We start from the raw sequence: 281091 nt of genomic DNA on the forward strand, positions 1-281091 counted from the left end.
ACTTCCCCCTTTCTGCGCCGTGCGTGACTCGAGGCTCGCCCTCGGCGCCTGCTTCCCGGGCCGCGCGGGGCTGCGGGCGCATCCCGGGGCTGTGAAGTGTCCTCGGCGGCGCAGCCAGGCCCCGCCTCCGGCCCCGCAGTTCAAGTGCAGGCTCGGAGCGGCGAGCCGAGCGGGGCGCACCTCGGCGCAACCTGCGGGCTCCGGGGCAGAGCCTCTCCCCGGCGGCGCGCCGGCTGGCGGGAGCGGACGGAGGCCGGCGCTGCCCGTTAGCAGCCGCGGCGGCAGGAGCCTCCTAATTACTCACCGCGCTAATTGCCCAGCACTGAACTTCAGGAGCCGGTCTGAAGCGGAGCTCCGGGGCGCAAGAGGAGGCAGGAGGTGTCTGGGGCCGGGCCCCGCCAGGGTTAAGTGCCCGCCCGTCCCCGGCTGGGCGGCCAGCTCGCCTTCCGCGGGAGGCCGGAGTCATCGCCCCGGGGACCGGGAGGTGCGCCCGGACCACACCGGGCCCCCTCCCCCATCGCCGCCTCTAGGAGGCGCAGAAAGTGGGGGGGCGCCAGCCTGGCGCGGGGGGCGGGCGCGGAGAGCCAGAGGGGCTGCGAGGACACCGAGATGGCCGATGAGATCGACTGGCTGGACCTGCCAGGCCGATGGACCTACGGAGTGGACCGCGGCGGGAGAATCTTCTTCATCAAGTATGTAGTGCTCTTTCTCGCCACCCCCCACCCCTTTCCACTTTTTCTTTAAAAGTTGTCGGACTTGAACGGTGGCAGGGTTGGGGGTCAGGCTGGGGTGGTGGTGGTGGTGGAGGGAGTGGGGGTGACTAATAAGTTTATCAAGATACCTGTTTGAATGTGACTCCCGCCTTTTCCTCAATGGGTCAAAGTCCAGCTAAGGCTCACAGGCTTCCTTCCCTGAGCCGGAGAGAGGCAGGGCAGGCGAGGCGGCCTTGAGCCTCTTCCCCTGGCCGCCGCACCCCGCTGCAGGAGTCTTCCCAGCTCCCTACACTAAAAGGAAGCTAGGCGACTTCTTCCCTCCAGACTTGGGCAAAATGACAGCGTATGAGGCGCCCCTGCCTCTGCCACCTGCTCTCTGCGAGACTCCAGCCCTCAGCCCGGCAGCTCCTCCCCCTGCCTGCTGCTTCCCTGGGTCTGTGGTCAGGAAGGAGGCAGGAGCCCGAGGCTTGGAGCATTCTTTGCTGCTCTCAGTGATAAATTAGCACCGTTCTATTAATTTCATAAACCAAATGGCTGTGGCATAATCTCATTATAGCAAAGTGGCCCTGTTTGGCCCCTTTTCTGGCTGGCTTCTCTAACAGTCATCCTTTGCCAGGCAAGAAATCTCCCCGTGATATATAGCAAGTGTGGACAGCACCGCAGTTTGGACTGTTCCCACACTTGACAAGCTTCCTCTTCCTCAAGACAGCCACTCAGAGAACATCAGGGCTGAAGGGAACACAGGGGCAGCCCCCCGCCCCAGCATGGTTAGCACAGGACCTCTGACGGTCTGGAGAGATGCACAGTATCCGGACAGGACCCCTCGGCGCAGGGACAGCCCCAGCCCACTTTCTCTTTTCCAGGGGCTGCCGCATCCACGGATGCTGTTTGGGGTTTCTGTTTCCACACTTGCTTAGCACTTTTCTTTTGTCATTATCACCACTGTTTATCGTAATTGATGCGGAATTATACTATCTTAGCAGTCATTTCACGAAAGTTCTTGGCCCTGGGTTAGGGATCCTCCATAACAGAACTCCAGGATTGAAAAGAGGGCCGCTTTCCTCAGTGGCTTGAACCTGCAAAACCTCTAAGAACCGTCTAGGTGAAGTGTGGTAGAGTGTGCCTGTGGTCCCAGCTACTAAGGAGGCTGAGGCAGGGGGATCACTTGACCTAAGAGTTTGAGAGCAAGCAGGGCCTGTACCTCAAAACAAACAAACAAACAAACAAACTAAGAAATCATCTGGGGAGCTTACTGAAAAGACTCATTCAGGGCTGGGTGTGGTGGCGCACACCTTGGATCAGGGGATCTCTGAGTTCCAGGCCAGCCAAGGTTACATAGTAAGACTGTCTCAAAAAAAAAAAAAAAAAAAAAAAAAAGCAAAGACTGATCCCTGAGTCGTCCGTTCCCCATCCCACCCCTCTTTCTATTCTGAGCAGAGACAGCCCAATGGGCTGAATCCTTAAGAGCTCCTGATGTGGTGACCCCGAGTTGGCCTCCCAATTTCCTCCCAGTCTTCCCTTTAATTGCACAGTCTCACATGGAGCTTTTTACCCTTTCCACCAATACAAAAATAAAAACAATAAGCTACATGCTTTGCGTGTAAGGTGGTGGAGAGATCTCGGAATAACATGGTATACTGGGGAGGCATTTACGTGTGTGATGCTGCTGCCTATGGGACCCAGGAGGGAAACTAAGATGGAGACTGAGGAGGCTATCCTCGGAATAAGTGCCGGACTGAAGCTGAACAGGAAGGGAAGAGTACAGTGGCCTTGGGCAGTGGGAGGTCTCGTAAGAAAGGCAGGGTGGGCTGGAGGCAAAGGTACCTGGAACCCTCTTGGGTTACAGTGGAGATGGAGGGGCAGCTTCTGGGGGGGGGTGCAGAGAAAACAGGACAGAAAAGCAGGAATGCACGAGCAAGGCCCAATATGTTAGCCAAGGGGTTGCAACTCTATCCTGCAAGAGACAGAAAGCTACAGGCGACTTTACCCCAGGGCTGGACACTGCAGGATCTGCATCCAGGAGGATCCCTCGGGCAGCTGTGAGGGCTGGGAGATGTAGGTGGGGTGCTGCAGAATAGAATGTGGCTAGGACACTGCTGTGCAGGCTGGAAGTCTGAGACAGCTGTTGGGGCCTGAGCGGAAGCGGGGGAGAATGGAGCTGAAAAGTGAGAGAGCAGAGGAGCATCTCTAAGAGTGTCCCTGTGTGTGTGTGTGTGTGTGTGTGTGTGTGTGTGTGTGTGTGCGTGCACGTGCGTGTGCGTGCGCGTGCGTGTGCGTGTGCGTGTGTGTGTGTGTGTGTGTGTGTGTGTGTGTGTGTGTGTGTAGGCTGGAGAGATGGCTCAGCAGTTAAGAGCACTGACTGTTCTTCCAAAGGACCTGGGTTCAATTCCCAGCACCCACATGGCAGTTCACAACTGTCTGTAACTCCAAGATCTGACACCCTCGCACAGACATGCATGCAGGCAAAACGCCAATACACCTAAAATAAAAACAAATAAATTATTAAAAAAATAAACTCATTTAAAAAGCTGGGCGGTGGTGGCATACGCCTTTCATCCCAGCACTTGGGAGGCAGAGGCAGGCGGATATCTGTGAGTTTGAGGCCAGCCTGGTCTTCAGAGCAAGTTCTAGGACAGGCTCTAAAGCTACACAGAGAAACACTGTCTTGAAAACAAGAACAACAATAACAACAAAAAGAATGCCCCTATGGCTGAATGTGGGGAAGGGAAGAGGTACCTCATAATGTCTCACTTGATTGGTGGAGATCAAGACTAGATGAGGAGCCCAGCTCGTGTGTATGTTGAGGGGGCATAAGTTCAATGGTGAAATGTTGAACTTGAGGTCCCTGTGTGCCCATAGGGTTGTGTAGCAGCATTATCTGGCATTTGAGATAAGTCTGGGCTAAGAGGGTCCTCTAGGAGCTGCCCTGCAGAGGTGGGACCTCCCAGAGTGTGAGCAAGGGGACAGAAAGATAGCCAGGCAGCGTCAGTCTTTAAGGAGAGAAGAACTTGGGAAGGAATTAGGAACCAAGAGGGTCAGAGGTGAGCAACGCTGGGATTGGAGAAGAGAGAAGACGCAGAGCTTGAGAAGGAATTAGGAAGCAATGATCAATAGTGGTCAAATCAACACAGCAGAAAAGCCCAAAGGGCCAGAGGTTAGGAAGTGGCTGCTGTGTGGGAGGGCTGTCCTTAGTGGAGAGTGGGTTCAGGGAGGCTGGGAACAGAGACCAGAATAATGGGCATCGGTGAGCAGGATGCCGGCAAGCAGGGGGAGCGGGAAGGCTCTCCCGGGAGGGATGCTGGATTGAGGAGGGTGCAGAGAGGAAGTGGGAGGGGGAGGAAGGTGTCAGTGAGAGGGCGATGGGGAACTGTGCCCGCCTGAGACCGAGGAGAGGCTGCTGCGTGCCACAGGGAGATGCACTTCATGATTCAGGCTGGCGCTCTCCATAGATGAGGGGCTATAAAACATGGGCAAGAGTACGGAGATAGCCTGAGGAGAGTATTAGCCTCAGAGGAGAGAAGACTCACTTCTCCAGTGTAGAAACAGGAATGAAAGGGTAGGCGAGGAACTGAGTATGTTTGCAGGCGGGGCAGATATTCGGGGGAACCTGATGGTTTTGACTTGTTCTTCAGTAACGGGCTGTAGAGAGTGCAGTGTGGTAGGGTATGTAGGCGAGGCAGGCTGGGGCTCAAGGCTGGTGGGGGAGGCCCTAGAACTAGAGTGGCTACCCACTGACAGCCCTGAGGAAGGACATAGTTCTACCCGGAGCCTGGCTTTGTAGTGGCGCCAGCCCAGGTCTAGCTGTCCCATCAGTCCTAAGGCCAGGCAAACCCCAGCCGCCTTGTTCTGGGCCAGGCTGACAAGGGGAGGTGACAGAGGGAGCTGAAGGCTGTGGTGGAAAAGCCATCCTGTGATGGGGCGATCTGCGGCGTCCAGGTGATGTGGGGATGGAGGGGAAGTCCGGGGAGAGCAACTGTGGGAGAGGAGAGGAGCGTCCCCGCAGCATAAGAGGCTGAGGACACTGGCTCCCTCACGTCTTCTTAACATTCCTGGCCTTCTTCTCTGGCTTCTAACCAGCACAAACCCAGACCCAAGGCCCCACTGTTAGAGGCCATCTCCTGCCAGTGACTCCGGAGTGTAAGAGGTCACTAGAATTGTGACTTAGTTTCTTCTCTGCTTAATAGAGGGCTGGGTGAGTTGGAGAGTCTCTCTGTACAGCAGGTGTCCAGCTGCAGAGAAAAATTAATGAAGTTGCTGGATGTGGTGGCACGTGTCTATAATCCCAGCGCTCGGGAAGCAGAGGCAGGCCGATCTCTGTGAGTTCGAGGACAGCCTGGTCTACAGAGTGAGTTCCAGGGCTGTTACATAGAGAAACCCTGTCTTGAAAAACAAAACAAACAAAAGTTAATGAAGTCAAAAGAAGAAATAAAAGGGCACATGTCCCCTCAGAGCCCACAGATGTTCACAGCAGCTTTGCTTGTGTTGGCGCCCAAGCTGGGAACGACTTGTATGCCCGTCTCACGGGAGTGGGTGGGCACACGGGCGCACCCTTCATGAACTGGCAAAGGGCCATTCGTGAATTACTGACACAACAGTGTGGAAGAAAGGAAAAGGGAAGGAAGTTGAGAGAGAGAGAGGTCTGGCTTGTGTGATTCCTTCTGTGTGTGTCCAAAGCACATGGGTGTGGCTGGGGGTGGGGAGAGGGGGAGAGGAAAGGGAGAGATAGGAAGACCCAGGAGGGTAGACAGGGCTGGGAGTCAGGACGCACAAGGGGGCACACAGAGTTGGGGGTTCACTATCTTGATTTGGTGGCAGTTTTCAAGGTGTTCTTCACATCTATCAGAACATTAATTTATACACGCACGCACGCACGCACGCACGCACGCACGCAGTTTCTTGTCAGTCTTACTACAGTAAAAGTTGAGTAGACTGTTTGTGGGTTTTATGCATGTCAGTACCCCCACCCCCACCTTGTCCATCCTGAAATGGCCACAACTGGCAGGCAGGAGCTTCATGTTGGGACACATCTGGAAGAATTAGTGTTCCTTGGGTGGTGGGGTTGGAGAAAACCCGTGAGTGAGTTCCTGTGCCCTCAGATCGACAGTGTTGGGGAGCCCACCTCACTGGATGTAAGATATTGGAAGCAAATGGGGTATGGGCAGTGGGCAGGTCTGAATTCTGGCTCCGTCACTTTCTAGTGTGACCTGGGCAAGTTACATAACTTATCTGAACCTCAGATTCAAAATCTGTCCATTTTTTTTTCCTTTTTGGTATTGGGGGTGGAATCCAGGGCCTTGTGCATGCAAGACAAGCTCTCTGCTATAGCTCCGTCCTCGATCTTTATTTATTTATTTTTAATTAAAATTTATTTATTTATTTATTTATTTATTTATTTATTTATTTATTTATTTGAGACAGGGTTTCTCTGTGTAGTTTTGGTGCCTGTCCTGGATCTCGCTCTGTAACCCAGACTGGCCTGGAACTCACAGAGATCCTCCTGGCTCTGCCTCCCGAGTGCTGGGATTAAAGGCATGCGCCACCACCGCCTGGCCCTTTTTTATTTTTTGAGACAGCATTTCAAAATGCTGTGTAGCTCTGGCTGGCCTGGCACTCGATGTGTAGATCAGGCTGGCCCCCAACTCCGAGAGGTTGTCTGCTTCTGCCTTCCAAGTGTTGGAGTTAAAGGCATGTGCCGCCACACCCAACTTTCTGTGAGATATTTTTACGTGAAGGGAATGCAGGGAATCTTCACAGTGACCACCTTCACAGAGGCCACCTGAGGAGCTGCTTGTTAGAGGTCCTCGTGGTCACTCTCAGGTGGCCTCTTCAGTGAGTTGGGCAAGGGCAGGGGCATTCCTTCCATTGTGGTAGCGCTGCACCTGCAGCCTCCACCCGGGGTCTGGTCTGTGTTCCTGCTGCTTCGCGGTGTGTCTACGCGTTGTCTGTGTTCCTGCTGGACCAGTGGATTCTTCAAAGCCACAATTAGATGCTGCTCACCTCTGCAGCATCAGGGTTGGCTTTGCAGATATGAATACACACAAATGCGTGGCAGGGTGGGCATGGCCATCTCAGGAGGGGAGAGCGCTGCTCCAGGAAGCCTTTTGTGAACCTGACCCTTCTTTTTGGTCCTCCCATAGTGATGAGGAGAAGTCAACCAGCTGGGTGCACCCTGGTACGGACTCACCCATCCAGAGTGGATACAATTCCAGCCCAGGTAAGGAGTCACCACCTGCAGTTGTAACCTGTGCAGTTAATGAGGAGACGACAGCTTGAGCTGATCACAGGAACTCTTGGCCCCAGACCAGCTTTAACTTCTCCTTTGCCCTGGGTATACTCATCCTAGCCTCCGGACGGCCCCTGGGGAGTAGAACAGGACACCTGTAAGGGGTGCATTTCCACAGATCTTAAAGGGCAGATCGACCTGAAAGTTGCTGCTCTCCTGAGGCTCCGGACTGGGCAGACCCCAGCCACCGTGCTCCATGCTAAGTTGGACTGATTTCCATCTGTGCTACTTCATACAGCTGTCCTTAGCCATGTGGGCTAGTGAGCAATGGGAATGTGGTTTGTCTACAGTGGACTGGAAGTCGTTTCAATCAATTTAAATGCAAATAGCCCTTGGTGGCTGGTGGAACTCCTTCATCTGAGAAGAAAGAGGCCAAGGCTAACACTGGTCTCCTCCTTGCCCTCTTGGGTCTCCCAGGCTAGTAGGAAAGGTGGGGTGTGTACAGGCCAACGCCACGTAAGACACAGCTGGAGAATTAGTTCAGCCAGGGTTACAGGAGGAGAGAGCCTGGAGGCCTGGGGGGCTGCGAGCGAATGAGAGACCTTCCTCTAGGGTGAGAGGCCGGAAGGGAGGGGGGCAGGAACAGTACTGGGGGACAGTCTCCTGGCCCTTCACAGCCTGTACCTGGCCAGACACCAGCCTCCGTCACTCACAGGGCGCAGCTAGCTCTGCTGGACTCATTGGCAAGGTTTGACCTGGCCTGAGCCTACTTACTTATTTAGATCTTGCCTGGGGAATCAGAGTTGAAGGAGGCTTCAGGGACCGTGGAGTGCAACTTTTGCATTTTAGGGGAGGAAGTGGAGGACAGAGAGGAACTACTTGGCTCCAGGCCACCTGGCTAATAAGTGAAGTGGGGTCATGGTGAAAGGCACATTGAGAGGTGCAGAGACCTAGTTCCGGCGGCGGCGGCTCTCTTTGCCCTTAGTCGTGGGCAGGGGCTTGGCTCCTCTGGGACTCGGTTTCTAATCTGTGTAAATGGGAGAGGATTATAAACCTTACAAAGTGGTAGCAAGCAAGCGCCATGCAAAAAAAAGCTGGCACCCCAAGAGGTGTGTGTGTGGGGGGAGTTGCAGTTGCCACTGTCCGGTCTCGAACTCAAGTGAAGTGAGACCACCTGCCGCTGTGCCACAGCTGGTTTCTTCTGCTGGTTGGTTGTGCTGGGTCAAGGCCTCAACAGCTCTAGTTGAGGGCAGCATCGCCCTAGGTTGGACTTAGAAGGTTCTCAAGAGCCCGGGGGACAGTTCTTTCCGTGTTGGTGGCAGCCTGACTGGCTGTCCGAGGCTGGGAAGGAGTTAAGATGCCCCCGAAGCTTGCTGGGAGGGCAGCTGCCTGAGTGGGCACTCCGCCTGGACAGGAACATAAGCGCTCTTGGTGTTGCCCGGGCAGAGAGGGCAGTGTGGAGGGAAGTTGCTGGAAAAGGCAGAGGACAGAAACCACCCTGGCCCCTTTCCCAGCACATCACAGTGGCAGGATTATTTATGATTCTGACCCAATGGGGATCCCTCTACTTAGGGAGGCTGCCAACCCACACACACACCCTTCTGAATGGGAGCGTCCTCCCACGGGGACCGAGGGGAACAAGTAGCATTTATGGAGCCACACAGAGGCAATGTAGGCTTTGGAGGTGGCAGACCAGCACTCACACCCCGGCCCAGACACTTCCTGTGTGACCTCAAGCAAGTTGACTAACCTCTCTGGGCCTCAGTTTCCCTCTTGGTCTGACCCCCGGTACATTGCATACTGTACATTAGATAGACTCGTAGAGGGGCCGCACGTGTCTGAGAAGGGACACCCCACCGAGTGGCAGCTGCTGAGATGGTATGGCATTCCTCTGGGCCCGTTCCTGAGGGGCCAGGAGCCGAGTCCACCGTCTCATTCTGCTGAAACGGCAGCAATAATGGAAACACAGGATCTTCATAAACACAAGGGACTAAAATGATGGGTCCAAGCCGGGCCAGCCACTCCCCCGGACTCAGGCCCTGCTCTTTGCTCTGTGTGTCACCTGCAGCAGGTGGCAAGACAATGCAAGAGTCAGACTAGCACAGGGTGGCTGTGTCTTGAAACCCCCTGCCCCAGGCAGGCGTTTGGACTGACCAAGAGAGAAGCAGTGAGTGCCGAGAGAATCTGCTCCCATTTTCCAATAGGTCAGCCAGGGGCCTCCTGCTCCCTGTAAGAGGAGTGATCACCACTGGCCCTGGCTGGTGTAGATTCTCTCAAGGTTCTCTCCTGTGGGGTGGGGGAAATCTCTGTGCTGGGAAGGTGGGACCTGGATAGTATGTCTCTTTTGGTGGCGTGAGCAGTGTGCTGGCCAGTCTGATGTCAACTTGACTCACGCTGGAGTCATGTGAGAGGAGGAAGGCTCAGTTACGAAAATGTCTGCAAATAAGATAGGGCTGCAGGCAAGCCTGTAGGGCATTTTCTTAATTAGTGATTGATGTCAGACCGTTCAGCCCATGGTGGGCGGTGCCATCCCCGGGCTTGTGGTCTTGGGTTCTGTAAGAAAGCCAAGATGAGCAAGCCAGTAAGCAGCAGCCCTCCATGGCCTCTGCATCAGCGCCTGCCTCCAGGTTCCTGCCCTGTTTAAGTTCCTGCCTCCACTTCCTTTGAGGATGAACAGTGACATGGAAATGTAAGCCAAATAAACCCTTTCCTCCCCGAGTAGCTTTGGTCATGGTGTTTCATCGCAGCAGTAGTAACCCTGAGACAGCAGGTGAATCGGGACCTAACCAGGCTCTCTGGAGATGGTGTCCATAGTGCCACCTGGCCAAGGTCACCTTCCTCAGTGATTCTGCCATTGACCTCTTGAGCTTCTCTGTGGTTACTTTTTTTTTTTTTTTTTTTTTTTTTTGCAGAGATGCCATTGAAATTCAAAAGCCAGTCTCTGTTTCCTGAGACCTGTTTCCCAGGGCCTCAGTGCCTGTGGCAAAGTAGTTTGGAGGTCCTAACACTGGCCTGGCATTCAGAGACTTGTGTCCCAGTTAGATCTTGGGTGCTAAGGACCTTTGAATCCTGGGGCCACCCACTCTTGGCACCAGCCTTGACCTCTGTGATGAGAGGATCAGAGGACCCTGAGGACCTTCCAGGACAAGCATCTGTGGGTTCCCTGCTGTGTGTCTCAGGGTCTGGCTCTAGAGGTGGCCCAGTACAGATGCTCAGAGCAGGTCTGGGGGGTAAATGAGAAATTCCGTCAAGCAGTGGTTCGTTTTGTTGCCTTGCTCTCTCGTGAGCTCGTTGCCAGAGGACCCCTCTATCTCCAGTCTTCTCTCTCCTCATCGATGAAGGCTTGGATGTTAGAAATAATAGACAAAGGAAGTTGTGAAAGGTACACTGGCTGCTTGGACACTGGGCCTTCCTCTGGAGTTTTTCTGCCATTCCAGGCCCCTGGCTCCGGGGTAGAGAAGAGTAGCTGTTTCCCGGACTTCTCAAGTTATGGTTTTGCTTCCTTGTAGGTTTGCCTAAGGGCTGGGAGATGGATTCAACCCCGGAAGGAGCTGTATACTTCATCAAGTGAGTAGATCGCTTCTTTTTTTTTTTTTTTTTTTTTTTTTTAACCTCACCTTTTGGTCTGGCTTTCCTCTTAGTCATGGATGCCTCCTAGGAAGGGAGGTGGCTGAAGGATCTGGTATATCACCTTAGGTACAGCCACCGGGTCTGTGGGTGGCCAGAGACACCGAGAGGCATGTGTCATTTGGCCTGTGACTAGCGTCGGTTACAGAAAGGTTTCTGTGGTAGGGGTCGCGGCGTTCTGGGCTGGGCTGACCCAGCAGAATGACTGACTCGTCTCACGTGTAGGAGAGACCGTCATAGACGAACTAGGCAGGAGTTGAGGGGACAGAGATGGGCACTGAGGTGTGAGGTGGGGTGTGGAATGCGGGGGGAGGGGGGCAGTTCTTGGGAGGAAACAGGCTCGCAATGGCAAGGCTGGGCCCAGCTGCTCTTCTTCTTCCGGATGGGCCTCTGTGGCCCCTTGAGACACGAGGTGATCTTGTTCTTCTAAGGGATTGGCCCGGTCATGTGAGCATTGAGTCTTGACTCTGGAGTGGCTGAGGGTAAGCCTTGGGAACTGCCTGGCTAGAGGCAGGCAGGCAGAGGATGCGACTTCCAGTTTTGGAGGTCCACAGCCACACACTTGGACTCATTTCCTGGAACTCAGTGTCTGTCTGTCTGTCTGTCTCTACATCTCAGGTCTAGCTTCCTGCCAGAAGTGAAACTCTCTGTGCCCAAGCCTGTGGGCGTCTGGCCCGAACCACCCCTGTATTCTGCAGCCACCAAAGAGTCCCAGTGCCCACTACCCTGGAGAAGGGGTGCTGTCGCTGCCAGAGAGAGCCATGGCTTCTAAAGAGGAAGGAAAGCTCTCCTTTGTTTGAAATCCTCATCCCTATCATGGCCTGGTGGTGCTGGCCTGTAATCCTGGCTACTCAGGAGACAGGCAGGCGGATCCCCAATTAAAGGCCCACCTAGGCTGCATACTAAGTTCTAGGCCAGCCTGGGTAACTTAGGGAGATACAGCTCCGTGGTGGACACTTGTTTAGCATTTGTGAGGTTCAGTACTCTTCCTCCTACTTATAATAATTATAATAGTAATAATGATGATAACAACAATTAAAAAAATGTTCACCCCTAAGGACAACTAGGTGTCATTTTTTTTTCAGTCCCTGCCTCAGAACCAGCCAGCACAGACATCAGCTTGATTATTGACCAGATATATGTTATTTATTTACTTTATGTGTATGGGCGTTTTGCTTGCATGTGTGTCTCTACCACATGTGTGCAGAGGCAATAATCTCCCAGGAGCGTTACAGATGGCTGTGAGCCACCACGTGGGTGCTGGGACTCGAACCTGGGTCGTTTGGAAAATCAGTCAGTGCTCCTAACCACTGAGTCATCTTTCCTCCACCTCCCCTCTTCTGAGACAGAGTCTCATTAGTTAGCCCTGAGTGGTCTGGAACTTGCTATGTAGACCAGGCTAGCCTTGACCTCACAGAGTTCCACCTGCCTCTGCCTTCCAAATATGGGGGTTAAAGGTGTGCCCCCCCCTGCCCGGCAGTGGTAACTATATTTTTAAAGGAAAAAAAAAAAAAGCCTTTCTGCACATGACCTCTTTGGAAATTGCTCGTTGTCACGTGATTCCACAGCTAAGCCTCTGTCTGTGGGGTACACCCAGTGCTGGCTTCACCGAAACACCCTCTGCCTCTCCCGTTCTTAGGAACAGCATCTTGATATTTGTTTGGTGAGCATCCAGTTGTGGGTTTGTTTACTCATGTTGCTTCGTCTCATTCATCCTTCAAGTTTGCCGCCGAGAGGCTGGAGAGATGGTTCAGCAGTTAAGAGCCTATGCTACTCCCCCAGAGGACCCAAGAGTGACCCCCAGCACCCCCATCAGGCGGCTCACAGCGGCCTGTAACTCCAGCCCCAGGGGACTCATGTGCCCATACCCACACACAGACAAATAATTTAAAATAATAAAAAGGAACCTAAAAAAAAATCACCACCTATAGCCGGGCGGCGGTGGCGCACGCCTTTAATCCCAGCACTCGGGAGGCAGAGCCAGGTGGATCTCTGTGAGTTCGAGGCCAGCCTGGTCTACAGAGCGAGATCCAGGACAGGCACCAAAACTACACAGAAACCCTGTCTCGAAAAACAAAACAATTACCCCCTAAGATGGGGTGCCCTGCCACCTCTGTGGCCTTCTCTCCCACAGCTGTGTTATGCTGACATTCACCTTTCTTCCCTTTCCTCACACCACACCCAGACCCACCGCAGGACCTTTGCACATGCCGTTCCCTCTGTCTGGAGCGCTTTCTCTTCCTCCTGTGCCCGGGTATCTGGCTCCTACTTGTCAGTTGGTTCTTTTGTGGTACTGGGGATGGAACCCGTGCCAGGCACAGCGCTGCCAAGCCCAGTGTCAGCTTGTCTACCTTTTGGTAGTATTCTGGTGCTGAGCAATCTCTGAGAAAAGCCTCATCTCGTTTTCCATTAGCCTTGTATCTTTCCGCCACACTGTAGGAACCCAGGATTTACTGAAATGGGTGGATAGGTGGGGAAAAAACAGGATATAAATAAAAGCTCAATTAATTACTGCTGCAGACACCCTCTGCAACTTTCTCCAGAGCCCCTCCCTTCAGTGAGTGCCGACATGAATGGTTTCCTCTGCATCCCTCTTCTGGGCAGACCACCACAGCGGAGAGCCTCACCTTCCCTTCCCTGCCCCCCCCATAGCTCCATCACCCCTCCTCTCTCATAAGCTGCCGAGTTCCCAGCATCCCTGAGGCCACAGCCTGAGTTCATCCCTACCTAGACCTTTCTAATAGCTTCTCCATTGATTTCCTCCGCCCCTGGTCAGAATGCTGCAAGAATGCTCCCCCCAACCCCCAATATAAGGTGTTCGTGTCTTTCTCCGCTAAAACCCTCCCATATTTCCATTGCTTACAGGGTAAGGCCTAAATTCCATTTTCCAGCCTGTCCAGGGCGTCCTGACGGGGTTCCGCACTGTCCTCTCAGCCCTGCCTCCTAGTCACTAGACTCTGGGGTCCCCTCCTCCTACACCTGCTCTCCACCTGGGGAAGCTCTGTGCACGTTGCTCCCTCTCTGTGAGGACCGATCTCCTTGCCCCTCCCTGCTCTCCTCTGTGGGGAAGCCCCTGGGCATCACAATTGTTTATCTCCACACATACCAGCTTTCCTCCGTCAGCGATTCTCCATCGCTGGTACGCACCCGCGTCACTGGAGGGTTTCTGGAATCTAGATTGCTGGCCTTCCCTGGAGTTCCTCGCTCAACTTGACTTCTCAGGTTGAACAGGCTTCCAGCTGATCGGGACCTGCTGTTCCGGGGCCACCTTGAGAACCTTGAGACTCCTCATGGGGCAGGGATGACACAGGGATGCCTGTGACGTCTGGAGAGAGACACTATTGTCTGTGTGTATTATGATGAAATGTCCACAGCCTGCGACAGCAGTAGGCCCTCTCAGAGCTCAGGGCTTTCCTACATCACCTCATTTTGATCCTTTGGTAAGGGAGGCTCCGTCATCTCTGTTTTAGCAACTAGTAGGGAAACTGAGCGGTCTAGAAGTGTACAGAAATCCAACCCGGGAGGAGTTGCCGCGGGTGATTTCACTGCTGTGTTCTTACCATGATGCCGCAGCTGCCTTCAGCATCCTTGGTGCCTGGGGGCTTCACGCCCCTCACCAAATGAGCACACCAACGAATTAATGACTCCTGAACACCTTATTTTCTATGAACAGTCAAGTCTCACTAAGGCTTCTGGCATTTGATTGGGAGGTAAAGTAGAAACTATGAAGACCCCACACCTGGATCTCAAGAAGTAATTTTAAAAAAAAGTTGGATGTTCAGACAATTTGGGGAGATCTTTCTTCTAGCATGGAGAGTGGCGTTTCAAGGAGCAAATAGTGACATTCTCTGGGCTGGGTGTTTAGCAAGTCTGATAACTGTATTTCGTGAAGCCGGTCCCTTCATGGTATTTGGGAGGCAAGGTCTCATGGCACCTGCTACTGATGTATTGCTTCAGTGTGATGAGGTTTTAAATGTGTCATTTGCCAAGTGTGGAGGGGATGTGAGACGAGAAAAGGCTAGAGACACTGGTGGCTAGAGCTCATGGTGGGCCTGTGTGCACTTACCACACTATCCACAGGAGGGCAGCAGAGCACACTTGGTCCACAGACCAGGCCCTTCAAAAGGGTTTGGTGGGTGGTGATCCACTGCTGTAGCACTTGCCAGGAACTGGGGGGTAGGGGGTGGGAGGTGGAGGGGGCGTCTTGACTATCCCTTCCTGCGGTTCTGTTACTGTGGGTCTGGTGGACTTCTGAGCCAGCTGCGTGAAAGCTGGCCAATACGAAGTCTGGCCCCGCTCTCCTGCTTCCTTCACTAGCAGCCTGCTGTGGAAACAGGTCTCTTCTGTCTTCAGGAGTGCCTCTCCCTCCAGAGCTGTCAGGGCAGGAGCGCTGGCAGAGAGGTGGCCCACACCCTGATAACGCTCGCTGCTCCTCCACCCAGGGAGCCCCGCCCAGCCCCGAGCACTCCTTCCTGTTCTGGTCTGAATACTTCCTGCCGGAAGGAGCCAAGTGGGCAGCTGGACACCTTCTTGGACCTCTGGTGTACCGAGGAGCTGCTCCGGTCCACCAGGGATTGCTGGGAGGCAGACATGCAGAAGCCAGGGCTCTGGCCACAGGTGTTCAAGCCTGTGTAGTTCACTAGAGGCTGTGCAGGTCACCAAGAGTCCAGCAGATCCTCAGCCTGAGGGTCCCCAGAGGAGACACTCTAGGCCCTAAGGTGGAGCCACCAAGAACTGTTCTGCTGTCCTTTGGACAGGATGGACGAGAGAAGCCACGGGGCAGCAATTCTGGCAGAGTGGACCTGTCAGCTCTGTCCCGAGAAAGGCAAATGTCACTCGAGACAGGAAAGAATGGGACAGATAAGCAGAGAAGGCAAGGGATGATCTGGGGTGCAGACAAACCTCATTTACAGATGAGGAAAACTGAGGCCCAGCAGTCAAGTGCCCAGGGCAAAGGTGCTGCTTTAGTCAGGGGTGGAGCTGAGTCTGGAACCCGAGTTATCCATCCGACATCCCCCTGATTCCCAGATGGTGTGGTCTGAGTGAACGAGGCCAGGGTGGCCAAGATCTCTCTCTGGGTGAGAGCTAGGCACTGAGAGGCATTTAAGTCCATCAGTTTAGTGACCACCAGGACCATGTGGGGAGTGAGAAATAGGGATGATCTTTGAAGGGCTGTGAAGAGTGAGTGAGGTGAGCTTGGACCTGGAGCAGGAAGGCAGGAGGACCACAGAGGCGCTTTTGTGGGGGGATCCTCCTTCCTCAGGCCTCCTCCTCAGCCTTTCCCAGGAGCAGTTTGCTTCTCAGCTGGGCTAACAGAGGAAAGATTTAGACTTGGCAAAGAATACTTGCTTTCTCAGCTCTACCTCCCCCGTCCTGCCAGCCCCATAAGCCCTTGTACATATCTCCCATTTTGCTCCCTAGCAGGAAGGCACCATGCCCAGCCCAGTCATCCATTTGGCTTCGCCTACCCCCTGGGGCCTCTGTGTCCCCTAGCAGCAGCCACCCTCCTGGCTCAGGCTTCTAGGTGAGGCAGAGCTTTGTCTGGAGCTCTGGCCCTCTGTCTGCCAAAGAGGAAACCCGCCCAGCAGGCCTGTCTGCTGGCTGCCCTCTCCAGTGTGCCTGAGATGGTATGGCGGCAGGCGGGCTGAGATCCTTGTCCTCTTCTTTTCTCCTCTTGCCTCCTGGAATCCCTTTCCCGACCCTACTTTGCTCCATCAACCTCTCAAGGCTGGAGTCTCCCCAAGAGCCCCTCATTTCTGGCTGCCTAGAAGCCGACTCGGAGCCGACACGGGCCCCACCTGTACCAGGCATCCTTGCCAAGTCCTGGAGAGCTGGGCAGGTGAACGGGCCTGGCGCTGGGCCCTTCCTCACAACTTCCCTGCCCCTTTAGCAGAGAGGCTTTCCCTGAGTCATTGAGGACCAGCCTGGCAGCTCATCTAGCGAGGGGAGGAGAGGGAAACCCTCCCAAGAGAGCGCCTGGGCTGCTGTGTGCTGACCTGCTCTGGGTAGGGATGAGGATTATCCCTCAGGTACCTCCCCAGGCCCCTGACTCTACCCCACCAAATCTCCCCTATATCCCCACTCCCCTCATCTATCTCTTCTTGGGTGCTGGGAGGGGGAGTGTTCTCTTGTGCCTTCTAAAGTAGACTTGTTTTTTAAGAAAATGCTCCAGGTGGTAAAAATGACGCTTACACAGGGATGCTCTGTACACAATGTGGTGAGACTCACTCAGGTTTGAGTGGGGAGGGGTTGCTTTTCTGCTTCCTTTGTTTTTGTTTTTTCTTTCTTTTAAGACACGGTCTCCTGTAGCCCAGGCTGGCCTTGAACTCATTAAACAGCTTTAAGCTTCTGGTTCTCTTGCCTATACCACATTTTATGGGGTGCTCATTTTGAACTCACTCAGGGCTTCATTTCATGTGTCCTGGATGAGCACTCAACCAACTGAGCCCACATCCTCAGCCCAGGCTGCTTTTTAATATTTTTTTTCATTCAAGACAGTCCATTAACAAATAATGATAGAATTATCATGTGGGTGGGGCCTTGCAGGGACTTGACATTAATTCCTGCTTCTTGGGATATTTCTAAGTTCAGAAGTGACCTCCATAGTATAGTCTCCAGCATTGTGTCCAGGATGCAGCTGAGATGCTAACCCTGGAAGTTAAGGGCAAATCACTCCCAGTCCCTTCTGATCCTGGTTATGAAACCAAGGTATCCATCACACTTATCCATTGTCACAGAGAATCTGCTTTCCCAGAGTGATGTCAACGGAAGGAAGCTGAGGCACAGTGGAGGAGAGAGAAGGGGGAGGCTACTGACTGTTTACCACAGAAATGGGGCTGTAGCCTTGTTGTTTAAAGCTTGTCAATAGTGCATGCAGAACACAGGTGTTGGGGGCGTGGCTAGCATCCTCATCCAAGGTCACCAGAGACCAGTCTGGGTTGAAGACTAGGGGATCCTGGTGTTTTATAAATGGGTCCCAGCTCTCCCCTAATGTTTTTCCTTTAAATTCATTGTGTTGGGGATATGGAAGCATCAGGATTCCAGCAAAGCCCTCCTGCTACCCGGAGATGGTCCCTCTGTATGGGGACCGTCACAGAGCTGAAAGGCAGGCTGGGTGCATGAGGCCCCACCATAGTGCCAAGCCCATGGGCAAAAAATTCTAGCTTTCTGCAGTCTCCCATGGGAAGACTCTGAAAATGCTGCTTACCCATGTGCAGGCCCAGATGCCCTCTGGGGGGCAGCCTTGTCCTGCCTGTGGGAGGGCGGGAAGGCTGCGCCCACCAAAACCCCTTCTTCTCTGAGGGGAGGGCTGCAAGGGTGCTTAGCAGCTTGTCACTGGTGTGGATGGAGTTAAACCTTTCCGGGGACTATTTACTCCTGATCCTAAGTGACAGCTTGGGGAGGGAGAGTCACGTGGTCCTGAAATCCCCACGGGAGCCGATGGAGCATGCCCAGCTGCTTCTGCCTGGGAAAGGTGCTGGATCCTGCAGTAACCACAACAGCATCCTCTCCCCGGAGCCAGGGACCTGCCAGCGGGAAGGATGACTGATTAGATCAGATTAGATCCAGTGCCCCGCTCTTCGGAAGGGGTCCCCAGGGGCGGGGGAGGAGGACCCCAGCTGGCCCGAGCTGGGGGAGGGGTGCCTCTGGAATCGCACTTGGCGCTCTCAGCGCGGGATCACACCTCCGAGGCCCAGCCGGTGAGTCCGTTTAGGTGCATCATATCTAAGAGGTGGGAGGAAGAAGGCTGGGCTGGGGCAGGACTGGCAGCCGATGATGGCCGCACAGGCCAAGGTTGCATGCACTGCAGTGAACTGCCTTCTTCATCCTCAGCCTTGGCAGCCTTACTTGGGGATCATGGATGCTGAGAATGCTAATTATAGCCTTTCTGTGACCTCACCCCCTTCAGAATTCCCCAGAAGGGCCGACACCATCTGAATTGATTTCGTTCGAATTGCGTCCCTGGGAGAGGGCAGCCTTGGGGCTGCCAACCTCCAAGGTCCAGCCCCACCCTACCTCTAATCTTATAGGAAGGAGAGATGGAAGAGTTCAGGGGTCAGGTTCAGGTCGGTGGAGGCTCTCTTTCAGCGGGAGGGGTCAGAGGCTCTTGGTTTCTCAGGGGGGGCATCCTCGGTTCTTTAGGTAGCTGCTGAAGGGTATGTGGGCAGGGGGTGATGAAGAGTGAAGGAACACGCAGTGTTGGTAATGGGAAAGCAGGCTGCTGCTGTTTAGAGCCTTGGGACTGGGCTATTGTGTGAGGAGTCTGGGGATGAAGTGGCCAGCAATGGGCAAGGGAGGGGGAGGGGCGAGGAGAGGGGAAAGAGGAGGAGGGAGAAACGGCTACTGGGAGATGCTCTTTGAGCCTGCAGGCCAGTCTGGCGGGGAGAGTGAGAGGTGGGAGACCCTGGATGCAGAGAGAGGCGGGCTAAGAGGGCATGGTGGGAGGAGGGGAGCGGAGGAGAGAGAAGGACAGGGTCCCCAGTAAATGTCCCAAGAAGTGGTGGCCTTCAGGACTGGGCAGCTCTTCCCAAGTCCCTCTAGACCTCTCGCTCTCCATCTGGCATCTTCCAGTGGCGCACTCCGGCACGGGTCTTCAGCATGTGTGGGCGGAGCCCTGGCTGGCACGCCTCTGCCAGAGCCCCTGTCCAGATGGCTGCGGGGCACTGCAGGTGCCGGCTTGGTCCCCACCCCGGGACCTCGGAGCCCTGTGGAAGTGGGGAGGGTTCTGCGGCTGCAACTGTCCAGCTGCACCCTCCACCTCTGGGCAGCTGCGTTTTAACCTGGGCAAGAGCCGAGTCCATCCTGCCGGCGGAGAGGGGTGGGCCCCTGTCACCGAGCCTCGGCCGGCGGCCGGAGGGAGAGGGGAGCAGGGCGCAATGCTCCCAGAGCGGTGGCAAGAGCAGCCCCCGGCACCTGCACAAACGCAGAGCTTTCCATTGCAGAAAAGAGCAGGGTTCTGTGTCTCCGCACAACCGCGCAGTGCTGGGCCACAGATATGAATTATTAAAAGCCCTTGGTTTCCCCATCGGGTGGCGAGGTGATAAACGTGTTAGCGCCGTGTGTAATTAATCCTGGTGGCGTGCTGCGTGGGCTGGAGACAAAGGGGCCTCCCTCCCCCCCAATTGGGCTGCCTTTTTCTTTTTTCCACAGGAAGGCTATGGTGCAGGACGCATTACATAGATAATTACATTTAGTGTGTCTGCCTGGATGATTGAGTTAGATTCTTCCTGCTCGGTGCAAATGAAGTAATTACTGAGGAAATCGAGGAGCCCGGCGCCTGCCCTGGGAGGGCTGCCTTCACAACCCTCCCTCATCTAGGCCCAGTGGCGCCCAGGGGTGGGCTCTTGCAAAGGCACTCTCGGTTCCTAGGACCGACCTGGACTGCACCCCAGGCAGGGGTGGGTTGTCACTGGGAGCTGAGTAGGCTGTGGCTGATGCTCTTGTTTTCTCACCCCTTGCCCAGCAGCCCATTTGATGGTCCCTGGACATCCATTTGTCCCCAGGGGCAGGGGAGGAGGAAGGTGGCTGCACCAGTGAGAGCTTGGCCTGAGGGACAAGGCCCAAGCAGGAGGTTGGCATAGCCAGCCAAACTGGCATGAACGTTTCTCTAGTTAAAATGCTCTCAGAACCAAACTTCTTCTTCTGGGAGGAGGTGGGGAGTAGGAAGTTGGGAAGTCTACTTCAGGTAGACTCTTGCTGTGTGTGTGTGTGTGTGTGTGTGTGTGTGTGTGTGTGTGTGTGTGTGTGTCCCTGCCACTGACGCTCCTTAACCTGTCTGTACTTGCTCCCCCCAAGCCCCCCTGAGCCCTCAGACAGCCTGGGGGACTCCCGGGGACCCAGCCTCCTTACTTCACAACAACTTCCTGCATGGTGGGAACATTCCCCTGTCTGAGTCAGACCCTTTGGTTCTGGGGCTTTGAAGCTTTACAAAACAGGCAGGCTTCTCTTTCACACGGGATTAAAAAAAAAAATGTGTTGCTTTTGAATACGCTGTTTATAGTCTACATGTGGGTGCAGTGTATTCCACATAGCCATTTTTGAACATTTTAGGCTGTCAGCTTTATTTTCCTTTTACAAATAAACACAATATGTACAGTTTTTGTTTATAAGGGTCTTCCCATGCTCCCCTGGCATTTAGGATTTTTTTCCCTTAGTATAAACCTCAAGGCACAGAATTGATATGATGGTCTATACTTCAAAAATTCTATTCTGTACTAAAATAGTTATTAAACATAGAAACATGAAAAGAGATTTGGTATCTGCTTCAAACATTTTGGTTGATGTATCTTTTTAGAATTCATTCACAAACATATGAGTAGATTTGTTGTGACAGCATACATATATGCCATAAAGTTTTGTTTTTTTGTTTTGAGACAGAGTCTAACTATAGGCCTGGCTGGCCTGGAACTTGCTATACAAACCAGGCTGTCCTCAAACTCACAACCATCTATCAGCCTCCTAAGCTGGGATTAAAAGTATGTTCTAATATGCCTGAACCATTAAAATATTTAGCCAGCTGTATATTGCTGTCATATAAGCATTTTCCATGTCATTATTGTTTTTTTTACAAAATTTTAAAGTGGCTTCCAGGGTTGGGGATTTAGCTCAATGGTAGAGTGCTTGCCTAGCAAGCACAAGGCCCTGGGTTCGGTCCTCAGCTCCAGAAAAGAAAAAAAAAAAACCACCAAAGTGGTTTCCTAATATTTCATTACATGTTTGTTCCAAATTTTCACCTTTATGTTAAAGTGCCTATTTCAAAATTTTCACCTTTTATAAACAATTATAAAATGAAATATACATATTTCAATCATTACACATATCGATGATATTTCCCCCTTGGGTTACATTTCTAAAAATAAAATTGCTGCATACTTTAAAATATTTGGATAAAGTTTACCAAATTCTGTATGCAAAAGCAATTACTTACATTCCTAGTAGTTGTGTATAAGAATGCATTTTGTAGCTGGGCTGTGGTGGCACACATCTTTAATCCTAGCACTTGGGAGGCAGAGGCAGGTGAATCTCCAAGTTCAAGGCCAGCCTGGTCTACAGAGTGAATTTTGGGACAGCCAGGGCTATACAGAGAAACCTTGCCTCAAAAAAAAAAAAAAATGCACTTTGTAGGGCTGGAGAGATGGCTCAGTGGTTATGAGCATGCACTGCTGTTCCAGAGGTCTGGAGTTCAGTGTCCAGCATGGACGTCAGGTGCTCACAGCCACCTGTGACTCCAGGTGTAGGAGCATCTGACGCCTCTGACTTCCAAAAGGACCTGATCTCACATGCACAAACTCAGGACCCCCCCCCCCCCCCCCCGCCCCGCCCCAGCATTTTAAATTTCAAATAATTTTTTTTAAAGAATGCATTTCGCAGGCCAGTGGAGATGGCTCACTCATAAGTGTTTACTGTGCAAAGCATGAGGGCTCATCAGTATGGCTGTTACCAGCACCGGAGAGAAAGAGGAACCTTGGGGATTGCCAGCAGCAAGTCTAACCAAATCCGTCAGCTCCAGATTCAGGGAGAGACCGATCTCAAAAAGTGGGTGGAGAGCAGTAAAGGAAGATACCCAAGATTGACCTTTGGCCTCCACACTCATGCATACACAAACATGAACGTACACACACACACACACACACACACACACACACACACACACAGAAATTTGTGGCATGACTACCAGCCCATTTATGATAACATCTTTTATGGCGATAATTTGATTTCTTTGCCATTTCAACTGCTTTGATGAGTAGTGAGATCTAATATTTTTGCGGTTTTTGTGCAGTCACTCAAAAGCCAGACGGGTGTGCTGTTGGGAATGCCGTGGGGCAGTTGGTCTGGAGGTGCCTGTTTATCTCTGTAGACTTGGGGATGTTAGTCATTATTGTGTGGATTCAGGCGGTGTGGAGACAGACATCTGTGCCCTGTAGGATAAGCGTTTGGTCCTAGGCTTTAGTTTACATTTGTACCTTCTTGGGATTGGCAGGAACTCTGCTCTTCAGGCTTAGAGTGCTTGGTTAAGGTGAGGCCTCGCCTGAGCATTGAAGTCACTGTCTGCCCGGTCTGACTCATTACCTGAGAGGATCATGCATCCCTAATTGCAAATGCCAATTTGCTTCTAATTAGTCAAATGCTTGCAATTACCCTGTTAAGCTCAACCCGGCTCTGGAGGTTGAGGTCATTTTCTTGATTTTGCTTGTTTCCTGGGTCATCACGAACATCAGTGGCTTTCTGGAGACTGCAGTCAGCCTGTTGGCCTCACCTGAACCTGGGGCTACCTCGCTGCAGGTATGAAAGGACACAAAAGCTGTTTGGGTGGGTTATGGACGGGAGCGTGGTACAGTGCTCAGAGACTTGCTGGAACCACAAGGGAGGCATAGGATGCAGATTCCCGTCCCTCTGACATCCTCCTCTCTAAGAGGAGATAATCTACTGTGTACTAGAGGGTCCTAGATTGCAAAGAAATTTTTTTCCCCCTGAGACAAAGTCCTACAATGTTGTAAAAAAAAAAAAAAAAAAAAAGAATCTTATAATTCACAGTCTAATAAGGGAGCAGGCAGGTGGGCAAATGATTGTTCTGAATAAAGTAGATATATTCTATAGCACAGCCCAGATAGACTTTCCTGTTAGGTCAGTGGTTCTCAACATGTGAGTTGTGACCCCCACAGGGGTCATAGATCAGACATCCTGCATATCAGATATTTACATTATGATTCATAACAGTAGCAAAGTTACAGTTAGGAAGTAGCAACAAAGTAATTTTATGGTGTGTGTGTGGGGTCACCACAACATGAGGAACTGTATTAAAGAGTTGCAGCGTTAGGAAGGTTAGGTAATCCTGACAGGAAAAGACTTTCACAGACAGAGATGTGGCGTCATCTTAGCTTTGTGACCTTGGACAAGTCCCTTGACTTAAGTTTTGGTGGCTCTGTCAGCAACGTGAGACAACATGCTTGTAAGGATCAACCAAGAAACTTCACATGCCGGGTGGCGGCGGCGGCGGCGGCGGCGGCGGCTGCTGCTGCGGCGGCTGCTGCTGCTGCGCACACCTTTAATCCCAGCACTCGGGAGGCAGAGGCAGGTGGATCTCTGAGTTGGAGGCCAGCCTGCTCTACAGATCGAGATCCAGGACAGCCAGGGCTACACAGAGAAACCCTGTCTCGAAAAACCAAAAAAGAAAAAGAAAAGAAACAAGACTTTGCACAAGGCACCCAGAGCATGACCCAGCATGGTAAAACCAGAGGGGTTAGTGTGTTTTTTATCACTGCCGTATTTTCATGGAGAGACAGCATGTGCATGGAGAGACACACACATTGCATGCATGTTGACTCCCGGACGTGCTCAGAGTGGGAGGAGGGTGGGAGACCCCGAGTTAGGCTGCATGACAGCCAGCCTGTGGCTGCTCGGTCTGAGGGACTGTTTCTCATGAGAGTGACCTAGCTCTAAAAAGGCTGTGGGTGGCTGGTGAGAAGGCTCAGCAAGTGAAGGAGTTTGCTCCCGGCTTCAGCATCTCAGTTCCATACCGGGGACCCACGTGATGGGAAGAGAGAACTGATTGCTGCAAGTTGCCGGCTAGCCCTGTGAGATATGCGCATGCATACGTACACACAGGCAGACAGACACACAACACGTGTAATTTGAAAGGTTGGCGCCAGTGGTCTACATAGTGAGTTCCAGGGCAACCAGGACTATATAGACAGAACAACAATAACAACAAAAAAGGCTTGGCTGGCAGGATCAGGCTTGGGTGACTGAACCAGGGAGGTTTTAGCATGTGGTTCATGCTCCTCACTGGAGGAGACTGCTTCATGGGAAACAGAGGTCCCAGACAGCGGGAACTTAATTCCCTCAGGCATGCAGGCCTCCTAGCCTGGGCCAATCCCGCCAGCAACATCCCAGCTGCTCAGTAGCCTGGTTGGTCCCCTGACCTTCCTATGCAAGGCAGCCTGGTGGCCATGCTGGGTTGCCACGGTAACTGGCAGCCTCCCAGCTGAGTTGCCTGGGTAACCAGTTAGCTGGTATTTGGGGGAGGGGGGTGCTGAGCTGGAGGGTGGGGATCAACCTCAAAAGAGATGGAGAAGGATAGGGTGGGACAAAGAGGAAGACGGGTGTGTGCACCCGGGCCGGCCCTCTCCTCTTTCCTTCAGGGGACTGATTGGGAAACTCAGAGAAAAGCAGGACACGATGCCGGGTTGTCTCTGCCTCCATGTATGCTTTTCCTTGTGTATGTTTCCTGGCATGGGCCATGCAAACACAGGTCTCAGTCTAACACACACACACACACACACACACACACACACACACACACACACACACACACACACACACCCCTCTCCCCCTGTAAACATAGTTTCCTCATCTGCAAAACAGAGGGACTGATTTGGATCTGCCTGACCAGCGCAGTCCACAGTGGGTCCGCTCTTCCACCTTGATTTTCTCTTTGGTAGATGCTTCCCAAGCTTGTCACCTGCTTTCAGGGTCTGAGCCCAGTTTGGTGGCAGGGACTGGGGTGGAGGCTGGGACCTAGAGTTGCGACTCAACCCCTCAGGAGCTTACCATCCCAGTCGGCTGAGGGCAGAGAGCAAGTTACACAAGGAGGATGCCTTCAAGGAAGTTTGAAAGGTGACCCAGGAGGGGATTGTTTGGGAGGCTCATGCGCTTTATCCTGCTCCAGTAACAAGTGTGTTACCTCTGCTTGCCACAGCTTCCAGCTGTATTCCAGGAAGCCTCCCCGCCACCTTCTTCTAAATATAGCCTTGACCCTTCACTTGATTCACACCCACTCGTGAGTCATGGAACGGGGTTTGAGAAGCACTGTGAGGATGTGAGGAACCCCAGTCTTTCTCTTAACTTCTGCACCGAATATTGCCTGTTGGAACCTTGCAGCTTCCATGTGTGAGGTAACCAAGGCTCAGAGGTCACACTACTTGTGAGGGTCACAGAGGCAAGTCACAGAGTCAGGGCCTCAACATGGGTATATTGCTCAGATTCACAGACTGTTCCTGGTCTACTGGCTTAGTTAGGGTTTCTGTTGCTGTGAAGAGGCACCATGACCACGGCAACTCCTATAAAGGAAAACATTTCATTGGGGCTGGCTTAAGGTTTCAGAGGTTTAGTTCATTATCGTCATGGCAGGAAGCATGGCAGCATGCAGGCAGATGTGGTGCTGGAGAAGGAGCTGAGAGCTCTACATCTGGATTTGCAGGCAGCAGGAAGAGAGAGACACGGGGCCTGGCTTGAGCATTTGAAACCTCAAAGCCTACTCCCAGCGACACACTTCCTCCAATAAGGCCATACACACGCCAACAGGGCCACACCTCCTAACAGTGCCACCCCCTATAAGCCTCTGGGGGCCAATGACACTCAAACCATCACATCTACTGAGTCTGTTGTCCTGGGCTATTATTCTTGTTCTTTTTTTTTTTTTTTTTTTTTTTGAAACAGGGTCTCACTGTGCACCCCAGGCTGGCCTTGAACTCCCAGAGATTTGTTTGCCTCTACCTCCCAAGTGCTGGGATTAAAGGTGTGCACCACCATGCCCAATGATAGATTCTTTTTATACAGAGAGAAAGATAATTGTCATCTCACCGTGAAGGACCTGGACCGTACCCAGAACTGGGTTGCTTTTTGTCTGTTGTTGGGGGGTGAAGGGATGGGTTGGAGAATGATGCAGAAAAGGAGGCTTCTCTGAGGTGACCTGGTTCTCCCAGTGTGAGGGGAGTCAGTCCGGGAAGGAGAGGAGGAGGAGAGGCCTTGTGTGGTGAATCCTCCTGATGCCTTCTGCTTGCTAAGTTCAGGGGAGGTGATGGAGGGTAGATTCTCTGTTGGGTTTTTGGAGCCGTGCCTATGAATGTCCAGCTTTTAGGAGTGTTTCTGACAGAAAAGGCTTAAACCGGGGCTGGAGAGATGGCTCAGAGTTTGAGAGCACTGGCTGCTCTTCCAGAGGTCCTGAGTTCAATTCCCAGCAACCACATGGTGGCTCACAACCATCTGTAATGAGATCTGGTGCCCTCTTCTGGCCTGCAGTCATACATGCTGTATACATAATAAATAAATAAATCTTAAAAAGAAAGAAAGAAAGAAAGGAAGGAAGGAAGGAAGGAAGGAAGGAAGGAAGGAAGGAAGGAAGGAAGGAAGGAAGGAAGGAAGGAAGGAAGGAAAGGCAAGGCTTAAACCAGTTCCCAGAGAAAATGGCCTCTCATTTCCTAGCTCCTTTACAGGACACCATGGTGGTACTGACCAGCAGGAGGCTACAGTGTTTGGGATCCACCACAAGCCGGCTTCTATGGGAAATCTCAGAGCCTAGAGGCTGAAGTTAGCCGGGGCTAGAGGGATGGGGTCCAAGTGGTTCTGGAATACTCAGGCAGAATGCTGGCCAAACTCACCCAGAGGGGTTAGGAGCACGTGGAGAAATTCATACTGCTGGCCTCCACTTTGAACTGTGTGAGCTTTGTGAACGCGTTCTGTTTCTCAGTCTCTCTGACCAGCTTTCCTTTTAGGTGGAGGGAAGTACTTAAAGAATGGTTGGTAATCATCCCTCCCCACAGGGACTTTGCCCTTTGTAAACAGAGTGGGCCAGGTGTTTGCAGCCCAGACATCTCCTTACCGTTTGGGTGTATTCCCTTTATAGCCCCAACTGGCTACAGCCTTGAAGCCTGGACCAGGTGGGGTGGGGCTCAGACCTCAGCAGTGTCTCGATCAATCTTGGCTTCGTGTTACCATGCTCAGTACCCACAGACCACAGATCTGAATGACCTGCCAGACTTTGTAGCCCGAGGATAGAATACTTGACACGAACAACTTCTGAGAGGATGGTTTTATTTTGTCTCAGGGTTTCAAAAGTTTCGCTCGGTCATTGTAAGGAGGGTATGACCAAACCAAGCATGATGGGAAGGGGGAGGGGCAGAGGAAGAGAGAGAGAGACAGAGACAGAGAGAGAGACAGAGAGAGTCTCACATAGCTCAGGTAGGTCGGATAACAGGTGTGAGCCACCATGCCAGGTCCCTTTTTTCTACTCTTAATTCCATCCAGTCTATGAGATGCCATACTTATATTCGTGTGGTTCTTTCCCTCCTTCCTTCTTCCTTCCTTCTTGTCTGCTTCCTTTAAAACAAAACAAAATAAACAAAACAAAAACAAGGCCTCAGACATAGCTGAGGAGGACCTTGAATTCCTGAGGTTCCTCCCTGGACTTTCTGAGTTACTGGTTTGCACCACACCTGGGAATCGACCCCGGGACTTTGTGTATGCCGGATGAGCACTCTTCCAACTGAGCTACATCTCCAGCCTCCCCTTCGTTATCCTTTCTAGAAACACCCTCACAGATACACCCAGAGATGTACTTTGCTAATGGGTTCTTCTCAATCCAATCCAGATGACAATCAAGATTAATTACCATAACTGGCAGCCCTCCCAACTGTAAAAAAAAACAACAGCATTGGAGATACCTGCTTGACTCAGGTGTCAGATTTGAGATTTCCCCCCTTTGATCCCTTTGTAACCCATCAGGTCAGTGTGGTGGGGAGTTCAGGTTGGTGTATAATTCTGCTTCTGGCTGGGTGACTAGGGACCGGACATGGTGGGTTTCTGATGATAAGACCTGGTAGTTACAGGACTGTGCTGGAGTGCAAAGAGGTTGGTTGTCCGGTGCTTAACAATGGACCAACTCACATTATGAAGGTGTGTAAGTATCTTTCACATAGGGGCCTGTAATCTCTGCATTCAAATATTCTGCCATTGTACCCAGCCAGTATCCTGTACTCTCAGCTTGCATAGAGACATCTTTGATTATCCCTTTGAACCTATGAAGAAACTATTCCTAAGATGATCATATTGGGAGGTAGGGAAGGAATTTATGGATATTTTCATGGTTTCTCCCTAGCCTTCTTATTACCCCTCTTTCAACACAAACTGTGAGTTAGAGTGAGATAACAATGCCCCTACCCATTACTTGTGGCTGCTCACGATGCTCCGCTGACCACCTCTTCCCGGGTGTCCAGGCTGCACGCTGGAGGAGGCAGGTGGCAGGTGCTGGAGGGCCCAGGTGGCTATGTGACGCTCACATTGACATATTCACACGGGGCCAGGCTGGCAGCTTCTCTTAACTTAATCTAGAGGAACTCTGACCCCACTTGAAGGAAGTTCTGAGGCTTTACAGGCAATACTGTGGCAGTGAGGGAGTCAGAGCCTAGTATTATCCTTCTTGGCTCCCTCCTGCTCCTATGCCCTCAGGGGAGTGGTGGCATGGGATGGTAGCTCCTCTAGCTGCCATAACGTCTCACTGCAGCAAGGCCTGAGGATCTTCATTTATACCCAGCATAGTCACTGGACCGCAGCCAGCATGGCGGACTTAACCCGGCTTCTGCTTTTCAGTCCTCGCCTCTTACACCTTCCTGCTCTGCCTTGTTAGCTGCCAGCCTGGTGAGACATTCAGTGAGTAAGGCCCCTGGCACCCTGGTAGCCTGCCATCACCGCCACTATCGCTCTGTATGTTCAGACGTGAGTAAGGATGGTTGGTGCCGAGGGTGGCTGATTCCCCGGTGCCTCCCGCCAGCATTGAGGTCAGGTGAGTCTTCAGAGAAAGGAGGGTGTCTTTGTAGTGGCTTTAAGGGGCTGGAGACTAGCCCTCAGGAGAGGAAGCAAGACACGGAGTGGGGGGGGGAGTTATGCTGCTCTGTTCTGGTGCTGAGAGAGTCACCCCACCAGCTGTCTGGTACCCATACTTGGGAGGATGGACTGTGCACACAGCTTCCGAGGGAACAAGATGGAGGGCTTTCAAGACCCTGTCTCATTTTGAAGAAAGCAGGACAAAGACACTAAGCTGGAACACACAAATGTCTCTGAGTGAGGAGGAACCTCTAGGGAAGAGGGCTACCTGACTAATACAGGAGGCCTGGCAGGCAGGGATAGAGCTCAGACACCTTTGGACGGGCTGTGCCTGGTCCAGCTCTTCTGGCTTTTATGCTCGGAAGTTCCCCACGGCAAGCTGCTGCTGAGCCCTGGTAGCGAGTGTGAGACTTAGAGAGTCTAGATCGCAGACAGGACCTTTCTCAACCTAGATGGAAACCATCTGGATCAGGCCCTGCGTCTTCTAAATCTCAGGTCAGAACCACGGCCAAAGTCATCAACCCACGTTTACGAAGCTATTTCTTCAGCGGTGGCCTTTCCTCGGCCGAAACCGCTGGTTTGGAAGTGGATGTTCTGAACTAGTCCACTGACATAAGTGTTCTCTCTCCTCAGCATGCCTCTCCCACAGCAACCTGTACAGTGCCTCTCCGGAGGAGGTGCTAGCTAGGTACCTTTTCCAGCTTCCCTAGGCTCGGGGGTGGGGTTACATACAGTGATACAAATGGTGAAGGGATCCTAAAGAGGACCCTGCCCTCAACACACACCTTTTCCTGGGCTGACAGTTCAGATAGTTAACAACCTGCCTTCTGTCCCAGAGCCAGGATGTCCTGTCCTCATCGTTGGCTAAAGGTTTGCCTGATGGAGCCGGAGCCCACCTTGCCTGTCCCTCTCTACCTTCTCCCTGGAGACACGGTGGCACCACGCACTCCTAGGCTGTTTGGATAAAACACAGGACTATTTCGGACTTCTCATTTATTTATTTGTTTGCTTATTTATTTTGAGACAGGGTCTCACATAACCCTGGCTGGCCTCCAACTTGCTGTCTAGCGAGTTGAATTTCTGATTCTCCTGCCTCCCAAGCATGAACCACCACACCTGGTTTGTGCACAGTGTTAGGGATGGAAGGTTCTTCGTGCATGCTAGGCAAACACTCTGCCTGCTGAGCCACATCCCCAGCCCTTCCAGACTCTTGGTAACTGGCTGTACCCGCCGTTAATATTTCCTTGAGAAGGCACACGCTCTTTTGAGGCAGCTGTGAGTTTATCTCTCTGACAGGACCCCTCCTGAGATAGTGGGTCGGGGAGCAGGGAGCTTCCAAGAGCCGCCCTCCCTCTGGCTCAGTTTACAGGCGTCCTGGTCAAATTTACATCTGGCCATTGCTGTCTCTCTCACCGTTACGCACCCACCAGCCTCAGTGGGCAAGCCTGGACTTGATGCAACTCACTGTAATCACTGTGCTTCAGGATTCAAGGCACAGTGTTTCTCTGGGCAGAAAGGTCAAGACCAGAGTGGGGTTTAGTATCAACCTTGGATGCTATCAGCCAGCCCCTACTTGAGTATCCCCATGGGGCTTTGCAGAGCCACTGTGCCATTGTTGGGCAGCTTCTGATCCTTGGGTCCTTCCTGAATGGCGAATTTGACTTTTCTTTTGTTGAATTTCACACTTTGGTTCTGGTGCAATGTCCTAACTCTCCTTTCCTGGGCTTCCTGTCTGTCATCGTCCCAAGAGGCAGAGGACGAGTCCACAGAGCCCATGCTACAGTGGAAAAGATGAAGTCTCCGGCATCTGTCGGCCTGGGCTTTCACCTGGCTCCATGCTTAATAGCCATGCGGGCTAGTTTTTATGTCAGCCTGACATGTGTTAGAGTCATTTGGGAAGAAGGAGCCTCAGTTGAGAAATGGCCCCCACATAATTGGCCTGAGGGCCAGCCTGTGGTGCATTTTCTTAATTAGGAATTGATGGGGGAGGGCCCTGCTCACTGTCATGGGTGCTATAAGAAAGCAGACTGAGCTGGCCACGGGGAGCAAGCCGGTAAGCAGCGTCCCTCCCTAGACTATGAGTACATCAGTTTGTGCTCCAACTTCCCGCCTTGAGTTCCTACCTTGACTTCCCTTTGGTGATGGACTGTGATGTGGAGGTGTGGAAGCCCTTTCCTCCCCAATTTGCCTTTGGCTATGGCATTTAATCACAGCAGTAGAAACCCCAAGACACTAGCTATGAGCTTCATTTTAATTCTTAACTTCCTTGTGCCTCAGTTTACCCTTCTGCAAAATGAGGTGTTGGTAGAACCTACCTCTTTTGTTGAGGTCAATTTGCTGATACTTGTAAAAAAAACAAAACAAAACAGTACTTGAAAAATACAGGCAACTTAGTACATGGTGTCTTTTAATCCTCTCTTGAAATAAGTACTGTAGCATTGAACACAGTATTTCAAATATGCTCTGTTCAATGAGGCTCTGATACCTTCCAGCTTAACAATATATTTCCGTAATGCTAGACTGAGTTTGCAGATTACCGGTGTTTAAACTGAACTCATTCCTGAATCTGCTCCCCTAGATTATCTTTCCACAGAGAACTGCTAGGCTTAAGTCTCCCCTATCCCACATAAAACAAATGATCTGAATTAGAGGAACATGCAGTGTCAAGGGGGGACCAAAGCAGCCCTTTGTATTGGTTGCAAACGCACAAGAGCCCCTGCTGGCGCCATCCTGCTGTCTGCCATTCTGTGGGGAAATCTCTGGACCTGCATGGAGCTGAGCTAAAATCCTCCTCTCTCAGCTCTTCTCTCTTTCAGAGGGTCTCTTTCATTTTTCTTTGCTGGCTCAGTGTATCCACTTCTCGCCTGAGCGGAGAGCATGTGCTGTGGGGACCTTCCTTACTTCCTGTTCACTGTCTTCTACTTTAAAGTTTCCAGGCTCATGGGGGAAGGGACAAAGGTGTTGCAGGCATCGTCACTGTGCCCTCTAGACTTCTGTGGCTCAGTAGCATCTAAATTGCCAGGGAGCTTCTCCGGAATGCAGGATCCCAGGCCTCACTTCAACAAGATCCCCAGATGATTATGAGGTGCATCAAAATCTGAGAAGCATTAAGTTAATAAGTCAACTTATAGAAGGGGGCGGGGTTCTAGCTTCTAAAGTCATTCTCTCTGTGTGTATCTCTATCTCTGTTTCTCCGTCTTTCTCTCTGTGTGTCTCTCTGTCTGTCTGTCTCTGTCCCTCTGCCTTGCCCCCCTCCACCTCTGTCTCTTGGCTGGACACGGAGTACAGGGCAGGCAAATTCTCTACTGCTCAGCAGCATCCCTGATCTCTGCCCTTCTTCAGAGTTCTGCTGGTCAGGTTCCAGACACAAAACTGTTTTCAAAACGTTTGGTCACTAAATCTGTTTAGTTCTTGGTTATGAACACCTATAATACCTATCTATAATCCTAGCACTCGGGAGAACGAGGCAGGAGGATCATGACTTTGAGGCCAGCTGGGGCTTTAGAGTGAGACCCTGACTCAGAACTAAACCAAACCAAAGAAGCAAAAGCAACCCCGAATCAGACTGGCCAGACCAATGCTCTGTGTAGATGGAGTCCCGTGACTCCGGTTCCATCGATAGCATGCCTTCCAGCCCAGCGCAGGCCTCAAACCCCCAAGGACAGTTGGGGCCTTGTGCACTTTCTGGGCTGGTTTTGCACCATGGTTGAATACATTTCACTGATGTGCAACTGTTAGGTCAGAACACGGAATCTTGGCCTGCCACAGTTGGTTGCTGTCCCTCTCCGCTTGGTCAGGAGACACCCTGATACCCATGCCTTCAAAGCAGATGCCAGGTGTGGTGGCATGGGCGCTTGAGGGAGAGGGCAGCTTGGCTGGCCCATAGTAGACAACTAGGCGTCAACGTTTTATAAAAGTTCTCCGGGTAATTCTTACGTTAAGCCAAGGAGGGAGACTCTAGATCCAGTGTGGTCCGACAAGCATCATCCTTGTCCTGTGGCCTGCATCTTGGAGACTGGTCTGTGGCAAGAACAGGGCCCTGCTGGCCCTGCACAGGGCATACCGGGCAGGACTGGAGGGGAGGAGTTGGTGTGTGTGTGTGTGTATGTGTGTGTGTGTGTGTGTGTGTGTGTGTGTGTGCATACTGTACATGAGTAGAGGCCCATGGAAGGTGTGGGATGTCTTGCTTCATTGCACTCTACCTACTCCCCTTAGCGGCAGTCTCTCACTGAACTGGAGCCAGGCTGGCAGCTTCTCTGTTGGTCTCTCACCCCCGCCCTGCCACCCGGATATGATTTTTTTTTAAAGATTTATTTATTATGTATACAGCATATGTGACTGCAGGCCAGAAGAGGGCGCCAGATCTCATTACAGATGGTTGTGAGCCACCATGTGGTTGCTGGGAATTGAACTCAGGACCTTTGGAAGAACAAGCAGTGCTCTTAACCTCTGAGCCATCTCTCCAGCCCCGATTTTTTTTTTTAATGTGGATGCTGGAGATTTGAACTCAGGTCCTCATGCTTAAGCAGCGAGTGCTTTCACCCACTAAAGCCATCTTCCCAGCCCCCAAATATTGTCAGGGGAGTGGCTTTCTTTTTCTTTCCTTCTTCCTGCTGGTCCTGAGGATTGAATCTAGGGCCTCAGGCCTGCCAAGCGAGCACTTTACCGCTGAGCTCCAGCCTCAGCAAGGGGGGGTGTCTCCTCTCAGCTGCTTGCTGGCCCGTCCCAGCTCCCCCCCCCCCCCCCGCCCCCGCACTGGACAAAAGAACCAGCTTTGACTTCTCTGACCTGAATGGCTTCTCTGTGTTTCTGAGCTTGCCGCTTAAGGAAAACTAGTCACAAACCAGCAGAAGCTCTGCTTGTGGACTCCAGCTGGCTGGCCACCTGTCTGGCTCCCCCTTTGTCTTTCTCCAGAGGTGGTAGCTCCGGGAGGCCTTCTCCTGCCTTGCTTCCCGGCCACAGCCTCCCCACAGGCCAGGGACTGCTCCTAGGGACGCAGGCATATGCAGTCATCTAGAACTTGGCTCCTTTGAATCACCCCAGCATCCTTTCCAACGGTGCCCAGGACGCACGTTATCTTCTTATCCACTTCCTCCTGCAGGGGCTGCTGGGTCCCCGAGTGTCTCTGCAGTGGGCTTGTTAATTGGCGCTTCAGCTGGCTGATTGACTGTAATGGGGGTGAACATTTATTTACCCCGGCAGCCGCCTCTCAGACAGCTGTTAATTGCAGGCATGAGAGAGACAATAATTATGGGATAATGCGTGGCTTTTGTGTGAGTCCTTCGCTGTGCGTGTCAGCAAACACTGGTGGGCTTGTTTCCTAACATTGGGCTCCCCCGCCGAGGAGATGCTGCAGCCCCTCCCCCACACGCAGCCCCGTCATCCTGCAGCCCCTCACGAGCTGGCATCCCTTCCCTTCCCCTTCCCTGGGGCCTGGGATTTTAACCAAATCCACCCCCGTGATGGAAAGTGTTTTCACTGGGCTCCTTTAATCCCAGCAATCTGGAGGCAGAGGCAGGTGGGTCGCTGAGTTCGAGGCCATCTTGGGAACAGATCGAGTTCCAGGACAGCCAGAGCTACACGGCGAAAACCCTGACTCAAAACAACACAGACAGAACAAAACTGGGGGAGGGACGGCCTTTTTGGGTGGGGAGAGAAACCTTGCCTCTTTCTGATTCCTGTTACGCAGTTATGACCCCATTTTTAGACTTTGTATTATTGACTGACTCATTGACTGAGATGGAATGTCACAGTGTGGCCACTTGAACCCCTGGGCTCAAGAGATCCGTCTGCCTCAGCCTCTCTGTGGCTGGGACTTGTTGGCGAATGCTTCCTTTTGGGGGCTGGGGTTGCTGAGGGTGGAGCCAGAGTCTTACATATCCTAGACGCTATCACCCAGCTACATTCTGATACTTCTAAAAAGGTGGCAGCCAAGCGATCTTCTAAGCAGCATCATGCATTACCAACTTTACCCATTGGGGGAAAATCGTGTTGTAAGTCATACTGACCTGGGCCACAGCTGGAAGAGTGGAGGAGAGGAGAGCTCTCGAGTCAGAGTTTTCCCCCCTCCTCCTCCTCTTCCTCCTCCTCCTCTTCTTCACTACAGAGTTTTCTGATGCCCTCCTCCCCGCTCCCAGCACATGCTACTTCCCTTTTCCCCTTGGGTCCCACTCATTCACAGTAGTATGGACACAGTTCTGATTAATTATTGCTGCCTAGCAGATAACCCAAAACATGGTAGCTCAGAACAACACATCACTGCCTTTAGCTCAGTGGGCCGGGTGGGGCTCTTGCTCGAGTTTTCTAATGTCCGTGTTATCATCTGAAGGTCCCCCCTGGATACACAGACAGAGTCCCCATGTGACTAGCGGGGGATGCTAGTTGTCATCTAGGATCTGGATCTGTCATCTGGCTCCTTGAGACAGAGCAAGTCTCTTGATTCTGAGAGGCAGTGTCTCAAGAGAGCGTTCTGGGCTGTAGTGGAGCTCAGTGGTAGAGCACTTGCCTAGCATGTGAGGCCCTGGTTCCATCCCTACCACTATAAAATGTACATGAACACACAGAGAGAGAGAGAGAGAGAGAGAGAGAGAGAGAGAGAGAGAGAGAGAGAGAGAGAGAGAGAGCAAAACATATCCCAAGATGCCCAAGTGGAAACTTCAAGGCCTGCTATGGCCTTTTAACTCAGCCACACCGCATCTTATCTCTTGTATTCTGTCAAACTGACCGAGGGAGGCATGGGCTCCACCTCCAAGGTGAGGAGCACCAGACCAACTTGCAGCCATCTTTGACCCTCCCCCATACTGGCCGCCTGAGGCACGATGGACTAGGTGCTTATGAATTCTCCCTGGTTCCACCTATGAGAGGCCCCGCCCCTTCACTTCCCATCCGCTCCTCCTGACCTCCCCTGCCGCAGAATCCTGCCCTTGCTCAGAAGTCAGATGAGAGTCACGTGGGCGCTCTGGGCTCTTTCCTGGCTGCCCACAGGAGCTGGCCTCTGCTCTGTATCCCTCCTCTTCATTTCTAGAGTCCAGGGCTGTGTCTTTGTCCCCTCGTCCCCCATGGCTCCTGCCACATGCTGCCAGCATTCAGTTACTCCTGGGCTGTGCCCGCTGAGTTATAAACTGAAGGCAAGGACGCTCCGTGTTCTCTGTACCCCACCCTAGAGCCTAGTAAAGTGCTCGGTATATAAATACAGGCGTCCATAAATCCCATTTCCTTGCCCCCTTTTCAAACATTTGGTGTCCCACTGTGGGTTGAAAGAAGGAGCACATTGTCTTGGTGAGGAGGGTGTTAGGGAGACAGTAGACTCCGACTGAACTTGCCCTGTGCCCCTTCTGGCACTCACTGGAGCGTTACATTATTATCCTTCTTTGTTTGGTTGGTTGATTGGTTTTTCGAGACACGGTGTCTCTGTGTAGTTTTGGTGCCTGTCCTGGATCTCGATCTGTAGCCCAGGCTGGCCTCGAATTCACAGAGACCCACCTGGCTCTGCCTCCCGAGTGCTGGGATTAAAGGCGTGCGCTGCCACCACTGCCCGGCTTACATTATTATCTTAACTGTTACCACAATTTGGGACATAGATGACAGTATCATTGCTGTACAGATGATGAAGCTAAGAAAGAAATTACATCTGTGCAAGGTGACATGGTTGGGTCACATGATGAGAAAGTCACGGGATCATGATTCAAAACTAGTGTCTGGGACCACAGAGCATGAGCACTCTCCTGTACTTTTAGACTCCAGGAACCTCAGGTTCCCCATCTGTAGATCAGAGAAGACCATCCCTATAGAATAGGGTGCTTTGGATGGAAGGGAGTCTGGCATCTAGCTGGTGCTTCCTGCACATTTCCCACCTGCCACCGTGTCTTGTTCTTAAGCACCTGACGATGTTCTGCGCATCTGGCAGTCTTCGTAGCTAGTCAGTCACAAGGCTGGGGGACTTGCCCTCAGCATCCTTGGTGTGAGAGTTGTTCACCAACCCATATGTCTACATACTCCTCCCATGGAGCCCGGATGTGGGGTTGCAGGGTCCTGTCCTTGTGTTCCTCCAGAGATGCCTTTCTTCCCCGTACCCACAGAGCAGACAGACAGCTCTCTGGTCCCCCAGCCCTGTCCCCTGGAGCGGCCGAGCTGGGGAACTCCACCCTCTCGCGTTAATTGCTTTTGTTTGTTCTTTTAAAATTAATTCCAGCAAGAGCTCATTAATTCTCCTCCTTTCCTCATCTTTATGCATGCCCACCCTGCCTCTCAGTTCTATTCCTGTCCTTCTGTCTCTCTGTGTGTGCTAAAACGCGCAGGGGCTCCATTCCAAGCAGTTGTGCCGTGTGAGGTCTCCCCGGCTGAACCCGGACACAGGCCGTCACGGCGACAGCAGCTGTTTCCTTGGTGTGGCTGGCGAGACATAAAAGTTGCGTCTTCTGTTTCCTGGTGCCCTTCCATCTTATTCTGGCTCTGGCAACACGTTCTCAGGCTAGAGACAGGTTTAGGGGGCCGGTAGTCTAGTCTGGTGTTCCATCCTTTCCCAAGCTCAGTTCACCTCCAGCTGTCTGGTCTGGCCGCTGATGCATGGCGTTGAGGAACCAGAAGGCAGAGGGAGTTGGAGATTTTTCTTAATTCTTCTTATTCATCTCTTTAGAGGTACAAACTAAACAGTCTGGGCATCTAGAAAGAGGCACAAGAGCCTTAACATCCCCCACTCCTTGCCTTCAGGCCCTCGTTTTGCACAGTGTCCATCCTCAGACCCAGCTCCCCATCACCCTGCTCCAGCCCTAGCAGGAGTCGTATTTTTGCGATTCTGTTCTGGCTCCTGGCCTGAGTGTCTAGAGTTTGACAAATCTTCATGCGTGTAAAGCATTCCTGTTCCCACGGGAGCCCATGGGAGGCTGAGGTGGGGGGACAAACCAGCTTAGTTAGTCTGTGTGGTTCTGGATGTTTCCTTGCAAAGGCATCCTGTAACCTGCGGGAGCTGGGGCACTGGAGAGGGCCGGGCCCAGGCAGATGCTTAAAGAAGCGACATGGGTAAGGGAGCTCTGTGATGACAGATCCTTCAGAGCTATTTCCAACACCGGACAGGTGGGGCTGGCAATCCAAGTCTTAGGGTAAAGTGGGACGGTGGAGACAGGGTGAAAGGGCATAGGATATCCTAAGATATCAGACAGGCATTGGGGGCAGGGCCCCTTGGAAGGACGCTCTTGACTTCGGAGAAGATCGTAACATGGAGACTTCTGCTGTGGAACACCTGAGAGATGATCCAGGCCAGTACTGGAAGAAGATTGCCAGAGCAGGGTCTGAAGGCCTGAAAAGAAGGTCTTGGTGTGCCCTGTCCCGTCTTCTGTGCCCTGCCACCCGCGCTCGATGCCTGGCTCTGCTCAGCGAGCCCGTTGGTCCCCTGGGGCTCAGAGCGCACTGTCTTAGACTAGAACAAGCTGTGTGCTGTGTGTGTGCGTTATCTGTTTCCTACCGCCCCACCCACCGGCCACGAGTGTGGAACGCTATGGTCACAGACAGGGCTGCTTTCCTGCAGATGAAGAGGGGTCCCCAGGGGAAGGGACTCCCTGGCCCTGGTTTGTCAGCAGCAGCAGCAGAGCTGAGGAGAGTCAGCAGGGGGATGGGTCTTGTGTGCCTGTGGTGTTTGTGTGTGAGAGTGTGGGCGTGTGTGTGTGCCACAGAACGTGTGGAGGTCAGAGGGCAGCTTTGGGGGTTTTCTCCTTCCACTGTGAGATCTAGGGATTGAACCTGTTCTCTCTCCGTTCCTCTCTGTCTCTTTTTTCCTGAAGTCATTTTATCTCTGCTTATCAAAATTGATGCCATCTCCTTGACACGGCCAGCCGTGGAGATGAGGGCTTGTGATGTTGTCCAAAATGTTGTTTGCCTTTACCTAGCTGCTCTGGAGGGCCGGATATCCACTGCGCCTTAACAATGCTCCGAGAGATGGGATCCCTGAGGACTCTCCTGCTGAGTACCGCCTCCCTCCCTTTCTCCCTTCCAGAGGGGCTGCTCCGAAGCCTGTGTCTGCCAGGGAGGGAAGGGAGGGCTTGACCAAGGCCCAGCGTGGGTGTCTGGGGGGAGCGGCTGCCTGCAGTGCTGGAGAGAAGTCAAGCTGACTCCCTCTGTTCCCCTCCGCCTTCCCAGTGTCCATCCGTCCTGGTTCTCTGGCCTGCTCTGGCAAAGACGGGAACAATTGAGTGGAAAAGTGCCTCTGAGCGTTTCCTCTACAGCTGATCTGCCAAGCCTATGGGAAGTGTGGCTGGGAAGAGCGGTGTGTGTGTGTGTGTGTGTGTGTGTGTGTGTGTGTGTGTGTGTGTGAGTTTCAGCTACACACAGGAGGAGGCTCTCTGGTGATGTTGCTTGCACAGTGTGGTGACGCTAACAATGTACGCTACCTTTCACGGTTGCTGGAAGAGTGGACTTAATTGTTTTCATAACAAAGAAATAAGACTCTGAGGTGATTCGGATGCTAATTAGCTTATTCTAAAATAGCCTATTGTTCTCCATAAACATATACAATTAGTATTTTATATAGTCAGTTTAAAAAAAAAGGGACAGATAAGAAGGCTTAGTGGGGACAGGGGCTTGCTGCTAAGACTGACGATCTGAATTTGATCCCCCGGACCCATGGCGGGGGGCGGGGGGGGGGGACTGACTCCTGAAAGTTGTCCTCTGACCTCCACACTCACACCACCCCATAATATAAAAATTCAAAGTAGTGGGCCCAGACCCCGCCACTGTGATGAATTAGGAAGCTCTAGTTAATTTTACGGGCTATTTGAAGGGTGGCTTGGAGAATCAGAGGCTTTAGTTTGTGTAGAGGATTGAGACTGGACTGTACTGACCACACGGGGGAGCGGGCATGGACTTCCGCCTCAGTCTCCTGACTCTCCTCAGCATGGAGGGTCTTCTCTGTGTTGTGTGTCGAACTCTCTCTCTCTCTCTTAAAGACGTATTGCTATTAGTTTTATTTGTGTATGTGTGTAGGGGTGGTATGTGCATGTGAGGGCTGCTTCCCCGTGGAAGCCAGAAGAGGGCATTGGACTCCCTGGAGTTTATGGGTGGTTGGGAGCTGCCCGCCCTGGGTGCTGTGACCCAAGCTCTGGCTGGTCCTCTGGAAGGTCAGTGAGGGCTGGTCACCCCCGAGTCATCTCCACAGCCCCTGTCTAGAAACACAGTACCCAGAAACACAGTCGGTTCAGGAAAACTCCCCTAGTCATCTGTCTGAAGTGTGACCAGTCCATACTGCATGTCCGCTCCACCCCAGCCCATCTGGAACACAGGCAGGTTCTAGAAGGTTCTACGCCTTGCTACGCTCAAAACTAAAGTACGTTTTGTGGTCAAGGCGAGGGGAGAAATGGCCCACCGCTGGCTCTCTTTGGAACTGACCACGTCAGAGGGGCCTTATATTCTTGTTGCTGTTCATTTTGAACCTTGTCTTATTATATAGCCCAGGCTGGCCCGGAACTCAGACCGCCCTGCCTCCGCCCCCTGAGCACTGGGATTACAGGTGTGCACTGTCACCTGGCTAGGAATGACTGGTGACCAGGAGCAAAATGGTTGGACAGTTGTTTGTAAGGGGGTCTATTGCCAGCGCGACCCTGGGTCGAGGCCCTCAAATGTGCTTGGTGCAGACGTGGAGCCTTATGTCTACAGCGCCTGAGGGAGTAGCCTGAGGGCAGACACAGGGGCTGCCCCTAGGAAGCAGGCCTAGGCCTCCCAACACACCACAGCCATCCCTCGCAGGCTGAAGCCTGGCTTCTGAGAAATGTGGCAGCCAGGCTGGAGCAGGAGAGATTTCAGTTCTCACCAGGCTTCTCCTCTCCCTTAGGCATGTATAACAGGATGATTTCCCAGCGCCTTTAGGTCCCAGTTGTTCATAGCAACCAAGAAATGAGCATCATCTAGGGCCTCCTCCTTTGGCTTATATGAAGCTACAATGGAAAACAGTCAGTGTGTCTAAAAAGCTATGCAGATGTTCAGAGAATATTATTATTGTTGCTATTTTGGGCTTCGTGTATCCCAGGCTGGCCTTGAACTTAAGAGGATGAGGGTGACCTTGAACTTCTGATCCTCTGCCTCCACCTCCCAAGCGCTGAGAGTACACGCACGAGCCACTACACCTAGTTTGTGGGGTGCTGAGGTTGAGTTCAGGGTTTCACGATGCCGGGCCAGCGCTTTACCAACTGAGCTACATCCCCAGCCTCAGAGGTTGTTATTGATACGGTTGTTGTTCTAGGGAGGGGTAAAGAATGGTTGGAGACCTAGATTGGAGCTCTAGTTCCGAGGAGACATGCTTTCTTCCGGGAGGATGAAGAAAGGGCCATTGGGTGTGATCTGCCCGCTTCTCCATGATGCCCGCTTTGGACCAAGTCCTGGATGGTCAGATAAACGTCTGCCGACCCCTGAGTACAAATCATGTTATTTGGACCACCCTCCCATGCTCTCTATTCCTTCCTTCCTGTTTTCCCTCACACGGCTCATTTCCCTCCCTGTAGAGTTGGGGGGCTTTGCCCAGAGTGTGGAGCTTAGAGCCTGGATGCCCTCTGGCTTGGTCTGCGTTTGCCTGATCCTCATCCAGTGGAACACTGCCAAGCCTGACAGAAACCTGCGCCCTCCTTGCTGTGTGGGCAGGGCCGCTTGTTTATGATAACGATACCCTGCGTTTATGGAGCGTCTTTGCTGTTGAGAGCTTTCTCTCTGAGCATGCTCCCATCCTTCTGAGGGTGCAGACTGAAGGAAAAGTCACAGTGACCTTGGGTCACTCTCAGGCGTTCAGCGGTTTGCTTGAAGTCATGCAGCCAGGAAGTGTCGGAGGCAGGGCTATCGGTACTGCAGCTGGGATGAGTTGCAGGGTCCCTTGACTTGCTGGCCGCTTCCTCAGTGTCTAAGAGTTAGGTCTGTGCCTGCTTGCCCTGGCTTTGAGGGAGCTTGATTCACAGGGGACCTTGGGACCTGTGGTCCCTCAAGATCAGTGAGAGCAAGGAGGTGCGAGGTGGACTTGGCCTAGAGGCGATTCTGTGGTGGCCATCTCGTGACTGCCCAGCATGGCCATGAATATGGAACAAGCACCTTGGTTGAATACTGTGGTCTGTCCCCTACAGCAGTGTGTCCCAAGAGGCGGGCTCTGGGCCAGCTTCTTTGATTGGCTGTTGGGGTCTGGGGTGGAGCATCTCCTGGCATGCTGCACCTTAGGAGCAGGTGGAGGAGGGCACTTGTGGCTCTCCCCAGAGCGGGCTGCTCCCTGAGAAGTGGACTATTGGCAGCACGAGGTGGTTCTCACACACCCTTCCTGGCCGGCCGGTAAGGGCTGTAAATTCAGGCCTGGGACTGTGGGGGACTGGGGTGGGAGACTGGCTGACCCGGCTGCTGGCTTGATTTACATATTCCGGCAGCATCCCTCTACTCTCACTCACTCCCCATGGTTGATTCATCCCTCCGTCCCTTTCTCTTGTTCTTTCCTCTCTGTTTTAGTCAATTATTTGCTCAGCAAACTTGAACTCAGGGAATGTGCCAAACATGGCACACTTTCCCCTGTTTCCTCTCTTCCTAAGGACCCCGGCCGCCCCCATGCCCTGCTTTCCTTCCGATTTCTGTCTGCTTCCCTCCCTCAGTCCCTAGCTTCAGAACGCTGTCCTCTCCTTTCCTTCGAGATCGGTGTGGCACCAGGAAGTGCTGAGGTGGGAGCAGCCGACAGTGTGTGGGGTGTTTGTCCAAGGTGGGGTTGGCGCGGCCTGGCTGTCTGGCAGAGCAGGGCAGGGCTGGAGCACAGGTTCATGTGTGGCCTGGTCCTTCCCACACCTACCCTTGTCCCACGTCTGTCGTGTCCCCCTCCCCCCCCCCCCCAGGCAGCAAAGCCAACCCAGCTGCTGCAGGAGCTGCTTTGCGGAGACAGCGCTTCTCTCAGGCCTCAGGTACAGACAGCGGAGCTCCACCTGGGGCTGGCGATGCTGCTCTGGGGCAGGGGCGGCAGGACCTGCCTTCTGAAGACGGCATGATTCCACCAGGGGCTGCCGCGTTCTCTTAGGCAGTCCTGGCAGGACCTTTGTTAAAGGTGCAATGGAGCTGTAGAAAATGAGGGTACAGCAGCGGTGGTTCTGCCGGGAGGGGAAGAACACTCTGGTTTCTTGCCTCCCGTGTGCACATGGCGACAGAGCAGGTGCCCCGGGCCAGAGCCAGGGACCTGGTCAGCTTCGAGGAGTTTATTACCTCATGGCCACAAGCTCACAGTGATCTGACCTGTCATTTATTTTACTCATTTGGCTTTTGAGATAGGTTCTCTTGTAGCCCAGAGTGGCCTGCAACTCACTATGTAGCAAAGAATGACCTTGAACTCATGATTTTTTCCTACCTTCACTTCCTAAGTGCTAGTATTACAGGCATGTATCACTATGCCTAATACTTTTTTTTGGTATGTTTTTATTCAAGACAAGGTATCACTAAGTTGCCCAGGCTGGTCTTGAACTTTTTATTTATTAATTGTGTGTTCACGTGTGCACACAGAGGACAGTTTGGGAGTCAGTTCTCTCCTTGCAGCATGTGGATTCTGGGGGCTGAACTCCCGTGCCTTTATCTGCTGAGTCTCTTACCACCCCATCCCTTGAACTCTGTAGCCCAGGCGTCTGTGAACTTACCATCCTCCTGTCTCAGCCTCCTGAGTTACTGGGGTTACAGGCCTGTGCCACCAGATCTAGCTTCTGACTTATGTATTTAGACACATTTATTTATTTGAGACAGAGTCTGTCAAGGAACCAGGCGCTCATCAATGTGGCTGGACAGCCAATGAGCTTCAGGGATCTGTCTCTGGCCCCTCCCCTGGCTCCTCCCACTGACAGTTTTTTGAAGAGGTTCCAGGGACCCAAACTCAGGTCCTCAGGCTTCCATGACAGGCACTTTGCTGAATGAGTCAACTCTTCAGCCTGGTGATTTATATTAATTTAAAATTTTTTTAATTAAAACTTTAAGCACGTGTAAGACCAGAGTGAATAATGTAATAATCCTCATAGGCCCAAGTTTCAAACATTTGGAAGTGGTCCTCGTGGCCAGTCTTGCTTTAGGCTCATTCCCAGTCCTTTCTGCCCTCAGATTATTTTGAAGAGAAACCTAGACAGCCCATCATTTCATCTCTAGCGGTACCGACTCTTAGAAAAACACCAAAATATCATCACCACACCCAACAATACTAACAAGTCTTCTAGCACTTGCACTCTCTCTCATATTTAAAAATGATTTTCCTTTTAATTTGGTCTGTACAAATAAGGTCTGTACACCATGACGGGCTGTTACGGCTAAGGTCTGTACACTGTGACGGGCTGTGACGGCTAAGGTCTGTACACTGTGACGGGCTGTTACGGCTAAGGTCTGTACACTGTGACGGGCTGTGACGGCTAAGGTCTGTACACTGTGACGGGCTGTTACGGCTAAGGTCTGTACACTGTGACGGGCTGTGACGGCTCTCACGTTGCTCCTATCTGCAGCTGTCTTTTCTTTCTCCCCTGGGATGTGTGGCTGAAGAAACAGGGTTACCTGTTGCACAGCACGTTTCCCGTCCTGGGTTTGGGGATCGAATCCTCAGCACATGTGTGACACATTCTGCTGTGTTACCTGCAAAGGCAGCTAGAGGTAGAGCTTGATCAAGACTGAAGAGTCCGTCAGTTGCTTTCCTTGGGGTGTGGGGCAAGACCCTGCCCCGTGTACACGCTATCAGGACACGCTGTGTGTGCTTGTTTCTTTGGGATGTCAGAAGCCTTGATGATCTCTGCCTGTACCCATTAATTCATTACAGACTAATTGCCCATTAATTATTCCCTCTAATTAGACATTGCTTCTTTGATTTCACAGTAAGTGATCGCTTGCTTTGGAAAGAGGCCTCTTTCTCCAGGAGGTGTTGTGGAGCTCGAGACCAGAAGGGACCAGGGTGGCTCATTCCCACTCATTCTGGCCTCTGTGGGTTGGGAAGGCAGGGCCCCTGCAAGAGCTAGGTTGGAAGTCTAGACCCGGTTCTCTGCATTGCTCTACGGACAAATCTCAAGCCGTGGTACTGGCGGAGGGAGTCAAAACCCAAGGCATTCTCAACAGCTCTTTTAGTTAGTTCTAAATACAGTTCAGCTATATTCAATTAAATTAGTGATTAGTCTCGAAGTTCCCCTGACCGTCCCTAGCGATTTCTGCTGCCTGTGACCTAATCTATAGTTTATAAAGCATGTGTGCATAACACACACACACACACACACACACACACACACACACACACACACACACACAGAGAGAGAGAGAGAGAGAGAGAGAGAGAGAGAGAGAGAGAGAGAGAGAGAGAGAGAGAGAGAAATAGCTCAGTCTAGAGACTAGGAGCTAAGCTCCAAGGTCAGCTTGCTTAGGGATGGCTGTGGCTTTACCGTTCTCTAATTACTTGGCTTTGAGCACAAAGGCTCTAAATTCTGTCTGCTTTAGTTTTCCTATAGGCTTTGTAAGGTTTATTATGAATATGTTTTTTGAGATGGAATCTCACTGTGTATCCTGGCTGGCCTGACATTCTCTATGTAGACAAGGCTGGCCGTGAATTCACAGAAATCCCCTGATCTCTGCCTCCGGAGTCCTGGGATTAAAAGCACGCACCACCACACCCAGCTAGTTTATGAATATTAAGTGAAGAACCCAGCACAGTGTGCAGGACACAGGGAGGCACTCAGTATGTGTTCCCTATTGTTATGTAAATTATCTCTTGGCAATCCAGTATCTAACTTGGGACAGAACGGTGGCAGACAGCTAACGGTTGTGTGTTATGGAGAGAAGAGTCGATCTTCTTTGTTTTGGTGTCCATCACCAAGGAGGTCCATGCCGCCTTCAGGAGCCATTTCTTTCTTTCTTTTTTTTTTTCTACCCTGGCCATGCTCATGAGAGTTTTGAGGACCATGAAGTTATATCTAGAGAAGTCAGGGCCCTTCCTCTGGGAATCATAGTGAGCGGAGGATGTGTCTGCCCTGGGGCAGGGGACCTGGCTGTCCCACAGTTGCTCTGTCCTTCTCTGAGGGCTGGGGATAAGCAGGGAAGGAGTGGGGAGGACTCAGGGCGTGGCTTCGATCTGCCCCTGGTACTTTTCCCTCTTGGAGGCCGGGCGGGGGGGGGGGGGGGGGGCTGTCTCTTACCCACTGGGAGGTCCCCCGAGGTTTGGGCCTGGAGAGTTGGGTGAGTGAGGCTCCTCCCCGGGAGATTGAGGTCCCTGAGGCCTGTCTCAGCTGCTCACCCATCTGCCCCTGCAGATTGGATGGAAATCTGTGTTAAGAAGATGAAACACAACAACCTGCTGGGCAGAAAAGGGAGTGGACCAACCAGAGGCTCTCAGTACTCTCCTGGATTTACATGGGCCAGAGGCTCCAGCCAGAAAGGCATCGGAGCTCAGGTTGGACTCTTACCCCAGCTCCGCCTCTTTGGCTAGCCCTGTGCCTTTTCACATGCTGGCCACTGGAGTTGTACACTGGAGGGCCTCTCGAGGGAGACAGAGAAACAGGGAGAAGGGTAGCCATGTGAGAAAGAGAGGAGTCTGAGCAGTTGGAGCCCGGGAGGAGAGGGAACGAGGGAGCCTGGACACTGCTGCCTTGGGCGGCCCAGGAGGAAGAATATACACTCTGAGAAAATGCGGTGCTGTATTTCTGTCTCCCTGGGCTCCGGCCCAGAACATCCTGGAGCTACCTCTGCTGAGAGCTTGGCCACGTGACTCACAGACGGGAATGGAGAGCGGTGAGCTTTCTGTCCCGGGCACGGGAGGGCAGAGGGAAACCAGAGGGAAATAGGAACAGAAGGAGCTGTTTCACCTCATCTTCGTGCTGCAGGCTGCTCCCCGAGCTGGCTTCCACCTGGAGGGGGTCTCTGCCTGAGCACAGGGCTCCATCCAGGGTGTGAGCCAGGGGCAGGTCTGGACTCATCTGTACTGTAAGGGAAGAAGGGAGCCAGATGGGAGTGACGAGGGTGAGTGGGTTCAATGAGGTCAGACTGGACTTGTGCCCAGGTCCCAGTGCCCAGCTGAGTGCAGAGAAAGCTCTCTTGGAGTGAAAACGGTAGCGAAGGCATGAATGGACCCTCAGGCACCTGGCAGCGAAAGCGCTCAGCTAGAAATGTTTAAATAGAGCAGCAGTTCTCAACCTGTGGGTCACAGCCCCTTTGGAGCTGCCTATCAGATATCATTTCCATTATGGTTTACAATGACAGTTATGAAGTGGCAACGAAATAATTTTATGGCTGGGGGTCAGCACACCCTGAGGAACTGTAATAAAGGGTCGCAGCGTTAGGAAGCATCGGACGAGAGGCCGAGGCAGAGCCTGTGGGCACTGCTGTGGGCATTGGTATTGCTTTGGGTTGTTCCTGTCTCTGTCACCACATTGCTGAGGTGCTTACTGGGTGGTGTAGGAGGGACAGTGGGATAGCCATGCTAGAATCAGGAGAGTAAGCAGGGAGGTAATCAGGGAGTCTCGTGGGTTTGTCCCTGCCTCTTCCCGTGGGTTCCTAGTGCTTCTCATGTTGTGGGCGCTGACAAGGTTTGGCCCATGAAGATGTGCCTCAGTAGGCAAAGGGGAGTTTTATCCACTCGAACTTTTTAGGCCATGTTCCTCCTCCCTGGCCCTAGAACAGGATGGACCTGCTTTAGGGACGGGGAGCTGGGTATCCACTGATGCCCTTTGGTCTGCACAAGTTCAAGGACACAGCCAGGGCTGGGCTCCATTTCAGCTGGCAGAAGGAGGCACGGAACTGGAACCACAGAGAAAGCTGGCCGCTGAGGGACTGGCCACGAGTGCTTGGCCTGCCTCAAAAGCAGCGCAGAGGAAAGTGGGGTGGACCCAAGCCAGGGGCAGCCCAGCTGCTTGACTGGACTCCCGGGAGCTGGACAGAGTGAGGAGCTGTGCCCATTGTGGGCACAGGGTCTTCATGTTCATGGCAGCCTAGCCGTACTTGGCATTGACAGCCTGGCATGGCTGTTGCCGTGTTTTCTTGTGCCCCCCCCCTTCCTGTACCTGATTACTGAGATCCTTGCGGGACCGAGTGGCTACCCGGATGCCCAGCTGAGAGTGTACTACAGAGTTGGCACACAGACTACTCTTAACAATTACCAAAAAGAAACGTTCTAGACATTCTAAAAGAACCCGCAGCAGTTTCTAAAGGTCCTCTAGGTAAGAACAAACTCCTCTCCAGTCAGGTGGGACTTTGCTAAAGTGTTTTATGTGCCCAGGACTCCAAAGACAGGCAGCTGGACATGCCCCCCCCCCCCAGCTCTGGGGACGGAGTTCTAGATGCCTCTGAGCAAGAAGAGTTCATGGAGTGCCCACCATGATAATGTCTTTATCAAACCAGAGATATTATCACATGTGAGTCATTTAATGGGGTGACCAAGTCATCCTGGTTTGTTCAGGACTTTCCTGAAAGAAGTCCTGCGTGGCGGGAACTCCCTTTAATCCCAGGAAAACGGAGACAGTTAGTCACCTGTTCAGGGATTCTCCCTCAGCCAGCTCTCAGCTCAATTTCCATTTCTGTTGTGCTGACTGAAGGGAAATGTGTCTTTTCGCCACTTATTTTCCGTCTTCCATGTGCCGATCCCAGGAATCTGGAGTCACAGATGGACAGGGATGTCACCTACCCGTGACACAGGCCTTTCATGTCTCACAGGAGCACCAAGACATCTGTGTCTGAAAGCCTTTGGGTTAGCCGAGGCCTAGCATGGAGCAGGCTCCTGCCTGTCAGTGGCTGAGCATGCCCATCAAACCTATGTCAGAGTCTCTTCTCTTCTGAATGATGCCAAGTGCCACCTTCTTTTCCCAGATGGCACGGTCCCTAATTGTCACCCTCAGGTCATGTTAAAACACTCAGAATCGACTTCCCGGTTCAGCACCTCTAGACACAAAGTCCTCTGCTTTGTGTTTTTTCTTCACTCCAAATCTTTATTTTTTTAACCCCTCTGATTCTTTTTTTTTTTTTTTTTTTTTTTTAAGATTTACTTATGTATTATGTATACAGTGTTTTGCCTGCATGTATGCCCACAGGCCAGAAGAGGGCACCTGAACATATTATAGATGGTTATGAATCACTACCATGCGGTTGCTAGGAATTGAACTCATGACCTCTGGAAGAGCAGCCAGTGCTCTTAACCACTGAGCCATCTCTCCAGCCCCTCTCTCTGAGATTCTTTTGTTGTTATTGTTGTTGTTTGTAGTGCTGGGGATGGAACCTGGGGGCCTTGACCACTGAGCCATAATCCAGTTTGTTTGGTTCCTTTCTTCGTCTGACTAGTGATTCTGTTTTCTTGTCTTGGTGTCTGTTCCTTCTCTGATGGAGCCAAAGAGTGGCCAGGGCTCAAGTTTCCTGTTGTCCAGCCCTGCCCTTCCCCTCTCATCCCATAAAGGGGTTATTCACACAGGCTTCTTGATTTACCCTATTTATAAATCTTTGCAGCATGTCTCTGTCCCAAGTGGCAAACACTAGCCTACCCTCCTTAATCCTATCTACCACTCCAGCCTTTGCAATACTAAAAATATCCTTTCATCTACGCCTTTCAAGTCCTGACTCTTCTTAGGCCAACTTCACCGTCACACCAGTGAGACGTGCCCTGTGAGGGACAGGGCCTCAGGTAGACAGTGGCTCAGGCCTCTAGAGGGTGGCCTTGGAGGAGACTCCTGGGGTCCAAGCACAGCTGGATTATATTGCACTATTACAGGTTAGGAGGAGGGGATGGGGGGCCCCACAGAACCTTGGGGTCAGGGCTGGAGTGTGTGTCAGGCTTCGCTTTGTTCTCAGTCACTACGCTCGTGATTTGAGCCTAGATGTGTCTTGGGGGGCATGCCTTACACTTGGCTGCTGTGGCCAGAGCCAGCCTTGAAGCCTCTCTGCCCATTGCCGCCCACACCTTACTGTGGCTGGAAGAAGGATTTTAACTTCATTTTGTCTATTTCCTCCCTCCTCATAGAAGGCAGGTAGCCATATGACCGCCTACTAGACCATCAAGACAGAATAAGTTGCCCTTGGGACGACACCCCAAACAAATAGGTACTCAGGTAGCATCTACCCTTCGCCATTTGTCTTCCCACAAGTTTTTCATGCATGTGGCAAATCCATTCTTCACCTCCTCTGTGCAGGGAATGGGGGGCATGATCATGGCGAAGACCTGTTACAGCACAGTCTTTACCTCAGCGTGGTCTCTGCCTCTGTTCACCTGGCTGGGGCAGCAGGTGAGAGGTGGGTCTACATGGTCCCATCCATCTCTCTAAGGTCCTCATCTTCATGGCATGGGGCACAGGAGATTGGCTGTGGGAGCCATGTGGCCTGAGCTCTATGGATGACCTGGCTGGGAAGCAGAGGGCACTTGGGTGGGCCATTTGTCTTTGCGGGCCTTGGCGTTCCCGTCTTTCCAGGGGCCTGACACCTTCTGCCTGCCCTTCATTGTAGGGGTGCCATGCAGTCAAAACGAGACTGGCAATGCAAAAGCTCTACATAAGTCAGGTGCTTGAGGAGCACAGAGCTGAGCCTCTCCCGGGAAAGCGTCTGAAGATCATTGCTTTGAGCACAGGTTTCCCAAGGGCCAAGTGTCTGGTGCTTAGCATTGCTGGCACATAGCAGTTGCCCAGTAAATACTTGGGACATGGACATTGGCTTCTGGTCAGCATTTTTCAAATGGATGTGTCATATGATGGTGAGGAGATTAAGTTCCAAGGAAATAAAGCATGGCAAGGTCAGATTTGGATACCGCCTATCAGGGAGGGCTTCTTGAAAGAGGCGGCTTATATTTAGGGTGGAAGAATATGCATCCTTCAGGACACTCTACAGGATGGATGGGCACATGTTAAAATCCTAAGGCTGGAGGGTCGTTCCTGTGCGTTAGGGCAGGAGTGGCCGAAAGGAAGGAAGGAAGGTGTAAAGACAAGTGTTAGGCGGGCAACAGCTACAGTTAGGTTCTGAGGGATGAAAATGCCTGCCGGGGCAGGGGGATACAGAGGAGGATGTTTGAGGAGAGCAGCTGTGGCTGGTGGAGGAGCCCCCAAGATGCCACAGTCTGCTTCTCCCATCCCTGATGGCTCTTAGTAGTGTTCTCGGTGACATCACTTGCTGAGCGCCAGCCTGTGCCACACACTGACGGCATGTGACTTAATGAAGGCTGGGGCAGCAGTCTGGTGTGCCATCCCGTTGGCCTCCCGAGGTAGGGTGGATCCGGCCTGGCACTGGACAGGAAGGGGAAGAGAATTCCCAGAAGGCGAAAGGCCCTAGAGCCTGAGGATAATAGATTTTCATTTCCTCGTTTTAAACAGGAAGCCTGGGCACACACAGGCGCTTGCAGTCGAGTTAAATAAGGCTAAGGGTAGCGGATAACCAGATGGACATGAAGTCCTATGCAAGCTCTGCTGCCTGCTGTGTGACTTTGAGCAACTTTCCTAACCTCTCTGGCATCACATTTTTTTTAAAAAAAATAATTATTTCACTTTATTTTATGAGCATTGGTGTGAGGGTGTCAGATCTTCTGGAACTGGAGTTACCGATCGTTGTGAGCTGCCATGTGGGTGCTGGGAATTGAACCCTGGTCCTCTGGAAGAGCAGCCAGTGCTCTTAACCGCTGAGTCAGCTCTCCAGCCCCATGACATCACATTTTTAAATCTATAAAGTCAAAGCAATGTAAGATTTTTGCCGAAGATCTAAGTAATGAGAACAAGGCCCACATACACTTGATAAGGAGCCAGGGCCCGGGTGCCTGTGTTTTTAGTTTATTCTCAGTCTTCAGCCTCAGGGCAGCTCCAGCCTCCTGACTGACATGTCCACACTGTCCCCAGCACAAGGGACAGACTCCAAGCCTTCCTTATTCTCCTTGTACCAAGACATGACAAGTGAAAGATGTCGCTGAGGTCCTTGTCATCTGATGTTTTCAGCCTAGCAGAGGATTAGGGAAATAGGTGAGCTCTAAGGAGCCTCCTGCAGATGAAGGGGAGACCTCAGCTTCCACCCACCCCTTCCGTGTGGAGGGCGTGTGGGAGTGTGACAGGGTTCAGGCTGGCTCTGAGGACAGCTGTGTAGCTCAGGTGGAAACAATGGCAGGCACTATGACAAGAGGTGCCCGGCGGCCTGGGAGTCTTGGATCTGCAGGGGCCTGGCAAGGAGGTGGAATGCTGGCAGCTGAGGGTGGGGGGCTTGAATGCCCACCCAGGGGACTGGATGTCATCCTTTAAAGACTGTTAAGTAGGCAGGAGGCACAACCAGCTTGCTCCCTCCCCTCTCCCAGCTCCAGCCTGTGGTGGCCATGTGCAGTCAGTCGAAGATCAGAGTGGCTTTGTAGCCGGCCTGAGCACACACAGGATCTGCTGTGGGGTCGGAATGGGAGCTCAGGACCTTTGGCGTCTGCTCAGCCGTGTTTCATCTCAAGACCTGTCCTGTCGGCATCGCTTATCTGACTGCTCCTGCTGTCCTTGTGGGCAGCTGCGGCCTCTGGCTATCAAGAACAGCTTTGTTCATCTAAAGGGCCAGGAATGATGGAGTCTGGCTCTCCTCCCCCACTTTCCCCCAGTTCTCTGGCACACAGAAGGAGTCACAGGATCCTCTGGAATAGGTTCCATCTTCAGGTGCTTGATGCCTGGCACAGGCCAGGCATGGTGGAGGACTTGTTTTTCAAAAGACCAGGTAGGATGCAGGAGGTAGAGGCCGCATTCTGAAGCTTTGGAAGACACTGATAGGCCCTTCTGCTCCTCCCTCCGACACCGCACACCCAGGGCGGCCCCGTGGGCCTTACCACGGCAGACCTCACTGGTGTGTGTGGAGCAGAGTCAGTTTGCACTGAGGGTCATGTGGGGAGAAGTGAGATTCCAGAAGGGACAGGGAGGGGTGGCGCAGAGCCTCCCGGGGGTTCAATAGTGCGGCTGTCGGTGTCCCCGTGGCCAAGCTATCAAGTAAGGATTTCTAGTTGCTTCTTGTAAACAGAGCAGTCTTAGAGTCTGTCCTCCAGACAGGAGCCTCCTCTGGCTCTGTGGCAGCCCAGCCGGTGGGTGCTTCTGGTGGGTTGTATGGCAGAGCGAGGCGCTTCCCATGAGAAGCAGCCCCCAAAGTTCACCCGAACCGTGGGAGTAGGAGGTGAGGTACAGACAGTTTCTGTACTGAGTGCCACTCAGGAAAGTCCTGAGCAAGCATGACAAAACATCAGAAGAGGGGCTGGAGAGATGGCTCAGTGGTTAAGGGCACTGACTGCTCTTCCTGAGGACCCGGGTTCAATTCCCAGCACCCACATGGCAGCTCATAACAGTCTGTGACTCCAAGATCCGGCACCCTCACATAGACAGACACACATGCAGGCAAAGCGCCAATGCAAATAAAATAAATGAATTAAAAAAAAAATCAGAAGAGAAAGGAACCACGCCCTTCCTCTCTGGGTGGGGAATGGTGAATTTGTAAGGGGACAAAACAGGAACCCTTCCACTTAAATCTCATCGTTGGTGTCAGTAAGGAAGTCCCTTCACTTGACTTCGGTTTCTCCATGTTTAGGAATAAAAATGTGTGAGGCCAGCCACAGAGTAAGATGCAAATGATTTCTGGGTTTGCCCCACGGAGCAGGTGTTAGCTGCGGTCCTCTGGGAGGAGGCGAATGAATGGTCCATAAAGTGAGCAGGATGGATGCCTGCTTCTCCTTCTGTTCCCAGAGCTGCCCTCTGGGATAGGGGACATGTCGCTGCTTCTGCTCTCTCTCCCCTCCTTCCCGGACCATCTACATGCTGCTTGGTCTGTTGGGGGTGGGGATGAACTCGGCCTCATGCTGGGGGGACTTGGCATAGATCTTGTCAAGGTGGGGAGCCAGTGAGGGTGGCCTGAGAGAGTCTGGTCTCCCAGGAGCGGCTGGGAGGTGACTCAGTTTTCCATCTGCTGGGAGCCTCCCCTCTTCTTTGAGTAGCGCTCACTGTCAGAGTGGCCCTGCAAGTCCTGGGCCTCGTGGGTGTACATGGGAGAAGACGGTGGTGGCACCCATCTTTAATCCCCGCACTTGGGAGGAGGAAGCAGGAAGATCAGGAGTTCAAGGCCACCCTGGGCTACAGAGATTAAACCAGTCTAAAAGAGAAACAGACCCTGGTGGGGGTGCACGCCTTTAGTCCCAGCACTAGAGACAGGAATATAAGGCGGGTGGAGACAGGATCTCAGGCCCATTCAGCCTGAGATTTCATAAAGGCAAGAACTCTCTGGTGGCTCGCTGCTCTGCTTCTGTGATCTTTCGGCTTTCACCCTAATATCTGACTCCAGATTTTTATTGATTAAGATTAATTAGATTCAGACTGCATCTGACACCCAACGTGGGGTGCGAACCCATGACCCCGAGATTAAGAGCCTCATGCCCTACCGGCTGAGATAGCCTGGGGAATGGGAGGTGTCTGAAGAGCAGACTCACCTGGCAGAGGAGGCCCAGGTGTCCGCCAGGTCAGGCTTTCACTCCTGGGTGGGCGGTTTCTGCGCAGACTCGCAGGAGAGGCCTGGCTGTTGCTGTGGACACCACCTTCCTCCTTGTCCCGAGGAGAGCTGAGATCTGGGTTGGCCACTGCTTGGGAAACTTCTGGAGTGACTCTGTCTTGTCCTTGGCGCCACAGGCTTTGTGCTTAGATTTATTTATTTATTTATTTATTTATTTATTTATTTATTTATTTATTTATTTATTATTTATTGGAAACAGAGGGAGATTTAAGGGAGAGAGGTGTAGAGATGTCCGTGACTTTGGACAAGGCTGGAAAGAGTCTCTGACTCAGGTCTGTGGTTGGTGCTTTGGCTTCTGTTGGCAGCTGGTTTCCGCTGTTGATGGATGGGACTGTTTAGGAGAGAGATGGGGTCACAGGATCATGTTCTCTCTCTCTGTCTCTCTCTCTCTCTCTCTCTCTCTCTCTCTCTCTCTCTCTCTCTCTCTCTCTCTCTCCTCACCATTCGGCACCTCTGTGCTTTAGCCCCAGATCAATAGAGCAATTAATTCCCCCCCTGGAGGACAGCTGTGTGTCAGGCCAAAGGGAAAAAACAGCATGCCTTCCTCTGTCCCTCTGCCTTGTAGCGACGACGTTTTAGCCTATGCTGACTTTTCCAAGGATAAGTGTTTGTCTGTTGTGTGGTGATGAAGACTTAACCTAGCCACTTGTACATGCTGGGCAAAAACATTCCACCACTGAGCCGTGTCCCCAGACCTTGGTCTTCTGAGGCAGGGTCTTACTGTGTAGCTCAGGCTAGCTTAGAACTCTCCATTCTCCCGCATCAGCCTAAGTGGTGGGATCACAGGTGTATTCCATCACAGCTTGATGGGGAATGAGTTAAAGTTAGTAAGGCTGATGTCTGTCTTAGCTTCCCCGGTGTCTGGGAATGGGTTCAAATTCTGGAAAGTCAGATCGGTGTTGGCACACTAAAGAAGATAGAAAGCAGAGGGCACTGTGGCTTTCCAGACGACTTCCCCATCTTTCTGGAACAAGCTAGCTAAGCTGCCATCCCTAGACTAGGGAGGAGGGGACAGCTCAGCCCCGGGGCTCAGCCTGCTCTGAGAAAAGCCCGCTCCAGACATCCTGTGCTGACACTAGGAACAGGTTGAGCATCTCCTGTGTCCGTATTCTGAGTGTCCCACAGCTCATGTTTCCACAGCTCTCTCCCTAGTCCAGTGTGGGTTTCTCGTGGGTTCAGGAATGCTCCAATACCCACCCTTTCCATCCTGTGTCAAGAAGGCCAACCCGGGCCTCTCCCCACCATTCTCCTCTGTCCATGGTTTTCGAAATTTGGGGACTATCTCAGAACTCTAGCCGGTCCTGAGGGAGCAGATTCTTCCTGTGGGGAGGGAGTGCCCAGACAGCATAGGTCTACTGATGCATGGGATGACGTCACTGAGCAGAAGCTGCTTTGTGTGAGTCGTATACACCGTGGGACCCACAGTGGCCTCCCAGATTCCCTCGCAGCTCTGCTGTGTGCGGAATGGAGGCAGTTCCGACTGTGGAGCGAGCGTCTTCAGCAGTGTGCGCAGTCTTCATGTCTATGGCCATCAGTATCACCTCCATACTGCAACGTTCCTAGGACTTTTCACTGTCCTCCCGAGTGCACCTGTCCCCAGGCTGTGCTCTCTCTCCCCCGAGCACCTGGATCCACAAATCTAGCTGTCACTGCTGCTTTTGATGAAAGGATGGCTTCCTTCACTTATTTCGTCTGCATCCGTCTAGGATGGAGGCGCCTCACTGCGGCGGCTCAGGATGAGTCGGAGTCCGTGGAATGAATGGCTGAGGTGTGGCTATCATTCCAGCATGGTGGGGACTTCTGATCGGCTAGAGAAAACGCCTGGAGGAAGTGGCATCTGAGCTCAGCCAGAATCATTGTCCACTGTCATTGTACCCTGGGAGAGATGAAGCCAGTCTGTATCTGGGATGGAGTCAGGGGCTAGTTTCTGGGGAAGTTTTTCTGGTTACAAGATAATCAGTGTGGCTGGAATCTGCCGCCTTAAAGAACAGCTTTCTCTAAGTGACTGAGGAATGGGCCACCCAACAGAATCTTTGCAGACGGTGGCGTGGAAACATCAAGGCCCTTTGAGGAAACATTAAGATTTCAAGTCAGCTGCTTAACCCTCCCCTCCCCCAGAGCCTTTGAAAGAAGAGGGAGCTGGGGGTGGTGATGCACGCCCATTATCCCTGCACTCAGGAGGCAGAGGCAGGTAGATATTGGTGGTATACACCTGTTAACCCAGCACTGGGGAGTTTAGTCTTGCTAACCTAAGACCGGCCTTACCCTCAAAGTGACACTGCCTTAAAAAACAGCCAATTGGGCCAGACTTGGTGGCATGTGCCCTTCACTGGGGAGGCAGAGGAAGGCGGATCTCTGAGTTCCTAGGTCTACATAGGGAGTTCCAAGACAGCCAGTGCTATAGAGTGAGACCCTGTCTCTAAATAAATAAATAGTAAAAATAAAAACCAACTAACTACCCTACCAAATAAACAAATGATGAGTGGGGACCAAGTGGGCCTGAGATTTCAAACCAAGGAGATTAGTATTGACATGGCAGGTGGGGGGAAAGGGGGAATGTTTGAGAATTTCTGAGCCAGACAGTTGCATATGATATTAGGAATTAACCTCCAACCTCCTGGAGGAAATTTCTTCAGCTGTAAAGCACAATGGTGGGGTAATCAGCTCTCTCCTATGGCCCATTTCAAATACTTCATGTTATCTACCTGCTGCCTGTAAAATCCAGTTTGTCCTATAATCGGAAGTGGTTGGACAGGGCTCAGTGATTAGAAATAGAAGTCACTCTCCCCTCCCTCCCTCCCTCCCTCCCTCCCTCCCTCCCTCCCTCCCTCCCTCCCTCCCTCCCTTCCCTTCCCTTCCCTTCCCTTCTCTTCCTTCTTCTTCTGGTCTTTCAAGACGGGGTGTCTCTGTGTAGCCCTGGCTGTCCTGGAACTTCCTCTGTAGCCCAGGCTGGCCCTGGGGTTAAAGGTGTGAGACACCACAGCCCAGCTACTCTCTCCTTTCTGCAAGAGAGAAACACATATGAAGGGACTAGAGTGCATGCTGGTTCTGAGCTGAGCTCGCAAAGCTTGGGGGTGCGGGTGAGGAGGGTGGGGGCTAGGGGTAGCTGGAGCCCCGAAGAATTAGAAGCCCTGGATTTGTCCCCTAAGGCACTGCTTGTCCCTTGTCCCCAGCTCTGGCCTATGTACTGTCCCTTTGGTGCCCCCATCCCCACCCCAGACATCAGCATGGGCATTGCTGCCTCCTTGGCCCCACTGGAAGGCAGGACTTAGGTGGGTAAAAGCCTCTGCATGAAGAGATAAGACTCAAGGAAGAAGGTGAGATGTGGCTCGGGGAGATCACAGGGCACGAGGTTAATGAGGTTGGACGTGTCTCGCTCCATGCCTGGGGTCCATGTTGCTGCAGGGCAGTGGCAGGTATCTGTTCCTTCCAGTTGGCTGCTTAGGCTTGGGGCAGTGGTATCCGGTAGAGTCTAGTCTTTCCAGTGACCTCCTGATTGTTGCTTATGACCTATTTCCCTTCCTTATGATGTGGACAAGAGTTAGATGGAATTTGGGAGACTCAGTCTCTAAAAAAAGAAGCTTCTCTTTAGGGGGACCCTCCTCTTCCCAGGCTCCCAGAGCAAGTGGAACATTCCATTTAAAGAGAGAGATAGGGTCAGGCGGTGGTGGTGCATGCCTTTAATCCCAGCACTTGGGAGGCAGAGCCAGTCGGATCTCTGTGAGTTCGAGGCCAGCCTGGTCTACAGAGCAAGATCCAAGACAGGCTCCAAAGCTACACAGAGAAACCCTGTCTTAAAAAAACAAGGGGTGGGGGTGGACAAGATGAGCCAAGTGCTGCTCCTCCAATAGGTCTCAGTAAGAGGGGATAGCTACCATCTTGTGTCCTTGAGGATATCCCACTTCCTGCATCCTCACCCCAACATGCCTGAATGGCCCGACAGGGCTCTAGAACCTCTATCTAGAGAGACCAGGCAAGGGAACATCTTCTCAGAAGGCTGTCCCTCTGGGCCCCTTCACTTACCCACCCAGTAGGGCTACCCGAGCCACATTTCCAGGAGCCTGATTAATATGTGATCTGCAGGAATTGCTCCCTGTGGGAGTGTGAAGCCAGTGCCAGCTGATAGGAAGGGGCAGCTCAGGAGACTTCTCTGCAGGCAGACAAACAACAGGGCCTTTCCAGGAAGCTGTGGGGAGAGAGCTCTCTGTGAGAGGCTCCAGGGTGGCTGTCAGCAGGCAGCTTGAATGGGTTTCTGCATTTGCTGTTGATTCCTTAATTAGACACCCACATGGTTTTCCCCACCCCACCCCTGCCCCGTAATGACCACGGCTTCCAGAAGATCACAGACAACAGTAAAAGGAATAATATTCAGCTTTATTCAGTTAAACGTGTGTGTGTGTGTGTGTGTGTGTGTGTGTGTGTGTGTGTGTGTGTTGAATGTCTATGTGCAGGTGTGTATACAGGTGTGATCACTTGTGTGAATGCATGTGGGGGCAGAGGTCATTGTCCTTCATATTGATTCTTTCAATCACTTCTCTACATTACCATCATCATTGAGACAGGGCTTTTCGGTGAAGTTGGGACTTGTTATTTGGGGTATGTTGGCTGGCCAGCAAAGCCCCGAGACCTCACTGTTCCCACCACACCAGCACTGAGGTTCCAATGCCCAGGTTTTTTTTATATGGGTGCAGGTCATCTGAACTCAGATCCCCACGATCATGCAGCAAGTGCTTTACCCGCTGAGCCATTTCCCCAACCCGAGGACAAACATTTAAAACATTTTATCTATATTTTTTTTTTTTTTTTTTTTTTTTTTTTTTTTTTTGGTTTTTTCAAGACAGGGTTTCTCTGTGTAGCTTTGCGCCTTTCCTGGAGCTCACTTGGTAGCCCAGGCTGGCCTCGAACTCACAGAGATCCGCCTGCCTCTGCCTCCCGAGTGCTGGGATTAAAGGCGTGTGCCACCACGCCCGGCATTTATCTATATTTTTTAAATGTTGTGTGTGTGTGTGTGTGTGTGTGTGTGTGTGTGTGTGTCACACACACTCACATGTGTGGAAGGCAGAAAATAACTTTTAGGAGTCAGTTCTTTCCTTGCACCATGGGGTCTGGGGAGAGTACTCAGCCCAGCAGACTTGGCTGCAAATGCTTTTCCCCACCAGCCATCAAAATGGTCCTCAACACACACTTCTGAGCAAAGATGTTCTCAGTTTCCGAGACACAATGATTCTGTCTTAAGAATCCTTTGAATGTTTTAGAAAGAACACTTGAAAACTCTTATTCTACTTGGCTGTTTTCGTTAATCTTTTGGTTACGTATTCAGGAGATCTCGCTGCTTAGTTCCTGAAGTAGAAGCAATGTGTAGAAGAAAAAAAAGCCCCGTGGCCACGCCTTCCCAAAGCAGGGAGCTTGCTGCCCTGTACCCCACACCTGGGGCGGGTGAACTGTCCTCCCTCTGCTTTTTCTGCCTTGTGATTCTGGGGCCACTCAAATCCCCCCATTTCTGAGGAGTGGGAGTTCTCACTTGCAAAGCACCAGAGGGTAGAATTAGAGGAAATTTCTTGTGGCTTCCCCATCTAAAGCATAGCCCTAATTTATTGGATCCAATTTCAACTCTGAATCTTTCTTCTCCATAAATGTTTGTTTGATTTTGTTGTTGTTGTTGTGTGATAATCTTTTTCAAAGGTTGTTGGCTTTTGTGTAGTCCTGTCTGGCCATGTGTCTCAGAACAAGTTTTTATCCTACATGGATCTTTTCATTAAACGTATGTATTTATTTTGTGTGTGTGTGTGCATGCATGCACATGCCCCATGGTGCGTGTGTGGGGGTCAGAGGATAACGTTTGGGGGCTAGTTCTCTTCATCCACCATGTAGATTCCAGGGATCAAACTCAGATCACTGAGCTTTGGGGGCCGACTTTTCCCACTGAGCCATCTCACTGGCCCCTTCTAAGTGGGTCTTTGCCCTGTATCCCTGTCTCCAGCAGGATGGGAGATGGAGACTGAGCAACTTTGTATTCCTACTACGTGCAAGTCTAGGAGCCCAGAGGGAGCATGAGGAATTGCCAAAGAGTTCCATTTCTTCAGATGCTTCAGGTCCCTCCCCCGAATCTCAGGCAGCCTAGGCTGGCTTCGAACTCACTACATAGCTGAGATGACCTCTCATTTCTGATCTACTTGCTACTATCGTGTGTGTGCTGGCCTTACCAGTGTGTGCCATCATACCCAGTTTGTGCAGTACCAGGGACTGAACCCAGGGCTTTGTGCGTGCTAAGCAAGCACTCTGCTTACTGAGCTACATCCCCCTCTCTTGTCAATGATCTTCACACAGGAGAAAGGCTTGCGGAGGGAAGCTGCTCGTGGTCATACACACGTGTAATCCCAGCTATGGGAAGTGCAGATAGGGGGAGCCCTATGGGGCTCCCTGTCTGACCAACCAGCCTAGCTTAATAGGTGAGTTCCAGGCCAATGAGAAAAAAACAAACAAACAAAAACACCACAAACAAACAAACAAACACAAAAACAACCAAGTCCATGTAGGCTGTATGAGGATGGCTGAATGAGTGTAGAATGGTATAACCTTTCCGAGAGTTCAGGGCCAGTGGTTCTTGTGCTTGATCACAGTTGGGGTGAAAGACTAGACAGGGACTAAGTCAAGGTTGAGCTGGCAGTTGGGAGGGCGTTTGGCTACAAAGATGTTGTTGACACGGAGGGGAAGGAGGGGAAACAGAGGAGACCCCACTGATGACTGGTTCCAGAGCTCAGGGGGCTCAGAAAAGTATTTCATGGCACACGCCTTTAATCCTCGCGCTTTGGGAGGTAGAGGCAGGTGGATTTCTGTGAATCTGAGATGAGCTTGGTCTGCATAACAAGTTCCAGGCTACCTAATACTATGTAGACCTTGTCTCAAAAAAAAAAAAACAAAAAAACAAAAAAACAAAAAAAAAATTAGCCCATACATACCTTCCCCCTGCCTAGCTCAGATCTGCCCCAGCCCCCTTCTTAGAGGTGGTCGCCATCACCTGTGCCTACTGGGCCCTTCCTAAGATGCACTAAGTTGGGGAGCAGGTGAGCCAAGTATGATTGTGGGCCAAATGCAGCCTACTACCTGATCTTGTATCCTCTGCAGGCTAAGAATGCTGTTTATCTTTTAAATACCTGGGAAAAACACCAAAATAAGAATATTATTTTGTCAGCAGCTCTGTGGGTGCTGGGAACTGAACCCGGGTCCTCCACAAGAGCAGTCAGTGGTCTTCAGCACTGAACCATGTCTCCAGCCCTTGAGTTGTTTTGTATACATAAAAGCTATATGAAATTCAAACCTTAGTGAGCACAAGGAGAGTCTGGTTGACACATCCACGATGACCCTCTGGCTGTCCCTCTGTCCCTCTGGCTGCTCTTGCACACTGGGAGAGCTGATTACGGGTAACGGAGACCATGCCCCAGAGCGAAACGTCTGCACTCTACCCCTTACCTAACGTGTTGTTGACTTCCGCTCTAGGCAAGTGCAATCACATTGGTAGTCATAAACCATTTTTAATCCAATACTAGGGATGAAGCTCATTGGTAGGTTATTTATTTAGTGGAATCTCCAGTCACCGCCACCCCCCCACCCCCACCCCCACCCCCGCCACCGCCGCTGTTTATTTCAAATAGTAGAATGCTAAATTCTTCCACATTCACTGACCATTTCTTGAAGACCGTGCCATATCAATCCTATAATATTGTCAGAGGGTGGTCAAGCTTCATTTGACTTTAAAAGTCAATGCTGAGTTTAAGCTGCCCCAGTGCTCAATAGGAAGTTGGACTCGGTGGAGACCAAGTGTGGAGCCTGAAGATGGAGATATGAGAGACAGCTGCAGGGAGATCTGCAATGTGAGCCTGTGACCTTGGCCTGCAGATCAAAGATTTCCCCCGGCAGACATGAAGCATTGCATGGCCACCACTGTGCCAGGGGGACTCAGGAGGTCACCAGGCCGACCGTCAGAAAGCCGATGGAGAAACATGAAACCAGCCCTGAAGAAGCAGTAAACAGAGGCAACTCAAGAGACTCTTCTTGAGTCAGAAGAAAACCAGTAACGCCAAGTGCGGAGTTGTGATGGGGAGGGACCCTGGGTAGCTACTGAGTGTCTAGTGCGCACCTCCTGCCCGAAGCACGCTCTTACCGAACTGTTACTGTGAGGTGGCATCATTAACATCGCTTTATAGATGAAGAGATTCGGAATCAGAGAAGTCAAGGGGCCACTCCCCCAGATCATCAAGGAGAGTATCTGGCTTTAAAGGCTTCTCTTTCCCTTCTGCCAGCCAGGAATGCCGAGTTGGGCCGGCAGGTCGTCCCCAGCTGTGCCGGGCCACTTCATTTCTGGCTTCCACATCTGTCACCCTGACCCCTGACGGCTACAGTCTTTTGCTTGCTTGTGTTTTGTGTGCAAACCTAAGGAAAGGGATGGCCCTAGGAGGGTGCTGTCAGACCCACGTCTAGAACCAGATCCGTAAAAGGACATTCTTCCTTGATACAAACTAAGAAAGTCTCCAGAACGCTGCTTTGAAGCTGGGCGTTTGGCGAGCACCGTTACAGCTGTGGCCACTTCGGTACCTGGACCTGAGCTGCTGGTGGGAGAGCGGCAGACCGTGCCTGGCAGGGCTCTCTCTCTCTCTCTCTCTCTCTCTCTCTCTCTCTCTCTCTCTCTCTCTCTCTCTCTCTCTCTCTCCTTGCTCAGCTTGCTTTCGGGAGCTGCTGCTGCTGCAGCTAGGGGTTTGTCTGGTTCTCTGGAGCAAGCCCGAAGCACCGGAAGGCGGCGGTAGGCGGCAGGCCAAGGAGCAGAGGCGTGTATGTAGGGCCAGGCCAACCTGCAGCTTCAGATTCCACACACCACTTTCTCAAGAGACTTTCTCTCAGGTTTTCAGCCAGTGTTTCTTCAGTTAGCCCTGGAGGAGCGAGCTGATGCCGGAGTCTTGCATGGAGGCTGGGGAGATTCTTCCTTTCAGGGCGCTTTCTCTTTCTCGTGGGAGCTGAAGCCAAGGCAGCTGTGACAGCGGCCAGCATGGCCAGGGCACTTTTCTCCTCCTCAGTCAGCGCTCCGCGTCTCTCAGCCGGGTTCTGAGTCTCAGCATGGAAGGTAAAATTAGGGGTCTTGGGGGTCTTAGCTAGGAAGGACTGGGGGGACTACCCAAACCTTTTAGGGAACACCAGAGACAGGATTATGTCACAGTCAGGGGGTGTCCATCCACAGCAAGGACACAAGTTCCCTTTCACCCCTTCCCCTTTCAGATGTCCCCTCTTTCCCTCCTAACAAATACACTCCTATACCCCTCATCCTTGGAGTCTCCCATGGAGATGTCTAATTTCTGGAATGAAATAGGAATATTTCTGTGCTTGGGGTAGGGATCACAGAGGGACTTCACAGAGGTGGGTCGGTACCGGAGTGTCCAGTGAACTCATGTCCCCGGGTGAGCTTCGGGGCGGCAGGCACTTGGTTCCCCTCTGGTGCAGCTAACCCACCCGGGTGGCTTCTGGCACGCTCTCCACGTACAGTTAGTTTGAAGCAGCTGGAGGCGTCAGAGCCGTGACGGACAAGTGCCGGCAGCGCTTTCTTCTCGGTGCAGGGCAGGAGGGAGGCCAGTGCCTTAGGTGGGTGGCTGGCGTCGGGCCTGGAGGCAGATATTTGGATGGGAAGGTGATCGGTGGCAGAGGGTGAGGCGGGCTGAATGCCGCTCTGGGTTTGTGTGTTCTCAGCTGCAAGGGGGCAGAGCGCGGAGAACCACCTAGTATAGTCGCTGACGGGCAGGCAGCTTTGGTCCGCTGCCAAGGCCCATTTGAGCAGCGACTGACCTTGTGGGCAGCACAGGCTGTGAGGAAGGACTTAGCAGGGCTCCGGCGGCTGGCGTGGTGGGTGGGACAGAATGAATGCGGCTCAGCAAGAGCAGGGAGGTGGGTTCTGCAAAGCAGATTTGGGGGTGATGGGACAGGCCTTGCGAAAGCCAGAGACAGACCTGGAATGGTTGGGAAGGACTAGGACAGGGTGCAGAGGAACCCCCAACTCTGATGTTCTAAAGTTGCAACCACCCAGGGGATCTCTGCTCCCTGTGGAGATGTAATCTGGAACTGCAAACCAGGGTTGCCTGCTGCCTTTGAGGAAATAGATGTGTGATAGGCGGTGTGGGTCTGGCATTTTGAACACATGAACTCAGTGCCATTGAACTGGGTGGGAATAGGCTGGGGCAAACACACTGCTCTTCATTAACAGTGTAGTTAGCAGTCTGTATGCTGTGGTTGATTTCGAAGCTATGGGAATGTAAAGGAAATGTCCCTTATTTGTGTCACCAGCTTCTTCTATTAGAATCTCCAGTGTTGACTGCTGTGTAGACGCTGCTGTGGATGGTCCTGGCCCATGGGTAGCAGTAACAATCGTTGGTTGTTATCAGTCTTCCAGTTCAGACCCACAGCACTGTGTCCACACTGCTGTCCTAGCCGGTGCGGGGCATCAGCACTGGGTGTCCACACTGCTGTCCTAGCCAGTGTGGGCATACATTCTCAGCCCTCCCTCTCCTGGCACTGCATTCGGTACAGGGTGGGTAGAGATGGAAAGGATCTCTGTCTAATGCAGGGAGCACCCGTTCCCCAGTGCAGATCCGGAAGACGCTGGAAGATGCTGCTGCCGCCCTATAAGCCAGTGGGAAGGAGCAGACTCGAGATCCGGCTCCTAACCATTGTGCTAGTGCTGGTGCACGTCCCCTGGTCACTCTCAGCTCTCAGCTTTGTGGTTTTTATCTTCAGCACAGTGGCTGCACCTCAGTCTACTGCTATTTCAGCCAGCGATTGCGGCTCTGCAGTTACTGGCCTGCTTCTCTGGCAGTGGCTTGGCCAACCCAGCCGCAGCCCAGCAGCAACTCTGTTCCCAAAGACACCAGCTCTGCCGCTGCCACTGAAGGTAGCTTTACCTGAATCTCTATCGTTCTGTTTATACATGTTCTAAATATTCTATTATAAATAAAACTTGAAATTCAAAGGCTGGGTTGAGTAGCAACTCGCTAGCCTTCTCTCCTTGCTGGTATCTCCCAAAGAGAGTGCCCTTCCGCTCTGCCTTGCCTCTCCAAATCTTCTGGTGTGTCCCTCTATCTCTTCCAGATGCCCTCTGATGCTCTGATTACTTTTGTTAACTAGTTGCTAACACAGCCTCCTGAACCAAGGTTAATTTTATTTATTAATAAATAAATAAATAAATTAATTAATTAATTAATGCAAATGCAGACTTGGGGTTCACAGTGTGATGGAATATCCCCCAACACAGCTTGATACTGTATGCACACCTCCCCACCCTAAGGAGAAGCTGCTTTAATAGGGTGGAGAAGCCTCTCCCCCTGAGGCCTCTGCCTGGGTCGTTTTGCTGAGGTGATGCTCGCTGCCACGCCCACAACCTACTGTACTGTCTTTAATTCTTCACCTGGGCCAAATTGTCTTTCTGTCTTCGACTTATTTTAACAGTCAAGAGGACGAAAAATGCAGGGGTTCACAGAAACATGGGGATCCCGGATGGAGATGGAGGCTCAGAGCATGCTTGTGGTAGACCACCCCCCCATATCCAGCACAGAGGGAGGTCTAAATCTCCAAAGTTTGGGGTCTTTTTCTTAATTTTTAGGCTCAAGCTAAAAACACATGGAGAGGTCATCTGTCCTTTGAGTCCCAAGATTTCAAGTTTTGGTCTTTGACAGTTAATACGGAAAGTGGGGAGACTGTACTTTTTTTCTTTTTAAGAAAGCAAAATGTGTTCTGTGTGAAGGACTTCTCCTAGTGATGGGAGATGTGTTAAAATATTCCGCCGAGGTTACAGCTTTCTGTCTTTTCATGGGTGGATGGTGAGAATAGATGGTAGCTGGGCTTTACAATTTCCTTATTTGGCAAAAACAGAAAGTTGGCAACCTTGTGTTGGTTCCTCAAATTTCAATTTTTCAAGTTTTACTGGCCCATGAAATCCAAAAATTTTGCCTCCAGGATTTTCTCTGAGCAGACCCTCTGATAAGGCCCCTGTGGGGCAGCCTCCTGCAGGCTGAGCCTCTGATCCTAGTCCAGCCCTTTTTTTCCCTGTGGCCCTCAAGCCTGATGAGCTCAAACGGAGTTTTGGCTTCCCCATTCCCAAGCTGAAGGAGGTCTCCTCTCCAGAACAAGGCCACTGGCCAGTTGTCAGCTCTTCCACGTCCTGAATGACACAAATGGAGACTTTCCTTTCCAAGCTCTGGACTGGGCCTTGCAGCTCTGGTTCACACAGCCGACTTTTGGAAACGATGACATCATCTATCCTTGGGAATCACCGAGGGGATTTGTGGATTGTATTTTGGGAGCAGCATAAGTCTGCACCTGGGGTCTTGGTGCCTAGTGTCAATCATGTAGAAACATCTCTTTAGTAGTCCGGGGAAGGGACATTTACAAAGATCAGTTCCCAGCCCTGAACCCTCAGCTTTTCTTGAGCTCTTGACTATAGACTCAAACTCTCCCAAACTCGAGGCTCCCGCAGGCACTAGAGTATCTGAATTACTCACCTTCTAAGGATTTAGGCCTGGAATTCCAACAAATCTGTGGGATTCCCCAGGCAGATCCCCAGCTACCAGAACCTCAGGCTTGTGGTTGCTCCGAACATGTGTGTGGACTTGTAGGAGCAGAAATGTTGGGGGAGATTAAGTTGGAACCACCCTGGAAATTGAACCAGGTGCTCTTTTTTGGGGTGCATCCTTGGGCCCTTCTTCAGAAACACAAGGTCAGGCTCTTCTAGTCCTAAAAAGCGGTTGAAGTTCCTAAATTAGGCAGGTTATGAAGTTGGGGGCGGGGTACGTGGTAGACAAGTTCTTCTGGGGTATAGACAAGTATGGCGAGCTGCCTGAGGTATCTAGGGCTCGGGTCCCAAGGCCAGAGAGTCCCTGCTCCACAGGTGCTCTGGAATGGTGATATGGGAAAGCCTAAACATGGAGCGTCTGGCAGATACTGTGGCTCCACTCCAGGTAGCTGACGTGGGGGGGCACGACATGGGAAGGGATCCAAGAATCGCACATGGAAGATCTCAGCCACTTGAGTACACAGCACAGCCTGCCAGGGCCTGTCTCAGGAGGAGGGCCAGTGATGGCAACGGGCACTTTGCTTAACTCATCTCTGGCCACTTCTATTGGTGGCTTTCTTCAAAAAGTCTTTCATGCCAGCCGAGTGTGGTGGCGCACGCCTTTAGTCTCTGCACTTGGAAGACAGAGGCAAGTGGCGCTCTGGGAGCTGGAGGCCAGCCTGGTTTACACAGTGAGTTCAAGCCAGGCAGAGATGCATAGTGAGAGCCTGCCTCAAAATAACAAAACAAATTAAAAAATCACTTTTAATTTGGATCCCCAGCCCCTTGCTGGGGTTGAGCCCAGGGCCTTCCTCCTGCTAGGAAAGTGCTCCACCATGGTGATCCATCTACTCTCAGATACTTAAAAGAAAAGAAAACATGTGAAGTCTATGTATGTGAGTGTTTCTGTGTGTGGGTGAGTGCAGGTACTTATAGAGCCCAGAAGAGGGTGTTACAGATAGTTATGAGCCACATGGCATGGATGCTGGGAACTGAACTCAGTTTTCCTGCAAGAGCAGTATGTGCTCTTAGCCATCTCTCCAGACGCCCAGACGAGTGTTGAGTTTGAGATAGGCTCTTACGATGCTACTCAGACTGACCTTGAACTTGATATGTAGCTTAGGGAGGCCTTGAACTTGTGATCCTCTTACTTTCCACTGTAATGGCTGGGGTACAGGCATACAATACCAAGCTTGGCTGATAAAGATTTCCCCTGACTTTGAATAGGTCTAGGAGACAGAGTCAGAGTCTAGCCATATTCTTGGAGATGAGAGTTTCTTCAAAGATGCTCAAGCTAGGATGGCAGATGTGTGAGCCATTCAGCATGGCTTCTTCTGAATGCCAAGGTCAGCAAGGGCCTGCCTTAGCTCTCTAAGCTTTGCCTTGGTATCTGAGGCTCCGCAGCTAGCGTAGTCTCTAACTCATGCATGATGTCAATCAAGCAACTCAGCCCTTCTGGCTTTGGATGCTTCTTCTGCATAGTAAGGGAACTGAATTTGATTGCCACCACCCCACTGTTAACGTAGTTCTCCATGTGCTAGACAGTGGGTCCTCCTCAGGGACTGCAGGAAGACTTCACTGTTCTACAAGGAGTGTATGCTGCCAGAGTTAAAATTCAGGTCATCTGTCCAATGATTATGTCTCTTAGGAGGATGGCTTGGGGTAGCAGGATGGAGCTAGGTATTGGACAGATCCAGGATCAGATCTGGGAAGACCATTGGGGTGACTAGGTCTCTAAGAAAGCTGATCACATACTAGTCATGAGGAAGTCCCTAAAATGTGTGACTAGAGCCAAGAGATTTGAGTAGAGGAATTGCCCAACACTCTGTGCTGCTATTGACTAGGGCAGGCTTCCCATATAAAAATCTCCTGGGGCCATGAGATGGCATCAGGAGAAACGTGCCAAACCTGTTCCACTGGATGTTGGCGTGTTTGGTCCCCACTCACCTGGGGAACACCCCATCTTCAGCACCTCCTAATGCTCAGAATCCCTTCCTCCTATTGGTCCAAGTTCCCACAAGCTCAGATCCCCCTTTTCTCAGTGTTTGCCATATTTGGGCCATTCATCCCCCGGGGATGCCCATAGGGTACAAACAGTTCAGATGAGGCCGTGGGAAGGTGGAGAGAGCACTGGATGCCCAATGAGGTGGGGAGCTGGGAGGCATGTCTGGAATCTTCAGGCATGTCTCTACCTGAGGTTCGACCAAATAACAGCATCACATTGCCTCTGCCAGCTCTGCTCAGGGTAGACAAGCAGCAGGCTTTTGTAAAGGGCTGGGCTTTGATTCTTCTCCCCAGCCCCATGCCAACTTGAATTCCAGAGAGCCAGCCCCAGGTCCCAGGAACCCAGAGACCCTCTCCAGGTTGGTGATAAGGCAGATGGCTGTCAGCATCTTTAGCTTAAATAACTCCGATGATTGCCCTGAAATCTCTGTCTGGGGGGAAGGACTTAGAGAAGAGGTTTACATAGCTCCCTGTTTCATTATATGACCTCTGCAGGGCCTGTGGATTTTAGGGTGATAGGTACAGTACATATTCTATACTATATAAAACCTCAGCAATCTGGATTAGCTTCCCAGTTGTTTTGCTTGCTTGCTTGTTTGTTTTTTGAGACAGGGTTTCTCTGTGTAGTCCTAGCTATCCTGGAACTCACTGTAGACCAGGTTAGCTTCGAACTCAGAGATCTACCTGCCTCTGCCTCCCAAGTGCTAGGGTTAAAGGCATGTGACCCCATGCCTGTCCTCCACCGTCGTTTAATGTATCTGTGGCAATACTGATCTCAAGAGTCACAGAAGTGGGATAGAGGCTGTAAGGAGACTCGGGCCAGGTCAGGTCATGGTTTGTTGCCAAATAGGTTCAAGTCTGGTTGGCATTCACTGCCAGCTGTATTAGGAAAAAGCCTTGTCTCAGGTGTTTGTGGATTTTGGAATGCCGTGAAGGCATTGTGACTGTATACTGCCTTGGGTAATCTTCTGGGTCGGAACTAATCTCCCCATTTCACAGATGAGGAAGCAGGGGCTTAGAGGGAATTAGGACTCTGCATAACGATGTTTGGTTGGTAAGGATCTGAGCTGTGATTCCAATCCAGGTCTATCTGTCAGGGAGCTGGGCATCTTCCTCTGTGGTGTGAATAGTATCTCTCTGGATATGAGTGGTGTGAATAGTATCTCTCTGGGTATGAGTGGGAGATTGCTGAGGGTGAGATGGGCATCCCTGGCTTGGCATCTTCCCCCATTGGGAAGGCAGTTTCTGATAGGCATCGTTTGTCGGTTTGTACATTGACTTCTGGGATCCCGGTAGTTAAAAAGCTCAGAAGAGGAGCCAAAGTTGAGCTCAGTTTGTGGCTTAGGAGAAGAACCCAGCAGGCTCTGTGGGGGCTGTGAGAGCCAGGAACAAGCGTGATCACGGGTAACGAGAGAAGAGCCATCGGCAGCGGAAACAGCTCTGTGCAGAACTACTAATGTGTCCTGTCTGGAGAAGTCTTGCATGGAGTAGGGCCATCTGTAGAGGCGTTTGCAAGCATCGCTATTCCCAGAGAAGCATGAGAGGGATCGAAATGGAGGGAATTCAATTAGAGGGTCTCACTGGTCTTCATTAGTGATGTGAAGAAAAACAGTCAGAGGAAGTGCTAATTCAATCTGGTGATGGCACAGCGTGCTTTTAACACTTCACTGGAAAGATGGACACTGCTCTGTTGTTTGGGCAGTGGTACAGGGGCAATAACACGGGTAACCTTCCTCACCTACCTTCTCAGGGCTGTCAGATGGCCAGTCCTATCTCCGGATTATTCTAGATCAGGCAAGCGTTGAACTCTGAATACTTAGGTCCCTGTGTTCATGGTATTTCTCTGTGCAAAGGAGCCTGCTTTAAGGGAACTTCAAGCAGTGTAAGGCCTAGCTGATCTGGAGAGGGTATGGGCTGGACTGTGTCTCTCACTAGGAAGATACTCAGTAGGAAAGATGGTAAGTTAGTTGCTATAGGAACAAAGAATGTCTGTTCCAGCCAATTGCAGAACAGAAAAGAGCGGTAGAGATCTCCTCGTAGGGGCTTTTGGATCATGGAGCTGGTAGCAGATAAACAGACCTCCCTAAAGAAGACTAGATGGGCAGATTGGACCCTGTGACCTGGGAGAATTGTGAGACTCAGAGACATCAGAGGACTCAGGATGCTAGACTCGTTCTCTCCGCAATAATGCTGCCCTCTGGGACTGCATCGCCAAGTTGTGTCCACTTACTGGCAGCCAGCCCAGAGTCTTTTGAGTATCAGTGACCTATCTGTCACTTTCTGTAGGGACTTCAGTTTACCTTTATAGCCATACCGATGTCTCCTGGGGCCAGCTCTCTCTGGAGCTTCCCTGACGCTTTTCTGTACTTCACAAGTCAGCCCACTTATTTTCTGACTCTTGCCATCTTCCTCCTTCTTTGCCGTTCCCATCCCAATTGCTTCTATTCTGTCCTCAGATCAGCCTTTGGTGCCAAGTCTAGGGGAGACGCTGGGCACTTTCCACTCTGTACCCCTCTACTAGCTGTGACTTCTGGGCCCAAGTTAGTAAAACTACTCAAAAGCAGCTTACATCTTGAAGGTTTAGTTATAGAAGCCTGGAGTGTTTCTCAGATCTCACTGTCAGAAATGATTGGACCCTGGGACAAATGAATCAAGAGGCTGGTTGTCTTAGGCTGCCTTGGGCTGTCTTGGGCTGTCATCTTGGGCTGTCTCAGGCTGTGTTGGGGCTGTCTCGAGCTGTGTTGGGGCTGTCTTGGGCTGTCTTGGGCTGTGTTGGGGCTGTCTTGGGCTGTGTTGGGGCTGTCTTGGGCTGTGTTGGGGCTGTCTTGGGCTGTGTTGGGGCTGTCTTGGGCTGTGTTGGGGCTGTCTTGGGCTGTGTTGGGGCTGTCTTGGGCTGTGTTGGGGCTGTGTTGGGGCTGTGTTGGGGCTGTCTCAGGCTGTGTTGGGGCTGTGTTGGGCTGTGTTGGGGCTGTCTCGGGCTGTGTTGGGGCTGTCTCAGGCTGTGTTGGGGCTGTGTTGGGCTGTGTTGGGCTGTGTTGGGGCTGTCTCGGGCTGTGTTGGGGCTGTCTTGGGCTGTCATCTTGGGATGTCTTAGGGGTGTCTTGGGCTGTGTTGGGGCTGTCTCGGGCTGTCATCTTGGGCTGTGTTGGGGCTGTCTTGGGCTGTTGTCATCTTAGGTTGTCTTGGGCTGTCATCTTGGGCTAGCTGTTGTTCCTCTGTGGGTGCTGGTTCTCTCCTGTCTCTTAGTGCAGGGAAGAATTTTATCCCCGTGGGCAGTCTACAGGAGGAGAAGATGGGAGAGTTTCCCTTTTGTGGACATGTTACCAGTAGAATCATTTGGAAGTAGAGTGGTCTCTTTCTCTCTCTACTGTGGTCTTCGCTCCCAGGGAGGAACTTAGGCCAGGTGAGATCAAGTGCCTACCCTGTGTCATCAAGTTAATGGTGCCAGGTTTCAGGAGCATGGCTATTACCATGGTGACTGTGGATGCTGTGACGGGGCAAGTCCTACAAGGTGGATTGGTCTCTACTCCTACATGGGTTTGGCTTGGAGAGTTTTCATGTCCCTAAGTAATCTTGCATGAGAATTTTTTGGACATCTACATACATGTACATAATGTATTCAAATCATCCTACCTCTGAAGGTGAGGACTTGGGCCTGGGGATTTGGAACCATTTCTCACTGGCTGTAGCCCTTCATCTGAAGGAACAGCAAAGAAGACAAAGCGCCTTTATTTGACTGTACCAGAAGCAGCAGAGAACACACTGCTAGATTTCCCTTTCCCACCCACAGCCGACTGTGGGCCATAAGAAAGGCGTGGAGGTTTGGACAAGTCAGGAGGGGGCTATGAGGTGGAGGAGGCCATCAGAAGGGCCCAGGCCAAGATATTCTCTTTTCTCTCTTCTCTGAACTCATAGACCTTGGAAGGCTGATAGTTCGAACCTGCAAAGGATCACAGGTCATTTTGAATTTCAACAATACCCAAACCACAGTGAGCCATGTGGAGAGGCTGAATTTCTGTTTCTTCCTTTTGGGTGGACCTATAGCCCCTGGGAGCCTGAGCTGGTGATGGCCATCATCTGTGTGGCTGGTGTTGTCGGAAGTATGGTGTAGTAGGTCAGTGAGCTTAGGACCTTTATACTGCCGGAGATATGGAGGCCAGAGAGGGATGAACTTGTCCTTAGTACCATGGGGCAACTGGCTCCCAGCATCGCTCTGGCTCACGAGGGAAGCAGATTTTTCTCTCTCAGCTGAGGGAGAAAGAAGCTCTGCCCTCGTGAGCCCTTCCTGGGCTGACCTCTGAGCTTGGCCGGAGTGGAAGTTTGGGGTGGAAGGAGAGAAAGAAACTAACTGCAGGGGCTCAGTCTTCGTTCTAAGAATGTCTGGTGCGGGAAAACCAGTTCATCTTTAGACAAGTCATGCTTTTTCCAGAAGGATGTGCTCACGGGTCCCGCGGTGTATCCCAGACCAGTCCAGTCGCAGCATGAGGCTTAGGATGGGTATGGTAAGCAGGAGACAATCCCATGACGCTGTCCACGTGAATTGTCTCCATCTCTAACCAGTCTCTGAATACTTTTACTTTCTCATTTGGCTGGGAGGAAGGAATCTGGAGACTGCTTTGTGGGTGGCAATAGCCTTGTGCTCACTGATCCCACTCTCCTGGAATAACACTGGAGAAGCTTCTGGGGTGCAGGGCTTCCTTCCTTTGCCCAGTGCTCCTCTTCCAGGCCCGGAGCCCCTCATCTGGTCCATCACGTGTGCAGACTAAGCAGACAGGAGGAGGTGGGTCCACTAGGGTTTGTGCCTTAAGGGCTGTGTAGAAGGACGCTGCAGAAAGGAACTCTTCCTTCTCCTCTGCCTGATTCTTCTGGAGAGAGAGAGAGATGAGGAGAGAGAGAGAGAGAGAGAGAGAGAGAGAGAGAGAGAGAGAGAGAGAGAGAGAGGAGAGAGAATGGACTAGAAGATGGTCTGGAGGGGTTCACGGAGTGAGCTGGACTATTTCTGAAAAATAGAACATATCTGCAGTCAGCCACAGAGGAGGTCAAACTCTGGGCGCAGGGCTGGAATGCAGGGGGCCAGGCAGTGGGTGGAACTGTGGTTTCACCCTTCCTGGCAGCTCGGAAGGTTTGCAGTGCCCTTTGGGGAAGGTGGGGCTGCTCAAAGCCAAGCGTGTGGAGTGGGGGGGGGACCTCTACCCTGCAAGTTCCTGATGCCCTGAGCTGTGCCGCACCCCGGAGAGGGAAGGGAGCGTGCAAACCCCAAACTCTCGGCTAAGCAGAAGGGCAGGATTTAATCTAAGGTGTGGAGAGTCTCTGTGCTCTTTGCCATTAGAAATAAATCGGGTTGAGCAAAGCTTGATGAGAGAGGAAAGTGAACTGTGGCTGAGCCAGGGGCAGGGGAACTCAGAGGGGCACCAGCATGAGTGTGTGCAGAAAAAGCACGGGAGAATGAACGTCTGGAGCTAAGCACTGAGCCCTCCCTCCGAAGCCTCGTCTAACTTATAAATCCGTATATGCAGCCTCCCAAATTGTACGAGCTTTGGGTCTCAGGAAACCCAATTTGCTCCTGCAACCAGTGTGTCTGGAAACACCCAACACACGTGTCCAGCCCTTCCCCTCCTCGGGCGCCCCCCCCCCCCCCCAGCTCACCCGGGAGCAGCTGGGTTTCCTCCTTCATCTTCACGTGTGCATGTGTGTGGTTTGGGGATTTCTGAGTGGCTGTTTATGGCTAGAAAATTGCCTGTTCCGGCTCTGTCCCAGAAGGACCATCTGGGCCAAATGGACTGCTTCCCGACCTTTGTCCACCCTGCCTCTGGCCTGCCCTTTTCAGCTCTGAAGGCACGTCTCCACCTGTCCACTTTTCTTCTCTGGCCATGCACCCTCCGCAGCTGAATCTGCATCTCTAAGACGGGGAGAGGGTTCCGGGTGAGGAGTTAGCTCTCAGAGGAGTCCCTGAAACACGTAAGGTGATGGCCTCCTCTGTCCTCTGATTCACTCTAGAGGCACTGGGATTCCTTCTCTCATGTCCACGGCGTTCCACGGGAGCAGGGACTTGGCCACACTACAGCAGTTGCAATCAAAAGCACCGGAATGTGGAACTTGGTAGTTGCCTCTCTCTGCCCAGGGACGCTGTTGCTAGGGTTGGCTTGCTTTTCAACACCCAAGTAAGATAGGTCACACAGGAAGTGTCCACCTCCCAGTGCACACGCTGCTGGGACAGATGTCCCACTTGAGACCCTCGGGCATTGCTTATTCTGACTCCTGGGGGACAAGAGAAGATTCCACCTTTGATGAGCCTTTGGTCTGAGATGGGGGCTGAATTGCAAAGTGGATTTAGTGATCTCTGGCTACTCTTCCACCTCCCTCCCTTGTTCCCCCTTTCTTTCTCGAGACAGGTTCTTACTGTAGCTCTGGTTGGTCTGGAACTTTCTATGTAGTCCAGGCTGGCCGTGAAGACATGGTCATCTTCCTGTCTCACCCTAGTGAGTGGAAGGATTGCAGGCGTGTACCCTCTGGGTGTTCTCTTGATGGATAGCTTCTTTTGGACCAATTCTCCCTCCCTCCCTCCCTTCCTCTCTCCCTGCACGATCTCACTAAGTAGTCTTGGCTAGGGTGGCCTAGGACTTATAGAGATCAGCCCGCCTCTGCCTCCCCAGCCGCTGGTGTTAAAGGCATGTGCCACCACGCCCAGCTTTGGACCACTTCTTAAGCATCCCTCTTTCTGTGACAGAGTGCTAAAGGGTTATAGTCCAAGAGCTTTTGTAGTGAGTATGGCCATCACCTCCGAGGGACCAACAGTTAAGGCAGAACAGGCAGACAGTAACAGTCATGGGCATCCATTGAATGTTTATTAAGTGCTGGCCATTGTCTTCAGCTCGCCATTGGTGTGATCTCATTTAATCCTGTGGCAAACCCATCAGTGAAGGTCCTGGTATTCTCTATCCCCTTTTTACAGCTGAGGGAATGAAACACAGAGAGAAGTGGAGTCACTCGCCCAAAATTCTGTAGGCAGCAACTGGAGGAGCTCGGATCAGGACTGAGGCCTATTCCAGAGCCCCACACCTCAAGACGAATGCAAATTCAGTGCAATGAGAGGGTTAGCATGCAGACAGAGCAAAGGAAGGGGATTTCATGCTACATGATTGACACCAAGCTGGAAGAGAGCAGCTTGAGCTCCATCTAGGGCCCTCCTCCAGGTCTCCAGCTTCCTTAGCAGAGTGGAGGCGGGTCACCTGACCTGGCTCCTTGGTGGGGAGCAGAGCAGTGGTGCCTGGGTGTGTGGGGTGAAGGCAGATGCTGCGGCTCAGGATAGCGTCTCCATTTCCTTTTTCTTTTCTGCCGATTGTTAGGTTTTCGTGAGGCGAAGGAGAAAGATTTGGGGGTTCCAGGTTAAGTTAATTCCTGTTTCAGGAAGAAATGTCTAGCCACAATCCTTTGTCCGGTCCTTGCTGTTTCCTCCCCTTGCCTCCTCTTAAGGCCAGCTGGAGAAGGAGGCGGGTTTGGCTGATACAGCTGTCAGACAGCTTTGACTTTTTTTTTTTTTTTTTTTTTGGACTTTTAAAAACAAGGATATTTTCTTGCATAACCGCAGACCAATTAGCAAATGCTGGAAACATAACGTTGATACAATTTTATTTGATACACAGTCCATATTTCACTTCACACTTAACCTAAAAACAGCATTCAAGGCTATTCCGCGATCTCCACGCCTCCATCTCTCCTTGTCCGGCCTCAGCTCTTTGTTGCTCATACACTGGCTGTACTGGGTCTCCGTGATCATGTCCAGTCTTTCCACCTCCCACCCCTCTACCCCATCCCTGAGCTGGGTTGCCTAGGAGAGTGGTATCAAGGCATCCTTCTTAGGCATAAAATTTAAATGTGGGTGGGGGCGAGGCATGCCAAAAATTCACCAAACAAGGTGACTATTTTTTTTCAACGCTAAAAAGATTTATTTATTCCCTGTGTATGAATGTTTTGTTGGCATGCATGTCTGTGAACCACATACATGCCAGGTGCCCATGAAAGTCAGAAGAGAATGTCAGCCATCCCTGGGAACTGGAGTTATTGAAGGCTGTGAGCCGCCGTGTGAGAACAAGCGCTCTAAATCGCCGTGCCGTATCTCCAGTCCCCCAGGAGAGAGATGTTATAGCACAACGTTAAAACAAAAACAAAGACACGCTGTGAAAAACCTTTGCCATTTTAAATTAAGTCAGGATCAACAGCAGTGCCACCCCAGGCCGCATTGGTGCCCGAGGCAGCGGGAAGATGCACCAAATACATGGCTGTCTTGACATGACATGTCAGTCAGTGTTCCTTAAGCCTTTCGAGTACATTAGTTTTTATTTTAGAAAAATATTGTCATAGCAGCGGTGGTAGGGTGGCACCCTTGCTTGACTCCTGGGGCCCTGAGTTCCATCACCCATGAGGCAAAACAACCACCGCAGATTTGCAGAGCGGTATAAATCTTAGTTGCTGAGATTGGGGTACCCCTTATCCGTTGTACCCCTGTGCCCTGCAGGACTGGTCTCTCCTCCTTCCAGGCATCCTCTCCTCAGAACGAGGGAGAGGAAGGTGGGGCTCCCAGCCAGAGGCTGTTCTCTTGCCTGGCCAGAAGAGAGGGAGGGTGGGGATGGGGGGGTAGGAAGGGTACAGAGGCCTTTGGCTGGGAGCCTCGGGTCTAACAGCTTCCAGCTGCTTCCACACCCTCTAGACTTCCGGCTAGGGAGTGGTGTTTGGATGGCCTTTTCCCCTCTTCACATCAAATGTGCGATCTAATTAGGACCCTGGATCCCCGAGTCCTCCCTGTCTTGATATCACAGCTCCCACCCTGCTGGGTCCTCTGCTGTTTGTACCAGAGCTCATGGGGTGTTGTCCGACTTCCCCTGGAACATCCATCCAAGGCTGAGTGAGCATAAGATGTGGGTCTGCATTCCCCAAGGCCTCTGCGAGCCAAGCCAGGGGAGAGGCAGCCTTGGCCGAGGACAGGTCCTTTGGCTAGGAGGAAGACTGCAACTGAAAAGATCCCAAGGTAGGTTGTTTCACTCAAGACCCTTGACTTCTCAGGGCTGTGGAGTCAGGCTGGTTCATTTGTCCCTTATTACTGTGTGCGTGGATGATGCGTGGGTGCAGATGCATGCACGTGTGCCAAAGGTGGTATGTGGAGGTCAGGGGACATCTTTACAGAGTTGGTTCTCCCTCCACCTTTACCTGGGTTCCAGGGACCAAACTTAGGTCATCAGGCTTGCACAGCCAGTGCCTTTACCCACTGAACCACCTCACCGGCCCCTTATTTCTGTGTTCATTTAGATTAGAGTCGAGCTAATTAAATACTTTCCTGCCAGCCTCATGGATCATAAAGGAATCAAAGGAAATAGGGGTGGATGTCTGCTGAATCATAAGGTTGTGTTTGACATTCCTCTTCTGTCGTAAACAAGCACTCCTTTATTTTTATGTGCCCTGCATCTGGGCTTGCCTGGGTTAATTGCTGCAAAGCCATGAGAAAAACACGGGCTGATAAGGACCCCTGCCCATCCCTGCTATTCAGGGCCACTTCCGAATGAGGGAAGAGGCCACTAGCAAAGGAAGGCTGGATCCTGCCTACCTATCCCATTTCCAAGCTCCATCCACACCTAAAATGTAAGGTATACGTTAAGAGGAAGTTTTGTCTCAAGCTTTTTCAAGTGAAGGCTTTTCTTCTTTTAAATTTTACTGAGTTATAGTTGACATAAATGGCATAGATTTAGAGGCTAAAATAATGCATTTTGTGAGGGTTTTTTTTTTTTTGCCTTATTTAAGGGATATGGTTTCACTATGTAGCCCAGGCTGGACCCAAATTTGTGATCTTCCTGCAACAATTAAGACAATAAAGGGCTGGAGATCTGGCTCAGTCAAAGGCCTTAGTTAGGTTCAGTCTCTGGTTTAGCCAGAAGACAGAAAAAAAGTCCCCATCCCTCCCTCACATTGCTTCCTGTCTCATTTGTAATTCTTGCTCCACCCTGTCCTCAGGCCACACTGATCTTCTTTCTGCCACTGCAGATTAGCTTGCAGTTTTTAAGGTATTTTGTCATAGACTCTTACAGTGTGTATTCTCCTTTGGAAGGCCTGGGCTCCTTCACTCAGCGTAATTATTTTGAGATCCATCTAATTCGCTTCATTGTATATGAGTAATTTGTTCTCTTGTTGAGTGGCATCCTTCCCGGTGGATCATGTGTGCTCACAGGTTTGTGGATGACTCTTTGCAGCTTGGAGCTGTTCCTTTAAGGGTGCTGTGAGCATTGGCATGTATGTCTTTGTGTAGACACAGGCTGTAAATTCTCTCCATGCATATGCAGGAGGAGGATGGATGTGCTCTTTGGTGACTACATCTTGAGTGTTTCCCCCACTTAGATGCCCCCTTCCTGTCCCCAGCAGTACCTCTCCATGCTGGACCACACTGGGCACTGGCCAGCCTTTCAAGTTTAGCTGTTTTAAAACTACTCGCCCTCCTACACGCCGGGTGTGTGTGTGCAAGACATCTCAGGGTTGTTCAGTTCAAACTTCCAATGTCTCCTTTGCTGATGTTTACTGTCTCCATGTAAGTCGTGTGCTCTTTATGTGTTCTTGTGGAAGTCTCGAGTCAGCTCTGTGTGGGGGGTACTCTTCACTGGCCTTTTGTTTTTGGAACAATGTCTTTTTAAGAACGTCTTTTGTTTGTTAAGTTACCTTAGACAACTCCAAAGTCACTGATGTTTTCAAAGTCTCTCATGTTTTCTTCTAGAAATGTACTTTTAGCCCCTATGCTTAGGTCTATGGTCTGTTCTAAGTTGTCTTTTAATGGTTGAGTAGAGGGATTCTCTTTTCCAAAGGTTTATTTATTTCTAGTGTGAGTGTGTGTGCCTGTACCCTTGGAGGTCAGAAAGGGCGTCAGATTCCAAGGAACAAGAGTTTCAGATGATGGGGAGCAACCATGTGGTTGCTGGAAAATCGAACCCTGATCCTCTGCAAGAGCAGCCAGTCTCCTTAGCCGCTGAGCCGTCTCTCCAGCCTCAGGAGGGTTCTTTTGTTGGTAGTAGTTATTTGTTTGGAATATGGACCAATGGCTTGTCCAGTACCATGTATTGAAATCGTCTTTATATCTTGGTCAAAACCAATTGATCACAAATGGATAGGTTTATTTATAGGGCAAGGGGTAAGGGCGGGAAGTGCAAGGAAGGAAGGGAGAATCCCCAGACTGCCTATCTGGTGGGGCTCCTCTCTCTGACTCCCTCCAGGTCCTTTCTCTTTGGACCAAAGGCTGCAGGAGGCCCTTCCCTTCTCTTTCCCCATCAACATTAGCTGGAGGCTGGCTGCTCCCAGCAGGAAAGGGGAGGCTGGAGCGAGGACCAATCAGTCTCCTCTGTCTCTAGATAAGTCTTCTCTTTCTTGCTCCATCTTGTGTCTCCCCATCTCCTTCCATTATTAGACTCTTTTCCAAGTGTGTCCCTCTGGCCCTATGCCGAAAGGGCTCTTGGTGATGATAATTTCTGTTTTATTTTCCCATTTATTTATGTATGTATCTTTATAACACCATCACCATGTCTTGATTACTGAGGCTTTACTCTTAGTCTAAGTACCCCCATTAATAACTTCCTCCTCCTCTTCTGTGACAGGACTTGAACCCAGGGCCTTTCTCATGGTAGACTGGCGCTCTACCATGGAGCTACATCTGCAGTGCTGACACCTGTTTCCCCATCTACTTTTGCTCCTCAGATCTGTTATGTAGCCAAAGATGACTTTGAACTTCACATCTTCCCGCCTCCCGCCTCCCGCCTCCTGCCTCCCCTACCAGTGCTGGTATTATAGGCTTGCACCACCTAGTGCTGGGGATCAAACCCAGGGCCTGAGGTATGGGGTGGCAAGTGTTCTACCAACTGAGCTACACTTGAAGCCTCAAATTTTGGTTTTCCGAGACAAGGTCTCATTTGGTTCAGGCTGCCCAAGACTTGCGATCTTCCCGCCTTTGCCTCCCGAGTGTAAGGATCTATCTTCTTTTACGGTTTTTTGGTTAGAACATTCTAAGTCTTTTTCTATGTGAATTTTAGATTTTGTCTTGGTTTTTATAAGGAACTAGAGATTTTGATTGGGATTATGTCGAATCTATAGTAAATATTGGGAGAATAGATGTCTTAATAATATTGTCCTCTGACCCAAAAAAAGAATCTCTCCTTTTTTTTTTTTTTTGAGACAAAGTTTCTCCGTGTAACAGTCCTGGCCGTCCTAGAACTTGATCTGTAGACCAGGCTGGCCTCAAACTCTCAGAGATCCGCCTGCCTCTGCCTCCCGAGTGCTGGGATTAAAGGTGTGCACCACCACTGCCCAGAACCTCTCCTTCTTTAGATCTTATTAATTCCTCCCAATAGTGTTTCATGCTCTTCAGCACGTAGGTTTTACATCTCTTGTCAAGCTTAGCCTTAAGCATTTAATATTCTCCCCCCTACTATAAGTGTTTTCATTGCTTGTTGCTAGCATATGGAAATAGAACTAACATTATATCCTCTCCCTTCCCTGCTTCAGCCTCAGTTCCCCCTCAGGCGCTGGATGTCTGCCCGATGCCATAAACATAAAAAACACTGGCATCTTTCTGTGTTCTAAATCTCTTCAGGAGCGGCCCTGAGGCAGCCATGAAGGTAAAGGGTGAGGAGGGATGGTGTCCTAGAAAGTTCTAACCCTGCACAGAACACTCAGATCTCGGCGCGTGGTTTTGAGGGCAAATGGAGCAGATGTGAATGTGGTGTCGTCCCTTTAAGAAGCCAGGGTGAGCCAGCCTCCCGGGCGACTGGGAAGGCATTAGCAAAGATAAGATAAGGCCCCCTGGCAGTTCTGAATGAGGGTCCTGAGCCACTGTGGCTGGCCTACTGATAGGCAAACAGGAACCAAGGTGATAAGAAAAGGGCCAGTTGCTAAAGCTGGCTGGCTGAGGTTCCCAGCTAGTCATGCCAGCCGTGTGTGCATGGCAGAGAGCACTTGTATTCTACTATCCTATGGTATTTTATTTATGCTCATGGCAAAGCCCTCAAGTAGCCTTTACATAGAGCCACTCTGCCGTAAATGTTCAGTAAGTGTATGCCCATCGCATCTGTTGTTCTCTCGTGAGATGCTCTGTCTCCTGCCTCAGCCTCAAGGCTGAGCTAGAGACTACCCGATTTCTTCCTCAAACTAGGAAAACCCTGGCAAGGACTCGCCCTGACACGCTGACACGCGGCAGGCACGAAGCTGCTCATTTGCGCCTATCTGCATCGATTTGCATGTGTCCTACATGGAGACACTTCTATGCTTCAGAGTTCCTTAAATCAGTTACCTATGTTTAAAGAGAAAAAGCGGGGTTTTTGTCTCTACCCAAACCTGCCCGCCTCTCACCTGTATGCTCCAAAGATGCACAAATGGTTTCTGCAGCCTTAGAATACAGAGAATATCTGTGCTCACACGGGTCTTTGCCTGTTGGAGCTTCTCATTCTTAGTGTATACTAATTCTCCTCTCCAAACTCCTGAGCAGGGCAGAGAAATGAGGAGGAGAGGAAGAGGAGGAGGAAGAAGAACACTTTAGCTCAGCAGCAAGGGCTCAACTGCTTAGGGGTCCCCCAGGATTCTGGTCTTCGAGCAGCTAGAGACGTCCTGGGGTCTGAGGTGGCCTTCTCTCTGCCTCTGTCCCAGGGCTACGGATGCTATGACTACTTTCGTCTGCACACCCTCCTCCAGGAATAAATAAAAATATCATCCCTCCCCCGGATCCTGGCTCCTCTATTGGCCTGCCTGGCAAATATTTCATAATGTGGGCTCATCCAATTGGGCATCGTGCCAGAGTTAAGCGCCTCAGGTTGTAGGCGTGCTCCAATTAGGTGAGGAGGCCTGGGTGGGACTACAGGCTGGCTCTCCACATGGGGAGGCAGCAGCCTTATGAAGGTAGAGGGGTAGCAAGCTAAGAGTTGCCGTTTGCTTTAGGGCTAGGCGCAGGACAGTCCACCAGCTGGATTTTGGCAGCCCAGCACTGAAGGGGTTAAGGTCCATCAGCATGTGTGGCTGTTAATGATTGCTTTCCACAGGGACCTGCTGGGTATTAAAGGGAGACCTTTCCCTGTGCCTGAGTGTGAAAGGAGGCCGAGTTAGAGGCCGCAGAGAGACTAGGGAACAGAGCCGAGCTGGTGAGTAAGTGGCTATTGCTTTTGGTGTATGTTTGTCCGTGTGGTTCTGGAACAGAGGAGGAAGCTCTGGCTGCTTCTCAGCCAGAGGGGGCTTTTGTCACGCCAGAAACAAATTTTCAGCGGGGCCGGACTGGAGGCTCACCCCCTTTTATGAGAAGGACGTCTTCAGAAGGGTTCTCAGCTAAGGGGGGGCTCCTCAGCCCTACAGTGGAAGCAGCTGCTGGGCCTGACCTGTGGAGGAAACAATGGTTCCATGGAGCCACCCTGTGCACAAAGCTGCGCTCTTCCTCGCCTTGTCCCTCTCTGAGCCATTGTCTCCAGAGGGGGCCAGGAGCTCGGAGCAGAGCAGGCTCACGGGGACACAGCCGTGGCAGATGGGGACAGTATTCTTGTAAAGATCACAGTGAGTAAGCCGTGGAAGAGAGGCAGGATTGGGGATGGACTGGCTGGTCACTCAGTAAAAAGACAAAGTTGTCATTTGGCAGCAAACCTGAAGTCTCAGAGAAAAAAAGAAGTGAGCCAATCTTTGGCGTTGAGGTTTGTCCTTCTCACCCGTGAGCTTCCTTTTGGAGGGGGGGGGTGTCCCCTCACCCTCCATTACAATTATGTTCTTTGACACCTTCTGGTAACGTGACCAGGGGTATGGACAAAAGTTCTTGGCTTTGTGGGAGGCAATGGGTGCGCTGCCTGCTCAGCAGATTGTGTGTGTGTGTGTGTGTGTGTGTGTGTGTGTGTGTGTGTGTGTGTGTGTGTGTGTGACTCTTATGTGGTCATATGATTTTAAAAGAATTGTCACCAAAGAAGAAATGTTGACACACACACACACACACACACACACACACACACACACACACACACACACCCCGTTTGCTAAGCGCTCTTTTGTCTCCCTTGTCTCTCTGGGGAGGAAAATGATTAGATGACATAATGGCTCTGCTGGTTCCACCTGCACAGGGACCGTCGTCGGGACAGGGCACTTGCCATGCTGGTTTTGAATGCAGACTTGAGAGACAGGGCAAAGTCGGCCCTGGGTGGCTTTGCTGTAATGCTTCCTTCTGGTGGGGTTTCCAGGAGGCAAACAGAAACCAGGACAATAGGAGGGAGGTGCTGGCCACTAGACCCAGGAGGCCAAGAGCACAAGGAGCCAAGTTTCTGGGCAGTTGAGGCCAAGAAAGAGGGGGAAGTAGAATTTAGGGAAGGAATGGCCAGGCAGGCCCTGTGTGCCTTGTATTCAGATCACCAGCCACACATGCAGCCAGACAGCCTCTAACTAGCACTCTCAGGGGACTTCAGAAGAGCTGCTGTACCCAGTGGGATGGATGTCACCTGTGGGCTCCCCACAGATGCTCAGAAGACCTCTTGCTTGGTTTCTGAGCTTGAGCTGTGAGCCAGAGCCCTGTGTTTTTACTGGGTCTGTCAGCAGCTGCGGAATTGCTCCAACAGGTAGGGGTGGGTGGACTCACCTGACCAAGGCTGACATCTGTCCTGACTGGGAAGCACCGGGAAGTGACCTGGGCACTATTTCTAGGAGACCATTTTCTCCTCTGAGACTGTTTCCCTACCCTCCTGTGTTTATCCCCGGCGGCACCTGCTTCCTACACTTTTTGTTTTTGAATAGATTGCAGGTTGTGTCACTGGTGACTCTGGAGGGCTCCAGGTCTGGATGGGAGCAGGGGTCGGGGAGGGAGGTGCAAGGGAGAATCCCCAGACTGCCTATCTGGTGGGGCTCCTCTCTCTGACTCCCTCCAGGTCCTTTCTCTTTGGACCAAAGGCTGCAGGAGGCCCTTTCCCCATCAACATTAGCTGGAGGCTGGCTGCTCCCAGCAGGAAAAGGGAGGCTGGAGCGAGGACCAATCAGTCTCCTCTGTCTCTAGATAAGTCCTCTGTTTCTTGCTCCATCTTGCGTCTCCCCATCTCCTTCCATTATTAGACTCTTTTCCAAGTGTGTCCCTCTGGCCCTATGCCAAAAGGGCTCTTGGTGATGATAATTTCGGACTGGGGAGTCTTAATGCATTGATTTAAAAGCCAATGGATCATTACAATTCATTGTAATTGGATTTTTTTTTTCAAGGCAGGGACTCACTATGTAGACCAGGCTGGCCTTGAACTCACAGAGAACCTCCTGCCCCGCCTCTGCTGAGATTAAAGCTATGTCAGCTTTAATTGGATTTTAGAATGTGTCGTTTGATTTTTTTAAAATGGGATTTCTGTTCAAGGCTGACTATGAACTCTTAATCCTGATCCTTCTGCCTCCATCTCCCAAGTGCTGGGATTGCAGGTGTGTTGTCTGTAAAGTGTGGGTATGCCACTGTGCCCAGCCTTGATTTTTAATTTTTAACTTTCTGTTGTAATTGGGGGCAAATTTCCCATTCTTGTTGGTGTAGTTCAGGATTGCCACAGGCCTTGTATTTCTGAGGATTCTGAACACATACTCATTGCTGGAAGGATGAAGTGGTTTGGAGTTGTCTCACAAAATCCAAAAATGTTGGTGGCTCAGAGGACTAGGTCAGTGCTCTCTGACAGAAAGTTCTGTGATGAAATGGCCCATGGCTGTTCTGTCTAGGACTGCAGCCTCCATGGATACGAAGTCTCAGTGAAATGTGGCTAGCCCGAGGTACTGAAATGTTAGTGTTTTTAAAAGTTACCAAAAATCTAAGTATGACTAGTGACCATCAGACAGGATGATACAGATGTGGGGTGCTGTAGTAACTGTCTTGTCTGATGGTACAGGTGTGGGGTGCTGTAGTAATTATCTTGTCTGATGGTACAGATGTGGGGTGCTGTAGTAACTATCATGTCTGATGGTACAGATGTGGGGTACTGTAGTAACTATCTTGCCTGATGGTACAGATGTGGGGTACTGTAGTAACTATCTTGCCTGATGGTACAGATGTGGGGTGCTGTAGTAACTATCTTGCCTGATGGTACAGATGTGGGGTGCTGTAGTAACTGTCTTGTCTGATGGTACAGATGTGGGGTGCTGTAGTAACTATCTTGTCTGATGGTACAGGTGTGGGGTGCTATAGTAACTGTCTTGCCTGATGGTACAGATGAGGGGTACTGTAGTAACTATCTTGCCTGATGGTACAGATGTGGGGTACTGTAGTAACTATCTTGCCTGATGGTACAGATGTGGGGTACTGTAGTAACTATCTTGCCTGATGGTACAGATGTGGGGTACTGTAGTAACTATCTTGTCTGATGGTACAGATGTGGGGTACTGTAGTAACTATCTTGCCTGATGGTACAGATGTGGGGTACTGTAGTAACTATCTTGTCTGATGGTACAGATGTGGGGTGCTGTAGTAACTGTCTTGCCTGATGGTACAGATGAGGGGTACTGTAGTAACTATCTTGCCTGATGGTACAGATGTGGGGTACTGTAGTAACTATCTTGTCTGATGGTACAGGTGTGGGGTGCTATAGTAACTGTCTTGCCTGATGGTACAGATGAGGGGTACTGTAGTAACTATCTTGCCTGATGGTACAGATGTGGGGTACTGTAGTAACTATCTTGCCTGATGGTACAGATGTGGGGTACTGTAGTAACTATCTTGTCTGATGGTACAGATGTGGGGTGCTGTAGTAACTGTCTTGCCTGATGGTACAGATGTGGGGTACTGTAGTAACTATCTTGTCTGATGGTACAGATGTGGGGTACTGTAGTAACTATCTTGCCTGATGGTACAGATGTGGGGTGCTGTAGTAACTATCTTGCCTGATGGTACAGATGTGGGGTGCTGTAGTAACTATCTTGCCTGATGGTACAGGTGTAGGGTGCTGTAGTAACTATCTTGTCTGATGGTACAGATGTGGGGTGCTGTAGTAACTATCTTGTCTGATGGTACAGATGTGGGGTGCTGTAGTAACTGTCTTGTCTGATGGTACAGATGAGGGGTGCTGTAGTAACTGTCTTGTCTGATGGTACAGATGTGGGGTACTGTAGTAACTGTCTTGTCTGATGGTACAGATGTGGGGTGCTGTAGTAACTGTCTTGCCTGATGGTACAGATGTGGGGTGCTGTAGTAACTGTCTTGCCTGATGGTACAGATGTGGGGTGCTGTAGTAACTGTCTTGCCTGAGGGTACAGATGTGGGGTGCTGTAGTAACTATCTTGTCTGATGGTACAGATGTGGGGTGCTGTAGTAACTATCTTGTCTGATGGTACAGATGTGGGGTGCTGTAGTAACTATCTTGTCTGATGGTACAGATGTGGGGTGCTGTAGTAACCTTCTTGTCTGATGGTACAGATGTGGGGTGCTGTAGTAACCTTCTTGTCTGATGGTACAGATGTGGGGTGCTGTAGTAACTTTCTTGCCTGATGGTACAGATGTGGGGTGCCACTATGTAGCAAGCTTCCTTGTTGGACTATCATTGGATCACCAGCCTCCTAATATTGACATGACAACTTCTTTTTTTTTTTTTTCCCAAGACAGGGTTTCTCTGCATAGCCCTGTCTGTCCTGGATCTCATTCTGTAGACCAGGCTGGCCTCGAACTCACAGAGATCCAACTGGGTCTGCCTCCCGAGTGCTAGGATTAAAGGCGTGTGCTGCCACCATCCGGCTGTGACTTCTTATTAATTATGAAAGTTCAGCCTATAGCTTAGGCTTGTTCCTAACTAATTCTTATCACTTAAATTAACCCATTTCTGTTCATCTACACCCTGCCATGTGGTTGGTGGCCATTCCCTCTCCTCCTGCACGTCTTGCTTCCTCTGTGTCTGGCTGGCGACCCCTAGGCCTTTTTCCCTCCCAGCATTCCTCTCTGCCTGGAAGTCTCCCCTAGGCCTCCTGCCTACCTATTGGACGTTTAGCTTTTTATTACCCCAATCACAGCAATACACCTTCACACAGTGTACAAATATCTCAGAACAGGACGCTGTAGTGACTGACTATCAGACCAGATGGTGCAGATGTGGGGTGCTGTTTCCTTTATTCATGATGGACGCACCAGCCACTAACTGAGCAGCTGATATGCACAAGCTCCCTCCAGAGTGCTTTAACTATATGATCTTATTTAATCCTCCCAGCATCCCTGGTTACAGCTCTGTGTTACAGAACGAAAAGCTGAATCCTAGAGTTGCAAAGTGGGTTAAGTCACTTTGAAGTCACGTGAGTGTTGTTCTCAGCCCACAGGGGCCATCCTGGATACAGGCATTCTGGCTGGTTCCGAGAGTGACTCTTGTTCCAGCTCTTACAGTAGCTCCCTTACATCAGTGAGACAGAAAGATACTTCTGCCCTTGGCAAGCTGCCAGGGGGCATAGAAAGTTCCAAACCCCTCTCTCCTTGCAGGAGGAGGTAGTCGGAACTCCCCACCACCCATCTGCATGCTCCCTTGCCCTACCACTCCCAGCCTCAGGCTGAAGTTCCTCAGTGAAGTCTCACAGACTGGCAGTGACAGCTACAACCTCACCTTCATCCCCTGCCTTGGTATCTGGTCCCCGCGTACCATCATGTGGGAGGCTCCTCCCATCCAGTCCTCACATACCATCATGTAGGAGGCTCCTCCTATCTGGTCCTCACATACCATCATGTAGGAGGCTCCTCCCATCCGGTCCTCACATACCATCATGTAGGAGGCTCCTCCCATCCGGTCCTCACATACCATCATGTAGGAGGCTCCTCCAATCCGGTCCTCATGTACCATCATGTAGGAGGCTCCTCCCATCCGGTCCTCATGTACCATCATGTAGGAGGCTCCTCCCATCTGGTCCTCACATACCATCATGTAAGAGGCTCCTCCCATCTGGTCCTCACATACCATCATGTAGGAGGCTCCTCCCATCCGGTCCTCATGTACCATCATGTAGGAGGCTCCTCCCATCCGGTCCTCATGTACCATCATGTAAGAGGCTCCTCCCTCTAGGAGCAGCTGTCTAGGCTCCTGCCTGCTAGTTCTAGAAGACTTATGACTATGTAACCATCTCAGCTTTGTGACCAGTCAGAGCCTGCTGGCCAGAGGAAGGAGCAAGAAGCAGGTGGGATGCTGAGCATCCTGCCCCCCTTTAGCAATCTGCAGAGCAACACGGGTCCCTGTCCCATTACCCCACCAAACATGTGTTCAGCTCTGTGCAGGAGGTGAGGATTTGGGGCACAGTCCTAAAGACTTGGGCCGTGGGCGGGGAGTAGGTGACTGTTCTAACTTCCCCCTGCACCCAGGCATCATCACCCCACCCCACATCAGGCGTCGTCTCCAGGCCTGTAGCTGACAGGTGTTAGCACTGAAGGGTTTGTGACTCTTGTTGAGCATTCTCAGAGCCTCATGAACCAGTCTACCACCCAACTGTGCGCCTCCTTGGCTGGGGAATGAGGTATGCCGAGAGGCTGACGGTAGAGCCCACGGAGACTGCTGCTCTGCCGGTCACTGTGGCCAGGACAGTAAACCTCCCGACTCTGCCCCCGGCCTTACCTGCCTCAGTCCAGGGCACCGACCACACAGCAGGAGTTCCATTTTCTTTGTTCTGTCTCCCATTCGTGGCGGTACAGCCTGTCTTTCCTCTGCTGTCCTGTCTGGTGGGAAGTTTGAGCCACCTGTGGAACAAGGCATCACTCACAACTGTCGTTTTATTGTAAAAACGAGGCATGGAGCAGCTTGACAGCCTCACGCTGCTGGATGGGAAACAAGAAGACACGGGGTGCTTCTGAGGATGTGGAAGCAAGACTATCAGTCTGGCTGGTTACTGTCCAAACCCTCCCTGTGAAATTCCTTCCCATGAGGCAGGCTGCGTGGGGATGCCGATCCCTGTGGGACACCAGAACCAGATCTGCTGAGTTAGGAATGGAGAGATATGGTGTGGGTGACCTTCAGTAGACCCGGAAGCAGAAGCATACTGCCCTCAGTCTCTGAAGGGCAAGAGTTTGAGATTCAACCCAGAGGGAAGGGAAGAAGCCTAATTAATTACTGCTCTGCCCTGTCACCCCTGCGAATCCTGCTGACTGTTGGGAAAAGCCACCCTGGAGGCCAAGGAAAAGGATGGGGAGACAGGAGAAGAGAAAGGAGGAAGCTGGGGTGAGGGTGGGTGGGGAACGAACCTGCCTTCCCCTGCCGTTATCTGGCTTGGCTCCTCAGGAAGGCCATGGGGAGGAAAGTGGGGATTTGGGGTTGCAGGTAGCTTTCTTTCCTCTCCATTCTTCTCCTTGTCTCAACAGGAACCACGACATGGTGTGGGGACCGTGAGAGCGGGCACACTCCACTTCTCTAGCCTGGGCTGGGATAGGGGGACATGCCCTATTCTGTGCCGAGTGGCTCCTGGGTCCCAGGACAGACTGTGGTTCTCACCAACTTGACCGGTCATCAGTGTTTGAACACTTACAGTCAGGCGCCTCCGCCCCTGGAATTGTGCACAGTCATCACTGGCCGGAGAGGATGCTGGCCAGGTGCTGTGGCGGGACCTGTGGCCAGGTTTAACCTCCTGGGCTCTGTGTTATGGAGAGGTAGCCAGGTCCCAGGCACTGGCCAGAGAGGCTAGCTTGACCCTAGAGGGGTGTGACAACCAGCTCTTCATCTGCTAACAGAGAGGAGTGACACTGATCACCTGCCCAGGTTACCTTCAAAAGACAGCTAGAATCCACCAAGTAAAAGAACTGATTTAAAGACAAGGTAATTTGAGGCGTATGGGGTAGGAGAGTTGCATGAGTTCGTCTGTATAATTTCTTTCTGCCCTAATTGAAGAGGAGAATGTTCTGTTCTGTGCCCTGGACTGGCCCCTCTCCTATGGTAGGAATAAGCTGACCATGCCACAAGACAGGAGGACAGCTGCGGGGCTGGAAGGGAGGACACCCAGGGCCCTGACTGGTGCTCCCCATGTGTGCCCACCTCGTAACTGAGCCCACACCCTTTCCTATGGCAGGGACCGAGCTCAGCGAATTTCTCTGGCATCCCCTCCCTTCTCTGGCCACCACAGGCGGGGAACGTGCTCCTGCCCACTCAGGTTGGAGTGGGGCTGTAAGACTAGAGAGAAACGGGCAGGAGCAGGTACTGGGTCCTGTCCTCCGGACGCTCAATCCAGGGTCCTGGCATGTTAGGGTGTTCCAAACTTGATTGGGGGGTGGGCACACTATTCATACCATACTGGAAATAACATCAAAAGCAGGATTGGAGCAAGGGCAGAAAAGAAAGGAGAAACAAGGGCAAGCCAGTGAGAGGAGACAGCTGGAGCTGTTCCTGGCACCTTGGAACTAGTATTTTGCCCTGCAGATGGAGAGGGGAGGGATGGTGTTGTGGAATGGGGGCTCTTTCCACCTGGAAACCCCCAGAGGTGCTGCCTGGGCCCTGACCCCCCTGTTTCTTCTTGTTACAGAAGCTGTAGGTAGAGCAGGGGCTCCTGGGTGGAGTGGTTGACTAGGAAAGTGTTTTCTCCAGGACAGCCAGGGAGTGCCAGGAATCCAGCAGTCTAGAGAGTTGGAAACTGGTCTGGTTTTTAATTGGGACAGAATGCTGGGGCAGATAAGGCTCTTTGACAGTAATGATGAGACCCAGACAGGGAAACAGAGCAAGAGCCAAGCTTCCCTTTGTGAGCTGCAGATTCCCCCCCCCCTTACCCCCTACCCCCTCCCTACCGCCATCAGGCCCCACTGGAATTTGCTGGCTGGGAGACAGCAGGAATCGGGAGGGCTAGTCCCCTGCCCCTCCCCAGCTCTCCTCGCCACCTATGAACTTCAGTGCTGGTGATGGGCATTCTGAGCGTAGGGGAAGCATGGCCGAAGCTGATTCTGTCAGCAGATTCTCAGGGTCTGTGGAAATGAAGCTGCTTGGTAGTGGGGTAGAAGGAGTGGTATATATTCCTTAGGTTTCCAGTATTTATCACAGTGGGAGTCTTGGACAGCTACCCTGGGAGTAGTGTGTGTGTGTGTGTGTGTGTGTGTGTGTGTGTGTGTGTGTGTGTGTGTGTGTGTGTGTGTGCACATGCTTGTGTGCATGCATGCTTGCTCAGGGCCATGAAGATTCTGGTTTTAACTGTATGGTGCCAGGTGCACACCACGTAGAAGCCGAGGATGTCTTGAACCACAGAAGTGCCCTGATGAGGTGGAGGGAATGTGTCTTGGTCCTTGTGGAACGCCCCCCCCCCCCCAATCTTGATGCTGTTCTCTAATTGGGTTCCCCACTCTCACGCTGGCACCCAGCATATTTCTTGGTTGTTTTCGAGCAGAATGTTTACAGCCATCCTCTGTCGTGCATGAAATATTCCACATTGAAAGTTTGCAGGGATTAATTCATAGAATTAGAAGAGGCCTTGTTTGCCCACGAGCAAACTAAGGGCTAAACAGGTGAGGCCATACTGCAGACTCGACGTGTCCCATGCGAAGACTGACTTGCCCAGTTCCCTGTCCGCTCATGGGCATGCCCTAGTGAGCTTTTGGTCCAGTAGAGAAGTGACCGCCTCCTGGGCAACTCTGGAAATCAAAGATGCTCTTTCTTCTGCCATTCAAGTCTTTCCTTCCTGAGTTTCTCACTTTTGAGGGAGCGGAATTTGAAAGGTCACCTTGGCTCTGGTCTTAGGCATCTGCCCTTGAGAAGGGGAAGCTTTCTGACATCCCCAAAGGAAGTAAAGAGGAGGAAGAAAATGGTTTCCTTTTTTTTTTTTTTTTTAAAAAAAAAAAGCATTCTATACCTGGTAATTTTTTCCTGCTGTCTTACTTAAAATGAAAACCTGTCATTCTGTGCAGGGTGATGGTGAGGAACACCAGCCAGGCTTACTGTTCTGTGTTCTGACTTAACCCCGAGGACTTAGGGGCTCTCGGTGCCCAGGAGCCTGTGCCCCCCATCTCCACTCCCTTGTGATAGCCTCACGCGGTGTCAGAGAAGTAATTTAGCTTGAGCAAAGCTGTGGGAGGCCCCTGAGCTCAGCTCGAAGAGAAGGGGGATATTTTTGCCTCCTAGAGGAAGAAGACTCATTTTCCCAGTGCACCCCCCCCCCTTTCCTCCTGTTCAGATGAGTTTAATTTTCTTCTCCTCTTAATGAAGATGGATGAAAGCCAAGCTATATATTCAGGGGGAGCCAGTCAGGGAAGCCGAGTGAGGGGGCGAAGGGACAGAAACAGAGCTTCCCTCCCGGAGAGGAAGTAATTAATTGTAAGAGAGAGCTAAGATAGGGAAGCCTTTGGTAATAGAATATCAGCCTTCAAACGCAGGCGGCTAAAAATGACACCGGAGCATGGGAGTCTTTTTTATCTGTTCATTTGTACATTCAACAAAACTTTATTGGGTACCTATGGTGAGCAGACAGGGAACTCAAGAAGGCGTCTGGAGAAGGTTCTGGCTCAATTAACTAGAAATAGGTTCAAGCCCGGATCTTAGGCCTCCTGTCACCAAGATAAATCATTGACCAAAGCCTCACTAAATGGCTGAATATATTGACCTTTTGGATTTAGGATGAGCCGTTTAAATATCAACAGCCGTGACCCCGGTTACACCTGGCCAGCTCATCCCTTCACGGGTTAAATAATAATGTTGTCCATTTATTTTTCTGTTTACTGATCCCATTGTTCCTCTGACCTCAGTCCAAACAATTAGATCAGCCCAGCCCTTTGAGTGTCTGCTGTGATATCACACAGTTGCCATAACAACAGACTATGATGTCAACAGAATGCCCGGTGCTGCGAAAAGAAGCACCTTGGTCAGAACGGAATCTGCCACGTGAAGTAGAAGCAGTAGAAGGCAGAGGAAGCTGAAACAGCGTCAGAAAGAGCAGCTTGGCTGTTTAGAAGGACCTCGAGCCTGGGTCCTCCTTTGCTGGAATCCTCTGCAAACCTCCAAGGCACTTACAAGGACTGATAAGAGAATAAGCTTGTCTGGAGGCAGGGGGATGAGGAGGTGACCTTCAGAAGGCCTTGCAGCCCAAGCATCCTAAAGCACGGAGGACAGTGAGAAAGAGGAGATTTGACTAGCTTTGACCTATTCGGGGCAATTAACATCCATGCAGACCTCCTGGCGGCCGAGCAGATTTGACAATTACCAGCTGGAATTTGTCATCTTGCATCTGGGAAGATATGCAGCAATAGATATACAATGACCCCCCCTCGAGCCCCGTTCCCTGCCCTCTTCCTCACCAGCCTTGGGAGGAAGGTTTCCTTCCACTTTTGAGTAAGGAAGCTGATCCTTGCCAGCAGCTGGGGCTCCACAAACATCCCGCCCATCCCACTGGGGGCCGCATATATCCCAGCTTCTTACCAGCTGGGCCAGTGCAACTCGGAGGGCAAGCAACTGGAGAGGGGAGTGTTGTCAGGCCGGGTGCGGAGCCGCTTCACGCATCATCGTGCTCCTGTCTGCACAGATGAAAGCTGGGCAGGCTGAGGGAGAGGAACGGAGACTTCAGTTCTCCTCAGCTTCTCAGCAACAGCAACAGTAACAGCCAATGAACCTGAAGCTTGCTTTAACCCTCAGAAGGGCTTGGAAGGTCTCTGAGAAGCAAGTTGGTTTGCAGCCCCAGAGCCCGTGTCTGGGCTCGGAGCTGGAGAGGCTGGAACACCGTCTCCCTGCAGGTCGGGCTGGCATGAGTTTCCGTGCAGATGGGAATGCAGCCCATGCTCCTCCGCCCGCCCAGCTGCTCAGTGTCCTTAGCTCAGTGAGGTCGGACTACCTGGAAGCTGTACACCTGCTCCGTGCATGCCTCTCTCCATTTCTGCTTTTCCTTCTTGGGAACGTGAACCGGGAGGAGGTCCTCTCTTCATTTATTCTGTCTCTCCGGCCTTCTAACTGTAGCATCACAGGCGAATGCTAGGAAGCCACAGGCCCCCTAGGGCACCTGGGCTACCCCTCCCGTGGCCCAGAGGGAGCCCCGTCCCTGTTCTCCAGTGCTAGAACCGGGAGAAAGGGCAACCCATGAAGCCTGCCCCAGCTCGCCCCGCGTCTCTGCCACAGCCTTAAGAGTTGGAACCAAGGACTTCCTTCTCTCTCGGAGGGATGGTAGCCGCAGGGTGGCTGGTGGCTCCTCTGAGGCTGCCGACCTGGGGACGGAGCTTCCAAAAAGATGTTGAAGTTTCGGGCCGATCGACGGGTCAGGTAGGGATTTCCTCTGTGAACCGTGAGCCTGGTGAAATCGGAGCAGTCCGAGTTGGCTGCTCATCCTGTTTGAATTCAGGGCTCGGTGGTGAGGGGTCTGCTGGAGATGACCACGGCCTGAGAGGACGGTAGTTAGGTCAGTGGCTACTGCATTGCAGTGCCCGTGGAGGGGAAAGCTATTTTGAAATTGTTAACAGCGGGTGGAAAGAGGGCATTGTTTGTAGGGTTGCCGGGTAGGAGGCTCAGGCCAGGGAGAGGTGTGCCATGCCCTGGAAAACTGAGCTGGGCAAACAGTGGACTGCTTCTGTGTGTGACCGCCTGAACAGCTGCCTGCAGGGTGCTCCCAGGAACACAGAACAGAAGGGGCCTGGAGGGGAAGGGTGGGTGGGAAGCAGGTAGGCATTCCATGCATAGGGCAAAACAGAGAATTTGGCATTTTAAGGACCTTGCTGCCCGAAGCTTCATTGGGTGACAGGCAGGTGCTCTTCCTTGCAAAGATTTCCCCGTGATCCAATCGAGGGAGCATCCTTAAAAAGATTCAGGAAGGAGGAGGGACTATAGTTTAGGAACTAGAGGGTGGTTACTGATGTGCTGAGTTCAAACTCAGGCCTGGTGGATGCTGGTCAGGTTTTAGGTCCAACTCGAGCTACAAACTCCGGGTATCCAAAGAGGCTGAAGACATTGCCTGCTGTACCTCTTTCCCCTGAATTCCTGGCTTTTATCTGAACAGCACTGGTTGGGCATTAAAAAAACAAAAACAAAAACCCACCCTTTGAAATTATCTTTAGCTCCGCCTGGCATCCCGGGGGTGGGGCGTATCCTGGACTAGTGGGAGACGGTGGAAGGGACCAAGTTAAGCACACTTTGCTCAGGCGCTGGCTGGCTGAGCAGAGTGCCAGCTCTTTGCTGTGGGTGTGCGTAAGTGCCTTTAGCAGCCTCGGTCCCCACGCCTGTTCCTATGGTTAACTGGAGTCTATGCTGGGCTCTAAGTGTTTCTGAGGAGGTGGCAAGGAGGAGGGCCTTTAAACTCATCTGCCCAGGTGGGCTAGACACTCCCACATTCTCGCCAAGTGGTCCCCACTTACCAAAGGCATTGCTCCTCTGAAAGACCTCTCTGCTGCATGTCCCCTGAGAGCTCACCCAGGAGCTGGCTTGACATCCTGTCAGCCAGAGGCACCTTCTCCCAATGCTCCCATCTGCCTCATTCCCAGCCCCTGGGACCTGCTCCCCCAGCTTCCTGGCAGGCTCTCTGCACAACACCCCACCCCATTCCTGGCTATAGCAGCCCTCAGTTAGGTACATCTGTCAGGCCAGCACTGACCTTGCTGCTCGGTGGAGCCTGGGGCTTCTGCCATGCCTAGCAGCCTCTTAACAGGAGACCATGGTCTCCGAATGTGCCTGAGTCCCAGCCCAAAGCTCAACCCTGGAGTTTCCGAATTTCCAGATACATTTAAAGAACGAGATGGAGCTGAGAGCAGGAGAGGAGTCCAAGGTCACAAGAGAGTTCCTTCAGCAAATTATGAGCAAGCATTTTCTGTGCGGAGCACTGGCAGGCGCCGTCCCTCAGAGGGAGGCTGCTGCATGAAATCTGGACTGTGTCAAACTCAGGCTTGGAAAACCCCATCCGTCCGTCCGCCCCCCCCACCGTCCCCAAGGTGGCCACTGAATGCACTGAGCATAGCTTGCTGACAGCCTGAGATCTCTGGCAGGTGGCTAACACTGAACCAGCCAGAGGTGACCAGGCATCATTCTCTCTCCCGGACCCCACCCACCTGCCCCTTCCTGACCCCACTGCGGGGAACGGAGCCACGGCTCCTTCCATGGCCTGCCATCCCTTTGGGTTATGCCTCTGCCCTCCCCAGCTGATGGCAGCTCTCTCCCCTCTTCTTCCTCCGCAGCCACAATGAAAGACGGAACACGTTTCGACACCCAGTGACTGGCCAGGTCCCGGAGGAGAACAAAAAGTTTGACTTGAAAACGTAAGCTCCCTTGCGCTTGCCCTCTGACCTCTGCCTCTACTGTCCTGCTGCTACGGTGTGTAGGTTGGGCAGGGAATGAAGGAGGAAGTATTTGGGGCCCTTACCTCAGCTTCGAGGACCAGAAACCTCTGGGGTACATCTCTTGACCCCTCACACACGGTTCCCAAGTTCCGTCAGAGAGCATGGCGGTGTTTCCCATAGGCGGAGCTGAAGGAATGAAAGCCTGCTCTCCGCTTGGGATAGCCCCTGGGAGCCCCTGAAGGTAGCGCAGAGGAATGGGATGTAATCCAGAGGTCTAAATGCTCATCTTTCACTTGACATCCTGCCTCACTGAAAGGGGAGGGGGAGGATAATTCATAGTCCACTGAGCTATTGTGCCTTTGAGCAACGAATCCCACCCCCTCATCCCCCCCACCCCGCCCTTCTGGGATCAAATACATAGCTTTATGTATGCTATTGAACCTTTAAAATAGAAGGCCGCAGGCCTGGTGGTACATGCCTGTAATCCTAGTTTCTTAGGAGCCTGAGGCTAGAGGATCTTGATTTCAAGGCCAACCTGGGCCTGTCTCAAAATAAGAGTAACCGTAGTCTATTATCTCAGAGTCCAGATTCTTAAACATACATGAACAGGAGAAAGCCAGGTGGGTGGCACATGCCTATTTGGTCCGCAGAGGCAGGAGGATCAAGAGTTCAAGACCAGCCTCACTACATAGTGAGTTTGAGGCCAGTCTGGTCTATGTGAGGCCCTGTCTTTAAAAAAACAAGCCAGCCGGGTGGTGATGGTGCACGCCTTTGAGCCCAGCTCTTGGGAGGCGAAGCAGGTGGATCTCTGAGTTCCAGGACAGCCAGAACTACACAGAGAAACCCTGTCTCAAAAATCCAAAAGACAAATCCATAAATGAACAGAGAAGGAAAGGGAGATTATCCCAGAAGAACCAAAGGAGCCCCTGGGATGACTTCGGAGCTGCACCCCAGGCTGGGGGGACTTTGTGCTGATGCTGGGGTAGTGGGGGCAGGGTGGGGGCAGGCCGGGTGCTTTCCCCTTGCTTCTCGGCTCTGACTAGCTGCCTTCTGTTGTTGACTTACATTCAGATCGGCCTTGGACATGTCCAACAAAACAGGTGGGAAACGTTCTGCTACCATCAACAGCGACATATCCAACCACAACATGGTGTCAGAGGTTCCTCCAGAGCGGCCCAACATCCGGGTAAGTCCAGCCCTCTAGGAAATGCTGTCAGGTGGGAGGATCTCAGGATCTCCAGGGAAAGCTTTGCCTGCCCAACACATCTCTAGGTTCCAGTGGGCAGACAAGGAGGTACAAGAACCCAGTGCAGAGGAGAAGGGAGGAAAGCCCAGACAAGTACCTCACAGAAGACTAGGCTCCACACACAGGGTTCTCCGCCTCAGCCCTACTAGTTTTTGAGACTGGGTAACACTTTGTGGGTGGTGTAGGCTGTCAAGCAGCGTTCTGACCTCTGCCAACGAGATGCCCACAGGACCTCCTTTCCTGTTGTCATGGCCCAAAATGTCTGCAGATGTTGTCCGTGTCCTTTGGGGACAAAATCTCCCACTCTCCTAAGGACCACTGATCTTAGGAGACAGCGAAAGAACCTCCCATGAAAGATGAGGTGATGGGGGCGTCAGCATGGGAGGTGGAGGAAAGGGGACCCTGGAAGAAGAAGAAGTCATCCGTTGAAAAGGGGGTGGAAGGTGTCCTTTGAGGCCAGTGACTGTGGGACTTCGAGACTTGGACAAGCAGTTTGAGAGGCGTGATGAGCACGGAAGGCAGAGAGGGGAAGGAGAGGGATTGTAGAGACGGGAAACTACTGAGAGAGCAGTCCCGGACTGCAGCGTGTTCACGCCAAGCACTCTCCCCAAACCAAGTGTGTGTGTCTCTGTGTGTACTAGCAAGCGTGCTTTGGAAACACAATTGTGCAAGTTGCACAATCGGAAAAATATATGACTTATGTAAAATGTACGAAGGTGAAGAGCAGAGCTTCATATTTATAGACATTTCTGCAGCACGAGCTGATAACCATGGACCGCAGACCGATTTTGGGTCAGTGGCTGCCTTTAGAGAAGAGAAAGGTAACAAGATTGAAGCCCTCAAAGGGGGGCCTAGCTCCGCTTGACTTTTCTTATTAGGGGGGAAGAAACAACATAAAGGGATGATTGTGGTGATATTCCCTGCTTTTCTGAAGTGCTTGAAATGGTTCAGAAAGGTGTTTTCAATTTTCGTGTGTGAGAGGGAACGCGTGTATGGGGTACATGAGACAGTGGGTGTGTGAGAGGAAATGCGTGTATGGAGGAGGCACATGGAACAGTGGGTGTGTGAGAGGGAACGCGTGTATGGGGTACATGAGACAGTGGGTGTGTGAGAGGGAACTGTGTGTGGGGGTACATGGGGCAGTGGGCGTGTGAGAGGGAACTGTGTATGGGGGTACATGGGGCAGTGGGTGTGTGAGAGGGAACTGTGTATGGGGGTACCTGCACCAGTGACTTACTCCCACCAGCCACAGCCCACTTCATCAGGACGTTCCACAGTCTTCCAGATCAGTACCACCAACTGGGGACCAAGTGTTCAAAATATGAGCCCTTTTGGGAGATATTTCACGTTCAAACCTCAACAGGGAGGTTTGGGAGTCCAGGGAGGGAAAAAAAAGGATGAGCTCTTCCCAGTAGCTGAACCCCAGAGAGAAGGAGGGTCTTACAGCACACAGGGGCTGAGGGCTGAAGGGAGATTGAAGGTGTGTGGGAGCTTGGGGGACAGAGTGCTCTGGCTGAGGAGAAGCAGCTAGAAGAGGGTATTTTGAAGGTAGATTTGTGTGTGTGTGTGTGTGTGTGTGTGTGTGTGTGTGTGTGTGTGTGTGTAAATATGCATGTGTAGTGTTGCTAGAGATGGAAACCGGGGTCTTCTTCCGCGTGCTAGGCAGGAGCAAGGGCTTCACTACTGAGCCGCACCCCTGCCTCTTAGAGGAAGGTTCAGTGGGGCAGCATCTGAGGAGACCGTGGATCAGCGTTGTCCTTGGCCAGGGGAGCGAGGCTTCTTTCAAAGGCAAAGGCAGTGGCAAAGGCAGCCGTTTTCTAGGTAAAGGGGAATGAAATTGAGGACGTGCATGTATAACTACAGTTGGGTATCCGGAGCCTGGCTGTAAGAGCAGGGGAGGGAAGGGGTGGGAGGGTCGGGAGGTTTGGGAAAACAGTGTGAGGGGGGGAGTGGAGTTGCTGTCTGGGTCTCATCCCCACTGGGGATGGACTGGAGGTCTGTGGTGTGTGTGCAGCTCACGTGTGTCCCCAGTGTGGTCCACACCCACACCCCGGAGAGTTCGGAGGAGGCAGGAGTGATGTGGTTAAGTTGGAATACTGAGTTTCATAAAAGACAAGGCAGAAAGTCAGCAGGTGGGGAGTTTGAGTCTGGCTCGGACGGAAATTAAACCGGGAAGTAGCATGCGTGCGTGCGTGCGTGCGTGCGTGCGTGCGTGCGTGCGTGCGTGCGTGTATCCAGCAAAGATGGAAGGGCTGAGGAGCTGAGGAGCTGAGGCTCTGCGTGAGGCAGAAAAGCTGGTAGAGCTGAGGAGACGGGGAACAAAGCCCCAGAGACGAAGTGCTGTGATTGGAAAACGTTCCTGTGGGGTTGGAGGTGCTGGCGGTGAGGTGGCCTGGGTGCTGGCAGGGTCTGGATTCTCCATGCATGGCTTGGAGTTGAGGACGTAAGGTCATATAAAAGGGCATTGGATGGGCCATCCTCAAGGGCAGTGAGGTTTCCCGTGATGATTGCAAGTCTTACTGTGATACCATAATCCTTAGACTGAAACAAAACAAGCAACAACAACAACAAACAAACAACAAACAAAACCCAGCAGGGTTATGCTGAAAGGTCAACCGCAGAGCTCAAAGAAGACAGTTGGTCATCACCAGACCCAGGAGGAGTGATGTGTCCACACAGCAGGGACAACCAGGGGACACTGTCTACCCTCCCAGCTCTGTGGAATGTCTGGTGTAAGGCAGGGACAGGATGCAGTGGGGATGATGCGGGGAAGTTGTGTGCGTGCCAGAAGCCTTGTGCAAGAGGTGATGGTAAGGAGATTAGGGGGACGAGAAGAAGGAGCAGACGGGTCTGCTGGATGCCTGGGGTGGAGGCATTGGCTGTCCTGATGTCCTGATGACCTGAGTTTGATCCTCAGAGCCCCCGTGGTGGGGTGGTGGAGGGAAAGGACAGCTAAGACCCCAGATCGGGACCTAACTTCCAACCTCACCATGGTGTGTGTGCATGTTCCTCCCAGAAGAAAACAAAAGACAAAAGCCACGCAACCACTAGTATGTTGAAATGTTGAAACTCATGTTTGAGATCAGACGATCCAAAGAATTAAAAGGCCAGGCCCTTGAGTTAGTTAGACGATCAAAGTCTCACACTGCCTCTTACTGGGAAGGCACCAGGGACCCACTGGAGAGGTATGCCCCTTAGCAAGGACAGCTCCCTTGCCGACAGAGCTGTAAGGAGAGGAGAGGAGTTGGGCTAACTGCTGCCTTTGCCCCTCCAGGCGACTCGAACTTCCCGCAAAGCCATTGCCTTTGGTAAGCGCTCACACTCCATGAAGCGGAACCCCAGTGCCCCTGTCACCAAGGCCGGCTGGCTCTTCAAACAGGTGAGGCCACCCTGCCATGTTGCCTGCAGCGACCATCACTGTCTTCACAGCCTTGTGAGGCTCCTGTACCCACGGCCGCTCAGGCCCTCTTTGGTGTGTTTTCCTGTTGCCTCTGAATGTCTCCCACTTGTACAAAGGTTCTGAGAAATTGAAAACCTCCCCAAAGTTAACCAGTGTCAAATTGGGGGACCCAAGATGAGGTTTGTGATGGGCATATGTGATGACTTTGAAGTATGCCCGGTCACTAAAACCATCAGCAACCCATGGCACGTTCCCTGTGCATCCCCTGGCTGTGTGGGGGTGGGGTAGCTTCAAGTCCTGGAGTTTACCAACTTGCCCTGGATGGACACTGCTGTATTCTTGTCTGCTCCTCTACGCGCTCGTTCTGGGGTACCTCTTGCCCCCCGCCCCCCCTTCACCTTCCCCAGAGCCTCAGAAATGACAGAACTGGAAAGTCACAGGCAATAATCTGATGTCAGTTCCCGGTATCTGAGATCTCAAGGGAGTCGCTGCCACGTGCTGGTGGCGGTGGCGCTGCGGCTCCAGCCGGGTGTCCTTGTAACTAGCGCAGTACTCTGCGTCTGCCTTCTCTTCCACACCCAGCTCATGGCCTTCCCGTCTGTCTCTCTGTGTGTCCCGCAGGCCAGCTCCGGGGTTAAGCAGTGGAACAAGCGCTGGTTTGTTCTGGTGGACCGCTGCCTCTTCTACTACAAAGGTGAGTTTGCCCAGCGTTGTCCTGCCGGGGCGGGGGAGCCACGGAGCACTCTGTCTTGCTGTTGGGCCCTGCTCTGGAAGCTCATTGGCAGGTGGATCTCTCCAGGCAGCTTCCTAGCCCTGGTAAAATGTGGGCCATAGGCATCACAGCCCAGTCTCAGATTCATTCTCTGCTCATTCAATTCCTAGCCATAAATACTCTATCCAGGAGGCAGCAGTTCTGGGTCCCAGACGATGATACAGCAGGTGAACAGGGCAGCCATTTGGGTGGTGAGATTCCTGGGTAGGGGGAGGAAAAGGGCAAGGAGGAGGAGGTCACTAGTTACTGCTTGAAAGTCACCTCCTAATGGAGGCTGGTGCTGATGTTCCTCCTGGCCCCAACAGAATATGCAATCTGGTCTGGCATCTAAGACTCTTTACCATTTTGTTTACTGTGAAGTCCGCAGCACCAATAGCTGGGCAGCAGGGGAGATGTCCAGGCGAGGCTGGATAAACAAATAGTCCTGGCCTCTAGCCTCTCTGTCCCCCCCCCACACACACACACATTCACGTGGGGCTCCCCTGCCCCCAACACAAGAGGACAAAGATCTGAGGAGCTCTGGCACAGCCTCTTCCAGGAAGTTATCCTAAAGTGCACACAGCAACACGTGCCAGGGGGAGTGAGCGCAGAGGACCCAAGCAAGGGCTAATGACAGTTAGGGGCAGTGGGAGGGGGTGGGCAAGGAGGGATGGGAAGAGAGAGAGGTGGAGATGATCTCTGAGCAAGGCTGTGGGCTTCACTTACCTGTAGTGATGCAGCCCTGGTCTGAGAGCAGTGCGGTGAATCATTAACTTCAACAAACACATGCTGTACCCGCTCACCCTCTGCCCTGGAGCAGCCCTTCCTGAGCTGTAGCCAAGCAAGGGCTAGGGATACAGGGACAGGGACAGAGGAGAGTCTAGAACTAAGGAATAAGAAATTCCCCTGCCCGTCAACCGGCATGGGACAGGACTGAGGGAGGAGCCAAGGTCTCTGAAGAAAAGAGCAGGGTGTATGAAAGGATGCTCATGGACCACAGAGGGATGGTCTCAGGATGCCCCATATCCATCAATTTCCTGCGGCTGGGTAATTAATAAAGGAGAGAGGTTTGTTTTGACCTTTGGATCTGGAGGCTAGGAGGTCTGAGAGCTCAGTGCCGGCATGATTAGCTGGGGGTGGTGCTTGGGGGGGGGTATTGGTGCTGCTTTGGCACATGTCGGAAAGGGGAAGGACAAGTGGGGACATGTGGAGAAACACAAAACAGCCTCGCTTTACAGCAAGCACACTGCTCTGGAGGAGGAGCCCACTCCAAGATGGGCATGTCAGCTGGGCACACCTTTAATCCCAGCACTTAGGAAGCAGAGGCAGGTGGATCTCTGTGAGTTCAAGGCCAGTCTGGTCTCTGGGCCAGCTAGGGATACAGAGTGAGACCCTGTCTCAAAGCAAAACATAAAGAAAAAAAAAACATGGGCACACCTTTCCCCTGAAGATGTCAGCACTGTTATGTGGGGGTCAAATTTCAGCATGAGTGAGGGCTGGGACCAACGGGCCACACCCAAACACAGCACTTCTTGACCCATACTCAGCCGTCTGGATGGTAACAGCTTCTGTTTCCCCAGATACAGCCCTCGGGTTCAACCCCAAAACCCCTTTCTCTGCCATTTCCCATGGCACTATAGGAAGGACTGAACAGAGAAGCCAAACAACAACAACAACAAAAAGCCACAGACCTAATGTCTCATGAGTGTAACCAGAGAGGCCGATCTTGGGGGGTCTATAACCTCAGCGGTTTCTCCTGTATGGAAAACTGGGTGGCTTGCAGGGACGACAGGAGACAAACAGAAATGCTGGGAAAGACAAGAAGGGCTCCCATGGCCTCATAGATGTCCCGCACCTGTCCCACAGAATATTCCCACCCTTCCTGGTCCCCTGTTGACAGCTGGGACGCTGGCTGGGTAATCCTTCAGGATCCAGGATGAGTTGTATTGACCTTGGGATGTAGAGCTAGACCCTCGCAGCTCTGACTTCCTGTGGAGGTGGGGGAGGGGGCTGAATGGCATCCACAGCAGGGAAGGGCCTAGGAGGACCTTAGAGTCCCCCTCAAGGTGCAGTGCCTCACCGCGGCAATGGCAATGCCGCTGTCAATGGGGATTCCAAGGCAGAGGGTCATTAGCACAAGGCCAGTCTGGGCTGCAGAGTAAATTCCAGGCCACACAGGGCCCCATCTCAAAACAAAGACACTCAAAGCATTGCCCAAAGGAGTCAGTCCCTCCGTCCGTCCGTCCGTCCGTCCGTCCGTCCGTCCTGCCCCTTCTCTGTGTATTGCTGTTGAAATTGTCCCGCGTATCAACACAGGGCAGACAAGACAGGGTGAAGGATGCTGGCTTTGGAGTCAAGCTTCCCGAGTTTTAGGACCGATTGCACTTTTTACGGCTAAGGAACCTGGGCACATCACTTCGCGTCTCCTCACTGGACAATGAGGGGAATAGTAGAGCCTCGTAATGGGGCAGTTAGGCGTGTTGGATCTAGTAAGGTACTGAACCAGCCTGACACAAAATATCCATTGATGTTTATCCTAGTAAGGTGGAAGAGCTCCTTGCCCTTCCTTCTGTATCGGCATCGTTCTTTCACACGCATGGGCACACACACGCACGGGCACACACACTCACGCTGGCGTGCACACAACGCATGCGCACGCACACACTTTTGTGCCTCTGTTTCCCTGACAGATGAGAAGGAGGAGAGCGTCCTGGGCAGCATCCCCCTGCTGAGCTTCCGGGTTGCTGCCGTCCAGCCCTCAGACAACATCAGCCGGAAGCACACGTTTAAGGTCAGCTGGGCTTCCCCTTCCGGGTGGGGAAAAGAGGGAGTCTGCTCTCCTGGAACTTGGGGCTGGAGCAGGCCCTGACCTCTAGACTCATCTGGATGGCCGGGAGGCAACGTGAGGCCATGCTGGGACTCTCTTTTCTTCTCCAGCGGGTAAATGGCACAGACGGGCCAATAGAACTGTGTCTCTGGGATGCCAGGCTTTTCACCGGGGAAGAAAACTAGGTCCTGAGCCTTTTGGACCTTCTGCCTAGCAGCCTGCCTCCGTCCCCCCTCTACAGAGCAGAGCTGTGATGGGCGGGGCTTTTTTACTCTTTTCTGAATAGGTTTCTTTTCTATTTTGAGTCTAGGGATATGGAGGTGCACACTGGCCCCCCAGTCAAACTTGCTCAAATTTTAATCTTTAGAGAATATTAGGAGTTGAATTTTGTTGTGATCTTGAGTCACGAGCCTTATGGAGATAGCATTACCCCCAGCCCTGTGTGTATGGAACCCAGGGCCCTGTGGATGCTGGGTGAGTGTCCTGCCGTGGAGATGCACGCACCCCTGGCTGTGCAGACAATTTGAGAGGACAGGTGCACAGGAAAATGAGACTCCTCCTGTTCAGTGTCACTCCCTCAGAACCCCTGGGGAACCTACTCAGCAAAGCTGTGCCTGCGGCTGGCTCCTCCTAGGCCAGTATTTTTCCACATTTAAAAATTCATGACCCATTAAAAACTATAAAAATCCCATGCCCTTTGTGTTTTGTGATGCAAAAACCCTAGGCTCCTTTTCAAAATATGAAATAATAATATCATCTCTGCAGGTCTTTGTCCAAAGCCCCCCCCCCCCTGACGCACACACACCTCCAGTTGAGAATTGCTGTCCAGGACCCTTAAAACCCAATGTCATGGCTTTAAAAATGTGACAGAAACTTACAGGTAGCACCAGCTTCCAAGGCTCCTTCTGCCCTGCAGATCCTGGTAAACGAGGTGGGCAGCGCACACGGGGGCCGCCAGGGAACGGGGAGGGACCTACTTGGCACATAATTAGTTCCCATCCTCCCAGGGTCTCGTGTGCCAGAGGTGTGAACAGAATGAACAATTAATAAAACTCGAACTCCAGGGAGCTGGGTTCTAGCTGGGAAAATAGAAACAGGCTGTTTAACCAACAAACAGGCCCGCTCCACAGACACACTCGCACCCACACACCACCCTCCACAGCCTGTCTCGCCCTTCACACCAGACCTGTCAGAGCCACAGACTCCGAACTGGAGCTGGGCCAGCTGCAGGCATCAGAAGATGCATGTCCTAGAATGACTGATACACACCCTGCCGTGGAGCCTGGCCGACCACTGCGGGGCCGACAGCGACTCACACCACACCCTCCTCCTTCCCCGGGTCCTGCACGGCCTCTTTAAGGGCCCCTCCACGTGATAGCTCTGCTCAGTGCCTACAAAGGGTTCTGACTGGTGCTATTCAGTGTCCCGTCCCCAGGGAAGGGAGGGGAGCCGAGACGGACAGGCATCAGGCTTGTCCCGTCGTGGCCACCAAGCACAAGCCTTGGATGGCAAATAATGAGGAGCCAGGAACTGTCCCTGCCTGGCTACGCTTGAATGACTTAGCTTCTTTTACGCACCCCCCCCCTCAATTCCCCACCCAGCTCCTTTCCTATTAAAGCTGGTGCCCCTCCCTGCACCCCATCAATAGCCCTGTCTTTTCCCAGGCCCTCTGCCTTCTCCTGCCTGTCACAAGCGCTTGGTCCTGGGTCTGTTTGCTCCTTGTTCCTTGTGGCATGTTTTGTCCCCCCGCGTGACTGAGCCCAAGTGCAGTCTCCATCTTCCTTGTGACTGGGGCCCCAGCCAGCCGGCTGCACACACGGGTTGCCCATGCAATAAACAGATTCGTCCGCAGACTCCCACCTCTCCCGCCGCACACCACAAGCCCTGCCTGTGTCTCCCACACCGCCAGGCCAACCCTGTATTCTTGTCCCAGAAGGCTTTTCCTGGGCTCTGGGTGCTGCTCTTCAAGTCCCAGCATCCTCCTGGCCCTCTTGACAGCTCCCTCGCTGTCCATTAGCACCGCCCCCTCGGCCGCTCTGCCGCCTGCCGGGTCCTCTGCTGCAGGGCTGTCCAGCCAGCCAGAGGGAGGAAGCCCCCAGTCCCGTCCCAGAGAATTCCGGGCTGAGGAAAGGTGGAGGGGAACGTGAGGCTCAGTGAAGGGAGTCTCCTGAAGGTTGGGCGAGGAAACCCTGGGAGGGTGTTGTTAGGAGAGTCTTGGGTTTAGCCCGAGGGCCTGACCTTTCCCCTTCGACCCCCGTCAGCCTATGGGCTAGCATCCAAGGGGGTCAAGACCAGAAGGAGACTCGACCAGAGCGGGACTCCTCATCCATCTGGTGGCCCCTGTTAGGTGATGCGAATTTTAACTACTGTTGTTTCAGGAATCGAGGGTGTCACCAAGGGAGTATGCTAAGGTTCCAGGAGGAGCCTAGCTAGTCCTGTGGCCTTTTATTCCCTTGAGTGTTACTAGGCAGGACCCTTCTCCCCTGCTGCCCTTCAGTGGGTGCATCACTTTTAAGGTGGAGCAAAATAGCAAACTTGTCTGCCAGAAGAGCTGGGGTTATCATTGGGGCTCCCCGATTCACTGCCCACCCTAGTCCAGATTCCCGTAGTGCATGCCCTCTGTGCCCCGTCCCTTGTTGGGCTGAGCTGGGCACTGCTGAGTGCTGTCCTTCGGGGAGGTGACGCTGACTGGAAGGGGACAGCCTCACCGTCCGGTCCTGTCTCCCCCTCTGGTGTCGGTTGACTTGTCTCTGCCTCTCCTCCTTCTGGCCGCATGAGGACCCTCTCCTCTGGACAGGAGCTCTCTTCTGGGTTCCAGCCCGCTGTGCCTGCTCACGGCCGTCAACTAGGTAGTGTGTTCCATCTGTTTGCTAGTGCGTGCCCTGCATGCCGTGGATACGGGGGCTCAGGTGTCTCCTCTCGAGGAAGGGGCAGGGCCAGCTTCCCAGTGAAATTGGGCTTGAGATGGGCCCGTTTAGGGGACCGTCTCCCCCAGCCCCGGGGTAATTTTCTTGTCACTAAGGTGGAATCGGAGGGAAGAGAGGGTGAGGTAATTGTCCCTCCTGCTTACTTCAGGCGGGGGAGGTAGGCTCGCTTTCCTGGCTTGTGGGCTTTGAGGTCGTATGCAGAGACCTAGCCCAGGCAGTGTCTGAGAGGTGGCTGCAGGCCACCCTCCTTGCCTGGCTCTTAGGCTCCTCTGGGAAGAAGCTGGGGGCTGTGAAGGGCCTGCCTGCCTGACTGCCCCTCCTATGGGTATTGGTGTCCTTTCCCTGCAGGTGACTGTTCACTGGGTAGATGAGGCCGGGGCCAGTTCCACGCACTGCCTCTCCCCGCAGGCCGAGCACGCCGGAGTCCGCACCTACTTCTTCAGTGCCGAGAGCCCTGAGGAGCAGGAGGCCTGGATCCAGGCCATGGGCGAGGCTGCTCGGGTACAGATCCCTCCAGCTCAGAAGTCAGTGCCTCAACCTGTGCGCCACAGGTGAGTACCAGGGTGCCTGGCGTGGGAGGGAGGAAAGGAAAGAGAGACGTTCTGAGGTACTCAGCTTTGGGCCGTTGCTGGGCCCACTGTGTGGGCTTGAACCTCTGGAGGGAGTGAGGACCACCTCCCTGCCGCAGGTCTGGCCAGCAGGTTGTGGAGCCTGGCCTGTTCCTCCTCCTCTTTCTGAGCTGGGAGGGTCTGTAGAGAGTGCCACTGAAGCTTGGCCGGGAGCCAGAGACTGGGGTCATCTACTCACTGTTTCCAGTGTTTGTGTTAAACACTGTGGAGAAAACGGAGTCAGGTTTGAATCATTGTTAGCTACTTGGCCAGAGTGGGACCTCAGGATGAGTGACTTAACCTCCGAACCCGATTTTTCTCTTCTCAAATCTAGCCGTTGGATTTGTCTAGCTGGAGGAGGACCGCAGATGATATGTGTTCTCAGTGCCCACCTCTCCTTACTTACCCTGTGTGGAACCTTAGGTGAACAGGGGTCCAGAAGAAAGGGCCTTACAGTGTAGACCCCAGGTCTGGCCATGTGCCTTAGAAACGTTTACCCAACAGTGTTTCAGCAAGGAAGCTGGTCTGTCAGGAAACTCTAAGGAGAAGTTGTCTCAAGGGTCCAGTCTTTGTGCATTGCCAGAACTTAATTCGTCGGCTTCACAGATTTGCCAGAAAGAGAACAGACTGGCCCAGTCAGCATTTTTACTGCTGTGATAAACACTGACCAAAGGCAACTTGGGAAGGAAAAGGTTATTATCTTACAGTTTAGTCCATCCAGGGACTTCCCATCATCCAGGGAAGTCAGGGAAGGAACTCAAGGCAGGAACCTAGAGGCAGGAACTGAAGCAGAAGCCGTGTGGAAATGTTGCTTACTGGTTTGATCCCCATGGGTTGCTCACCCTGCTTTCTTACAGCATCCAGGACCACCTGCCCAGGGGGTGGCACTGTCCATGGTGGCCTGGGCCTTCCCACATCAATCATCAATCAAAAAAAAAAAAAATGCCCAACAGACTTGGCCCCAGATCTGTGTTATGGAGGAATATTCTCAATTTAGATTCCCTCTTCCCAAATAACTATAGCTCATGTCAAGTTGGTAAACACCCAACAAACAAAAACAACCAGGACATAGATTCTGTACCAGGTCCTAGGAGCACAGAGGATGAAAACCTGTCATGATCCTGCCCTTATGGAGCCTACGTTCTAACGATGCTAGACCCAGAAGGGCTGTGCTTTGGAGAGGGACCTCCATGTTTACCTGCTTAGAGACAACAACTTGTACCCTTGCTGCCCACCATGCTGAATCTCATAGCAACCCTCTGAGGGCAGGTGGTGTTGTCCATTCGGCCGGTGACTTGTGGAAAGACACAGGGTGGACCTGTAACAAGTCTCTGTACTTCTCTGAAACTGGGGTACAGTGCTGGCTGGGTCTGGCGGGCTGGTTGGAGACAGATAACAGACAAGACCAAAATGAGGGGCTACCACATCCAAGGGCTGGGCTCCATGTCAGTAGCAGAAGGGGAAGTGATTTGGGTAATGGAGGGCCGAGCAAGTGGAGGGTGGAGGGTTATTTGACTTTATCACATCACTGCCCGGCACTAAAGTAAAGCCCGGGATTTAGGAAGAAGGATTGGGTGTCACTCTGCCCCGGTTCCATCACTACCTTTCTGCCTCTTCCTCTCCGCTCCGCTCAACCCACTCACCCCTGCCCTACCCCACACTGCTGGGCCAGTGCGACTGACAGTCTCTACCTTGGCATCCTGCAGCCACGAGAAGCCAGACTCGGAGAACATCCCCCCCAGCAAGCTCCATCAGCAGCCACCTCACCACAGTCTCGCCAAGCCGGAGCCTGAGGCCAAGACTCGGGGCGAGGGGGACGGCAGAGGCTGTGAGAAGGCCGAGCGGAGGCCGGAGAGGCCCGACGTCAAGAAAGAGCCTCTAGTGAAAGCCAATGGCCTCCCACCTGGACCTGAACCAGCCTCAGAGCCTGGCAGTCCTTACCCCGATGGCCCGAGGGTCCCAGGAGGTGGGGAACAGCCTGCCCAACCCAATGGCTGGCAGTATGGCTCCCCAAGCCGACCAGGAAGCACAGCTTTCCCACCTCATGATGGGGACGCTGGGGGACACCGGCGGAGCTTTCCACCACGTACTGACCCCGACAAAATTGCCCAACGCAAAAGCTCCATGAATCAGCTCCAGCAGTGGGTGAACCTGCGCCGGGGGGTGCCCCCACCCGAAGACCTTCGGAGGTGAGGTGGCCGGTGGGGGGAGGAGGGTGGTTGTCATTTATAGCTAGGGCATGGGAAGAGGGGCGTCACCTATGAGACATCCCTTTATTGGGAGCCTTCTGGAAGCTGACTGTGCTGGGAAGCCAACACAGTCCCTGATTCTCAGCTTGTCCAAATCCTGGCCTCCAACTGTTTCTCTGTCTTCTGCCTTCAAAGGAAAGGGCAGACGGGGGGGGGGGGGGGCATGGTGGCACAGTCCTGTAACCTCAGCTCTTGAGAGGCAGAGGTGGGAGTTTTAGGAGTTCTAAGGTTATCCTCCACTATATAGTAAGTTGGAGGATATCCCTGGCTACATGAGACTCTGGCTCAGAAAGGGGGGGGGCAAGAGAGAGGAAAGGAGGGGAGGGGAAGGGAAGGGAGGAGAGTGAGGGGAGGAGAGGAGAGGAGAGGAGAGAAGAGAGACGCACTCCATGCCTGGAGTAGGCAGGCGGCAGGCAGGTGTGGAGACAGGCCTCGAAGCTGTTCAGCTTACACACCAATCCCTGCTGCAGGTCCTGTAACATCTGAACCTAGTGCTTCTACTCACTGGGGTCCAAACAACTTATGCCATTTGAAACAGCGCTATCGTTTCAAAGCCACCGTTCATAGCAAGCTTTTTGGGGAGAGGGATTGTTGTTGTTTTAAGGAAACAAGGTACCTCATTTGTCCGATTGTTCCTTGATGACCAGTTTGCTCCATGGATAAATATAGGGATTTATCTGATGACTGGCTTTCAGTATTTGGTGGTACCTATTGAGCCTGATAGTGTTTGTCAGGGCAAATGAGCTCGGATGTAGGGAACTCCAGGGATTGCGGGTACAGCCTCAGGAGGGATCTTGGGCCCTGAAGAAGCCCACTTTTCTAGACAGTTAACATCTCACTGTTGGTGATTGGGTACTTGGGCAATTGGCTATAAATCCTGGGAGCCTGCTGGCTCTGATAGCACGTGACTAGAGAGCCACACTTTCATCCTTCAGGAGCATGGCACACTTGAGTACGCTCTTCTACCACCTGTCCTGGAAGGGACCTGGTCAGTTGGTTTACACTCAGATGGAGATGGCAGATAAGGCCTAGAGCTGCCTTCCAGGACATTTCATTTTAAAGACACACAGGTTGAACTCCAAATGGTGCAGCTCTAGGAAGCTGGTTGAGGGTGGGATTTTTTTCTCACCTCTAGAATAAGCCTAGAAACCTGCCTGGGCAGTGGCCAACCTGTGGACTTACTGGATACTCCAGGGCTCCAGTCACCTTTTCAAGCACCTACTGTGAACTGGAGGACGGGACTGGGTGCAAGGGGGGTGGGGAGTGATATGTCCATGTTGTCTACTTTCCTTACAATGGCCTCTCTCTCTCTCTGTCAGTCCTTCAAGGTTCTACCCTGTGTCCCGCCGGGTCCCTGATTATTACAGCCCCTACTCGTCCCAGTACCCTGAGGATTACCAGTACTATCCTCCAGGAGTGCGGCCAGACAGCATCTGTTCCATGCCAGCCTACGATAGGATTAGTCCACCCTGGGCCCTGGAGGACAAGCGGCACTCCTTCCAGAATGGGGGTGGACCCACTTACCAGCTTCGTGAATGGAAGGAGCCCTCCAGCTATGGGCGGCAGGATGGCACTGTTTGGATCCCCAGCCCCTCCCGACAGCCAGTCTATTACGATGAGCTGGATGCTGCCTCTGGCTCCCTGCGACGCCTGTCCTTGCAACCGCGGTCCCACTCTGTGCCCCGCTCGCCCAGCCAGGGTTCCTACAGCCGTGCCCGAATCTACTCCCCCGTGCGCTCACCTAGTGCCCGTTTTGATCGGCTGCCACCCCGCAGCGAGGACATCTACGCAGACCCTGCTGCCTATGTGATGAGGCGATCCATCAGCTCCCCAAAGGTGAGCCACCAGCCCGCCCCTCCCTCCCAAGCCCCCGAGACCATCGGCTGAGAAGAGCTGGAATTGCTGGGATAGCTGGGATCTGCCCTGGGTAGCCTGGCCTGTGGTACCATCCCGAAGCGAGCTGCCTCGGGGGCTGTTCTGGCTTCTAAATAGGAACAACCCTGCCTATTCCCAGCTTGTGCTGAAACATTGCGCCGTGTCTAAGAGGACAGAGAAGGTCTGTCCGCGGATCTTGAGGACTCAGGTTATTGTGAATGGGGTTGCTGTGCATTTCAGTTTGAACTCTGCTCTGGGACAGAAGACAGACCCTCCCTTAACCTTGAACTTTATAGTTGGTGGGGAAGTCCACAGCCTAGCCATATTCTCTCACCTCTGCAATCCCCTTTCTCTTCCAGTATGATTACCTGGGAGACAGGCGGCCAGTCCCTGCAGGACTGTTCCCCTACAACTACCCACCATCCCCCACGGTCCACGATAAGATGGTACGTCCTCTCCTCCCTTCCACTCCACCTCAGGACCTCCTCGCCCGCATCCACCCAAGGTGGAGCTGAACTGGGGCAGGTGCCAGGGATGCTTTGGGCCCAGTGCCTGGCCCATGTATTTTTAGAAGTCTCTGGATACCTCCTCCTTCCCCACCAAGCCTCCGGCCCCCAGGACAGGGTTTGGAGCCAGCTGCCTCTTCTCCTCTGTGGCACAGAGCAGAGGGCGTAGGCTATCCTGCTCACAGCTCTTCTCACCAGCACGCAAGAGGAGGGGCCAAGGCTAGCTAGGAGTGTGAGCTGGATGCAGAGCCAGCCTAGGTCTCCCAGGCTAGAGCATGTGGACTTACCCCTTGGTGCCTTGTGGCCAGCTTGCCTTTGTTTGGAATGCCACCGTGGGGGAAGGCTACCCACTACAGACAGGGTTCTGACCGAGGAAGAAAGAGTGTACCCACATTGTGTTTGCTCCCTTTTCTGCTGTTGCTGCTTCTAAAATGTATTCCCCTGGAGGGTCAGATGCAGACACCCCACACCACTAAAAAAAATCTGTGTCCCATACCCGGCGAGGGAGGCCGGGGTGCAGGAGCATCACTCTCCACGCTGATGCTCACACTGCTGTTCAGACTCCAGGGCCTTGATCCACAGCAAATGTGCGTTTCCAGAAATAGCCCATTCCCCCCAGAATATTTGGAAACCCTTCTGATCAGGTTCGCAGGGTGGAACAGCGCTAACCGCTGGGAAAGAGTGTCCCTCATCCCTTCTCCGCCTGCTTGTGGTCTCGTCCCCGTCCACCCAAGAACCACTTACAGGACCAGACAGAGACTTTTCCCTGTCCATGCCTAGCTAACTCTTAACTACTTTACTTCTTCTTTGTTTTTCTTTTTATCGTTTTCTTTTGTGTGTTCCTGTTTGTTTGTGTTGCTGGTGGGCCCTTTGGCCTCGGGCTCCGGGTAGGATGAACTGTTAGATCTTCAGTTGCAAAGAAACCTAGAGTATTTGGACCAGCAGGTAGGCAGAGCTGGTGCCCCTCACCATCCCATGCCCTCCTGTCCCCTCCCCCTCCCGCTCCCCCTCCCCCTGACACCCTCCAGCCATCCGACAACCTTTGTTGGTGTCGCCAAGACCCAACAAAGTGGCTTGTGCTTCGGTTTGCTTCCTCATCTCCCTCCTTCTGAATCCCTTATGGGCAGCTGGGGTGGTCCTCAGGAGAGAAGCGTAGGAACGGGGACACGAATAATCAACTACCACTATCCGCATTCTCCAGTGCCGGGCACACATGGAGCGGCCCTCCCAGGCAGGTGGGAATTGGCATTTTTGTTGAAGAGAGTAGAGGCAGGATCTGGGCCTAAGATGCCAGGGGTTTAGTTAAGCCTGGATCTGGGAAGTCATATCCTGTTTTACCAGTCATTGATAAGCTCCGTAGTTATAAACAGGTATCCTATAGATTTGCCCTAGAAGAAAATGGTATCAATTTCACGTATTTGTTAGTCCCTCAACAAAGCTCTTTTGCGTATACAGCTCATGGTCCTGAGAATTCAGTGTGGTTGGCAGAGGCGGTAACGTCAGCTCAGTTTGGATGATGAGCAAGCTGACCAGGCGGTGAATATTCCAGTGAGACACAAGCTACTGATTGCCTGGTCCTCCTCCAGGCTTTTCCCTTTGCTCTGCTTTTAACTCCAAAGAGGGCTACTAGAAACCTCGGTCTAGATAGGCTTCCGGTGAACCCATACGCTTATTCTTAGATATGTGCTACAACTCACAGGGAATCTGGAAGTGCTTATCATTTTCCTGTGAAGGGAGCCTGGGGTAGTAGAGATGATCGTAGCGATAATATTAAGAATAACTAAGGCGTGGTGGTGCATGCTTTTAATCCCAACACTCAGGAGGCAGAGGCAGCTGGATCTCTGTAAGTTTGAAGCCAGCCTGACCTACATAATGAGTTCCAAGCTAGGTAAAGTTACATGGTGAGACCCTGTCTCAATAATAGTAATAAAAATAGTAATAACAGCAGCCTGGTGCTTTCTCCATGCCTTATAATAGACTGAATATAATAGATCACAATCCTTTTAATTTTTGTAGTAATTCTAAAGATGGGAACTGTGACCATCCTATTTTACAGAAAAGTAAATAAAGCACAGAGGTTAAAAAACAAAACATGCCAAGGACCCAGCCAGCAAATAGCAGAACTTAGCTTTTACCCCAGCTTGTAGCTGGGAGACAAGGCCAGCATCATATCTCATCAGGACAAGTTCATGCTCATAAATCTGTAGGCAGAAACGTGACCTCGGAGTGGCTATATTCACTGCTATGACTCTGTGTTCTTCCAGTAACAGTCATGTGACATGTCATCTCTTATGGCCTCCCTGTTAAGGATGAGATCATCTCTGTAAAAGGCCTTAGGCACTGGGAAGCTCTGCCTGCCAGAGTTTAGTCATCAGGGCCAGCTTCTGGCTCTCAAGGTCCTGGCATTCTTGTTCCAAAAGCAGTGCATTGTATTCATGCCATAAGCACTCTGGGCCATGTGGGGATGAAACCCAGGATGTCCTCTCCCAAGTGTGGCTGGGAGTGCTGGGTCCTCCCAGAGGGAGCCTCCCCAGCAGGCTGTCTTTGTAGCCTTGTGGCTTGCTCTGCCCTGTCCAAAATGGCTGGCTGTCCAAGCATTTAACACCGAGTGGCTTTTGCCTTCCTGGAGGGGCTGACTGCTAGGGTCTTCAGAAGTCACCTGGATGACCCTCCTGCCTGTAGGATAGTGTCCTTATAGGCAATCCTGTGTGAGGAGGGGCCAGACACAGCCAGGTACTGGGCAGCACTGGGGGAATGTGTCAGTCTCCGGCTTCTTTGTTTTCAGACACAGTGGAGGCTGCTCTTCGGCAGACTAGTGGCAGAATCAGATTGGAGAGCACGTGGGAGCCCTCTGTGGGGCATTGTTAGGGCAAACCTCCTATGGGAAAGAAGCGAGGTCAATGGGTGCCCAGGGATAGCCTCCCTTTGCTCACTATACACTCACAAACGTGTGCACACAGACATGCGCACACATGGTCTCTCTTAGTAGAGAGGGACTGAATTGACTTCGGATCTTTAGACAAAATAAGGAGGCTGACCTGTGTGTCTATAGATCTTATACTCACCCTCATACTATGGGCATTCTTGAAGCCTTTACATCCCATGGAAAAACTCTAACTAGGCTTACAGGAGTAGAAAAACTGAGTGCTAGAAAAGTCTTTTAAAATCCTGCAGACCTGAGGGTGGAGAGCTGGCCCCACAGTTGAGACCACTGGCTGCCCTTCCGGAGGACCCAGGTTTGGTTGCCAGCACAACCCCCTGTAAATCCAGTTCTAGGGCGTACAGTGCCCTCTTCTGGTCTCTGTGGGCATATGCTACACAGACATACACGCAGGCAGAATGTACGCATAGAGTAAACGTTTTTTGGTTTTTAATTAAAATGCTGCAGACCCTGCAGCTGGGGGCACTGGTTGCCTCTGCTCTGCCCATAGCATGGCAGAAACAGAGCTGTGTTTGGGGTGCTGCCTCAAGCGGGGAAGAGGAAGAAAAGAGAGCAGGCCCGACCAAGACTAGGGAGACGGTGGATAGAGTTCTGACCCCACAAGGTCGTCCCTAATGTGGCTCCGTCCTTTGCTGTTCCTTTATGGCTGCAAAGCTTTCCCTGTACATCTCCCTCCTGTCTTCTCCCACCATCTGCCGTGGAACACACAGTTAAAGGGATACAACCGAGGACGTTCCCTGACAGTTTCAATTTTGATTCTCTCCCAGTGGAACCAGTGGGCAAGTGAGGGCAGAGCTGACTGGTTTGGTTGGCCCTCCCTCCGTCCCTCCCTCCCTCCATCCCTCCCTCCCCCTTTCAGCCTCCCCTTCCACTTTCCCAGTGATCCTTGAAATTAAAGGATGACGTGGTAGAGAGCAGCGTTCCGACACCTGGTTGTCCCTTTAACGTGCCTCACTTGTCTTGGCCTCCTTGTTTGCTTCCCAGTGACATCCGAGACTCTCATGGATGCTGCCAGCCCAGCTCTGGAAAACTATTTAGTGATTGTCCAGGAGGTGGGGAGGGGTGTGCTGCGTGGAGAACAGTCCCAGGTTTTCTGCGTTAGGTCAGTTTAGTGTCAGTTTGAGGAGACTGGCCTTCCCACGGTGTGGTCTTCCTGTGAGAAACTGGAAGGAGGGGACAGATGGGCCAGTTTGTGGCAGGCACCCTTAGGGCAGAGTCCTCGGGCCTCGCGGGGGTCTCGTGGCCTCCCAGCACCCTGCAAGTGGCATTCGCCCGAGGACAGCATCCATCAGTACTGGTCCTGAAGCAGTTCGCAGGGTGAAGAAGTGGTGAGGCCAAGCCCCGGGTGCTGGAGGCCCCAAGAGCAGCTGCCCCACCCCCGTTTACTGCAGAGAGCCACGGGGTGTGTGTGTGTGTGGGGGGAGATCCACGCATCCCCAGGGCCGAGTGAACCGTCCGTCCGTCCGTTCCTTCCTCTGCTGCAGATGAGTGAGAGCGAGACTCTCATCAGCATGGTGAACCGTATGGTGGGGAGTTCCTCCCCCAGGGCGCAGCTCTTCATGCAAGTAAGGCCTCTGCCCGCTGCCGGCATGGTCCTGTCGATGCCATCTCAGCTGCTTGTGCATGGTTGGGGTCACCCCACGTGGGATGAGCTCCCGCTTCACCCGACCCATTCATCTGCCCAGCCTCATCTCCCCTGACACAGATTTTGCCCAGTCTCCCCCCCCCCCAGCCCCACCATGCCTCCTCCATTCTTCACGGTCATGGATGAACCCAAGGTGCATTTCCCCGAACCATCAAAACAGCCAGCAGCAGCATCTCATGCACGCTGAGGATTACAAACCTGCTTTGGAATGCCCAGGATGCCCAGTTCATGGTTGCTGTGGTTCTTGACAGATATTCCTGGGGCTGGGGCATGAAGGGAGGATATCGAGTGTTTGTGAAACACTGTGTTACGATGGCTGCTGGGTTGTCAAGACAAGGCAGCGTTAGCTGGCTCCCCTGATGCTTTTGGAATCCTGCCAGTCCTGGCTTAGAGCGGGCTCTGTGATTGGTGCATTCAGTTTACGGGGACTGCAGTTCTCCAGGTTTCTGGTGGCTTATCCCTGCCATGCTCTCACACGCTGTCCCTACAAACTGCCCAGGAGTCACGGCTGTTCTCATGATGTTGCCATCGAGAGCCCTACCTTCCAGCAGGGCCTCCCCGGGGCACAGGAGACACAGGTCACTGTGGTCAGCCAAGTTCTGACCTCTCCAGAATCAGCCACGGACAATCAGGATGAAGTCTATAGACTGTGCCATCACAGACTTCCCGGCCACAGGACGTAGAATTAGCTGAGCCCCTGCTGGCACGGAAGCATCAGGCGCGATGGGCAGTGGTCTCTGGCAGAAATGAAGCAGGATTGTGATGTCAGCTTTTCCCCATTCACCTAGCCTCATCTGGCTCCTGCTGCAGTAACCGCCCTCATGTTCCTGCAGGTCCCTGCATACCCAGAGGTGTTCCGGGACGGCCTCCACACCTTCAAGTTAAACGAGCAAGACACGGATGTAAGGGCAGCTCTCCCTGCTCCTGGCTACGACATAATCATGTTGTCCTCCTCATCCTTGCTTTCCCCCTATGGGGCTTTTCTCCATCCTCCCTACCCCCTCTGCTGGTGGCGTTTCATACATTTGACTCCTGTCCTCTCATCAGGACCACAAACACAGCATCCCATCTGCTTCCCCCTCCATCCCCTTCTCTTCTTGGACATCGCACTGCCTTACCTCCCACTTTGGACCTGGGCTTCCCTACCAAGCCGTGGACCCCTCTCCATCAGTGGGGTTTGCTTAGGGCCAAGACTTCAGCTTTGTTAGATGGTAAACCAGTCAGTCCACTCCGTGCCAGCCTTTATTAGACACCGTGAGATGCTCGTGCCAGCCTTTATTAGACACCGTGAGATGCTAAAGAGAGTATGGCCTGCTTCTGCCCTCCAGGAGCTTCATGCAGTGGGAGGCTCCACGTAGCACCAGACGGCAACATCTGATTCATTGACTGAACGTGACCAATGAGTGGGTCAAGGACAAAATAGGTAGCCAATGGGAAAGGCCTTGAGGTGAAAGGCCCCAAAGGGCAAGGTTTGGCTCAGTAGAAAGAGGACCGAGGGGAAGACATGAGTTAGAGAGAAAAAGACTCCTCAGAACTGAGTGGGCTCTGCCTCCTGCCTCTCCACCACCACTGATCCTGCTTCAGCAGGAGACCCAGGCAGAGGCCTGGGAGGGAGGTTCAGGCAAGGACCCACTAAGAGGGGATCCCGTCAGCCGTCCCGAGACCTTAGAGCAGCGGTTCTCAGCCTTCCTAATTCCGCGACCCTTTAATACAGTTCCTCGTGTTGTGGTGACCCCAGCCATAAAATTATTTTGTTGCTACTTCGTAACTGTAATTTTGATATTGTTAGGAACTGTAATACAAATATCTGATATGCAACCCCCATGGGGGTCATGACCCACATGTTGAGAACCACTGCCTTAGAGGAAGAGAACTCAGAATCTCAGGAAAAGAGAGACTGGGGCCCTTTTAAGACTACCTGTTCCCATACCCTGTCTGGCCCCTGCCTGCGCCAAGGAGGTGAGGCCATATTGTCCTCTCAGGCTTCTGGGCACCGTACCCCCACGGCAGGATAGGGATGCACTTGACTCCCCCACTTCCTCCACTTGTATCGTGTTTCCTAAGATGGAGAGCTCCATCATGCTCTTTCCCAGAGCCTCCAAGGTGATGGTGAAGGCCCAGGTTCCTTGGCTGGGGAAAGTGGCGGTATGCAGAGGCCAGGTCCCGCCAACCCGATTCCCAAGTCCCCACCAAAGCATGCCCTTCATCTCCTCCTTTCTCCCCTCTGGACCCTTAGAAGCTGCTGGGCAAGCTGTGTGAGCAGAACAAGGTGGTGAGGGAGCAGGACCGGCTGGTGCAGCAGTTGCGTGCAGAGAAGGTGAGAGTCTGGGGTGTTTTAGAGACGGGGCCGGCATGGTGTGAGATGCCATCTCTGCGGCATGGGGATGGTGTGAGATGCCGTCTCTGCGGCATGGGGATGGTGTGAGATGCCGTCTCTGTGGCATGGGGATGGTGTGAGATGCCATCTCTGTGGCATGGGGATGGTGTGAGATGCCATCTCTGTCCTTAGAAAGCTTGAGAGACCTTTTTTTTATTTTTATTTTTTTTTGAGACAGGGTTTCTCTGTGTAGCTTTGGAGCCTTTCCCGGAACTCACTCTATAGCCTAGGCTGGCCTTGAACTCACAGAGATCCACCTGCCTCTGCCTCTCTAGCGCTGGGATTAAAGACGTGCACCACCACTGCCCAGCGAGAGACTTTTTCTTCATTAGACTTCTTATCTCCAAGGGACAGTAGCCAGTATGAGGATAACCTCTGCTAAGCTGCCTGATGGAGCTGCTGGGAGCTCAGGCATCTAGAGAGGGTCACTGGGGGGCAGCTCACGCCATCCCCGTCTTTCTTTAGGAGAGCCTGGAGAGTGCCTTGATGGGGACCCACCAGGAGCTGGAGATGTTCGGGAGCCAGCCTGCCTACCCAGAGAAGCTGCTGCACAAAAAGGAGTCTCTACAGAACCAGCTCATCAACATCCGGGTGGAGCTGTCACAGGCGACCACGGTAACGGCCCGGGAGCAGGGGCTGTGGCCCTCGACCTTCCCTTTGTGCCGCCCTGACCCGGCTGTCTCCAGAGACAGTAAGAGCAGAGTGCTGCAAGGGCACTCCTGCTGCAAGGGCACTCCTGCTGCAGGGGCACTCCTGCTGCAAGGGCACTCCTGCTGCAGGGGCACTCCTGCTGCAGGGGCATGCGCAGACAGCGAGCTTGCCCACCCGTTCATTCCAAAGTGTCTCCACCCAGAGAGCAAGCTCACTTCCCGCAGGCTGCGTGTGCACCAGGGTTCCTGTGAGGCAGGGTCGTAGCTGAGGGTTACTGAGTACCTTGGTTTATCCAGCCCGTATGCTGCCCACTTTGCCCTCTGCCTTGGGGAAGCAGGGCACTGGCTGGCTGGCTGTTGCCCAGCCAGGAGGACAAGGGCAGATCCTTCCGCACACACAGCTTGTTCCAATCACAGTGGCCCAGGAAAGCACAGCCCAGAGGAGAAGGAGGGTCTCGATGGGGAGAGAATCAGTGTAGCCAGAAGTTTCTTCAGTCCCACCTGGTCCGGCAGTCCCGAGGCCGCTTTTAAAATAATCACTCTGAGGCTTAATATTAATTACAAACTGTATGGCCTATGGCTTCTTGCTTGTATAACTTAACTCAACCCATTACTATTAATCTGTGTATCACCCGTGTTCCGTGCCTTTACCTGTGTCCCATTACATATTGTTCCTTGGACGGCAGGTTGGCGTCTCCCTGACTCCGCCCTTCTTCTCTCTCTATCTCTGCTTGGATTTCGCGCCTGCCTGTAAGCTGCCTTGCCAGAGGCCAAAGCAGCTTTATTTATTATCCAATGGGAGCCACACATATTCACAGCATACGGAAAGACATCCCCCAGCCAATCAGCACACCGAGGAAGGGTTTTTTTGACTCACAGTTTGAAGGAACACACCCGCCATTGTGGGGAGGGTATGGTGGGCAGCTGGTCACTTGCACCCACGTTCAGGAAGCAGAGATGGATTGGGGTGCTCAGCTCGCCACGCCCTTTATAGTCAATCCCAGTCCTAAGCCTGTGTGATGGCGCCACACACACACATCGCCCCTACCCAGTTACCCCTCCCCGAAACACCTTCACAGGCACACCTGGAGGTGTGTGTCTACGGTGATTTTAAATCCAGTCGAGATGAACTACCACATTTAGTAATCCTCCCCCACCCCCTGCAGGCTCTGACCAACAGCACAGTGGTGTATGAGAACCTCGAGTCTGAGGTCTCTGCCCTACATGAAGACCTCTGGGAACAGCTCAACTTGGACATCCAGGTAAAAGAGGGTGGGGAGCCCTAAGCATGGGGGGAGGGGGCAAAGATGTGCTCTGTCCCTTCCCTTGTCCTTTGTGGCAAAGGACAACAAAGTGGTTGCCTTTCTTGATTCAGCCATTTCAGTATAAGACAAGGAGCTGGTCCTGAGGTGGACGAGGGGAGAGAGAGGGGAGAGAGAAGGATAGAGAGAGACACTGAGAGAGAAGGAGAGAGGAGAGATAAGGAAGAACAGATTGTCTCGGGCCACTGAAGGCTATACTTTTAGGCTGAAGACAGCATGAGAATATTCTTCTCAACTCACAGGGGCTGGAACTAATGAGGCAAGAGACTTGGGTTAGAAGCAGGATATTCTGTGGCTGAAAGGATTTAAAAACAGATATGTGGATATAAATACCTCCCAAGACCCTGGAAAAGCTGGCACTGTAGGAGCCGTCTCTACGGCTTTAGGAACAACAGAGCTTCTCTTCCGGGGCTTGGAGGACGGCGGTAGATGTTGGAGACTTCTGGTTTATGTTTTTCTCCCCTGTCTTATGTCTGGCCAAGCCCTGCTTCTTCTCTTTGGGTTTGCAAGCTCTGTTCCTCAGATACAGTTAACACCCTGCTTTTCTCCTGATGACAAAATTCACCTCCATACCTTAGGCTGGGCAGGGTAAAGTGGAGACCCAGAGGACCCAGATACTACTACCACACCCCAAGGTCCAGCTGCACTTTAAATGCACACATTTTAGGAGGGAGGAGGGCCGTGCCGTGGGCAAGAGCACCAACTCCTGACTCAGAAGGACCCATCCTGAGACCCTGGCTGTGCGGCTTCCTCATAGCATGGCCCTGGACACAGTCTCCTCTCTCCTCTCCGAAGCAGGAACCACTGCCTCTCGGTACCTTGGTCCTGCAGCCGAGATGAGTTAGTACACACAAAGCATTTGGAGTGCGCCTGGTACCGAGGCACACAGAATAAGTGGCAGCTGTTAAATTTCAGAATGTGAGCTGTAGTAGAATGTAGCTCATGGCTAGGCTGTTGGAATGTGAAAAAAAAAGACAAAAAAAAAAAAAAGACAAAAAAAAAAAAAAAAAAAAAGGACCAAAGACAAAAACCCACTGGAAAGTCTTGCCCCATGGAAAACAGGAAATGTCCCCTGGTCCCCCGTGGGGGCTCAGTAGGGGTTCCTTATTCTTGCGTCTGAGCCCTTGGCTTTTTTTTGGCGGGGGGGGGGATACAATTTTATATTAGCTAAAGAGGCAGAGACTTCCCATAAGAAAGATATGTATGCTGGAGAGGGGTGTGTATGCAGGAACACGGGGATTCCAAACGCTCCTGATCAGAGGGGTCCAGGCCCAGGGCAGGCCGGGCACATCCTGAGTCACACTGCGGCTCTTCCAGAATGAGGTGCTCAGTCGGCAAATTCAGAAGGAGATCTGGAGGATCCAAGACGTGATGGAAGGGCTGAGGAAGAACAACCCGTCTCGGGGCACGGACACGGCCAAGCACAGAGGTAGGCACCTCCATGCCTGGACTCTCGTCGCATCCCCGCCGACTACCACTAAAGGACCCACGCATGACCTTAGAGCTGACCCTGACACTTCAGAGGCTGTGGTGTCCACCTCGACGCTGTGTCCGCGGCCTCGAGGACCTCTTAGGAGCCAGCCTGTGACCCTAACACTGTGGGGGCCTCCCCTGCCTCCTCCGCCCCTTGTCCCCATGTGCACACCCCGCCACACCGTCCTCCACTCTTTACCCCTCTCTTCTGTTTCTCCAGGAGGACTCGGCCCCTCAACTACCTATAGCTCCAACAGCCCAGCCAGCCCTCTCAGCTCTGCCAGCCTTACCAGTCCCCTGAGCCCCTTTTCAATGGTGTCTGGTTCTCAGGGATCTCCAACCAAGCCAGGGTCTAGCGAGGTAAGCTGGGAGAACAGTACAGGATCATGGGGGGGGGCAGGAAGGCCAGATCCTGACCACACGGTCTCCCCACCTCTTCCCCAGGGGCCCCATCCTAGTATTTGGGTTCACGGTATCTAGGAACTGTTCTCCCAGAAGTTTTATGACCTTTCCTTGGGGTTTCCGTTGCACCCACTCCCGTCTCCACCTGTCATCTAAATTTAGCTGCCTCACAAGGAAGTCTTCCTGAGACCCAAGATGACTTCCAAAGATTCCCCTCTACTTGGTGGGAATATAAATCAGGAGAGTCCTGAGGTGAGGGGGGTTGAGGGTCAGTCAGCACAGGGAGCTGCTTGCTAGTCAGTCAGTCAGTCGGTCGGTCGGTCAGTCAGTCGGTCGGTCAGTCAGCGTTCCTGGGATGGAATGAAGCTCTTTGAAAAGGTTCCCAGGCAGCCCCCCCCCCCAGGCCCTTTGTTCAGAGAGCCAGCATCCAGCAGGGACCAATTCATAGTAGGCTATAACCTACAGGAGACGTGGGTGGCGTATCAGTAATGAGTCATGTGGTTCACACTATAAAGACTCCGGTACTCCAAGGAAGGAGAGAGTGGGTCTTAAATGGGACCAGGGTGTGTCTGGTCAGGGAGAGGCTGAATGGAGTATAGGCAAGAAAGGTGGTGGCCGGGATACAGAATGGGAAAGTCCTGGTGTGATGGGGAGGCGGTGCTGAGGGAGCTTTGGAAAAACGGGGAGAGATGTGGGGAGGTGGGCAGGAGGGGCTCCGTTGAGGAAGGCCTAAGGGCCAGGCAGAGGGCTGTCAGTGGGTGTGGAGCTCTGCCAGGCCGGGGTTGGGGTGCGGTGCCCAGGCCTGGGGTGTGCGTCATAGAATGAAGCTGTCTGGCTCCTGCTAACTCTCTCTTCTGCTCTCACAGTGGCCGCTCTCCTTCCTCCTAACGCTCTGGCTTCTCTCTGCCTCAGGAACCTGGCCCACCTCGGCCGCCCCTCCCCAAAGCCTACGTCCCCTTGGACTCTCCCCCCACGGTCCCTCCACTCCCTAGTGAGAGCCGCTTCTGGCCATACCCCAACTCCCCTTCCTGGCATCACAGTGGCGAGACAGCCAGGGGTCAGGTACCCAGCATCCTTGGGGTTTGGAGGGTGGGACGGTGCGGTATGGGACAAAGACCCGGGGAGGGGCAGTGTAGGACACTGGGCTTGTTTTCCCACGCATTTCCACAAAGCTCTATTTTTCCTGGGCCGCCCTTGGGTAACAACAGTCTCACAGGCCATCTTCCCTCTTGCTTCCTGTGAACAATGGAAAGCGAATTACAATCCTCCCCAATCCTGATGGCTGTGGGTGCAGAGCCCCACCACCGTGACTAAACCAAAGGACATGGAGTCATACCTTCCCCCGTGCCATCCCAGGCCCTTTCTGTCCCTTGCCCAACTCAGACTCCAGTCCTCTTGTGTTCTCGCTGCCTCTGTCTTGTTCTCGCTGAGTCTCACGAGCTTCTAGTCTGTAAGGAAGGACACAGGCCCTCATCTCCCCTGTGGGCCTCTCACCTAGGTCCTTAGTCAGGACACAGAGGTGGACAATGAGACTGGGACTTGGTTGTATGTTGTTGGGAGACCCATGGTCTATCCAGACTCCGTTATATGTAGTTTGTGTAGCTGAGGCCTTGCCAGTAAGACAGGCAGAAGAGTTGGCATTGCCTGTAGCTGGTACACCAGGAAATGGACAAGATTTGCCTATTGCCTGGGCTTCTGGCTGGGCGATTGCTATGGTTTCAGATTCTAGCCTTATTTCTTATTTCCTGAATTTCCAGTGAGGCTCAGACTCTTTGACTGTACAATAGGAAGGGGTTGCCCAGAGGCTGTCTGAGGCCTCAAGGCTCTGCAGACCCACAAGCAAATGCCTTTTTCACGTCCCCGGAATCCTGGTATCAAGGGCCAGCCACCGGGTTCTTTTTGCCTAGTCTGCACAGATCCCGGCAGGATCCCCAGAGACCCTAGGATTTGCAGCCCCCTCTGGTGACTCCTCCTATGATCCAGAGCCCACACACAATCTGTACTTCTTCAAACTTTCCAAGATACCTGGGTTGGGCAAGGACCTCCCTGATTAGCCTAATAGGAAACCCTTCTTGGCTCTCATCCCCGAGAGAGCACAGTCTGTGATACATAGGTAAGAGCCGCCCTGGCCCACTACGAGCTAGCCAGCACCTGTGCGATTTCCCTGCCTTTTATATCTTAAAGGATTTGAAAGAAGGCATTAAGGAGGCCAGATCTAGCATTCACCCTAACACCAGCCATCTTTTCATCCCTCCTTCCCAGCCCAAAACAGGCTATGAGCCAAACAAGAAAGACCCCGACCAGACATCACCCCTGGATCCTCCCAGAGACATCAGCCTTGTGCCCACCAGACAAGAGGTGGAGGCAGAGAAACAGGCAGCTCTCAACAAAGGTATGTTTCGGCCCACACTGGCCTAAGTGAGGCTAAGGTGCTCCCTCATGCTGAAGGAGGATGCTCACCGACCCTCAGCCTAGGTGGAGAGAGCAACCAGGCCTCTCCCTAAGAAGCAGGGGGCTTCTAGCCCCTGACTTCCCACAAGGCCCTCTGTCTGCTCTGTCTCACTGTAGTTGGCATCGTGCCCCCTCGGACAAAATCTCCTGCTGAGGAAGAGATGACTCCATCAGCATTAATGAGAAGGACTACCAATGGCCTCACCAATGGCCTCTCCTCACGGGTAAGTGCATGCTCGCAGGCTCTGAGGGCGTGTGCCCAGTGGTCATGACCACTCAAGACCCAGAGCTAGGGAGGGAGTTAGACCCCGTGGGAGGAAGAATGGTCCTTCACAGACATGTCAAGAGTCAAGGGAGAGGAGCATGGTAAACACCGGAACGTGTTTAACATTGTCAGAGCATGCTGTTGGCCGGATAGGATGTGACAGGGAGAACAGAGGCCAGAGTGCAGGGTGCTGTTAGTTCCCTAGGGCTCCTGGGAATTAACCCATCACCACATGTGCCTCGTGGCTTAAAACAGCACAACTTTATGCTTCCAGTTTGGAGGCCAGAAGTCCAAAGTCAGGGCGCCACCAGTGTTGGCTCCTTTGGAAAGCTGAGAGACTGTGTCCCAGGCCTCTCCCGGTGAATAGTGTTTCCCCACCAGGCTTAGTATCCATCAAATCACTCTGACATTGCCTTCTCTGTATGTCCTCTCTTTTTCTTAAAGGGACACTCCTCATTGGACTTGGGGTCCCTAAATTCATGATAACCTCATCTTCAGATTCTTAATTACAACTGTAGAAACCTGTTTCCAAAAAGGGGCATAGTCTCAGGCCTAAGGGGCTATGGTTTAGACTTATCTTGGGGATCACTATTCAACAACTATAGTGCCAAATTCTTGCCATTCCACTTGAAAAAGTACTCCTTCTATTCCAGGAACCCCAAAATCTCAACTCATGACATCATTAACTTTAATACTAAAATCTCGTCTAACTATTATTAGCTCAGAAGCCCCACATCTCCAGCCAGGCACGATGACTCATGCCTGTATCCCCAGGGCTTAAGAGGCTGAGGCTACACAGTGAGTTCTAGGCCAGCCTAGATCACAGAATGAGATCCTGTCTCAAGAAACAAAGGCAGACAGGATTGGAGAGAGGGCTCCATGGGTAAAGTTCTTGCTTTGCAAGCCTGAGAACCTGAGCTCAGATTCCCAATATCCTTGTAAAAGCCAGGCCTGAAAGCCACCTTCCGGAGTGTAAAGACAGGCGTAGCCAGGGAACTCACCGCCAGCCAGTCTAGCCAAAACAGTAAGCTCCGGGCTCAGTGGGAGACCCTGTCTCAAAAAAGCAGGGTGAGAAGCAGTAGAGGAAGAAGGTTGGAATCAGTCTCCAGCCTCCGCACATGCATGCACAAGTGAGTGAGTCCTCACCCAAACGTGTGCACGCGTGCACCCCCACCCCACACAAAGAAGATAAGTCCCATAACTCATCATCGGGATCCTGTCTAGCAGGTGTGCATGGGACTCTAGATCGTGTTTGTTATGATCATCTTTTTTAAGAATTTATTTACTTTTTCATCATGTATGTGTGTGTGTGGGTGGGTGCAGGTGTGTGTGTGTACCATGATACATGCATGGAGATCAGAGGACACGTTTTAGGAACCAGTTCTCACCTTCTACCTTGTTAGAAAGAGTCTCTCTCTGTTGCTGGCCCATGAACTTCCAGGTGATCCCCCATCTTCACTCGCATTTCAGGGTAGTAGTGCTGGGGTTACAGGTCACATCCAGCCTTTTACCTGGGCTCCGGGGATCGAACTTGGGTCATTGGTCTTGCACAGCTGGCACTCTCACCTGCTGAGCTATCTCCCTGGCCCCAAGATAATCATTCTTGTCCCAAAGGAGAATTAGAAGGAATAAAAGGATCTCCAACCTCAAGCAAGTTGTTGTTTGCCAATGCTGAGATCAAACCTCAGAGTGCTGTGTGTGCTGGCCAAATGCTGTACCTCTGAGCTATTGCCTTGGAGCCTATATCCAAGGCTATAGGGCCTGAGGATAGTCTTCTGGGGCTCACTGTCCTGCCTGTGGGTAGGTGAAGGTTCTACCAGCCCTTGGTGCCAGACTGGTCTTTCCGTAGCCAGGGCTTTTCGTTCAGGGTCAGCCTACCTTTTCTGGAGGGGGTACCTGGCATTTATAGCTAAGAAGCTCTGTTAGTCAATTTCTTGCCTCTGTCATGCCCAGAAATCGGATAGCTTTTTCTCCACATCCTCATTTTATCCACAAACTGGCAGAGTTGGTTCTGATAGCGTTCTCAAAAGCACACGTGGCCCTGCTAGATTTAAAGGGATCCACGCTGTCCATTGTGGGATCTCTTCAAAGCCTTCTTGGGTGGCCCATCACTATTTCTGGCTCCCGAGATGCTTGATGAGCTCACCAGAATCATTTTGAAGTCCCCGTTTCTACCAATGAAATCTAGGATTTTTTTTTCCCTCATTGTTCCCCTTAAAATTCTCCTGGCCTCTCCACATTTCTTGATTCTGAAGTCTCTTCTGCTATGCTGAGTATTTCTTAGCACCCCATTTCCTAGCACCCCAGTCTTTATAGGCTACCTGGGGCTCCTGAAACAAATCACCATGCCCTATGTAGCTACAAACAACAGGAATCTGTTCCTGGTTTGTGTGTGGAGTCCAGAATGAAGGTGCTGGCAGGGTGGGTGGTCGCTGCTGCTGGTGCTGAGGGAGGGTCCATCCAGCCTCCCTCCTAGTGTGGATCCAGCTAATCGGACTTGGCATGTGTTGGCATGTGGATGAGTCATTCTAGCCTCCGACCCCATCTTCATCACCCTCTTTCTGCTCCATGTTGTCATCTTTTCTGTCTTTTACAAGGACAGTTGCTGACAGATCCAAGTCAGCTCTGATTCAGGATGATCTCATGTTTCCAAATAAAATCACCTTTGCAGGCACCAGGGGCCGGAATAAATGTGACATGTTTCTCTGGAACCATTGTTCAGCCCTCTATGGGCAGGCTACCTGCAGAAGGAATATTTGGGGCACTTGGAGCCATGGGCAACCTGGTGGGGTGGGGAGCACCTGGCCGAGCCTTGTTTCCTCACTACAGCAAGAGCGCCCCAAGAGTGCTGTGTTCTCCGGAGAGGGCAAGGTGAAGATGAGCGTGGAGGAGCAGATCGACCGGATGAGGCGGCATCAGAGTGGCTCCATGAAGGAAAAGCGGAGGAGCCTGCAGCTCCCAGCCAGCCCAGCTCCGGAACCTAGCGCCCGGCCTGCCTACAAAGTGGTAATGTCCTCCCAGCTGCCCACAGGCCTGAGTCTGCCATCTGTCCATACTGCTGCTCTCTGCCCATGGCCAGCCTGGGCCAGGGAGCTTGAAGGAGAGACCAAGCAGAACTTAGCAGGGCTCCTGGGATACCCCCCCCCCCCCAACACACACACATAGAATTCCTTCAGCCCATGTTTCTGCTTTATGTTTAATGAAAAGTAATGCTCCCCCCCAAAAAAAAGGATGATGAATGTTTTTGCTGAAATGAAGTATTCAAAAATTCATTTAGTGTTTGAGAGCGCTTACTGCTCTTACAGAGGACGGGAGTTCAGTTCCTGGTACTCACATCAGATGGTTCACAATTGCCTCCTTCTAATTAAGGAGATCTTAAAACCATCTTCTGGCCTCAGCAGGCACCCACAAACACACTATATGTAATGTGCTTACACACACACACACAATTAAAAAGCAGAAAGTTAATTTGGTAGAGAATAGTGCAAAATCCATCATGTAGAAAGAGCTATCACTTTCATGTGATTCTGGGTACATTCTGTGTAGTGAGCATTGGCCTGGGTACCCTGAGGACAGCCATAGTATATTCCTTCGTTTAACCCCATCAGTGGCAGCAGTGATTTCAAATCTGTCACCCCTGTTTTATAGACAGGGAGATCAAGTCAAGAGAAACAGAGAGCCTGCTGGGTCTCACAGCTCTAAGTGCAGAGGTGGGTGTAGCCAAGGCAGCTACTTAACTTTTCTCTACAGTAAGTTTCAGAAATAGAGAAAGTTGGATGCAAATTCTGCCTTCATACAGTTTTGCTCAAGTCAGTAGTTCAGAACTTCCACAGCTTCAGACTATTAGAAATCAATATGGGGCTGGGCAGTGGTGGCGCACGTCTTTAATCCCAGTGCTTGGGAGGCAGAGCCAGGCGGATCTTTGTGAGTTCGAGGCCAGCCTGGGCTACCAAGCGAGTTCCAGGAAAGGCGCAAAGCTACATAGAGAAACCCTGTCTCGAAAAACAAAAAAAGAAAAAAGAAAAAGAAAAAACCAAACCAAACAAACAACAAAAGAAATCAATATGGGACACACTGCTTCTGCTGCCCAAGGTGTAAGTACAGGAGTGAGCACTGACAGATAGTTAGAGGTTGTGCCTCTGGGCCTCGCTGTGGGCAGGTGCTGGGAACAGAGAGGAAGGAGTTGGCTGTGCAGCGCAGGCCAGTGGGAGCCTGGCCAAGGATGCTCGCCAGCGGCAAGGATGCAGGAATAGTAACACCTGCCTGGAGGGAGACATGGGTAGAAGAGAGGTGGTCACGACAGTGCTATCTCTCCAGGTGCGCCGTCACCGCAGCATCCACGAAGTGGACATCTCCAACCTGGAGGCAGCCCTGAGGGCCGAGGAACCTGGCGGCCAGGCCTACGAGACACCACGGGAGGAAATTGCCCGGCTTCGCAAAATGGAGCTGGAGCCCCAGCACTATCACGTGGACATCAGTAAGGAGGTGAGTGGATTCAGGGTGGGGCTGAGGGAGGGTGGTGGCGGGGGTGGGGTGGTGGTGGTGGTGGTGCAGGTGGTGACCTCTGGCCCTCCTCCGCAGCTCTCCACTCCAGACAAAGTCCTCATTCCTGAACGGTACATTGACCTGGAACCAGACACCCCCTTGAGCCCCGAGGAGTTGAAGGAGAAGCAGAGGAAAGTGGAGAGGATCAAGACGCTCATTGCCAAGTCCAGGTGATAGGCCTAGGCCAGCCTCCATTTCGCTGCCCTCCCTGCACCTAAGTTCCTAGGCTGCTAGATGTCTTGGTGGCTGGCACCTTGCCTCCCCGGGGTAGAGAAAAACAGAAGCAGTGGCCAAGGGCAGCAGACTATATCCAGGCTTCTGGCAGAAATGAGGATGCTGCCTCTGGGCCCCAGAAAGACCTGCTGGGCTTGTGCACAAAATGGAGGGCGCCTCAGCTCATCCTCCCTCCCTTCGAGGCCGCCCCACATGTTCACTTGAACGTTTGACAATTCGTTTGAAAGCATCGAGGGTAGGGATCCCAACAGTCTGGCCAGGGTCTCCCTCGCTCCTAGGGACAGCCTCGCTGGGCACCAGAGGCTGCATACTCAAAGGCCCCTGGCTTCTCCCCGCCAACCTCAGCTGCAGACCACCCCAAGCCAACTGGACCATGCTGTCCCCTCCCTCCATGTCTGTGTGTCTGTGCCTCTTCAGTATGCAGAACGTGGTGCCCATCGGCGAGGGGGACTCTGTGGACGTGCCCCAGGACTCAGAGAGCCAGCTGCAGGAGCAGGAGAAGCGGATTGAAATCTCCTGTGCCCTGGCGACCGAGGCCTCCCGCAGGGGCCGCATGCTGTCTGGTGAGAGGGGCTGGGCCTCGCTCTGCCAGGGACGCCAGCTGACCAGGTGTAGGGGAGGAAGTGCAGTGTGCCAGGGGGGCAGGCTCAGAGAGGTGCCAGGTCATCGTGAGCATTCACTAAGCCACTGGGTTTGTGCTAGGCTCAGTCCAGAGGGGCCAGAGCGTCTGGCCTCCAGGGGCTCAGCTCTTGCTGATGCTCACCATCAGAGGCTGCAGGGAACTCAGAGCCATCTGACCCTGGAAAAGCACAGAGAGGAGAAATGGATGGAGCGTCCTTGGGAAGCACAGGGCGTGTTTGCCCTCCCCCCGCCCGGGTGAGAAGGCCAGGTGTTCAGGGTTTCCTTCTGATTTTCTTCCCTGCTCCATGCAAACAGAACCACGGAAAGGTGACAAAATGGCAAAGCAGCTGAGGACTTGGGAGCCAATACCCCTCCACCCAAATTCCCTAAGAGGACAGGAGGAAGAAGTGACCTCACACCCGACACAAGAGTCCCACTTAGATGTCATAGTGTTGAGGTCACCGGGATTAACTTCCGCAGGCTAGAGTAGCATCCCCGGAGGAGGGGAATGCAGCCGGCCCTTGAATGAAGTCTGTAGGAATGGGAGGACAGGAAAGGCAGAAGTGAGCTCATCCCCGCATAGTAGGAGCATTTAATTTTGTTTTGTTTTTGAGACAGGGTCTGGCTATGTAGCTCAGCCTGGCCTGGAACTCTCGATCTTCCTGCTTAGGCTCCTGAGTGCTGGGATTATTGGTGTGCACCACCACGGCCACCGGTGAACTTTGGTGACCACAGTTAGGGGGAGTGACATGAAATCAGTCACAGCTTAAGGTGACCAGTAGAAATGAGAGAGGCCAGGTCACAGGCCGCAGTTACGGCAGTCCTGGCGAGGCAGGAGCCCCGTGGAAGGGGTGGTGCTTTGTGTTGGTGACAAACGGCATTCCGAGCCTCCATTTCCTCGCTGGCAAAATCCAAAACACCTGCTTTCAGTTCAGACCAGTGCAAGGGTGTCAGAAGCAGCCGATGGCAGCCCCTTGCACAGAGCTGGGGTTTGAGTGCTGTAACAATGGCGGTGCTGGGATGCTGGGATGCTGAGATGCTGGGATGATGCTGGGATGCTGGGATGATGCTGGGATGCTGGGATGATGCTGGGATGCTGGGATGATGCTGGGATGCTGGGATGCTGGGATGCGGGTAGACCTATTTGAATCAATAAGAGCTGAAGCTGCAATGAAGAACCCTCTGGTCTGTCTCTAACTCTCTACATGCACATTACAACCAGAGGCTTGTAATCACAACAAAGAAGACATCAGTTAACCCTCGAGAGCCTGCTGCCATTTAGGGAATGATGAGCTTCAGGATGAAGGGCTGGGGGGGTGGGGGCGAGGCTGTAGGCTGCAGGTGCTCTTGGGACAGGCTCTCCACAAGCTGGCCTGAGTCAGGCAGGACCATCTCCTTTCCTGCAGCTAAGGCAACCAAACCAGTTTGGCTGCGGCCAGGGAGGCCTCCTGTGACCTCCCCTTACTTTAGTTACTAGTGGAACTTGAACCTAAATTGAACTTGAGCCAGAATTCCACATGCTTTGGGCAAAAGGCACTTCCTGTTTCAAGAGGGCAGCACCCCCCCAAAACTTCCCCTCAGGCCTGCCACGCACCTGGCTTTCTCCACTGTTACCCAGCAGTCCGGGTTTCATGAAAACAAACCTCTAGGGCCGATCAAATTTTTCCTGACGACACTTGGGCTCACGTTTCAGGGTCTGTGTGCCGAAAGCAAACGGTCGCTGTGCTTCCGCCAAAACCCCCCAAAATTTCAAAAATGGCTATGGTAGGGCCAGACCTCAGACCTAGCCCGCTGACCCTGCTAGCATTGGCCCATGGCCCAGAGGCCGCAGAGCAAGACTGGTCCTGGGCATATGCAGTGTGGGCGTAGGTTCATACCCAGGACACTAGGAGGGAGAACATCTGGGCCTAGGTCCCGAGAACTGCAGGCATGGCGTATGGAGCTAAAGGGTGTGTGTGCCGGGAATTACATAATCAGTGAGGAGTGCTCTGTTCTGTAAGTCTCCCTGCTACCTGCTGATTCAGTGTGTATCCGATGAGAAGACGCGGCATTTCTGAATCTGTGTGCCTGGCCCAGATGTCGTGTGCAGCGTCTGTGTCTGGTAATGTTTGCAGGTGTGTGTCTGTGTGTGTTCAGGTGATTGGTCTGTAGGTAGAAGGGATGCTCGAGCGCAAATATAGGAACGTGTGTGTGTGTGTGTGTGTGTGTGTGTGTGTGTGTGTGTGTGTGGCCTATCCCATATGTTGCGCACTGTGTACACTCTGTAGCACTGTGAACAAGTCTGTGTACAAGGTGAGAGATGAAAGATGTATGTGGCTACTCACACACGCAGACGCGCATACGTTGTTGTACCACACCTGTCCAATATGTCCACTTGCTACACATCTGAAGCTAACTTGCTTCAGTGCATATAGTCTTTTTTTTTTTTTTTTGGTTTTTCGAGACAGGGTTTCTCTGTGTAGCTTTGCGCCTTTCCTGGAGCTCACTTGGTAGCCCAGGCTGGCCTCGAACTCACAGAGATCCACCTGCCTCCGCCTCCCGAGTGCTGGGATTAAAGGCGTGCGCCACCAACGCCCGGCATAGTCTTAATATATACTTAGCGTGTCTGTTTCCTTAAAGAGATAACATTCGCATAACCGCCTTCTTCTTCCTCAGCTACTGTTCTCAATACCCTTATGCTCCTGGCTTCTGTTGAAGGCATTTTCCCGGAGGAGCTGCAGTCCCTCTGTGTGGCTCTCTCTGTAACTAAGTGTGATCTCTATAACTTACGTGTTATCTCTACTTTCCACAAAAGGGGCTCTCTTCACTTGTCCTTCTTAGAGCTGCACAGGGGCTTTCAGCGCCCCTCTTTCCTCCCCTTTTCCAGCCCCCATTTCCAATCTGTGGGTCAGAACACAGATAGGTCAAGACCTATTAGAATTGTGAATAACAATGCCTGGACTCCACAGGACTCTGCATGTCGGTTGTGAGAGCCTCATTAGGCAGATGTTATAACATCTGTTTGGCTTCCCAGGGAGTCGTCTTGCCTACTTGCTGGGTTTTTGACTGAGTCTGAACACAGCCCATAAGTCACCCTCCTCCTTTGGTGATACGGACATGCACATGAATGTGATGGAAAGCATTTGTGGGTGTTTTTGCCTATGATGTGACAAGAATGTCGGGTCATATGAAAACACTGAGGCTTGAATGTGCACAAACACATATTTAAGTTGTGTAAAATGAGTGTAACTGTGTGATGCGTTCAGAATCCCAGGCACAAATGGCATTCTGTGAGGCAGGCATGATCTCACGTCCACCTGAGTAACCTGGGCTATGAACACACAGGGGATGTAGCAATAATAGGAGCCGAATGGGCCCTGTGTTGAACAGGTGAAGTCAGAGAAGGTGATGCCTGGGTGGGGAGCCAGGACGAGGAAGTTTAGTGTCACATCTTGGAAATGCAGCGTGACTCGTGGCTGAGGTCTGGTTCTTCTCTGAGCCCAAGCGAGGACCTTCTGCCATCCTCTGCCTTGGCTATCCTGAGGATGTGCGAGCGTCCAGTGGCCACTTAGAGGACTCTCCGTGTTGCTGTTCTTCCCATGAAAGAATGATGATAGGGTAAAATCTCACCAGTTCAAAGGTCACGGCTTTAAAGTTCAAAGTGGTTTTTCACGAGCAGACTGAAGGTCCTCTGCTGGGTGGGTCAGAGCCGTGCCTCTCGTGATCGTGGATGTTGCGTCTGAGCCCTTGGTCATACCAAAACTGACAGAGATCAGGAAGCCATGCTCTTTGGAAACGATGGTCATGGTGGCTGTCCTGCTGTGAAGAGGTGACCCGATGCTGTGGACTGGTGTGATTTTACTGCACTATTCATCATTATCATGAGGGGAACTGCCTTAGATGGTGTGAAGTGACTCCCCTTCATTCCCATCCTGCACCAGTGTGGATGGGAAGGGAGTTTTTGTCCCAGAATGGGGTTCAGCCTCATGCACCATCACACCCTGGTTCTTAGCAGAGCCTGGGTTTGTCCGGGTCCCCTCCGGGCGGGGCCTCACTAGCCTCCATGGCACCCTGGGGATAAAGACGGCTTTGCCTCTGCTTGAGCCAGCTCCCCAGGCCAGCTCCTCTCTCTCTGCTTGCCTCCCTGCCTTACTCCCTGCCCAGGGAGTGGCCTCGCTTGCTCTGGGTGCCCAGGCTCCTCCCCAGTCCCCTTTGTCCCCTATTCACGGCCCTGTTCATTTCTGTTTCCAGTGCAATGTGCCACCCCAAGCCCTCCCACCTCCCCTGCTTCCCCGACTCCACCAGTCAACCCCCTACCGTCTGAACGCCCCGTGGGCGCCGACAGCAGCCATACCATGCGGGTCTGAGCTCTGACGTAAGCACTTTTCTACTGTATCTCATGCACCCCAGGGAGGGGGGCGGCCCTCCCTCACCCCATTGAGTCATCTACGCCCTCTCATTGCTTCTCCCCACCCCGGTACCCTGTGCTCAGTGTCCCCCCCATTTGTCCGCTTCAGCCACCGGTGTCTCCCAAGCGGTACTGGCTGCGCGTGGCTGGCCACGCTGCCGCTTAGATATGACGATGCCAGCGACTCTGCTTCTTTGCAAGCAGAAGGGAACGGGGCAAAGTCCACACCTGTCTGCTGCTCGGGGGGAACGTAGTTCCCTGGCCCCTGCCTCTGCTCCTGCCACCCTAGGCTTCCCCTCTGCTCACCAGCTTCCATCTCTCTCGAGATCCATGGCAATCCTGCCGCAGAACCCTAAGAAGGCCCTAGAAGCTGTGTCCCCACACCCAGACTCTAATGTCGCTGAGGGCGGTGCTAGAGCCTCGCCTTGTTCTTCCCTCCCCTGGCAGCATGCAGTTTGTGTTAGGAATGGGCAAGAACCGGTCTCCTTCCCCTCCCTTCCGCTCTCTCCGGGGTGGGGAAGGGATGGCTCCTCCGCTCTTGGTGATGAAGCTTCCCACGCCCTAGAGAAGCTGCCTGTCGTGGCGTGCGTGCGGTTGCGCCGCGTTCTCTTCTCACCCGCTTCTCTCTTTTCTAGTGCAAGCCCTGGCCGAGGCCAACGCTGTGAAGCTCCACAGAGCCACCTTCTGATAGCACATCCGGGACGCCGGCTCCTCATCCTGGCTTCCTGCCCTTGCACCCACCGCGAGAATGCCCCAGGGAGCCAGGCTGGGGGCCAGGCCTGCTTCAGAAAGGAGCATGGATGCCTTGAAAGCCACATCTGCTGCCCGTGTCCTGAAGCCTGTACTGTCGTGCCATAGTTCGAAGGCAAGACCTGGGATGGCAAGGCCAAGGGTCATCCTCTCTGATGCCCCGGTCACAGGGAGTTCAAGTGCGGTTCCGGATGGCACTGTGTGGCCCTCTTGCACCCTAACCTGATGGAGAGCGTGTCCTGGTGGGAGCAGGCCCTCGGCTACGGGTGAGGACAGGAAGTGAAGACAGACTGTCTACCCCTTGGAACCCACACAACACAGTGAGAGAGAGGCCAGCTCTTGCCATCCTCTTCCTCCCCTTCCGTCCCAGCTGCCTCAGCGATGCCCAGGGCTTTGACACGGCGATGCTGATGGGTTTCCCTGGAGACCAGCTGCCCTGCTTGAGCCAAAGAGAAGATGATGAGTGCCAGGGGGGGTGGCCCCTGGGTTCCTGGAGGGGTCAGGTGTGGGTGGTGTGGATAGAGGACAGCAGGTCTGCGCAGTGTCGGAGGGCAAGTTGGAAGTGGGAGCGGACGGAAGAGGAGAGAGGCTTGGAGACTGAAGGGAGGGGAAAGTCGGACGCTTTCCGCAAGCAGTGGGGATGTAAGGAAGGAGGGGGAATGGGAAGGGAGAGTAGGAATGTCTTCCCTAGAGTGGAGCCTTAGGTTAGTGCCAAGCAGAGGGCCTGACTGTCACCTAAGTATGTTCACGTCTTCCTCAGGAGTGGGTGGCCCAGGAGGACTCGCCGGGCACACGTCAGCCCCAGCTGAGGTGCTTGGTGGGAAGGTGTGGAGGAGGCGGGTGTTAGGGTGAGATAGCCTGGGAGATGGTCCATCTGTGTCGAGGCCTGCTGTTCGTCTCTCCCCGAGGGTCATGGGCAGAGAGGACTGTCTTACTGTCTGTCTATCTGTCGTCTGTCTGTCAGTCAGCCTTGGGGCCTTACCTCGCCAGTATCTTGACCCACTCAAACCTGGAGAGTGCTGTGGGCCTGCCCAGGGTTAGCCCTAGGAGGAGGGAATGGGGATTTAAATGTGAGGCCAGGCTCTGGGTCCTTAACTCATCTCAGGTGTCCAGAGCAGGACCAGAGGCCGGGCTTTCTTATAACCCACCCACCCAGGGAGGACAGGACAGGGCGAGACGGGAACGGAGTAGAGTCTTTCTCTATTCCACCTACCTTGAGTGAACGCAGCCAGAGAGCAGTGAAGGAAGGCCGGATGCAGACACCAGTCTCCAGGCCCGCCCTGCTGCACTGGCTGCCCAGAGACTTCAGCCTGAGCATCAGTGGTCCCAAGATACAACTGCATCATCTCCCGTCGATCCATCGCTGCTCCTTCGTGGTTGGGACAGTTACTAGTTTATGTGCAAGTAAAGATGACGGCTCATTCCACAGATACTCGTCAAGCACTTTTTGTGTGCCAGGTACTGATGTTCCAGGTGCTTAGGAGATTGTCTTGCTTCTGAGGGACTCTGGATCACAGGAGTCTACCCATATGCACCCTGTCAGGCCTGGAAAGTGCTCCTCGGTGACATTCCCTATCCACACAGTCCAAGCACCCCAAACCTGCCCTTTCTTCCTTAAAGACTGGTAGGTGGGAGCAGCTCCCAGGTTAGCTCTCTCCCCATACCCTCTTCCACAAGAAACAGAGTTTTTAGGGCTTTCCTGTCTTCGTCTCTCCTTTTTTTAAAAAGTGGTATTTTTAGAAATACACATAAAATACCAAGAAACGTCTGGGCCTCTTCCACCGCTCATCCCGTGTTTCATAAAGCTGGCTCTTTATGTTGCTTTACATGCCTTAATATATGTTTTATGGAAGTGATCATGTCATAGATACCCATGTAATATATATATACATCTATATCTATTTGTCTGGATGTCAATCCTTTCTCAACTCCTGCCCAGACCTGTTTTCTGTCCACGCCATTCTTAGCACATTGAAACCACGCCCCCTGCCTTTTGATCCAAAGAAGGAGAGAGGAAAGATTTATTTTAAGGCAGACCTATTTTGTGCTTTTGTTTAAGAGCAGATCTATTTTCAAAACGTGCAATGTCTGAAAAGGATTGGTGACGTGCGAGGAGACCGAGGTGGCTGTCCCTGGTCTGGGTCTCTGCCCTCCCCTCTGCCCTCCCCTCTGCTTTCTTCCCCTTACCCAGTCATTGTAAAGGGCTGGTCCCCAGGCTCCTCCCAGCTGCCTTTGAAAGTCCTGGTCTAAGAACTTGATTTCACTGTCAGCTTTGGAAGGCAGCCCAAGGGTTGCCAGGCATGTGGGTCTCCTGAAGGAAATGTTTATGACTGCAGACATGCAGTCCTCACACAGGCCCCTGGACAGCCTCCCCTCAGCCCTCTGTGAGAAAAGGCCAGCAGGTTGCTGGCAGCAGACGCTGGCTAGCCGGTTTGAAGGATGTCAGTCACAAGGTGAAGCCCAGAGATCCTTGGTGAAGCTTGGGATCCTCTGTGTTCTTTGGTGAATACTATGAGTTCCCAGGCCTCTCCTACACTTTCTCCGGAGCCCACTCTGGGTCACGCTGGTTTCCCCCTAGGACTTTCCTTTCTGGGAGTCATTCCGTCACATTGGTCTAACATCCAGCCTCATTCTTGGCTGGGGAGGGCTCCACAGCCAATGTCACATCTCAGTCTTTCCCAAGAAGAAAGGCTCTGTGCTTTGACAGGCTGTGGGCTTGAGTTCTGGCCTGTGCTAGCTCAGTCTTCCAAACTTGCTTCCTGACAGGTGAAGTGAGCAAGGAGGTTCTAGCCTTGCAAGGGTTTGGGCAGGGTGGAGACCTCACCCCAGATCTGAAATGACGTGTTCGGGAATTTTACAACACTCTGGCCAGCCTTTGATTCCTGATCTCCAACTCTGGCATTTTTGGCCCTCTTCCCAGCCTTGAGTCTCTTGCTATGAATGAACAGGGCCCAGACATAAGCCTAGGGCTAGGCACCCCTTCTAGGGAAAGTCCTGGCTACCCACATAGGGCCTTCCCAATTCACGCGTTACCTCCACCACCAAAAACCAAGAGGCTGCGATCAAATACTGCTACTGTCACTTTAAAGACTTCTGAGGGAGCAAGCTTGCAAGCAGCAGGTCTGCTCTCCTGCCTTTATGGAAGGCATGTTCTTGGAGGCAGGGCTACGACTGCAAGATGGAATCCTTTCCTTCCCCATTAGGCACCCTCCTCCTGGCAGCTCTTAAAACTAAGAAAAAAATACTATATATAAATATATATATATATACATATCTATTTATGCACATATTTGGGGCCAATTTGATTTGCTAGTGTTAGACAATAAACCATACAAGGAAATTTATGATCTCAGTGTCTTTATTTAGTATGAAAGTGACCTTAGACAAAGTTAAGGTTAGATGAACAGCGTCTCTGTTGGGACCACATGGCCATAGCATCCCCTGAGCATTCGTCTAGCCGATCATCGTCCCCTGGAGAAGGGGCGCCTGGCTGAGGTAGGTGAGAGCTTGCTCCCTCCTTTCGGTGGCAATCTTACTAGATTAGGTACTAAAGAACCCCAACGAGCTGTGCATTTGTATCTTGCAAGTTTGTATAAACCAACACCGGGAATAAAACGACTGGTTTGTACCTGTGGTGTGTGTGTGTGTCCTTCTCCTCGAGTCTGTCGGCCTTTGCTGCCCTGCCCTCAGGGTCTACAGATTACAGACTGGGAAAAGGAAGCAGGGCTGGGATGGGCACAACACCCGTGACAGCTCTTCCCTGTCACCCGCTCGCCTGCCCCTCTCAGCTTCACAGTAGAGTGCCTGTCTTCAGCCCGGAGCTGGGGTGGTGGCCGGCTAACCTCATCAGACTGAGGTTTGTGTAATGGAAGCGTCAGATGCTCCATGGGTGCTTTCCTTGGCCTGCCTCTGACGTGGGTGGTAGGATCATAGCAGAAAAAAAAAAGATCCCAACTTTTCTCAGTTGCCCTACAATGTTCTCTATGACTGTTTTAGGGCATGGAGGTGTGTGTGTGTGTGTGTGTGTGTGTGTGTGTGTGTGTGTGTGTGTGTGTGTGTGTGTGTGTTGGTGGGGATCAGAAAGAGGACCTCGGTTCTCTAAGCTAAGCCCTTTGGCATTTGCTGAGTGTGAAGGACTCTACTAGACCTCCTCCATTGGAAATCCTGAGTGAGGAGTGGCTCAAGAAGCCAGCTAAAGCTGGGCATGATGCGTACCTGTGATCCCAGCACATGGAAGCAGAGCTGGGAGGATAGAAAATTCCAGGCCAACCTGGACTACATAGAGAGGCCCTGTCTTCAAAACAAACCAACCAGGCAGTTACCTTTAAAGTTGTCACACCCTGTTCTCATCCCTGTAGCCTGAGTGGGGATGTTCTTTTTAACAGGCACTATAGGTGGGTGACATCCTCAGGGGAGCTGGTATTTATCTGTGAATCAGAAAGAGTTGGAACCAAACATGGGCGAAAGTAGATGCCTTTGGGCAGGTGAAGTAGCACACACAGAGTGTCACAGCACTTGGAAAACTGAGGCAGGGGGATCATGAGTCGGAGGTCAGCCTATATAGCAAGACCCTGTCTCCAGAACAAAACAAAACAATAAAACAAAAATTCGTGGAGCTGGAGATGATGGCTCAGTGGTTATAAACACTTGCTATTCTTGCAGAGGACCCAGGTTCAATTCCCGGCACCCACATGGTAGCTCACAATTGTCTGTAACTCCAGTTCCAAAGAATCCAATGCTCTTTTCCTTCTAGACTCCATGAGCACCAAGCATGCCTGCAGTGTTCACACATAGAAGCAAAATACACACTGAAATAAAAATAAATTTTAGCCGGGCGTTGGTGGCGCACGCCTTTAATCCCAGCACTCGGGAGGCAGAGCCAGGCGGATCTCTGTGAGTTCGAGGCCAGCCTGGGCTACCAAGTGAGCTCCAGGAAAGGCGCAAAGCTACACAGAGAAACCCTGTCTCGAAAAACAAAAAAAAAACAAAAAAAAAAAAAAAAGCAAAATAAAAAAAAATAAAAAAAAATAAATTAAAAAAAAAAAAAATAAAATAAATTTTAAACACAATTCAGGACAGGAGTGATAACTCCATAGTTTAAAAGTTGTTTTTCCAGAGGACCTGAGTTAGATTCCCAGCACCCACATCAGGTGGCTCACAAAGGCCTGTAACTCCACCTTCAGGGGATCTATTGCTCTCTTCTAGCCTCTGCAGGTACACACACACACACACACACACACACACACACACACACACACACTCACACACACTAAATCTTTTTTAAAAAATTCAGACTGAAAGGAAGACCCCTCTGAAGAGATGGGTGTGCGTAGGAGAGCTGGTCACTTTCTGGACCCTGAGCCTCCATCTGCAACCCCCATTAGGCCAGAGCCAGTGACAGGCACCTGCTGGGAACTCGGCACTCCTGAAGGTCCACCTAGTATCACTGGCTCCACAAACCAGAGCGGCCCCTCTCATGGGATGAAGATGCCCAGCAGTTTCCAGGGGCAGCCTCCCCCCTCCTGCTCAGATGAGCCCTCCACCCAAGGCAGGTTGGATGTGTAAAGAGGGGCAGTCAGGAAACGGAACAAAAGCCTCTGTAGCACGCCCTTTGCAGAGTGCTGCCCTGAAACTGTGCATAGGATTGCTTATTTCTTAGGTGTGGTGTGTCATGCAGGCTCCAGACCCTGTTAGCCCTTCCCCGACCCCTTGATCTCTCTAGACCAGAGCTTCTCAACCTCCCTAATGCTGTGACCCTTTAATACGGTTCCTCATGGTGTGGTGACCCCCCAACCGTAAAATTATTCCATTGCTACTTCATAGCTGTAATTTTGCCACTGTTATGAATTATAATGTAAATATCTGTGTTTTCTGATGGTCTTGTGAAAAGGGTCGGTCGATTTCCAAAAGGGTCACGACCCACATGTTGAGAACCACTGGTCTAGCTCTTCCGGTGTGGTGCAGTGCTGAGGTGGTCTTGGCACAAAGATCTGGACAGGTGACTGGATTCTGCAACCTTGGATCCTCATCTGACGACAGTGACTATTCCTAAGAAGTTCTTGAGGAAAAATGAAAAAAAAAAAAAGTGGATGAAAGGGCACTTTGAAAACTTGAATTCATTTATAGTCATGACAGAGTACAGTGGTGACATTGAGAATGTCCCTGAGCTACCTGCAGGGCATGATGACCGGACAGGTGAATGTCTAGCCTATGGCCTTTGGTGGAAGATGCGCTACCTGGCCAGCCTCAGGGTGGGGTTGGGGGGCTCTCTCCTGCTCAGTCATAGGTCTGTAGCCCCAGAGAGTAAGTCCATCACTGTTTTCCGGCGGTGGCTAGTGGAGAAGGCAGCCACAGGCTGAGGGACACCCTGGCCTTCTGTGGCCAGACCCTTCTAGGGTTTCCCTTGTGAAATGCCCTCCCCAGGAGGGTGGACTGTGGTCATCCAGCTCCAGAGTCTGGAAAATGGTGCCAGGGAAAGTGCATTTCAGAGTTCACTTGTCCCAGGTCCCCGGTGATCTGTGATGAGAATGATGACAGATAATATTCCTCGCTGATGTCTGATACCTTTGGGGAGCAGTTTAGAGCCACAATTTTTAGGTATAATAGTCTATTAATAGAAGACTAGTAATAGCAATAGTAATTAATATAACTATTAGAATATTAATAGCAATAACTCATTAAGTGCTTACTGTGGGACAGGTACCCACTATGCACAGGTATATGGCTACTCAGTAATGCTCATGATACCCCCAACGTGATAGGTACTATTCTTAGCCAAGAAACTGAGGCAAAGAAATTTTAAATAGAAAGATCTCATGACATTAGAGCTCACGGGTTTCAATGGCTGCCATACTCCCCCTAGTGGCTGTTTAGAAGATTTTTAAGAGAGCCTTGGGTTTTCTAAGGAATGGGTGGCAAAACTCTTGCTAGCTTTAAATTGCTGCGCTGCACAGAACAGACTTCCAAAACAAGACTTACCCCAGTTCCCCGCAAAGTGTATGCCCGGACCAAAACGCACTTCTTGTATAAGCTCACCCTATGTCAGTTCATCATACTACTGAAAAGTTTGTGTGAGGTTTTAAGCCTTTGAGAATAATTCCCTGAACAGCTCGGCAAGGTTATTATGAAGAATCTTAAGTGGAATATGACATAGTCTCAAAATTATCAAATAACCCATTCTGTGTATTGGCCGTACACGTATTATAACAGTTCAGGCAACTGAGGGTTCTTTCAAGGCTGTGTTGCTGAAGAGCGGAAAAAACCGGCTGCGAGCGTCTGCCAGAGGCGAGCCCAGCCCGAGGAATCACTAAGAGCTCCCTTAAACGGAGGTCTCATCGCAAAAGCTTTGGGAAATTATTTCAGGGGCTTGAGAAACCACTCAGTGGGTCAAAGTGCGTACTGCTCTTTCAGAGGACCCGGATTTGGTTCCTAGCACCCACATCAGTCAACTCACAATGCCAGCTCCACGGCATCCTGTTCCATGGGTACCTGCAGTCATGTGCACACATAGGCACACCCAAGGGCATACACTTAATTAAAAACAATCATGTAAAAAAAAAAAAAAGCCAGGCATGGTGGCACACTCTTTAATCCCAGCACTAGGAGGCAGAGGCTGAAGGACCTCTGTGAGTTCCAGGTCAACCTGGTCTACATATCAAGTTTGAGGACAGCCAGTGCTATATAGTAAGACCTTGTCTCAAAAAAAAAAAAAAAAAACCTACTTAAAAAATCATTTCGGGGTGGGGATTTAGCTCAGTGGTAGGCCCTGGGTTTGGTCCTCAGCTCCAAAAAAAAAAAAAAAAAAAGAAAAGAAAAGAAAAGAAATAAAAAAATCATTTCATTTCATGTTTTTGCCATTCTTTACATTTCCATTTATTTATTTTTTTTATTCATTTACTTATGTATTTATTGGTTTTGTTTTTTGGTGTTTGAAGGCATGGCTGTCCTGGGACACGTAACCCAGGCTGGCCTCAAACTCACAGAGACCCGCCTGCCTCTGCCTCCCGAGTGTTGGGATTAAAGGTGGACGCCACTGCCCGGCATTTCCCCTTAATTTTTAAATTTTATGTTGTGTGCAGAGGTCAGACAATTGTGTGGAGCCTGTTCTCGCCCTCCGCCTTCACGCAGGTTCCACAGCGCCATTGTCTGCAGAGCCATCTTTCCAGCCCTGATTCCCGAAATGTTTTAAGTGGTGTGTGAGTGTTGGTTTTCCTCTCTTTCTTCGACACTGGCCCCAGGCTCCACTTGTGATTACTGTTTCTCAGTCATTCATGGTTGACCGTTGATCTTTGGAAATGGAGATCCGGTGAAGCCATTTAAATCCACCGGGATGGCATTTCACGCCAGAGATGTGTCAGATCCCTCACAAGCCAATTGGCGTTGTGACGATGACCCCACACAGCCCACTTCCTGGCAGGCTCCACAGGCTTCTTCACCCTGCTTTGTCTCTGAGGTACCCCTCTTTTCCAGTCAGGGTCACTTCCCTGTTCCTCATGCTAGATATAAATGACCCGGGTTCTCTTATGATCCGACGTAGATATTTTGTGGGTTTCTTTGTTTGCAGGACTGGGGAATGGAATCTAGAGCCAGGAACCCAATCTAGAGTTCTGGGCATGTCAGGCGAGCATTCTCCCACTGTGTGATTCATAGATCTGGCTGTCCATAATTAATCTTTAAACTTTTATTATTTTATGGGTATGAGAGTCTTTTATGCGTGCATGTCTGTGGACCACGTATGTGCAGTGCACAGAAGCCTGAAAAGAATATTGGATCCCCTAGAATTGGGGTTACAGACAGTTGTAGGTCACCATGTGAGTGTTGGGAATTGAACCCAGTTCCTCAGGAAGAGCAGTCAGTGCTCTTAACTGCTGAGCCATCTCTCCAGTCCTGGATCCAGCCCTTTAAATATATATATATGTATATTTTGGGATTATAATTACATCATCCCCACCCCACCTTCCCTCCCTCCAAATACTCCCATGATCCTCTCCTTGCTCTTTTTCAAATTCATGATCTCTTTTTTCAATAACTGTTGCTGTACACACACACACACACACACACACACACACACACACACACACACACACACACACACACGTTACCTGTATATTTCAGGGCTGACCATTTGGTACTGAGTAACCAGTCGGTGTGCTCTTCCCTGGCAGATTCTGTCTCCCATTCTCAGCATCCCTTAGTTGCCTGTAGTTCTTGGTGTGGGGCTGAGGCCTCCTGGCCTTTCCCCTCCATCCATGTTAGCATGTCTATTGATGTTGTCCTCGTTCAGCTCATTTGGGGGCAGTGATGTTGGTGAGACTTTACGGGTGTAGCTTCTGACATTCCTAGGAGACATAATCGTAGCAAACTCTCTTACACCACCACCACCACCCTCCCCAACTCCAAAATGTTCTCTGAGCCTTAAGGTTTGAGAGTTGTGTTGTAGATGTATCCACTGGGACTGGACTCCACAACTCTGCATTTGATTGGTTGTGGCTTTCCGCAACGGTCCCCATCTGTTGCAAAGAGAAGTTTCCTTGATGCAGAGTGAAGACTACACTTCCCAGGCTAGACCCTGGAGAAGGATTCTTTTCAATTATTTTATTTTGAGACGTGGTCTCATTTAACTGTTAAGGCTGACCTCGAACTCTGACCCCGGGAGGCCTTGAACATGTGATCCTCTTGCCTCAGCCTACAGAGTAGCTGGAGTGACAGGTCTGCATGGGTCCTAGTATCAGGTTTCAGTTTCGTGCCTACTCTCCACTATTGGGGGTGGTAGGTTGGAGAAAGAATCTTTTTTTTTTTGGTTTTTCAAGACAGGGTTTTGGAGAAAGAATCTTAACAGATAGTAGAGGTTGACCCCACACTCACTGTGTAGCCCAGGCTGGCCTCAAATTTGAGCTCCTCCCGCCTCAGTCTCCTGATGTTAGAATAAGATTACAGACCTGTGCCACCATGCTTTACCTGTTTACTTATGTACATGAGGGTTTTCCTTTCTGTATAAAATGACTTAAGGTTATTTGTTATTTGTATTTGAGAAAAGGTCCCACGAAGTAGTCTTGACTAGTCTGTCACTCACTGTGTAGACCAGGCTAGACTCCAATCCAAAGAGATTAACCTACCTCTGCCTCCTGAGTGATGGAATTAAAGGTGGGTACCACCACACCCAGCTTGACCTCTGTTTTCTATTTCTTTTAAATTCAGACACTTGTTATGCATAGTACAAGTGTCTGCCTGTTCATGGGCATCGTGTTCTATTTTTTTTTATTTTATGTATTTATTTAGTGTGTCTATCTTTCTATGTCTGTCTCTGTCACAAGGAATTACAGGCAGTTGCCAGCAGTCTCACATGGGTGCTGAGAACTGAACCTGGGTCCTCTGGAAGAGCAGGAAATGTTCTTAACCACTGAGCCATCTCTCCAGTCCCACATGCATCTCCTTGAAGGCCTTGTCTGAGCTTTTGTATACAGAGAGACACCATGTCTCACAAATGATTCTTGTGTTCCTTTCTAGTGTGGCTTTGAGTTCTCAGATGGTATTTGGATATCGGTCATGCCATCTGAGAGTTTCATGTTGAGATAGGGGGCACATTATAAAGGGGAGCTCATCACAGTTCCCTTTAAAATGGGGCAAAGGTTATCAGAAACCATCTGCCTCTTCTCTTGTTTTAAAATGTATCTTACGTGTATAAGCGTTTGTCTGTCTGTCTGTCTGTGTACTGCATGCATACCTGGTACCTGCTGAGGCCAGAATAGAGACTTGGATCCCCTGGATTACAGAAGGCTGTGAGTCACCATGTAGATGCTGGGAACCAAACTTGGGTCCCTTAACTGCTGAGCTAGCCTTGAGGCTCCCATCTGCCTCTTCTTCAGGTTCACAGAGCAAGGAAGGATGCACCCATGTTTACCCAGCTGCAGAGTGGATTGACACAGGTTCCCTAACTGTCCAGTCTTCTCCTAAGACCAGGTCTCCACCAGCTCAACCTCGCCATCCCTCTGGGCTCTGTTGGGGAAAGGAAGTTTGAGTCTCTGCTGCCCAACTCCGTGCGGCACCTGTACCCTTGCTGTAGAAACCTGACTCTCCTTAGCTATGCTATAGGCTTTACTTAGATGAGTCTGGGCCCTTAGCATTTCTCATATGTACTAGCACAAAGCCAAAACACAAAACAAACAAACAGACAGACAAACAAAAAACAAAGCAAAGCAAAAAAACAAAACTAAACAAACAAAAAAACAATGACTAGCATGTTTTCAAAGAGAGGGGCCAGGTTGGGTGTGGTGGCGCATGGCTTTAATCTTAGCACTAGGGAGGCCGAGGCAAGTAGATCTCTATGAATTTAAGGCCAGCCTGGTCTCCATAGTGAGTTCCAGACTAGCGAGTAGAGACCCTGTCTGAAAAAAGCAAAAGGTCGGAGAGCCGTTCCAATTCTTCTCATACTCTCTACCAAAACCAGTGAGAAAATCCAGGCATGCCCAGACCCTTGTCTTTCCATATCCAGTCCAAGCTGTTCAGAGAAGGTGGGCCAGAAAGGGCCTTAGGAGCGTTAGTTCCCAACAGGCCTGTATCTTTAAGTAGCCATTTGCGTGGGGAACGTGGAAAGACAGAGTTAATGATTTACCAGAGGTTCCTTCACTGTTGCCAAGGGTCAGCTTCCCGGGAACATGCCCAGGATCGGTCCTCTGGGCTCGCCACCAGCCAGCTGACCAGGAAGGCCCCCCAGTGGACTGAAGCATGATCTCCATCACCGAGTGGCAGAGTAAGGGGAGTGGCTGGGGGGTGGGGGTGGGGGGAGGCACATGTGGGGCTATAGAGGGGGGTCCCTGCTAGGGTGAGTGAACATGCGCTCTTCCCAACCGGGGCTCTTCCGCTGGGATCTGCAGATGTGACCTCTGGAACCAGCAGTTGGAAGCTGCTGTATTGGCATCCTCAAAGGATCTGAGTCGGGGCGAGTGTGACCTCTGCCTTGCAGAGGGTGGGGCCAGCCCAGGCACTCAGGCCGTCCGAAGGAAGTCCACGAGGCAGGCTGAGGTCCTCTCACCCATAGTTCTGAAAAACTAGGGTGCCTCTGCCCTAGTTCAGACATCTCCCCAAACCCTCAAGGTCTCCTGTGGCCCTGGGTCTGTAGCCTCACTCCAAACATCCCTACTTCTTCTTTGGGGGCGTAGGGAAGACAGCAGCCCACTGCCTGGGAAGAGTGGGTCAGCTATGGGGAGGGAGGGCTGTAGGCTTCACTGGGTGAGTGGCTTAGCCTCTGAGCCAACTTTCTCCTCAGGGAGCCTATGGTAACTCTCCACTGTATGCCAAGCCCTGTGCCAACACAGAACACAATCCGAAGAGTAAGACAGGCATGCCTCCTGGGCGGGGCAAGTCAGAGGGTGGTAAGAGCCCCCTCCCATCCTAAAGCAAAAATAAAGGGGCCACGAGCTTGAAGAGCGTGTGCGTGTGTGTGTGTGTGTGTGTGTGTGTGTGTGTGTGTGTGTGTGTGTGAACAAAGAGGCTGGTGTGGCTGGAACATCAGAGGTGGAAAGGAGAGCTTGCGTAAGGGAAGGCCCCGAAAGACAGCCCATGGTGGACCACTGTATAGATGGGAAAGTTTGGAGGGTGCTGTATGTGAGAGGTGTGACCTCTTTGCATTTTAAAAGCTCACTCTGGCTGCTGGAATTCTCAAGAATAGACTGTAGAGGGCAGGGTAGCAATGAAGAGGCCTTTCTGAGGTGAGAGGAGGCAGGAGATGAGGGCAATGCAGAGATGGGAAGTGGTCCTGTGTGACTGTTTGGAGGAATTTACTGGAAGATAGGATGTGAGATATGAAGGGATGAAGAGTCAAGAATATCTCCCTGGTACCTGGGGAGTGGATTGGAAAGTGGATATGGAAATAGGAAGCAGGAGCCAGATTTGCATAGGCTGGGTATGTTTGTCTCAGACATCCGGGTTAGACCTCAGGCAGAGTAGAGGGTATAGGTCTGAACTTGAAGAGAGAGACTTGTCCAGAAAGAGAAATCTGGGAGTCAACAACATGTATATAGCTGGTGTTTAAGCCACGGGAGTCCCCGGATCCCTGGAGCTCAGCCTCTCAGCCTTTCCACTCCCTGAGTGTTTGGGCCCAGACGATACTGTCGTGGAAACTGTCCTGGGCACTATGGAATTTTAGCAGTACCTCTGGCCACCCACCAGGTGACAGTAGCCAACCCTCCACTACCTTGTGACCATCACAGTATCTCCACATCATACCACACCTCCTCAAAACTGCCCCCTTTCCACGGATTCCTGAACCTACTGGCATGCTGACATGTTATTAAGCTCATCAGCCTTCAAGTGTGATAATACGCTCTTACTGGCTGTGACAAGTCCTGTGAAGAACGATGCTTAGTCCTGTGAGAGGGGGAAATGACAGAACCAGATTGATGCCAGAGCACAGAGGCTGGGACAGGCTTCCCCGAGGAGTTGGCATTTAAAACCATGAGGAGAGTGTTCCACACAAAGGAACCTCATACACAAAGGTCCTGGGGCAGGAAAGTATGGCCATCATAGAAAGTCAAAGGCTGTAAGAGGAGCGTGGTGGGTTCGAGAGAAAGCAGAAGGAGAAGTTTGAGCTCCCCCTCCCCCCACAGGACCTATAATGGACCCATAGAAAAGGGTCCCTGATTCATTCCAAGTGAGTGGAATGACCAGGATGCTATGTGGTCAGCTGGTCCGTTTTCAATCCTTGAGCACCGTATGGAAGAGGGTTGGCGATGGGAGTCGTGAAAAGCAGGAAACGAGACTAATGGAGGCTGTGCAGGGGGCGGGGCGGGGGGAGGGGGAGAGGGGTGTCCAGGAGAGAGAAGAGGGTGGCTAGCTAGGCGTGGCAGGAGGGAGAAGCGTGGCCGTTCTGGGATGCTTCTGGAAGCAGCTGCCTGAGACTTACACGTGGATCACACAGGAGGGTGGCAGTCGCCTCAGCTGGCTTGGCAGACAGTGGAGCCGCTCTCACAGGAGGGGCAGGATAAAGAAAGGGAGGCTGATCACAGCTTGGGACCCGCGCGCGGCACGCGGAGTGCCAGAGAGAAAAGCAAGCCAACAGCCAAGCAAGCAGTGGGCTCGCGTGAGTCCTGGGCGAGAGAGATAAATGCAGACATTGTCGGCACACAGGCAGCGTTTAAAAACACTGGAAGGCGCTTGAACACAGAGCGGGGAGAGACAGGAGCTGGGCCCAAACCCTGAGGGAGCCAAATCATGAAAGAAAGAAAGGAGGTGCTGGTGGGGGTGGGGCACTGGAAGGGGGAGACCACTAGCCAGCCGGCAGAAAATCAGAAAGAATCCTGGGAGTCAGGAGAGGAGATTTCAACCTCTGTGAACCTGCTGTCACAGGACTGACACCTGCTTGGAGATTTGGTTATTAATGGCCAAAGCAAGAACACTTTGTGCAAAAATGGCCAATGTCCCGTTTCAGGGTCTCCACTGGATTCAAGGCCTGGGCGGGCAGCACACCCCCTCAGGGTTCAGTTTGGCTTGTGACGTGGAGTTAACCGCAGCCCCTTCACAGGGGGTTATGTCAAGTTGAGATGTGGCCTGTGCCCCGTGTGGCATGAGCGTCTATTGTCAGCTCCCCTTCTTCCTCCCCAACGGTCCTGTCTGAAAGTCACTTGACAGAACAGGAAGGGGTACACAAAGTGGGGTGCGAGAGCCCCAGCCTGTGGGCAGAGCGGGTAGCCAGGATGGGGTGAGGAGGGTGTTCCCATGGGGTAGAGGCAGGGCTCTTATACAGGAGGGCCCACTGTATCACCTGAAGAGTAAAGGTACTTCGTTGTCGGTGGTAATCAGGCTAGAAGCAGATTCACCCCCAAGCTGCCGTAAGTGTACACGGTAACATCTGGCCGGTGGTTCTGCCAGTGAACTCTTGCCATGAGAAAGTCTTAGACATGCCCTATGAAGGGACCACCTACAAAATAACTGGCCTGCATCTTCCAAAGATCAAGGTCATGTATCAGTTGTGGACGCATTCCAGACAGGCACACATCTTTAAAGATGGCGCAGGCTGATGAGCGGTGTTCTTTTCCTATGAACGTTGTTATGGGCATGCACGGGTAAAGTGGGGGGGTCTGAGGGCTAGACAATAGAAGCACATGTGTTCGTCTTCTGTTCTGACATCTGTATCTTGTCTGTCTGAAGGGGAGGGAAGGACACTCCTAATAGCTCAGGGGTGACACCTACTTGCAAGGTACGTAAGGACCCAAGAGTCTTAATAGAGTACTTAGAAATTTTGGTACATTCGGATTGTAAAAAGGAAAGGACCACAGCTGCCTCACACTTGCAGCCCTAGCTATTTGGAAGGCTGAGGCAGGACGATCACAGGAATTGGAGAAGAAGGATGAGGAATTTGAGAAACAATTGATCGATTACTCCTTACACATGCATGGGCCAAAGAGACCTATCCAGCTGCCCCAGGAGACAATGCCCTGTAGGAAAAAAAAAAAAAGACATTGGAGCTGGCTTTGCCTGACGCATTCTGAAAAGCTGTGCCTTGGTCACCTGGCTTTGGCCTGTCCCCAAGGGCTGCAGGCTGGGGGCTCCTTCTGGCAACAGTTTGGGAACTTCGGGACCTAAGGACCTGAGGCTGGAGAGCTGGGACTCAGACTGGACATGACACTCGACGTAGAGAGGCCCCAAACTGGACAGTCTGAAGCCAGGGGAGGTCTCTGCCCTTGCTCTGCGGTGCCCTGGAGCCAGGCCGTCCTCAAGAGCTTGCCTCACTCCCTGCTTGCTGTTTTGTTACGTGTGCAGCAGGGGGCGCACTACAACCTGTCTGGATCACGCACCTGCGAGCGCGTCTGTCATGCCCGTGTATCTGTCTGTAAGACATGCCCACCCAAACGCACTGCCTTCTCTGCATGGCTGCTATCCTGAAAGGGACTTCAGATGCAAGCCCCCCTCCCCAGATTCGACTGAATCACTGAACTATAGTAGGAGCAAAAGATGGGGGACGTTTTGAAGCCGTGTGTGAGAAACACAATTCCTGACATGTGTGTATGAGCTTGTGTGTGAAGCTGAATGCCAGAAGCAACTAAATGTGGCCTATTTAACAAGGCTGATCCCAACAGAGGAAAATTCTGGAACTGCGCCAACCTGTGAAGAAGAACACAGAACAAACCTGAGCATGGCACAAATCACTGTTAGAGAAGTCTGATTTAAAAAAAAAAAAATGAGCTGCACTCAGCGGGAGACACCTGTAATCCCAGCACTGGGGAGGCTGAGGCAGGGGGCCATTCCTGGGCTACAAAGTAACAATAATCTCAAAAACTCCTAAGTAATTGTAATGCATTTATCAAAAGATGCGGAGAGTGGTTGGTTGGTTGGTTTGGTTTTTTTGAAACAAAGTTTCACTCTATAGCTCAGACTGATCTCAGACCTGCATACCTCTCCGGCTTTGCCTCCTAAGGCTGGGATTGCAGCATGGGCCACCACACTGAACATTGTGTCAACATTTCACCCTGTAGCCCAAGCTGATCTCGAACTCACAACTCTCCTGCCTCAGCCTCCTGAGGTGCAGGCACACACCACTGAGCAGGGCATGAATTCTCATCTGGCTGTGCCTGTGGGTCACTTTGGATTCTTCCAATCTCAGGACCTTTGCCACAAGGAGTGTCCTCATATTGGTTCTCAGAATCTTGATAGGGACCCAAAATGGTCCTGGGTGCCTCTAATGCCATCAGCACACATCTTCGGGCTCACTCAGGGGAGAGGAGAGGGCCACTGCTGTGGCTGTTAGTGTAATCAATCCCATCACTCCTGGCCTCAGCTTCCATGAGGACCACTCCACGTCTAAAAGCCTCTCATGGCCTCCTGACTCAAGTTCCTGTTTCTCTAAGAAAGCAAGCAGCAGTGAATCACTGTCAGAGTGTGTAGACCAGAGAGCCAGGCTCTGCTGTCCTTCCCAGAAAGACATACAAAGCAAATCTGAGAAACTTAGGTTTTGTTTTTTTTTTTAAAGATTTATTTATTTATTATGTATAGTGTTCTGTTTGCATGTATCCCTGCAGGCCAGAAGAGGGAGCCAGATCTCATTACAGATGGCTGTGAGCCACCATGTGGGTGCTGGGAATTGAACTCAGAACTTCTGGAAGAACAGCCAGTGTTCTTAACCTCTGAGCCATCTCTCCAGCACCAAAACTTAAGTTTTTTGCAAGACAAACAGACAAACAAACCCGAGTTCATTCTTAAAGGTGCACAGGATGGGCATACAGATATTTTAACAGTACAAAACAAATAGCAAAACCATGTTCATATCATGTCTCCACGTAGAGGGAAGGGTGTCTTATGAGACTGGAGTCATGATGCATATTTTTCTGGCCAGTGTAAGGAGATAGCAGACTTTTGTTGTTGTTATCGTTGTTACTGTTTTCAGGCAGAGTCTCTCTGTGTAGCCCTGGCTGTTCTGGAACTCCCTCTGTAGACCAGACTGTAATCCACAGAGATCTGCCTGCCTCTGCCTCCTGAGTGCTGGGATTAAAGGAGTGCGCTACCATCACCCAGCTGATAACATATTTGTATAACATTACATGTAATATTTTATAACAAGTACACGAACTTAAAGCATGCCTTCCCAGTTATGCAGAAGGCTGAAATGGGAAGATTGCAAGTTCAAGGCCAACCTAGGCTACGGACCATGACCCTGATTTGGGGAGCAAGTTGGATGCAGCACTAGCATAGAACACTTGTCTATCGAATGGAGTACAGCCCTGGATTCCACTCTCGCTACTGCAACAGATCCCAAGCATCTTTATCATTCACAAGAAAGAAACGTGGTACAGCCTTCCACAATGCTTCCATCTGCAAAGTTGTAGTGGGTGGATACCTTATCTCCTAGGGTAGAAACATCATACAGTGTGGAAACAGACACAGCAATTCTATGGCCCCAAGGGCATTGCATTCTGCCGAGCTGTCCCAGGTGCTAAGAAGTTTAATTTGGGCAGCACCACTGGGCACGGAAGGAGGCAATCAGTCCAGACATATCATGAAGGCCTGTCAGAAGCCCGAGATCCCACCTCAGAAAACAAACAAACAACCACAGTGTGATACGAGATTGTGAGCATGGCTGCTATCAAAAACATTAAAACTGGGGTTGGAGAGATGGCTCAGCAGTTAAGAGTGTTCACTGCTCTTCCAGGGGACCCATGTCCCAGCCCCTATACCAGGAGGCTCATAACTGCCTGGGACTCCAGCTCCAGGGTACCTGACAGCCTCTTCTGGCCTCTGCAGGCACCCACACACAACATGCAAACACACAACACACAGACACACATACGTACACATAAATGAAAATAAAACTAAAAATATTTTTTAAATCGAGTTTTGCCAAGGATGTGGGATGTCTTGTGCCCTGGGGACAGGAAAGAGAAAGGAACGAGCCACTCTGGAAAATAGCTCTGTAGCTTCTCAAATGTCAGCAAGAGAAATTAGCATGTGGCTCAGAAACCCCACTTCTGGATATAAACCAAAATAGCTGAAAGCAGGATATTTTTGTTTGTTTGTTTGTTTGTTTGTTTGTTTGTTGAGATGGGTGCTCTCTAGCCCACCATGATCTCAAATAGACAAGGATGACATGGACTCACAATCCTCCTGCCTCCACCTCCCAAATGCTGGGATATTACAGACCTGCATTGACATGCTCAGCTTTGAAACCAGGATATCAAAGAGGTGTGTGTGTGTGTGTGTGTTTTTAATGGCACTTCAAACAGAAGTAACTTTTTTTTTTTTTTTTTTTTTTTTTTGGTTTTTCGAGACAGGGTTTCTCTGTGTAGCTTTGCGCCTTTCCTGGAACTCACTTGGTAGCCCAGACTGGCCTTGAACTCACAGAGATCCGCCTGGCTCTGCCTCCTGAGTGCCGGGATTAAAGGCGTGCGCCACCACTGCCTGGCCTCAGAAGTAACTTTTTCATGTTTTATTTTTTTTATTTTTATTTTACGTCCATTGGTTTTTCTGCCTGTCTGCATATCTGTGTGAAGGTGTCAGATCCCCTGGAACTGGAGTTACAGACAGTTATGAGCTGCCAAGTGGGTGCTGAGAGTTGAACCCGAGTCCTCTGGAAGAGCAGGAAGTGTTCTTAATCTCTGAGCCATCTCTCCAGTCCAAATTTTTAATTTAGCCTTTAAAAAAAAAAAAAAAGGTAGCTGGGCGGTGGTGACGCACGCCTTTAATCCCAGCACTCGGGAGGCAGAGCCAGGCGGATCGCTCTGAGTTCGAGGCCAGCCTGGGCTACCAAGTGAGCTCCAGGAAAGGCACAAAACTACACAGAGAAACCCTGTCTCGAAAAACCAAAAAAAAAAAAAAAAAAAAAGGCAGTATGATGAATGGTCGTTTGTTGTCTATCACAGTGGCAGAGAGTCAAATTCACATTTCCATATGAGATGAGACGGACTTCAGACCAAACAACCACGTGTCCTGTCCATTGTTTCTGAAGAGAATGGTCAGAAGCACACACCACAGGCCAGAGTACAGCCCTTGACTAATCAGATGCCCTGGGTGCCCCACACTTCCGCCTGCTGCTCTTTGGTTTTGTTAATTCCCCTGCTCTTCGAGGACACCCACAGGACATTGCTAATGGGTAGGGACACTGTTAGTGGCGGTCAACCCTGGCAGCCAATGACTCCACTGAGTTGAAGTTAGAGGAGACTAGGGACTGAGGGGGGGACCTAGCCCCTCCCCCCCTTGCAGGATAGGTGAGCATCTTCCTAACTGATGGCTTCTATTTTCCCAGTCACTTGGGGCAGGTCAGCACTGAGGGCTGAGGAGAGAGGAGAGGACACAGAGGAATCCAGGAGCCAGCCAGGGCCTGGAGCTCACAGTCCTGAGCTTTCAGTCACTTCTCTCTCCTCGCTGGGTACGGACCAGGAGCTCTCAGCCGTACGAAAGAATAGGCAGGTTATTGAGTTCTGTCGGGGGGTCAGTCCTGAGAACAACATGCTGCAGGCCCAGGGAGAAGCTGCATTGACAAAATGTGAGGGTAATGCTTCCCAGGAGCCCAACAGCTCCTGCCCATCTATCTTCCTCCCCCTGAGAGCCTACACAGAACGCCTGACCCATGAGCTCGCCTTGCCTCTTGCAGAGATTGGTGTGGGCATCACCGGCTTCGGCGTCTTCTTCATCCTCTTCGGGATACTCCTGTACTTCGACTCCGTGCTCCTGGCTTTCGGCAATGTGAGTCCCCAGGCACTAGGTACCGCTCCTGGATGGCCAGGAGGGTCAGCCCCAAGTTCATTCAGATCATAGCTGTTCAGGGGGAATGAGGACTTGGTGTGGGTGTGGACGACACCAGGGTCTGTGGAAACGGAGAACCTGAAATGATTACACCAAGCTCTAGGTGAGGTCCTGGTGTTCCGGTGATGAATTAGACCCTGTCCCCACCCCTGAATCCCTGCATTTAGGGACAAGGGTGTAACCCGCGCCTCCAGGCCAGCAGAAGCTGTGGGAAAAGCCAGAGTAAGGTGAATGCTTCATTATGAATCAAGGACTGAGAGGAAGGAGTGGACCAAAGACAGCTGGGAAGGAAATGGAGTGGTTGGGACGTTGAAAGAAAAGGCATGGTGGAGGTGTGGGGGGGCATGGAACTACTAGAAGGAAGAGTTCAATTCTGTGGGAGCCTGGGCCCCATAAAGTGACCCCTAGGAACCATGTTGAAGGCTCTGGCAGAACCACACAGGGGCCACCTTTCAGGGACTTTGGGTACCAACATCTTGTCTGTAAAAGGGGAGGATCTCACTCCACAGCAGCCTCCCCAGGAGTCTATATAAGGAGCTTGGAGCTGAGGAACTGGGTGGGAAGCGAAAGGCCTTCAAGTCCATCCCTCTGCCTCAGGAAATTTCTATTCTCTACTAGATAGAGTCATTTCCAGCTCTGGGATTCTACCCCACTGCTGGGACACACACGGACACACACACGGAAACACACACATCGTGACACACACACACACACGGAGACACACACACACTGTGACACACACACTGAGACACACACCAACACACACACAACACACCAACACACACACACACACCAAGACACACATACACACACCATAAAACACATACACCATAAAACATACACACACACCAAGACACATGCACACACACCAAGACACACACACACACACACACACACACACACACACACCATAAAACACACACACACACCAAGACACACACACACACACACACACACACACCGTAAAACACACACCGAGCCCCAGGGATGGGGTGGAACTTGCTCTCTCTGTCCTCACTCTCCCCTGGGCCTGCAGCTGCTGTTCCTGACCGGCCTCTCCCTCATCATCGGCCTGAGGAGGACGTTTTCCTTCTTCTTTCAACGACACAAGCTCAAGGGGACCAGTTTCTTCCTGGGGGGTGTAGCCATCGTCTTGCTACGCTGGCCGCTGCTGGGCATGCTCCTGGAGGCCTACGGATTTGTTAGCCTCTTCAAGTGAGTACCATCTCCCTCAACCTCGGTCCACTGGGGTTTAGGGAGAAATGGCCTGGCCAAGATTCAAACCTCGAATCTCCTTACTCATCCAGGACACTAGGGGTTCACTTCCCAGCCTGGCTGCCTCCAGGCTGTGTGAAGGATCAGGCATCCATCCCGTCAGGCCTGGCCAGCTTGAAAAGCGAAGGAAGCCTCAGCGGCGGCAGGAGGATGCTGAGACACAAGGCTGTGCCCACATGAACACAATCTCCAGCCGCCATCCATGCCAGGGGCTCAGCCACCAGTGTAGATGTTCCCCACCCCATCTAGCAAAGAAGAGAGGGCATCAGGCCAGGATAAATAATCATGAGAGGAACTCACAAAAATGTGTGCCCTTTGAGCTTGGCTGTATGTGAGGCCCTATGACGTAGGTACCAATACTGCTCAGCACATTTGAAAACTGGCCGTGGGTTCAGAGAAGTGAGGGATTTGTTCAGAGCGTACAGTGTTGGTGAGAGGCAGAGCCACGATGGGACTGTAAGACCCCTGAGCTCAGCCCGTGGTTCTCGGTCACTTTTCTCTGCTGCTTCTTTAACAGACCCCAGGACATGTCTGTCCCCAGGGCCCAGGGGCTGCTCTCCCGGGAGCCAAAGCCTGAGCCTCTGAGTAGGGGATGTCAGCCTTATTACCTTCCTCCTCCCCTCCTGGGCCACCACTGACCCCGGTCCTCTCTTCCATTCCTAGGGGCTTTTTCCCTGTGGCCTTTGGATTCCTGGGCAGTGTTTCTAACATCCCCTTCCTGAGCACCGTGAGTAGATGGAGTCTGGGCTTGGCAGTGGTGTCTGGGCTGGGAGAGGGCACAGAACGGGTTAAAGTGGTCTCCTAAGTGCAGCAGATCTCCCCTCCCCCCTCTAGCCCCCCCATACCCTCTGAGACACACCCACCCCAGGTTCACTCCCCTCCCTCCCTGCTCCTTCTCCACTTGATAAGATCCAAAGCGAGGGCCCTGTAGGCTGGAGTGGCTAAGGTGTGGGTGGGGAGGAGGCAGTCATGAACAGCTCCCCAGCCCAAGAAATGAAAACTCTAGGTGACCCAGACACCATGTGCTTCTGGGACACGTGATTAAGTCTGGGCCACGGGCATGTACGACAGCTGGTGACATCAGATAAAGCGGGGAGTGGAGCCTGTTCTGGGCCCACACCTGCCTCTGAAGTCCCTGACAGATGCACACTGAGACACCCAGGAAGGGGGCCAGAACCCCACATCTTGCAGCGCCTGCCAGCTGGGCACACCCTACTGCCCGTCACCACATGCAGTGCAGCATAGCCCCGAATCTCAAGGCCAGCTGGGTAATAGCCTGGATATTGAGTCCGCTTCCCACTCTTTGTCTGGAATAATGATTCTTGGCTCCCACAGCTGTCGCAGAAATTTCAAGGCTCCAGCTCCATGGTCTGAACCGTCGAGATGCGCTCCTTGAACTTGGATGGTTGGTGGAGGGGCTGGAAGGGGAATGGGGGTATTCCTCATGAGCCCCCCCCTCCCCAGCACTGACTTACTTCTCATCACACTCGGGAAGATGGAGCGGACTGACTGATCTTAACCCCCCAAGTTATGTCAAGACGCTGCCAGGAGTACAGATCCTGACCCTGGCACCCAGCGGAGGCTGGAAGCAACTTTCCCAACCTGAATTTATACAGGGGAGTGAAGATTAAATCCTCAAGCTGTGAATGTGTCTGAGATTTGGGGTTGATGTCTCCAGTCCAGGGTATCCAGCCCAGCCCCAGGTTGGACTTGCAATCACTTCCCACCCTGACACTACAAGGTGTAATTGCAACCTCTAAGAGTCAGCCCCTGCAATTGGTATCATTTTCATGCTGGTATTTAACATCCTAAAGGGTTTGATATGCTTCTAAGCTTCAGTTAACATTAGGCAAGCAATGGAAACTAACCCATACCGCAGGAAGAATATCTCAGCCCTGAGGTGGCCACTCCACACAGGAGACAGCAGGTAGAGTTGGTGCAGAAACCACCTTCTGCTTGGGGGTGGATGGTGCCATTGCCTTCAGAGAAGCCAGCCTCACAGAGGAGCTGGTCCTTATTCTGGGGTGCCCCTTGTCTCATGGTAAAAGAGTTTTTCTTTGTTTTGTTTTTCTGAGACAAGGTTGGCCTGGAACTCACGATCATCCTGCTTCAAGTGTCTGAGTGGCGGGATTATATATATGATGCACCATACAGGCTTAAAAGGAGTGGACCGAAGAAAGGCACAGGCCAGGCTTTGGTGGCACACACTTTGAATCCCAGTACTTGGGAAGCAGAATCAAACGGATCTCTTGTGGGTTCAAAGCCAGCCAAGGCTGCAGTGAGACTCTGTCTAAAATAAAATAGCAAACAACAACAACAAAACCCTCAAGGGAAGAAGGGGGCATCAGAGTCATGGTGAGCATCCACTGAGCTCCTTCCTCTTTCTGTCTGGCAGCGGAGTAGGTGCTAGGGGGTACCAACGGAGAGGCTGCCCTCGCCCTTCAGGCACCCAGTGCCGCCCACTCTCCGAATCTGCTTTCTCAAGGCCAGCTTGGCAGCATCAAGTACAAAATAAGTATTCCCTCTCCCTCTCTTCCTTCTGTAGCATTATTATAATTTGGGGGTGGGGGCGGGGCAAGGTCTCACCACGTAGGACAGGTTGTCTGCAAACTCATAGGTCCAGCCGCCTCTGCCACCCAAGCGCTGGGGGTGTGCCACTGTGCCGGCCACGTTTTGATTTTTTGAGACAACATCTCAGCTCTGTCACCCAGCCTGGCCTGGCACTCTCTGCATATCCCAGACTGACTTCAGCCTTATCATCCCTCTGCCTCAGGCACCCAGGAGGTAGAATTCCGTGTATGGGCTGCTAGGGCCAGCTTCACTCTCCTTCCTTACAGCCAGCTGCTTATAGAACTGTCCAGCACATCTGACCATGCCCTGTCTCATGTGTGCATCCCGGGTCATGCAGGAGTTCGGTAATTAAGGGGAAAAAGAGGAGAGGAGACACTCCAGCCCCCAGCCCCACCCCCACTCTCAATTCACAGCACAGGAGCCACCCCCGATGGAGGCCGATCTGACCTGGCTTTCTCTCTGAGAGGGCAGCATGTGGGCATTGAGGAGCCTCTGGGTCAGGCTGTGCCCTTCCCCTCCTCCCCCAGCCTGTGTCTTCTATTCACTTTGGGGTGTGTGTGTGTGTGTGTGTGTGTTGTCAGAGAGGGACAAGACATTTCACATACCCTCCCCAGTCACTTTCTCTTCATTGTTTGGGGCAGGATGAGTCTCCAGCTGCAAGGGAGGGGGTGTCAAGAGGATGGAGATGATGGAAGAATTAGCGAGATTATGAGAGCAGCCTTGGGCGGTTTCTGGGGGCGAGGAAATCGATGGCTCCAGCCAGGAGGCGGAAGCCAGCGGCAGGGCGTGGAGTTCCGAGGAGGGTCTGGGAGGGCAGGGGTGGGATTGTGCCTGGAGACGTCACCCACCTAGACTTCATAAAAGGGGCTGTGATCAGGGAGCCAGAGAGAGTGAGCCCGGGAGCCAGTGGCTCCTCTCAGTGTGTTTCAACTACCCAAGTGGCTCTCCTCCCTCCAGCCCTCAAGCCAGAACCAAGGTAGGTACCCTGCTGACAGGACCCGGGACTGCCCGGACCCCGGGGAGGGTCTGGGGAAGCAGACCTTCAACCCAAGGCCAGGTGGAGGCATCAAGTAAACAGAACACAAGGAGCACTCATCACCCCTGATTGACAGGCTGGCCAAATGATCCTGGGATGCCTGGCTGAATACACCGGCCCGTGTTTTGTGTGGTGTGTGTGTGTGTGTGTGTGTGTGTGTGTGTGTGTGTGTGTTCTTGTTGATTTTCAAACAGTTCAATTCTACTGCACACATCATGTGTCCCGAAGACGAAGCCGTCAATTAAGTTATCAGGGTCTGGGGTGTCTGTGTGTGGCATGTGTATGGTGCCTGGGAGATATCTGTGGTATGTATTTGGGGTAATGTGTTGTACATTATTTTATGTATTTATTATTATTTATTTTGCTGTGTATATGTGTGAGCAGAGCGCACATGTGGAAGTCAAGAGGACAACTTTGGGGTGTTGGTATCCCCTTTCCTCCTGTGGGCCCCGGGGATCAGACTCAGATTGTCAAGCTTGATGGCCAGCACATTTATCTGCTGAGCCATCTCACCAGGCCCATGTCGGATGTTAGTGCGTTGGCGTGTGGTTTGTGTGTGGTACGTGTGTGTATGTGGGGTGAGGTCATGCTGGGGGCCGGCAGAGTTCTCCCATGGTACACATGAGAAGTGCTGTCCATGATGGGACGGAGTACTACAGGGACAGAGAGACAGACATCAGGATCACCAGCCTCCGCCTGATAACACCCCCCCTCCTCACCTCTCCCCCTGCTCTGTTCAGAGAAGCCAGGAGGCCCCATCTTCAGAGCCGATACATTCCTGCCTTCCTCAGGCCCCTTTGGGATAGAACTTGGGATGGTTTTCTCTCCGTATGAAGAAGTTCTAGCTTTGTATCTGGCAGCCCCTATACCCAGCCCTGCCTACCAGTCCAGCACCCTGGTGCCAGTCCAGACAGATCGATCCCCTGAGGTGAGGGGCTTCTGCAAGCCCTCTTCATGGGGCACACGCTTGCTCAGGTGCCGCCGCCGCCTGGACCCTCCAGGTTGGGCTTCCCTGCATTTTAACATGTGTCTGGTGTTGTTTTGAAATGACCCACTTGTCTAGGCTGCCTACGAGTCAGCTTCTTACACTAGGCTTGAGATCAGCGGTACCCGGTACCCGGTGTCGGCACCCTCAGCACCCCGGCACCTAGCACGGTCCTAGTCTGTCGTCCCCAGCAATGCCTTCCCAACACTAGCCCTTAGAACTAAGGCTCTCCCTAGTGGATTTGGTCTCTACTCTGTCTTCTATTCAGGCCTTAAGGCAGCTGCAGAACCGCATCTGGCTTTCAGGGTGTCACAGAATCAGTCTTAGTAGCCTTCTATCTGATCAGGCAGCTGGTGGCCTGGAGATGGGCGTGGCCTACTCGGGATTCATGGGATGAGGGAAAAGTTGGAGGATTCTTACCCTCTGCACCATGTGTGAGTCTGCAGTTGGACTGGGGGTGGGGACGCGGTAGTAGGGGGGCATAGTGGCGGGATGTGTGGTGCTGAGAAACTGCTCCTAACACTTGGTCACAATGACAACTCCTCACCCCGTCCTCCGACAGAAGCCTAGGTTCAACCTGCTGTGGCACCAGCCTCCTGGGCACTTTGTAAGGACCCATTTGTGGGACAGTTTCAAAGTGCCTGATGACTTCTTCTTCAAAGGGAACTTGGACTTGGGAGCTGGAGAGGCGGGCTGGAATGGGGAGCAGGGGAGGAGAGAGGCAGAGAGGCTAGATGAGGGTCAGGCTACACAGCCCCTATCTCAGCAGTTAGATGGATGAGGCCAATTTAGTTGACGACCTCCCAGAGCTCATGAGAATAGAGGCAACTGATGGGCTAGATGAAAGAAGGGCTTTTCCCGTCCTGAATTATAGGCAATAAGACAATTTGGTGATGGTCTCCAAGGCTGCGGAGAGCTCTGAGAACGTGCAAGATGATTGCCTTTTTCTTCCTTTTTTCCTGGAAGAGATAAGGAATTGGGTTTCTATTATAGCAGCATGGCCAGGGCCGGACTGAGGAAGGCGTGTGCTACCTGGGAGAGCCGAGCACATAAAGCATATTTGCACAGACCCCAGCACAAAAGGGCTTGATCCTAGACTCCCAAGAGAAAAGTTGAACCTCAGAGCACGCTCCTGCGTGACCTCATCTACCTCCCCTCCCTGGTCACCCCCCCCCAGATGGCCCCTTCCCCTCCTTCTACATCCTTCTCCAGCAAACCTACGACCCACAACCCCCCCCCTCCCCATTGTCCAGCGTAAGCAGCTCACTCCTTCCACCAAATCTGACCTTTCCTTTTCATCCATTCTCCCTTCCTCCCTCGCTCCCCCAGTCCTGGTCCCTGTGGCCTTGTTTCAGGCCTATCCTTCCACAGGTCATCTCTGGTCACAGGGCTTTCTCCTCTCCCCCAGGTTCTCTCTCCCACCTAGGCTCTGGCACACTGCTAACTCTGACCCGGTCTTTATTGCCTCTCTCTGTCTCACTCAGCCTCGGGACACCTTGTGGACCTGCCTCTTCCTGCCAGAATGACCTCATTGGCTTCTTGGCAGCTGCTGCTTCTCCTCTGTGTCGCCACCTTTGGGGAGCCACCGGCAAAGGTGGCACCTGGACCCACAGGTACGCACGGTCCAGGAAGAGAGGCGTGAGAGTCATTGCACATGAGACTTAGCCTCTTTTTCAGTCTGTAGCCAGGCGGCTGACAGGAGTTTAATGAGGGCACTTCCTGGATACCTGGGGCTGGCCCAGCCGTCTGCTGTGAACACAGGAGGCTCAGGGACCTATTAACCCCAGCCCCTTGGTGACTGTCTCCTGCTGTGCCCTCTGCTCTATCCCAAGTGCTTCTCTGTGTGGAGGCTGGGAAGGAGCTGAATGTGTAAGCGACTTTCATCTGTGACCCCACATCCCTTAAGGGGGGTGGAAAACAAAACCATGAAAAACAAAAACCTCAACAGACAGACCGACCTTGACGCCTATCAACCTCATGAGTTCACTGGGGGAACTGATGAGCTCGGGGAAACTGAAGTCCATAGAGGCAGTGTTCCCCCAAGTTATTCAGCCAAATGCTGACGAATCCCAGCAGGTGCCGGGGTACCCCAAGAGCATGGCTGCTGAGTCACAGCATGAGTTTGAATTCTCCTTGGTGGTCTGCTTTCTGTACATATTGGAGCTTGCTCAAGCCTCTCTGGACCTCAGATCTTAGGCATGGAATGCAGGACACCCCCTGCGAATCTGACATCATTGCACATAACCAAATCAAAAGGAACAGGGGCCCAGACACCTCACCAATGGTGTCATCATTCCAGGGCAAGGAATAACCCCACCACTGTCCAGGGACATTGGCTATTGGCTCTCTGGCCACACAGTATATCCTGTGTATGGAACTGAGATCTCTCCCACACCAGTTACCCAGAGAAGGTAGGAGAGGCCTCCCAGATGGTTATTATTAATCTTGGACCATGGCCACACTCATCTCTAAAGTGTGCCAGGGAATCGAGGAGCCAAGCTCAATGCCATCCTCCGCCCCAACACCCACTCACACCAGGCCTCGTTGCTACTAACTCGCTATAATTGACTAGACTTATTGTGTGCTCTGAGCTGCTTGTCCTGTTTTACTGCCAGAGAGAGAGAGGGAGGGAGGGAGAGAGGGAGAGAGGTGAGAGAGAGAGGGAGAGAGAGGGAGGGAGAGAGGGAGGGAGGGAGGTGGGAGAGAGAGGAAGAGGGAGAGAGAGTGAGGGAGAGTGAGGGAGAGAGTTTAATGAGCCTTGTCTGTGAAGTGTTTCCAGAGCGAGCCTTGTTAGTCTCCAGCAGGAAGAGAAGGCATTGCACCTGCCTGGGGGAGCTGTGCCTGCAAGGGCAAACATAGGTAGATAATGTCTGGTCATCACCGAGTCTTGAGACTGTATGTGGAGGTTTGCGATTGTCCTCAGCCACCAGGGTCAGGTCACAGGTGCCGGGGGCACAATGGCCTTGGCTCCACTTGGTTGATTCCCGTTACTCCAACTTTTTCATTAGCTTTTATTTGATGAGCACTTATTGAGGCCCTACTATGTGCGGGGTACTGTTTCAAGCATTCTGAAAGATAAATGGATTCCCCTCCCTCCCCTGCGACCCAGGTGCTCCTGGGCCACTCAAATTCCAGATGCAGACACTCAGCTGAGGGACCAGGCAGAGAGCCCAGAAGAGGGACAGAGCAGAGGGTCCCCCCTACATACTTTGGTTTTCCAAACTCTCTGCTTCCTCAAAGGAGGTAGTTTAATCAAGTTGTTTAGGGAGAATTTTGGCCAGCACTTGAAAGCAAAGCTATTGGAGGAGAGGGAGGGGCAAACATCTAACAAAGTAGCACTTTGGCTCCACACTGAGGTCAGAGCCGAGCTTCTGAGGTTGAGGACCCAGGGCCAGCCTCCGGAGGTCTGAGCCTGTGTCCAAAGCAAGCCTTGCCGCCCCAGCCTCACTTGCCTGTGCTCTCTGTCCTAGGTCAGCGGCCCGGACCCCAGGAACTCATCAACGCCTGGGAAAAGGGCCCGCGGTGCGCGGAGCAGAGACCTGGGGTTGCAGGGCTGCGAGCTCGTAGGACCTCGCCGCCGCCGTGCCCACCGGTGGAGAGTTCCTCAGGGCGCCAGCGGCCTCCGTGCGCCGCCGCTCGCAGTCGCCTGATTCCTGCACCCCGCGGAGCGGTGCTGGTGCAGCGCGAGAAGGACCTGTCAGCCTACAACTGGAACTCCTTCGGCCTGCGCTACGGCAGGAGGCAGGCGGCGCGGGCGGCGCGGGGCTGAGTGCAGGGCGGTGCGGGGATTGCGGCCTCAGTCCGCGGGCATGCAGGGCTGGGGTAGGAGACTTCTGGACTAGGGTAATAAAGCAATGCTGCTGTCTCACTGCTTGCGATTCCTCCCTGACATCTGCGGAACAGTGCAGATGGGGCAGGTCCTCGTCTCTCTCAGTTGCCTCTTAGCTGATTTCAAGATGTCTCGGGTGCCAAAGTCGGTGCTTTTGAAACTAATAGTTAAGGGAGGCCCTGGCTGTACCCCAGTCTGTTGCAACTCAATGCTTTGAAAATATAAAATAAAAAATTAAGGGGCGGGAGAAATGACTCGGCTGTTAAGAGCACTTGCGGCTTCTTCTAGAGGATTCGAGTTTGGTTCCCAACACTCAGTGGACACAGCCACCTGTAACTCTAGCTCCAAGGGATCTAAAGCCGTCTTCTGGCCTCTTGGGCATCCTACCCTCACACGCACATAACCTCAGACAGACAGACATGCATACACTAATTAAAAATAAAATAAATCTTTACATTAAAAAAATGAATTGCTGAAAATAATATAAAACCTAAAGAGGTGCCCAAACTGGATACCACTTGGACACTTCAGCAAGATAAAATTTTGTTCTTTTTAAAAATACATATCTATTAGAATGAAGTTGTTCGTTTGTTTTGAGACAGTTTTGCTAGGTAGCCCTGGCTGGCCTGGAACTCATTAGCTAGACCAGACTGGCTTGCAGAGATGGACCTGCCTCCAGCTGTCAAGCGCTGGGATTAAAAGCTGTGTCCACCACTCCCAAGCCCAAGCCCAGGTTTCTCTGAAATGTTCTGAAGCGGCCCTCCTCGTTCTGAGACTTCCCTTCTTTCCTGATAGAAGTTTTGCCGCACACTTTGAACGGCGGGGGGAGTGGGACCCGGACCCATCAAGTTCCTTCCCTTCAATGTCCCTGTATCAGTCAGTTGAACAGAATGATCTGCAAGCTAGTGCCAACCACTGCCCTCTTGGCAGCGGGTTAACTGTCACCTGAGCCCGTCACCAGGCTTCTGTGGGGCTGCCTGGCCCCTGGGCATGGAGGTGCAAGGGATGTCAGGAGTATCCTTCTCTCCCAGGAAAGCTCTTTGCTTGGGACCATCCCAGCATGGGTATGTCTTTTTCTGGTCTTTGTAGTAGCATGCTGAGGGCCCAGAAGATAAATGACTCATGGAGTCCAAGCTTGTGACGGTGAGCTAATGGTTCCCGCCCCCCCCCCTGCCCCCCTCCCCCCTCCCGCCTCCCCCGTCACAGCTGCACCTGCCAGCCTCTTTAAAATGACAAGGCTCTCATCTGAGTCAGCTCCTGGCCCCCAACAGCTGGGGAGTAGAAATTTAGGTAGAAAAGTAGTAGAACCGGTCATTAGGAAACCCCAGGAAATCTATCCTCCTGCCCACAAGATGCCACAGCCTAATCCGAGAGCCGTGGGGTTCTCTAGTCCACTTTCTCAGGGATTATAGGGTCTCCTCACCCCCATGCTGTAAAGCACCACGGTGTTCTGCTCATCACAGAAACCAGGAGAGCACAGGATGGAGGCAGAGCTGCGTTGCTATGGCAACACAATAGGCTGTCAAGGGAACATGACAACTTGTCCCCATCCCCATCTTTATCCTTGAAATTGCCCTCCAGGATCTGCTGTGAGCTCGTGTTGAAGCATGTCATGTCAGTATCGTGACACTGTTGACATTGGAAAGGGCGCCCCAATAGCATGGGTGTGTTGCTGTACCTCATGGAAAGGAATAAACATAACACCTGTTCCCACGAGTGTTTTTTTCTCACCGACTCCAGTCCTTTTTTTTCCCGGTGAAGCTTGTAGGTAATCAAAGACTATGGGTCCCTGAGCTCTGCTCTCAGCCCAGTGTTTATGAAACTCCTGTGGCTCCCTCTACCCACCCCTTTGTTGTTGAGGCAAGGAGGATTGCCGCTTTAGAGGCAGGACAGTACAGTGAGTCCTTTGCTACAAGAAGCAGGCCTCTCCGTGCGGAACTGGAGTAGGTGAGAGAATCTGCATGCAGGGACATGTGCGTGTCCCTGTGTGACCTGGGTGTGGTTCAGCCCCCTGACCACATTTCAGGCCTTGCCAGCTCTCAGCACAGCCAAGTGCATCCTGAGCTCTCTGTGGTAACTGACCCAGAGGTCCATTGCAGTAGACAGCTGAAAGGCGATCTAATTCTATGTCCCATGCCTCTGGACCCTAAACTACCACCTACAAGACTCTGGGCTTCCCAGTTCTTGGCTCCATGTCACTGAAAAGACTGGGATCTCTATGGGACACAAGAGATCTTTGGTTTCCTGTGGCTCCAATCTTAACTTTCAACCTGCTCTCCAGACTGAAGGAAAGGCAGGGCAAAAGGAAACTGGAAGATATAATATTACATGTCCCCAAGGTTCCCAGGACCCTCTCCAAAGCTCAAAGACTTGAATGCAGAGATGCACAGGGGCTCTCAATCCTAAAGTGCCCGGGGGTAAGGCATCTAGAGGGTAAGGGCATCCTTCACTGTGGGGATGAGTCTACCCCAGGCTCTACCCCTCTGGAGTAGTCTCCCATCCCTGAGGAAAGAAATACAGTGGTCAGGGGTAGGAGGGGAACAGGGAGATTTTGGCCTCTCGTATCACTCTTAGTATGTTCACAAGCAATGTTGAGTATCTATAGTTTGTCAAGCAAAGAGTCACCTCATTTCATCCTCACAATAACATATGAGATGGGAAGTATACTATAAGCTCCATTGCATAGAAAAGAATTAGGGCTGGGTGGCGGTGGGGCACGCCTTTAATCCCAGCACTCAGGAGGCAGAGGCAGGTGGATCCCTGTGAGTTCGAGGCCAGCCTGGTCTACAGGGCGAGATCCAGGACAGGCTACAAAACCACACAGAGAAACCCTGTCTCGAACCCCCCCCCCCCCGAAAAAAAAGAAAGTGGGCTCAGAGAAGTAGGTGAAATGTGCCCACATGATGTTCCTGGGAAGGTATAGCGTCAAGAGGGAGACACATTCCCACATGCCCACCTTCTATCTGCAGTCAGTCCATCTTCCTCCGGCCCCTCCTTCTCCAGCCCCCAGCCCCTCCTTCTCCAGCCCCCACCCTTGGAAGCAGCACCCCCACCCCACTCCTGTCTGCCCAAGGATTTGCTTTAGGATGCAGATCCAGGAGCCAGAGTGACAGCACAGATAAGGTTCCTGGTCTCCTGTGGAATATTCCTTCACACTGTGTGAATATACATCACTGTGAATGGTTTAGTAAAGAAGCTGACTGGCCAATAGCTGAACAGGATAAGGTTAGGCAGAAGAGCCAAACTGAGAATGCTGTGGGGAGGAAGGACAGAGTCTGAAGAGTCAAGAGCAGATGCAAAGAGAAGCAAGATGGGCATGCCGTACTGAGAAAAGGTGCCAAGCCAGGTGGCAAAGCATAGATACGAAATATGGGTTAATTTAAATATAAGAGTTAGCTAGTAACAAGCCTGAGCTATTGGCCAAGCATTTGTGATTAATATTAAGCCTCTGTGTCAGATTTTTGGAAACTAGCGGGTGAGAAAGAAAAGTCTGCCTACAGCCCCCAGAGCAGGAGAGCCTCAGACCTGCCTTTTGCCCTGTTTCCTCTCTCTGTTAGCAGCTTTGCCTGGGCCCAGATGTAGTCACAAGAAGACTAAGGACATCAAGTACCAAAGAGCTAGTGTGCTCTTCCCTGACTGCTTCTGTTGCCCGTCTTTCCTCTTCAAAGATAGCAGAGCCCAACATGGTTCCTTACTTGAGTCAAAGTGGGGTGCCTAGGGTAGGGCTGGCTTCTCTTGTAGGAGGGGAGTAAGACTTGACAAGCAGCCATAGCATCATCACTCGGGATGTGCTTTCTTGTGATTTCCTTAATGTCAGTCTGATGCAGTCTGCTCCTCTCCCTTTAGTGCGTTACATCACAAGAAGTGAAAAGGACCACACTTGAGCTGTTTGTGCCTGTGACCAGACCAGTCTCTCAAAAGTCAGCAGAGGAGGTGTTGGAGCCCACAGAGGTCTCCTAGTGAGATCTGAGCTTGCTTTTCCTAGTAGGGCTGCATGAGAGGATGATTGGACCATGGGACTGGGTACCAGGTGTTTGGAAGGGTCTACACTTGGTTGTATCTAGCAAGGGCCAGGTCTTTTTGCCTCGCCCCCTGGCATTATTATGAAAAGCCCTTTTTGAATAAAGCTCTGGACCGTTGGGTTTTGACCCAGGTCCTCCCGAGGCGATCCTGTGTTTCTGTCTTTCCTCTCCTCGTCATCTAGGTCTCTCTATCTAAAAATTTCTCACTTCTCCCTGCTCAAGAGTACCCTGGATGTAAATGTGGGAGCGGATCTCCCACCAGGAGGAAGGATGGTACAAAGCCACTTCGCTTGTGCAGGGTCACTTAGCTGACGAGAGGGACCTTGAGGAGCAAGGGTTTATTTTGGCTCACAGTTTGAGATGAGACAGTCCTCAAAGGCGGGAAAGGTGGGATGACAAAGACAGGAAGCAGCTGGTCGTACCAGCTCACTTCCTCCTTTTGACTCCGTCTGGGACCCACGGAATGCTACCACCCACGTTCACAGTGAGCCCTCACTTCTCAGTTAAAACTCGGTGGAAACGTCCTCATAGACACACAGAGGAGCGTTTCCATGGTGATTCTAAATCTGGTCACGTTGACAACAAAGATTAATCACCACAACTCCCAAAGGACAGAGAGGAGATTTAAGAAGGGAAATAAGTAAGTAAATGTAATTAAGACAAGACAAAACAAAAACAGAGATGACTAAATGGGCAAAGGCCCCTGCTGCCGAATCTGAGTTCTGTTCCTGAGACCTCCGTGGTACAAGGAGAGAGCATACTCCCCCAAGATGGCCTCTGACTTCCACAGGTAAGCATGTCATGCTCATACCCAATCCCCTCCCTGCCCCCCACACATAAGTAATAAAGGTAATTACCACACACTTCACAAAGAAGAGCAACAATGTCAAGATTTTGAGATGGAAACTACATGGGGTGGGGGGTGGCAGAGCAAAAGGAAGTTTCAACTACAAAGCCAAGAAAAGCTCCTGACTCGAACCCAGTACCCAGAACCATGTCTCTGGATGGGAAGTATTAGCTGTGGATAAAGCTTGGCCCAGAAACGGGAGACTGGCTGAAAATTCCGTATACAGTTGTGAGATTTCGTTAGTGTGGTGCCCTCTCTGTCACCCCCAGCCTACACGTCCAGCCTTTCCTGCTGGCTGGATAGTCTTCCTGGAAGAGGCAGTTTCCTCTCCTGAGGACTGCATGAGAGAGGGTAGAGCCACATCTGGGCAGAGAGAGAGTGTGTGGCTGCGGGGAGGCACTGTGTGGATGCTTAGGTGAGGCCTGAGTTCCCTTTCTCTGCTCCGGGAATCCAAGCAAGCAGCAAGGTTTATGTCCCTGGATAGGAGACGTAAGGTCTGGAGAAAAGACCTTCCAATAGTGGAGAGTGCCCCAGCATAGAAACCTATGGTGGACAGAGCCAGCTGTGAGCATGGTTAGTGCAGTCTGCAGAGACCCTCCTACCTGCCCTGGCTCTTAACCCTGTGAGTAGAGAGGTGAGGAGGCATGGGAGACCCGAGAAAGCCTGGTGTTCAGAAGACCAAAGCAGAGAAAACAGATGATGCAGAAAGTGTAGAGGGCTTTTTTTTTTTTTTTTTTTTTTTTTTGAGACAGGGTCTCTCTACATAGCCCTGGCTGTCCTGGAACTCATTATTTAGACCCAACTGGCCTTGAACTCACAGAGGCTCACCTGCCTCTGCCTTCTGAGTGCTGGAACTAAAGGTGTGCATCACCACAGCCAGGCCAGGACATTTTAAATGTATAGTTAAAACATGAAATTTACCATCATAATCATCGGTAAGTGGGCAGCTCAGTAGTATTAAGTATATTCTCTCTCTCTCTCTCTTTTTTTTTTTTTTTTTTTTTGGTTTTTAAAGACAGGGTTTTTCTGTGTAGCTTTGTGCCTTTCCTGGATCTTGCTCTGTAGACCAGGCTGGCCTCGAACTCACAAAGATCCGCCTGCCTCTGCCTCCTGAGTGCTGGGATTAAAGGTGTGTGCCACTGCTGCTGCCGCCGCCGCCGCCGCCGCCGCCGCCGCCGCCACCACCACCACCACCACCACCACCCGGCTATTCTCATTTTTGTGCAATGAAAGTTTTCATATCAGAGATGATAGCATTTAAAATCATTCCATAATTAATATCTTACTGGGGAGAGGTAAGAGGGAAATTTTGCATCTATAAAAATATAGAAGATGAAATAAAAATAGGAAGAGGCAGATCGAGAACTTGGGAAATCAAACACATAACAGCAAAATTAAAAAAAAAAAAGAGTTGGAGCATACACTTGAGGAATGCTGGGAAGACGAACAAAAAGAAACCAGGAGACAAAATATAAAAATCTTAGAAAAGCATAAGCTACAAAATCCTTTCGTTCTGGGAAGAGAAAGGAGAAAGGAAAGAAAAGAAAACTGACTCCAGGAAGACTTCCAGAAGAGGAGCATGGTCTGCAGCTGGGTGGGAGTGGGGGGGGGTTCTTGTAGAGCATCGAGGTCATGGTCGAGTTCAGTTTGTAACCAGACTGCCTAGAGTAAGTTCAGGCAGTGCAGAGATGTTTTGACTTTCCAGACCTAGAAATGTTTATCTCATTTCTCCTGACCCCTTTTCAAGAAGCTCCGAGAGCCCATGCCAAACATAGGCAAGGGCAGAAATTGAAAAGTCCCCAAGCAGCTGGGACAGCGACAAAGAGGAGCCCGTGTGACTCTGGGCAGTCCAGATGCCAGAGTGTGGGACCAGGAGCATCCGGGCAGAGTCACAGGGTCACAAAAGCCCAAAGAGGGGGTCAGTGGCGGGTTTACGGAGAAGCATGCACCACAGAGGTCAACTGTAATACACAGGGAAAGCACGATTTTTACCCAGAATAGTGGCGCACACCTTTAAGCCCAGCACTCAGGAAGCAGAGGCAGGCGGATCTCTGTGAGTTCAAGGCTAATCTGGTCTACAGCTGGAGTTCAGGACAGCCAGGACTGCATAGAGAGATTCTGTCTCAAAAAAACAAAATACAAGGGCTGGAGAGATGGCTCAGAGGTTAAGATCACTGCTTGCTCTTCCAAAGGTCCTGAGTTCAATTCCCAGCAACCACATGGTGGCTCACAACCCTCTGTAATGAGATCTGGTGTCCTCTTCTGGACTGCGGGGATATGTGCAGACAGAACACTGTATACATAATAAATAAATCTTTAAAAAAAAATACGAACAAACAAATAAACAAAAAAACCACAAGGGTTTGTCTTGTCAAAACCTGGAGGGTGGACTAGGAGAGAAAGCCTCTTCTACTGTGAGGGATCAATTAAAAAAAATCAGCCAGGCGGTGGTGGCGCACGCCTTTAATCCCAGCACTTGGGAGGCAGAGCCAGGTGGATCTCTGTGAGTTCGAGGCCAGCCTGGGCTACCAAGTGAGTTCCAGGAGAGGCACAAAGCTATACAGAGAAACCCTGTCTCAAAAAAACCAAAAAAAAAAAAAAAAAAAAAAAAATCACAAAAATTAGCACTAAGAAATGGCAGGTTGCATATTACAATGTTCAGGAGCATAGATGCCCTGTGACCAAGTAGGGCAGATTGGCCAGGGAGGGGTGTGTTTGGGGGGTGGGTGGGGGAGGGAGCCGTGGTCCTTGGGGATCAGGGCTGACAGTGAGGACAGGGCTGGAGAATACTGGTTTTCATCATAAATGCTTTCTTTCCCTTTTCTTTTCTTCCTTGTAGAGGACCAACTCCCCACCCCCCCACACACTTATTTACCCCAGGAACTCTTGAGGATTGAGGGATAAGAGACTTAGTTATAAATAGAGAGAAAAGAAACAGAGAAAACACAGGACTCAGGTGGGCCTGGATCCTTATCCAAACGGTCCCAGAACTTTATTCCAAAGGTCTGTTTATAACAGTGCCAAGGGGTGGAGCAAAAGACCTCCCCCTTGCTAGTTTGACCCTCACAAAGCCCTGGTGCCCAGGCCCGTGGTCCAGTCAACCTCCCGTGCAGTCCTGCTGGGTACAGCCTCTAGGAAACCCCGTGGGCTCCGACACTTTTTTTTTTTTCCTCTTTAAACTGGAGTAGTTTTTCTCTTCTTTTTCTAGCTAGCTTCCTGCTTGGTGAAGCTCAGCTCACACCTCCTAGCACCCCCATACAGACCCACCCTGCATCACCCACGGGTCTCTATGTTGACACCGCTGAGCCCTCTCCCTACCACATCCTCCTCTGTGAACTGGCCCCCCAGCTTCTTCAATACCAAAGATCCCCAATGGAAGTTGGAAAGTCTGTATTTCTAGCTTGTATCGGAGTGCCTTACACTGAATGCCCCATTACACTGAATGCCCTTTGTTTCGGGAACCTTCCACTAGGCTCTCCCACCAATTCCCTGCTCCCTTGCCAACCCTTTCCTCCCCTGGACCCCTACAGCTCCTGAGGCCTGTGAGACTCACTTTCAGTTTCCGTGGGTCACTGCTTCCCCGGGTCTCAGGTTGGGATGATCCCAACCTCATGGCTAAAGCCCTGACCCCACCAAGGTCCCCACGATGAATAGATTAGGACACATGGTTCCCCACCCCACCCCCATCCCCAGCCCATCCCCAAGGTTCTGTCCCAAGCACAGCACCTTGCCTGGGGCTCTGAGTAATCATCCTTGTATCCACCCACACAAGGGTGGCTATTCAACTCTATTCTGGGCCCTTCTCAAGGCCCTGGTTGCTCATCCCTGCTGAGTTCAGCGTCAGTTCTCTGATTGAAAAATCTCTCAAGAGCCAGCTGGGTCCTGACAGGGATGGGAAACAAAGCAGACATGGGACAGGAGCACGAAGGGGGGGGGGACAGGGGGGACGGGGGGAGGGAGGGGGGACAGGGAGGGGGGACGGGAGGGGGGACGGGAGGGGGGAGGGGGAGGGGGCAGGAATGGGGAGGGGAGACGGGGAGGGGGGCATGGGGAAGGGGGGACATGGAGGGGGACGGAAAGGGGGATGGGGATGGGGAGGGTGGACAGGGAGGAGAGCATGGGGAGGAGGGCATGGGGAAGAGGGCATGGGCAGGAGAGGACAGGGAGGGGGCATGGGGAGGGTGGACAGGGAGGGGGGCATGGGGAGGGTGGACAGGGAGGGGGCATGGGGAGGAGGGGACAGGGAGGGGGCATGGGGAGGGTGGACAGGGAGGGGGGCATGGGGAGGGTGGACAGGGAGGGGGCATGGGGAGGAGGGCATGGGGAGGAGGGGACAGGGAGGAAGCCGTGTCTATTTCCCATCTTCCTTCTGTGTATCCATTTGCTGTTTATGAACAGAAACAGGGCTGGCCCAGAGATGTTTGGCTCACAAACACTACAATGGATGAGTCCTCTCCCTACCACTGACTAAGATCCCTGGGCAGGTATCATATAACATGTTGATGGCCAGGAGTGAATCCATGTCCCTTTCAAAACTGCAAACAAGGTTGTTGATACCTCTCGTCCTTCCCTCCCTCCGCTCTGGTCCTCCCAAGGCACCACGGCACCTCCCGTGATTGTGGAGGTGGATGGGATTGGAAACCAAATTAAGACCAACCCTCGACATCACAGTCTCTGGAGAGACTTCCTGGCTGTCATACTGACCACGGCCTCTGTCGGCCGGTGGGAAAGCTGGGCTCAGCTAGATTTATGCTTCTCCTGCTTGGTTCTCACATCCACGCTGCCCCATGAGCGGAGAGTGGGTCAACAAAATTCTCTCCTCTGCCCTACTCTGCTCCACTTCCTTAACCTTGACCTTGAGGTGACGTGATACAGCCTGGTCCTAGGAATGGCATCATGGAGAGCCCTGGGAGAAGAACTAGACCCCTGGACTAAGGGTCTGGGAGATGACCTGATAAGGGTCTTGAACACTCTCTGTTCCATGATTCAGGATGCCAGAAGGTTTGAGTCCAGAAGGAAAAGAGGGCCTACCTGAACTGCCCCCTCCCCAACAATGGAAACGGCAGAGTCAGACAGGCCAATGGGCTGAGTCAAGACAGAGAGGGTCAACTGTAATGCTGGACCACCCTTGTCAGCTTGGCCCCTCCCACCTAGGGAGCCTCCTAGCCTCTGAGCATCAGCCTCGGTGTGACCATGGAGGGTCCCAGGACACTCACATGGCTCCAGGCGTCTGTGCTCCTTCACGTGGAACCAAGGTCAAGTACCTCCCTGCTGCACGTCTCGGGCCTCTCCTCTGCATCGTTGGCTGCACAAGAGCATCTGGCCCGGGGTTTCCTTGTCAAAGTCCCGAAAGGGCTTCAGGTCACCCTGGGGCTTCTCTCTTGCAGCTTCTCATCCGGGCTTGTTCTCAGGGTCCTGGTTCACTTCCAGGTCCTCACCAGGTTGCTTAGGGGTGATGCCCAGTGTCCAGTCCAGATGATGAGCATGTCCAGCACTCCACGGCCAGGGGCTGCCTTAAGGTGGAGGCAGAGGGAATGAAAAGGACACTGGCCAGCTGGAGAGACAGCTCAGCGCTTGCAAGCACTTGCTACTCTTGCAGAGGACCTGGGTTCCGTTCCCAGCACCCACATGGCAGCGCACAATCCTCTGTAACTTCAGTTCCCGGAGATCTGACACCTTCTTCTGGCCTCCAGCACTGCACACATGTGGAACATATTGTTGCATGCAGGCAGAACGCTCGGTACACATAGGATAACTTTTTAAATTTAGAAACAACAGGCAAAGTCATTGTCAGGGCACTGGCCCACTTGGCGGCTTCTCTTGCTCCATCTGCTTCCACAGCTGGGAGTGAGCACATGTTGGGTGGTGTCCCTCTCCTGGTGAAACACTCACACTTCTCCTTTCACACTTGTATGTACTGTTGGTCCCAGGGCCAAGCCGACCCCGGGACCACACATACACACACACACACACACACACACACACACACACACACACACACACCGCCCTGATGGAGGTGTGTTGCACACACTGACAAGAGGCAAGGATGGATGCCAATGAGGCTGTGTTGGGAAACAGGGTGCTAGGTCCACTGAGGCCCAGGTCTGCTGCCTGCAGTGGACCCCTGGGCCTGCCTTTGCTTTATTTTATTTTATTTTCGGTTTTTCGAGGCAGGGTTTCTCTGTGTAGCTTTGCGCCTTTCCTGGATCTCGCTCTGTAGACCAGGCTCGCCTCGAACTCACAGAGATCCGCCTGGCTCTGCCTCCTGAGTGCTGGGATTAAAGGCGTGCGCCACCACTGCCCAGCTTTGTTTGTTTGTTTGTTTGTTTGTTTGTTTTTCGAGACAGGGTTTCTCTGTGTAGCTTTGTGCCTTTACTTTAGAAGAGTCCACATTTCACCCTAACTTACTTGTGAAGGTCCTGCCTCAGTGTGTTGTGGTCTAGCCTGTGCTAGAGAAGCGCTAAGAAGCTATGCCCCGGTCTGGAGGTTTGGCATCACTCCCTGTGGCCAGGCTGAAGCTCAGCACTCATCCCCTTGGACTCCCATCCATCCTAACACCCATCGCCACAGGGAAGCTACAGGGTCAAACCTTCAGCTTGTCCTTCCTCCACTCTGCAGCATCAGCACCCTCGTCCGAGCCTTGGGGGTAAGCTGTGCCTACGTCACGGGGCCGCTGAGGGGTCAAAGCATGCTAGAGCTGCCCAATCAAGGTGGCTGGTGGGTCTGTGCTGTCTGTCACCAGTCCCCACGGCCCCTTCCCATCCGTCCTCTCCTCATGCTCCCCCCCTCCCCTCTAGGGCTTGGGAAGAGCAGAAGGAGAAAAAGGGTAAGTGGGTCGACACTCTCTCAGCCATGACAGATTACAACCAAGATGGAAAAAAAGACATCATCTGTTTGAAGTCCCTCCCCTGAGAGTCACGAGGGACTCTATATCAGCAAGGCCCTCAAGGTGTGGAGAGTGGGATTTGGGGGCAGGGCCCCACCACCTGGTGGCTGCACCCACTGTCGGTGAGTTAGGAAACGGTGCTTGTCCTTCTGGATCTTGGTTTCCTCTTGTGTCCCCGGGGGCGCTGGCTCGTTTGCCTCCCAGGCTGACGTAGACACCAGCAGATGACCTTGGCCTTCTAGCCCTGCTTCTCTTCTTGGCCCCTCTCCACTCACTCACTGTGTTATTGCTGGACTTGGAGGTCCTGCCCTGTCATTTATTACAGACTTTGGCTCCCAACTTGCAGGCTTCCTCCGCCCTGTGCCTTCTGTAATCCTCCCCAGTGACATCACTAACCACGCAGATGGTGACCTGGCTGTACCCTGACCTCCTCGTTCCCTGGGTGGCTGGTTGTGATAGCGCATACCAGTAGGAAATGCTGACGCAGCAGAGACAAGAGAATCACAAGTTCAAGGCCAGCTTGAACTATACCTTTAAATGTGCGTTGGTCATTTGGTGTAGAGTTCTCCAGCTCCTTGGACATCCCGTTCCCAACAGCCTCACCCCCATTCCACCTTAGCCATCATCCACATCCAAATCTGCACTTATCACCTGACGTGCTCCTCTGACTGGCCACCCCAGCCTGGGACTCAGCTGTCATCACCACCCCTGCTCACACTTCATTCTGCACTCTAGTTTGGCTCATCATGTCCTATCTGGATTTCCCTCCTTAGGCCCACAGTTCTTCAGTCAGTAAAAGTTTGTGTTAGGTTTGGGGGGCACAGTCCCGTAATCCTAGTGCCTGAGAAACTAAGACAGAATGATCATGACTTTGAGACCAGACTGGGCTATAGAGTGAGATTCAGCCTCAAACCTCTTCCTTTTTTTTTTTTTTTCCTTTTGCTAAGACCATAAATTCCTTTGTTCTTATCACCTGCCTAACCCTAGGGTAAAGCCCGACACATATTTCCTGTGTCTGTGTCTAAACAGCTGGGAACTGTTGCCTGGTCTTTTCCTGGGGAGACACAAACATCTACTCACTCCAGATAAACCACCAACAGGCCAGAGTATGATTCCATTCAAGTCCGGTCTGCTGAACCAAGGAGTTGATTAGGCTTCCTTACAAAGTATGAGCAATCCCAAAGCAGCTACACCATCCAAAGGTCTCACCCCAGCACAGGTGATGACTTCCCCAGCGCGGCATAGGCGGAGCGCCCCCTTCAGGTAGATTTCCACAGTCTCTGTACCCCAGCGCCTCCCCCAGACCGCACAACCACCTGCCGCTTGGGCAGAATTACCTACATCTGGTCTAGGGAGGAGCAGCTGGAGTCTCAGGAGGGTCTAATGGCCTCAGCCCCCTCTTCTGGGAAGGAATGTCAACAGGCTCCATCCTGAGGGTCGCTAGCAAGGAGCCACAGCTGCTCCGACGAGCATGCTAACTGCAATTGTGTTCACAGGACAGTGTGCTCTAGGTGCTGGGGAGTAGGAACCGGGCAAGCTGGCTTCCTTATGAAGTCCTAGGCTCCCGCCATTAAACATCTTCAGCCTCTGCAATCCTCTGGTTTCCGAGATCGGCTTCCTCACTCCCCATAATCATTTCAAAACCTTGGATGTTTCCTCGAGCCTCCTGGCTGGGGAAGACTACAGTCTCGGGAGCAAGAAAGTTCTAATACCATCAGCTCCCAATCCCAAACCGACCAACTACTCCCACATAACCTGCCTGCCTGCCTGCCTTCTGTTCCTGAGGAGGGGTCACCCACTCCCGGGGTCACCCATTCCTGTGTGGAGTCATTAGTCCTGCCTCCCTCTCCTTCTTCTGGTCCTTCTGAGTTACTATTTGAAATCACCTTAGGCTGTAGTGGCACATACCTTTCATCTCAGCACTGGGGAGACTGAAGCCGATGGATCTCTGAGTTCGAGGCCAGCCTGGGCTAAAGAGCACATTCAAGGACAGTGGGGCTATACAGAGAAACTCTGTCTTGAGAAACCAAAAAGAAAAACTAAAGAATAATCACCTATCTGGTCACTCCATGGTGGCCTTGTCTGCAGACTGCTCCTCCATGCTGGTTTATTGGAGTACTGGTCTTGCTTCCTGTCTTCTCCCAGGATCATTTCATTCACATCTGTGTTAAATGATGCATAAGCCCTTCCCCCGGGTCGTTTACCATCACCTCTGGGATTTCTCAAAGGAAGCCCACACCCAAGATGCCCTCAAACCCAGGGTCTCCCCCAACTCCCTTCCCTCCCCACTACACAATCACCAAGACTTCAACCATTGCTCTCTGTCTCTATGCCCATGTCCTGCTGGGCCTTGCAGATTTGACTGCCTACCTTCCTCCCAACTCCTCTACCTTCCAAGCCCACCCACCCTAGCACAGGCACGCTCCAGTGCCATGGCCTTCTCACTAGCATGGGCCATGCCAGCCTGGACCCACACCAAGTCCTTGCTAGTCCACAAAGCCAGGCTACCTCTGCAAAATGTGTTGATTACATCATTCCTTTCGTAATCATCAGAGGCTCCTCATTGTTCTGGCGGTAAACCTACAACTGCTTAAACTGCTGGGTTTGGCTAACCCAGCTTGTCTGGAACTCTGCTCAGCTCTGTAATGGGTTCTGGGTTCCATGCAATTTATAGTTTGACTCTGACACATGCTGTCACTGTGATTTGGGGCAAGTTACCTGAACCTTTCACAATCTCATAATGGAACTACCTCATACGTGAGGTACAGTGGCGTGAAGTGTATCAAGCCCGCTCACCATGTCCGAGCAAGGGGCTGAGGATTAAAACAGAGACAAGACAGCTGGTCATCCGCCTCAGTAGAATGCCCTTTATTGAAGGAGGGAAGAGGCCTTAAATACAGGCTCACAGCACAGTGGAAGAACCTGGGAGGGCAAAAGTTCTCTACAGATGTTTTACATTCTAGCATTACACCAATATGCAGGATACACAAACAAGGAACCTCGGGTAAGCTGTTTAGGAGGAAGGAAACCGGCAGGGAATTAGCATAGGGAGGACATCTGATCAAGGTCAGCAAGCAAGGCAACAGCTCCCCAAGCAACGGGGGTGAGGGCCCAACCCCCCAGAGGTGGGACATCTCTTTCCACTCTCTCTGTTGTAGGAAGCACGGACTTGTTTCTGGGCCTCACCTCACCACGTTTCTCCATGCACAGGGCCTTTGCACGTGTTTTCTTCGAGTCTTGTTTCTTTAACTATTCATTGCCTGTGCAGCCTCGGGTCACAGCTCCTGTGATTTCCTTGGAGGAGTCCTCTGGAAGTCCCGGTGACGTACTACTCATCAGCACAACTGTATGTAGATTTACTTGTTTTCATTCATTTACTATTTTAGTTCTGGGGACTGGCTATTGTATACTCATGTGTCAGAATAACAATCCTTCCTCCGAGGCTCTGTGTTGCATTTTAAAAGGGGCAGGAGAAAGGAGTCACGCCATAGAACAGGACCCGCATGGGAGGTGTATTGAGGGGAGGGGGGAGAAGGGGCAGAGACCGGTCCCTGGGGACAAGAGCGAAAGAGAAAGAGATGGGAGGTGAGCAAGGCCCGCCTTTTATAAGGAAACATAGCAAATGCCTCCAGAGGGTGCTCTTAGTGGAGATATCCTGTCAGGACCCCAAGGGCAGGCCAGTACAGATGCCTAAATGCTAATACTCTGAGCTCCGCAAGCAGAAATTAATTTTTGTCAACTTTATAACTCTAGCATCTAAGCCAGGTGTGGTGATGCATGTCTTTGATCCCTCCTCTTAGAAGGCAGAGGTAGGCAGATCTCTGAGTTCAAGGCCAGTCTGGTGTACAGATCGAGTTCTGGGACAGCCAGGGCTATATAGCAAAACCCTGCCTATATAAACAAGCAAACAAAACAAAACAACCTCCAGCCACTTGCAAAGAGCCTGACATACATAATAAATGTTAAGTGAATGCTGGAGAGAGACAGAGAGGGAGGGAGGGAAGGAAGGAGGGAGGGAGCCCTCTGATGCCTAGAGACATGTATAATCAATGCTTATTTAATCTGACAAGACATCTCCTTTGGGAGAAGTTCTCAGAAGTCCTTACCTATCCCCAGACATCTGAAAATTCACAAGGGAGGGTGTTGTCTCCAAGGTGAAAACACATTCCTTACTGCACATCTGGCAACAGAGACCAGCTCCTCCCATCATCTTTGCTGCCCACAGCTGGCAGGACAGCACTCATAACACCTACTTAAAATGCTGGTGCATCTGAGCCAGGCCTGCCCTCGGGGTCCACCCAGCTGCATCGTGGGGACCCCGAGAAGGGAAGCGGGGCATCCAATCTCAACGTCACACAGCAAGTTCTTGGTAGACTCTAGGGCTCTTCCCTGCCCATTGCCAGTCACTGGTTCCCTCATTTGATAAGCTGCAAGCTCCACATGTCACCAAGAGGCAGGGGATGGAGGTCACACACACACACACACACACACACACACACACACACACACACACACATGCACACACACACCCGAGGAGGGCTGGTGAGAGGCCACAGCGGAAGATGGTCCACGTCCGTGAGGGTCTACCTCATGGAATGGATGAGCTATTTGAAGTGGTCCCTGAGAAGTAAACAGGGACAAGGGCAGAAGGGCACCTTAGCCGGCATCAGTACTGCCAGCCTGGGGGCAGTAGGGGTCAGGTGCATTTAGATGGCTCTGCCAGGCTGTTGTGAGGCTAAGGGGAGGAGGAGGGAGGCAGAGAGAAAGGTCTAAGGGAGTGAAGAGCCGCTAGGAGGGGGTGAGCTGGAAACCAGCTGCCCTGGAGACATGTCCCCTCTAGTCCTTGCGAACTGCCTTTTCTTCCACCATCACCCACCCCTGCAGAGGACACCCCATGCCACTCCCTGATGCCAGAGGTTAGATGAGGTGTTACTTTTCCCACCCAGCAGCAGCCACATGGAATCACCCATGAGCAAGATGGGAGACTAGGACGGACCCTAGGAGGAGCCAGGCAGAGGTAACGCAAGCGTTAACACAGAGGGTCCAGCCTTTGAGCAACAGGCCGTGGTGTCCGAGCTGGGGCTGAGAAGCTCAGGCTCTGTGCTGTCTGTACCCTGAGCTCCTCCTCAGCCTCTGTCTAAGCTAGAGGTGGCAGGGCCAGGCCAGACAGGGACTCAGCTGTCCCCGGGCTCAGCCATGCTTCCCACACCAACACTGTCCCCCACCCCCAGCCACTCTGTTCTTCATCCAGGACCTGCTTATCCTTCACCTACCTAGCTTGGGTCTCACGGGGCAGGATTTATGAGGGCTGCCCTGCCACGGGTCCTGGGGGTAATAAATCACAGCAGAGCCCGGGTATGTGTGTATAAAAGAAGGGCCAGGGGCTCTGGGGCCACACAGATCTTAGACAGCCTTGGCTGAACCAGATGGACGGGAGGAGGATGCCGCTCTGCGGACTCTGGTTGATTCTCTGGAGCTCTTGTGCCTTCAGTCTCCCGACAGACACAGCCACCTTTGGACGGTAACGTGGGCAGAGAAGGGCTGGCAGGGTGTGGGGGTTGGCGTCTTATAACGCTCTCAGCTTTCAGGTACGCTGGGTCACCCGGTTCTTATAGCCAGTCAGCCATGGATGTGTAGTCCTGTCATGATCATTTGAGTGACGTGCCCAATGCCACACAGCCATAACTAATTAGGCCTGGAAGGGTTGTCTTCGGATTCTCTTCTAGAGGACCACATGTTTCTGATGCCTAAATTCATACTGCACTGATTGAGGAGGACACAGGTAAGGAGAATGGTGAAGAGGTCAGGTGCAGGTCCTCTAGATTTTTCCAGGTTCAATTTTCTGCTTCACTAGCAGTAAAGCCAGCTCCAGCAGCAAGCTAATCTCACCAAGTTTTAGTGCACCGTTTTAAAACAGGATCATAAAAGACACTGCTTCGTGGCCGCTGGGCGGTGGTGGTGCACGCTTTTAATCCCAGCACTCGGGAGGCAGAGCCAGGCGGATCTCTGTGAGTTTGAGGCCAGCCTGGTCTACAGAGCAAGATTCAGGACAGGTACCAAAACTACACAGAGAAACCCTGTCTCGACCCCCCCCCCCCAAAAAAAAAAAGGAGCCATGGTCATGGTGTGGGTTACCACTGAGTGTAGTAAGGATAAGGAAAGGCTCCTGGGAGCCCCGTGAGGGGAAGATGAAAGATTGATTCAGTGCATTTCCAGGCCTGTGGAAGCTAGGCTTCTTCTTGTTGTTTTAGAGACAGGATTTCTCTGGCTGTCCTGGAACTCACTCTGTAGACCAGGCTGGCCTCGAACTCACAGAGATCCAACTGCCTCAGCCTCCCGAGTGCTGGGATCAAAGGCATGCGCCACCACTGCCTGGCATGGGAACAAGGTTTCTTAAGGCAGGAACAGGGAAGAGGCAAGGCTAGGAGAAGGCTCACCCAGAGTCAGAGTCTGGGGACGGAGACGGGGTCTGGGGAAGTCCTGATGCACGCCTTTAATCCCAGCACTCGGGAGGCAGAAGTAGGAGGATTTCTGTGCGTTCGAGGCCAGCCTGATCTACAGAGTGAATTCCAGGACAGCCAGGGCTACACAGTGAAACCTTGTCTCAACCAGAAAAAGAAAAGTTGTGAGTCTATCTGGTGGTAGGATCTGATAGGCTGTTCCATCCCAAATCGCGTCCCCAACCCCCAGCATCCATTTTGCCGATAAGGATACTAGGGATGTCCTCCCGGAAGGTCTGAGGCCCCTGGCCTCTGTTTCTGAAGCCTCCCCATCCTTTGCTCCTAGGTTTGCAGAGAGAGAGAGAGAGAGAGAGAGAGAGAGAGAGAGAGAGAGAGAGAGAGAGAGAGAGCAGCTGCTGTGGCGGGAGTGTGGTAAGAGGATTGTGTTTCCCACCATCCCACCCCAGGACAAATGCCTAAGAAAGCAAAAGCATATGACGGAGAGAGTGGAATCACCAAAAGGGGTCAGGCTCTGTGTACTGTACAAGTCACCTTGAAAGGTCTCAAGGTCATTGCTTTACATACACACCATGTCCAACCTCCAAGCTGAAGGCAGCCGGCCTAGCTTGGGCAGTGACTGGGCAAGACACAGCCATCAAGGTGTCAGAGGCTGGAAAGGTTAGAGAATTATCAGAGTCACACAGCATGTCCTCAGCACCATGTGGCTCCATCCTCATAGGCTAGGCTGGTGGGGAGCACTCGGGGGAAATGGCCCCTTGGGCTGGCGTCCTGGGGTGGGCATCCAGGCATGCTCTGGTCGTGCCTTGAAGGACTAAAGATCTAGGAGAGGAATGGAAGAGGATTATTTTTCTTTTTGAGACAGGGCCTCGCTATGGAGTCTGGAACTCGCCATGTAGACCAGATTGGACTGAAATTCACAGAGACCCACCTTCCTCTGCCTCCTGAGCGGGGGCATTGTGTGCAGAAAAACCCCACTCTGGAGGGGTTTTCTAAAAGGGCAAGGGCCACAAAGTGTGGCAAAGCAGGGGACCTTTTCAGGAGATGGTGGGGAGTAGAGCTTGTTGGGATATATTTTCCTTTCCTCCTCCATAAAGCAGGAATAATAAAAGCACCTATCTTGTGGGATGGCTGGGATCGAATAAAGTAAGTGTGAAAATACTTGTGAAGAGTAAACTATGGGAGGACTGTAAGTCATTTCTGCTGGAGTTCACACAGATAGGTGTGAAATAGGGACAAGGCAGGGAAAGTGAGGAAACAGAGTGCCAGCAAGAAAGGTTAGGACTCGTGGTGGAGAGGAAACAGGGCCTCTGTGTGTCCGGGACAGCACACCGCCACCGAGGTGGGCTTGTTCCAGAGTTCCCTGGCCCAGGGCTCGAGGTACCTTCCTCTGACTGCAAAACGGTCTTCGTGCCTGTCTGGGCCTGGCAGCCCTGGGTAGCAAAGACAGCCAGCCGGAGCATGGACTCTCAGTTTGGCATTTCTGAGTCATCTTCACCCCTATGAGCCTTCAATGTCTCAACTGGAAAACAGAGCGCTAACTGTCCTGTGGTTTGTGTGAGGGCATGTGCCAGGCAGCTCCTCGGCGGCTCAGTGGGCTGCTGTTCGTACACCTCTAACATTCTGCCAGTCAAAGGTGATTGGAGGATGGCCGGTGTGAGGCGAACAGCCTGGGGTTCAGGCCAAAGACACATCATTCCCCAGCTGAGGCACACAGGCAATCTAGAGACACTGGCCTATCTCAGTCTGGTTCAGTGGTTCTGTGATACCCCGGGGGTCCCCCCAAGTCCCTGAAGCCTGCTGTGGGCATCTGCTGCCACCTACAGGCCCTACACAGCACTGCCTCCCCTGTCAATCAGAGGAGAGGTCAAGAGCCTTTATGTCCCAATTCAGAACAATGAGGCACAGTGAGGTGTTCAACACATGGTGATGATGATGACTGATGATGATAATGGATGGGTGGACAAAAAATTTCCTTATCTACTTAAAATGAGACAACAGAAGGGATTTGGGGATTATTTAGTACCATATACCAAGTACTCGAAGAGGCTTATATATTTTCCTGTAAAAACCCCAGGGCACAAGAAGTGATCCTTAGGTACATGGGAGAGGGTTAGTGATAGACGTACCAAAGGCAAAGAACTCTGCGGATGCTGGGGAACTACATGACTCTTCTGTTTCCCTTCTACCCTGGAGCAGGATCTTGCTCAAGAAAATGCCCTCCGTCCGGGAAATCCTGAAGGAGCGCGGAGTGGACATGACCAAGCTCAGCGCTGAATGGGGTGAATTCACCAAGAGGTCCTCCTTTGGCAACGGCACCTCCCCCGTGGTCCTCACCAACTACCTGGACGTGAGTGCCTAGCTCAGCTGCTATTTCCCTTTCTCTCGAGGACTAGCAGGCCCCTCTCTTTCCACCAAGCTTGACTGAGCCAAAGAGCACCTGCGTACTCTAGAGAGCTATTTACAGCTGAGAAGTATGAGGCTGTCTTGCTGGTGGTGGTTTATTTGTTTTGGTTTTTCGAGACAGGGTTTCTCTGTATAGTTTTGGTGCCTGTCCTGGATCTTGCTCTGCAGACCAGGCTGGCCTCGAACTCACAGAGATCTGCCTGGCTCTGCCTCCTGAGTGCTGGGAATAAAGGTGTGCGCCGCCACCGCCGCCGCCGCCGCCGCCGCCGCCGCCGCAGCAGCAGCAGCAGCAGCAGCAGCCGCCACCGCCGCCGCCACCCAGTTTGTTTTGTTTTTGAGACATGGTCTGGCCTGGAACTCACTGTATAGACTAGGTTGACTTCGAACTCACAGAGATCTACATGCCTCTGCCTCTCAGGTTCGTTCATGCCCAGCTATTTCAGCCACTCTCATTAGGCTTCCACGCCTCAGCGAGTCTCCTATATTCCAGGACAGCAGAGGATAAGGCAGAGCTCATATACTTCAGCAAAAATGGAAAGCCAAGAGTCAAGAGGGGGAGCAGGCAAGGCTCCCAAACCCAAGCAACTTTCCCTCCACCCCTGCAGACCCAGTACTATGGCGAGATTGGCATTGGCACCCCAGCCCAGACCTTCAAAGTCATCTTTGACACGGGCTCAGCCAACCTCTGGGTCCCCTCCACCAAGTGCAGCCCCCTCTACACTGCCTGTGGTAAGAGTCAGGTCCCGTGCCTCTGCCCTAACCCTTCCTGCTGCGCCTAACTCGGCTGCCCATTTCCCAGGGAACTGCTTTCCCTTAGCCCCAGGCCATTGGTCCAAGAAAGAGAGAGGAAATGTCTCTCATCTTTCTGAATTGGCCACCAAGGTGAATAAGCCAGCTCTGGGAAGTGCCTGGGCACCTGGAAGGCCATTTCCCAGGGTCCCTAGGATTCAATCAGAAACAACGCGACAAACCCATTCCAAGTCCTGAGGCTCTTCCAATGATAGCCTTAGTGAATTGCCCTCACACTAAGCACCTACTCTGTATCCAGAATCCTCTCTGGCACTATGTCAATGTTAGCAATGGCTATAGAATTCTTTGTTTGAAACAAATGTCTCGGAAGCATAAGCACTTAAGACAAAACCAAGAAAACCATCCTTGACTGGTGTACATTTTTTCCAAGCTGGAGACTCAGGAATCCCACCACACATACACACACACACACACACACACACACACACACACACACACACACACACACCTGAGCTAAGTCTTCAGTCATACTAGCCACATCCACCACTTGCCCCACTTCTGAGCCTCCTGCCTAGGTCAATAACTCTTAATGCTGATCTGAGCCTGTGTCCTTCTGCTAGAGATCCACAGCCTCTATGACTCCTCGGAATCCTCCAGCTACATGGAGAACGGGACCGAATTCACGATCCACTATGGATCAGGGAAGGTCAAAGGCTTTCTCAGCCAGGACATAGTAACTGTAAGTAGGACCGGCCCTCCTTACACCCACGGGGCCCATGTGGAGCAGGGCAGGTGTACTCCGGCCCACCTTGGCAAGTTAAGGGACAACCTCCTTGGCAGCTTCTAATGGAAGCTACGAAGACCAGCGCCGCAGAGGAGCTGGCACTGCTTGACAAGGCTTGGCATCAAACTTCCGTGTGGGCAAGCCTACACCCCACAGTTTCCAACCTTGCGACAAGCCTGGACTTACCAATTCAGACCAGGCTTGGAGTATTGCTGAGATTGGGGAATCTGGGGTTTGTGCCAGGGCATGGGTTGCTTCCTTTTAGCCAGTGTGTAAGCCCATCTTGTGGAGTCACAGGCCCTGCTGTGCCTGGGCCAGGGAAAGACACATATAGAGCCCCAGAGGGGACCAGTGTGACCAGGGGACTTCACTCTCCCTGTGCCCGTGAAATCAGGGGGAGGGGCACAAAGCGAAGCCCTGGTTATGATGGGGAATCCTGAGCATGGGCTGGTGGGGCTAGCATGAAAATGGGCCTCTGGGAGGGGTGCAGATCACCTGCCTGGAGGGACCTCTTTCTCAGCACTAGTTAACCCCATCTCTCTGGCCCCCAAGCATGGATGTGTTGAGAGAGTATGTGAAGGCTTGCTGGGATAGTCTTACCCTAACTGCTGTACAGAACCTGCGTGTCTTTGGGGTTCCTGTTGTGGAAGCCAGAGCAGACCCCGGCCAGGTTTCGATGGTGACCTCTACCCACTCTGGTTCTTCTCTCACAGGTGGGTGGTATCACTGTGACACAGACATTTGGAGAGGTCACCGAGCTGCCCCTGATACCCTTCATGCTGGCCAAGTTTGATGGGGTTCTGGGCATGGGCTTTCCTGCTCAGGCCGTCGGCGGGGTCACCCCGGTCTTTGACCACATTCTCTCCCAGAGGGTGCTGAAGGAAGAAGTCTTTTCTGTCTACTACAGCAGGTGGGCCTTTGATCCCGAGGCCAAGGCAGGGAGGGGCGGAGAGCTGGAGGAACGGCAAGAGTCCAGGCCAGGATTTGCATGCTCCTGGTCAGGTGGTACTCGATCCATATCTGGAGCCACACACTGGCCAATTAAAATGAATGGAAATCAAACATCCAGTCCTTAGGGACTGGCCACAGAGACACAGCCAGCTTCATGCCTTGACTTATTTGTTCTCTCACTGATCCAGTCAGTGCTCTGAGCCACGTGCTGTGGGAGGCTCCAGGGGTGCACAGTGAACAAGACAATCCCTACCCTCCATCCTCATAGAGCTTGCTGTCCAGTAGGGGAGACAGGAAATACAGCACACTGAATGCCTCGGGCATACCAGGCACCCGGTACAGAAAGCCGCAGATCCTTTCGATTCTAGGCCAGGTTTCTGTGCAGTTCAGCCAGCCCTGGGGAAGCTGTGGTCAGCATCCCAGCAGGGCTTGGAATCAGCGGCTGCCAATTTCTGGGTTCAGAAAGAGGGTCTGAGCTGGAGGTAAAATCGTTACGGATAAGAACGGAGGCCAGGGGTGATGAGATTGGAAGGGAGGGGTGGACTCTAGAGCAACCTGAGAGGAAGCAGAAGTCTCTGGACGGTGACTCTGGAAGGGAAGCTTTGAGTGAATTACACCAGTCAGAGGCTCCTGCAGTCAGGGGTCCTGGGAAGTCTGTGTTTCAAACAGTGGAGGCAAGAAAAACAGTGGTTAAGAGTGGAAGTGGGTGTCAGAAAGTGTAGGTCACAAAATGTGGGCTGCTTTGGGAAATTCAGCGGGGAAGAGTGCTGGGGCGGGGTGTAGGGTAAGATCCAGAGAGAAGCAGGGACTGGGAGGTGGCTGTTCTAAATGCTAGAGGATGCTTGAGCAATGCTGGGGGGAGGGGAAGACGAGCTGACTAAAGAAGACTTAAAATGCATGGGGCTCGGAAGTAGGGGCCATGGAAGGAATTAGGGTCCAGCAACAGACAGCAAGCAGATCTGTAAGCCGGGGTCCTCTTGGGCTAGGAAGAAGTGACATTTATATAAGTAACTGAATCTTGAACAGAACATGTGCCCACCTACCCTGTGTACACATGTGCACATATGTGTATGTCATGGGTTCTGAGAAACTCCTTTACATACACATAAGTACCTTGGAAACCAGCCCAAGGCGGCCCTGGGCTGAGGTAGAATCATGAACATGGAGAGGAAGGTGAGGGCAGTCAGCTTTGACTGGGAACAAGAGACTGGCTCTAGGCACCACATGTCCACCAAGCTCTGGGTGATTTCACTCTTTGGTGACTCAGTTGCCCGAAGTGTGAGAGTTAACCTCTATCCCTACCAAACAACAGGGTTGCTGAATTTTGCCCACAAAGAAGGTCTCCTCTCTACGTCCCTCTCAGCCTCAACAGAACTCTTTAGGAGACAGGAGCCCCATGTGGCCCTGAACTCCAATACTCCCCGGACCTTTGCCCCCGGAATCATGGCCGCCACCCACACAGACTCCCACTCCTCAGGCCCAGCCCCCTTACACGTCTGATTTCTCCCTAGACTCTAGAGTCCGGAGTCTGCTCCACACATCTGTTGCTCCAAGTGAGGAAGGCATGATTTATGACTTATTTGCATCTATCTTGTGTCCCTGAACCTGATGGTTTTCTGGAGGCAGCTAGACAGTCCTAGAAATACTTCTGCTGCATTCGGGGAGGGGCCAGGAAGGGAGAGAAGCAATGGGTTCTGCGTGCCACTATTACAGCTGTTTACAGCCTTGCCATCCACCCCCGAAACCCTACCTCTGCCCCAAAGCCCTCTACCCCACCCTGCGCCTCAGTCAACTTTCCCTCATCCCTGAAGTCTCGGGTTTCAACGGGTGTGTGGCTCTAACTTCTGTTGGTCTTTCCTTTAGGGACTCCCACCTGCTGGGGGGAGAATTGGTGCTGGGGGGCAGTGACCCCCGGCATTACCAAGGCAATTTTCACTATGTGAGCATCAGCAAGACTGGCTCCTGGCAGATCACAATGAAGGGGTGAGCAATCATAACCTTCCCAACCCTCCAAACTGGTGTTGTCGCTGGGATTGGGGTGGGCTGGGGTGAGGGCGGGGGCAGCCGCTCCTTATGGCTCAGTCTATCTGCTCTCTGCCAGCTCTGTCCAGGGTGGGGGCACAGGATGGGATTTGGGGATGGGAAGGAGAGGACTCAGGGAAAGGAGGCGGAGTCTCTAGTCTATGTGTTGATGATAAGGAACAACCAGCACCTTCTCTCAGTACCTCAGCTCTCCTCCAATGCACTGCCAGACCACTTGTACGGCTTTCTATCACTACCCTTAATTGGGGAAAATGTGCAGACTGGTGGGGAGGGGGTGCCTGGCAGCTTCTGCCTGTCTGCCTTCTTGTCTGTCTGTCTGCCTGTCTAACGGTAGCCTCCACAGGGTATCTGTGGGGTCTGCCACCTTGCTGTGTGCGGAGGGCTGCATGGCAGTGGTGGACACTGGTGCATCCTATATCTCGGGGCCTACGAGCTCTCTGAAGCTGATCATGCAAACCCTGGGAGCCAAGGAGCAGAGCACAGATGAAGTAAGAAATAGGAGGAGAGAATGGCAGGGGGTGGGGATGGGGTGAGGGGGGATGGGGGGTGTTGGGATGGGGCACAGATAGCACCACCTAGCTCCAGCCTCCAACCCATCCAGACAGCACTGAGTCCCAGACAAAGCCATTTCATGCCATCTTCTCCTCACCCCTCACCCTCCCTGCATGGGTGGCATGTCTCCCGTGGAGGGTGAGCGGAAACTGTGTCCAGGACTCTCTGGCATGGGGCTCTGGACTTCTCAGAGATCTCCACACTGAAAAGAGCTTCCTTCATTCCCCCAGTATGTCGTGGACTGTAACCAGGTGCCCACCCTCCCGGACATCTCCTTCCACCTGGGAGGCAGAGCTTACACACTCACCAGTCTGGACTACGTGCTACAGGTGAGGCTCAGTGAGAAGAGCGGGCAGGGGCTGCCGAAAGGGAGCAGCTGTAGTGTACAGATCACCTACCAGCCCCGTGGGTCATGAACGCGGCTCATGCCATCTAGAGAACTGTTAACAATCCCAGTACCCATGCCTCGCCTAGCAGATCAGAACTTCCATGACAGGCACCTGGAAATCAGAGTTTTCAAAATGCCCCAGATCCATCGGGGTGGTGGTGGCACATGCCTTTAATCCCAGCACTCAGGAGGCAGAGGCAAGTGAGTTCAAGGACAGCCTGGTCTAAAAATCAAGTTCCAGGGCAGCCAGGGCTACAAAGAGAAACCCTGTCTCAAAAATCCAATAAACAAACAGACAACCAAAACAAACAACAAACAAACAAACAAAACAAAACAAAACTCTTGCTGTGACTCAGCGACAGTCCTCTCCCCGTTTCTGAGTGGCCCTCCTTTTTAGTTCTCTCCTCCTTTCATGCTCACAGGCCTGGAGAAGTTCTGTGACTTGGTCTGGGTTAGAAGCTAAGTTGGCCTGTGAACACAGGGTAGACACATTGTTTGCCTGATATCTACCACCACGGAGCCTGCCTGCCCCAGGAAGGCTGGAATTTAGGCAGGGCTCAAACGGCTTTGGAAGGATGTAGGGATGTAGGAGAGTTGGGGCATACAAGCTGGGGTGGTGGGAAGGGGTTGTGTCATGGGCAACAGAGCAAGCCTCCGGCTTCTTGCCAGGATCCCTACAGGACTGATGACCTATGCACATTGGCTCTCCATGGCCTGGACATACCGCCACCCACTGGGCCTGTCTGGGTCCTGGGTGCCAGCTTCATCCGCAAGTTCTACACCGAGTTCGATCGGCATAACAACCGCATTGGCTTTGCCTTGGCCCGCTAACGCCCTCGGTCACCCAGTGAGCCTAGTTTCAGGCCGAGGCAAAGCTGGCGCTCCTGAGGGCCATTTTGTCAGGGCTTGTCCCCTCTTCCCCCCGGGACACTGGACACAGCTCCTCATGAGTGCTTGCCCCCTCGCCTGCACTCACCCTTCCCTGCTTTGAGGAAAGACAGAATAAAGACTTCCTATTTACAGTCCGTTTCGGGTGGATTCTTTTGCGTTTGGAGCAGAAGGAGGGACAGTTGTGTGGTCACATGTGGAGAAGACACAGGACAGATGGGGCTGGAGATGTAGCTTTGTCAGTAAAGTGCTTGTTTCCTAAGTGTGAGAGCCTGGGTTTGATCCCCAGAACCCACAGTTTAAAAAAAAAAAAAACCAAAAAACAGGCATGATGGCAACGGGGGCTGGGGGGGGCGGTATAGAGACATGCAGATCCTTGGGGTTTGATACCGAAGGAATGATAATTGAAGTTGTCTTTTGGCTTCTACACACACTCGTGCACACCCGCGCGCGCGCGCACACACACACACACACACACACACACACACACAGACAGAGAGACAGAGACAGAGAGAGATAAGCACAGAGAGACAGAGAGCTGGAGAGAGAGGGAGGCAGAATGTGACAAAACAGACACCCGCCCCCACATGCTTTTTTATACAAGGTCAATGCGTTCCGTCTACTGTCAACAGGATTCACATAGAGCTTGTTCATGCAACCTTGGCTGGGGAGTTTGCAGAGATAGGCCCCTGTTCCTCTAGGGCCACTGGGGGGAAAAAAAACCTTAGGGCTACGGCAATAGAGTGTAGGTAAATATACTGGCTAGTTTTGTGTAAACTTTATAAGCATTGCAGCTGGGATGGAAAGGGTTCCTGGTAGCCGGGAGCCAAGGAATATCACAAGTCACTGAAAGCGGAGCAGCTTACAGGCCTGCAGCAGGAAAAGGTAAGGTTTCCCCAATGTAACAACTCTGCGCCCTGGAGAGGAAGGTTTCCCCAGTGAAGTTGTTACAGCTCTGCTCGGGTCCCCGGGAGTGTAACAAAGCTGCTCCACTAGGGGAAGGTTTCCCCAGCCAGTGTTACAGTCTTGTTCTGCTCTGCGCTGCCCAGGCTCTGTCTCTGCTCCAGGGCAAAGAAGGTCTCACCCAAACCTCACTCAAGAGATTTATTGGACGGGCCGTGGTGGCGCACACCTTTAATCCCAGCACTCGGGAGGCAGAGGCAGGTGGATCTCTGTGAGTTCAAGGCCAGCCTGGTCTACAGAGTGAGATCCAGGAAAGGCGCAAAGCTACACAGAGAAACCCTGCTGGGGGGGAGGGGTGGTGGTGGAGATTTCTTGGCAGGGAAGAATTCAGGACAGGGGCTGCCTCTGCCAGGGAGGAGAAAGGCAGCCGCAAACTGAACAGGTGAGGGCTTATATAGGGCTTCTTAGGGGTGGAGTTTTTCCAGGGAGAAGATTTTCAGAGTGGGAATTGATCGGATTTCAATCCCTTTGAGCTTGGACAAATTCAGATTGGCTAGATTTTGTGCTCAGGGATTGGTTGGTTTTCCTGCTCAGGGATTGGTTGGTTTCATGATCAGTTGTTCAGGGGCCGATTTGGCTCTCCTCTCAGGGCGAAAGTGTGTTTCTTTCACTGGCCCTTTTTAGCCTTTGGGCTCTGGTTCCAGGACCAAAGTGTGTTTCTTTGGCACTGCTCTCAGGGTCAGGGTGTGTTCCTTTGGTTCTGGTTTCAGGGCCAGAGTGGGTTTCAGGGCCAGGAGTGGGTTTCTTTGGCTGGCCCTTTTCCCCTACAAACCGTGACAAAAGCTAGTCATCTGAGACGAGGGAACCATCAATTAAGAAAATGCCTCCATAAGATGGGGCTACAGGCAAGCCTATAGAACATTTTCTTAATTAGTGATAGATGTGGGATGGCCCAGCCCATTGTGGGTGGGGCTAGGTTCTACAACAAAGCAGGCTGAACAAGCTAGAGGGAGCAAGTCGGTCAGCAGCACTCACTCTTTCATGGCCTCTGCATCGGCTCCTGTCTCAACTTTCTTTGATGAACTGTGGACCTTATATGGAGTTCCCTGGGGAATTCCTCTCAGCTTGCTCTGCATGCTCTAGATGCTTCTGCCCAGGTGACCATTTACACAGGCAATCTAAGTCATCACCACCTAAGAACACAGGACTTCAGACATCCAACAATCCTACCTCACGTATGATAAGTACGTAGAGACGGAAAGGCATTTTCCCAAGATCATTTGGTGAAGAGTCATGCAGGGAAGAATCCTGAAAAACAGCGAAAAACTACCCTAGAACCCAGCCCAGCTGACTCAGGCCTTAGGGACTTCCACCTCAATCCCATGGGAGTGGTGCTCGCACAGAGACAGGGCGTCAGACTCCTTGGTTTGGGTCAGGTGCACACACAGCTGCTGTCTTCCACCTCAAGGTCTGAGGGCACCACAGGCTGAGGGCTCTTCTCCCACTCACCCGTCCCGTGCCTCCCCCCCCACCCCCGGCTGCCTAGCTTAGGGGATGAGAAAGGAGCATCTACCTGCAGCTTCTCATCCCTCTTTTGACCAACAAGTATAAAGTACTGAGTATCCCAACGAAGCTCTAGAATCTGTAGGATTTCACTCTCTGGGGTTAAGGGTCCCAGGGCTTCTCCGAGGTGGTATTTGCATGGCAGGAGCTGTTTGCCAAGTCCTGGCACAGAGCTGAGAACAAGAGCCTGGACTCCCACTAATTATGATCCCTTGCCCAGCATGGTTTTTCTTTGCCTATTGCAAAAGAAAGACCTGGAGGCAATGTCCTTTCCAGTGCCTGCATCCTGGGGTTTCATGACCTTAAGTAGGCGGTTCATCCTCTCTCATCGGCTACAATGTCCAACACAGTGGCTCCAAATGGCTGTTTACATCCTTATTAAGATTAAAGTTACACAAAATGCCACACTGGTCACATTTCCAGTGCTGAGTAGGCACGTGGGGCTAGTGGCCAGCTGTAAGAGGCATCAGCATAGAAAATGTACCAGAAGACCTGGGTTCTGGGCAGCAAGAATCAAAGGGCCTTGTGGTTGAGAGGTTCCTGAATAGGTCAAAAGGACAACCTGGGGACACAGAAACACATCCATTTTGTGGGCATTTTTCAAGTCGCGGCAGTGTGAGATGGTAAGCACTGAGGTCTCGGAGGCAAGTCCAGGTTTTGCTATAGCAGGTGGCAGTACTAATATGGTTTGCTCCGGAGGTGACCAGGAGAACATATGGCCGAGAGAGGGCCTTTCCAAAGGCTGGCATTGCATCTTTCCACGGGTCTCCTCTCCACAGCAAGTCTGCCAGAGGACTTATGGTCCTTTCCTCCAGGATCTGTATGCTCAGCCACTCCACAGGTTTGCGCCAGGCCTTTGATCACCTCTTTGCTCAACAAAGCACCGAGCTACAGGCACCTGTGCGCACACCTACTCTCTGGGCCCAGCCAGCCTCTCAGGACAGGGAGGAGATTTAAGGATTATTTAGTGAGTCTCAATGTGCTCATGTACTTGTAAAACACCCGGGAATGTTCAGTTAGAGTCCAGTCTGCCTACGGGACATTCACTCCGGCACCATCACCATATGGCTTTCCATTGAATGTGTTTGTGGTGGTGAATGATTCCTGGAAGCCTTGGAAATGCAGCCCAACCTTTTCCAAGGGTCCAGGGATTTGAAGGCAAGCCAAAGCCCACACTTTAGGAGCAGCTGATCTCCTTATTCCAGGATGGGGTGGGGACAAAGACGAGCCCCACGCCCTGCCCTTGGCTACCGAGAACGAGCTGGCAAAGAGCTGCGGGCCCCAATGGGAAGCGGGTCATCCCGCAAGAGGATGCCCAAGCAGGGACCTGGGGAGGGGCCTGAGGCTCCGCCCTTTGCGTCATTAAGGCGGGGCACCACCCCCACCCCGAGCTCCAGGTAGCCACGGCCCCAGCTAGGGGAGATGGCGGGCGGCACACGCCGGGAGGCGGGGGCGGGGCGGGCAGGGGGCGTTGCTGCGGCCCGTGATGTCACTGTCGCGGCGGACCCCGGCGATCCCCGGCCAGCTGTGTTGCGGGGCTGCGCGCCGGCGATCGGAGCGGGCAGCTAGCTCATGAGTCATGGACTTCCCCTGGCCCCTCCTCGACCACTCCCACTCCCTCTCAAGGCCTCCCGGTAGCGGCTAACGCGGGCGCGGCGGCTCCGAGGGGGTGGGGCTGCTGGGAATGGCTGTGCCCCCTTCAGCTCCAGTGCCGTGCTCGCCCTTTTACCTGCGGAGGCAGGCGCTCTGCCCGCAGTGCTCATGGGGCATGGAGGAGAAGGCGGCGGCCAGCGTTGGCTGCTGGGAGCCACCCGAGCCCCCGAGGGCCGCCGTCCCGTGCTTCGGCGTCACGGTGGATCAGGACGACATCCTCCCCGGTGCCCTGCGCCTCATCCGGGAGCTGCGGCCGCACTGGAAGCCCGAGCAAGTTCGGACCAAGGTAGCCGAGCGGGAGCGAGGCCGGGGATGGGGCCCTGCCTGAGCTGTAGCGGGGCTGCGTGGACGCCCGTCAGCTCATCCTTCCGAGTGCGGGTCCCAGGGTTGCGCGACTGTTGCGCAGGAAAGGTTTTGGACCGTGGTTTGTATACGTGTTTAGCTCTCCATCTCTTTTGATCCCTATGCAAAGCTGGGCTCGCGCTTCCCTGGACCCTCCCCACTCTCCTGTTCCAGGGGTTCCCAAGCATGCAGCCTGAAGTCTACCTGCCCACTGTCAGCATGCTGCGCGTGCGGCCCCACCCCCTGTCGCCGAGTGCTTGTCCCCTAGTTGCCCAGAAGTGCGTACTCAGCCACTCTGAAACCCGAGGAGGCACGAACTTTTAAGGAAATCTCCCCCTACATCCAATGCTGCTCCTTCGCCCTAACATGAGAACCAAACCCTCAGGGATCTGAGCATTCCCCGTGGGCCCCAGGAACCAGCCTGTGGAATTCAGAATTCCAGTAAAGCACCTTTACCACGGCCTCAGGCTGGTAGCTCTGAGCAACGCCTCCCCTCGCACCCCCTCCCCCCCAAAAAAAAACCATACACAGATTGTCAGATACATTCTCCCACACACACCTGTGGACAGAGCTGCTCACCTTGACCCCTTAGCTTACTCCCCAGCTGTCCTGGATTCTCTTAAAAATAATGTTTACACCTCTCCGGCCACCCACAGCCTGGGCAGCCTGCGCAGGAAGAGGCAGAGGGGTAGAGTTCCATGTCACAGACCTTCTGAGTGGGGGAAGGCACAGCTCTGAGGAGAATCTGGGCTGAGTGTGGTAGCATTTTTTTTTTCCAGAAGACCCAGTCAGGAGCAAGGCAGACCTGGAATGAAATCCAGCACTAGTATAGCAGATGCTAACCAGGACTCAGTAGGCCTGTTTCCTCACCCAGAATGGGTTCAGGTGACCGCTCAAGTCCCATCCAGCCCTGAAGTTTACGGTGCCCATAAAACTTCAGCTCATGGTTCCTTCCTCCCTATCGCCATGACCAGAATCTGTTCCCACCTCTGTTGTCTCCTGTGTCTTCCTTCTGGTGTGGAATTCAGAGATTCAAGGACCTCTGGCCACCAGAGCCCTGGGCTGAGTGCCAACGCAGTCCCTCTGCCACTGGATGGAGCAAGAGATACAGCTGAGAGCCCTTGCCTGCCTTGGTGAGAGGCAGGGCTGGGCAGTTCCCAGCCCTCCTGGGCCACATTCCCACCTGTGGTGGGTTCTTTCGGTGTCAGAATGGAGAAGGAAGGGGAGGGCCCCTACCCACTGCCTGGTGTGGACATGCCCACTCTGCCAAATCCCGTGCTCTGGAGGCAAGACGTAGCCTGAGTGAGTGTGCGTGGGCTCAGCGTGACTGCCACCCTCCCTCTCTCTCTCCGCTTGTGTTTTAGTCCACTCCAAGGCAGAGGGTAGTGCTGGCCGGTGTGGGGTTGTGTTCAGTGTTCAGATGAGCGCAGTACTCTGCTTTGATCGAAGCTCTGGGAAGAGACCAGAGGATTGTACCCCACCCCACCCTCCCACCCATCGCTGCCCTCTCCCCATGCTAGCGCTTCAAAGATGGCATCACCAACAAGCTAGTGGCCTGCTATGTGGAGGAGGACATGCGGGACTGTGTCCTGGTCCGGGTGTATGGGGAGCGGACAGAGTTGCTGGTGGACCGGGAGAACGAGGTCAGGAACTTCCAGCTGCTGCGAGCACACGGCTGCGCCCCCAAACTCTACTGCACCTTTCAGAACGGGCTGTGCTATGAGTACATGCAGGGTGTGGCCCTGGGACCGCAGCACATCAGAGAACCCAAGCTCTTCAGGTGAGTAGGGTGCAGGGCACTCCGCACAATGTTTCCCTACGGCTGTGGCTGCGAGGTTCTCGCAGTGGGGTTCATGAAGGAGGCAGCGTCCTAAGTCATATTTTCATATTGCTCTGAAAATAGTTGTTGATAGTTGTCTGCTCTGAGGCTGCGACACTCCCTAGCCTTATAGTGGTGCCCACTAGGAAGGATGAGTTCCGGGAGAACGCAGTGGTCCCATAAATGTGGCAGAGATCAGGGTTTTGTTGTTCTTCCTCACCCCCATTTCTCAAGCCTCTGACCACCCTGTGTCAGGTGTGGGAATCTGGGCCAAATTCTGAAGGTGCACAGGCTGTCTACCTCTCCTGTCTTTTTTCCTTTTTTCTTCATTTTGCTATTATTATTATTATTATTATTATTATTATTATTATTATTATTATTATTTGAGACAAGGTCTCTCAATGTAGCCCTGGCTGTCCTGGAATCTGATATATGTAGACCAGGCTGGCCTGGAACTCACAGAGACCCACCTGCCTCTGCCTCCCAAGTGCTGGGATTAAAGGCGTGCACCACCTCCCTCCCATCTTTTGCAGAGAGTGTAAGGTGTGAAGACCAACAGCCTTATCCAGGGTGCACTTGACTTCAGCAAGCTGGAGATAGCCCCCCACCCAGCCCCCAAGCCGAGGCCTTTTGGGTCCCCTGACAGTGGAGACTCATGTTTGGAGTACGATTGAAGCCTCTGCGCAGAAGGCCCATGGGAACTGGGCCCAGTTCCCGATGAATACCTGGATATATAGGGCCTAGGGACTGCATTTAACCGTCAAGCCCTGTGGATACTTCCGTAGGGCCCGAAACGGGGAGAACCAAACAGCCCTCAGCACACCACCCTCTCTGCTCCCACTAGACCAGGAAGAGGGGGGGGGGTCAAGCAGTATCCTCTCCCTCCCCACAGTGACATGAGCTGTGTGGATGAAGACCACCAGCCTGTCATAGTGAGGCACAGGCAAGCTCACTTTCTCCCAATGCTGGGGGCCCCAGGGCAGGGTCTGCCCAGGTGCTTTGCTTGGCATCTGCGGTGTCCAACGCAAGAGCGCGGAGACTTGGCTTTGCATGCTGAGGGTAGCAATGCCCACCTAGGGGTAGGCCTGGCTTTCCAGTGCCTCCTCAGCTGCCCACCATTCAGCCCAGACAAGTACACTTGGCTCTCCGCATACATGGTTGGCCCTCCACACTCTTCAGGGTGGCCCCTGGGACAGCTGCGGCCCCAGGACACTGTATTTGAGTTGTGTTACCGCTGTGTGTTGGTGGGGGCCCGTGCGTGAAGGGCGTGCCCGCCCATGTGGGGGTCACTGGGGTTCAAGCTGAGTACACCCAACCTGGAGAGGAGAGGTCAAAGCAGGGGACAGGGGACCCTGCCCGCTTTTCTCATGGCTCCTTCCTTAGTCTTGTGCTCAAACATTGGCAGGTTCTCACCACTCTCAGTCTCTCTCTGCCTCTGTGAACCTCATCCGTCACTCATCCTCTTTCTGGAAACAATTACCACTGTCAGGAAGATTGAAGGGGGATTTAGGTGCCGTAATAAGAAGTTGGTGTTTGGGGGAGAGCCAGGAATTGGGGTGGGTGTAGGAGGTAGGCCTTTCCTTGGTGACTTTCCCAGGATGGCGCTCCCCGCCCCCCCCCCCCTCATGGTGACAGGGTTTCTGCAGGAAAGCGCCCCACCCCCACTCCATATCTCTAGAGCCCACCCCCCAGCCTGCTCTGCTGAGGTTCTTCAGCATGAAAATGCTGAGTGTTGAAGTTGCTTCAATTGCTATTCACACAGCAGCCCTTTTGACATTCAAGGAACCGCTCTGTTCAGAATCTTCCTAGGGAAGGAAGACCAGAGCTGGGCCTCAGGTCCGGCTTCCCTTTTCCCAGCTCCTTGGTGGGCTCTCACCTACCCCAGCACCTCTGACCTCCACGCACCTCCTCGGCTGCGGATGGCCCTCCACCCTGGAGGAAGTAGGAGGCTTGGGGAGGAACCTGAAATTGCCATTATCCTGATGGTGTAGGGCTGGTCCCTTCCCAGGCCGGGCAAGGGGAGGAGTAGTAGCCTTAGGACAACTCCGTTATGAGGTTTCAAACAACCAGGGTCTTTGTTGTCCTTCCCAGTGATTATTATTCCAGCAACAGACAGAGGCAAGGGAAGCCCGGAGGCTTGGATGTCGGCTGCTTGGCAGGCTGTTAGGGTTGGACTGCAGCAGGGAAGAGCAGGCAGAGCCCAGCTGGGACCCCAGCCTCCATGCCGACCTTGGCACTGGCCTTGATGTGAGGCTCTTATCAAGGTCCTTCCCTCTGCAGTAGCTAGTCCCTTCTCACTCCCAGCAGACCTCCCCCAGACAACCACTCACTCTCCCCCAGGACCTTGGATAATGTCTGTAGGGGAACCTGAAGATAGAAGGCTGGCTTGTTTTGTGTCCTTGGTATCCGCTCACCAGCATCAACTCCCTGTGGAGTCAGAAGGGGCTGCCCTGGGCCAGCCTCTCCATCCTGGCCAGACTGATAAAAAGCTAACATTTCCTCCTTGCCTGGCATCAACACTCACTATTCTCTTCATGGAAAGGGACCTGCTGCCACTTCTCCAGAGAGGATGGGGCAAAGTCTGGAGGTGGGGTACTGCACTTATGCCTGGTTGCCCCTGTGTTCTCAAGGGCGGCTATGGGAAGGCTGGGGAAGGCCAAGCTACTGGCCTGGGGGGAATAGTCCTCTGCTTTTCTCTGGCCCAGCTCCGGGACAGAAAAGGAGCAATGGCTGACGGTCTTACTGCATTTTCCTGCCTTCTACTGAAACCTTGTTTGCAGACCAAGGGTTCCTGGGACCTGTCAAGATCCCACATGTGGCCCTCTGGCTAGTATCCAGAACCTTCCAAACCCTTTCTGGTCAGGAGGGGCTGGGCAGGAGGACAAGCCCAATCCTGGCACTCACGATTCCTCCCATTTCTGTTGTAGGTTAATCGCCTTAGAAATGGCAAAGATTCACACCATCCACGCCAATGGCAGGTTGCCCAAGCCCACCCTCTGGCATAAGATGCATCATTATTTCACGCTGGTCAAGGATGAGATCAATCCCAGGTACAGAGATCTGAGGGGGCTCAAGGCTGCCAATACTCTGCCCCGCCCCCTGCTTTTGGCTCCAGGCAACTCTTAGAGAAGGTTCAGGGATGCAGTTCCTAGTGAGGAGGAGCTTCTCCGGGGCACCTTCCATCCCCAGCCACAGTCCAGGCAAAGAAAAGCTATTGGCTGCATCCTAGCAACGTGGATCAGCAGTTTTGTACAGCAGCACTTATTTCTCTTTGAGTTTTCTGACTGTGTCGGGGGGGGGGGGGCAGGATTAGGGACAACTCCCATTTTCCTTAGAAGAGACCAGTGTTGCAAGAAGCACTTGAGGACTTAACGCTGCATGACTGTTTCTGTCTTTGGAACCATGGAAGAGCGGAGCCTCTGAGAATCTGAGGTTCTAAGCTCAGTGGGTCGTAAGAGCAGACAGCCACGCCCTGGGACTGCCACGGTTTGCCGCTGATTGCCTGGACGACTCTGTGTACCTTTGGGAACCATGCCCCCATTTTGTTCCTTCACACACCCACTGCTCCGTGAAGTGCTCTTTCCAGGGACAGAGGCCTCCCTCGCATCCTGATTCTACTTTCAAGCAAAACAGGGTCCCCCAAACTTCCCCTTTGCTCACTGGCCTGCAGGTACTCAGCTCCTGATACACCTTGGAGACCAAAGCATGGAAAAGAGTCCGCAGCATGGTCTCTGACATTCCACACATCCTGCAAGGATGAAACATCAACTTTTTTTTTTTGAGTCAGTGGAGCCCCCACTGGCCTGGAACTCACTATGTAGATCGAGCTGGCTTTGAACTCACAGAGATCTGCCTGCCTCTGTCTTTCAAGAGCTGTGATTAAAGGTGTGTGTTATCATACCCAGCAAGCACTGCCTTTGAAAATGCATTTGAATGTCTTTGACTGATTATATAATTATACACACAATATGTGATGATGAGAACAAGGTGACACATGTCTTCCGATGTTTATCATTTCTTTGTGCTGGACATTCAGAGTCCTCTCTTCCAGCAATTTTTGAAATATACAATTAATTTGAACACTGCCGCTTCTGAAGTGTCACCAGAGTAAGGTGGCGGGCGAGAGGGAGGTCTGAGGGAAAAGAGTCTCCCTCATTCCCTCCTCTACCATGGCAGTCATGAATGCTGACCCCATAATTCATCCCTTCCACACACCATGACTCTATCTAAACTCTGACACCCAGTGATGGTGCTCTGAGTGCCCCCGATGGCCCTAGCCTGCCCTCTGTCTGACCACGTTCAGACCCTGGGACAAGGACGACCATATCCCCGAAGACTAGAGTGTGACACGTCCCCTTAGCCAGCGCTGTTATTTGACAGGTGGAGATGGGACTTGCTATTTCTCGGTGCAGGTCTGGTGCTCATTCATGAATGGACACAGCACAGCATCCTTTGGCTGCTGTCCTGTGTAGCCGTGGTGAATGATCTTGTCCAGAAGAGAGAGGCCCTCGGCGAAGAGCTGGCCTCGGGGAGATCAAGGCTTCACTTCTCTGAGCCTCTCTGTAGGATGGTCCCCTCACCCTTTAGAACTGCCGTGCATGTCCCACAGCAGGACAGCCCTGAACAGTCATCGGAATTAGATGGAGCCTCTTGGACTCCTGGCATTACCTCACCGCCCTGACTTATTCAAACCTTCGCTGCACAAACATTGACTGGGATTAAAATGGCAGGGGAGTGAAGGTGGTTGGGACATGGGCCCTGCCTGTAAGGAGTTTAGGAGCCATCTGGGTAAACAGAACATGCCTGTGCTTGGCACAAAAGACGGCCGGGTGTGTAATGCGTACAGAGGTGGGAAGGGGCGGCAGAAGTCATGTTGGCAGAGGTGGCAGGGCAGGATGAGAGGGGCTTGCTCCAGCTCAGGAGACAGCCGGGGGGGGGGGGGGGGGCAGGTCTGTTGATGGTTGCCGAGGAGGTAAATGTGGCTGGAGCAGACGTTCAGGAGGTCCTGGAAGTGGGGAATAGCCAGAGGGAAGGGGACTTGGGTACCAGGCTAAAAGGTCAGGATTGATGTAAAAACAAGCATCAGGAAGCCATGAAGGTGTGTTTGGTCTTTGTATGTTTGTTTGAGACAGGGTCTCACTGTGTAGCCCCCACTGGCCTCAGACTCCTATAGCCCAAGCTAACCTGTCTTAAACTCACGGTCTTACTGCCCAAGTACTAAAATTACAAGTGTCTGCCCACGTGCTCACTATTACAAAGGTATCTGAGCCAGGACTGTGTTTTAGAAAGGGTCTAGCAGGTATAAGGACCGCTTTGGTGAGGGGGCTGGTTGTGCACTTGGTGGGGGATAAGCTGGGGGCAGGTTCTAGGACCGGGAGACCCAAGCTAGGACAACCAGGTCCCCCACAGAGTGCTTGCTGAGTGTACTCTGCCAGGCCAGGCCCGAGAGTGCTCTACTGGACCAGGACTGCATTTAGGTGGCCTCCCGGAAGCACAGAACACATCTGGGGCAACATTGCTTGGGGGCAGCGTGGTGGGTAGGTGGAAATGGAAGGCTAGACTGTGTCGGAGACTGCAGACAGTGACTTGGTGGCCCCGAGTAGGGTGCAGTGTGGACCTTAGGGACAGCAGGAGGGGATACTGATGGGTGGGGTGCAGTGTGGACCTTAGGGACAGCAGGAGGGGATACTGATGGGTGGGGTGCAGTGTGGACCTTAGGGACAGCAGGAGGGGATACTGATGGATGGGGTGCAGTGTGGACCTTAGGGACATCAGGAGGGGATACTGATGGATGGGGCTCAGTGTGGACCTTAGGGACAGCAGGAGGGGATACTGATGGGTGGGGTGCAGTGTGGACCTTAGGGACATCAGGAGGGGATACTGATGGGTGGGCTGATGAGAGGGCAAAGATGGGAAGCCAAGAGACCGGAGCAGTAGAAAGTTGGTCCCTCAGAGGAGAACTTGTGCCTCTCCAGTGGGAACTGAATGGAGATGGCCAAGCGGCAGTCCCTCCACCAGCAGGAATCCCAGGCCTCTCAGAGACCCCAGCCCGCATCCCTTCCGCTCTCTCTGGGGTGAGCATGTTTCCAGGTGGCAGTGATGGTTGTTTACTGCCAACCCTGCAGAGGTGGAAGGGGTTAGGGCTGGCAGGGTAGAAGGCAGCAAAGCTGGCCGAGGTCTACATGTTCCAGGAGGGACAGTGCCGTTTTGAGGGGGCCCCTGGAGATAGGCCCGGATTGTTCTCACAGTAAGTACCACAGTGGCCTTGGCATGATAGGGCAGGGTCAGACTGAGGCCAGCGACTGGGAGCAGGCATCCGGCTGTCACAGGCATGATTTTCAGACTGAGCCCTGGGCAAACCAAAGGACTCCTCCTCGGCCTTTATCTTGAAGTAGCCTCAGAGTGATCTGGGAGTTCTCAAGTAGCTTCAGGGAGGGCCAGGTGCATGGCTGAGGCCGGAGCTTGGCTCTCCCCTCTGTCCGTGGGCTGCCTGGTTGAGAGAGGCCGTCTTAGAGACCGAGGGAACAGATCAGGGGTACACAGCTCTGTGATGAGGGCACAGGGTAGGTAGGCTGGGAACCCAGCTGGGCTGAGGTGTTGGGTCCAAGGGTGTCCATGCTCCAGGCATCTGGGGTCTGGAGCTGCCCATGTTATGAGGCACCTGGGGTGCAGGGGTGCCCATGCTATGAAGCACCTGGGATGAGGTTCTTTTTCTTCCTGGAGCCTCCCCCATTTCCCAACCATGTAGGATGGAAGACCTAAGACCCCTCTAGCCTTGGCATCCCTTTTCTACGGGGGACATGGGGACATCTTAGCCAGTTCTGTCCAGTGGGGAGGTGAGCTGGGACCCATCTTGTTATCATCTTTGTCTGAGAACCTTTGCTGTCCTAGGCAGAGAGACAGGAGTGGAGACAAGGCCCAGCACCCCGCTCCCAGGGGTAGTTCTGAATTTTGTTGTTTGGCTTTTTCGTTGTACACAGGCCTGTGTACCTGAAGGGCCAAAGTTCAGAGCACCTGAGTACAGCGTGTCTTTACCCAACTTTGCATTGATTGACCCGTGATAGATCATTCCCCAGCCCAGCATGCCTGGCAGACCATGCTACTTCAGTGACGCGGGGTGGGTGGAGGTAGCCTTATGCATTTTTTTTTTTTTTTTTTTTTTTGCTCTGCTTCCAAGCTAGTTGGTCTAGCAGATGCCAGGGACAGGAAACACTCATCACTCAAGGTGACAGGAATTAGTTGTTGGGAGTGGCAAAACAGGTGTCTCACACTGGGGGTGCTGCTGTTTCTCTGATGTTTGCACAGTGTATCGCGGGCCAACTGTTACAGCCCTGGGAGATGACAGATTACCAGAGTCTAGGAGCTCGGCAGCTGAGGTATGAGGCGCCATACCAGGGCACCCCTCTGCTGTGCTGAGAAAGTCCTGTTTCTCTAGGCCCTCCTGGGGTTCTGTCACTGGGGAACCTCATCTTGGAGGAGCACATCCCCTCCTAGGGAGTTCCTGGTATGGTCTATTCTACCTCTCACTATTGATTCCATGGGCCCCATTCCCTCTTCCTCTGGAACCATGGCCTCTGACACTTGTCACCTCTCCTGTCCTCTCCTGGGTCCCCCTTCCTCACCCTGTCCATTTTACCAAGTAGCAGGGATACCATTTAGTTTTAGTGACTTTTCCCCCCAAGATGGGGTTTCTCTGTGTATCCCTGCCTGTCCTGGAACTAACTTTGTAGACCAGGCTGGTCTCGAACTCACCAAGATCTCCTGAGTGCTGGGATTAAAGGTGTGTGTCACCACTGCCTAGCTTAGTTAGTGACTTTTATGTTATGACCAGGGTTTAAACTGCTTCTTATTTAACCCTGGGAACCAGAAGGACAGGCTACGCTTATGTGTGACAAAAGTCGGGGCTGTGCTGGGCTGGCCTTTTGTCTGAGGTCTCTAGAGTAATTGAATGATTGGACTAGAGTTTAGGGCTGGCCTGTCTGAGCTGAGTCAACCCTCCCTTGACCTGCATTTCCCCCCCCACTGTCTAGCCTTTCTGCAGACGTCCCTAAGGTGGAGGTGTTGGGACAGGAGCTGGCCTGGCTGAAGGAACACCTGTCCCAACTGGAGTCCCCTGTGGTATTCTGTCACAACGACCTGCTCTGCAAGAACATCATCTATGACAGCACCAAAGGTACTGCCCCTCAAGCCCCTCGGATGTGGGGACACGGGCCAGCTGGCTAGCCTGCTGGCTTCAGGGGTCCGGGAACAAGGAGCAGGAGACCTGAGCTTTGACTGTCCTTTATCATGGAAGACATGGGTATGCCTTATGGTGACCTTAATTTGTGGGAAAGAGGAGGAAAATGGAACAGGAAAGTACCCCTTAAAAAAAACGTATTGTAAGAAAGGACTCAAAATCACAGTTGGGAAGGTCTTCAACATCTGGGCAGCCAAGCCATGTATCCTGATGACTTTATGGGCTTCTGAGGCCATCATGGCTTCCCCAAGCCTTGAGAGGGCAGGGGGATTGTGAAGAGAAGAGAGGGAGAGATTGCTGCTTACTATTCCTGAGAGTGCAGTTCCCCTGGAAATGCAGATGTCCCTCGTCACACACCGGAGACTTGTGTTGGACGTCTAAGAGTGCCAACACGTCTCCTGAAAAACAGCAGAGTGGCCCTTTGCAAGGGGAGTGCTTGATGTGAGACCAGAATCCTGTCCCCAGCACCCCGAAAACACGTGAAAATAAGATAGCATTTACATATGACATCCATCCGGCTACTTACCATGTCCAATACAGTGGAAATATGAGCTAAAGAGGTGTTAGTCCACGTTGTCTTAGGAATGACAAAGGAAAAAAAAGTCTGTATATGTTTAGTACACGTGAATTTTTTAATTAGCATTTTATGGTATGATTATTTTGTTTGCATGTATGCCTGTGTGTCATATGCATGTAATGCCCACAGAAGCCAGAAGAGGATGTTGGACCCCCTGGGCTTGTGGTTATGGTTGGTTATGAGCCACCATGTGTATTCATAACCGCTGTACTCTTAACCGCTGAGCCATATCTCCATCCCTCAGATCCAATGTATAGATTTTCAATCCATAGTTAGTCGAATCCGTGGCTGTGGGACCCACAGACATGGTAGGCAGGAAGTACTTGCTTTGCTTCTGATCCTTAGCTCTGCCGCGGACAGATGGCGAGCGGCCTAGAAGGTTGCGGCAGAGATCCGGGAGGGCCGGAGGGTGTGTCGCGGAGGTCTGGAAGTCTGACCATGCCCCATTTCCAGATCTGGGACTGGCCCTCACTGCTTCTCCTTCTCCTCACAGGCCACGTGCGGTTCATCGACTATGAATATGCAGGATACAACTACCAGGCTTTTGACATTGGCAACCACTTCAACGAGTTTGCAGGTAGGGAGAGTTACTCTGACCTCAGTGCCCTCCTTATGATGGGGTGCCAAGTCTGCAGGGGGGACCACGGGCGGTTCTCGACCTGAGGTTTGATGGGTGGGAGATGGGCACAGCCTGCTTTTAAAGAGCAATGTATGTCACAGAAAAGGACTCCTCTCCAGAGCTGACCTCTGCTAGCCTGTGTGGCAGGCAGTTTGGTACAAACGAGGAAATGCATTCACTGTAGGGTCCCAGGGGCTACTCAGCCTGACATGTGAATTAAGAAGGACCCCCTTCCAAGTGGGGCTCAGTAGTTCAGTTCTGTGATCTCAGCTACTTGGGAGGCTGAGGCAGGAGGATGCCAGTTCAAGGCCTTTCGGGGCTACAGTATGTGTTCAGGGCCAAGCTGGGGAACTTGGTAAGACGCCGTCTTAGAATTAAAGATAGTCATGGATATACCTCAGTGGTAGACAACTGCCTAGCATGTACAGGGCCCTGCATTCAATATCCAGTACCAGAGAAAGAGAGAGAGAGAGAGAGAGAGAGAGAGAGACAGAGAGAGAGACAGAGAGAGAGAGAAAGACAGAGAGAGACAGAGAGAGAGAGACAGAGAGAGAGAGAGACAGAGAGAGAGAGAGACAGAGAGAGAGAAGGAAAGACCCCTTCCTCAGGACAGGCACAGCCCCCACCAGCTCAGCCAGCACTCCTTCCTGCCCAGTACAACTTGTACAATGGTCCATGAAGGCCTTGAATGCAGGTATGTGACCAAATAAGCTGTAAGTAGCCGTTTCCCTGGTGTCCTGAAGCGAAGAGTCTAGGCAGAGCTAGTTAAGAGTATTTCCACATCTTGATTTCCTGAGTTTCAACCCTAGTTTTGTTGTTCACTAGTGGTGAGGTTCAGGTCACAGCCCTCTGTGGCTGTAAAATGGAGACGTTGTAATACCTACATTGAGCTAAGACACACACACACACACACACACACACACACACACACACACACACACACGGCTGGGTGTGGTGGTACACACCTTCAATCCCAGTGCTCAGGAGGCACAAAGAGGCAGGCAAATCATTGTGAGCTTGAAGGTAGCCTGGTCTATATATTGAGTTGTAGGACAGCCTGGACTAGAGACCCAATCTCCAGGAAAAAAAAAAGATTCCCCTCCCCATTCCCTTAGACTTGGTAACTATACTATAAATGTGTGGTAATCTAGACCCATCCATGTAAGGGCTTCAGGGCATAGGACCATGGAAACAACTCCTCAATGGAACTGGACACAGTTGGAGGGCCATCTGCAGGCTGGTATGTGTGCTTGCCAGTGTGCCCTGGCTGGCCTCTAGGGCTTAGGAAAATTGAGGTGCCCTGACCAACTGTGGAGCCATCCCTTGGCTGTTCCCCTGACCAACCCAGCCCAACCCAGGCTGATGAATCACATCTCTTTTAGAGCCTTGGAGGACCAGGTCTGTCCAGTTGCTTGCACCCAGGGGCCCAGCTCTCTAGGGCACTCAGAGGGAGGCATTGGGCCTCAGCTGAGCTGTGGGGAGCTGAAGCAGAGGCCTGCCCTGCAGGGCACATGTCTGGCAGTGCTCGGCTGCCAGGAGGGCCTTTGCAGAGGTGGTAAGTCCTCATCCAGTGCACAGAGCAAAGTTCAGCTGGGGCTTCTCCAAAGGGGTGGGTTGTGTCCTTTAGAAGCTGGCAAACAAACTCTGGGCAGTAGGAAGATACAGGTCCAACCCCACCCCGCCTCTAACTGGCTGTGTGCCCTGGGCCTTTTGACATGCACGGGGAGATTCTTTACTACCCACATCCTTGGGACTCAGAAACTCTGCTTCTCGAGGGATATCAAGGACACTTGGGAAGTAAGAAGGGAAAGGAGAGACCCTGGAGACGGTGGCCCAGCTCTGCTCCCACCTTAAATCAACTACTTCTTTCTAGTTCTGGCCTACCCTGTGCTAACCCCAGAGCTGGAGGAACTGGGAAGTAGCTTAAGAACACTTAGGACAGGGGAGGGTCTGTTGCCATCACGGGGAGCGGTGGGGCATTTCCCTGGAAATGCCAGTGTGAGCAGCAACATTTTAACATTGATAGGGAAGTCCAACTCCTTGTCTGGAAGGTGAAGGAATTAGGGTCTTGAGATGGAAGGGCTGAGCTGAGGTCAACTGGTGCCAAGCCTGAGACCTTCCACGAAGCATCATCACTTTATAGAGGGGCAGGTATAAGGTGACAGCGCCCTTGGGCTTCCCACTACTTGCAGGGCAGCACCTGGCCCCTGACCACTCAGCTTCCCTATCCTCAGCGCTAGGCAAGTGGTACCCTACTGGGTAGAGGAGACCCCCCTCCACCAACTGAGCTGCCCTCACAGGGCTCCTCCGCAAGCCAGCCCACAGCTCAAGGTAGGAGACTCCTGGGCTCAAACCTGAGAGGCGCTTTTTGGGCAACTTGGGTCTCACTTGCCTCCCTAGGTGTGAATGAGGTTGATTACTGCCGGTACCCAGATCGGGAGATCCAGCTACAGTGGCTGCGCTATTATCTTGAGGCACAAAAGGGGACCGCTCCAACCCCCAGGGAGGTGGAGCGCCTTTACGCACAAGTCAACAAATTTGCTCTGGTGAGTGCTTGGACCTGCCACTGGCTCCCGCTCAGAGCCCTGGGTCAGTTGTTCTTAGTGAGTGAGGGCTTCTGCCGCCACGCGATGAAACGTCATGACCAAGCAACTTGGGTGGAAAGGGGTTTATTTTGCCTTACAGCTTAAGTCCGTCATCCAAGGAAGTCAGGAAGGTAGAAGCTGTAGAGGCCAGGAGGGGTGCTGTTTCCTGGCTCTGTTCCCCATGGCTTGCTCACCCTGCTTTCTCATGCCATCCAGGACCACTAGCCTAGGGAATAACACTGCCCACGGTGGACCGGGCCCTCCCAAAGCAGTCATGAAAATGCCCTACAGACTTGCCCACAGGCCAGTCTGGTGGGGTTATTTTCTCAATTTAGATTCCCTCTTCCAAAATGACTCTGGCTTATGTCAAGTTGACATAAAACTAACCAGTCCAGTTGTGGATTATACCCCACCAAGAAAGGGTCTGAAAACAGCCATTCTAGGTTGTGTCCCCTTAATGTTCCTGCCACCCAGCCTGGGCACTCATCTCCCGAGATGAATATTTCCAAAACAGCCCTCAGCTTCCACACTCAGCCAATCTGTTTGGATGGGTAGTTCTCTCTGCTAGCTAACCTTAGTGTTTCATGCTGCGGTAAGACGCTCCTTGTTACCACCATCACTATCAAGCTCACAATTTACCAGCCTTGCCTCCCAGGCTCCTCCTCCCCCACCACTGCATTATGGCATTCAATTGGGAATGCCATTTCTCCAAGGAAAATGGTTCATGCCGGGTGTCCGCTGGTGTGGGCCGAGGGGACTAGGACTGCTAACACACGGGAAGACAAGCCAGCTCCAGGCTTCACCATTCATAACAGAGCTTAGATAATCTGTCTTTTCTGGGATTGATTGCTTGTCCTGGTCCAGCCTGGCCCAAGCCTCACCCTCTTCCTCCTCTGTTGCACCTGAAGAACAAATCTTCTCACCTTTTGTGCAGCTTTTAAGCAAAAACCACCCCCTACTTGCTGGCTCACCTACATCCCTTCTAAGCCATGGAAAGGGAAGTGGAGGGAGCCCTCCTTAGCAACTGTGTGGCCAGGGCTTGGGATGGGTGGGAAACCCCTAAGGGTGTGCCCCCGTGCCTCGGAAGGTGATGGTTGGCGTAGCTTTCAGGGGTAACTGGGAATCATGGCTTTCTGGCTCTTTGAGCCTGGGGTAGAGAGAGGCAGGCTGGGGAACCCTGAAGTCCTTGGAGCCCTGCTTCTGATCACCTGGGTGATAGACTCTGGGTAGAACTGGCTCTACTTGCCTTTTACTGGTGGGTAGTGAGTCCCCCAGTGCTACCCAGTGGCCTGGCCTCCATTTCTCCCCACATTGGCCAGGGTTCAGCAAGACACCCAACGTGGCCGAGTCTCTCTCGCTCTTGAAGGCTGTGACAGGTGTGTGCTTTGCGGGGCTGACCCTCTCTGGCCCATTTGCAGGCCTCCCATTTCTTCTGGGGACTCTGGGCACTCATACAGAACCAGTACTCCACCATCAGCTTTGACTTCCTCAGGTCAGTATGGGGAGCTGTGGGAAGATGGGTGGGGGGGGCAGAGGAGGGAGAGCGCCCCGACTACCACGTGACCCAGCAGGGCAAAACAGAATGCCGGAGTCCTTCCAGCTCGCAGCTGACCCCAACCCCGGCTCCCCAGGGAGCCCCACCAAACCCAGTGAAAGTGCTCCTGCCCCTACCAAGCCTTCCATACCGTGCCACCCAGCACCAGGGCCCACTCTGCTGGTGCCGGCTTAGCCCGAGCCTGGAGCAGATAGACAGGCCAGAGCTTCAGTGTGAAAGGATGGAAAGCCAATGAGATGGCTTGGTGGGTAAAGGCACTTGTGGCCCAGCCTGGCGACCTGAGTTTGACCCCCAGAATCCACGTAAAAGTGGGAGGAGAGAACTGAGTCCTGAAAGTTGTCCTTTGACCTCCACATGTACTGTGGCACACACACACACACACACACACACTACACCCACACAATAATAATATTTTTAAAAATTAAAGAGGAGCTGCCAAGTGCACAGATCACTGGGGCGACTTAGATCTCCCCATACTGCCTCGGATCCACCTCTTCCTTAGGCTCAGGGACCATATCCAAACTCTTGCTATGACAGCTTGGGTGCCTGTGAAACGAGGCCCCCTTTGTCCTCACAGGCGGGGAATGAATTCCTCTATTTGTCCCCGTCCACCCTCAGCTACAGCACTCGGCTGGCTCAGACACGGGCACACACCGGAGTATGTTAGAACACCAGCAAAGCCAGAAGATGAAGAGCATGTGCCAGGGTGTGGGAAAACTGGGAACGCAAACTGGTCCAGCCATTCTAGGGAAGAATGTTGCTTCAAACACCGAAAAATGCAACTCCCACCCGATCCAGCAACCCCCCTCCTGCGTGTCTGTCCCAGAGGGCAGAAGCAAGGGTTCACAGGAGTGTTTTTTTTAGACACTGGCCCTCACGGCAGCCAAGAGTTGTCACTTGATGAGTGAATGACAGAATCTGGTCACGTGCTATGCAGATGACCCTTGAGGACATTTTGCTAAGCGAAATAAGGCAGCCACAAAAAGACAGACCTTAGGACTCAGAGGGTCACGTGCATAGGGACAGAGCAGGGCGGTCACTGGGCTGGGACCAGAACGTGACGCAAGTTAACAGTTTTAACTTTAAAGGATTAAAAAGTTAGCCGGGCGGTGGTGGCGCACGCCTTTAATCCCAGCACTCGGGAGGCAGAGCCAGGCGGATCTCTGTGAGTTCGAGGCCAGCCTGGGCTACCAAGTGAGCTCCAGGAAAGGCACAAAGCTACGCAGAGAAACCCTGTCTCGAAAAACCAAAAAAAAAAAAAAAAAAAAAAAAAAAAAAAAAAAAAGTTCGGGAGGTCCACTGCGAAACGACAGGCACATCAGCCCTACAAAATAATAAAAACAAAACACCAAACACATCTTTGGGAGGGTTGCTCCAGTCTGACCGAAGAAAATGAAACGATGGTGAAAAAAATGTTAAGAGTTGATTTGTCCCTAGCGAGGGGGTGGGGGGGTGGCGCACACCTTTAATCCCAGCACTCAACAGAGGCAGGCAGATCTCTGTGAGTTCGAGGCCAGCCTGGTCTACAGAGTGAGTTTCAGGACAACGGGGGCTACACAAAGACACCCTGTCTCAAAAACAAAGAGTTGACCTGCGCAGACCTCGATGGGCTTGAGCTGGGAGGCAGAGTCCTCCCTAGGCGGCCAGCCTCCATGCTCATGCACTTCCTTGTCTTCCCTGGCAGGTATGCGGTGATCCGATTCAGCCAGTACTTCAAAGTGAAGCCTCAGGTGTTGGCCTTGGAGATGCCAAAGTGACCAGCCTCCTGCTCCTCCGTGTGCTTCTGATGCCAGACCTGTTCTCCAGGGTACCCTCCTGCCTTGCGATGGGCACCCTTGGGGCATGTGGGTAGCCATGGTAAAGGCTCCCCGGTGGATGCCGATGAAGACTTCATTTTCCTGTTTGGAGGGGCTGAAGCCCAGCACTGGGGTGGGGGTTCCTCTTCACCCTGACAGGCTTGGAGAGGAAGTGCCTGCAGATGGCTGAGGCCGGGGCTGTCACCCTTTGAGAGCACACCATTGCCAGCCCAGGCCTGCTGGAGCTTGGGCTGCCTCAGTTTGCCCTTGACCCTCCCTAGCAGGGGAGGGGAAGGGCTCCTTTCTACCTCTGGTGCCCCAGCCTCCAGCTGAGCTGCGTCCGCCCTAGGTGAGAGGTGCTGAGCCCCTAGCCAGCAGGAAGCTAGCTCCGCTTGCCACCTTGGGGACAGAGCTCCCAGCTAGGCCTGGCAGCTCTGCCAGCCGCTGCCTCATCTGAGCTGCTCACTTCTCCAAGCCAGACGCCATCCCATCACCCCTTCCCCAGCTCCCCTGTGCTTCTGCTCGGGCCCCTGCAGAGGAGAGGCAGACCTGGAGTAGCTATGGTCTTGGATCGGGTGGCAGGTACCAGAGCCAGCAGCAGCCTCCGCCTCTCTCCCCTCCAAGGATCTGTCTGTCCATCTCTGTCTTCTACTCTGCACATAGCCGACCATTTGGGAACGGGCCATGGAGGCAAGGGGGCGTGGCCAGATACCCAAAGTGTTAGCAGCTGTCTCCGCCTCCCAGCCCCCCAGTTCCTAGGGGGCCTGCTCTAGGCCCCCACTGTGATTCCATTTGTAAATTATGTTTTTCTGCATTAAAATGTTTGTTTCTGGAAGGCGGTCTCCAAAGGACAGTGGCTGGGAGTGTGACTGTTATACGTGTGGAGGAGCTGGGCCAGGCTCGGTTTTCTTTCTTCTGGGCCTTTGGGGTTGCTCCCGCTCGAGGTTAGGCACAGCACCCTGGGCACCTCTAATGCCAGCCTCGCCCCGGCATCCTGCCGCCTCGGGCAAGGTTGCAGACCCGGGCAAGGGTTGATGCTCTCTCTCATCCACAGCCTCTCCACTTTTAACATCCTGGCACTTGCCTCTGCAGGATGCTGCATACAGAGGCGCCGCGATGCAGACTCCAAGGACTTAGACCTTCCCATCATGGGCAGGGCCTGCGGAACCCGGATTACAACACTCAGGCTTCCCTCCACAGTCTGCTCAGGCCCTCAGCAACCGGGGGTAGGGGAGAGCCGCTCTGTCTGGCAGCAGGCAAGATGATTTTTGCAGCCAGCCTCCTCAGGAGGCCAGAGCAGAAACTCAAGTGAGGACACCCCAAACTGCCTTGACCAGGAGCAGCTGGCCGGAGCGGGGGTGGGGGGTGGGGAAGAATCTGGTGGTTGGGCATTTGCCTGCAAATGCACCAGGCGTCATGGCAACAGCTTTAGTAGACACTGGCAGCTAGGGCCTTCAAGGTCACATGCTCCAGCGGAGGTAGGCTCTCCGGGGGTGTGCTGATGGAGGACCTGGGGGAAAAGACGTGCCCGGGCATACAGATGGTGACAGAGCTGGGGGAGGAGGGGTCCCAAGGTCACCTGTAGACTCAGGGGGGCCATGGGCATAATGACATAGCAATGCCCACCTTATTTCCAGTCACCCTGGAACCAAGGGCAGAGTAGTCCCTATGAGGTTAGTCAGGCGTAGCCTCCTAGGGTCTTTGTGGCCTCACCCTATAGACAAGTCTGGTGCTGAGGGAGTAGCTGGGGTGGGCAGGAGGAGGACTCTGGGCTCCTTCCCCACAAAGCCTGAGGTCCACTTTTTTCCTGTCATCCGAGGCAGGTGCTCCAGGCCAAGGCCATCTTCCCAGGTCTGACCTTTGGCCTGTGGAGAGGGGGCCAGGTGAGCTTGTGGCTAGCTTTCCTGGTAGCGACCAGAACACACTGCCCCCGTTTCTGCCCACCTGATCACGCCCTGCTTCTCCCAGGAAGGGGTGAGGTTCCGGCTGGCCAGAGGACTTGGGCAGCCACGGCAGAGCAGCTGGATGAGGTCTGTGGACACAGGTACCTGGGAGTACCTTTGGCAGCGAGACCCCAGCCCTCCAGGCTGCTGAGGACCAGCCACAGGGTAACAGGGGGAACTAGAAGGAATCCCAGGGAGATTACAAGATCTAGTTGTGACCCAAGTGGGAGTTTGGAGTGAAGTTGCGGGTTTGAGCCAAGCAGCTCCCTCTAGTGGCCACTTGAACGGGCCAGGCAGAAGCCAAAGAAGTTTCCAGAACCCTGGACTGACTGGTCTCTTGTTGTTGGCCCTTGCCTCAGGGCTGGGCAGGGCGCCAAGGTGTGAGGACAGTGAGGACAAGCAGCCAGGGCTCTGAAGGACAGGGCCAGGAATCAGGACACCCCGATTCACTGCCTCTAGTTCTTGGCAGTGTGTGGTCTTAATCCCACCATGCCTACCGCCTCACCAGCACATAAAAATAAGACCACCCCCCCCCCCCCCGGCAGTGCCAAGTCGGAACCCTTAGTTCCGGGGTTCTGAAGCTCCCTCTGCTTCTGAATGTCTTTACCGAAGTGTGTGTGTGTCAGTATATGTAGCCAACATAGTGATCTTTGAGACTATCAGCTCAGGAGTAATCTCACAATCCATACAACAGCACCTATCTTTGCTACCCAAAAACCGAACACACTCTCCTCCCTCTTGCCCCGTTTGTGGACGGGATGACCCTGGCCCCTTTGGCCATTCCTCTTATGATATACCTACCAGGAGTCTTTTGTTCTCACAGGCTGACTCTGGGCCCTTCCAGATGACAGTGGCTTTTTCTAAAGAGGGGGTTCGGACTAGACTGATACACTTTGGACTAAGCCTGTGTAGAATATACACTGCCCCATAGCCTCTCCTCACTGAGGACATAACCTGTTAATCTGGCTCATCTCTTTCATAAGAGATGCTATTCAGTGTCGTCCCCCGCTCCCGCAATACCATGATGATGGTATTAATTCAACCAAGACTTGTCTTATAGAATCCCATTAATTCTGAAGACTTTTGGTCTTTGATCCAGCCCTGTCTCCAGCGATAATAATGTCACAACTATGCCTTTGAAGTCCCCATTCAAAGTGCAAGGTCACGGAGTCTTGAAGAACATCATTCCGGACCCTGCTCCCTTAATAAGTGATATAATAATTTTCTTGTGGGCAGGGAGCCCACAAGAGAGCTCCTGGGTGTCTGTGTGTGATGGCTCTTCTGGGATGGGCCCACAGCTTTCACTGGATTCAGGGGGCTCCCTCCCCGAGAGGGGGTAAGAATCATGGAGAAGTTTAAGTCTCTTGCTTTTAGGTGGGACAGTGTAGCCCAAAGGGGAGAGCTGAGCCAGGGTTACACTGTTCCTCCAGGCCACCACATTGCCTCCCTCAGCATCAGTGTGTCACCACAGGCCTGTCCTCGGTCTCCCTGCCCAAAGCCATTTCTTCCAGACACTTTGCCTGATGCTCCCATACACTGCCGCCAGGGGGCAGCAGTGCCTGGCAGGCACCAGACTTGGTGAACTGGTTCAGGCCAGCCTCTGCAGAACAAGGGTCCGAATTCTGAAATGGTTGGTCTTTATTATGCCATCAGAAAACAAATGTGCTGGTTAAGTTATTCATCATTATCTTCTTAGTAACAAAATAAAGCACTATCTATGTTTACAGTCATAAAAAGAAACAGTCTGGAGAGAAATGGGGTCACGGGGTGGGGTGGGGGGGGCACCTGGCCATGTGGGGTTTGGGGTCATCTTCCTGGCTCGGGGACTGTTCCAGATCTTTGGAGCTAGGTGCTAATGGTCTTTGATTTTCTTGGGGAAACAACCAGGAAGCTTATCAGGAGTGAAGCTCATTCCCCAGGACAGAGTGGGGGAGGAAGGAAGCCACCCCATGCTCACGAAGGGATGGAGACCAGCTGCCGCGGGGGTCCCCTCGGCAGGGCTGTCACTGACAGAAAGAGGAGTCATCAGTCCTCTGGCCCCCATGCCTGGGAGTCCGGCTGGGAATCAGGACAATGCCCCTTGGAGGCCGAGGCACACTCTCACAGTACTGGGAGCTAAAAATGGCTCCATGGGAACTGACGGGCAAAGTCAGAGGGGAGGAAAAGGGTCGGCGTGGGGTCAGGAAGCTGCCAGTCCCAGGGGCAGGCTGGGCCCTGTGGGAAACCCAGAGGACCCAGAGGGCGTGGTGGGAGCCGGGACAGACAGAGGGACGGAGACAGAAATGCACGCTGGGCGAGAACACACAGAACCTGAGACACCAGACTGACGAAGAGGTAGCAAATTGGGGACGAAGAAGCACAGAAAGAGGCCCCCGGAGAAGCGTCAAGAGACACACCACAGAGCTCACCAACATGCCTGGCTCACAGCAGCCACTTAGCAAACACCTTCTGCCCAGAGAGGCGAGATGAAACCGTGGGCACGTGGGCACACACGTGCATGTGCACGCGCACACACACATACGCAGCAGCCAGAGGCACATGGACTTGGAAGACAAAGACAGAATCGCCAGACCCTTCTGCACGAAGTACAAAGTGATCCAGGTGACAGAGGAGTGACCTGGGAGCTTCTGGGGCAGAGATGTTGTCCCGCCATTGGCTGGTTTGGCCATGACAAAATAGAAACAAAGCCGGTTTGGGGGGACAGGTGTGTGCACCTGCCATCCCTTCGGATAGCTAGACCCACAAGGGGGAATACATCCAGTGTTCCCTGGCCGTGAGCCCCAAGGGCCAAAGGCCTCAGCCGACTTGGCCTATCACAGCCTCAGGAATCCCACCCAGCCAGGCCATTAACTCCTCAGATGTGCCCGAAGGTGTGGTGAAGAGGAGAACACCTACCCCCCTCACACACACACACACACCCCTTGGGAATGTATCTACAAGTGTGCAGCTTCACCCATCGCCTGGGCACACCCAAGTCCAAGTACCAACGTGGTTCAGGCTGGCTGGCTGTGCCCGTCGGGCTGGGAAGAACGGGGTCTTCCCCGGTGGGGACAGGCCAGGCCCAGCTAGCTGGGGATCAGTCTGTGAGGACCACCAACTCCCCATCGCTCTTCTCCTCACCCTCCGAGTCCTCGTCCTCGCTGTACCGGTACATCTCTCCATCAGCCACTGAGTGCCTGTCCTCTGTGCCCTCCCCTGCCTCCCGGAGGCTGCAGGTATTGATGATGACGGGCATGTTGGGGTCCAGGGCCTGGGGGACATAGGGGTCCACCAGCGGTTGTGCCAGGGGCATGCCTGCTGCCCGAGGGAACAGGACGTCTGAGGAGCTCACCTGTGCCTGGCCAGCCTGCGGGCTGAGAGGCAGAGAAAAGGTGCAGTTACAGACGTACCCCTGCGCCCTCCCGGCCCTCCCCACTAGCTGCCCTCCGGGCCTCACCCCTGTCCTGGCTGGGTCAGTCATTGTCATACCCCGGCCCCCTGTGTGTGCGTCCTGATAGCCAAATGAACTGTCAGCTTTAGCTGGAAAATCTACAGCCGCGGGTGTATTCTTGGACGGTGGCACATGAATTCTAGTTCATGTTAGTGTCCACGTCGACAGGACCCCACTGCTGTGCTTGCCAGGGTTAGAGTTAAGGAGCCTTTCCCACGGGCTGTAGCCTTGCGGTGCATCTGAATTGACCCTGCATTTGTCCATCGGGCGCCAGGCGCCCCCCACAGTCACTCCGGGTCTGCCCCGACCGACCCCCAGTCACCAGAGCCTCACAGACAGTCATTCTCCATCCATCAGAAATCACGCACAAGCAGATGACACACGAGTCTGCACACAGATGCCCCGTCGGCGCAGCCACACACGAACCCAGCCTCTCACAAGCGGCCACAAGAGCTGCCTCTGGGGCCACCAGGGAAGGCCTGCCTGCTCACGGGATGGCGTAGCTCTGGCGAGCACCCTGGCGCCGCGTCCTCATCAGGGCCTTGTACTCGCCCACGCGCAGCCGTCGCCCCTCCACCACGCAGGTGCGCTTAGGCCGTGGCTTGTACTTGTAGTCCGGGTATTTCTCCAGGTGCTGCCGGCTCAGGCGGGCCTGCTCCTCGTAGTACGGCTGCTTCTCCTGGTTGGTCATGGACTTCCAGCGAGAGCCTGCTCCGACCCCAGGCAAGAACTCAGGGCCAGACTCTCTGAATGCCACAGGCCCTAGAAGCCCTGACTGCACGTTGGCCCCCAAGTGGGACCAACAGGTGATACGGGTGATAAGCACTCAGCAAGGGCCTGGCCCATTGTGGATGCTGGGCAAAGGGAATGGAAGAGACTGGTAACGACGGGCAGTCGGCACCTCCCTTGTGCTGAACAACGCCCCTCCCCTCCCTGACAGGTGTCTTCCCAAGGGCATTCCCAAGAGAGAAGCCACTCCAGGCCACCAAGTATCCAGAGTCAGTGTGAGGTGCAGCTCCGTGGTAGAGCACCTGCCTAGCGTGTGCCATGGCCGGGGCTGCACCCCCAGCATGACAAAGCTAAAACAAAACTGTGGGAGCCCACAGAGGCCTCCCTAATGAGAACTGACTCAGGGTCAGAGGATCTGAGCTTGCTTTACCCAGCAGAGCTGCGTAAGGAGATGATTTGACCACGGGCGTGGCTACCGGGTGTTTGGAAGGGTCTAGACTTGGCTGTACAGGGTGCTTTGAACTTGCAAGGGGGAGGTCTTTTGTCCTGTCCCTTGGCACATTATAAAAAGCCCTTTTGAGTAAACTTCAAGGCTGGTGGGTATTGACCCAGGCCCTCCCGAGGCTATCCTGTGTTTCTGTCTTTCTCCTCGTTGGCTAGGTCTGTCTTTCTGTCATGTCTTAATTCCTTTCTCCTCTACCTAAGAACCCTTCAAAAGGTGGGAGTAGGTCGGAGCTGGTCTCCTAGCAGTCTCCCACAGAAACTCTGGTGTTCCAGACAATAAACCTGCGCTGTTACGGGAGGGCTCAGCTATCACTCAGCCTTGTCTGCCCTGCCCGCTCCTCAGTCTCAGACACAATGTGACATTTAAAGTCTTGGTACTGATGATCCAGAATACCAGTCTCCCATTTATTGCCACAGCACAGACTAGGAGGCATTGGAGCTATGTGGGTGGTAAGGAACACACCAAGTCCCAAGGGAAGAAGCAATCAGAAGAGCCCGCACTGGTACAAGGTCCTAGGATCCAGCTGCCCATCACGTCTCAACTCTTACACCCTCTAAGATTCTACCAGGGTTTAACAAGGCATGAAATATCACCAAGCAAGCCCTAAGTAGACCCAGCTGTCTCCTGGAACCCAGTTCTACTGAACTATGACCCCTGAACCCCTTGAGCTGCAGAGGACCCATCCCCTGGCCCTTACCAAGAATCTTGCTGATGCTAGAGTTGTGCATGTCTGGGAAGGCCTGGAGAATTTTCCTCCGCTCATCCTTGGCCCACACCATGAAGGCATTCATGGGTCTCTTGATGTGGCTGCTGTTCCGGGACTCCGAGAAATGGCGGGCGCCTGGAGAGTGGGCAGACAAGAGTCAGGCAGGCAGCTGCTCTGGGGCTGGCAGGGAGACATCCCCGGCATGACCACCAGGAGGCACCGAGGAGGCTCACACGGAGGTCAGCTCAGCTCAGGCGGGAAGCAGAGGGTGAGGAGGTACACAATGGCCAGCACCCAGCACAGCCAGAGAACGGGTACAGCAGGGCCCCGGAAGAGTAGCCACAAGACACGGGAAGGCAGACCTAACTAAGGACAGACACCTGGGCACAGTGGGGATGCATGCCAGGACCCGAGGGCTTTATGCCAGGAGGACCCAAGAAAGGAGGGAGAGAAGGGATCGGGGACAGACATGGCCCTAGCGGGAGGAAGCGGCGCCCAGTGCCGGAGCCCTTACCGTCCATGTCGCAGTTCAGCATGGCTTCCTCCAGCGGGTGCACACAGCTCTCCTCCAGCCGCTCCTTGGCTGGGGAGGAGTCCAGGCTGATGAGGTCCTGCAGGAGACAGCCTGTACATCAGGACCTCCTGTCTCACCCTGTCTACACCTTCTCTCACCGGCTCCCGCCCTCCGGGAAGAGGGAGTGGGGCCCGTACCTTTCGGAACGGGGTACTGGGGGAGCTTTCCAAGGCCCCGCTGTGGCTGTGCAGCAGTTGGCGAGCATCCTGGATGGCTTTGGTGACAGCATCCCCTTCGCCCAGGAAGCCTGTTGGAGAGGGAGGGCAGTGAAGGGCGGGGGACCTGCCGGCCTTATCCCAGGAGCCGCCCACACTTCTTACACTTCCTGCCATGTCCCTCCTAGGAGCTCCTCGTGGTGGCACCCCCCTGCCCATTCCCACACACCCTTGTGGGGCGGCCTGTCGCACGGTGCTAAGGGGCTGGGGATGAAGTGAACACTCCCCAGTCTGCAGCTCAGTGGCCTGACCCTGTCTATCCCGGTTCTGGGGGACAAATGGGACATGGAAGGAGGCCTCCTCCGAGCAAGCCTAGACCCTGGCTTTAAAAATGCAGAGGCTGAGGGGGCTGGAGAGATGGCTCAGCAGTTAATGAGCACTGGCTGTTCTTTCAGAGGTCCTGAGTTCAAATCCCAGCACTATCTGGGATTTGCTCTCAAAATCATCTATAGTGGGATCTGATGCCCTCTTCTGGGATAAAGTCAGACATGCAAATAGAGCCCTCATATACGTAAAATAAATCTTAGAAGGAGAAGGAGGAGGAGAAGGAGGAGGGGGAGGAAGGGGAGGAGGGGGAGGAGGAGGAGGAGGAGGAGGAGGAGGAGGAGGAGGAGGAGGAGGAGGAGGAGGCAGAGGCTGGAGTGGAGCTCAGTGATGGAGTGCTTTAGAATTTTTAAAACCCCAAACTGGAACCGAGAAAGGGAAGGTGCATGCCCCCGGGTGGCATCTGACTCAACTGCCCTCCTGCGTTTTTGAGAGCAGACAGAAAAGCTTACCCAGAGGCAGGCTGGGGGGGCTGGACTGCAGGTCTCTCGTGGGAGCCCCGTGGCTGGAGGGGCGAGGCCCACAGCTGTTCATCTTCAGGCTGGGGGAGTTGGAGGCGTTGGGCAGCTCAGACGCCTTGGGCTTGGCTGTGAGGTTCAATGGCTGGGGGGGCTCCTGGGGACCCAGAAAATCAGAAAGTGAGAGACACCAAAGGAGAACACCCCCCCCCCCCCCCGTGCCTCCCATCACGGGACAGACATGACTCAGGGGGAAAGTGAGACTAGCAACCTTCCAGAGCAGACAAGAGGTAAGGAGTGAGAGAAAAAGAGGACAGGAGGGCACCCCGGGAGGCAGTAGTCAGGGCAGTACCTGCAGGGGGTGGTGGGTGGCCACCCCGGGCCTTTTCACCACGGGGGCAGGAGGGCTGTGCAGCAGCTGCAGAGGGTACTCCACTGTGGAAAGAGAAGCCGGGGCAGAGTCCCAGATGAGCCCAGAACAACCGGTCCCGGCACCACATGTCACACTACAGGTGACGGGTCCCAGGCGCGACATGCAGGTGGGCTGAGCCTAGGGCAGGTCCCACTCGCTCTGTTCTCATCGGGCTCAAGCGGCACAGGGGACCATCTATCCCCTCCTCCTCCACGGCCCCCCGCAGGCTGATGGCCACGCCTGCCCCCTTTCCAACCTAAAGAGTTTCCCATGGGTCACGCAAGGGCGGGCACGCTCCGGTCTTGTGCCCGCTGAGTGCAGGGGGCACAGCAACTGTGTTGGGAGGAATGTGATAAAGGGCACGTGGTGTGTAAGGCGCTCAACACATCTGTCCCGTTTTACAGGCGTATTAGTCAGGGTTCTCGAGAGATCGCCGCAGATAAGGGAACGGGACTTAGAGGTTCAGTGGGCTGCCCACGAGGCCATTTAAAGGCAGCACCAGGATTGGAAACCAGGTCTTCTAGACTCCACAACCTACCCTTGGCCTATACAGTCCTCTCTCCTACCTACCCTATCTCACTAGGCTTAGAGGCGAGGGGGCGTGGCAATTCAGCAGCGATAAGCCTGTATACAAATCACTAGCCCCACGGCAGGCAGGATAAGGGCCCCACAGGAGGTGTGTCAGGGCACTCTGCTCCAGCCAGGGTGGAGATGGGATTTTAAGGTATGAGGATATGATGAGGATCATGAACCCAGCTGGCCAGCAAGGTTGGCTTTGCGGCAGAGAGCTTGTACTCTGTCGTGGGCTTTGGAACAGGGAGGGTAGGTAGACCAGGGGTAGTCTTCATGGCTACCCATCCTGTTGGGACAGTTACAGGCAGCGTGTCTGCCCTGTCCCCAACTCTGCCTGTTGCCACTATTCCCAGAAGTCATTGGGATCATCCCATCAGTCACCTTCATTCCCACTACCCATGGCTCGGGTATTCCAACGCATCCACTTCCCAGAACCCACGCTCAGTCCTCCATAGCATCCCGCATCCCGGTCACTCCCACGCACCTTCGCAACCTCTTTTCCCTCGGCCCCCAACCCCAGTTCCAGCTTCTCCCTCACCTTCTTACCCCACTTCCAGGACCCAATCATCAAGTGCCCCCTCCTCAGGGAGTCTCCCCAGGCCATTCTCTAGCCTTCTCTCTCTTGAGATTCTCTGTGCTTTGCATTACGCTCTTCCTTGGCCATCCTCCCAGCCAAGCTCAGAAAGGACTTATGTTTCTACCGGGCAGACCCCAAACTGTGTCCCAGAAAGACCACTGAACGAGCAGACTGATGGATAAAGAGCGGGTCTGGGCTCCTCTCTCATCTCGAGGCAGCAGCCTCTGCGCGGCCCTTCCCCGCCCCGCTCACCTGGCTTGCAGGGAATGGGCTGTATGGGCAGAGCCAGCTGGGAGTCAGGGGTGACAGGCAGAGGCTGGTGGCTTGGGGGGAAGGCTGGGATCATGACGTAAGGCATGTTAACCTGCTGAAGGCAAAGAAACCCACTGTGAGTCACTGGAGACCCAAAGAGGTGCCCAGCTGGGGTCCGCCTGGGACCCAAGGTGGGGTGGGCACGCACAGGGCACAGAGTAGGGAGGGGGCAATTTTCCAAAGGATCCATCTGACCCCATATCACACCCGTGAGCCCATCTCCTTGTCCTTGAGTCTCAATGGGGAGCAGGGGGAGACATTCTGGGGTCCCCCCCTAAAAACAGGACTCCAGAATCAGAGGGAATTGGAGACAAAGTATGGCCTCTTCATCAAGCCTTGGGGGGAGCTTGTTTCCCAGCCCCCTTCCCCAGTGGCTCTGCCACCCTCTCTGCCCGCGCCACCCTCTGCCGGCACCCGCCACCGTCACCTGGATCTGCTGCTGGAGGACGTTGATCTTGTGCTGCTGTTGAATCAGCTGCTGCTGCTGCTTGGCGATCTGATAAGGCATGGAGTCGACAAGGGAATCACGGCAGGCCCTGGCCCTCCTCCAGCGCCAGCCCCAGCCTACCCCTGAGCATCCCCAGGAGGCCAAGTGACAAGCACAGGGGGGTGGGGGTCGGGGGCAGGGGAGCACCAGTTCTCAGAACCTCGGCTCCTCTGATGGACAGTCACCTGTTCCTGCTGCTGCCGGGCCAGCTCCATCTGTTGCTGCTGTTTCTCGAACAGCATGGCGGCCATGTTCTTCTGCTCCGAGTGGGCCGTGAGGAGCTGGTCCCGAAGGGCGGACAGCTGGTGGATCATGACTAGAAGTTGAAGCTCCTTCTCAGCCAGGCTCTCTTGGGTCCCTGATCACAGTGAAAAGCCGCCACAGAGAGTGTTTGTTAGTTCACCTGTCTATCCGCCCACCCACCCACCCATCCGACAGCCTCTCTGTCCCAGGATCCTACCAGCCCAGTGCCCAACTTCTCTGTATTTTAAGGGATTTTTTAAAAAAAATCTATTGTTTGGCACAGTGGCAGTTACTTCAAAGGGTTAGTCTGGGGATGAACGAGCTCATGTGTGGAAAGTTGTTTGTCTAGGATCTGACAATGTCTGCTTACGTCCCTGCCTTCCATTCCAACCCGGTGGTCTGAGGTGGCAGTTTATTCCTAAGAGCTTAACTGAGGACCATTTATAGTCAGGATGCCTCTGGAAAATGCGGAAGCTCAGGCCTCCTCCATCTCTGGGGCTCCCAGTCAGTGAATGGGGGGGGGGAGCAAAAGCATGGATTTAAAGCTCCCACTCACTGTGGGTGTACTCTACAACACTGAGAAAAATGATCACCCCGAGGAGGTACGCAGCAGCCCTCAGGACATCCTGGAAGCCTAGCCTCAAGCGCCAACCGTGAGTGGCAGCCCTCAGCTCACTTCAGACTGCGACCTGAAAGGTTAAATGACGGAGTCCCAAGGGGACCAAATGAGAGCCTAGATCCATCCCATGGGATCTGCTTCCAGTCTGGGGATGGGCCAGACCACTGCTTAGAGGCTCTCAGGTGAGGCATGGAGATAAACTTCAGAGTCAGGTGGGAGTCAAGACACAGGGCAGGTGCGTGAGGCGCGGCCCTCTCTCCCCAGAGTGCGTGACTGGCCGGGAGGGAAAGGCGCTGGGTGATGTGTCCTCCCCTGCTCTCTGCTCACAGGCCCCGCACGCACCTTTCACATCCTTGGTCTCCACAGAGCTCCTTCCCAGAAACCGCTCCTTCCAGTCACTGGATAGCAGCTTCTCAATGGCCGGCACAACTGGAAGGAAGCAGGGTAAGGGCCTGGTGAGGGCCCACCAGAGACCAGGCCAGACCTCACCTCTGACTGGACAAGCAGTCTACCTTCTTGTAAGTTGCGGTTCAAGTCCAGCCGCTCCTGGCTTCCCGAAGCGGCCTCAGAAGCTGCCGGTCTCTTGGGGTCTGGGGATCCACTGCTCTCTGGGGAGGCACAGTCCTGCAAGAGACACTGAATGATCATTGCCACTCCCAAGAAAGGGAGCACAGAGAGGGCAGAGCACCCCAATGCCGTCCTTTCTGAGGGACCCCAACACTCTATGGGCTGTTCCTTCTCACATTCCCGGGCCCGGCTCACACTATCTGATAAATGACACAGTGAAGTGAACAGAGACTTAGGGACAAGAGATCAGGGTATCAATCAGTCCAGGCTTGGCATCTCACAAGGGGCTGGATCTCACACAAACCCCTGACAACTCTCTGGAAGTCGGGACTGTCTCTGGGATCCATATAGTAAATGGATTAGGGGCCGATACATCAAATGGGGATGGGGAGGGGCTAATGATGGTTTTGGAATCACCATGGAAACACATCTGTAGGTTTGTCTGTAAGGATGCTTCCAGAAAGGATTAACTGAGAAGGAAAAGCCACCCTGAATGTAGGGTCCTGGACAATTCCATCTCCCCACTTTCAGATTATAGATGCAATAAGGCCGGCTGCCTCAACTTTCTGGCCACCACGCCTCCTCTACCATGTGTACCCTCGAGCCGTCAGCCAAAATAAACCCGTCCTTAGGTTGCTTCCATATCCCGGCACTAGAAAAGTAACTAATAGAGAGCTCACCCTCAGCTAGCCATCACTACGAAGCCATGTGCTGCTCCAGCCAGGCTACTTGATCACAGGCACCCACTGTGGCTTCCCTAAAGGATCCCTGGGGCTGAAACACTGCCCCAGACGTTGAGAGCTCGTGCAGAGGACCAGAGTTCAGTTCCCAGCACCCAACATCCAGCTCCAGAGGACCCAACTATTATGAAATAGTTGTTTAACTATGCAAAGATGTGTTGCATTTGTTTATGTTGTGGAGTATTTGTTTATGTAAAATGTGTTGCATTTGTTTATGTAAAGATGTGTTGCAGTTTTACCTTGCCTGCCTAAGGCACCTGATTGGTCTAATAAAAAGCTGAACAGTCAATAGTGAGGGAGGAGGTATAGGCAGGGAGAATAAGTAGGAGGAGGAACTTAGGCTTGAGAGGAGAGAATTGAAAAGAAAGAAAAGGAGATGCCAGGGAGATGCCAGGGCCAGCCTGGCAGATATAGAGGAAAGTAGGACATACAGAATGAAAGAAAGCTAAAAGCCCCGAGGCAAAACGCAGATGAAGAGAAACAGGTTAAATAAGTTAAAAGAGCTGGTGGGACAAGCCTAAGTGAAGGCTGAGCATTCATATTAATAATAAGTCTCCGTGTCTTTATTTGGGAACTGGCTGGTGGCCCAAAGAAACTTCCAATTACATCCAACATCCTCTTCTGGCCTCGGAGGGCAGCTGAACTCATGTGCACGGACCCCTGAACAGACAGACAGAGAGGCAGGCAGGCAGGCAGGCAGACAGACGCATGCGCGCACTCACACACACACACACACACACACACACACACACACACACACACACACACACATACACATTTTTAAACAAAAATAGGGGCTGGAGAGACAGCTCAACAATGAAGAGCATTTGTTGCTCTTGCAGAGAACCCAGGATCAGTTCCCAGCACCTACATAGCAGCTCACAACCACTCCAGTTCCAGGGGATCTAACGTCCTCCTCCTCCTCCTCCTCCTCCTCCTCTGACCTCTGTGGCACCAGGCACTCATGTGACACACTTACTCACGTTCAGGCAAACAAACAAACAAACAACAACAACAAAACCCTCATACACAAAAAATAAATAAATTTGAAAAATATAAATAAGTAAATGAATGGATGCAGAAGAAGTGTTCAACCGGGCATGTTGGTACATGCCTTTAGTCTCAGAACTCGAGTGGTAGAGGCAGGTGGATTTCTGTGAGTTCCTAAGCAGCCTGATCATAATGGAGACCCTGTCTAAAAAAAACAAGAGAAGACAGAGGAGAAGGGGGAGGCAAGAGGAAGCAGCAGCAGCAGCAGTATTCCTTGTCCCGTCTAACCCAAGCCCCTGGTGTCTTAGACCCACTATTCCAAGATGTATTCCCTGATCACCCCCACTCTGCCAAACTGAGTTTCTCCTTAGTCATCAAATTCAATTTCCTGGATAGAAACAGAAGTTTAAGACCTGTAGAGTCCCTATAGTTCAGTTCCCTTCTCTGTGTATGTGTGTTCCACACGTGAGTGTGGGCAGATGAGTGTGTGTGTGTGTGTGTGTGTGTGTGTGTGTGTGTGTGTGTGTGTGGTATGTAGGCCCAACTTTGAAAGCACCTGTCATTTTATTTACCAAGGCCGGTCTCTCCCTGAACCCAGTACCCCTGTTCCAGGAACTCCCAATCTCTGCCTCCAGGCAGCTGCCACACTTTCTTGGCTTTTACAAGCGTTCTGGGAATCCAAACTTCCATCCTCACGCTCATGCACCAGGCACTTTGGAGTCCTTTCTCCAACCCCAGTTCCCTCGTCTTCAGGAAATCACAATCTGAAACAGCCACTCAGGTAGGGATGGAAGGAGACAGCCCTGTCCTCCTCTGACAGGTGACCCAGCTTCTAGCCCTGACCATGGCGGCTCCGCCCCTCTGCTCACCTGGGCCCCAGCTTGCCCTTGCAGAGACCATTTCTGCATAGACAAAAGCATGTAGGCTTGGCGGAAAGGGTGGATCACACCAGGTGAAGCCACGAAGGCAGAGTGGGGACAGTGACTGAGGGGGTCCCTAGAAAGTGCTAGATACCTGAGCTGGAGCTTGTGAGCTGGCAGTATCCTTCGGAGCCAGGGCTGGGTCTCCAGGCTGGGGCTCCACGGCTGGGGCTGTGCCTTGGGGGGCCTCGTGGTGGTGAGGCTCCTTCTTCTCCTCAGACTTGATGGTGCAGTTGACCATGGTGCTAGCACTGTCTGGGGTCAGCTGCACAGAGACGGGGCTCTGCATGGACATCCTGCAGGGGGAAGGACAGAGGACACGGAGTGAGTGAGGCCCATGGCCCAGGTATAAACCCACTCTGCCCCCCAGCAGGTGCCTCCATCCTTTGTCTCCCTGACCCAAGCATCTCCTGGCACCCCTCAAGAGGCATATGTCTAAAACGTGAGCCTACTTTGGAACCTGCTTTCTTATTTTTTTCCGTTTTTAAAACCTATCTAGGGATCCCACCTCTGGTATTCACTGTCGTTTTTTTCTTTTGCGGCGCCAGGGTCTTGCACACACTGAGTGAACACTCCCTGTTTCTTGCCATGCTGGGTCTAGTGAGCTGATGGGGTCAACGGAAGAAGCCAGAGAGGGTTAACTGGCTGCTTCTGAACCCGAGATAACGGAACACTGTATGTGTGCAAACATATGTACTGGAACTAGTTACTAAGACTTAAAAGCAAGTGTCAGCATTATAAGAGACTGGATCTGAAGACTGGGCATAGTGGGTCACACCTTTAATGCCAGCACTCAGGAGGCAGAGGCAGGCGAACTCTGTGAGTTCGAGGCCAGCCTGGGTTACAGAGCAAGTTCCAGGACAGCCAGAGCTCCACAGTGAGACCCTGTTCTCCCCTAGCCCCCCTCCCTCCAAAAGAGTCCAGATTTGAATTTCCAGCCCAGGGGCCAACTTGGCTAGAATTGGCAGGAGCCCTCACACACAGTCAGGTTTGCCTTAGTACCAACTTGACCAAAAGGAAGCACCAACCAACTTCCCAGGACAAGACATTTATTCTTTACAGTGGACCTGAGGATCAAACCCAGGACCCCACACAGGCCAAGCTCCTGCTCTCCACCACTGAGCTACAGCCAACTCCATTCTTCTCATTGTAGGAGCAAGTCAAAGCGAAACGTGTCTTATATTTGCACATTACCCGTATAGCACATATCTGATATGGGTTGTAAAATACAAGAAATACGTTCTGCTCTCTCTAGCTAGAGTTCCTGGTGGAGTCTGCCGCTGCTGGCATAGATATTTGTAGTGCTAGGTTTGGGGATTTGGGGAGGATTTAAAAAACAAACAAACAAACAAACATTTTTATTCTTCATTTTTAATTACGTGAATGTGTGTGGATATGTGCATGTAGGTGCCAGGGGAGGCCACAGGAGGGCGCCAGCTCTCCTGAAGCTGGAGGGGTTACTGGGAACCCAGCTTTGGTTCCCTGCAGAGCTGCAAGCACTCTGACTGCTAAGCCATCTCCCAGCCCCGTGGTTGTTATTTTTCTCCCGAAATAACTTTTTAATATTTATTTACTTTATGTATATGGGTGTTCTGCCTGTGTGTATATTATGTGTACCACATTTATGCCTGGGTTCCCTCTGAGCCCAGAAGAGGGAGGGCATTAGATCCCCTGGAACTGGAGTTACATACAGATGGTTGTGAGCCACCATGTGGGTGCTGGGAACAGAATCCAGATCCTCTGCAAGAACAGCAAGTGCTCTTAGTTGGTGGCTAACTAAGCCATCTTGCCAGTCCCCAACCCCTAGGGTTTTTATGGTTTTGTTTTGTTTTTCAAGACAGGATCTCAGATAGCCCAGGCTAGTATTGAACGCACTATGTAGCTAAGGATGGCCTTGAACTCAAGTGCCGGGATCACAGGCCTGTGCCACCATGCCCAACTTGCACTATGCTTGGTAGACTCTTGGGAAGCTGCCTTCTCTCCTACCACACTGCCCAGTGCCACCAGAGGGGGAGCAGCTGCAGGACTCTGGGGAGCAGTCTCCAGGATTACTTCAGGCTCGAGGCCAGAGCAGCAGCTGCCACCCTCTCTGGTGCCCACACAAGCACTCAGAGATGGGCACTGGGCTCCAGGAACCCTGCCATCCAGCTCCCAAATAAATCATGCAGAGGCTTATTCTTACTTATGAATGCCCAGCCTTGGTTTGGTTTAGTTTCTAGCCAGCTTTCCTTATCCTAAATTATCCCAATTATCTTTTACCTCCGGGCTTTTCCTTTTCTCTAACTTCTGTAAATCTTACTCTTACTCCGTGGCTTGCTCTGTAGCTTGGTGGCTGGGCCCTGGGGTCATCCTCCTCCTCCTCTGGCTAGATCTTAGATCTCTCCTCCCAGATTTCTCCATCTATACATTCTCTCTGCCTGCCAGCCCCGCCTACCCTTTCTCCTGCCTTGCTATTAGCCGTTCAGTTCTTTATTAGACCATCAGGTGTTTTAGACAGGCACAGTAACACAGCTTCACAGAGTTAAACAAATGCAACACAAAGAAAAGTAACACACCTTACAATATCCTACTAGAGTCTGGGCTCCAGCAAAAGTGTTGGGAGGTGGGGCCTCACTGGAGGCGGTTAGGTCAGAGCCGGGGGAGTATGTAGCGGTATTGGAAAAGCGAGTTTATTAGAGCAGACTGGTAGCCCTGTGCCCTCCTGCCATGGAGTGGTACAGCAAGAGGGCACTCGCCTTCCCAGCCTCTGCAACAGTAAAAACACACGGACTTAGACGTAGAGGGATTAAATGCAACCATCAGATCAGTAACAGACCCTTAAACAAAAGAGGCAGTGTGACACACGAGTGCCACCTTATGGGGCATCCCCCCAGTGGGCTCCTGTAGCCACCCCACTCCCCAGCACAGTCAAGCCAGGGTCCCACACCCCACTCCCCAGCACAGTCAAGCCGGGGTCCCACACCCCACTCCCCAGCACAGTCAAGCCGGGGTCCCACACCCCACTCCCCAGCACAGTCAAGCCGGGGTCCCACACCCCACTCCCCAGCACAGTCAAGCCGGGGTCCCACACCCCACGCCCCAGCACAGTCAAGCCGGGGTCCCACACCCCACTCCCCAGCACAGTCAAGCCGGGCTCCCACACCCCACTCCCCAGCACAGTCAAGCCAGGGTCCCACACCCCACTCCCCAGCACAGTCAAGCCAGGGTCCCACACCCCACTCCCCAGCACAGTCAAGCCGGGCTCCCACACCACAGCTGTTGCATTTACAGTTCAAGTTGCAGCAAAAAATGACATAAAATCCTTTTCCTTTCTTCACAATTCCACAGCCGACGTCTTTCCTAGGTTTTATCAACTTCAGCAAACCATTTCTTTGTGTGTGCGTGTGTGTGTGTGTGTGTGTGTGTGTGTGTGTGTGTGTGTGTGTGTGTGCAGGTGCCCATGGAGGCCAGAGAAGGCATCAGATGTCCTGAAGTGGAGTTACGGGTTGTTGTGAGCAACCATGTGGGTGCTGGGAACCAAACCCCAGTCCTCTGCACGAGGACCAAGTGCTCTTGACCGAGGAGCCGTCTCTCTCTCCAGCCTCAACGCTCACCTCTCCAATCAAGCACTCTGACTCCGGTGTCACTGGCTTGCCGGTTAGGGCCACCATTGAGTAAAGCAGGAGAGGTCTGAATATAAACACTGCCCAAGCGCCAGGCACAATGGCTGACTGAAGGAGATGCCACCCAACTGACCCACATATTGTGTGGATTCCATCATGCTACTGAGAATACTATGCTATTTTAAAAACGCACAGGGATGGAGATGTAACTCAGTGGTAGCGTGTTTGCCGAGCATGCATCAAGCTTTGGACTCTATCCCCAGCACCATATTAAAAAAAAAAAAAAAAAAAAAACACCTAGGTGTGGTGGTACACACCTGCAATCCCAGAACTCTGGAGGTGGAAGCAGGAAGGTTACAAGTTCAAGGTCATCCTCGCCTATACAGCAAGTTAAGAGACAGCCCGGGCCCAATAGACCCTGCTTCTAAAACCCAAAATGAGGCCAGCAAGATGCCTCAGCAGATAAAGGTGCTCACTGTCCAACAATGAAAGCCTGAATATCTGAGTTCTACCCCTGGAACCCACATAAATGTAGAAGGGAAGAACCACTCCAGAACTGTTATCTGACTTCCATTCACACCCAGACACAGATATCCCCCTCTCTTCCTCACACACACAATAAATAAACTTAAAGCAAAACAAAAACCGTTAGGAATTATTTACTTCTAAGGTTTTCCATCTAATGCTTTCAGATCACGGTGGACACCTGAAACCCTGTTAAGTGAGGCTGAAAATAAAGAGACCGGTGCATTTTGTATATCATACCCATTCTGCACAGGGCATACTGTAATCTATAGATGACACCAACTATTCTGGTGCTGTGTACTGAATCATACGATATTACAGCTTTTTGGTATACAACAGAATACATAAGGTGTTTTATGAATAGCTACAGGAATATTATAATCGACTGAGATGTATACATATTTATTTGATTTGATTGTATCCTACAGATCAGAGGAGAGCAGACTCCTCCACCCGCTTCCTGAGTACCAGGTGCCTCAGGAACCCAGGATAGCGCAGGGCAACAGAAGGTTAGCCTACCCGGGTTGGGCCCCATCTCACCTGGATGAAGAGAAAACAGACCTCAGGCCAGGTTGGCCCAGGGGTGTGTGTGTGTGGGGGGGGGTGCTGCCTGGAGAACCTGCAGAAAGCAGGCAGGCTCCGCCTATCCGGCTGGGGAGGGGCCGGGAGGCAGGCCCCGCAGGGGGCAGGAGTGGGGGCGGGGGCATTATCCTGGAGCTGAGGGCAGCAATTACATAACAAACAAACCCGGGCTCAAGCTGTGAATTAATCAAACCGCTGAAAATAAAACCTTCCTCTCAGGAACTTCAGACAAAAGAAATGAAAACAACCAGGCTGGCTGGAAAATAAAAGGCAGCGGGGCTGAAAGCCGGGACAAAAGGAAACCAGACAATAGGGTGCTGGACAAAAGCAATAAAGCCAGAGGAAGTGTGACAGGCGCACAATGAAGGCCTGTGGGCTTCTGATCCCTCGGCTCTCAGCCGCCTCATCCCACACCCACTGGCTGCCACCAGGTCGACTCCTCTGGCCAGACTTGGGTCCCAAGGGCTTTTCTTCTTCATTAGGCCCCAGCCTCAGGCTTCCAAGTCCTACCTCAGTCGGATTGTCCCGGCCACCAGAGCCAGAGCACAGGGTCGGATGAGCGCCTGAGGCCAAATGCTGCCCCACTGGACGTGGTGACCATCCATCCATCCATCCACCGCCACCGCCCCCCCCAGGGGGAGATGGAAGAGTCGGTTGCCTGTCCCGACTGCCCAAGACCAGCCCCGCTGGCTACATTTGGCCACTGAACCCTTGTAAGGCAGCCGGTCCGGGTGGGAATGTGCCGGATCAAACACACCAAGGGTCCCCAAACTTAATACACATGTGCACTAGCTCATTCATAATCAGTTGTGGTTACAACCTGATGGATTATTAGGTTAGATAAAACACTCTCTTTCTCTCTCTTACATCTTTGGAAAATCTATTTTGTTTTGAATTATGCGTGCATCGTGTGTGTGTGTGCACCCATAAATGTGCGTGCCCGGCGCCAGAGGCATCAGACTCCCCTTGGAGCTGGAGCTTACTTGTTCTTTGCAAGAGTGGTGTACCAGCTCTTAATCTCTCTGAGCCATTTTGCTAGCTCCAGACCAAACATTCTTAAGACTCCTTCCACATCTTTTTTTTTTCTTTTCCCTTAGACAGAGGCCAGACTGAATTAAGATCCACCTGCCTCAGTGACCAAGAGTCACCTGACCTTTTTCATTATCATTCCTATATTTTTATTTCACATGCACTGGTGTTTCGTCTGCATGTACGTTTGTGTGAGGGCGTCAGATCCCCTGGAGCTGGAGTTAGAGACAGTTGGGAGCTGTCATGTGGGTGCTGGGAATTGAACCTGGATCCTCTGGAAGAGCAGTCAGTGCTCTTCACCGCTGAGCCATCTCTCCACCCCCACACCTGGCTGTCTTTACAATTTTGTTTGTCTGTTTGGGGTTTTGATGGGAGCTGTACCCAGCGCCCCACACAGGTGAGCACATACTCTATCACTGAGCAGCATTTAAAAAATGTTTTAACATGTATTTACTAGGAGACACCACCACACTATGTGAGTGAGTGCTGGTGTGTCCCTCAGGCTGTCTCCTACCGCTGAGCCCCGATACCCTTTTTCCACGTCTCCCATACCCACCCAGTACCTCAGCCTATGCTTGGGGTTATCGGCTATGAAGAAGTGCCATCTTGGGGCTCCCAGCACTGGTAAACTAAGGAAATGGCTCCCAGTGACATCAGGTTGGTTTGGAGCTGTCGACCCGGTCACCTCCGCCTGGTGCCCTCAGGTAACCCTAAAAGATCCTGTTGCCCATACCAGGGTACATCTACACTCTGGGGCACCTGGTTCATCAGAGGCAGGCACAGGGCTCAGGGCTGGTCTGCTCTGAGCGGACTTAAGGGGAGGCACAACCTGGGACTTGGAGCCAGGCCTTGGCAGGTACCTCCGTGGGCTGTACCTCTGGGAAACCGAGTCCTGGACCACCTCAGTGCGTACCCATCCCTGCCCAGTCACAGCCTTGAAGGAAGCAAGGTCCCAGACCATCGGTGGTGAGAAGGGGAAGTGTCTCAAGCACAGCCTTGGGTCTTTGGAGTCTGTCTTTCTCGTCTGACCTCCCCCCCCCCCAGCCCCTGGGAACACTGGTAAGTAGCATCTCTCCGTCTCCTCCTCTCCTGAACACTGGGCAGTGACCCACACCTCACAGGAGGCTACGGGGGTTAAGTACCACAGGGCGAGCATTCTATACATGTATGTGACTAGTCCAGGATGTTGAGTCAGGTGGGTGACAGGAAAAGTCTCCAAGCCACACACACCTGGGTATATCTGAATAGCACTGCTGTGCCACCCTGGGCAAAGAACTTAACCTCCCTGAGCCTGTTCCCTCCTCACTAAATGGGGATCAGAGAACCCAAGCTGAAGAGGTAACCCATAAAATGTGCCTGTTTTACATTCTCAGGGCACCTTGGACTTGGCCTTCAAAGGACTCATCACAGCTGCCGGTGCCTTCTTCGAATGGCTGACGTTTCTGACTCACCCAGTAGCTTGGGAACCCAACCAAGACAGGGTGAAAATACACCCGTTTACACCCATCATTGTAGCCCCAGAGCCTAGCACAGTGCCTGCAGCACACGGGGGGGGGGGGGGGGGGGGGAGGGGGAGACGGGGACCGGATGCTACTCCCTGCCCTTCCGCTGTGTGAATGACACCCAGCAACAGAGCGAGCTCATTTCTTTCTCTTCCCACCCCGGCTGATAAGAAACCTTTTCTTCCTTCTTTGGATGTAAAGCTCTCTAGATGCCCAGAAGCCCGAAGCCCTCACTCAGTGCACAGGAGACAATTATGGGCTCCCCCAGTTCCAACCCTAGCCTGCAACCCCAAGTCCTAGTCAGGAGTCATAAACTCAAGGTAGCCCACCAGCGCCCAACTCAGTGGAAGTCGTCCCCCTCCCCCCCGTGTTATCCGGCCCCCCCCTCTTGTCCAGCATCACACATCTTTTTGATAAATAAACAAATAAACAAATAAATGGGACCCTGAGGTCTAGAGATGTCAAATGTGTCGGGGCAGCCCTGCTGCAGAACTACAGTCAGGGACCCTCCACCGGTAAGGAGGCTGTACCCCTTGTTAGTTTCTGCCTGAGGCAGCAGCCTGCCTCTGCCGCCAAAGCCGTTACATTATATCAGTCACCCGTCGCCAGGGGCTGAAGGACATGAGCACCCCCTTGAAAGGGCCCGCCAGGCACAGCTCGCGCTCTCTTGCCTCTCTTCTTCCTCTTGTCTCTCCCCTGCTGTCTGTCTGTCCGCCTGCCTCTCTTATGTCCCCACTCCCACGTGACCTTTTGTTCTTTTCCTCCCCCCCCCCCCCCCCCCCGCCCCAATAACCCTCTCACACTAACTGTTGCATGGGGCGCGGCCGCTTATAGTGGCACGCCTTGGCAGGGCCCGCCGAAAGGTACCCACTTCGCCTTTCATCCTTATTTATCATTACACCCTTCCACTACCCTCCCCTCTCTCCTAGAGAGCCCACCTCACAGGGCTCCTTCCACACGCCTCCCTCCTTGGCTTTCTCGCACGAAGCGTCCTTAAAGGGCAACCATCCCCTAAGAGGAGGAGGCTCCAACCATCTTCTCCCTTGAGTGTCTGAGCTGGCGCCTGGGACTTCGAATCCAGTGTCTGGATAAGGGCACGGAGAAGCCCCTCCGAGGAGGACCAAGGACAGAGTGCTGCCCGTATACAGTGTACGCCCCTGTTCTCCCCGGAGGCAGGCTTCCCCATCCCTACTCCCACCCTCTGCCGACCCCCTTTGTGCCCCAAAGAAACCATCGACCACTCAATGGCAGACCCAGCTGAATGGATCTTCACTCTGAGCTCTTCCTCCTTCCATAACCACAGCCCCCATCCCCCGCTCCCCCCCCCCCATGTCTAGATGCAGAGAGAAGATTCCAGTTATCATAACATGACTGTGACTCAGACCTGGGGCACAGGAAGACCCTTCGAGGAGGGCCACGGGGCACAGCAAACTTCCCCTGCTGCCCCGTCCCCCAACTTGTCAGAGTGGCTGGTGCCAGGGGCACCGCCAGGGAAAGAGATCCATGCCTCAGGGGTGGGGCAGGCCCTAGTCCCAGAGGGACTGTCACTTCCTCTGAAACCCCAGAGAGTTGAGAGCCTCAGGCTGCCCTGAACAATAGTCCCAAGGCGTGGGTGCCCAGAATGGTGCCCCATGCCACATCCTGCCATTCTTCCCACAGGCCGCACCCTGCCACCCTTCCTGGCTCCACCCGATCCTATCTCTGTGTTTACTCAGAGCTGGGAGCTGGGCTGGCCGCTGCAGGCTGAGGACGAAGCTTTCCTGACAGTCCCCTCACCCCTTACAGCCTGAGGCGGATGGGATCCAGTTGTGGCTGGTCTAAGTCTCAGCTAGGTAAGGAGAGCCAACACTCGGACAGCCCCCTGGACTGACAGATACGACCGGCTGGTCAAGGCGGTATTCATCCACCTGGGCAGATGGAGGCTCAGTGAGATTCCAGTTCCCGCCTCAGCCTGGGAGAGGTGGTGGCCACCTATCTGTAAGTGCCTCGAGCCCAGAACCCACTGAGCACTGAGCTTCCCCTCCCCGGCACTCAGAGACATGAGCCCCCCAAGAGTACAATGGAAAGCAGTGGTCTGGAGGAAACGGCAGCTGAGATGGTCCACCACCACCCCTCTTGGCCTTCCAGCCTCAGAGTCACCTGAGCCAATATTGGCAATAGAGCAGGCAGCTCTGAGGTGCTGCTGGAGTTCACACTGTGATGTGTCCCCAAGAGGTCTTCTATGGAGACCTGATGGTGTCTCCAGGCATGGTCCCTCCCATCGGCGCCAGGGATGCGACTGGGCCGTTCTTGTCTCCCAGGAAGGGAAGAATTCCAGGCCGCTGCAGCAGGGACTGGCCTACCTTGTCAAAGCCTCATAAGGGACAGGCCTGAGTATTAACCAAAGGAAGGAGAAGCAACATGTAAAGAGGCCACGGGATAGCACTTACTCGGCTACAAGTGCTACCGGATTCTCCACCGTCTCTTCCTCAAGAGAACATCACAGAAGCTAAGGGCTGGGACATCCTGTCTGGCAGAGATGGGATAATCGAAGTCACACTCGTTGATGACAAGCCTACATCTTGCACTCAATGGCCGAGGCCCGTTCTCCCACTATCCCCTGTGTTTTAGCCCAACAAAGACAAACTGATCACTAGGTTCTCAAGTCACAAGGTCAGTTCTCGACAGAGTTCTGGCTAAAGAAACGGTCGTCAAAAGCAATCAAGGCAGCTTTGGGAACTTGGAGGAAAAACTATTTCTCAGAACCTTAGTTTCAGTCAGGCTTGGGGGAACATGCCTGTAATCCCTGTGGAAGAGGAGCTGAAGGATCCGAAGTTCCAGGCTATCCTGGGCTACATGAGCTCCCCTTTTAAAACAACAAAAACCCCTCCGCTTCTTCCTACATACAAAGAATCTAACACTGGCTTTGTGGTTACGAGGGCGATGTGCACTTCGAGAATCCAGCCACATGTATGGTTGGGGACTCCCTCCGCCTTCCCTGGAATTGTGAGATACATATTTAGTCCTCATCGGTCTCCAGGCAGATGACTCTTAAAACCCTTACCCTCTCCAAAGTGATGATCTCTTTTTATGTGCTAGTGATCCGGGTGGGGGCTGGCAGCCCCCAAGCAGCAAGAATGAAGCAGGATAGAGCTTTGGAACGCTCCTCTCTGTCCTCCAATTCTGGAGCTCATCAACAGAACACTGGCCTTGCAGTCCAGCCCTGGCACTGTAAGAAAATGAGATGATAAAAGGGAGCAAATACACCCATCCTATAGACGTCTCGAGACCCACTGGACTGGACCTTTAAAAAGCAAACACTGACTCTGCTCTCTGAACCTGCCCCACCATCCTTAGATGGTCAGACAAGCAAAGATGATTCTGCCTTCATCACACAGGTTTGTGTGGAGTCTTTGGCTCACAGTCTTACTTAAGACGACCTCTGTCTGCATGCTCCGCAACCCCCCCCCCCATGTTCAGGCTGGAACCCAAGGTTTTATGATTGCTAGTCTGTCACTATGAGCTCTCATTAAGGTGTAGCACCCCCCAGACCTTGACCTTTTTTTTTTTAGGTATGTGCTATTTTTTGTCATTTTTTAAACTGAAAATAAATTTTTCCACACAATATATTCTGATCAATTTCCCTTCTCCAAACTTCTCCCAGATTGTCCTTCATCTTCCCAAACCCACATCTATCTATCTAGCTGTCTGTCTGTCTATCTATCTATCTATCATCTATCTACCTACGTACCTATCTATATCTATCTCCCTGTCTCATTAAAAAATAAACAGGTATCTAAAAAAATGATAAAATAGGGTGGTGGTGGCGGCGGCGGCGGTGGCGGCGGCGGTGCATGTCTTTAATCCCAGCACTCGGGAGGCAGAGCCAGGCGGATCTCTGTGAGTTCAAGGCCAGCCTGGTCTCCAAAGTGAGCTCCAGGAAAGGTATAAATAAAGCTACACAGAGAAACCCTGTCTTGAAACCCGCCCCCACAAAAAAAGATAAAATAAAAACAAACCAGACTAGGACAAAACAGACAATCAGAAACCAAAGAGTCAAGGAAAAGGTACAAGAAACACAGACACCGAGAAAAACACATTTACACACACAGAAATCTCATAAAAACACAAAATCAGAAGCCATAATATGTAAGCGAAAGACTTGAAAGGTAAAAAACAAACAACCATGAAGTGCATTCTGTGCTGGCCATCTGCTGCTGGACACGGGGCCTACCCTTGAGTGTGGCTGTACACCCAGCGAGACTCGGTTGGAGAAAACGAAGTTTCCCTTCTCAAGCAGTTATCAACTGCCGACAGGTTCAGGGCTGGGGTGGGAGCTGGTGTCCGCTTCCTTCCTCAGCACACCAGGGTCCCAGATGGCTCAGACCTGTGCAGACCCTGTACATGCTGCCACAGTCTCTGGGGGGACACCAGCCCACTTGAGCGAGGCTCGGGCAGGCCTTGCCCTTTCCCCCATTCCCTCTGCCTTGCTAAAAACTGATTATATTCCTAAAGCTGGCCACCAAGGTCTAGTCCCTTATTTGGGGACTACCAAGGTCCAGCTATCAGAAGCCCCCTTTGGTTCACCTAAGTGACATGCCCAACTAAAATTAAACACCTCATCCTAACACAGGGGTTCCCCTTTACCTTTATAAACGGCCATTTGCCTATGTGCCACATCTGTTCCCCTCTATCCAGAGGTGGCCCTTCGTCCCGCTGGGATAAATACCCGCACCCCCTCCTCTCCCCTCAGGCCCATCTCCTTTACCACCCCATCCTAGCCCCTTCTAACACAGACCTCCCCTCTCTCTTCTTAAAAATTACACCTGCAAGGTCATTTGCTGCTGTTTTCTGCGTAAGTCAGAAAGGAGACATTTTAACTTTTCTTCCCTGCTTAATAAAGGATCTCTCTGTGAAAACAGGTGTTCGGGTGTGGTTCGTGCCCCATCCTGGGTCTGGGAGGGAGCCCCCACTGTGCGGGAGTCCCCTAGAGTCTCCAGTGAATTTATCAGTCCTGTAGTGTCTAGAAGGCCTTGTTTCCTTGGTATCTTCCATCCCCACTGGCTCTTACAATTTCTGTCTCCTCTTCCACAGGGTTCTCTGAGCTCGGAGGGGAGGGATTTGATGGAGACATCCTATTTAGGACTGAGTGTTCCAAGGTCTCTCCCTCTCTGCACACTGTCCAGTTGTGGATTGTATTTGTTTCCATCTACTACAGGAGGTTCTCTGATGATGGCTGAGCGAAGGCACCGATCTGAGTGGAGCAGAATGTCATCGGGAGTCATTTTATTGCAGCGTTCCTTTAGAAGAATAGCAGAATTTGGCTTCCCTTGGGCCCGTGGCCTGTCTAGTCTCGGGGTCTTGGCGACCCAAGCAGTGTGGGGCACGGGTTCCAATCAGACAGTGGTTGGTTACGCCCACGACCTCTGTGACACTATTGCGCCAGCAGCGTATCTTCCCAAAGGTCACCATTTTAGACTAGAGGTTTGCAGCTGGGGTGGTGGTGTTTCCGTTTCTCCTCCGGCGGTGTGCCAAGTACCTTTCAGTATGTGAACATTAGTCAGTAGAGACGAAAGCTCTGGAGAGGCGTCAGCTCGATGTCTCCGTGTTCAGTGAGTTATGTGGGTGCTGTCTTCAGCCACAGCGCCTCACCATCACTTTGTAGAGAACAGCCAATAGCCTTGGCAACAGTCTGGCCTGACTGCGGGTTTCCATGGGGTCTCTTTGGCCAACAACTCAATTAGGTGTAACTCATTCCGAACCCTGGAGGGTTCATTCCGTGGCAAGAGCTATCTAGTTGGGACTGTCTTCCCACAGTTATTTGGTGAGTCCATTTAGATTTTTTTCATATATGTATATATTTTAAGAAGCGTCTACTGCAGATTTCCACCCTACCCTCAAATGGCCCTTAATTTCAGCCGTCCCTCTCTATATCCCTCCCTCTCTCCATTTAACCCAGCTCCAGGCACAGCACCTCCCAGCCCTTGCTATTTCTGAGACAGGATCTCAGGCTGGCCTCCATCCTCCTGCCTCTTTAGCAGCTGGTGTTACATGCGTATGCCCCCAGAACTGATGTCCTAAGCGTCCTTTTGGTGTCCCCAACAGCTAGCCTCTCTCTGACACGCACGACACAGTGTAGGTCCTCAGATGCCCACAGTGAGGACACTGGCTTGGGATGGAAGTCCGAGCAAGCCGAGGGCCCTGCTTCTCTGGACCAGTCACTGCTCTGGGCAAGAACTGCCACACCTCCCCTCCCTGGAAGGACACATCTCTTCAGAACTCGCCAGCTCCTCAGAATAGCATTTCTCTCTAAGGGGTGCCCACCAGTGGGAAACGCCATTCCATCAACGGGGGCAGTGGCATGCCAATCCCAAGAACAAGGGGATTGTGGGGAACAAAGGATGGCCACAGATGAGAAAGATGGCCATCTGCAACAAGCTGCGTTTACCAGTCAAGCAAGAGGAATTCCATCTTTGCCACACAGACCTTCTGCCATGTCGGGGCTGGGCAGCATGTGGCTTCAGCTTGGTGACATGTCTAGGTTCTACAGACTCAGTAAGCTCTGGTTCTCTTTTCAAAATATTAAGTGGTATCAGGTGAAACCGTGGCTTTGCAGACGCACAAAGAGGGCTGTTCGTACCCTCCCCGTCTTAACTTTCATTTTATATACATGGGTGCTTTGCCCACATATATGTCTGTGTACATGTGTGCCTGATACTCAAAGAGGCCAGAAGAGGGTGCTGGATACCCCGGGACTAGAGTTAAGCAGAACACAATATGGGTGCTGGGAATGAATCTGGGTCCTCTGGAAGAGCAACCATGCTCTTAACCACTGAAGCAGCCCTTCCTTTTTTTTCTCTTTCTTATTGTGCTTTTAATCTGTCCTTTTAGTGTTACCTCGTCATCGCTAATAGGATGGGGGCTTCGGAAAAGACACATGGCCCAAGTCCTCCTGAACAAACACCGTGGTGACCGCTCTTACTTCAGATGCACCCCCCACACCACCACCGGACACCTTTTTAGAGACAGTGTCTCTCTACCTAGCCCGACTGTCCTGGAACTTGCTACATAGCCCAGGCTGGCCTCGAACTCACAGAGATCCGCCTGCCTCTGCCTCCCGAGTGCTGGGGTTACAGACATGCACCACCACCCCTGGCTTCTAATGCACTTCTAAATAATTACACCCTGCTCAGCCTGTATAATGTCCCTTGGATGTATAACGTTTTCAAGGCTGACCATTTAGTACTGGATGAACAATCGGTGTGCTCTTCCCAGGGGGAGACTCTCCTGCTCTCAGCATCCTTTTGTTGTCTATAGTTCCTTGGGTAGAGGTGAGGCCTCGTGAGCACCCCCCCTTCCATGTTAGCCCGACTGTTGGTGTCAGCCTCGTTCAGGTCCCATTTAGGCAGCCATGTTTGTGAGATAACATGGGTGTGGCTTCTGACATTTCTAGGAGATACAATCTTAGAGTAAGCTTCCTGTTCTTCTGGCTCTTAACAATTGCTCCGCTCTCTTTTGCAGGGATCCCTGAGCCTTGGGTGCGAGAGCAGTGTTGCGGATGCTCCCACTGGCACTGGCCTCCACAACTCTGCGTTTTGATCCGTGGTGGTTTTCTGTAATGGCCTCCACCTGTTGCAAAGGGAAGTTTTCTTGATAAGGGGTGCGAACTCCACCTATCTGTGGGCATCAGGATAAATATTTCTAACATAATTAGGGATTGTGCTGGTTCAGTAGATTCTCCTTTCAAAATCCATGACTTCTCTAGACCTGGGTAGTTATCTAGATTTCTAGTACCAGGCATGATTTCTCTCTTGTCGAACCATCTTAAGTCCAATGAAAGCGCCATTGGTGACTGCCAAGGTGTGCGCCACAACTGCGCCCTTAAGGTATTGTGCTGTGTGCTGCCGTGGTTCAGAGGCTTTACAGCTGGATAGAACCGTGGGTTGCTTCCTTCCTTCCTTCGGAAGCTTACGTGGTGCCTTTTTGGTACCAACCCTCCAGGGAGGAGGCTTTCAGGTTAAATCTAGCTCCTCTCCCCTGGGTTCTGTATCCAAAGCCAAGGACTTTTCTTAACAGCCAATGTATTAACTCTCTAAGCCTGCTACTTCATCTGTAAATATGATGATGTGGACATGGACTCACGCACGCACGCACGCACGCACGCACGCACGCACGCGCGCACACACACACACACACACACACACACACACACACACACACACACAGAATGTGGTTTTGAGTAGTAAATGAGATAATAGCCGAAGCCCAGTCCCTAACCACTTGACTGTGATGACTGTAACCAAAACAATCAGATAGATTAGGAGGCCTGCGGGCAGGAACGGGGAACCGCCTGACATGCTTGTCGATCATTGAGACTGCCTCAGTTTACACTTCTGAGTCCCCACCTGTGGTGGAGCTCACACTCACCTTCTCGCAGGCAGGCTGGAGAGTTATCAAGTTACTGTATATAAAGTGCTTAGCACAAGTCTGCCGAAGACGGAGCGGCAACCAACCGACCACACAGTACTGATAAATGTATACTGAATAAGTGAATGAACTGTACTGAATAAATGAATGAACTGGATCAAGTGGGCATCTCTGCGGGCCCAGAGCTTTAGCTCCAAAGCAGGATATATTCTGAAGATACTCCTTAGGGTTTAAATGCACCAGCCTCCATACCTCACGCGCCCACACCCTGTTCCGTGACTGGCACCTCCACACAGTAGCCTAGGGTCCCCGCAGGCTGGGGAAAGGCATCTGACTCTTGTCCTATCCTCACTCACTGCCTGCAGCCATCCCACTGCAACGGCACAGAAAAGGATCGGCCATCAAGATGGGTAAGTGCCTCAAAAGATGAAGAAGTCAGTGGACGCTGGTCACCAAGAAAGCCACAGGCACTGTGGACAGGAAGGCTGGCGCAGCAGCAGTCGGCTGGGACCACCTATCTATGCTGTCCCGGGAAGTGAGGGCTCCCCCAGGGACTCGAGGATCTAGCTCCCCAGCTTGCGCAGACACAAAAGGACAAAGCAGGTGGCCAGCGTCACTCAGTCACCAACCCTGGCACCAGTGACCAACACAAGTCTGTTCCCCCCCCTTCTCTTCCCCATCTAGGACCCGGGCCTCGAGTAACCCTAACTGTCACCATCTCCCCAAACACCAGGTTCCTCAGAAGCCCCAGTTCAGCAGCCAGTGGTCATGTGACGTTCACTCACCAGGGAACAGTGTTTCGTCCATTTTCTCTGCAGAGGCCACATTTCCTCTCCCATTATCTACTCTAGGGCCGGCCACAAGATTGACATTTCTTTTGTATGTTCACAGGACACCACCCACCCCTGTGCACCCATGCTGCACCGTTGTGTGTGTGTGTGTGTGTGTGTGTGTGTACACGTATGTATACATGTGAATGAATGTTCATGTGGGTACATGCCTGTGTGTAGGCCAGAGTTCAAACTCGGGTGTCTTGGGTGTCATTCTTTTAATTTTATAAGAACTGTTTTCTTTCTTTCTTTTTTTTTCTTTTTTAAATTTATTTATTTATTATGTATACAGTGTTCTGTCTGCCTATACACCTGCAGGTCAGAAGAGGGCGCCAGATCTCACTATGGATGGTTGTGAGCCACCATGTGGTTGCTGGGAATTGAACTCATGACTTCTGGAAGAACAGCCAGTGCTCTTAACCTCTGAGCCATCTCTCCCATCCGTAGGAACTGTTTTCTATTGGCTTTGGCTTTTTCAAAGGGGCAGAGAAGCAAGGAGGAGGCAGCCTCATAGCCTCTAGCCCATCTGAAAGCATTCAACCAACAGCCGCCAGCCTTCCCAGAAGTCTGCCCTGCCCCAGCTTCAGCTTCCCTCACCAACTGACTTTGGAAACTGAGGCAGCAGCCAAGACTTGGCAAAGGGGAAAGATGACGAGTGGTCAAGGGAGGGATCTTGAGGCAGCACCAAGAAGAACAGACTTGCAGTGGAGACATCCACAACATGGAGACATCCATATTTTAAGAACATGAGCATGAGGCAATCAGATGCGTTTTCAGGTGGCCGCTGCTACGGTGAGTCTCACCGGTGCATGTGGCGAAGGACCCCCAACTACAGCCAGATTTTCTTGAGTGTTTACTTCGTGCCCAGCATTATACAAACTGTTTTTGACTCCCACTAGTTCATTTATTCTTCCGAGGAACTGTCTGAGGTAGGCAGTGTTGTTAACCTCCATTTCTCACTGAGGCGATCTGAGGCCCCCGCAGCCAGACATGGCTATGGACCTCTCTCTCAACCAGGAAACAGGAGCTGCGTGACATGGGGCGTCAGCTTCAGCTCTGTCAGGTCATTCATTGGCCCTCTGAAACAGTTACTCTTAATCATCTCTCTGTCCTCGGATGAGGACACCAGATATAAGGAGGCAAAAAGTCACACACCTAAGGGCGCACTCAGACTGCCTGATGAGGCCCTTCTCTAAAGCCCGTCTGGTGGCCTTGGAGAACTGTCACCTGGAGCCTGAACCAGTCCCCTCCTGCTGGCCCAGCGCTGCTCCCTGGCTTAGGGAAGCTCCCAGCAAGCCTGGCTCCCAGGCCATGACGTCACTCACTCCCAGAGACCAGAACAGTCCATGTGGGGAGCTCACTGTGGCCTGCTCACCGCTCTGGAAGGGACACGGGTTCCAAAGCCCTAGCTGTAGCCACCATATCTTCCTGGCACTTGAGGGGCTGCCTGGCCCCCATCTCCCTCACACATATCACTGCATTGGTGTCCAACCTCTCCTTCATGCTGCCTGTCCCCAGGCCGTCACTACCCTCTAAAGCTTCCCGTTCATCCCCAAACCCTCCCCAGCATTGACAGATGTCTCAGGAATGGGTGTGGTCACTCTTACTTGCTTTTTTTTTTAACTGTAAAAGGAATGTGTACTCTCTGTAGAAATGTACAAAAACTCTATGTAACGTAACACAAAAATAGGAAATTTGAATTCACCTGGCTCCCATCAGTCTGGAGGGGGCTGCTCACTGATCATCTGGCAAATGTCTATTGATGCTTTTTCCAATCCTGGTTCTCATCACTGAGCTTGGAATAAAGTTTTTCTCCTATTTCTCCCACGAAATTGCTACCAATGGAGTCTCTGTGCTACTAAATACTAAATATTCTTTGAGCTGGGTGTGGTGACAAGTGCCTGTAACCCCAGCACCCGTGAGGCTGAGGCAGGAGGATCTCAGTCAGCCCAGACTACATAGTGAGTTTAAGGCCAGTTTGAGCTATACCTTAAGACCCTATTTCAAAAGTCCAAGGGAGGGCTGGGTGGTGGTGCACGCCTTTAACCCCAGCCCTCAGGAAGCAGAGGCAATCGGATCTCTGTGAGTTCAAGGCCAGCCTGGTCTACAAATCAAGTTCCAGAACAGCCAGAGCTGTTACAGAGAAACCCTGTCTCCGGGGGTTGGGGGGTGGGAGGATCCAAGGGACGGAAATACAGCCCAGTGGCAGTGTTTGCTCAGCATTCACCGGGCCTTAAGAGTTCCTTGCGCAGCCATTTAAAATGCTTGTATATCCTCCACCCCATACCCCATACCACCACCCCCCGAACCCCAGCATCACTGTTCTGCGGAATCAGCTGTCCTACTATGACAGGTGGGGAAGAGCACAGTAGGCCTCACCTGCCTCCTCCCAAAGACCAAAGAGCAAGGAGGCCTTATATGGAGGATGGGGGCCAAGACCAAGAATCAAGCCCAAGGCCAAAAAGCTTCTAGAAAAAAAGAGGTCCACCTACGTGTCACAGGGCTTCACTCCAGAGGAAACATCGTGTCCCGCGCTCTCTCTGCCTTTTGCCGCCACGAGACAGGGGGCTCTCACTGACTCTGGAGCGAGGCTGGCGGCCAGTGAGCACTGGCGATCCTGTCTCGGCGCCATCCACCCACCCTGAGCAGGGGTTGCAGGAGGCATGTGCAGCAGTCCCTGGCTTTTTATAAAGGCACTGGGAATCTGAAATCAAGTCTTCACGCTAGTGCAGGAAGCACAGAACCATCTCCTCAGCCCTCGGACAACTTTCTTTCTCTCTTTCTCTCTTTCTTTCTCTCTTTCTCTCTTTCTCTCTTTCTTTCTTAAGATGGAAATAAGTATTGGTTATGATGTGGAACATAAAATGAGGCTATTGTGGAGAACAGCATGGTGATTCCTCAAAAAGAGCAGATGCAGAGTTCCCGTGGGACCCAGCATTCCCCTCCAGGTATACATACAGCCCCAAGACCCGAAAGCAAGCTCTGCTTCTAGACTTGCTACAACTCTATGGCAACCAAAGGAAACAAACCAACAATGTGCAGTTTATAGATACAATGGATTCTTTGCCTTAAAAGGGAAGGAAATGACATGGTATAACATGAATGAACCATGAAACATGCTAAGAGAAAGAAAGCCCGACGTAAAGGACAACCACTGTGTGTTTTCACTCGTGAGGGGCTGGGAATACAGAGAAGAAAAAGGCTCGAGTTCCAGGCACTGAGAGGAGCCAATTTCTGGGTAGAGTGACCTGCTCAGAGGAGGGATGGTGGAGTTGGCGATTGCCCGAGTGACAGTGTGAAGGGCGAGAATGCCCTTGAACTATATTTCACAATGGTGTATCGGTAAATCCGATGTGGTGTATATTTTGACACACATTGTTTGCTTTGTTGAGATAGGGCCTCAATATGTAGCCTGGGCTGACATTAAACTCATGGTAATCCTCCTGCCTCAGCTTCTCAAGTGCTGGGTTTATAGGCGTGTGCCGCCACCCTGGCTCGCTTTGCTTGTTTGCTAGTTCTTTTCTTTTTAATCAAAAAGCAAAGCCTAGAGTTCAGTGGTAGATTACTTGCCTAGCATGTGTCAAGGCCCTGAGTTCCGTACCTAGTGCCCCCCCCCCCACACACACCCCACAAAACCAGTGAGAAACTGTTCATAAACTGCACTTCGCACACCTTTAATTCACACATACACTGAGACAGGAGTGTGACAGCCCCCTAGACGGGTGACCAGCCTGAGATGGAGCTGCTCACAAGGCCATAATTAAAGTCACTAATTGAAGAGTCTAGAAATGGCCAGCGCCAGACAGTGTGAGCCCCGCGAGGTCTTTCCCCACAGTCTCTAAGAAAGATTAAAGGCTTCCTTCCGCCTGCAACACAGACACAAGGTGTCCTCAGACCCTTCAGCTGGGAGGCAGAAAGCCTGCGGCCGAGGAAGATAGTCTTCCCTCAAAGCTGTCTTTCCCAGAAATCCCTTCTTCACAGGCCCCTCTTGGATGACCGTTTGGAGCTAGACTGACCCCTGGTTTCCAGAAGAGCTCTGCGGTATACTCAGACTTGCGGTATACTCTGGGCTGTGAAATAAGGTGACTTCCAGGTGCCCCACTGTGTACAGAGGACACAGGACAGTGAAGTGTCACAGCAGCTGCCCTGGGCTGAGGAACCACTGGGGAGGGCGGGGCCACAGCCATCCCAATCGTCAGGGAATAATCCACTTGAGGTCATGGACACTGGCTTCTGCTGGCCACCTGGGCATCTTTTTCCTTCTCAGCAAGTGACAAGCTGACCCCAAAGTCCCACTAGTCCTCAGGGCCATCTGATGTTTTATTTTCTGACTTTTTTTATTTATGTATTTTATGCACTTGCATGTATGCCCTCATGACAGAAGAGGGCATCAGATCCTGTTATAGATGGCTGTGAGCCACCATGAGGTTGCTGGGAATTGAACCCGGATCCTCTGGAAGAGCAGCCAGTGCTCTTAACTGCTGAGCCATCTCTCCAGCCCCATTTTCTGATTTTTTTTTTAATCTAGTATTTTACTGACAAAAACCACCCTCATTCTCTCTTGACTAAGAACCCATCGCAGAGTTTACAGTGTCCACAGAATAGCCTGTAGCTTGATGATGAGTGCAGGCCTCTCGGATGGCAGCCCACCCCAAGGACCCGAGGGACTTCCTATGCTGCCTGGAAAGCCACCAGCATCCTCATTCATCTGTTTGAGGAAAGAGAGGGACAGACAGTCCCGAGGCATCTCTGATCCACCCGACCACTGAGGCTCCTCCTGTGGCTTCCCTTCCCCCACAGTCTGCAGACCCGACCCAGGGGAGGGCAGGGGGTCAATGAGGGGGTCAGTGGAAGCGCCTAGCTCTGCACTTAGGAAGAATTTAACCCTCTTCCTCCCAGCTCGAGGACTCTCCGCCCTAACAGATCTGCCTGCATGGACGAGGAAAATAACCCGCAGAAGGCCTGGAAGGGTGGAGTGAGCTCAGAGTGTGCTCGAGAGCCTGCCCAGATGTGAGTCCCACCCCCACCCCCACCCCATGCAATTCTGGCCGAGCTTCCTAAGGTCTTCAAGCCTCAGCTTTCCACTCGGCAGGAGAGATCACAGGGAGGGCCTCAGCACACTTATTTTCTTCTATCCATGTACTTGATACACTGGATGATCTACACGGCCCCATTCACTCGCAGTGAGTCTGGTGCACATCACCCAGACATTTGCACAGAGAGTCAGTTCTTACTTTTCCCAGTGATTAAATTATAGGTGACAAGGCTCAGGCCTTGGATGCAAAGTCGGGGAGGGGGTGGGGGAAGAGAGTATGCTAAGGCCCCAACTTCCACCATGATGAGCAGACACAGCGGCACAGCCATCTACTGGGTGACCTCAAACTAAACAGTGTGTCCAACCTTTTTTCCCCCCCCCTGTTTAAGACAGGGTTTCTCTGTGTAGCCTTGGTCATCCTGTAACTCGCTCTGTAGACCAGGCTGGTATAGAACTCAGAGATCTGCCAGCCTCTGCCCCAAGTGCTGAGATTAAAGGTGTGCACTATACTCAGTGTGCTGAGATTAAAGGTGTGCACTATACTCAGTGTGCTGAGATTAAAGGTGTGCACTATACTCAGTATGCTGAGATTAAAGGTGTGCACTATACTCAGCTAGTGTTTAACTTTTTGACATTGAAAGTCCACACTACAGAACCACACAACCAATTATAAAAACAAACAAAAGAACTGCTTGCAACAACACCCCATGACATTTCAAGTAATTTTAGGATTTTGTGCCTGTCCCAATTCATAGCCATGCTCGGTGGCATGCATCCCTGGGCTTGGAAATCCCTGGAATCTTCATCAAGGCTTGTCTGCAAGCCGGACACATGTCACCGACTAGGAAATCAAAGCTCAGAGGAGGGAGCAGAATGCAACCTCGGGTCAGCTTGACTCCAAATCCCAAACCACAGACCAGGCCCTCTGTGAAGGGGCCGCTTCTGATGGACTCTCCAGGCCCCACTGAACCCTTGCCATCTGTGGGATCCGCATGTAGCAGGGACAGTGACCCAGCAAGACTCTTCCCTGCCACCATGGTCCAAGGAGGAAGCAGGCCCATAAGAGCCTTGCAGACTTCACTTCCTGCCAGTCTCCTGAAGCATCCAGCATCAGAGTCCAAAGGTCAGCTCAAGGCTGTTGGCTCTTCTAAATTATTAAAATGCACAGTCCAGCTTCCAGCATTTGTGGGTGGCAGTTTCCAGGCCTCTGTTGGCCCTACCTGGCTAGAACTACTGCCTTTAGTTTAAAGGAGATAGAAAAGGCAATGTCCTGTGATTGGAGCAGTCATTTTTATCACACCTACCCTGTCCGTTTATTCTTTCGGAGCCCATGCCCTAGCCCAGCTACCAGGGGGCTAGGATAGCAGTTCTGACCTTGGTTTCTTTGGGTGAAATGGCCACTGATAACAGTGACCACAGCAGCAAACACCTGGATGAGATCCCTCCAGGTCAGGCTCCGTCCTAGGCATTTCTCACATAAACCTTCTTTTTTTTTTTTTTTTTTTTTTTGTTTTGTTTTGTTTTTGTTTTGTTTTTGTTTTTCGAGACAGGGTTTCTCTGTGTAGCTTTGCGCCTTTCCTGGAACTCACTTGGTAGCCCAGGCTGGCCTCGAACTCACAGAGATCCACCTGGCTCTGCCTCCCGAGTGCTGGGATTAAAGGCGTGCACCACCACCGCCCGGCTCACATAAACCTTCTTAGGAACCCTCCCCAAGCCTGCACCGGTGGCCAGCACTTAGAAGAAGCGCCGAGGCAGCGTAACTTGGTGAAGGCGGACGGTGTATCTGCTTCCCGAACCCAAGGGAAGAAGGCTGTGGAAAGCCGAAGGAGGCATGCCAGATGCCAGTGTCTGTGCCCACCATGCCTGGGGAGGTACTCTTCCAGAGATGCGTGATCGGGGTACCAGGGTGGCATCTCGTCCCTGCCCAGGACAAGCCTCAGTGGCCAGCCGCTTCCACACTGGCCACAGATGAAGAACAATAACACACACATCACTTCACTGAATCCTTTTATCTTTTATTATTCCTTTTCCTACTGTGAGAGAAAACTCTGCCCCGAGGAAACAGCTTCCAGGCCAGCAGCCGTGCGGCTTCAAAAGTCGGCCTGCTCTTCTGAATCACTCAAAAAAGTGTGAACACTTCCTTTTCTTCTGTCTCTGTTGTAAGCAAGACTTCTCCGGCTCTTCGGCGGGCCTCATTTTTCTCTAAAGCTGCCCCTCCCGGCCATGTGGGTTCTTATCCGCCATGTCCATCATGTCCGTCATGTGGGCTAGCTGACCTCTGTGATGCCCTAACTCAAATCGCGTGGCATCCCCCCTCCCTCACCCTCCCCGCCACCCCCTTCTCTCTTCTCCTCCAAGAAGCTGCTGAGATTCACGGCTTGCCTACCCAGGGTTTGTTTGCTGTTTTTTGTTTTGTTTTGTTTTCTTTAAAATCTAATAAATTTGTCCTTAAATTTCAAGGCAGGGGTGGGCTGCCCATTCCGATATTCGCCAGAAATCACAGTTGCGAGGCAGCAGAGCCAGGACACAGATCTAGGTCTGACCGACACAGCCTCTCACTCAGGCTCTCTCTCCAGGCACACTGGGATGGCTACAGCCCCCCCCCCCCCCCCCCCCGACTCCCTCAGATCCCGCAGAGCAGTCTTTGAAGAGAGTGGAGCCTGCCTGCCTCTTCTCCCATCTCACCCAACCCTTCCTCAGTGAGGTCTTGGTAAAGTTTATGGGAATGTCCTTCCTTTCCAAATATACATCAAACCAGGCAGGGCACGGTAACTGTTGTTATCATCCTCCACCCCATAGCTCAAAACTAGTCAGGGCTACATGAGACCCTGTCTGGCAAACACCGGCCGCCAAACCACTGCCTTCTAAAAAGGACATGAAAAGATTGGCCCGGAAGGCCACCTGGCCCTTCATTAGAAGGCCAGAACGTGCAGGAGTCTTAAGCAAGGTGGCGACACCGAACAAGCCATGGGCAGCATGGGTCAGGCAGATGGCTAGAGTAACATGGCTCCCACGCTGCTAGCCCGAACCCCACGCCCTAGAGCCACCACTAGCCCTGGCAAGGCAAGGCCAGGCCAGGCCAGGCCCCTCAGTCGCCAGCCATTCAGTACAATGGGGAAGGCGGCAACAATGGCCTCAAATGCAAAGGAAAAGAAGAGGGACTGCTGGGAACTTTCACGGGACAATACGAGACACTTCAGCCTGAATGAGCCAGCCACCCATTCTGAAAGTTCTCTGAAACACCCTCTGTGTCCCCATTGTCAACCAAGTCCCAGCATTGTGGCTGGGGCCAAGGTTCGGCTGAGCCGGGTGGGCTCCGTCTAATTGCAGCCTACGTCAATGCCCGCTGCCCCTTCTGACCCTGCGGGGCTCCCTCCCGAGTCTCTGGGCCGGTCCTCATAGTACCTGATCCAATGGTGTCCCACATATGCTGATGTGGAGAGCACTGACTGGGGATGCTATGGAGCTTGGGTGCTGTGAGCTGTGTCTGGTCTTCTGGTGAGCCCCTGGCAGGAGCCTTGGGCTCTTTGAGCAATGAGCAACTGGCCTCGGAGTGAGGAGGCCACCCGCTGTCCCTGGGAACGGTAATGGGACAAACCTCACAGGTAGAAACCATGACCAGGCTCCTGTTGCCTAACGCACACAGTGTGTTCACCAGAAAGTGAACCTGACCTTCCACAACCATCATGCTTGGGATGCCGCTGAGGCGCAAGAAGCCACCACCCTAGCCGGGCGTTGGTGGCGCACGCCTTTAATCCCAGCACTCGGGAGGCAGAGGCAGGCGGATCTCTGTGAGTTCGAGGCCAGCCTGGGCTACCAAGTGAGCTCCAGGAAAGGCGCAAAGCTACACAGAGAAACCCTGTCTCGAAAAAAAAAAAAAAAAAAAAAAAAAAAAAAAAAAAAAAAAAGAAGCCACTACCCTCACCAAACCAAAGCCATGAGCAGAGCTCTGGGAATGAGGCTCCACCTCTCCTGAGCTGAGGTCTTCCCACCACGAGTTTGGTGTCATGGCTTCTAGGCATGACTTTGAAGAAAGTGTGGGGATTGCCTGTAGTCAAAGCCGAACATTTGGGAGGACGATGGAGAAATGAGGAGGAAATAAAGCCTGCTTACCTGAGAGATGGAGAGAAGTGGGGGACTTGCCTCCAGAAGTGGGGATCACGTATGTGCCCCGGGAAGCACGGAGAGCTGCTGGGGGGAAGGGGCACCCCGGATGCCAGCCGCGCTTTCTCCATCCTAGATCCCCACATGACAGTCTGCACACACACACACAGCCCAGGTGCCCACAGACCTCTATCTGCAGCCCGATCGTGCAGCCACCGACTGAAATTCCACCAGCTCAGCACATTGCAAAAAGGGGGTGTTTTGCTCATGCACCATTCTTTCCACAGGGGTGGCCATCTTGCCGGCTCCCCCTCTCCTGGAGTCCTCTTACATGATTGCCCTCCGTTTCCTTATAGGGGTCTTTGCAGAGCGCTTGAGGAAGACTACAGACCTGGTCAGCATCACAGCCCAAACTCCGCTTGACAAACAGAGAGCTCGAGTCCAAGGTCCCTCAGGAATGGTGCAGGACGGAGCTGCCCACTCTGCTTCCCTCCCTACGCCGGCCAGGCTCAAGCTAGCCTATGGTGACACTGGCGCCTCCCTAGCCCAAGACACCATCGTCAATCACCACTGTTGACCCTTCCTCCTTCCTGTCATGTCCAAGTGTCTTCCCCCAACGCTGGAGAACAGAATGTGCTTGGCTGGAGACGCGGATGCAATAAATTGCTATTAACAGACTCGGTCTGAAAAAACAAAACCAGAGGCCTCTTCCTTTCTGCTCCTCTCCAGCTCACCACTAGTCCCGGTGAAGCCAAGGAGAGAAAGGCTCCCTTAGGCCAGGCACTTCCAGAGAAACCGGTTCCCGCTGGCTCACCTCAGCCTCTGGCACTCTCCCTTCTAGCCGCTGCCCCTCACCATGAAGCCTTCCTTCCTAGGCACAAGCCAGGCCACAGGAACCCTATATGCGTGCTCCTTGCCATGTTTACCTATGCCACATTTACTGAATACCTGCTGAGTACAGCCTGAAGGTGCCCTGACCCCATTAGGGTGGGAGAGGCTGAGCATCTGCCCTCTGTAATGGGGAGGGGTAATGGAGGGGGAGGCAGACGTGACCAGAGAGCCAGAAGCGCCCATCTTGAGGAAAACAGTGAGAGATAAACCTAGGTGTTTGGACGCAGGCTGTAAATGCGAGTCCCTGTCCTGACTGTCCTCAAACTGTGTTAAATAGGGACCAGGCCCTGGGGAAGGCCCAGGGGTCCCCTACTGCTCCTTCTTCTTCTCTTGCTTGTTTGTGAAGTCCTTCTACAAAGCCACCTTCCCGCCTGGCTATGAGGACCCAGGGCAGTGTCCCAGCCCCATTTCCCAGCATTCACCCCCAAAGCAACTCCGTCTCCTTGGTCTCTGTTCACCTTGTGGACACCTAGGAAATGTGACTCGGGGGAGGAAGAGGCAAAGACTGCGTTCACAGCCACGGACACAGCCACGGTGGCAAGCGACAGAGTTAGGAAAGGAACAGTGGCCCCCGCCTGGCGCACGCCCTTTCAGATGTCTCGGATGGGCTATCTGCGGCTGTTCGGAGACCCAAAGAGCCCTGTCACCCAGACAGAACGGATGATGGATGGCCAGCCCCATGAGTGAGCAGCTTTAGGTATGGGCTCTGCCTGGTCCTGTCCGGGGCTGCGCTGTGCCTTTCCCACTGGGGTGGAGCCCCTAAAGCCCAGAAAGTTCTCTATACACCCAGGCCTTCTCACCACCAGCCTTTCAACATAAAGCCCCAAGAGACCAGGGGACAGGCCCGAGACACACAAGCCAGCAGCAACAGGCGCTAGACCGGGGCGCCCACAGTCCCCTACCCCACCCCCAACACATACAACTAACTACATGGGAGGTGCCAGGGGGCTCCTCCCCAGTGAGAAAGGCCTCCTCATTCAGCCCTGCAGAAGGAGCAGAGCCCTCAACAAAGCCAGGGGTCCTGGACCTCCCAGCCTCACCCATGCATGCACTCAGGCCATGGACAGCCTGCCTGGCCCATCAGCTCTCCAAAGCAGAAAAAAAGACACAGACATTGCCCTCACCCACCCAGCCCTGTACACCTGGCCACACTCCCTCTCTGTCCTAACGCAAACCCTGTGTAGATAAGGGAGGTGCAAGAGTATTAAATAAATAAATAAATAAATAAATAAATAAATAAATAAATAAATAAAATAAACCTAGGTAAACAGCTCAAAGCCAAAATTCAAAACCCGAAAGTCTAAAACGTCCTGACTCTCCCCGCAAGGATATTTCACAAAGCCGTGCTGCCTCTCTGTAAACTGAACACTAACCCGGAGTGAGCCGGGGGATAAAGGATGCCGGGAGGACAGAAACTGGTACCTGACCTGGCGGGGACGAGCCTGGGGTACACCCTAACTCCTCAATTGCCTTCAGGATTGCCCAGGCCACCCTTCAGCAGTCAGCCTCCCAACACCGCACTTTGGTACACCACGAACTCACACATCCGTGCTCTGGCTCCCAGGACGGCCTTGTCAGAAGGGCCTTGCCTACATATTCCCGAGCAGCAAACGCCTACACTTCACTCAAAACCCCTTTTAAATGCCTCCCCCCCTTTTATAAGCCCTTCCCTAGCATTCCTAGAAGAGAGTCAATTATCCACAAGAGGCAACCTATGGACAGACCTTGGGCAGCCCAGCTCTCTGGTACTTAACTAGATCGTAATTACCTGTTTCCTGTTTCCTTCCCAGGCTACTGCAGAGACTCTCAAGTCCAGCAACAACAGCAGGCGTCTCCTGCCATATGCCAGGCTGTTTCACACCTCTCCACGGGTGAACCATCGGAGCATGAGGCGGATACTACTGTTATCACCCCCATTTTACAGATGAGGAAATAAGACTTAGTCTGGCTGCAGAGGCTTCCTGACTGCTGGCACTGTCTCCCCAGTCCCTAGAACAGAGCCAGCAGTAAAGGTCAATAAAGGTCTCTCGGGAATGATAAAGGAGGAGGGGAGGGGGTGTTGTCACACTTTAGTGCCCCCAGCCCCAAGCCCCTCCACCCCAGGACCCCATGGATTTCTGGGGATCCCCCCTCCTGACACTCACTACATCCAATCCTCCACCAAGCTCCAGGCACCTTCTAGGTCCTCTTGGACTCACTGCCCCAGTGTGGGGGAAACTCAGGCCCATAGAGACCTCTGGGCTATGGGATTATGCAGGCACATCCCCTTCCTCCTTGGGCATATCTGCAGGATCTGTCTTAAGTGAGCATAAACACAGCCTGAGAGACAGCAGCACCTCAGCTGACCTGGTCACTGGACTCTGGGCAGGCCCCAGCAAGGGAGGGGGCTGCCCCTTGAGGCGGGAGGATGGGACAGACAAGAGGCCCTTTGTGCGGGAGACACCTGTTCTCCACTCCTGCCTTCCTAGCTCCCTCCCCCAGCCTGTGAGCAGCCTTGTTTATCCTGAGGTGCTGGCACTGGTGGCTTGTCCCCTGCATGGGGCTCCAGAGCCCCTGCCAGCACCTGCCTGGTCCTGGCAGCCCAGAGGCTCCGGTCAGACACAATCTCCCGAGTTGACACTGTTGTTGGGTCTGGGAAAGGTAGCAAAAGGTGGGCAGGCGGCATAAGCATTTCATGCCAGCTGCCTGGGAGAGACGAGACTGGGCATCCAGTCTCCTGGTGGGACACTGTGCCCAAGCCCTGCTAGAAAGGAAGGCAGCTCCCTCCAGCCCCTATGCATGCCACACACAGGAAAGCCACACACACACACACACACACACACACACACACACACACACACACACACACCGCCACAGCCTCCTCCGCCTCCTTTAACATCCTCTTTGGATTAATGAGGCCCTAGCTGGCTCCCAAGTTAATGCCTTATGGTGTGACCTGTGAAGCTGCCACAACCCCATGGACCTAGACTGGTTATATCTGACCAGGCCGTCATCTCGAGGCCACAGCACAGTGGACCTCTCCCCATGGAGAACACGGATGGGTGAGTTCTGAAGGGTGAAGGTAAGAAGGCTCGGATGCCGAGACCTACATGTTGAATGAAGCCATACGGGCGGGCAAGACGCTTCTCACTTCCCGTTCTTCTTTCACTGTGTCGGGGCCTCGTCCAAGCACTCTGAGCCCAATTAACCTTGACTCAGGCATCAGGAGTGCGATTCCCATGTCCACTTAGCCAGAAGTCCACAGATCCTTTCTAAACAGCCAAATGCACCACACTTGAACACAAGCCCTTCCTTCAACTCTGGTCCCCCCACAATTTCACATATGCACATAGTAAAAATCTTTCTCCATTGTGGGTGTCGCGCGCTGAGGAACACTGATCTGAGACCGGGCAAATAGAACAGAAAAGAAAGGACAGATGGAAGCGTGGTTCCGCAGGTAAAGGTGCTTCCTGTCAACCCTGATGACCTGAGTTCAATCCCTGGAACCATCTTGGCGGAAAGAACTGACTCCTGAAAGTTGTCCTCTGACCCCACATAGGCACGAAACACACACACACACACACACACACACACACACACACACACACACACACACAGAGAGAGACAGAGACAGAGACAGAGACAGAGACAGAGACAGAGAGAAAGGGAACGTATAATATGGAAGCCATAGTGATGTCCTAACTCTCCCCAGAGTGTGTTCACTGAGCCATCCTGCCTCTCGGTACATTGAACACTAACCCTTCTCTCTCCACTCAAAAGTGGGGGAAGGGGGGGTGTCCCTGAGCCAAGGAATGGCAGGAGCTGCAGGCCCTTCCCTCTGCTTTCAACACTTCCTAGTCCCGCCCCACCCAACACCTCACCTGCTCCCAGGGCCCCATTGTACCTGCACACAGGCTTCCTGACAATCTTTTATCCTTCCTTCCTCCTTCCCCCCTCCCGCCCCCCCCCCAAGACACAGGCTGAGCTCCCTGGCCTCCCTGAGTTGATTGAATAAGCTTCAGCAGAGGTGGGGGGGGGATGGTTCTGGTCACAGAAAAACCTGCCCTGAGAGCCAGAACCCTCTGTGGGCTAGCCTCATGGCACCAAGGCCAGAGTTGGGGGACTGGGGAGTTCCTGACCACCTCAGCCGGCGCTGTTGAGTGTTCCAGGGGCCTCTGGGCTGTTACAAGTCGGCCTGGTCCAGCCTCACAGGTCCTTTGTCTTGTGAAGATCGCTCCCCCTGGCAGGAAGGCCCTTTCAGCACCCATCTCTTCTAGGTCTCCCATGGAAACACCCATCCCTTTCTCTGTCTCTCTGGCAAATCTAGATATATCTTAAATCCCTTTTTCATTCTGGTAATAAAAGTAACCGCACTGCTGATACCACTTTCGGAGACTAGAAGTGACTGAGGATGTGGCTCGGTGCTAGCCTGCTTGCCTAGCACGGTCGAGCAAGGTCCTGGGGTCCTCTGCCAGCCCAGAAAAAGTCTACGAAAAATCATTAATTAATGAGCCACAATTTTAAGAAAGCAGTCAGCGAAGGCCGTTGGCCTCAGGAGGGCCAGCCAGACCCCAGGGCTGGGGCTGGGGCTGCCCGCTCCCCCTGTGGTACCCCCCGGCAGACAGGGGCACCGGGAGCCCCCTCCTCACATCGGCTGCTCCGTCCACTTAGCACATCTAGACCCCAAAGCACCTGTCTCAGCCCCAGCTCCGCGCAAGCGCCGACCCCTCGTCCTCCCGAGGGGCGGGGCGGCCCACAGGAACCGGTTCTCCGCCCGGCCGGTTCCGCAGGCAGGAGGCGGGGTGCTTGGAGGACAGGCCGGCCGCCTTGGGGCTGGTCCCCCGGGAGCCAAGCGTGGCGGGGATTCCGGACCCGAACACCAGGGGCTGGGCGCCCGCGGAGCGCCCTGGGCTGCCCCTTCCCCTTGGAAAGAAAACCTTCCTTACCTAGGACCCCTGTACTTTGTGTGGACAACGAAGGGGGAGATACAAAGGCTCCTCCTCCAGCCCTGCCCCATCCCCATAGACGGTTTACGAGGCTTCCTGCTATGACCAGTGCGAGAGGGGGTGGGATGTGGGCTCCTAGCTGGGAAACGGAATTCCAGATTTGACAACTTCCAAGAGACCAGAAGGGCCCAGCTAAAGAATGGTACTTTGGAAAAAGGCAGCAGTTGGGGATATTGTCCCCACGTCTTCCTTGTCTTGTACTCCCACAAGCCCCTGCCTCCTTCAGTATCTGGGGCTCCTCTTCTTACTGATCTGGTCCCGGGACACCGGTGGTACCAGGATACCAACCAAGGCCCCCTTTCAGCACTTTAACTCTCCCATGGAAACGCCCATCCCTTTCTCTGTCTCATTGACAAATCTAGCTACACCTTAAACCCTTTTTTCATTCTGGTAATAAAAGTAACTGCACTGCTGATACCACTTTTAGAGACTAGAAATGACTGAGTGTGTGCACAGACATGTGGCCAGCTCTTGGATGGAAGCAGAGAAACCAGCTACTACCTCCCCTCACAGCCTGTGAGACTGATCACCATCTAGCTACTTCTCGGGGACTTGGGGTCCCTCTTGACAGTATTAAAGCCTGATCATCCTAGGCGCCTCCAGGCCAACCCAAAGATGTCAAGCCATAAAAGAGGAGAGGTCTTCTTAAAGCCACAAAAGCCTGCTGCCAACCTGGGGTCACCAGGCCCAGAATTCTCCTGGAGGCGCAGCAGCACGGGTCTCTTGTCTCCTTGGTATAGATGAGGCACGCTTAGGAGGATGCATCTGCCTTTTAAGAAAGCACAGTGACACATATCCCCTTTGGGGACAGCGGCCAAGGGTGGAGGTGGCCTTGCCCAAGTGGCAAGTGACAATCTTCTACCCAAGTGTTCCCAAAGACTAAGGAAGGGACACTCAACCAGAGGGTCACAAGACAAGGACCAGTATTCAGAGATTGCCTTCTGTCTCTGCATCGTGGAGACTATGGGTGCTGGTTACCCACCTGGGGACAGGCATTTTGACGGCCACCCTGATTGACATTTTCATGTTCCAGGAAGAGGACTAGCAAAGGGTGGGAATGGCCGCAAGTTCAGGCAAGAGCAGGCCCTCCTAAGCAAACAGGAAAATAACTCCCATTCAAGGAGGCAGCCCTCCCTGCGGAGGCCCTTTTCAAAGACCAAGCTTCACCCATCCATGTACTGAACACAGGGGTGCAGGACAGGGGCTGTGGAACCCTCTCCTAGCATGGCATCGGCTTCTTAAAAACTTACCCACGGTAGCCCAAGAAAGGCCACCCCAAACCTCTGCAAGAAACCTTAGTGCATATGAGCCAGCATCAGCCCCTCAAAGGCAGGAACCTGGGTCCCCAGGAGGGGCAGGTGCAGCTCAGGCCAACAGCTACCCGGCAGCCTCACAGCCCAGATACAGGACTGGAGATGGCACATCCGCTCTGCTTTTAGGTCCTTCTCACGGTTCTCAATTCTGTGAATTTCCCAGCAAAAAGTCGAGGGCGGGCCTCTCCCCGTCTGGAAGGAGGGCTGCAGGTGGACCTGAGATCTTCACCCTGGCACTCCTGGAGCACACATCTATGATGGAGTTAGTACTATGCAGGTGAGGTCTCTGGATAGTCCCTTACTGGCCCATCCCAGTTCAGGTCACCTCCCTCAGGTTTCTCCTGAACCCCTGTCTGCTCTGCCTGTCCCTCTCTACATACGGACCTTTTGTTGTTGTTGTTGTTGTTCAAACTGGGGCCATCTCTTTCTTTGACTTCTACACACACACACACACACACACACACACACACACACACACACACTGATTTTAAAAAATTTTAAACGAAAGCCCCTATGTATACACATCTAATTATCTTTACCAAGTTGTATTATTATGCAGTGTGTGTACACATATATCAATTTTTTTCCCATTTTTTCCAGGTTCTAAGCTGTTCTGCTAAATGTACTTTTGGGTGTGGGGCATAGCTGATATGTGTGCACATACACTAAATTTACAAAGGACAAAATAAACTGCAGCAAAAAACACAATCTTTCCTCCCCTCAGTCATCATTTCCTGACCCGGGGCAATGAGGATCAGAGTTTCTCGACTATCAAATCATCTTTAAAAGTCATAAATCGGTCATTTCATTTTATTCCCCAATGGCTTCCTGTGGTGCTGACAATAAAATGCAGCCTCCCCCACACCCCCCAGTCACTCCTCCGGGTGCCACAAGCCGGGCTCTGAGCCTCCTGACCCCCCAGGCTCTCTTCTCCAACCACAAAGCTGCACACTTGGTTCTGACATGGGCGTAGGAGGGCATCTGCAGGTACCTCAGCCTGGAATGCCCCTCTTCCCAGCTGTGTGCAGCTGGCTCCTTCTGTCTTCACGCCTATACTGAGTTCTCCCCAGGATAGTCTTCACTGGCCTCCCAATGCTCCCCCCCCCCGCCGCCGCCGCCGCTGCCACCGCCCTGCGCACCATTCCCCCGCCCCTGGTATTTCTTCTCATGATCTGGTACTGTCTTTATCACACCCCCATTAGAAAGCAGCCTCCCTACAGACAGGCAACGCACCTGTCTGTCCACCTAGTGTCATACCGCCTAGCACAGGCCTGGCAGGCAACTGGCACATTCCTTCCACAAGTTTCTGTTAAGGAAGGAGGCAGATGTCTTCTGCACCGTGTTTCAATTGCAAGAGGGCTACTGGCAGGATCTTTCCAACACCACGTTTTCTCACACTGGCCACCCTCCCCCACATGCCTGGTGAGGGTGAGAGGAGGAATGGGGTGCCCCTGGCTCTCCCTCTCTGTGCTATGCGGCAATAAAGACAAGAACTGGTGTCTACTCTACATTCCCAGAAACCCCTCCAACTGCCACTGGTAAGTTGGAGGTGACCCCATGGCTCCTTATTTATCTAAGTCCCAGATGCAGTATGCCCTGGCAGCCAGGCTAGCTAGAATAGGTTCTCATGCGAGCCCCAGCAACAGGAAATGGATACTACCTAGGGAATAGAACTCTCCTGGGCAGGCAGCCTGCCTGTCCCACCTGACTTCCCCTGAGCCCAAGACACCTGGGTTCCTCTCGGTGGAAATCTATCCAGTCCCAGCGACACAAATGCACACCCAATCCCGAGCCTGCAGCACAGACCAGGGTGTTCAGGGATACCCTCTGGAAGACCTTTCCTTCCTAGGGCTTTTTCCAGGGAGAACGCTCCACGGTGCCAAGAGGAGTTTTTTTTTAAGAGAGGAAAAGGGGGAATGACTGGCCTCGCACAGGGAGGGAAAGACGGAAGAAAAATTATGCAAGAAGTTTGATCTGAGGGATCAGAATCAATTAGAGGTGGGAAGAAGTGTGAGGTCTCTTCCCCCCCACCCCACCCCAGAAGGGAAAATTACTAAAATTGATTAAATGGACACACTCCCAAAGAGTTCTTCTGGGTTCAGTACAAGGTCATTTAAGTTGTAATGGCCGAGGTTGGAGATGCCGCACCATGACAGTATGAAGCAGGCCCTGGGCTCCATAACTGTTATTACAATAATGACAACAGCAAGCCAGGTGTGTGGGCACACACGTTTAACCCCAGCACTCAGGAGGCATAGGCAGGCGGATCTGAGTTCGAGGCCAGCCTGGTCTACAAAAGAAGTACCAGGGTCTCTCTTCTCTCCTCTCTTCTTCTCCACGCAAGTGTCTCTCCCACAGGCCTGTGCACTCTCTGTCCCTTTATCTCTAATAAACTCTTATAAGCGGAAAAAAAAAAAAAAAAAAAAAAAGAAGTACCAGGGCAGCTAGGGCTACACAGAGACCCTGTACCAAAAAACAAGTAATAATAATAATAATAATAATAATAATAATAAATAATAATTGACAACAGCTAACTTCCCGAATGCACACGCTGAATATGGTACCCAGGAATTCCTGCACGGTAGGCTAGTGCTCTACCACTAAGCTACACCTGATCCCAACAGCTAACAATTGCCTAGCACTTACTATGTGCCAGGCACAGCATCCTGAGATTACACTAAGACTTTTCATCCTCAAGACCACCCCACACGCGGTGGATATTGTCAGAATTTAACCTCATTTTACAGATAAGTAACCTGAACAAGGGGGATGGGTTAAACTGCCCATAGTGATCGGCATCACCAGCGACTGCACTGGTGTACAACTCCAGCTTCCTGGTTCTAACTACTGGGTTATCTGGCTCTCCGTGGTACAGGTTAAAGCCTTGCAAACAGTATCCTCCCATCAACACATGCCAGTTTCAAAAATAGGTGCACAAATCCTTTTTATTGGAGCACAGATGATGTTTGGAAATCGCCAAACTCAAGCTGCCCCTCTTGGTGAGGAACAAGAGCCAATCGTCCTGAATCCCAGCACCCGGAGAGGAACTTCCTAAGGCATGAAGTGGTTGGAAACAGGGTCTCTGGAAACCCAGCTCGGAGCAGCAGCAGCATCTCCGACTGCTGTAGGTCAGACCCCTCCGCCAGCGCCAGCGCGGGGGCGCCGGGCCGGAAATTCCCACAGAGCTAAAGCAAACTTCCCAGGAAAACTCCTCGGCTTCCTCCAAGCCCTGGTCACGGAGATCGCTGCCAAGAGCGCCAGCTGCTGGGGACCCTCCCAGGCGGGAGCCGCCGCTCGAGTGCCCGGGGTCCTCCCGGAAAGGTCCAGGGCTGAAGTTCAAAACTCACGTCCAGCCCAGGCCAGACTCCCTGCCCCGCCAGGGACTCTGGGGCAACTCCCACTCTCGCGTCCTTCTCCTCCAGCTCCAAGTAATGGGGCACCTCCTGCCAGGACATCTAGGCTGGCTGCGGGGAGATCTCTCGGGCGACTCTAGAGCTCCTGGGGAATCTGAGCAGCCGCAGCCGGCGCGTGTGCACACACACGCATGCACACACAAACACACTCGCGTGAGTATGTGTTTACGTACCGAACGTGGGGTGGGAAAACAATGGCGAACCGCTGGGACTAAGCGACCACCCCCTTCCTCATCCCACCAGCCCTGTGCTCAATTTATTTCTGCCGTGAAAAGGGGTGTGTGTGTGTGAAAGGCGCTCCTCCGACACCCCATCATGGGAGATAGGGGTGGCAAGGGGCAGGCTGGCGTGGAGAGAGGACAAGAGCAGCAACGGCAGAGAAACGGGAGGCGGCGCCCGGCTGATAACGCCGGGAATGAACGGGAGCCGTGGGAAGGGTGCGCGCTGGACCCTAGCGGCCCCTGCACCCAGGCACCGGAGTTCCGCGTCGCGGGCACCCGAGCCCCACGCTGGGCGCGCACCGGACATCTAAGCTCGGACTGGGAATGCTAAAACTGAGCGGGTTGGTCAGGCTGGGGAGAAAGACCTGGAGCCGGCGGGTCGCAGAGGGGCGGGCGGGTTGAGGACTCCCTAAGCCCAGCCCGCGCAGCGCGCGCACGCCACCCCCCAAAGGCTTGCAGCCACTGCTCTCCAAAAGGACTCGGGTCAGCGCGGCGCCACCGGCCGGCGTTGTGAGGGGTCCGGTAGGATCGGCTCCGCCTGGCAAAACTTTGCCCAAGATGGAAAGTCGCGCCGAAAGAGAGCCAGTGTGTCCCCAGGAACGCGGGGGCGCGCGTGTCAAACTTCGCGAGGCTGGGGAGAGGGGTGCACTTACTAATCGGTCAGGCGCTGGCCCGGGGTCGCAGCTCCGCGCTCCCGCTCCTGCTCCGTACGTCCCGGCGATGAGCAGCCTGGCCTTCCCGCTCACATGCCCCGGCAACGCGGCGAACAGCGAGCCGGGGCGGCGCGGCGGGGCGGAGGCACGCCCCCCGCCGTGGGCTGGAGGCGCTCAGGACCCCCGCGGCCCGCCGGGCTCCTCTGGCCACCGTCGCGGGCTCGGAGCTGAGGCCGGGCCGGGCGGCGCCCTCGGCCGAGCCAGGCCGCTCGGCACTCTGCCCTCTGCCCCCGGCTGGCCGCCGCCGTGCTGCCTTCCGCGGTCCCGGACGCCCGGCTGCTGCGCGGGCCAGGCCGGCGGGGAGTGCGCTCTGCCCCTCCGCGCGGTTCCGAGCCCGCTCGGTCCAGAGCCAGGGCCTCCGAAGCTGAGCGCGCCGCCGCCCCGGCCTTCGACCCGCGCCGGCCGCTCCGGAGCTCGGGTTCCAGGAGCAGCAGCGCTCGTACACTTCAGTTCCCAGCCGGGACTGGAGCAGGGCGCTCGCCACTCGCTTCTGCGAAAGCCACTCGACAGCGGCGGAGGAGAAAGAGGGCGGGAGGGCGCGAGCGGGCGGGCGGGGGAGGAGGGAGGGTGGGGAGATGGAGAAGGAGGGAGGGACTGAGTTTCCTCCTCCTCCTCCTTCTCCTCCTCCCAGCAGCTGGTCCAGCCAGGCCTCAACAGCTGGAGACCTGTGCTGAGAAGGGGACTGCAGAGGTTCTCCAGAGCCGAGGCTGGTGGAAATGTAGTGGTAAAGAAAATAGGAGAAAGAAGATGAATTCGGCCCACTCCCTCGACCCAGGTTTGAGAGTTGCTACAGAGAATCCTCACTCCTTTGAACAAGCCCTAAGAAGTTATTTGTCCTGCTCACAGTCTCCTCTAAAACAGAGAGCCTGGATTGAACTTTATTTTTCTTCTTACTATGTAAATCAGGCAGGACTCACAGAAACCCTCTTGCCTCTGCCTCCAGAGTGCTGGGATTAAAGGTGTGCTCTACCTGGCCCAGTTTTAGATTGAATTTTAAAAAAAAAAAAAAAAAAAACTGTACTTGAGAACGGTCCTTGAAGCTGGGTGTGGTTCATACCTATAATACCAACACGGAGGAAAGTGAGGCAGGAGGGTCTTACTTTGAAATCAGCCTGAGGGGGAGGACAGACCTGCTTTAACCTGATCTGTTCTCTGAGAAACAGCTTCCAAATGTCTCTGACCACTCCCTAGTCCTTCATTTTCAGAGTCTCTGCAACAAGTCCTTCATTTTTCTCCTGCCCTATTTAGGAGGAAGGCACGCATGAAGACTGGATCCTCCTCATTCAGCCCATTTATTGACTGTCCACAACAGACCTGACCCAAGCAGGTGCCAGGGACTGCCGCGACCAAGGACAGAGTGACAGTTCTTCCTGGATTCCCATGCTGTGAAGGAAGGACACTAAGCCATAGAGACTGGAATCGGAGTCTCTTTAGAGAGGCCACCATCTGAAGTGGGTCTTGGGGACCTGTAGGAATAGGGCAGATTGAAGGAATGTCAGTTGTGGAACTGTATAACTGTCCTGAGGGATGGCCAGCTAGGAAGCTTACAAAGCCTTCTAGGGACTACATTTCATCATTCCCCATTTCTCTGCCTGGATGGGAACTCCTTTTATTGTCTTTTGCCTTTGGATCTCAGTCTGGTATCAACTCAGGAATTCTTTCTTGGGAGTCAAATCAGGGCCAGGAGCTCCATGCATGGGCACTGAGAAACCCCCAGTTCCTTTGCCTGTGTACCCCACTGGATGGTAAACTCTGCAGGACAGGGATATGCCCCTTGTTCGTGGTTAGATCCTTAGATCCCTTGTGTCTAGATGGGATTTGGCAAAGATGGGACTTAATCCATTCTTGTTTATCAGTCGGTGATTAGAGGGAATGAGGTTCCAAGCAAGGCTCTGATGAGGTCAGTCTAGCCAGAAGTATGGAGATAGGCCAGTGACCAGCGTTAAAAGGTAGTGCTAGGGTTATGGGAAAGCAGATGGGAAATGTCAACATTAACTATTGAGGGTCTGATTTTAGGGTGATCAAATATCCTGCAACATGTCTCCCTTTTTGTCTAAATAAAAAAGAAAAGTTTTTTTAACTCTTACACAGTAACACTATATACAATAAGAACAATTATCAGGTATTGTCTAAATAAAAGAGAAAGGTTTTAACTTTAACACAGTAAAACTATATACAATAAGAACAATTATCAGGTATTGTCTATAATAAACAAGAAAGGTTTTAATTCTAACACAGTAAAACTATATACCTTAAGAATAATTATCCAGGGGCTGGAGAAATGGCTCAGAGATTAAGAGCACTGGCTGCTCTTCCTGAGGACCTGAGTTCAATTCCTAGCAACCACATGGTGGCTTATAGCCATCTATAATGAGACCTGATGCCATTTTCTGACATGTAAGCAGAATATTGTATACATAATAAACAAATCTTTAAAGAAAGAATAATTATCATTGAATAATTACATTCACAATGTCCAGTCCATTTGTATTTGGCAAATTTGGAGAAACTACCCTGTTGTTGGTTGTTTTTAACTCTTTCTCTTTTGACTCTTTGTAGGGCCTGCCACCCAGCTCCCAAATAAATGCACATAGGGGTTTATTCTTACTTATGAATGCCCGGTCTCAGCTTGGCTTGTTTCTTGCCAGCTTTTCTTAAATTACCCTGTCTATCTTTTGCCTCTGGGCTTTTACCTTTCTCTATTTCTGTACACCTTTTCTTTCCTTCTTACTTTGTGTCTGGCTGTGTAGCTGAGTGGCTGGCCCCTGAAGTCCTCCTCTCCTTGTTCTTTTGCTCTTTCTTCTTCTCCTCCCAGATTTCTCCTTCTATTCATTCTTTCTGCCTGCCAACCCCCGACCACCACCCTATCCTTTCTCCTGCCTCACTATTGGCCATTCAGCTCTTTCTTAGACCATCAGGTGTTTTAGACAGTCAAAGTAACACAGCGTCACAGAGTTTTAAAAAATGCAACATAAAAGAATACAACACATCTTTGCATCATTAAGCAAATGTTCCACATCATAAACAAATCTTAAAATAATATTCTATAACACTACTCTATTATCTATCCTATCTTGGTAAATCCAAAGTTTTATACCTAAACCACTTTCTATCATAACTTGTATTGCCAATCTAAAAATATCTTTTTAGACCTTAAAACATTTTCTTAGATAAACAACTTAAGCTTTTATGTCTCTCAACATTATAAGCTTTACATCTCTTTTTTAAGTTTCTTTCCTGAATTTAGTAACAACAACAACAACAACAAAATGGTATAACTATCTAGTCTTCAACTGCCATCAGAGACCCGAGAAGGATAAAATATTACCTGAGTAAACAGGAAGTACAGGACAAGCAACTTCTAAAACTATAAAGGTAACAGAGACAGGTGGCTGCCCCAAGTTTCCTCTGTAACTTTGGGGCATTCATCTTCAGCCTACAGGCCTAGAATATCTGTCAGACTTTTCTGTGGAGCAAGAATTTTGAAGGACTGACCTACTTTATCTTGCAAAGTTCAGCAGTCAGCTTCCTACAGCAAGATTTCTCAAATAAGGTCAGATTACAAATATTCCACAATAACTTCCTTTGTGTCCTGCTTGTCCAATCTGGATAGCATGTTGTCCACAGTGGAGGCAAAGGCAGTTTTTGCCCAGTGGCTAACTTTGCCACAGTGAAAGCAAACTCCAAATGCAGGATCTTTGATGTCCATCATCTTCTCTCAAGTAGATTGGTGCTGCCAGGAGCAGACATGTCTCCCTCTCACGAAAAGCCTTATGTTATTAAAGCATCTGAAATGCCATATTCTGTAGCTTTCTGAAGTGTTCAAAGACCACCTATCTATCTAATATATGTGTTTAATCCTCAAAACATACCTAACATGACTACAAGTTTGATTGTTATAGATGACCAACTACTAATCTGCATTTGTTTGTTTGTTTGTTTATTTTTTATCCTTGTGTGATTGGACTCCAGACAACCTGGGAATTGAACCCAGTTCCTCTGGAACACCAGTCAGTGCTCTTAACTGCTGAGACAACTCTGTCCTCTCCTAACCTTGCATTTCTTAATTATCCTAAACAGTTTATAATAACAGCTTTCAAGAACTAGAACTTTACATTTTACATGAGCTACATGGTACTATGCCTTAAACAAGAGTAGAAACATATATACAGTATGTTATAATAAAAATAACCTTAAATTTGTATTAATATACAAAAATCCATACCAATGAAAAATATTTGAGACAAATAGTTGCTTTTTAGTCTAAAAGTAGATTCAATAATCTACCCTTTCATCCTATCTTCCTATATTTCCTCTTTTTTCTTTTCATAAAGAGATCCCTATATCTAACTTCCTTTGTTAGCTTTCTCCCTGACCATGACCAATAACAACTTGCAACTAACCCCCTAAACAATGACAAACATCTATAACCACTGAACAACCAAAAACCACCCATACAACTCTTGGGAATGTGGGTGTCATGTTCTTAAAATTACTTCTGCCTATCTGGGGGTGATGGACAATTTAGGGGACCCTGAGAAAATTGAGATAATGGTAAGTCCTGGGAGAGCTAGCCATTGTCCAGTCTCAGTGTGATAGGAAAGTACAAAGCTTATCTTAAGTCCTGGTTGGAGAGTCTGTGAGGCTGGACCATCTCAGCTAGCAGCTTTGAAGTTATCCTGAGCACTTTATAATTCAAAACAGATCTTTGGGTGGTGTTTGTCAGCTTAATGACATTACCATAGTCCAGGTGGATTTGCCATTACAGGGCCCCATCATCCTTTTGGGGACCTCAAGGGTCACTCTTAGTCATGGTTCACTGCAAAAAACTTAAACATTTTTTTTTTTTTTTTGGTTTTTTGAGACAGGGTTTCTCTGCGTAGCTTTGCGCCTTTCCTGGAGCTCACTTGGTAGCCCAGGCTGGCCTCGAACTCACAGAGATCCGCCTGGCTCTGCCTCCCAAGTGCTGGGATTAAAGGCATGCGCCACCACCGCCCGGCTAAACATTTTAAATTTCATATATGGCCAGGCAGTGGTGGCACACGCATTTAATCTCAGCACGTGGGAGGTAGAGCCAGGAGGATTTCTGTGAGTTTGAGGCCAGCCTGGTCTACAGAGTGAGTTCCAGAACAGGCACCAAAACTACACAGAGAAACCCTGTCTCGAAAAAACAAAAAACAAACAAACAAACAAACAAACAAAAATGTCAAATACGGCAGATCTCCTAAAGGTTAGTGGACCACAATATATTAAGTACACCCAGGATATACACACACTGTTGTTTTTATCTAAGTTGTTCTATTTACCAATAAAGTCCCGGGAGTCAGATTTTGGGATGAAAACCTGCTAGATCAGAGAAGCCGAGAAACAACCAGCTGACCTTCCTTTGTGGCTGGAGACCCAGCAAGAGACTGTCTCTCCACCTGTCCCAAACCAAAAAGGCCTTTGAATCTCTAAGTCCCTCCCTACTCCTTCCTGTGCATCTCTCTATCCATCTTATTGGGTCCTCCATACTCTCTATGGCTAATTCCTGTCAACAAATCACTGGCTCTAGCCTCTGACCCAAAGTTAATTTCATTAACACAGTCTAGGAGTTTCACAGTATGATCAAATATCCCACAACAGTGACTGGATGGGACCATTTCAGAAGCCAGAAAAGAGTTATCCAAGTTCTACCTGCTTTTCCTCCTCCCAGACATCATGCCTGTGCATCCATACTTAGTAGTTTCCTTCTGGTCTCTGATTAGCTTCAGTGGGGTACTTCTCTGTGGGCCCTCCCTGTCCCTGCCCTTACCTATAGCAGATGGAGACAGATAGAGTCTTAAGGTTTCTATTGCCGTGAAGAGACTCCATGAACATGACAGCTCTTATAAGGAAAAATTTGAGTGAGTGGGGTTTGCTTACAGTTTCAGAGGTTCAGTCCATTATCATCATGGCGGGGAGTCAGCATGCAGATAGACATAATGCTGGAGGAGTAGCTGAGAGTCCTACATCTTGCAGGCAACTAGATGTCAACAGAGACACTGTGTAGTATCCCGAGCATAGGAAACCTCAAAGCCTGTTCCCACAGTGACACACCTACTCCAACAAGGCCACACCTACTCCAACAAAGCCACACCTCCCAATAGTGCCACTCCCTTTGAGATTATGGGGGCCAGTTACATTCAAACCACCACAGATAGGAAGGAGAACATTTTAAGGGAGCATGGAGTTACTCCCCTTTAACTCCAGTCCCAGAAGGCAGAGGCAGGTGGATCTCTGTGAGTTGGAAGCACCTTAGTCTACACAGCAAGTTCCAAGCCAACTGAGCTTACATAGTGAGACACCGTGTCAATAATAATAATAATAATAATTTAAAACAAAATCTCTAGCATCTCTAAAAACAATGGAATAGAACTGAGAGGTAGAGGTTCCTGTCTCCAGCACTCACTGCCTGACCATTCATTTGAAACAGCCGTGCCCCATCACTGCCACCCAATGAAGCCGTGGACTGTGGACTCTTTCCCCATACACTGTCTAATGACACCTTACTTGGATTCTGTGGCACTGGTGTCATCATCACTATTCTAGAGGTGAAAAAAAGAAGTGAAGTGTTGTTCAAATCTTAGATGGTCTTTTAATAAAAAACTCAGAGCCAGCTATCAGGGTGAAAGCTGAAAGATCAGACAAGCAGAACAGCCAGCCACTAGTCCTTACCTCAATGAAATCCTCAGTCTAAAGAGAGTGAGTTCCTGTTTCCTCACACCTTATATACCTTTCTCTGTCCTGAGAGATTACTTCCTGGGATTAAAGGTGTGTGTGCTTCCCAAGCAAAGGTCTGAGATCTCAAGTGCTGGGATTAAAGGTGTGTGCCACCACTGCCTGACCTCTATGTCTAATCTAGTGGGTGGCTCTGTCCTCTGATTCTCTGGCAAATTTAAGATACATAATATATCACCACATTTCCCCTTTTTTTGTCTAAAATCATAAAAGAAGGTTATAACTAGTTTAAGAAAAACTATATACAATAAGTATATACAATATATACAGTCAAGAACTTCATTAACAATTTCCAGTTCATTAACATTTGACAAATTCAGACAAAAAACTCCATTATTTATCCTATTTTGTATACAGATTGTGCCAGATCTCATTACAGATGGTTGTGAGCCACCATGTGGTTGCTGGGAATTGAACTCAGGACCTCTGGAAGAGCAGTCGGTGCTCTTAACCTCTGAGCCATCTCTCCAGCCCCCCTAGTTCACTTTCTATCCTAACTTGTATTACCAGCTGAAAAATATCTTTTGATGTCTTTGAACTTATATACCTCTGTAGTGAGTTTCTTTTCTGAATTTGTTGACAAGGAAAACTATAACTATCTAATCTTCAACTCCATCAGAGAACCAAGAAGGAAATAATATTAACCGAGTAAGCAGGAAGTACAAACAAGCAACTTCCAAAAAATGTGAGAAATGACAAAGACAGCTGGCTGCCTGGACAGTCACCCAATATTTCTCTGCAAAGTTGGGGCATCCATCTTCGGCCTACAGGCCTAGCATATCTGACAGACTTTTCTGTGAAGCAGGATTTTCTAAAGGACCTTCCTACCTTGTCTTGGCAAGGTTCAGCAGTCCTTTCTTTTGTGTCCTGCTTGTCCATTTGGACCGCATACTGTCAGCAGTCCAGGCAAGGGCACTTTCTTGTCCAGTGACTAACTTTTGCCACAAAAAAAGTAAGCTTCATGTGGAGTTTTTTCAATGCCCATCATCTTCTCTGAAGTAGATTGGTGCTGCCAGGAGCACTATGTCTCACAGTTATTTAAAAAAAAAAAATCTATGTTATTAAAACATCTAAAATGCCATATTCTGTAGATCTCTAAAGTGTTGGGAGATAACCTGTCTATCTAAAATATTTCTGTTGGACCTTGAAAACGTACCTAATATGACTACAAGTTCTATTGTAATAGGTGACTAAATACTAACTTGCATTTCTTTATATCCTGATTAGTTGGTAATAATAACTTTCAAGGACTAGTAATTTGGCTTACATTGTTAAATGAGCTGCATAGGTACAATACTTTGAACAAGATTAGAAATATATGTATAGTATTTTCTAACAAAACTTATCTTAAATTTGTATCAATATGCACAATTTATATACAATATAAAAAAATCCAATCCAACGTAAAATATTTAAAACTAATAGTTGCTTTCTAAAAGTAGATTCAATAATGTACCTTTTTATCTATATTCCTCTTTTTTCTTTTCAGAGTAGATTCAATAATCTACCCTTTATCCATCATATATATATATATATATATATATATATATATATATATATAGAGAGAGAGAGAGAGAGAGAGAGAGAGAGAGAGTAGATTCAATAATCTTTTATCTTATTATATCTATATCCTGTTTTTTTCTGTTTTCTTTTCTTTTCTTTTTTTTAAACAAGAACCCTGAATCTAATTTCTTTGTTTAGCTTTTTTCCTGACCATTAACAACTAACAACTTGCAACCAACCTCCTAAATAAGGACAATTATCCATAACCCACTGAAGACAAAAAACCACCCACCCCACCTCTTGGGAATGTGGGTGTCATGTTCTTAAAATTACTTCCTGCTGTCTGAATGTTAAGGCATCTTTAGGGAATTCTGAAAAGAAGATTTTTTTAGTTATAGTCAAGTCCTAGGAGAATTAGCTGTATCATTTGTCCAGTCTCAGCATAATGGGAAAGTGCAGGGCTTGTCTCAAGTCATTGCTCAAGTAGTCTGTGACTGGATCATCTCAGCTAGCCATCTCAAAATTGTCCTGAACAGTTAGTAGTCCAAAGCCAGTCTTTGGGTGGTGTTTGTCAGCTTAGTGGTATTATCATTCGTCCTAATGGAATCATCAGTGTGGGGCTTCATCATCTTTTTGGAGACTTCCAAGTCGCTGTTAGGCATGGTTATGGTTCACTGCAGAAAACTGATAGAGACTCAAAACTGAAATCATGTACAGGAAGCTAGATGAAGCCTTTTTTCTAGAATTAGTTAGTACTCTATGTGACCATTAACATCATGACAAAATTTAAAAATACATATATAAATCTTATAAATTTTGATATAAAATTCATACCTTAAGAAAAGTTTTGCCAGGCGGTGGTGGCACATGCCTTTAATCCCAACATTTGGGAGGCAGAGACAAATGGATTTCTGTGAGTTCAAGGCCAGCCTGGTCTACAGAGTGAATTCCAGGACAGGCTCCAAAGCCACACAGAGAAAACTTGTCTTGAAAAAAAAAATGAACTAACTAAATAAATAAACAAAAATTTTAAAAAAAGAAAGAAAAGTTTTAAAGAGTCAAAATAAAACCAAAGAATTATGAGATTAGTGGCAATAGAATAGTTCCTTAATTTTGGTTTTTCTTCTGTCCCATATTAGGTGGCTCTTCTGACATAATACAGAAATTTTGCATTTTCTTTTAACAAGCATGCTTGGGTTCAGAGAAGCAGAGAGCCAAGCTCCAACTCCAAAGCCAGCTTTAATTTTTAATTGAACTGGGACTACATAAAGACCATTTGTGTTATGTGTCTGTAGATAACAGCAGAAACAAACATTTAGGAAGACTTATGAAGTTTTATTCTGTTAGATATGTGATATAACAATATGCCAATTTACTCTTTTTCTTGGGACAGTTTTCCTGGATGATTTGTCCTTTTTCTTCAGATGTCTCATTTGTCCTGTGGTCTTCAGATTCTTTGGCCTTCATTCTCCTGAGAGATAAAAACAAAACCCTTCTCCAACCCTAACTTTGGGGAGGTTCCAGATCTAATTTTGATTTATAGTTTCTCCTGATTTTTTTGTTCTCTCTTCTATAGCTGTTCTATCATCAATAGCAGTATGTTTTTTTACAATAGGTATTAGATTCTCTAATTGCTCTGGGAAGGACTAAACAGAATTGGACATGGGGGCCTGTGAGAGGCCCCTCAGGGAGTTTCCCGATGGCAAAGGCAAAGCATTACCTTGTCTGTCCCCTGTTGATCTACATTCCTTAGTCCAAGGTCTGCCTTTGGCACACCTTCTACATAATCCAGAAGGGAGGGGCGGTCTGTTGGGATTATTCCTTGAGAAAACATTGTTTCTAGGAATGCCCTGTTTACAACCCCTTTTTAGGTGACCTTGTTTACCACAATTAAAACATTTGACATTACTATTTTTCTTCAAACCTCGGGAAATCACCTCTCCTATCCAAGTATCATCATGGTCATGAGATTAATATTCATTGTATCTTGGATCCATTGCTCCAAGGGTGCTGACCTTGTCTTTAATGGCCTAATTATCCTTTTACATTGTGCATTAGCATTTTCAAAAGCCAGAGATTCAATTATTATCTGTCTAGCTTCTGAATTTGGTATCATTCTATTTACTGCTGAAGTCAATCTTTGTAAGAAATCAGTGAAGGTTTCTTTTAGGCCCTGTATAACTTTTGTAAATGACTCAATTTTCTTTCTTACTTCTTCAATTCTGTCCCAAGCATTCAAGGCTGCCATTCAGCATAACGTTAGGGTGTGGTCATCATATAAAGATTGTCTTTGTATATCAGGATCATCACCTTCTCCAAGAAGCTTATCTTGGGAGATTTCCATACCTCTAGTCCTACTTCATTGTTCAATGGTCTTAGCCTCATCCTTCCACCAGGTCCTGCATGCAGAATGATCACACAATCTATGCGCATGCGTGGCACAGCTCCGCAAGCCCATATGCACATGTGCAGGGGAATCCATAAGCAGCAGATCACAAACTCCTCCCCCTTCTTCCTCTCCTTCTCTTCCCGCCTTCTCTCTGTACACACACACACACATCTTCTACAGGCCTGGTCACGTTTTCTTCTGTCCCTCCCTTCTCCTAATAAAGCTCTGATAGTGGATTTTGTCGTGCCTTGTGGTCTTTCTCGCATGGTAATAGTGTTGCTTAATGAATAACACAGTGCCGTTGCATTAAAAACAACACCAGTTACAGGGGATCTGACACCTTCATACAGACATACATGCAGGTAAAGCACCAATGCATATAAAATAAGAATAAATAAATCATAAAAGAAAAAGAGAGAGAGTTCCTGTTTCCTCACACCTATATACCTTTCTTTGCCCTGCCAGATTACTTCCTGGGATTAAAGGTGTGTGTGTGCTTCCTAAGCAAAGGCATGATATGTCTAGTGCTGGGATTAAAGGTGTGTGCCACCATTGCCTGACCTCTATGTCTAATCTAGTGGCTGGCTCTGTCCTCTGATCCTCAGGCAAGTTTATTAGGGTACACAATATATCACCACAGTGAAGTTCAAGTTATAGGCAGTAAGTGGAGGGAGAAAACAGTCTGACAAAAGCTCTCACTGTCTTCTTACCCCCACCAACCTCATTCTTTATAAAGCAGGCTCCTTGTCATCATCTTATGGGAGCAAAAACATCCCTAGAAGTCAGCCACGATGAGTACTTTGTCGGATTCTGGTTTCTTTTAGTCCTTTCTTGCTCCCCTGCAGACGGTAAGCTCTGTGCAAAGGGGATCTTGTCTGCCCTGTGCCTCATTTAATTTCTAGTGTCTGCAGTAGATGCCTAAAAGATAATTCCTCAGGGGCTGGAGAGATGGCTTAGTGGTTAAGAGCACTGGCTGCTCTTGAAGCAGACCTGGATTCAATTCCCAGCACCCACATGGTGGTTCCTAACTATCTACAACTCCAGTTCCAATAGATCTGGCACTGTCTCTTGGCCTCCATGGGCACTGCATGCAAAACATGCAGGCAAAACACTCATACACAGAAAATAAATGAAACATGCAGGCTAAATACTCATATACATAAAATAAAATCAGTGAAATTTTAAAATAAATAGTACCCAGTCTCGATGGGCTGTGGTGGCTCACGCCTTTAATCCCAGCAATCAGGAGGCAGAGCCACGCGGATCTCTGTGAGTTGGAAGCCAGCTTGGTCTACAGAGCGAGTTCCATGACAGGCTCCAAAGCTACACAGAGAAACCCTGTCTCAAAAAAAAAAAAAAAAAAAAAAAAAAAACAAACAAAAAAAAGTACCTGGTCTGGAAAGATGGCTTATCAGTTGAAGCACTTACTACTTTTACCAGAGGACCATTGTTCAAATCCACATCCGGTGGCTGCAAGGGATCTAACATCCCCTGTGGTGGTATTGTGTTCCCCAAAATATTGTGCACCCTAATAAACTTATCTGGGGTCAGAGACAGAACAGCCACTAGATACAAAGGCTAGAAAATGGTGGCACTCATGCCTT

At 52.2% G+C, this 281091-nt stretch overlaps 6 protein-coding genes and 2 long non-coding RNA genes across 67 annotated transcripts in view; 5 read left to right on the forward strand and 3 right to left on the reverse strand.

Moving 5' to 3' along the window:
* The first annotated feature begins 548 nt into the window (after positions 1-548).
* Positions 549-139710, forward strand: Plekha6 (pleckstrin homology domain containing A6). Of its 50 annotated transcripts, none has more exons than XM_015986721.3 (29): positions 550-692; positions 6851-6927; positions 10446-10503; positions 97260-97340; positions 98433-98547; positions 101882-101986; positions 102629-102701; positions 105449-105549; positions 108861-109063; positions 110827-111309; positions 112689-113205; positions 113604-113690; positions 114642-114695; positions 118176-118256; positions 119170-119238; positions 120573-120653; positions 121179-121328; positions 122530-122625; positions 124003-124114; positions 124379-124518; positions 125473-125622; positions 126823-126952; positions 127129-127235; positions 130106-130282; positions 131594-131761; positions 131858-131991; positions 132473-132618; positions 136907-137030; positions 137699-139710. In XM_015986721.3, exons 1-28 carry the CDS (start codon positions 610-612, stop codon positions 137020-137022), a joined length of 3894 nt encoding a protein of 1297 aa, XP_015842207.3. In that variant the 5' UTR covers positions 550-609; the 3' UTR covers positions 137023-137030; positions 137699-139710. The 50 variants fall into 50 exon arrangements, 42 of the variants coding, with proteins under 42 accessions (XP_015842211.3, XP_015842207.3, XP_015842210.3 ...); XM_015986724.3 differs by having other exon boundaries at positions 108921-109063; XR_001576147.3 differs by lacking the exon at positions 132473-132618 and having other exon boundaries at positions 549-692.
* On the reverse strand, positions 17018-21221 carry LOC143267782 (uncharacterized). The gene is made up of 2 exons (XR_013043260.1): positions 18248-21221; positions 17018-18089 (listed from the first exon to the last, which is right to left on the reverse strand). It is a non-coding gene; the product is annotated as an uncharacterized LOC143267782 (long non-coding RNA).
* On the reverse strand, positions 74858-94643 carry LOC121821250 (uncharacterized). The gene is made up of 3 exons (XR_013043259.1): positions 94531-94643; positions 89770-89891; positions 74858-76157 (listed from the first exon to the last, which is right to left on the reverse strand). It is a non-coding gene; the product is annotated as an uncharacterized LOC121821250 (long non-coding RNA).
* A 9727-nt stretch (positions 139711-149437) lies between the features above and the next one.
* Golt1a (golgi transport 1A) lies at positions 149438-160964 on the forward strand. Its single transcript, XM_006993227.2, has 5 exons — positions 149438-149562; positions 157891-157982; positions 159079-159257; positions 159981-160044; positions 160653-160964. Exons 1-5 carry the CDS (start codon positions 149538-149540, stop codon positions 160689-160691), a joined length of 399 nt encoding a protein of 132 aa, XP_006993289.1. The 5' UTR covers positions 149438-149537; the 3' UTR covers positions 160692-160964.
* A 128-nt stretch (positions 160965-161092) lies between these two features.
* Positions 161093-168143, forward strand: Kiss1 (KiSS-1 metastasis suppressor). Of its 4 annotated transcripts, none has more exons than XM_042258149.2 (3): positions 161093-161672; positions 165394-165522; positions 167380-168143. In XM_042258149.2, the coding sequence occupies exons 2-3, from the start codon at positions 165432-165434 to the stop codon at positions 167676-167678; spliced, it is 390 nt and encodes a 129-aa protein (XP_042114083.1). In that variant the 5' UTR covers positions 161093-161672; positions 165394-165431; the 3' UTR covers positions 167679-168143. The 4 variants fall into 4 exon arrangements, with proteins under 4 accessions (XP_042114083.1, XP_042114084.1, XP_006993288.1 ...); XM_042258150.2 differs by lacking the exon at positions 161093-161672 and adding an exon at positions 161679-162101; XM_006993226.3 differs by lacking the exon at positions 161093-161672 and adding an exon at positions 162762-162864.
* A 14112-nt stretch (positions 168144-182255) lies between these two features.
* Ren (renin) lies at positions 182256-194847 on the forward strand. The gene is made up of 9 exons (XM_076547409.1): positions 182256-182839; positions 188151-188301; positions 188963-189086; positions 189728-189846; positions 190605-190801; positions 192706-192825; positions 193229-193373; positions 193668-193766; positions 194495-194847. Exons 2-9 carry the CDS (start codon positions 188167-188169, stop codon positions 194654-194656), a joined length of 1101 nt encoding a protein of 366 aa, XP_076403524.1. The 5' UTR covers positions 182256-182839; positions 188151-188166; the 3' UTR covers positions 194657-194847.
* A 3810-nt stretch (positions 194848-198657) lies between these two features.
* On the forward strand, positions 198658-217196 carry Etnk2 (ethanolamine kinase 2). Of its 2 annotated transcripts, XM_006993224.4 has the most exons (8): positions 198658-199118; positions 200695-200954; positions 203921-204043; positions 209024-209166; positions 210300-210383; positions 212826-212971; positions 214429-214502; positions 216250-217196. In XM_006993224.4, the coding sequence occupies exons 1-8, from the start codon at positions 198864-198866 to the stop codon at positions 216320-216322; spliced, it is 1158 nt and encodes a 385-aa protein (XP_006993286.1). In that variant the 5' UTR covers positions 198658-198863; the 3' UTR covers positions 216323-217196. The 2 variants fall into 2 exon arrangements, with proteins under 2 accessions (XP_006993286.1, XP_042114089.1); XM_042258155.2 differs by lacking the exon at positions 203921-204043 and having other exon boundaries at positions 198683-199118.
* A 1947-nt stretch (positions 217197-219143) lies between these two features.
* Positions 219144-281091, reverse strand: part of Sox13 (SRY-box transcription factor 13) — a 62527-nt gene continuing 579 nt past the window's right edge. Inside the window, exons 1-15 of one of the 7 annotated variants that reach the window (XM_076547411.1) lie at positions 268777-268908; positions 259960-260180; positions 231780-231981; positions 228981-229092; positions 228811-228897; positions 227792-227964; positions 227547-227615; positions 227060-227174; positions 225598-225680; positions 225240-225402; positions 224386-224495; positions 224189-224285; positions 223666-223809; positions 222226-222442; positions 219144-221657 (exon numbers count right to left, since the gene is read on the reverse strand). In XM_076547411.1, coding sequence (XP_076403526.1) covers positions 221381-221657; positions 222226-222442; positions 223666-223809; positions 224189-224285; positions 224386-224495; positions 225240-225402; positions 225598-225680; positions 227060-227174; positions 227547-227615; positions 227792-227964; positions 228811-228897; positions 228981-229092; positions 231780-231980 — 1848 coding nt within the window. In that variant the 5' untranslated portion in view covers position 231981; positions 259960-260180; positions 268777-268908 and the 3' untranslated portion in view covers positions 219144-221380. Of the gene's footprint in view, positions 221658-222217; positions 222443-223665; positions 223810-224188; positions 224286-224385; positions 224496-225239; positions 225403-225597; positions 225681-227059; positions 227175-227546; positions 227616-227791; positions 227965-228810; positions 228898-228980; positions 229093-231779; positions 231982-241968; positions 242359-259959; positions 260181-268776; positions 268928-281091 lie in introns of those variants that run through there. The other 6 variants (XM_015986743.3, XM_015986742.3, XM_006993223.4 and 3 more) reach the window with 6 other exon arrangements.

This window comes from Peromyscus maniculatus, chromosome 11 (genome assembly GCF_049852395.1).
Source record: "Peromyscus maniculatus bairdii isolate BWxNUB_F1_BW_parent chromosome 11, HU_Pman_BW_mat_3.1, whole genome shotgun sequence".
Taxonomy (NCBI): Eukaryota; Metazoa; Chordata; class Mammalia; order Rodentia; family Cricetidae; genus Peromyscus; species Peromyscus maniculatus.

Excerpts from the sequence above, each read along its gene's own strand:
- Ren (XM_076547409.1), top strand. The coding sequence starts at position 188,167 with ATGCCCTCCGTCCGGGAAATCCTGAAGGAGCGCGGAGTGGACATGACC. Across the intron at positions 188,302-188,962 it reads TCCTCACCAACTACCTGGAC|ACCCAGTACTATGGCGAGAT; the intron begins GTGAGTGCCTAG and ends CCACCCCTGCAG. Across the intron at positions 189,087-189,727 it reads CCCCCTCTACACTGCCTGTG|AGATCCACAGCCTCTATGAC; the intron begins GTAAGAGTCAGG and ends TCCTTCTGCTAG.
- Etnk2 (XM_006993224.4), top strand. The coding sequence starts at position 198,864 with ATGGCTGTGCCCCCTTCAGCTCCAGTGCCGTGCTCGCCCTTTTACCTG. Across the intron at positions 209,167-210,299 it reads CATCTATGACAGCACCAAAG|GCCACGTGCGGTTCATCGAC; the intron begins GTACTGCCCCTC and ends TTCTCCTCACAG. Across the intron at positions 214,503-216,249 it reads ATCAGCTTTGACTTCCTCAG|GTATGCGGTGATCCGATTCA; the intron begins GTCAGTATGGGG and ends CTTCCCTGGCAG.
- Plekha6 (XM_015986721.3), top strand. The coding sequence starts at position 610 with ATGGCCGATGAGATCGACTGGCTGGACCTGCCAGGCCGATGGACCTAC. Across the intron at positions 98,548-101,881 it reads CAGAGCGGCCCAACATCCGG|GCGACTCGAACTTCCCGCAA; the intron begins GTAAGTCCAGCC and ends TTGCCCCTCCAG. Across the intron at positions 109,064-110,826 it reads CCTCAACCTGTGCGCCACAG|CCACGAGAAGCCAGACTCGG; the intron begins GTGAGTACCAGG and ends GGCATCCTGCAG.
- Golt1a (XM_006993227.2), top strand. The coding sequence starts at position 149,538 with ATGATCTCCATCACCGAGTGGCAGA. Across the intron at positions 157,983-159,078 it reads TGCTCCTGGCTTTCGGCAAT|CTGCTGTTCCTGACCGGCCT; the intron begins GTGAGTCCCCAG and ends CTGGGCCTGCAG. Across the intron at positions 159,258-159,980 it reads GGATTTGTTAGCCTCTTCAA|GGGCTTTTTCCCTGTGGCCT; the intron begins GTGAGTACCATC and ends TTCCATTCCTAG.
- Kiss1 (XM_042258148.2), top strand. Across the intron at positions 165,523-167,379 it reads GGTGGCACCTGGACCCACAG|GTCAGCGGCCCGGACCCCAG; the intron begins GTACGCACGGTC and ends TCTCTGTCCTAG.